Genomic DNA, 239327 nt, shown 5'->3' with positions numbered 1-239327 from the left:
AAGAGAGCATTTTAGATGCTGGGACACTTGTGACATGCCTGCCCAGGCTTTCTCCCGGGAGATTGGTATCTCTCATTCCTTCCGTTGTTCCTCCCTCTGCCCCAGTTTTGAGTTTGTTTTTCTTCTTGTGCACCTGGTAGGCGGACTGGTGACTCCTTCAGGGTATGTACCCAGGACTGAGCCAAATGTTTGTGAGACAGCAGAGTGAAGCGGGGCTCCAGCCTCCTCCCTGCATGCGGGACTCCATTTGGCGCCCACGCTATTGACTCACGTTGAGTAAAACCTCCGAGGCATTTCAACAAGCTGGGCTCAGGGATTTTCACCCTTGCTCATGTTTTTAAGCTGACTTCTGTTCAGCTCACCCAAGGAGAGAGCCCTGGGCCTCTCATCTACTAGATTTTCCAGGATGTGTAGAAAAACAAGATAAGTTAGAAGGTAGTTTAACTATCTCCACATATGGAAAAATACCAGGGCTTATCTCTAAAAAAAAAAATAGTTCTGGATAAAAAAAAAAAAACAAGTACACACACACACACATATGCACAATGATATTGCAACTGAGCAAAAAGAATGTATGGGGCCCAGTGCAATGGCTCAGTTGGCCAATCCTCCCCTTGCAAGTGACGGGATCCCATAGGGGCATTATATTCATATCCTGGCTGCTTCACTTCCCATCCAGCTCCTACTTGTGGCCTGGGAAAGCAGTGGGAGATGGCTCAAAGCCTTGGGACCCTACACCCACATGGGAGACCTGGAAGAAGCTCCTGGCTCCTGGCTTTGGATCAGCTCAGCTCTGGCCGTAGCAGCCATTTGGGGAGTAAACCAGCAGGTTGGAAGAACTTTGTCTCTCCTCTTCAAAAAAATAAACTAGGACCCAGCACGATGGCCTAGTGGCTAAAGTTCTCTCCTTGAATGTTCCGGGATCCTATACAGGCGCCAGTTCTAATCCTGGCAGCTCCACTTCCCATCCAGCTCCCTGCTTGTGGCTGGGAAAGCTGTCAAGGATGGCCCAAAGCCTTGGGACCCTGCACTCGCTTGGGAGACCTGGAGGAAGTTCCTGGCTCCTGGCTTTGGATTGGCACAGCACCGGCCGTTGCTCTCACTTGGGTAGTGAATCACTGGATGGAAGATCTTCCTCTCTGTGTATCTGACTTTCCAATAAAAATAAATAAATCTTTAGAAAATAAATAAACTAAATGTTTTGTCTAAGCTAAGCAACATAAATGATTAAGTTTTAAAAAACAAAAGAATGTGTGCACACACAAAAGACCAGAAGGAAATACCTAATTGAGAATATTAATAGTGATTTTTCTCTCCATCATAAGAATTGGAGTGGTTTCTTCTGTAGACATTACTTTTCACCTCTTACATTGTTTGTTTTATTATCGAGAGCTCTGAATAGCTACACCAGGAAAAACAATTTTGAAAATCAGAAGTGGAATAACTTGAAAAACTGGAAATAAAGTTAGAAGATTAACAGAGAAAATACCTACAATATCTAAGAAACAAAACATTTGGATCTGGAATTGTAAAGGACTTATAACAAATCAATTTTAAAAACTTATTTAATTGAGAGGTGGTGTTAGAGAGGGTCAAAGATAGAGACCTGCTGTCTGCTGGTTCACTCTCCAGCCTGAACCAGGGGCCAGAAATTTCATCGGAGTCTCCCACATGGTAAAAGAACCCAAGCACTTAGGTCATCTTATGCCATTTTCCCAGGCATGTGAGCAGGGAGCTGGATCAGAAGTGGAGCAGTTGGTGGGGGGGAGGGCAGGGGACTCCAATTGCCCCCCACCCCCACCAATTATTTTTAAGTATTTATTTTTTATTTTTGTTGGAAAGTCAGATATACAGAGAGGAAGATCTTCCATCCATTGATTCACTCCCAAAATGGCCTCAACAGCCAGAGCTTTGCCAATCTGAAGCCAGGATCCCAGAGTCTCTTCTGGGTCTCCCACACGGGTGCAGGGTCCCAAGGCTTTGAGCCGTCCTCAACTGTTTTCCCAGTACCAGGGAGTTGGATGAGAAGTGGGGCCGCCAGGATTAGAAGCAGGGAGTTGGATGAGAAGTGGGGCCACCAGGATTAGAAGCATGGCCACTGGGATTAGAACTGGCGTCCATATGGGATCCCCGTGTGTGCAAAGCGAGGACTTTAGCCACTAAACTACCACACTGCCCCCCTACCAATTTTTTAAGAGACAAATGATCCTCTAGAAAAAAGTAGCAAAGAATGTAAATAGGCAGTTCATAGAAAAATAAGTGCAAAACTACCAATAAACTCAAAGATGCCAGACCTCATATATAACCAAGAAATAGAAATTAAAACTGGGAATAATTCACAAGCTTCATAATAAGAAAGGATGCAACGTGGCCCAGCCACTTCACAGGGCAACTGGACAACATCTATTGTTTTGTTTTTTTTTTTTTAATTTGTTTTTTAAAGGCAGATTTACAGAGGGAAAGACACGAGATAGAGGAAGTCTTCCATCCACTGGTTCATTCCCTAAATGGCTGCAATGGCCAGGCTGAGGCTGGGAGCCCAGAGCTTCTTCCAGGTCTCCCACAGGGGTGCACGGATCCAAGCACGTGGGCCATGCTTCACTGCCTTCCCAGGCTATTGGCAAGGAGCAGGTTCAGAAGTAGAGCATCCAGGACTGCAATCGGTGCCCATGTGGGATGGTGCTATTGCAGGAGACAGCTGTACCTACTTGTGCCACTGTGCTGGCCCATTTATGTATGTTCTATCACAGTAAAAAATATACATTTTTTTCAGCAACATCAAACACACAAGCAGAACCATTTCCTGCATGTTCACCTGGCTCCTTCCAAACTGCCACCTCTCAGTTTCTAATAGGCCCCAGGCTTTGTCCCTGCAGATGCTGTTCCTCCTGTCTGAAAGCGCCCTTTTAACTAGTATTCAAACTTCATGCCTCAACTCAGATGTTGCTTAGAGGCCCACTCTACCTCAAGGAAACCACATTACAGCCATGTAAATGGTTTTCATGCTGAGTTCACTCCCCTGTCTACTTTATTTGCATGCTAAGTCAGACAGAGATCGCATCTGTGGATTTATTCCCCAGATGCCTGCACCAACAGAGCCAGCTCAGCACTGAAAGGAAGGGCCGGAAGCTGAGAATGCAGTCCAGGTGTGCCAGAACTCCGTGCATGTCTCCCATGTGCGTGACAGGGGTCCAAGGATCCAAGCATTGTCTGCGTCCTCCCAGAGTGCATTAATAGGGAGCTGCATAATAAATGGAGTAGCTGAGACTTGAACCACCTACTATACCTTAACAATGGCCCTTCATAATACGTTCTGGCCGTCTGCTTTCTAAAAGCTGTCTTCTCAACATGAGCTGTAAGCTCCAGACAGTCAGGGACAGTGTCTGTCTTATCCACTGGGAGGGATATAGTTTTTAATGCAGCAGGGAGTGGCACATTGGGGATTCCATATGCATTTTTAATAAGTTAGTAACTCTATGAATGTGGTGACATTGTGGAATAGATTTTATTTTAATTCATCTCACCATGTATATGTTTACTGATTTAACAATGAGAGGAGGCAATACCAGGAGGCTCATCCTTACATTCCTGTTTTTGACCCAGTGATGTCATCGGCTCTCTCTCCAAGTAGGAACTTGAGTGTGACACTAGTACAGTCTGTTTCCAGATGGATCAAATATCAGTAATCATTCCGGCCTTAGTCTGTAAGTATCCACTTAAATAAGTGATAAGTTGCTGGACTTCAAAATGGAACACCTCCTCTCTAGGCAACCACAATCAAGCAGCATGCCTTGAGCATCTCACAAGGTGGGGTGCAGCAGTAACCACGTTAGAGCTGAAGTCTTCAGCCTACTGGTGGCAGCAAGACAAGGAGTACGGCCGATCTGTCTGGAAAACCGACTCTCTGGGAAGTTCTCATGAGCTTACATGAAAGCATTTCCCAATTGTTTTAAGTTTCCCATCTTGGTATCCCACATCAACCTCAGTCCACACCTGTCTCTGCTAACAGGAAGCTAAACAAACAGATAAGGAAGTTTGTGATCAAAAATGGAAATAGAAGATGATTTGGTGCCTTTGGGTTCTGGATGTGGACACTTAGGGGAAGCAAAAGGCTTGGCGATGCAAAGGAAGACACAGCGTGCTCACGGCAGCTTCCATAAAAGCCAATTTTATCCCCTGGACCACTGATTCTCTTAGTTCACCAGCCAGAGTCTTTTCTCTGCTGTCCTCCTTTTTATACTTCCATATGAACTGCATTAGAAGAACAAAGTAGACACTGGAAAACTTGCGATCACAAGAAAGAGGAAGCTCAGCTAAAGGAAACATAAAAGGGAAGAGGGCCAGCGTTGAGGCAAGCCCTGGGGTGTGTGACGGTCATCAACAGTGCAGGACCAGGTTTTGTCTCTCTGCCCTGCAACTCCCAGGGTTTGTGTCCTCCTAAAACACATTCCCTTCTGCCTGTAAAGTGGCTTTTGGCTGCTCAGATGACCAAAAGGCAAGAGGAGACCCTTCTCCCTCTTCCCCCCTGGGTCTTTCCCTTTAACCTGAGAACAATCAGTACACACGGAGACCCCCTGGAATAAAAGTGATTGCAAGGAAGAGTCTTCCATGAATGAACTGATTATGTATTGCCTCTGGGATCGGGGATGGAGAGCATGCTTGAGATTTTAATAGAAGGGGGAGAGATGCATCTTGGGTGGGCAGTCAAGTGTTCACTCCCCCGGTAAGCTAGAGCCCGCTCAGGGCTGAGCTTCAAGCAGCTTTGGAGAAATACCATAGCAACACTGACTTCCATGCACCCACTAATACACTGCTTCTAAACTCAGATGAGGGATAAGAATACATTCACATTGGCAACTTTTGGCTCATGAAGTATCAGGACACCTATATTCCTAGCATTCATTATGCTCTGTAGACCAAAAAACATAATGGCATCTCTCTGTGGCATCAGCAAGTTAGTCTTGCATTTTTTTTAAAGATTTATTTATTTGAAAAGTAGAATTAGGGAAAGAAAGGGAAAGAGGCAAAGAGAAGCAGAGAGACCCATCCACAGGTTCAATCCCCAAATGGCCATACAACCAGATTTATGCCAAGTTGAAGCCAGGAAACAGGGGTTTTGTCCAGGTTTCCCATGTGGGTTTAGAGGCCCGAAGCACTGCTTTCCCAGGTGCATGAGCAGGGAGCTGGATTAAAAGTGGAGCAGCTAGGACACAAACCCATGCCGATGTAGCATGACATTGCAGGTGACAGCTTGACCTAGTATCGTGTTTGTTCAGTATCATGTTTGACATGGATCCCCAATGCGATCCTATTTTAGCCCTTCTCAGTGATCTTAAGCAGCACTTCCCAATTTGAGAATTCACTCTGGGAGTCCCAAAGTATATATTGCTATGACAGTTCTGTGGGATGTTAACAGATGCTCTGTGTGAAAAAAAAAAAAAAAGAGTGCCATACTTACAGAAATCTTGAACAGTTTATTTAAATGCTTAACACTTACAAAACTTGGGCAATTCGTCATTATAAATTCCTGGGACAACACATCGACTTTTGTCTTTTTAAGACTGGGTCTCTTGGGCATTGTGACACAACAGTGTAGTGAATTACAAACCTCTTGGGACACAGGGGCATCTCATCCTATACCGGAGTGCTGGTACAAGTCCCACTGATGTGCCTGGAAAGCAGCCAATGATGGCTTAAATACTTGAGTGTCTGCCACCCACATAAGAGACCCTGATGGAATTCCTGGCTTAGGCCTGACCCAGTCCCAACTGTTGGGACCCTTTTGGTAGTGAACCAGTAGATGGAAGACCTTCCTCTCTGTCATCCCACCTTTCAAATAAATAAACCTGGGGTGGGGTTAATAGGAAAGATTGAGTCTTTATAAACAAGAAAATGGCTCTGGTTCTCAAATCAAAGAGGGAGAGGGATTTATAGAGACAGTAAGAGATGTAACAGACACAATATTTTTTCTTTCTTTCCTTCTTTCCTCCTTTCTTTCTTTCTTTCTTTCTTTCTTTCTTTCTTTTCTTTCTTTCTTTCTTTCTTTCCTTTCTTTCTTTCTTTCTTTCTTTCTTTCTTTTTTTAAGATTTACTCATTTATCTGAAAGGGGAGAGGCAGATCTATATTCTGGTTCACACTCCAGATGGCCACAATGGCCAGGGTTGGGCCAGGCCAAAATCAGGAATCCAGAACTTCCTCCAGGTCTCCCACGTGGGTATAGGAGTCCAAGCATTTGGGCCATCCTACGCTGCTTTCCTGGGCCTTCAGCAGGGAGCTGCATCAGAAATGGAGCAGCCAGGACTCAAAGCGGCACCTGTATGAGAAGCTAATACCATAGGAGGCAGCTTAACCCACTGTGCCACAGTGCTAGCCCCAGGCACACCATTTCTTTCAATCAATAATTTTCAAACTTTACCAGACATAAAAGTTGCCTGAAGAGTTTTCCAAAAGGAGTCCAGGAGTCCAGGCCTTTGCCCAGTGCAACCCATGTTCTCTGGCCATGTGTTCTGGGAATTACAAGAGAAAAAAAAAAGTTTTTTAAAGATTTTCTAAAAAATTTTATTGGAAAGGCAGATACACAGAGGAGAGACAGAAAGATCTTCCACTCCCCAAGTGGCTGCAATGGCCAGAGCTGCGCCTATATGAAGCCAGGAGCAAGAAGCCTCTTCCAGGTCTCCCACGTGGATACAGGGTCCTGAGGTTTTGGGCATCCTCGACTGCTTTCCCAGGCCACAGGCAGGGAGCAGGATGGGAAGTGGGGCTGCTAGGATTAGAACTGGTGCCCATATGGGATCCTGGCGCATGCAAGGCGAGGACTTTAGACACTAGGCTACCACGCTAGGCTTAAGAATTCAAAATTTAAATCAACTCCCACCTAATTCTGATGCAGAGAACCCATGTGTTCCCTGGGCATTGTTTATCTACCTCAGCCTGCCTGTGACAGCGGTCAATGTTACCATGGCAACAGTCAGCCTGAGCCATCCCTGGTGACCTGCTACCCAGGCAGCAACTGATTGTGGCTTTCTTCCTGGCTTGCTAGCCCAAGGGGCCATTTTGATCCACCACCTTCTGAGTACTTCTGAAGTTGTACCGCCTACCTGAAGAAACCAGTTGCAGGATCAGAGACCACAGATCCCTAATCACTTCGCCCTGGGGGATGTCATCTCTTAATCCTCCATCTTCACCCAAGTTCAGAAGTCCTTCACGATGGTCTTGAATAATACACAATTCACAGACTCAGTTTCCCTTGCCACCACCACCAGCTGAGGTCCTCCCTCACCGCACACCTATGGCAGTCCTATTACAATAAAAACCTTCTTGGGTGAAAAGTAAACACCATCCCACAGTTCCTTGACAGCATGCACACAATAAACGAAACAGGACAAAAGTCCCTGGTAACAAATAATGGCCAATGGACAACAAGACTTAGGTTTTAGCAGAAACAAGTTAGAAAGCTCCATGAAGACTGCTCCCTAGGACCCAATGCAATGGCTCAATTAGCCAATCTTCCACCTTCAAATGCTGGCATCCCATATGGGTGCCAGTAGTGTTCTGGCTGCTTCTCTCTCCATCCAACTCCCTGCTTGTGGCCTGGAAAGCAGTAGAAGGATAGCCTAAAGCCCTGGAACTTTGCATCCACAAGGGAGACCTAAAAGAAGCTTCTGGCTCCTGGCTTCAGATCAGCTCAGCTGTGGCCATTGCTGCCATCTGGGAAGTGGACCAAAGACAGAAGATCTATCTCATCTATCTCTGTCTCTCCTTCTCTCTCTAAAATCTGCCTTTCCAATAAAAATAAATCTTTACAAAAACTGAGTGCTCGGGCCTGGTGCGATGGCGCAGTGGTTAAGGTCCTTGCCTTGCACGCCCGGGAGCCCATATGGGCGCCAGTTCTAATCCCGGCGGCCCCACTTCCCATCCAGCTCCCTGCTTGTGGCCTGGGAAAGCAGTTGAGGATGGCCCAAAGCCTTGGGACCCTGCACCCGTGTGGGATACCCAGAAGAAGTTCCTGGATCCTGGCTTCTGATTGGCATAGCATCAGCCGTTGCAGTCACTTGGGGAATGAATCATCGGATGGAAGATCTTCCTCTCTGTCTCTCCTCCTCTCTGTATATCTGACTTTCCAATAAAAATAAATAAATCTTTAAAAAAAAAAAACTGATTGCTCCCACCTTCGACAGCTGCTCCTTGGGGATGACGGGTTGAAGATACGTAAACACCCCAGACTACAAGACCTCAGGGGTTTTGGTTCTACCAGCCCCTCTGATGGGACTGTCACAGCTTCTCTTTTTGTTACTAGCATAAAACTTCTACTCTCACCATTGTGTCTGGTCTTATAATTTGTCACTGACACCAGACCGCAGACCTAGGCTCATCTTACCAGTTTTCCTGTAAACACTAGGATACAACATCTCTTCACCCTGTTCCAGGCAGGGGTTCCCCAAGCGATATGTGCATCTGCATGTGGATACAGGAACGTACAAGAGACCTGTGCACTGCTTCTATTTATGCATATCCAATGAACTGCCCCAAGTTCTGTATTACAAAAGAGGGTATGGTTGCTTAAAAAAAAAAATCTTCGCAAACTCCCAACCCAAGTGTCAGAGGCGTTCTCGGGTTCCAAGCTACAAGGGCTTGCTAACCTTCCCCGGAGTTCACTGCTTGGCTGCTGTTGTCTTTTGAGACTCTGTCAGAGGGCCATCCACCTGCTCTGATTTTCCCAGTTGTGCCATGGAAACGGCTCAAAGTGAGATCGCTGACAGTGGCTCAACGTGGATCAGGCAGCTTAGTCCACAGGCACTTTCTGTCTATGGAATCAGAGGCTGAAAACAGATCGTTAAATCTCACAAAAGGCTTAAATTGCTTTTAGCCAGGCAGTATGGTGTAGGGATTAGGAGCGTGGATTCCAGAGCCAGCCTCCCTGGCTTCTATCCTGGCTGGCTACTAACTAGATGTGACCTTGGGCGAGCTTCTTCATTCCCTCATGTCTTACTTAGTTGCCTCATCTTCGAAGCGGAGGTGAAGATAATGGCTGTGGAATATACCACAGTGATACTGGCTCCCTTCTTTCGATGTGAACTCCTGAGTACCTCAGGCATCCATTCGTTGTTTGAAGGTTTGTCAGTGCTCTCCGGGCCAAGGCCCCGCCCTGTGATCTCCTTGCAGCCTCAAGGAACCTGGAGTCACACTGCCTTATTGGGATCCTTGCAATGCTGAGTGGTCTCCAGACTTGAGACTGAGTGGTCTCCAAAGCCATTTCACTCAGCCACTCAAGACCTCAAAATCAACTGTTCATTTCATGGACAGCAACTTTAACATGGGAAGAGTAGAAAGCATGGAATCTCTAGAATATTAGACTGATCTTTAAATCAGCTCATGGTGCTTGGGACTTTTTTCCCCTCATTTCCCCTGCAGCCAGTGCCTAACCCCTATCTGTGACACACCACTTGGCCATCACCACTCCTTGGCAGGGTGCCTCTCAGTGCTCCTGACCACAGTGACTGGGCCTCTGTTGGGGTCCATGCAGTGGATGTGGGGGACACGAAGGTGTGAAGATTATTGTTCCATTGCAGGCAGGGCCATAAGGAACTTCCCGCTGTTTGGCAGCTACACCTTCTTTTGTATGGACACGGGACCACCCTGCGGAAGAATTCTAATCCATCCAGGCATTGTTTGCTACTGTGAGGCTGGCCTTTTACTCAACGTGAGCTTGGAGGTTAATGTCAATATCCTACTGTCTTGGCTGTCCCCAATTTAGGGTTTCATTCTTTCCTTGATCTTTAGGTTCTCCTTTTCTTTGTGATACAAGATTGAGTTGTAGGATGGGAATTGTAGCAGGAACTTCTATTGTTTTTAGGCGAAACAAATGGCAGAATTATCCTTGGAAACACCCACTTGACCATGATGTAAAGCCAGACTTTGACTGTTTCTGTATAAATAAAGCAGACAGCTTCCCCGCATTACCCATTATGATCATGAAATCCTAGTGATCCATCTTTCTTTCCTCTTTGCGCCTCATCCACGTACCGTTTGCAAGTTCCAAAGCCAGCTGGAGCTGGACTCCAGCAGGCCTCGTAACCAACCACCTTTCTGAAGGACCAGGCAACCTCAAATCTGGCACGAAGCTTGCCAAACTTGGCCAATGAGCCCTGAGTGTGCCCCTCAGTCCAAAGGGGAACAGACCATCGGGGTCTGGGATGACATGTTTTAGTTTAGTTCCCTGGAGCACTTGATGGATCCACTCAGAACCTCGCCAGCAAGTCTACAAAGGCCCCTTTGCTCCCTGGCTGCAGTCTCTCTCCCCAGGGCAGAAAGTCGGGCTACAGGGACACTTGACTGATAACCCACTGTAATTTTTAGTAATCTTTTTTAGTAAACCCACTGTAATCTTTAGCCACCTTGAAACAACCTTGCTTCTGTAAAATGGAGGCAGTAATGTCTGCTCTACATTTCTCAAGATTGCTTTGGGAATCAAGTAATAGCTGTGAATATCATTTTAAAAGCAATGAAAAAGTAGAATAGGTATGATATTTGTAACTCTCAGTTCCATCCCCTTCTTTTAAAAATATATTTATTTATAGTTTTAAAAAAAAAAACAGTTATAGAGAGAGGGACAGACAAAGAGTGGGTTCTTCCATCTGCTGGTTTGCTCCCCAAATGGCCACAGTGGCCAGGGTTGTGCCAGACTGAGGCCAGGAGCCTGGAACTCCGCCTAGGTGATAGCGGCCCAAGACATAGGCCACCTTCTGCTCCTTTCCCAGGCACACTAGCTGGGAGCTGGATAGGAAGTGAAGCAGCCTGGACTTGATGCCAGTATCACAGGTGGCAATTTTACCTGCTATGCCGCAACTCCAGGACCTCCCCATGCCAACCACCAGCTTCTGCTCAGGCCCTCAAGCATTCCAGCCTGCCTGGATCCCCACAATGCAAACTTGCAAAGCATCTCCATTCCCAAGCCTGCGAATGGAGCCCTGGCAGTAGGGAAGAGCCATCTTCTACTCAAAGCCCTGCTTTCCAGATCTCCCCTGGGAGCACGCTGTTGTGTTTAAAACACTCAGGAATCTGCACATACTCAGGGCCGTCCAGCCTCATGAGCTTCACAAGGTTTCCTGCCAGCCCAACACAGGATGATTGCAGAAGAATGCCTGTAGACATTCCTTTCCCCTGCTCCTGGAACACAGGGCAGCTCAGTGCTCCTGTGTGTTAGTCAGGAAGAAACTTTAGACCCTCGCAGTTCTGTTCTGGCTGAGCACTGGAATCAACAAGGAAGCATTTTAAAACACACTCAGAATCATGCTGCACCTCACACCCATTAAACTAGAGTCCTGAGGAGAGGGACCAAGATGTTAGTGCTTTTAAAACTCCCTGGTGTTTACAAAGTGCCAGCAGAGAGGTGGAAGTGGGGGGGCTGATAGCTCAACTGGCTAATCCTCCACCTTAAAGCACTGGTATCTTATATGGGTGTTGGTTCATGTCCTGGCTGCTCCACTTCCCATCCAGCTCCCTGCTTGTGGCCTGGGAAAGCAGTAGAGTATGGCCCAAAGCCTTGGGACTCTGTATCCACATGGGAGACCTGGAAGAAGCTCCTGGTTCCTGGCTTTGGATCAGCTCAATGCATAGCAGTTCATAGCAGCCATTTGGGGAGTGAACCAGCAGAGGGAGGACCTTTCTCTCTATTTCTCCTTCTCTCTATACATTTGTATTTTCAATAAAAATAAATAAATCTTTTTTAAAAAAAATCTTTAAAAAGAAGTGGAGCATCTCTCTGGCACTGGAACCAGCACTCCCAGAAGGGATGCTGATACTGCAAGCAGTGATTTACCCTGCTGCACCAAAATGCCAGTCCCAACAGCTTTTATTTTTTCCTCTTTAAAAAAATCCTCTGTTGGATTTGACAATAAGAGCTAATTTTTACTGAGCATTTATTCTCAGAGGAAGGCAGCACTAATCACTTTATGAACATAATCTCCATTAGTCATCATATTAATCCCATGAGAAAACAGAGGCAACAGGGTTTAATTTACCAAAGGTGAAAGCAAGGGAATGGTGGCACATCGCAGTTCAACTGTTGAACTCAGATGACAAGATGGGTCCCTGCCATTACGGAATGTGGTGTCTACTAGCAGGGTTAGGAAGCGGGTGAACCAACCTTTAAGATACAGCCTGGTAAAAGTTACAGGAGAATTCAACACAGGTTGCAATGAAAGCCCAAGGAAGGCACCTCACTCTGAGAAAAGTTAGAAAAGCCTGTTTAAGGCCCGGCACAGTGGCGCAATGGTTAAGGTCCTTGCCTTGCACGCCCGGGAGCCCATATGGGCGCCAATTCTAATCCTGACAGCCCCACTTCCCATCCAGCTCCCTGCCTGTGGCCCAGGAAAGCAGTCGAGTACGGCCTAAGGTTTGGGACTCTGCACCTGCGTGGGAGACCCGGAAGTGGCTCCTGGCTTCGGATTGGCATAGCATAGGCCGTTGCGCTCACTTGGGGAGTGAATCATCGGACGGAAGATCTTCCTCTCTGTCTCTCCTCTCTGTATATCCACCTTTCCAATTAAAAAAATAATAAAAATAAATCTTTAAAAAAAAAAAAAAAGAATCTCAAAAAAAAAAAAAAAAAAGAAAGAAAGAAAGAAACTTGACTGTGTTTATGGGTGGTAGGCAAAGAGCCAGACAGGATCATGACAATGAAGGGAGCAGGGTAGGGAAACGACATTGATGATGAATGGGCATAGCGCTCAGGGAATGGCCAAGGGTGGACTCCAGCACCCGTGGGGGGAGCTTGAGTCAGCCCAGAAGAAGCACTGCCTCCCTGTGTGCTGGGATTTAGAAAAAAAAATCCATGACAGGCATGATGTGTAAGCTAGGTGTGGGGGTGGCGAGCAAGCTGCGGCCCATGACGAGAGCACTGGCATTGTTAAGCCGGAGCAGGCTTGATGAGGCCCAGGGTGTGGCAGTCCCATTGCTAGAGTTTGAAGGTCAGGGATTCCAAAAGGATTGATCTTTATGAACAGGTCCCGGGGGCAAGGAATGTTGGGTCGCTTTAGTCCCCAGCCTCAAAGACATCGACAGGAAGCAGTTCCTTGAGCTTCCAAACAAAAACATGTTAAGCCTCTCCACATTATTGGCCTAATGGTGAAGACTACACACCCCACTGGAGATGCAAGTACTGTTTCCACTCAGTGTTCCAGCTTCTGGCTCATGGGCAGGAGGCTCATGTGCCTGTAGGAGGCAGCAGGTGATGATGCCTCAGCTAGCGGGGTCCCTGCCGCCCACCTGGGAGACTGAGCGCTCAGCTCAGTGTGAGCCTGGCCGTGCCCCAACAGTGGCAGACGTCCAGCGAGAACTAGGGGATGGGGGGGGGGGAGGCATTAACGCTCGCTCACTGGCTCGTGCTCTCAAATTTAAAAAGATTTTAATTATATAATAGGTATATCTAAGTCCTTACACACCAGATACCTCTGACCAAAAATGTTGATCCGTAGCTTCAAAACGGGAAAGATCAAGCATGTAGACCCAGTTACAAACCAAAACTGGGAAGCTGGCGCCTGTCCACTGAACACAACTCTGCCAGCCATGTGATAAATTTGATCTCTTTTTCTGATTTAGACTGGGACCTAATGTCCACTCATTTATTCATTCAACAAACAAATGCCTTCTTCTTCAAGGGAGTTGCTAGGCCCTGGGGTGGTAGTTGAAAAAACGAAAATACTTCTCCACCCTCTCTCCACACACTCATGAAAGAAAGAAAGAAAAACAGACAGACAGACTCACTGTGGAGCTCACAGCAAAGGAGAAAAGCAAATAAGCAAGTTAGGCCTGAGACAGGGGAGTGGGTGAGCGTGGGGAGGAAGCAGCACGGAGGGGCCGAGTTAACACACAGCCAAGGGCCGCCTGAGTCAAGGGAGCCACTGGGAGCGATCCCTGGACACTAAGGGGAAACTTCACACCGGGCCTCAGCAGAGCAGGCATCTGCGGGCTGCCCAAGAATCTGCCACGTCACCATCAAAACGCAGATTCCCAGACCTCACCAGGAAATGGTGGTCTGGAATCCAGAAGCTCCTGGGCCCTGCGCAAGCACAGAGAAGAGAGCCGAAGGCCTGGGAACAGGCAGGCTGTTTGTGCCACGGAAGAGCTTGACTTAGCAGTAAGCCCCTGTGGGGAGTGCCCGCAGGAAGTCTAGACTGAGACGGTATTGACAGGTGTCTGGGAAGGAAGAGGGTCTCCAGAGGTCTCCTCAAATGAAGTACATTATTCAAGAGAGGGAATCACAACAGGGACCCTGAAAGAGGTGCCCACTTGGGCTGGCATCATGGCTCAATTGGCTAATCCTCCTCATGCAAACACCAGGATCCCATATGGGCACTGGTTCATGCCCAGGCAGCTCCACTTCCCATCCAGCTCCCTGCCTGTGGCCTGGGAAAGCAGTAAAGGATGGCCCAAAGCCTCGAGACCCTACACCCATGTGGGAGACCTAGAAGAAGCTCCTGGCTTTTGCCTTTGGATCAGCTCAGCTTTGGCCATTATGGCCACTTGGAGAACGAACCAGCCAATGGAAGATCTTTTTGTGACTCTGCCTCTTTGTGAATCTGCCTTTCCAATAAAAATAAACCTTAAAAAAAAGAGAGAGAGATGCCTGCTCAAGATTGGGGGCTGCCAGGACACCCCCAGGCTCCCCTGAGTACACTGATGGTAGGGTCCTTATCACAGCCATGGAGGCCCCACCCCACACGCAAGGGCACCTCGCAGGGTGCAGGCTGGGGACACTGCTGAGTCATCATACAGGAACCAGCTTGTCACGGCCCCAGCCAGGACTCTTACACAAGCTGCTGCTGACTTTGGTTTCCGGGCCACAGAAGCAGAAAGGATAAATATTAATCAAAGACCCAGCGGTGGCCAGGTGCCTGGAACACCCCCACCCCACCTTGTCTCGGCTGCCCTCCCTTCAGCTCCGCCCTAAAGGCTGGAAGCCAGCACAAATCGCTGACCTCATCAGTTTCATAGTCCCCTCAGCCACTCCCGCTGAGCAAGGGCAGTGGTGAGAGGGGTGCCCAGGCCGCAGGGGCCAGGGGCCAGCCCAGCCTCCTCAGCTCACACCAGTGCTCCCATCTTTCAGGGTCACTTCCTGGTTGAATGACAGCCAGAGGTGAGCGTGCACAAATTACTCCCTTCCTCGGGCTTTCACTTCCTCCTCCGTAAGACGCTGGAGCTGCATTCAGAATGCCTCTAGTCCTCTCGTTCCCTGGGGTTAGGCTGACTGCGGCCGGGGGTGCTCCCCCACCCCCACACCTCTACCTCCGGAGCGCCAGGGGCTGCGTGAGGCGCTCCCTGCTGCGTGCAGGAAGAAGACAGCCACTGACTTGTCTTTTTCTCTCTTTTTTAGTGCTTTCTATGAGCCGAGCATGGGACTAAGCATCTTCCATTTATAATTATCTCATTTGCTCATCACGACATCTCCATGAAGTAAGAACTATTATTATCTTTGTTCCATAAATGAAAAAAAAAAAAAAAAGGGAGGCCAGGAGAGATTAAGTCATAAGCCCAAGAAAAGTTCAGCTGGTCAGGTTTCGAATCAGTCAACTCTAAAGTGGGTGGGCTTCCTGCCCTGTCACACTGCACATGTTGGCCAGCTGGGCACCAGCTGCCCAGGGGGGAGGGCGGAGGGAGGGATGAAATTGTCTGCCAAATGAAAATAATATGGCACCTACTTCAATCGACGGTTGTAAGAACCCAAGACACGATGGGTTTAAAAGCACTTAAAAAAAGGTCACCGCTAATGTAATTAATTGCTGTTAATATCACATAGCAGTTGCCATGTTTAAAAATTGTGGTGCCCCTGAGAAGGGCGTGTAGTACAGTGGTTAATGTGCCACTTGGGGTGCTGGCACCCCATATCAGCGTGCCTGGTTCTAGTCCCAGCTCTGTTTGAGACACGGCTTCCTGTTCGTGCACAGCAGGTGATGGCTAGAAGCACCAGGGTGCCTGCCAAGATGCATCCCTGGCTCCCTCTGCCTTCCAAGTAAAATACCTTCCTATAAAACATGTAAAATTGGGCCTGGCGCGATAGTGTAGTGGTTAAAGTCCTAGCCTTGTACGCGCTGGGAACCCATATGGGCGCTCCCTGCTTGTGGCCTGGGAAAGCTGTCAAGGAAGATCAGAAGAGGCTCCTAGCTTCAGACTGGCTCAGCCCTAGCCGTTGAGGTCACTTGGGGAATGAACCATCGGACAGAAGACCTTCCTCTCTGTCTCTTCTGGCACTGTGGCATAGAAAATTAAGACTCCGGGCCCAGCACGATAGTGTAGTGGTTAAAGTCCTCTCCTCGCACACTTGGGATCCCATATGGGCACCAGTTCATATCCCGGCAGCCCTGTTTCCCATCCAGCTCCCTGCTTTGTAGCCTGGGAAAGCAGTTGAGGACAGCCCAAAGATTTGGGATCCTGCACCTGCGTGGGAGACCTGGGGGAGGCTCCTGGCTCCTGGCTTCGGATTGACTCAGCTCTGGCTGTTGCGGCTGCTTGGGGAGTGAATCATCGGACTGAATCATCTGTCTCTCCTCCTCTCTGTATATCTGACTTTCCAATAAAAATAAATAAATCTTAAAAAAAAATTAAGACTCCACCTGCAACAACTCCATTACTATGAGTGGCAGTGCAAATCCTGGCCACTCCACTTCCCATCCAGCTCTCTACTAACGTCTACTAAGACAGTGGAGGGTGGTCCAAGTCTTTGGGCCCCTGCACCCACACAGGAGACCTGGAAGAATCTCCTGGCTCCTGGCTTTGAACCAGCCCACCTGTGACCACCACAATAATTTAGGGAGTGAACCAGCAGTTGGGAGGTCTCTCTTTCTAACTCTGCCTTACAAATAAATTAATTAATGTGTAAAAATCTATACTGGTTCTTTTAGGGGATGGCACTTATATATGCAGTGAAAATTAGATGAGATGATTGAGGGGAAATCATTTTTCAATCACCATACATAATGTCCCACAAATGTCTGAAGTTTGAGGTGTAGCTTTAAAAAATTTTAAAGTCCTATTCCAGCCCTTGGCACTAAGGAGGAACTGAAAAACTGCATTCTCAAAGAACTGCTTACATGTAGCAGAAGCTATTGGGCCATACTGCCCCCTGGTGGTAAGAGCGAGGCACGCAACACCTCTGGCTCTCCAGGAGCACCTCACTCAGGTTACCATCAACCTCCCCCTAGGACAGGACAAGTCCAAGTACCCCAAAGAGTGGGGGGGCCTTCCCTGCACCTGCAGACACCGCCCCCCAGACCCAACCCTGTGCTGCAGAGGAGCAGCTCTGCTCTCTAGGCTGTTTTCCTCTGGCTGCTTTTTTTTTTTTGTACGTTTTTTTCTTTTTTTTTTTTTTAAGAATTACTTGTTTTTATTGTAAAGTCAGATTACAGAGAAGAGGAGTGACAGAAAGGAAGATCTTCTGCCTAATGATTCACTCCCCAAGTATCCGCAATGGCCGGAGCTGAGCCAATTGGAAGCCGGGAACTTCCTTCAGGTCTCCCACGTGGGTGCAGGGTCCCAAGGCTTTAGGCCATCCTCGACTGCCTTCCCAGGCCACAAGCAGGGAGCTGGGAAGTGGGGCCGCTGGGATTAGAACCGATGCCCATATGGGATCCCGGGTATATACTAGGCGGGGGCTTTAGCTGCTAGGCCACTGTGCTGGGCCCCCTCTGGCTGCTTTATTCCATAGTCTCCATTCGAGTGAGTCCCCGTAGCACCCAGCCAGGATCTCCTCGCCTCTGTTCTTCACCCAGACAGAAAAGCACAGCTGACTACAAGCTGGTGTGTGGTTCTCTCCCAACTGTGGTTCTTCGATAGAGCTGCTTGGTTTTTCCCTATGTTTCCCGTGGTCTCCTGAGCTTGAACCTTTAGCGATAGACCAGGCCGTCTGAAGATCCCTCACGTGTGACAGCCCGATACATGTGCCGAGCACCAGCGCCGAGAATTTACACACACAGCCTCCATCCATCCTCATCACACTGCTGGCTGCAGGTTGGATGGTAGCTAACCAAGACTAAAACTCAGACAGGTTAAAGGGTAAATGGCCAGATGTGGGGGTGCCAGTAGGACCCCTGCATCCCATATTGGGTGCCTGGGTTTGAGTCCTGGCTCCCTTCTAATTCCAGCTTCCTTTCAATACACACCCTGTGAGGCTACGGGTGAGGGCTCAAGTGCTTGCGTCCCTGCCTGCTATGTGAGAGACCCAGACTGAGTTCTGGGCTCCTGGGTTCAGCCTGGCCCAAGCCTGGGCCTTTAGGGGGTGAACCCAAGATTGCTATCTCTGTGTATGTGTATTACTCTACTTTTCAAATAAATAAATAAAAATTAAATTGAAAAAAAAAAGCATATGTGTGAAAGACATCACAAAAAGAAATCTTTACCAAAAGGACATCATCTGACATCAAATGCTTTCGAATTTGACACACGGGGAAAGATACAATATTGTCTATGTAATATTCCTGCCCAGAGCACTTAACTTTACACACAAGGAAGGAGTCAAAAACTTAACAGCAATATAAAAAAAAATCCCCTAATGCTGGAGAGCTGCTCTGAAAAGCAGTGGGTGGGAAGGGGCACAGTCCGGTGGGGAGGGGTGCTGGGCACAGAGATGGCACATCAGGGCCCTACTACCCACATTTACTTCCTGGTGTCCATTCTGGTCTTGGCCTCCATGGAACATGGAAAAGAAGTCCAGGTTTCTTGTCACTTGCACTATTTGGAAGGATTTGAATCACAACTGGGGGCCCAATGACATCTCTCCACTTCTCAAAGCAGAGCCAGTGTGACCACTCATGAAGCCCAGTCGCCCTTTCATCTCCCCTGGAGCTGTCTGACACACCTGGTGGCTACTCAGTAAGTGCTTTGCATCCAAGTGCTTCAAGGGAAGACTCATTTTGCTGGTTAGAGGGGCTGCTGCAGGTTGGCTCAGCTCCAGCCATTGTATTCACTTTAGGAAGTAAACCAGCAGATGGAAGATCTTTCTCTCTGTCCTTCTCTCTGTATATCTGCCTTTCAAATAAAAATAAATCAATCTTTTTTTAAGAAAAATATTTACATAGTCCTTCAAGACACGGGCATTGTGACACAGCATACTAAGCAGCCCCTGGGGGCCCCCAAATCCCATATCAGAGGGTTGGCTTAAGTTCCATCTATCCTGCTTCTGATCCAGCTCCTTACTGATGCACTTGGAAAGCAGGTGCACCTGAGGCACCTAATTGAGCTGCTACCTCCAATACTGGAATCTGTATCAAGAATGCAAAAGTTTCTCCTCCCACCCCCGCCCCCTACTAGGTCACTGTCAATCTGCAGGTAGGAATTAAAACACCACAAAGGTTTCAATACTTACTGAGATTAATTATGTTTTCTTAAAAAACATCATTGGGGCTGGTATAATGGCATAGCGTGCTAATTCTCCACCCGTGGTGCCAGCAACCCATATGGGCATAGGTACATGTCCTGACTGTTCCACTTCTGATCCAGTTCCCTGCTTACGGCCTGGGAAAGTAGTGGAGGATGGTCCAATCCCTTGGGTCTCAGCAGAGACACGGGGGATCCGGAAGATGCTCCTGCCTCTCTGTTGCAGCCACAGAACTGTAATGAACTCGCTCCCACTATCCAGTCCTTTTTTCCTACAGCTTACTAGATGTGTGACTCGCCTCAAAAGTCTGCTAATGTTTCAGGGTGCCCTCTGTTCTGACTGTCTTCCTGCTACTGAGAACTTGACAGAGAAATAAAAAACAGATCTTTGGCAAGAGAGACAACTACATTTAGAAGCTGTGAGAAGGCAGCTTAAAGTAAGCTGGGAATACTGCAGGCACCTCCAAACTATATGTCACCATATGGCAGTCATTGGTTTAATCCAAAAATACATGCAGAAATACCTGCACAGCACACATCAACTCAGACTCTTGTACCTCTGCTTCATGATGCGTGCCGTCACAGACGGAGAACACACGGTGGAAGTGGAATACAGTCCAATGGCAGAGCACGGGAGAGCGACTGCAGAGGTCACTGACTCTGTCCCTGCCTGCCACGTGCCCGACCTCCGACTGAGAGAAGGAGGTCCTTACTGCTACCAGCCCTGTGCCAGTCAGCTTGTTGACACTCTGAAACAAAAAGCAAGGAAGTTTGCTTTGGCTCCTGAATGTGGAGATTCACAGTCCAAGATTGAGTGGGTCCCATTCAGTCAAGTAAGGCCAGGATGCCACAGGCAAAGCACAATGGAAGGACAGTAGAGTGAGCCAGGAGACAGAAAGACAGGGCACATGCTTGCCCGTGTCTATGCGGCCACAGGATGCGATCAGCGGCACCCCAGCCCTGCAGCTTAATCCCATCTCAGCGCTCTTCAAAAGCCCCACCTTCAAAAACCATAATCAGATTTCGTTAAGTAACTGCTCTGATCACTAACATTCATGTTAATACACTAACTGTTATTATTAGAGCTTGAGGATCAGCCTTGTGCTTGTGGCTCAGGAAAGCAGCACAGGACGGTCCAAAGTCTTGGGAGCATGCGTGCACGTGGAAGACCCAGAGGAGTCTCCTGGCTCTGGATTGGCTCAGCTCCGACTTTTGAGGCCTTTGGAGAGTAGGCCAGCAGATGGAGGATAGTTGTCTGTCTCTCCTTCTCTCTGTAGGTTTGCCTTTACAATAAAAATAAATACTTAAAATAAAAAGAGTTTAGGGCTCAAGCCTTTAAAACATGGATCTTAGGGAGGAATAGCCTAATATTCAAAATACAGTAAACCCTGTTCAATCACACAAGATTTATAACCCTGGACACCACTGGTCACAGCATAGATGTGTGAGTCAAGGCTACACACCTTCTAGGTAGGCACGATGTTTATATGACATGAAGTGGTCAGAGGTACATAAATAAAAAAATTTTTAAAAATCAGAAAATGGAATCAGAGGCATTTCTTAAAAGCACATTTTTACTTGAAAAGCAGACTTCACAGAGAAAGAAAGAGAAATAGAGAAAGCCTTCCATCTACCCAAATGGCCAAAATGGCCGTCTGACACAAAGCTGGCAGCCAGGAGCCTCTTCAGAGTCCCAAGGCTTTGGGCCATCCTCCACTGCTTTCCCAGGTCACAAGCAGTGAGCTGGATGGGAAACGGAGCAGCTGGGACATGAATCAGTGCCCATGTGGGATAGATAGAGCACCATCGGGAGGAGGATCAGCCTGTAGCAGCACTGCGCCAGCCCTGAGTCACAAGCACTTTGCACAGCAGTTAAGATGCCACTTGGGAGGCCAGCACACTAAATTGGAGTACTTGGGTTCAAGTGCAGGCTTCGTTTCTGATTCTAGTTTTCTACTAATGCGCACCCTGGGAGGCAGCAGTGACGGCTCAAGAACCTGAATTCCTGCCACCCATGTGAGAGACCTGGATTGAGTTCCGGACTTTGGTCTGGCCTAACTTTGGCCTGGCCCAGCCCAAACTGTTGCAAGGATTTGGGGAGCGAACCCCTGCATGGAATTTCTGTGTATATGTGCATCTGTCTGTCTGTCTCCATAGGTCTTTGCCTTTTGCATAGAAAATAAAAAAGAAAACAGAATCATCAGAGATTTGAACAAAGTTTGCCACTGGGCACCAGAAGCAGGAGATGAAGCGCATACAAGAAGAAAGGATGGCATATGACTGAAAGGGTGGGAATATGGAGGGAGCAAAGCCTGAGTGTGTTGTGCAGCACGTTAAATTGCCACTTGCAACACAAGCCTCCCAGATCAGAGCGTCAGATTGAGTTCCAGCTGCTGCATTTCCAATTCAGTGCCCTGCTAAGGTACGTGAGGAAAAACAGAGGCAGATGGCTCAAGTTCTTGGGCCTCTGTCAGCTCTGTGAGAGATGCAAAAGGAGTTCTAACCTTATGGATTCAGCTTGGCTCAGCTCCAACCACTGTCGTCATTTTTGGAAGTGAACCAACAGAGGAGACCTCTCTCTCTTTTTCTCTTTCCCTCCCACTGCAAGTCTATGTTTCAAATACATAAACATTTTTTCCAAATGGTCTGAGTGGTGCTTCTTAAGAGTATGAAGTGGTTGGTTGGGAATATCACTCTGCACTGGAGAGCAGCACTAAGTGGAATGTCACAACACCAATGTAATGGCCAAGTCTCAGGAAACAACTTCCTGCCACTAAGAGCACAATGAGATATTCTGGTCCCCAGAGCTGTATTAACCAGATTCCAAACTGCATTCAATTCCCAATACATCCAGCCATATGGCTGCTCCTGAACTTCCAGGCACGTGGTTGAGATTCCTGTCTTCCTTAATTATGTAAGGTTGTTTTAACAATAACTCCTCATTACTTTGGGTGGCCTGAGTGCATCTGTCCTTTGCAATCACAAGATCCTGTCATACTATAGAAATAAATGACATTCTAACACAAGCTGCAACACAGAGAAATCCTGAAGACATTAACGCAAATGAAATAAACCAGACTCAAATGGACATATCCTGTATTTTCCACTTAATGAGGAATTTAAAATAGTAATAGTCATATAGACAGGAAACAGAACAGAAGTTACAGAGGATTGGGGGATGCGGAGCTATTCACTGAATTTTTTAAAAAGATTTATTTATTTTTATTGGAAAGTCAGATATATAGAGAGGAGGAGAGATAGGAAATTCTTCCGTTCAATGATTCACTCCCCAAGTGGCTGCAACAGCTGGAGCTAAGCCGATCCAAAGCCAGGAGCCTGGAGCTTTTTCCAGGTCTCCCACATGGGTGCAAGGTCCCAAGATTTTTGGGCTGTCCTCAACTGCTTTCCTAGGCCACAAGTAGGGAGCTGGATGGGAAGCGGGGCTGCTAGGATTAGAACCAGTGTCCATATGGGATCCCAGATTGTGCAAGGCAAGGACTTTAGCCACAAGGTTACCATGCCGGGTCCTTCCCCCCGCAAAAAATAAAATTTTAAAATGACTGTATCTACAATTTTTGAGCTGTATCGCATTGCTGGGTAGGCTACCCAGCCTCTCAAGGTCACAATTCATTCATTTGGAAAGTGAAGACAATTAAATCCTTCTTACGTTTGGTGTGAAAAATAAAGAAGATATATTAGGCCAATGGACAAACTATATTTTGACAACAATTCTAGTGACCCATGATTGTCACCACAGAGGAGACACTGGGGAAGCTTCATACTCATTTAGGAAAAGTGTGGGGGCACACTGGCATGAATTGTGAGGCTCACCACATAGAAGACAATGGGAAAGCTCTGGGTACTTATTCAGGGGAAAGGTGGGAGCACACCTGTGTGAATTGTGTGGCTCATCACACCTGCTCCGCAGCTCCAGGCGCTCCAGACCTCCTTCTGAATGCCTCTTCTCCCCTCTCCACTCCATCAATCCCTTACCAGGCCCTTTGAGCCTCCAATGCTCAGGCGTTGTTTCTCCAATAGAAAATGCTCTTTGAGGGTTTATTTTTCTTTTCAAACTAGAATTTCTGGGGCTGTCACAGTGGCTCAATAGGCTAATCCTCTGCCTGCCAGCGCCAGCATCCTATATGAGAACTGGTTCTAGTCCTGGCTGCTCCATTTCAAACCTAGCTTACTGCTAATGGCACGGGAAAGCAGCAAAGGATGGCTCAAGTCCTTGGGACGCTGCACCTATGTTAGTGATCTAAAAGAAGCTTCTGGGACCAAGCGTGGTAGCCTAGTAGCTAAAGTCCTCGCCCTGCATGCACCTGGATCCCATATGGGTGCCAGTTCGTGTCCCAGCGGCCCCATTTCACATCCAGCTCCCTGCTTTTGGCCTGGGCAAGCAGTCGAGGATGGCCCAAAGCCTTAGAGCCCTGCACCCGCGTGGGAGACCCAGAAGAAGATCCTGGCTTCTGATCAGCTCAGCTCCAGCCACTGCGGCTGCTTGGGGAGTGAAGCATTGGACAGAACATCTTCCTCTCTGTCTCTCTTCCTCTCTGTATACCTGACTTTCCAAAAAAAAAAAAAAATCTTAAAAAATAAATAAATAAATAAAAAGAAGCAGCTTCTGGTTCTTGGCTTTGGTTTGGCTCAGCTCCAGCTGCTGCAGCCATTTGGGGAGTGAAGCAGTAGATGAATGATCTCTCTCTTTCTCTCTCTCTGTAACTATATCTTTCTAATAAATATCTTTTTCTAAAAAAGATAATTTTTGAAAAAAATGATATGGGATGAAACTCTAGGAAGACTGACGTATATGGGCAGAATGAGACATAAAAAGTCAAGAATAAGAAGTGGAGTGGGAGGGTTGGGGAAATGACAAGTTTACTCTTGGATATTCAGCACTGGAAAACCAATGAGCATTCATGAGGAGCAGTTAGACATGTGCATTTAAGGTTGCAAAGTGGAAACAGGAATTTGGGAATCATCAACACGGTCAGGCAGTTTGTAATACGCAGCACAGCAATTTGCACTCCCCTTCAGAGCATTTGTCACACATAATTAACTGTGTCGTCTGCCCTTCAATCTCTGGCTCTCCCGCTAACATGCTAGACCCTGGAGGCAAATTCCACATAGGCCTTGTTTCTGGCACCTACTCCTGATCCACACAGATAGTAAATACTCAGCAACTACTTGCCAGACTAATGAATTAAAGAAGTTGATACTTTTTTTAAAAAATGCATGTATTTAAAAGGCAAGATTACAGACAGAAAGAAAGAGGTCTTTTATCCACTGGTTCAGTTCCCAAATTGCTATAATATCTGGGGGTGGGCCAGTGCAAAGCCAGCAGCCAGGAGAGCCATTCAGATCTCCCAAGTAGGTGCAGGAGTTCAGGCAGTTGGGCCATTTTCTGCTGTTTTCCCAGGTGCATCAATAGGGAGCTTGATTGAAAGTGGAGCAGCCAGGATTAGAACTGGCACCCAAAGGATATGCTGGCACCACAGGTGGCAACTTCATCCATCAGGCCACAGTACTGGTCCTATGAAGTTGATATGTCCAATAAGCTCTGTTTATTGAATATCTAGAGAGCAAGCACTGTGACACCCCATTTTTCATACATAACCTCATTGAAACTTTATAGGTAGGGAAATGTTTTTTTCTGCCAAGAACCACTTAAATATTTATAGTACTATTCATAGGTCATACAAAATTATCAACTTAAAAATTAGCCTGCTACAGAGTTGGATCAAGATATGGAGGAATAAGGATGGAACAAATATTTCAATTTTTTTTCTCCTGTGTCCACAGGCAGGGAAGGAGAGGAGGCCACTCCTTGTTGTCAAACTATATCAGCACCTGGGGAAGGGGGACAGTCATTTGGTGATGACACAGAGAACCTGACATGAGAAAGAATGTTTCAAGTCATTTGAGTGCTTTTGATAGTTCTGAGAGTTTGTTGGCTTCATTGTTTCAGGGTGGAGAAAATCTTTCTAAGGTCTATTGGTTAACCAAGTCTACTATAGTGCATCCCGAGGCCCAGGAACATGTTGCAAAGCTTGGGCAGGAGCATGGTCCAACCTGTTTTGCTTTCCATCCTCTGATCAGAGACCCGACATCCTTTGCTGGCCTACATGAGCTCACTGTCATGCCCCCTGTGTGCGTGTGGGCATGTTGTACACTGCACAGGCACTGCACAGGAACTGAGGAGGCCCAGTCTCAATAGATGCACTCCAAGGTAGACCACATATATTGTGATTTTCCCTATGGTCAGGATATGAGCCCAGCAATCTAGCTGGGGAGTACCCAGAAAAAACCTTGCCTGAGATGACATCAGCATTAACTGTTGTGTGCAACTCGCAGTGCAGGGTCAGGTTTGCTCTGTCACTTGCAACATACACACCGGTGGATGCAGCTGCCTGGTTATTCTGCCCCTGGCCCCATCTCTCCTGTGCACTAATGGGTGTTGCAGCCTAGCCCAGCCCACCACAGGCCCATTTCTCACACATACCAGCAGGTGAAACAGCCTAGTTAGGGGAGCGACCCTCAATCACCCCACCAGGCCCACCCCTAGTTCCGGTTTTTGCATATGCTAGCATGTGCTGCAGGCTAGCCTGGTCCATGCTGCCCCCAAACCCCAGTTCTCATGTTCAACAGTGGGAGCTACAGCCTACAGGAGAGTTTCCCAAGTTCCCTTTCTAGTGCCACTCTCATTCCCAGATCTCACATGTGCTGGTAGATGCTGTGGCCTAGCCTGATTCACCTCGCCCCTTGTCTTGGCACTCACCAATGGATACTGCAGCCTAGCCTGACTGGCCTGCACCCATTCCAGCTCTTGCTGGTAGGTTGGTTCAGTTTAGCCTGGCTTGGCCCACTCCCAAACCTGGCTTTTATGTGAACTGGTGGGTACCACAGCCTAGCCCATGATATCTCACACCCATTCTGGCTCTCATGAGCACCAGCAGGTACCAGAACCTAGCCCATTCTGACACATCCCCAGTCTAGTTCACACACACGCTGGTGGATGCTGCAGCCTTGCCCAGTCCAATCTGTCCTTTCACTCACTAGTGTGAGCTATAGGCTAGCAGGGGAGTCCCCACCGTTCACCTACCTGGCCCAGTCCCAGTTCCAGATCTTGTATATGCTAGTGGGTACTTCAACCCAGTCTGCCATGGCCCACCCATAATCTCAGCTTTTGCTGGTGGGTGTTACAGCCTTGCCCAGCTGGGCATTGTCCACATTCTGTTCTGGTTCTCGTGCATGCCAGCGGTAGCTGAGGCCTGGCCCAACCCAGCATACCCCAGAACCTGGCCCCCACAAAAGCTGGCCCACAAAAGTGCTTGCCTGGTCTGGTCCTCCCCCCAGTCTAATCTACTGTGCTCTCCAGTGGGAGCTACGGCCTAGCAGGAGAGTTCCCCAAGTCCCCCTACCAGGCTTGCTCACGGGCCCAGATCTCACATGTGCTGGTGGGTATCATGGTCCTACTTGGTATAATGTGCTCTCAGTCTTGGCTTTTGCATGTGCTGGCGGGTGCTGCAGCCTGGTCCACTCAGCCCTCTCCTAGCCCCAGTTCCTGCAAGTGTCAGGTGAGTTCTGCAGTCCAGCCTGGCTCTCCACACCAACTGGTAAGTGCCGCAGTTTCACAGAGGCAAGCCCACAAGTCCCCTATAGAATCTGCCCCCAAATCTGGTTCTCTTGAGTTCTGGTGGGTGCTGCAGACCAGCCTGACATGGTCTACACCCTACTCCAACACTTGCTAGCAGGTATTGCAGCCTAGTACAGCTAGGCATGCCCCCCATTCCAACTCTTACATGTCCCAGTGAGCAACAGGTGATGCTGTTTAGGTCAGTTCAGGTCTCCCACGTGGGCAGGTGCCTTGGCTTGACCCAGAGAAACCCTCCTTTGGTTCCCCTCTCTAAACCACTCCATCTCAGCTCTTTTGTCTACCTGCCACTGCAGTGGCCTGGTCCGTGGAAACCCCCAGGAGTCATTCCTCCCCTATCAAACAAACCCTCAGCCACTCCCACTCCAATATATCCCCAGACCCCCTTCCCCAGGCAATCTGCAGCCCCTTGGCCTGGGTGCCAGGGTGGCATATCCTGCACATGTTGGGTTGAAGCCTCCCTGCTTCCCTACCTCTTTTTTCCTTGTTGTTTTCTTCCTTTCTTTTTAATCATTTGGAACGGCAGATCAGATTTACAGAGAGGAGGAGAGACAGAGAGAAAACAATCTTCCATCCACTGGTTTACTTCCCAAATGGCCACAACAGATGGAGCTAAGTCTATCTGAAGCCACCAGCTTTCTCTAGGTTTCCCATGCAGGTGCAGGGTCCCAAGGCTTTGTGCCATCCTTTACTGCTTTCCTAGACCACAAACGAAAAGTTAAATGGCAAGTGGAGCACCTAAGACATGAACTGGCATCCCTCTGGGATCCTGGCATTTGCTAGGAGGAGGATTAGCCAATTGAGCCATTCTTAAAAAAATAAATAAATAAAGTCCTGGGCCCAGCACAATAGCCTAGTGACTAAAGTCCTCATCTTGCATACATTGGGATCCCATATGGGTGCCAGTTTGTAACCTAGCTGCTCTACTTCCCATGCAGCTTCCTGTTTGGGGCCTGGGAAAGCAGTACAAGATGATCCAAAGTCTTGGGACCCTGCATCCATGTGGGAGTCCCGGAAGAAGCTCCTGGCTTTGGATCAGCTCAGTTTCAGCCTTTGTGGCCATTTGGGGAATGAATCAGGGGTTGGAAGATCTTTGTGTTTCTCCTTCTCTCTGTAATGCTGACTTTCCAATGAAAATAAATCAATATTAAAAAAAAAAAATAGGATCTCACGTAATGGTCCAGCGGCTAAATCCTCACCTTGCACACACGCTGGGATCCCATATGGGCTATGAGGATGACCAGTCCATGGCCACAGGTCTCAGTGCATCACGAGGAAGGAAGGAAGGTGGAAACAGTCCTGGCATGCGTGGAGCACTCCTTCAGGAAACCTGGCCAGCTGGAAGGAGTTGCAGTTTGAGGCTTAGCCAAGAACACTCTTTCGAAGGCCAACGTTGTGCTGAATGTATTAATTCCCAGCATGGGAACCAAGGCAGTGGGATGGCAAGAAAAGCGAGGGATAAGTTCTTTGGGGAATCTCAGCTTGGAACCCCTGTGGAGAAGGTGCCGGCACCCACTCTAAACTGTGCTAGGCCATCAACCCTTGTTAAGGTTATTGAGGCCCTTTCTTCTGTTCTATACATATTTTGCCTTTAGATCACTGCTTCTATTGGAGGAGAGAAAGAGGAATTCGAGTGGAACTGCAGCCAGCACATAATTAAAAACGAATTCATCCTCATCTGAAACACGAAAAGAGACAAACACAGAGACGCTCATTGCATCGACTCCCTCCTCAATGCCTGCGATAGCCAGGGCTGGGCCAGGATGTGGCCAGGAGCCCAGAACTCTAACCTGGTCTCCCACGTGAGCAGTAGAGACACAAGTATTTTAGTTAGCACCTGCTTCCCCTCTCCCCCGGGGTGAGCAGTAGCTGGAACTGGAGGCAGACATCTTCAGGTAAATCTGAACTGCTGTGCCAAATGCCTCCTCTGATGGTTTGTCATAATCCTCATTAACATGGGTGGAATTAAGACTGGAATGCTTGCCTAGAAATGAGTTGCTTCCAATTCCTCACACTCAACACGGGTCTCTGAAACACTTCATCATCTCCCATGACTTAAAGCACAAAGCAGGTATGTGCCCCCAAAACCATGGCAGCATCCCCTTTTCTCTTCCTTGGTGGCCCCTCCCACTAAAAATAGCTCCCTCCCCTATGAGTGAAATAAACGTATCCTAGACATACACCGCAGAGACTCCCTAGATCAAAAACAGCCTTCTGGAAAGCCTAGAAAACACCTCCAACACGTATTCCCTCTCCAAATCCAGCCCTGGATCCCGAGTGGCAGAAACCTCGAAACTGAGGGCACAGCAACGACTCCACACGGACCTTTCCAGACTGCATCCTCTGACTCTTCCCACATCATGGGACAGGGTGCCTGGTCAGTGGCCAGTGCTTTTCCCAGCTCCTGAAGATTCATTTACTCACAGCGACCTCTTAGGTGCAGAGAGCTCTCCAAAGCCACGTGAAGACCTGCCATGCAGTATTTATAATGACTGCAACCCCAATGGCCCAGTCATGAAAAGTAAATGATTTCAGAAGACAAGGGCACTTCATTGGTTAAAGCAGGGGACTGAGGGGAAGGGAAGGGCGCATTTCCTGAACAAATGCCACAGCTCATCTCCCCTGCATGTGGCCAGCCCAGTTCTTCCTATCTCAGAAGCAGCAAATCCAATTTTTCTGTAAGTGACAAATCCCAACTACTTCAAAGACTCATTTTGGAGGCAGGTTCCATGGCTAAGCTTCTCCTTGTAAGGCCAGCATCCCATATGGGCATCAGTTTGTATCTCAGCTATTCTGCTTCTGATCCAGCTCTCTGCCTAAGGCCTGGGAGAGCAACAGAGAACGGCTCAAGTCCTTGGGCTCCTGCACCTGCATGGCAGACTGGGAAGAAGCTTCTGACTCCAGACTTCAAATGAGCTCAGCTCTGGCTATTGTGGCCATTTTAGGGGAGTGAACCAATGGATGGAAAACCTTGCTCTCTGTCCATCCTTCTCCTTCTGTACAGATCAGCTTTTAAAATAAAAACAAAATAAACCTTTCAAAGAGGTTCATTTTGGCTCTTTTAATTGAGCCCAGCACAATGGCTAAGCCTCTATCTGCAGGTACCTACATCCCATATGGGCTCAGATTCATGCCTTGGTAGCCCCACTTCTCATTCAGCTCCCTGCTTGTGACCTGGAAAAGCAGCAGAGGATGGCCCAAAGCCTTGGGACCCTGCACCTGTGTGGGAGACCTGGAAGAAGCTCCTGGCTCTTGGCTTCAGATTGGCTCAGCTCCAGTCATTGTAGCCATTTGGGGAGTGAAACAGCAGATAGAGGATCTTTCTATCATTCTCTTCATAAATCTGTTCTACCTTCCCAATAATTTTTTATAAAGGCTTATTTCAAAATGTTTTAGAAGAAAGTGCAAAGGGTGTGGGGACAGGCATTGGGTGATCGGTACAGCACTCAAGCTGTCCCTTGGGGTGCAGTCCCTGTGGGAGTGCCAGCCTAGCCCCAGCTAGTCTGTCCTGCTAACACTCACCTGGGAGGCACAGCACGACCGCCCAAGTACTGGGACTCCTGCCACCCACGCGGGACACCCAGGCTTCTGCCTGCCTCAGTCCTGCGACACACAGCGTTTGGGGAGTGAACAAAACAATGGAAATCTATTTGCACTTAACGGTTTCTGTCTTGAGCTCTTGCTTTTCAAATTAAAACAAAACAAATATTTAAAATGATTTAAAATAAACTGCTGGAAAATCAAAAGTCCGCAGTTCCCTTCTCTGAGCCCCCTCTCCTCTCCACCGTGTCTTCTCTCACTCTCCCTGGCTCCGGCTCCAGCTCCCAACTCCTGGTCTTAGCCGATCTCCCCCATCTAACCGCGCCCAGAGCAGCGGAAGCTGCTCCCGGAGGACAGAACACTCCCCACCACCTCCTCCTGAGGACCGGGGATGAGGCCTGTCTGAGCCCCCAACTAACTAGGAAAGCAGGGCTTGCCCTGAGGAAGGAAGTGGTGAGGATGGCTGAAGGAGACAGCTGCCAGAAAACCCTGCCCTTTCAATGAGCCACAGAGGGAAAGGCTGGTGATAGGGGGCTTAGGGAAGAGAGAGAGACACAGGCTGGCCACACCGCAGAGATGCGTGTGGTCTCCGCTGCGGAACCCCCCGCATTCAAGTTTCTTTCAAAGCAGTTGATTTCTTCGGGGGAGAGGCGCTGCGGACGGACGCCGGACGCCGGACGCCGGACGCCGGTGGCCTCTACGCCCGAGGCCGGGTCCCTGTGCGGTAGGCAGGTAGCGCAGCTGCGGTAAGCACCGCGCTTCCCCGCCCCCCGCCCCGCGGGGAGCCCCCCCTTCCCACCGCCTGCCCCGCCGGCGCGGGAGCTCCGCCCCCCACGCACCCCGCGCTTTAAAAGCCGGTGCGCACCGCCCCGCCGCACCCGGCCTGCCCACCTCGCCTGTCCTCCGTCGCTTCGAGCGCAGCACGCCCGCCCGCCGCTGATCCCGGCAACATGAGCTTCGGCTCGGAGCACTACCTGTGCTCCGCCTCCTCCTACCGCAAGGTGTTTGGGGACGGCTCTCGCCTGTCGGCGCGCCTCTCCGGCAGCGGTGGCGCAGCAGGCAGTTTCCGCTCGCAGTCGCTGTCCCGCTGCAATGTGGCCTCCTCCTCGGGCGCCTGCTCCTCGGCCTCGTCGCTCGGCCTGGGCCTGGCCTACCGCCGGCTGCCACCGTCCGACGGCCTGGACCTGAGTCAGGCGGCGGCGCGAACCAACGAGTACAAGATCATCCGCACTAACGAGAAGGAGCAGCTGCAGGGCCTCAACGATCGCTTCGCGGTGTTCATCGAGAAGGTGCACCAGCTGGAGACGCAGAATCGTGCGCTCGAGGCCGAGCTGGCCGCGCTGCGGCAGCGCCACGCCGAGCCGTCGCGCGTCGGCGAGCTCTTCCAGCGCGAGCTGCGCGAACTGCGCGCGCAGCTGGAGGAGGCGAGCTCGGCGCGCGCGCAGGCCTTGCTGGAGCGCGACGGCCTGGCCGAGGAGGTGCAGCGGCTGCGGGCCCGCTGCGAGGAGGAGAGCCGCGGGCGCGAAGGCGCAGAGCGCGCCCTCAAGGCGCAGCAGCGCGACGTGGACGGCGCCACGCTGGCCCGCCTGGACCTGGAGAAGAAGGTGGAGTCGCTGCTGGACGAGCTGGCCTTCGTGCGTCAGGTGCACGACGAGGAGGTGGCCGAGCTCTTGGCCACGCTGCAGGCGTCGTCACAGGCAGCGGCCGAGGTGGACGTGGCCGTGGCTAAACCCGATCTGAGCTCGGCGCTGAGGGAGATCCGCGCCCAGTATGAGTCCCTGGCCGCTAAGAATCTGCAGTCAGCCGAGGAGTGGTACAAGTCCAAGTTCGCCAACCTGAACGAGCAGGCGGCGCGCAGCACCGAGGCCATCCGCGCCAGCCGCGAGGAGATCCATGAGTACCGGCGCCAGCTACAGGCACGCACCATCGAGATCGAGGGCCTGCGCGGGGCCAACGAGTCTTTGGAGAGGCAGATCCTAGAACTGGAGGAGCGGCACACAGCCGAGGTGGCCGGCTACCAGGTAAGGGCTGGGCCCTGCACGGGGAGGAGCGTTTAGTCCTCTCCTGCGCTCCCTGAGAACGAGCTTTGACGACCCAGAGGAGAATGAAGGAGAGAGGAGCCCAGATTGGAAGTGGCCTGGAAACCACCCCTTGTTTATGTCCCTGTCCGAATGCTTCTAACAAAGAAGCCTTTAAACTTTGAAGTTCCAGAGTCTGTGCTTCTTTGTTAGCAAGTGAGCGCGCGCGCGTGCGCGCGTCGGCGACCTGCAGGACAGTCCCCACCCGAAGGAGCCGGGGACAGCCTCTCCACGGCTCGTTTGCTTGACTTGCCCAGGAATTGATATTTTTGGGATGCGTTCTGCCTCAGGGTTGGTGAAAGGATGGACTGAAAAAGTCCTATCCCATTTTCTTGATTTATTTTTGCCCTCAAAGAAGTCTAGATTGGAAGCAGAGGAGCTGAGTAATAACAGCCATCCTGCTGGACCTATTGACGTTTAAAAAAAAAAAAAAAAAGGGGCAGCACTCAGGAAGCCAGAATAGCTGTCCGTGCTGTCCGTGGTGCTGATCTGTAGTTCTGTCTGGGAAAGGCTGTCTGGTCTCACGACCTAGTTAGAACTCTCCAGGCCAATCACTGTTTTGATCCTTTTATCTGCAATACCGATTCTTCAGTCTTGGCTACCTGCAATTAAAAGTCACCCTGTGGGCAGCATCAATTTTCACTTTCATGGATGGCTTAGCACCTAACAAAAACCACTTAATCTACTCAGCAGCTGTGAGGTCCTGCTTGAACATTCCCATTTCCTTAACATTTTTTTTTTCCATTCTAAATGCATGTGATAAATCACACAGATGATTTCTTTGTTACAGGCTACTTTTCTTCCATGTCCTTCTCTACCCCCTAGGCTTCCTACATTCTAAGGTATTGATTGGCTCTTTCCTTGCAGCAAAGGCCACCATCGCATCAGTTTTCCTGGATATTCTTAGTTTATAACCACAATGTGCAGGAGACAGGAGATAGGATAAATTAAGAGTGTAGAAAATAATCAAAATCATGTGGCTCGGTCTTGAGGTGCAATAAAAGGTTTTTTTTTTTAAATAGAATGCTAATAATTCAGAAACTTGAAATATTCCAGTTAGGATTGAAGTTCGCATCTCTTGAGGTTAATTAGGATAGGGAACGTTAACAACATAAAGATAAGAAAGGAGGGAAATCTCAAAAGTACTATTTTGTAAGGTGCTAAATAATTATTATCAACATCCAAATATTTGTTGCTTATAAATTATGTTTTTAATAAAGAAAGAGGACCTGCTTGGACTACTTGCTTTGGTTAGCTTGATATTACAGAAGTATTCAAATAAACATTCTTATTCTTCAACTTCTGTAACTTGAACTTCCCACTGTGTAGTCTCACCCATGGATGGCCTGAAATAACCACATTTGGTTGAGACTTCATGTTCTCTTCTAGAAACCTTAGAAGTTGAGCTAGGTGGCCTTCTGAAAAGCCAGCCCAATATTTCCACAAAAAGAATTTGCCCAAACTGCCAGCCGAATTGGACTTTGCCATGTCCTCTGTTGGCTGTCATAGTCTCTGCTTTGTAAGAGGGAGGGACAATGTTATCTTCCTTGTTTACTGGAAAAGGCTTTCAGGGTTATTCAATAGTGGGGTCCGCAGGAAACAAACAACACAACAGAAACTGCGGCAGCTACAGCTCTGCAGTGCTGCCCCCATCAGCTTGGGCCTCCAGAGCCCCAGTGGACCTGCTGATGGGCGTGGAAGAGAAGGCCAGACAAAGCTATTTCCTACCCTCCCATGGGACCAAAGCTGAGGTGGGGCTCCCAGCCCTGCTCATCTCATGAAGCCTCAGCCACATCCTCTGGCTTGTTCTAACAATCCCACACTGGCCTGAGGCTCGGCCATTGTTTTCCTGCCCTCTCCCTGCTCCCTCTGCCCCTCCCCCCTCACTGCAGTGTTGGCAGGCTATTCTTTTTTTGCCGCAGAGGTTAGGGTAGGGCCTGTCTTCCTGTGCAAGTGGCACCCTCTGAGAGACACTGGGAAAACCCACCCTATTAAAGCCACATTGTCCCTGCCTGCAGGGAACTGATGGCCTATTTGAGGGTAGAAAGCTGATGACACTTTTTGAAAGGGCAAAAAATGATTCAAGGTGACATGGCTAAGTACACGATAGTGTATGGCAGAGTCTGAAAAGGTTAGAAAGAGCTAGGGTAATTGTCTTCAAAAACCAAGTGCAGCTGCCTGCTGCTTCAAAAGCTGAAGGCTCCTCTACGTATGACACAGGGAGATTCTGGTCCCTGCATAGCTGCAGTGCACTCTTGGTGCTCCCTTTGTAAGCTGTCTCAGGACATTCCTGGAGGGTCCTCAGGGTCCCACGCCTGTACCCCAGTAGGTCTTGGAAAGCCTCAGCTTTCCATGAAAGACCTTGCTAAACAATCCCAAGATCACTGCTGCTTCATGCCCTCCAGGGAGCTGAGCCAAGTCTGCCCTCTCTCTAATTTGAGATTGGAGTACAGCCTAATTAAATAGCAGGCAGGCTCTGGCCCCTTGGAGACTGGAGGTGGCAGTGGCTGTGTATAGATCTATAACTTGATAGATCCATTTCTGAAATTAGAACCCAAGACAAAAGCTACAGTTAATCTTTAAAAGGCCAAAGCTGTTCCATGAGCTCTTTATTTCTCCTTGTCTATCTCACTGCATTATGGTCATCTGGGCTACCACCATAGCTCCTTTTCAGAATTAAATAGTGCTTCCTAAAACCAGTGATAAATGGGATTATAGTATTTTACTATAAGTAGCAGCAGCTTTATAGAGACACACATATATAAAATGCATGATTTGAGAATTTGGTGGAGGGAAAAATAAAAAAAAGGTGGAGAAAAGTGAAGAGAGCATACCCAGTGCTCTGCAGGCGGGCCACATATGAACCTCTCTCCCCACCAACTCTGGTTCTGAAGAACAGTAATTCTCTGGCCCCTTTCCTACCAGTCAGCTATTGCTTGCTGGACAGAGGGTCTCCCAACAGGCTTGAAGCCCATAGCTGTGGTTCTCCTTCTGCCCCGCAGATGCTAGTGTGGCTGAGTCTTTCCCATTCCTGGTCCACCTGCTTCATCCTCAAGCAAGCTGTGTAGCACTGTCTTAGCTGTTCCAGGAGAAACCCAATCTTAGAGCCAGGAGTTCCTTCAGGCGGTGCCGGCAGCAGCTGCGTGGTTGGGGGAGGGGACAGAATGCAGTGAGCTCAGCTTGTGAGCTGGAGGCCATCTTTGGCAGGGCTTTTGAAGGGCAATGCAAGGCAGAGCCTAGGGTGGGGAGGAGAGTGCAGACAAAGAGGTGGTCAGCAGTCAGCACAATCCCTTCCAGAGGCAACAACCTTGCACTTTTTGTGGATGCGGATCCATAAGGTAGACACATAAAATGTGTTACATGAAGTTCACGGCAATCTCATCCATCTAGAAAGCTTTTAGATAATACAGCAGTGAAACAAAAATATCTGTTTAGAACAGGACCTTGTTGAGCCTGGTGCAGTAGCCTAGTGGCTAAAATTCTTGCCTTGCATGCACCAGGATCCCATATGGGTGCCAGTTCTAATCCCAACAGCCCCGCTTCCCATCCAGCTCCCTGCTTGTGGCCTAGGAAAGCAGTCAAGGATGGCTCAAAGCCTTGGGAACCTACACCAGCATGGGAGACTCAGAAGAGGCTCCAGGTTCCTAGTTTCTGGTCAGCGCAGCTCTGGCCATTGTGGCCGCTTGGGGAGTGAATCAGTGGATGAAAGATCTTCCCCTCTGTCTCTCCTCCTCTCTGTATATCTGACATTCTAATAAAAAATAAAATAAATCTCAAAAAAAAAAAAAAGAAGAGGACCTCTGTCCATCTGCAGAGGAGACAAAACATCTAGATTAGGAAGATGGGCCCAGCCAAGTCATTCTTACTTGACCTTAATTTGAAGATCTTAGAACACCTAAGAAGAGAATAAACATGATTTTCCATATGCAGAAATGCAAAGGTTGAAAAAAGTAAATTGTAGAAAACTGATACAGTGGCTGTTGATAGCAGAGCAAAACCTGCAACCCCCAAGCCTTGAAGGTCTCTTCTTCCTAAAGCCTTTCTCCTGCTGCTTTGCATAGGATCACTTTTCCCCCTGCTCTCCCTTCCCCCCCTGCTCCTCCCAGAATCCTTTCCCCCTTACCAAAGTAAAATTCTCTTAATCAGAATGCATTCTTAGTATACTTGCTCCATAGTTTAACCTCAAATATCAGCCATCAAGTAAAATTTCTTGATAAAAGTTCTTTTAAGCCCCATTGACCTTTTAACACTTTGAAACAATTGCATTGCTGAAAGCTGGAGTTGTGGCATAGCAAGTAAAGACGCTGCCTGTGATGCTGGCAACCCGTATGGGCACCAATTCCTGCCCGCTGCTCTCCACTTCCAATCCAGCTCCCTGCTAATGGCCTTGGAAAATCAGCAGAAGATAGCCAAAGTGTTGGGCTCCCTGGCACCCACATGGGATATCTGAATGAAGCTCCTGGCTCCTGGCTTCTGGTTTCAGCATGGGCCTGCCTGACTGCTGAGTACATCTGGGGAGTGAACTAACACTTGGAAGCACTCTCTCTCTCACTCTCTCCAAGTCCTACTTTCAAATAAATATACTTTAAAAAAAATTGTACCATTTTCCACTGTGATATGTGGTTTTCCCACTGCGTCTCATTCTTTGCTCTGGATCCATCAGTCAACAGAAACTCTCCTTTGCAGTATTACTGTCCATATTTATAGAACAGGTAGGTGGCATGCATTTCAATTCTTCCTGTCAGTTCTCTAGGTTTAGAAGTTTGCACCCCAGAATGTTTCAACCCTGCCTTTTCCCATTGCCTCCTCATCCTCACCCATGGGGAACCACAGGGCCCAACAGCACTTACTTTCTTATTCTCATATGTTTATCTGCAGCACTTGCTTTTTATGTGTACAATGTTGCAATTCAATTATATGGGCTATTTACTCACAGATTTTCAGGTCTTAAATTTACATAGCATCATTCATTCAATCAATGATCATTCATCTTGAGTGACGAGGAGTCAGCTATATAAGACATAATAAGCAGCAGAAATAGCTGACTTAAAGAGCCAGGACAGCAATGATTTTGGCTGTTTTTTTGTTTGTTTTTCCCCCAAGGCATAAGAAAGGCTGCCAGGGTGGCTGAAACACATTGAACAAAGGAAGGGGATGCTAAAACAGAGCTGCTGCAGTTTTCAGCAGCTTAGTAACAGCATCTGCTTTTTTTTTTTTTAGAAGACCCTCCTGCCCAAAGATCATACATATTTTTCTTAATTTTTTTTAAAGATTTATTTATTTTATTTGAAAGGCAGACATACAGAGAGGAGGAGAGACAGAGAGGAAGATCTTCCGTTCAATGATTCACTTCCCAAGTGGATGCAACGGCTGGTGCTGCGCTGATCCGAAGCCGGGAACATGAGTGCAGGGCCCCAAGGCTTTGGGCCGTCCTTGACTGCTTTCCCAGGCCACAGGCAGGGAGCTGGATGGGAAGTGGAGCCACCGAGGCTAGAATTAGTGCCCATATGGGATCCCGGCACGTTCAGGGCGAGGACCTTAACCATTATGCTGTCACGCCAGGCCCAAGATCACACATTTTAAGTGTGTGCTCTCTCTTCCATGGTATGGTTTATACCCAAAAGCATCTGAAATGCAACTATTACACAAGCCTACTTTCCTTTTTTTTAGAAAAGGTTATTGTCTCAGGATGTCATTAGATTCTTCTGCCTCCTCCTGCCTTCCGGTTAATGACAGAGAAGCAGAGCTTTGGAAAGCCTCAACAGGGATGGCAGTGGAGCGGGCACGCGGCTTCTCTGAGCAGTCCACCATTTCGATTTGTATTTAAATTTTATTTTTATTTCATAGCCTTTATTATTATTATTATCATTTTATGATACAGTTCCATAGGGATTCCTACACCCCCTCCCCAATTTCCTCCCCCTCACTGAGTTCTCCTATATTATTACTATACTATAGTTCTTTATAAACAGTCATATGTCCATCATTGCGGGCATGGACAATGGCAGAGTCCAGCTTCCTATTGTCAAGTTTCACTGAGAGTCCATTTTTGGTCTGAAAGTAGAGATGAATACCGCATTGTATTCTCATATCTGGATATAACAATTTCCATTACACAGTTACTATACATCCCCTTAAATGAAAAATCACAATACAAAATCAGCAACAGGAAGAAAAATAGAAATTTACAATGCCATGAAGTTAGATAACATGCTACTAGATATGACAGTCTTCATTACAGTTACTATACATCCCCTTAAATGAAAAGCCACAAAAACAAAAACAGGAAGAAAAAAGAAATTAACAATGCCATGAAGTTAAATAACATGCTGCTGAATGACTAATGTGTCACTGAAGAAAATCAAGAACCTTTTGAAGAAAATGATGCTACTGTATGATCTATTTGAAGAGATTAAACTTAAAAAAACTCAAAATCCATGAGATATGGTTTCCGCTAATCATTGTTGGTGAGATATGCCTCCTGTAAGCAATGAATAGATGGGTTTTTTTTTTTTTTTTTAAATCTAGTTCACATTGTGGGTCGCTTCAACTAGGCTGCAGCTCCCACTGGTCCATGCAAGGGCCGAGTGCGCGCAGGGCAGAATCAGGCTAGACTGCAAAACCCATTGAGTGGAAGATGGGGCTGGAAACAGAGCCAACCCAGCAATTGCAAACACCAGCTGACCGGGGCAGTGGACTGTACTAGGCCCCGCACTTGCAAGGACACACAAGAACCTGGTCTGGGTTCACCTCAATTGAACTGCCGGACCCAGATCCCCAACCATGAAAAGACAGGACAAAACAAATCAACCAACCACCCCAGCCGTATGTTGGCAGCGAAAAGCACGGCAAATGGAGATCCAAGATGGACCGTGTCAACCAGTAGATTCTGCAGCAATTTCTTTGTGCTTGGAATGGTGAGGCTGGCAAAATTCACAACTGCTGAAGCATCAAAACCACCTCAGCAAGACCCTTGGCGCATGCCCTACACCGGGGACCCGGGATGGGTGGGAGACTGGGTGGGGCCTCCCCCTTTCCTCTTTACCCCACATATAGGAAAAAAATGTGGAAATGATAATCTTACCCACTTTCCTGTAGCCCCTGAACCCTTGTGCCCTAATTAACTGTGCAAAGATTATCAAAAACAAAATTTTAAAAATAGAAAAAATATCCAGTTCACTAATCTATGACATTTGATCGATGAGTTTAAGCCATTTACATTCAGTGTTAATATGAATGGGCAGTAATTTGTTCCTGTCATTTTAGCAATGGGTTGTTCATTGATTTAGTCTTCTGTTGTTATTTTACTGGGATGTTCTTCACATTTGCCTTTTCTCTGTGGAGAACATCTTGAAGTATCATTTGTAGGGCAGGTTTGAAAGAGGCATATTCTTTTAACTTTTCTTTACTGTGGAAGAATTTTTTTTTTTAATTTTCAAAGACAAAGGAAAGTTTTGCAGGATTCATTATCGTGGTCCAACAATTTTTTGCTTTTAGAATCTGGAATATGTCACTCCATTCTCTTCTGGCCTGTAGAGTTTCCTGTGAGAGATCTCCTGTGAGTTTAATTGGTAATCCTTTATATGTCAATTGATTTTTTTTTCCTGTGTACATTTAAGGATCTTTTCCTTATGTTCAATTGAAGAGAGCTTGATTATCATGTGTTGTGGTGAAGATCGCTTTCGGTCAAGACTGTTGGGAATTCTGTGCCCCTCCTGGATGTTATTTCCCAATTCTTTCTCTAGTTTAGGGAAATTTTTCCTTATTATTTCATTGAATACACCTTTAATCCCAGCTTCTCTTTCTGCACCTTCTGGGACTCCCATAACTCTTAAATTTGGCCTTTTAATAGTGTCTTTCAATTCTTGAATACTTTTTTTTGGCCTGATCCAGCTCTGCTTCCAGCTTTTTGTTTGTTTCCCCTTGGTAACAGGAAATATCGTCTAATTTTGAGATTCTTTCTTCTGCCTCCTCCATTCTATTTTTGAGACTTCCCATTTAAGTTTGTTCCTCTGTATTCTTCATTTCAGATATATCAGCTTTCATTTGCTTCACTGTTCTTATTTGCTGTGTAACATATTCCTTGAATTCCTTGAATGCCTGCTCCATGTGCTTCTCATTATTGATAAGAGGCTTTATAACAACCATTTTAAATTCTGTATCCCCCATTTTCTTGATATCTTCCTCAGTATACCCTGAGGTTGGCAAAGGGCTTTGCTGCTTTGCAGGGGAGTCTTCAGTAATATTCATTGTGCCACTGTCTCTTTTGCTCTTGGTCATTGTACTTCTGGTTATTAAATTCTTCTCCTTGGGGCAAGCTTCTAAGCTCTGTCACCCACAGATCTACAGTTCAATATTGCTTATTGCAGTTGGTGCCTGGTACTTTCTTTGCAGTCACTTGTGCCACTCCCTCCAGCGAGTTCCAGGTCTGGGTTCTTCTTATGTTAGACTCCCACCATAATCTCCGTAGCACCAACTCTTGACTCACCACTCTCCACCTCCTGTGATACCATGCTGAAACTGCACCGTTGTCTGTACAGCCTTTCTCCTACTTCCAGTTGGAGCAGGTCCCAGGATTAGGGAGACACCAGGTATCCTATACAATTAAGTTGTTGGTACTAATTTTGCCAGAACCTGTTGGCCGTTAGGTCTGAGGGCCACATGGATCTATTTTGACCTGTACAATGCCAAAGTCAGTATTATTTTCCTGTAGTACCACTGCAATGCACTGAGTTCAGCAAGTTTGCTCCCAGCTCAGCACATGTGTAGCTCACTGTTGTCCCTGCAGTCTTAAAGTTTTTCACACCGTACAAAATGGCACCTGATTCGGCTGTAGGGGGTGGACTGGTTTGTTAAGTTGACCCTGTTCTCCGCACTGCCTGTCTGGGACCTGCTGCTCTGTCTGCTCTTGGTCAAATCAAACAGACCAGCAGGACGGGCAGTACTTTGAGTTGAGCTATTGAGCTCCCGATAAACGTCCCTTCCCACCTTGCTACTGGTGGAGTTCCTGCTGCCGGTAAAGTTTAGAATGCTGTTGGGGTATCAGTCACTGCAACACCACATGGTGGCGTCTGCTGCTTTCCTGTGTCTATCAATGAATGTGTTCAAAGGTACAGGATCGTAAGGATGTGGTTATGGTCATCCTAGGATGCAGCTCAAAGTTAGCCAGGAGCTTTTGTGAGCTGAAAACACCAGATGCAACAAGGTATCTTAGGAGGTTTTTTTCCAACAGCGAAGGGAAGGAACGGGATGGAGGGGAACGGGATGGAGGTGGTAGGAGATCACCTGGAACAATGAAGTAGTGGGCAGGCCAGAAGGAGAGAGCACCATTTCGATTTTGAATGGAAGCTCCTGACCTGAGGTTTTAGGCTTCAGAAAGGACACCAACAGTAGTTCTTCAACATCAGTACAGCAAGGGATGGACAGTCAGCAAGCATAAGAAAATCCTCCTCCAGGGAGCAGGTGGGACCATGTGCCCCAGGATAGACACTCCCAGCCCTTGCGGTGTGCTGGAATTGCCTAGCATCCCTTATGGAAAACTGCAAGGCTGGAATCCCTGCCCTTTCTACCCCTCAAATGACTCAGAGCTGACCTAGTGGATAGGCCTGGACGTAAATATTGCCTTAGTTCCCAGGGCGGCTTTGATGTGTAGTCAGGGTTGAGAATCCCTGCCTTGTAGACATCTCAGTGAATCTCAGCTTATGTGATCTAAATGTTTCTGGTATGTCATTTTCTTTCAGGATAGCATTGGGCAGCTGGAGAATGATCTGAGGAACACCAAGAGTGAGATGGCACGTCACCTTCGGGAATACCAGGATTTGCTCAATGTCAAAATGGCACTTGACATTGAGATAGCAGCTTACAGGTATTTCAAAGGGCATAGTTTCCTAGGGGCATATTACCCAAATAAGTGGTTCTAGGCTTTTTTAAAATTTATTTTTATTATTATTATTTCATTTTATGACACAGTTGCATAGGCTCTGGGATTCCCCCAACCTTGGTTCTAGGCTTCTTGACTCTGACTAATGAGACAGGATGAGGAGAGAAATCATGGGCCCTTGCAGAGGAGCTGACCCCTCTACCTGTGCCACCGTACTCATCTTGGAATGGCCACATACCTCTGCCTGAGCTAAGCGGATAATGTGAACATATAGAGGTTGAAACCAATGCCCACTGAACTCTATAAATAATAGTGTTTACACAAATTAAGAAATTCTGCAAAAGGAGATTTTCCCCTAAATTCCTTTCATTTTTAAAAAGTAGTAACATTAGCTATTTTTGTTCTAAATGCCTGATATACTTTACTTTTGAAAATTTTTCTGAGTTCAGGTTAACTACCAACTGTGTGATTTGCTCAAAGGCACGATGTAAAGAGAGGCACTGTGATCAGTTGATTAAACTACTACTAAAGATGCTGGCATCCTCTGCTACAGTGCCTGGGATGGATCTGGCCTCTGTTTCCAAGCCAGGCTCCTGCTAGCGTACCTGGGAGGCAGCAGATGAGGGCTGTGGTTCGTGAATCTCTGCCACTCACATGGTAAACCCAAATGGAGTTATCAGCCTCAGCTGTTCTGGGCACTTGGGGAGTGAACCAGCAGATAATGATCTCTCCCTCTTCCCCGCCTCACCCATCTCTGCCACTCTTTCAAATAATTTTCTTAAAATGAGAACTTAAAAAGACATAGTGCTGATAAATAGCAGAGCTCAGAATGAAACCCAAACGTGTCTGTAGATGTTTTTCTTTACACTGCATGCTACTTCAGAACAAAGCTCCAGAGTACGTACTTTTCAAGTGAAGCCCCTTCTTCACGGTGTCCTTTAGGCCAGACTGGGAAGAGGCTGGACCTGAAGTAGTGTCATTCACTGGTGTTGCTTACTGCCAGGTCCCTTCCCTTTGTAGCCTTGTACATGAGAAAACTACAAAATCACAAGTTCAGGCCAAAGTAGGCAGTCACTCCTTTCTTTGTGGACTTCTCACCTCCTTCTCAGTGTTAAGGTGTTCTTGAGGAAAATGACATCTCCCAGAGCTTTGCAGGCTTTAGTAGCCAAAAACGGGTGTGGTATGACCAAGGGTGGCACACACACACACTCATCTACAACTCTTAAGCCTCGTAATTAAATATTTATTGTTCTGAATCTCATTAAGAATCTGCACTGCCCTTTGAAATCGACCTAAAATAAGTAACAACAAAAGTTTGTTTAAGTTGTATGTTGATTTCCTGAGAGTCTTTTCTGTGTTGGATTTACAGGAAACTGCTGGAAGGTGAAGAGACACGTTTTAGCACCAGTGGATTAAGCATTTCAGGGCTGAATCCACTTCCTAATCCAAGTTATCTGCTCCCGCCTAGAATCCTCAGTTCCACAACCTCCAAAGTCTCATCCTCTGGGCTGTCACTTAAAAAAGAGGAGGAGGAGGAGGAGGCGGCATCTAAGGCAGCCCCCAAGAAAACCTCCCAGATAGGAGAAAGTTTTGAAGAAATCCTGGAGGAGACCGTAATATCGACTAAGAAAACGGAGAAATCGAATATAGAAGAAAGCACCATTTCAAGCCAAAAAATATAATGCTGCTTAAAAAAAAATCATGCTTAAGAGGGAGTAATATACATTTGACTTGTTAAACAGCCTATTCCTGATCGTAACACCTGTCACCACTATAAAATGTCTTCAAGGCTTCAATCCCACACTTAGGACAGTATATTTCTCTAGTAAGAAAATCACCTGATAGGTTGGAGCAATCACAGGAATGTTATCTAAGAACACAGCTTTCTCACTTCAAGTTTAGGCTTCACAGCGATAGATGACTCAGGTGCACAGGAAGTACAAACTAAGGTGCTAAATCTGATCATCATCATTTGCTGTGAACTGCACTAAAGCCTACATTCACTAACTGTACCCAGCTGTTATCCCACTCTGTAATCTTATTCTAGGGACCTAAAACATAAGCTCACTGCCAAGGACAAGCCCATGGTCCACACCCAGTTCCACCAACAGAATTGAGTCACAATGATAGGTGTTTGTTTAATGGACATTTCTCATCCACCCCAGAATCTGCCCATCTGCTCTTCCGTCCACAAAAATTAACAGTCTCATGTACTATTCTTCCCTTTTAAACACATTTGAGAAGTTCTTCTCAAGAGAACTTAACCCCTTTAGCTCTCTTTGCTCATGGGTAAAATTAGACGCATGTTATGCTAGGCTTCATGTAATGATGTACCCCTGCCCATCTCATGTCCTTCCAATTGTGTAGGTTAAGAAAAATGGCAGTGATGAATTTTAAGGGTTCCCCCAACAAATAATGAAAAAGATCCCTAGATTTTAGTCTTTCACCTTAATCTAAAGCCATTAATCAGGGGGAAAAAATAAACACCTCACAAGGATGTAGTGTTTCACCTTGCCTTTAGAAGCAGCACCATAATTATCCCAAGCTGTGATTAAGCTGACCTTAGAGTTAGTAGTGTAAGCTAGAAGAGGTACGAGTGTTTCCGTGGACAGTAAAGGCCAGGGTTTCATCTGTGTCGGTTCCTTTGTGGTGATGTAGAATTAGCTTTTTCATGCCTTCACGGTTAGAACCTACGTTCCCTACCTCTCCACCTCCCCCTACTAGTCTAGGTCCTAAAGAAACCTAGATTTCCCTCTTCTATGCCTTTAAGAGTGCTCTGTGTAAGGTTATTTTATCACCAGGACACAATGCTACTGCCCAAGAGAAAAAGAACCCACTTCTGGTCAGTCAACACCACCAGCAAATATAAAAAAGAAATCTCTTTTCTGAAAGCATCTTCCCCCAACACTTCGCCATTGCTGCATGCTTGACAAGGTCGCCCCTAGCTGCTGGAGGCGAAAAAGCCTGCTCTGCCCCACCCAAAGAGGGGGACAGTGACAGCCTGCCATGGGCTCAGCTGTGTAGCCTCTGCCTTGCTCAGACTTCCATATGTGCCAACTGTGAAACAGGATTTGTTCCCTCTGTGCCACATCTCCACCAAGAGCTCTGTGGTAAGGACATGATGCTTTCAATGGCCTTTCTTCTCCCAGCACACGCTTCAATAGTTAAAGGAACTTGATATTCTTCTCCATTTCCTTTCCCTTAGCCCATCCCTTTTTCCCTCACTTACTGTTAAGACAATTAGTGAAATAAAAAATTAAATGCCACACAAATCGCACCAACATAGTTCATGTTTTGTGGTTTCTGTAGTGCTTTTTATGTTGTTGTTCCGAGAACGCACAAGGCTCTAATTTTTATTTCACAGGTATGAAGGAGCATCTCGCAGAGCTGATCAGTTAATGAACTCAGAACATTAAGCAATGTGAATAATCTCAATGCTAAGGCAGGGAAACAACTATGTAAGAGGGCAAGGCGAGGAGTCTGAGTATAGGAAGGCATACTGGTGATTTCCAAGAACACATTCACATTCGGTGAGATCTTGGGCATCCTGAGCTCCATCTGCTGAGAATAATGTGTTTCAGACACTATCACACAGTAAACAGATGTATCCCATGTAAACATCACAAATGCTGTTCTTCAGGAAGAATATTTACATTTGTACTTTACAAATGAAGAGCTAGAACCTTGAAGTCACATGGCTGAGACCTTTGTCTAAAGCACAGCAAGTAGCAGAGCTGGGACTGAGACGCTGGTCCTTCTGGCTGCATTGCTCGCTGCTGTCAGTGCTTTCTGGGTTGTCTGTCCATGAAAGTGTCCCCTCTAGGGAAAGAACATGTGATTTCTTAACCTCTTCCTCTTCAATTTTTTTCATAAGAAACCCTGGGAATTATCAGGCCCCAGAGGACAAAGGCCCCACGGGGAAACCTGCTCAGCCTGCCACCTTCCTGCCCTGCAATGTGTGGCTGCAGCTCAAACCTGGGTGATGACCCATCCAACACTGACTCCCCTCTGCTCCTGCTCAGGCAGGTTGGGTACTAGTTTCCTATTTCAGGTAGGGGGAAGATGGTCCTTATGAATTTACCAAGGAATTCTGTAGCTTCTCAACAAAAGCCTGGAAACAAAGAAGTATTACAAAAAGTAGAATTCTGCCAGCAGCAGTAAATCCAGGATACTCAGAATCCATCTTAATGGACTAACAATGGAAGCAAGATTAGATCAACTTAAGAGTCCAAACTTCAGCTCTGCTACTAAGTCATGGGGAAAACCTGGACCTTACTTATGAACCCAAGCAGAGGGCCCAGTACCACCACCTTTGGCTCTAAAGGCAAACATAGAACAGTTCTTAAAATGTATTTTCAATCCAACTGGAACACAAATCAGACTGGCAGTTGCTGGCACCTGCCATTGAGTGGCAACTCAATGGACTGAGGTCTTCTTTGCAGCTTTAGAAATAGAGGTAGAGACTTCACAACATTGTGGATGTATCAAATGCCAGTGAAGTGTTCATTTCAAAAGGAGTGATTGTTATGTTGTATAAACTTAACCTCAACATAGAAAATCCATTGATAGGGAATTTATGCAATTACCAAAAAAAGACAAACATAATCATGGACATGCATTACACCTTCTGCTCCAGCTGAGGCCACTAGGTAAGACTCCCTTGATCAATCCCAGCCAGGAACCTCATTAGGAGAACACAAGCCTAGCCATTAATGAGAGTTCACCAGACATCCCCTGTCAGTCAGAGAACACAACACAACAAAAACCATGCTGCTTACTTTTGAGCACCCACAAGCAAGCACTGATTTCTAGTAGCAACATTATTTTGATACTATCAAGAGTCCTAAGGTCCTAGAAAAAAAACCTACATTATAAAAGCATTTATATTGGAAATAACAGACAGGGAACTTCACACGCTTGTTTGACAGGGCTTATGTGTTACTTAATGGAACACACATAGTAGCTTTGCAGTCTTTTCCAAGGGATGTACAGATTAGACTGACGTCATCACAAATTTGATATTTTCAAGGGTCTCATATGGATATGCCATTTGCAGATGGACTGATTGTTCCTGAACCCAGCCAAACAAAGGACTGTTTTCATTACATTACCATGTCCCACTGCATCCCTTAAAGGATAAAATGATAACGATTGTTGTACAGATCAAAGGGCTTCCCTCCTCTATTGATCTCCTAGATGATTTGATTGTCCCCATGTTTAATGCTGATGGCTCTGAAGCTTACCAGGTGGCAGTGGGGACCAGCCAAAATCTATAAATCCTTTTTTCACAATCCCTTTCAAATACACCCACGTCTGCGTGTGCACTTCCAAGCACATACACAGCAGGATTATAATGAAACAGTGAGTCATACTGCAGATTCTTCAAGATTTATGGTTCTGCGGTGCCTCAGTAATTCTGAATGAAACAAAAATAGACTAAGCACAGGCTGCAAGGAAAAATGAAGATTGATCGAGCACAGATCTCCGGGCCCACTTCCTCCGCTGGCTAATCACCACGGCCCAGCAGATGGCTACTCTCCCCTGAGGCATCCAGTGGTTCCTGCTTTGTGTCTGAGCCATTCCATTCCAGCTGTATCACAGGTTCTTATGCATTACAAATGCTCAGCAGAGTGAATCAAAACCATTTGTGCACAGCCTGTAGTTTTCGAAGACAATTAGTAGTCCCAGGTTCCAGTCAACTGCTGATTACTGAGTAAGACAGAAGGGCAGCCCTTCATAGAAATGCTTGCTTATTAAAACAAATCTGTGCTGCCACAAGTATGAGTAGATGTGTGATGTCCCTCTCCCGTGACTGCCTGGCATCAGGACTCACACATGATAAGTACAATTTCCAATTACATTTAGTGATAAATGCTCCCTGCTTCTAAAACTTTAATTCAACAAAAAACGAACTCTGACAATTGGAACTGTTCATAGAATTCAGTCTGAAAGAGAAGCAGAGTAGTAAGAGAATTCTGGTTAAAGCAGAGGCCAGGGCCTGGCGGCGTGGCTTAGCGCTAAAGTCCTCGCCTTGAATTACCAGATGGAGGATATTCCTCTCTGTCTCTCCTCCTTTCTATATGTATCTGACTTTGCAATAAAAATAATAACATAAAATATATATTTTTAAAGATTTATTTATTTTTATTGGAAAGTCAGATATACAGAGAGAAAGAGAGGAGGATCTTCCGTCTGATGATTCCCCAAGTGAGCGCAACAACTGATGCTGTGTCCGAAGCCAGGATCCAAAAACAACTTCTGGGTATCCCACATGGGTGCAGGGTCCCAAAGCTCTTGGCCATCCTCAGGCCACAAGCAGGGAGTTGGGTGGGAAGTGGAGCTGCCGGGATTAGAACCGGCGCCCATATGGGATCCCTCCCGGCACGTTCAAGGCGAGGACTTTAGCCGCTAGGCCACGCCGCCGGGCCCTAACATAAAATCTTTTTAAAAAATAACAGAAGGGCCAAGATTGCCAGGTGGCACTCGGACATAAAAGGATTGTACATTTCCTTCTGGACTCTGAAAAGGAGCTTTCTCTGGTCCTTATCTGGTTCTAGCCTTGGCTCCCAGCCCTCTCTTACACCATCAGGGTTGCTTGTGAGCCTGAAAATTAGTTCAGATAGACAGTGACTAATAAAGGTCAGCTAGTTGATAATCACTCTGCTTGTACCTTACTGATCAGGCTTCCCATTATGCTTTTCAGATACACAGAGAGAGACACTGATATGTAAAGTCTGGAACAGCCAGGGAAAAGGCCAACTAGCTTATAATCACTCAACCTGTACTTACTGGTTAGGCTCCCTATTTGCTTCTCCTGGACTTTACTAGGTAGGATGTAGAGTTATATTATTCCTCACTCACTAGGTTGTTGGGGATTTCCTTGCTCACCTGCCTAAAACTTATCTATTCTTCAATTGTTAAAATGCAAAGTTCTGTAAAACCATGCTTAATCACTATATACTGCAAAGTTTAAATTGTGGCTTAAGATTCTCCCCCAAAACTTTATCAATTTATGACTGTTAATGCTAAACAACATGTAACTGCATAGAAACTTTGATGTTAAGTTTGTACTCAGCTGTTACATATGATGGATGTTAATGTTGATCCTTTCACTGTTCCTGTGCCACTCTGATTCAGGTTAAACTCAAAACATGTCAGCATGGGAGGAAAAAAACAAAAACGGTTTATAGCAGCTGGTTGTATATATACTAAAATTGAGATGTCAAGGAAGCAGTTACATGATGTGGTTAAGAACTTGCATTTTCTAACATATTGGTCACTCAGTGCCATATTAATTTACTTCAAACAAAAAATTTTAAAATAAATAAAAAAAAAAAAAAGACTGGGAAAGCAGGGGAGGATACCCTAAAACCTTGGGAGCCTGCACCCATGTAGGATGCCAGGAAGAAGCTCCTGGCTCCTGGCTTCTGATCAGCTCATCTCCAGCCATTGAGACCACCTGGGAGCGAGCCAGCAGATGCAAACTCTTCCTCTCTTGATCTCTCCGTCTCTCTGTAAATCTGCCTTCAAAAAAAAAAAAAAAAAAAAAAAGGTAGAAAATGAACAGAAATATAGAGCACCACCTGCTGGTTCATGCTTCAAGTACCTGCAATAGGCAAGCCTGGCTTAGCTTTAGAGCTGGCCACTAAATCTGCCTTTCAAAGAGAAGTGATGATTTGTACAGCTGCTATCCCATGGCAGTGCCTAGCACATTTTGTGAAGGCAAAGAAGTTGACTAAGTACCTACTTGGTGGCAGTTAAACTTTGATTTGGATACCTTGTCTCTTAAAGGGTTTTGGTTTTCTGCTAAAAATTCATGGTGAACATCAATATTTCAAAGTAGGTTAAAATACATTTTTATTAGATGTTAGAAGAGATTTATACACAATTCACAAATTCCTTATAAAATAACTGCCAACCCTTGTCCAATTTCATCGTACCTCCTGCAGAGTTTTGGAAATTTTTCTGTGAAACAGGGTCTATAAAATATTTCTTTTAGAAAGCCAGTTTTAGGCAACATGTATAAAACAGAAGTCTTGGCATGAAACTGAACTCTCATATATCCATGTTCTTTACCTCAGTGGCAAAAAGATGGCTAAATGAACATTAAATCGACTTACTGAAGAAATAAGTATTCTGTAATCTCAAATTCACCTAAAATACTGTTTTATATTCAGAGAGAGTGCCGTTATGAAGTGTCAACAAACTATAACTCAAAGAAAATGAATGTTCATCAAACTGACATTCCAGTTTTTCCACCTGATATCATAACAAATCATCCATTTGAGAACTGAGGAACATGTCTTTAGTAGTGTTCCTGGTATATATATGAAAAAGATACACATTCGAAACATAACAGCCACATTTAAAAACAGCCAAGTTTTAGTCTCTTATACCCTGTAGTTTAATAGCAACTCTTTGAATCTTCTGCCTGAAAACTCACTTCTTTTCCAAGAGGATGACTACCCAACTGGTGACCTACCAGTGAGCAGAGTCCCAACCATCAGCTTAAAAGCGAATGGGCTGAACGAAGAAGAGAACAGTAGTCAAAGACTTGAGATCAAAAGGAATCTGAAAATTCAATGTTTTGAAATTTTCCCCTGAGTTCTGGATGCTTCTTAGAAACAGGTACATTCCATCATCCCACCTGTGCTTACAAATGTCCTGACTGCGGGGGTCGAACAGCACACAGTGGTGGCAATTACATATTTCATGGAATCTTTGGTGAGATGCAGTCCTGTGGAACAATGTTAACTTTGTCTCTCTCTCTATAATGTCTAGAATCTTCAAGTTATTTTCAGAGGAGAAACCACAAGACCATAATGAAGGACAAGCAGACCATCCTGAAAAGGAAGGGGAGACAAAACAGGTTTTTGAAAATGTTATATACATGACCAAGTCAAAGTTAAATTACTTTTTATAATCAAATACTAACATGAATTTCCCTGACTTCAAGAAAAAAAAAATAAGATCCAAGATTAATATACCTGCTCACTGTGCCCCAACACAGACGACTGCTTGTCAATGCATGTTTTTGATTTTCACAGCCAATGCTGAAATTACCATGTGCCCACAGTTAACTGGGATTATTTATGACTGAGGAATTCTTCAAAAGCAACTAAACAAGATACTTCTCTCCTTCTCCACATTTCCCTTCAGGCTTTTTAAGCATTGGGCTCCTCTGAAACAAAGCATTTAAGGGCCAGCTTTGTGTAACAGAGGTAAGCAGGTGCTCATGACACTGGCATCCCACACCAGATTGTCGATTTCAGCCCTGGCAGCTCCACTTTGGATCCAGATTCCTTCTAATGCACCTGGCAAAAGGGCAGAAGATGGCACAAGAGCTTGGCAGCTTCTGTCACTCATGGGGGAACCCCAGATCAAGTTCCAAGTTCCAAGCACCAGCCAATGTGGCCATTTGGGGAGTGACCTGCTGACTAGAATATCTGTAGTCTCTCTTCTTCCTTTACAGCTTTGTCTTTCAAATAAAATAAATAAATAGGGCTCAGCATGGTAGCCTAGTGGCTAAAGTCCTCACCTTGCACGTGCCAGGATCCCATATGGGCACCAGTTCTAATCCTAGTAGCCCCACTTCCCATCCAGCTCCCTGCTTATGGCCTGGGAAGGCAGTCAAGGATGGCCCAAAGCTTTGGGACCCTTGGAACCTGTGTGGGAGACCCAGAGAAGGCTCTGGGCTCCTGGCTTGAGATTGTCTCGGCTCCGGCCATTATGGCCCCTTGGGGAATAAATCAACAGATGGAAGATCTTCCTCTCTGTCTCTCCTCCTTTCTGTATAACCAACGTTCCAATAGAAAATTTAAAAGTAAATCTTAAATAAATCAATATTTGAAGAAGAAATGGAATATTCATAAATAAATACAGCTTCTCATATTATTATAAATGACGTAACACTGAAGCTGTTACCATCTAATGAAAGCTTATAATATAAGACAGCTTCTTGGAAAAAGAGTATTATGAAAGAACTATGCCTGGATTTCAAAACTCTTTTGCAAAAAATAGGCTCAAATTTTCATAAACTTTCTGAAGTCCCCTCATATATTTTATGTCTTCCTTAAAGACTATCTGGGGACTTACTCAAGGTGCTGTGTTTCCAAGTCTTTTGATCTGCTTTTTGTGGGTTTCTGGCTCCTCAATTGATCTTAGGTTCTAGTTTTTGGGTTCTTGCCAAGACTTCCCTGAGGAGGCAGCATCTCTTCCTGTGGCCTGGAAGGCTACAGTAAAAGGACAACTGGATGGAGATGTGCCACGGACTGTGAACTACGCAGGGCAGTGCTCTCACGCCCTGGCTGCCAAGCCTGCCCTGCTATCACTGCCTGCTGTTTCTTCCCTGCTAAGCTCTTCCACTGCTCCACCTCCTCATTTCTCATTCACTACACCACTCACTGCAATCTGGTTTCTGTTCTTGGCAACCCCAGCTTAAAAAATACACTAGAATTCTAAAAAGAGTTGCAAAATTCAGTTGCCCACAAGACCCAGCAAAGCATCAAGAATGAAAGAGATTTATTCAACAGGAATTTTAAAGTTCAGAGGATAACCTAAAAGCAGACATCCATCTAAATGAATTTAAATTCTAAATCTGAATGCGTGTAAAATACCTAAAACCCCATATTACAGTCAGCCCATGTAAAATCAGATCTGCTCTAAATTAGCTTGATGAGAGCAAATGAATCCATATAACACAAATAAGGACCCCATTAACATTCTCACACTCCTTATAAATTACATTTTCATATTCTTTGCACATATTTAACATTTTGGAAATGAAAAGTATTTTTCAAAATAATATATTAATATGCAAAGATATAAAGTATAGCTTACAAGCTGTTTCAAAATCTCAAAATTATTTCACTGAATGTATAAATCATTTTATTTGGATGTCTACTTATACTTTATATGCCTAAAAATCTGTTATATATTTTAAACATACATGAATACATAATATATCAAACAGTTTATTGCCCTAAAGCTCACATGCTAGGGAGAACAATCTGGCACAGGAACTAAGACATCACTCGGGGACCAGCACAGCAGCTTTGCTGTGGTAACAGCATCCCATATGGGCTTATCTACCAGCTGCTCCACTTCTGGTCCAATTCCCTGCCTATGGCCTGGAAAAGCAGTGGAAGCTAGCTTGAGCCTTGGACCTGTGACATAGCTGGAAGAAGCTCATGGCCCAACTCCAGCCATTGCAATCATATGAAGAGTGAGCCCATGAATAAAGACCTCTCCCCATCTCTCTCTTCCTTTCTGTAAAAAAATTTCAAAGAAAACTTTCTCCTTTTCAGAAAGAAAGAAAAAGAGAGAGAGAGAGAAAGAAAGAGAGAGAGAAAGAAAGAAAGAAAGGAAGAAAAGAAGGAAAGAAAGAAAGAAAGAAAGAAAGAAAGAAAGAAAGAAAGAAAGAAAGGAAGAAAGAAAGAAAGGAAGGAAGGAAGGAAGGAAAGAAAGAAAGAAAGAAAGAAAGACAGGCAGACAGGCAGAAAGGCAGAAAGGCAGGCAGGCATCATTTGGGATGCCTACATCCTAAATCAGGGTATACGGGCATACCTCCCAGGTCTACTAACTCCAGCATCCTGAGAACACCCTGGAAAGTCTCTTGAATAACAGTCTCTGCTACCGAGTTCTGGGCTCCTAGTTTCTACCCATGGCTGTTAGGGGTATTTGTAGACTAGACCAGTAGATGGATGATTGTCCAGTCTATCTTTGTGCTTGTCTCTCTCCACCTTTCAAATACAGTTTAAAAATAAAGTTCATGTGAGCGTAGGTGCAGAGCATGGTGAGCCTCTGCCATATGGATACCAATCTGACTCCGGATGCTTTCATTTTTTATTTGCCTCCCTATTGGGAAGTGGGGAGCAGGGCCCAAGGCATGGGGACCCTACTGATATGAGGGAGAACCAGAAGACAATCCTGGGTCCCTACTTTGTATGTCTGTCTGAAACAATTTTCTACTGTACTGGCTCTGTATTCTTCAAACATCTACTGCAGTACTGGATGAAGGAAAAAGAACAAGGCCTCTGGAATCAAACTGCCTGCGGTGACTGATCTCTGGTCCCCCACTGATTCCATGTAAGAGATTTCATGTCCTGTCTGTATCTCTATCTGCTTATCTTTAAAAAGGAGGATGAAAGCCTGGAGTGATAGGCTAGTGGCTAAAGTCCTCGCCTTGTGTCCACCAGGATCCCATATGGGTACCAATTCATATTCTGGCTACTCCAGTTCCCATCCAGCTCCCTGCTTGTGGCCTGGGAAAGCAGTCAAGGACAGCCCAAGGTCTTGGGACCCTGCACACATTTAAGAGATTCAGAGGAAGCTCCTGGCTCCTGGTTCTAGATTGGCTCAACTCCAACCATTGTCACCACCTGAGGAGTAAACCAGCAGAGATCTTTCTGTATCTCCTTCCATCTGAATATGCTTTTCCAATAAAAGAATAAAAATAAAAAGGTTTAAAAAAAAAAAAAAAACGGAGGAAGAAGCAATACCTACCGAACAGAATACTTCTAAAACCAAATGAGCTAATCCAAACAAACCGTTAAGAACAATGCCCACACAGTAACACCAGCACAGTACACACCACCTATAATTACTAACTTACAGCATAGATATTTTCCAAAAACCTTGAAACATTTATGAAAAATTTTATGAAACTGTTTTTTTCACTGCGTGTTAGGTAAAACTATGATAAACTCTGGGGCTACCTGCATTGCTGCATCGCCTATTGCACGTCGGATTTCCCTTAGAGTCTGATACCGTTCCAATAGGTGGTCGCCACAAATGATATCTACCTGTAGGCAAATAAGAGGACATGACATGCCTGTTTCAAAATATCACCCGAAGAAATGAAGGGAAAAAAACAAAAACAACCGAATTATTCTGAACTGGATTTTGCTTTCACTTTAAGAATGGTTTTAGAAATTTATCATAGAAAAAAAAAAAAAGAAATTTATCATAGGAGAACAGGGCAAACAATATCACAATACAACTATATTCAAAATGATTTCCTTGAATTTCTGGGGGAAAAAAATCCGTAACAACAGACAGGTGTAGTGGCTCAACAGGTTAATCCTCTACTTTGTAGCACTAACATCCCAAATGGGCACTGGTTAGTGTACCAGCCATTCCACTTCCCATCCAGCTCCCTGCTTATGCACAAGGAAAGCTGTGGAGGATGGCTTTTCAGCTCTTGCATCTGCATGGGAGATATAGAAGATGCTCCTGGCTCCTGCCTTTGGATGGGCTCAGCTCTGGCCATGGTGGTCATTCAGGGAGTGAATCAATGGATGGAAGATCTTTATATGTTTCTCCTTCTCTCTGTATCTGCCTTTCAAATAAAAATAAATAAACCCAAAATAAAATGAATAAAAAGGCAATCTTGGGGTGGATGCTTGGTCTAGTGGATAAGATACTACCACTTAGGATACGCACATACTGTACTGGGCAGAAAGCCTTAATTTAAGTCTTGGCTCTGCTCCTGACTAGAGTGTCCTGCTCCTATATTCTGTGAGGGGACAAAGGTTCATTGCTGGGAGCTGGGCACTAAGTGCAGGTCAGCCATGGGAGTAGCAGGAATCCAATGCCATGAGCTTTCATCACTGGCTCCTGTTGTCTGCACTGGTGAAAGCTGGAGTCAGAAACTAGAACCTGGACCTGAACCCAGGCACTCCCACTGGAACACAGGAATTGTAAACAAAAAGCTAAATGCTTACTCCTTTACAAATAGTTTTTAAGAATCATAATTCAGGCCCGGCATGGTGGCCTAGCAGCTCAAGTCCTCACCTTGCATGTGCCGGGACCCATATGGGCACCAGTTCTAATCCCAGTTGCTCCACTTCCCATCCAGCTCACTGCTTGTGGCCTGGAAAAGCAGGAGAGGACAGCCGCAAAGCCTTGGGACCCTGCACCCGCGTGGGAGACCTGGAAAAAGTTCCTGGATCCTGTTTTCAGATTGGCTCAGCTCCGGCCGCTGTGGCTGCTTAGGGAGTGAATAATCAGACTGAAAATTTTCCTCTCTGTCTATCCTTCTCTCTGTTTTTCTGACTTTGCAGTAAAAGTAAATATATCTTTCAAAAAAAAAAAAAAATCCAGCTCGCTACTGCTGTGTCTGAGAAAACAGTGGAAGACCTCCGAAGTGCTTGGGCTCCTGCACTCACATGTCAGTCAAATGAATTAGTGGATGGAAGATCTCTCTGCCTCCTTCTAGCTCTGCCTTCAATAAATAACTAAAATCTTTAAAATATCTGACCATAATATTTGATAAACCATTGCATTCAAACAGAAAGCCTGTTCTTTGTTTTGCATGTCCTCAAGACAATCCATGTCAGGGATTCTGATAGGAGTCACAGAGCTCAGCATAACCCACATTTTTCCCCTTCCAATCCAGGAAGTGAAAACGCAGCCAGCACACACAGGGTTTCCGCTCAGGGAGCCTGTCGGAGGATCAGGCATTGGGGATCATTGAGGGTGAGCACTGGCATTCTCTGTCTAGCAACTTCAAAATGCCAGACACCAGAAGGACAGGAGGTATTCACAGACCCACCATCTGTACAGTCCAACTACAGTGAAACACATTTACCAATTAGCAAACTGCAAGTCAGCAGAGAAACTTACAGCAAGCCAAGTATGTTTACAGCCAAAAGCTAACCTTGTAAGCAAGATTCTTTAACAGCAGCAACCACAGGCCTGCTAGGTGTCTCTTCATAAGCCACACTGGCTTATTCCTTCTTCTTTTGTTGACATTTATTTGTTGCTGTTGTCTTCCATCTGATGAATCACTCCCCAAGTGATCGCAACAGCCAGTGCTGTGCCAATCCGAGACCAGGAGCCAGGAAGTTCTTCCAGGTCTCCCACACAGGGATCCTAAAGCTTCAGAAGTCAAATCTTCTGTATCCCTTGGCTATAGGGTGATCAGACTAGCCATTTCTAGTAACCAGCTCCCATGAGAAACAGCTAGGCTATGTACGGCTCAGTTTGTATCCATGGGTTTAATATATACTTGTGGTTTTTCTTTTTAAAGATTTATTTATTTTCATTGGGAAAGCAGATGTACAAAGAGAAGGAGATACAGAAACAGATTTTCCATCCACTGATTCAATCCCCAGGTAGTCCTAATGGTTGAAGCTGAACAAATCTGAAGCCAGCAGACAGGAGCTTCTTCCAGGTCTACCATGTGGGTGCAGGGTCCCAAGGCTTTGGCGCATCCTCTCCTGCTTTTCCAAGCCACAGGCAGAGAGCAAAACGGGAAGCAGGGCCGCCAGGATTAGAACCAATGCTTATATGGGATCCTGGCGCATGCAAGGTAAGGATTTAGCTACCAGGTCACAGTGCCAGGCCTTAATACATAGTTTTAATATCAGTAGAGCATGGTTATGAAAAAAAAATAGCAAAATTTAAGTCACTCTTTTTACATATCTACTAATTTAGTCAATAGCAAACAGACTATTTTAGATGTGACAGACAATAACAAAACCACCTAAATTTAATTAAAAACAAAGCTACAGAAATGTGCATAGTTGGGCCCAGTGTTGTGGCACACTAAGGAAGCTGTCACCTTTCATACCAGCATCCCATATGAGTATCAGTTGGAATCCCAGCTGCCTTACTTCCACTCCACCTCCCTGATAACAGTCTGGGAAAGCAGCAGAGGACGGCCCAAGTCTGTGTAACCTGGCACCTGGCATTCAATGTGGCAGACACAGAAGCTACTGGCTTCTGGCTTCAACCAGCTTGGCTCCAGTCACTATAACTATTTGGGGAGAGAACCAGCAGATTGGAAACCTCTCTCTAATCCTGCCAGCCAAATACATCAATAATTTTTTTTTTTAAGATTTATTTTAATTATTTTTTTATTGGAAAGGTGGATATACAGAGAGGAGAGACAGAGAGGAAGATCTTCCGTCCGATAATTCACTCCCCAAGTGAGCGCAACGGCCGATGCTATGCCGATCTGAAGCCAGGAGCCTCTTCCGGGTCTCCCACACGGGTGCAGGGTCCCAAAGCTTTGGGCAGTCCTCGACAGCTTTCCTGGGCCACAGGCAGGGAGCTGGAATGGAAGTGGGGCTGCCGGGGATAGAACCGGCGCCCATATGGGATCCCAGGGCGTGCAAGGGGAGGACCTTAACCCCTGCGCCATTGCGCCAGGCCCAATAATTTTTTTAAATGTGCAGTTTTATGGAACCCACATAACCAGAAAGTGTTAACAGCCCATACTTTAATGTTCAACAATACATGAAGTATGAGGTTTCCATCACACAAGGCAACATACAGCTAAAATAAGTTTTTTCCTCAATCCTTGAAACACTAATGGGTTTGTATTATTACACACAGTAATAGATCACTGGGCCTAGATAATTAGATATATCACTTGTTGGCATCTTCAGACTGACTACTGTATCTTAACAACTGACATATGCAAGGACAGCCACTGAAGATAAAGATGGTAAGATGGTAACAATAACAACAAAAAGAGACAATAAGTTGTCTTTTGTTTTACTACCTGAGACGCAAGAGCTGGAACTGAGGCTCTAGGAGCTCTTGAACTTTTCTCATATCCTCAGCTTTTAATCATGATCTAACACCATCATCAATAGCAGTAACAAATGGACAATAAATCAAATGTGATTAGAATTTGGGAGTGGAAGTCATCATATATCACTGTTCAATTAGTATTCACAACATTTATAAACATCACAAAACAAAAACTGGTGCCATGAAATTCTAGAGAATGTTGTTTCTTCAGTCACTTTATAGGAGTAAATCACAGCTTTGCCTTTTACACACATGTACTGTACCTGGCAAGCAGGATCAAGACCCATTTTTCTTCTGAGAAATTTTTCTACATGTCCTATAGTTGCTTCTCCAGAAACTCGCACAAACTTCTTTTCCAAAGGCTACAAAAACAAATAGACAAAACCATTTTCAGCCATAAAGTTAACTGAAAGAGTGATTCAGTGGACTCTGGAAAGAAAAATTATTGAAACATTTGAGTTAAATTACACATCAAAGAAGACAAGAATTATTCTTAGCTTTCTCTCTGAAAAATACGTGAACAACAGAAAGGTTTATCGATTGGTTTTTAGTATCTTATCAAAAATAAAATTCAGAGTAAAATTTATCCATTCATTTTAAAGATTTATTTTTATTATTTTTTTTATTGGAAAGGCGGATATACAGAGAGGAGAGACAGAGAGGAAGATCTTCCGTCCGATGATTCACTCCCCAAGTGAGCGCAACGGCCGATACTATGCCAATCCGAAGCCAGGAGCCTCTTCCGGGTCTCCCACGCGGGTGCAGGGCCCAACAGATGGAAGGCCTCCCACACTGCCCTACTGTTCCCAAAACACAAATAATCCTTTTTTTTTCCTTTTTAAGTTCAGACAGGGACCTGGCACAATATCCTAGTGGCCATGGTTCTCGCCTTGCACCTGCAGGGATCCCATATGGGCACTGATTCATGTCCCAGTTGCTCCATTTCCCATCCAGCTCCCTGCTTGTGGCCTGGGAAAGCAGCAAAGAACAATCCAAAGCCTTGGGAACTTGCACCCACTTGGAAGATGCAGAAGTTCCTGTCTCCTGGCTTTGGATCGGCTCAGCTCCAGCTGTTGTGGCCATTTGGGGAGTGAAACAGTGGATGCAAGATCCTTCTCTCTGTATACCTCCCTTACCAATTACACACATACGTATATACACACACACACACACACATATATAATAGAAATATCATATATTTAAATATAATAAAATTCATATACATTTAATATTTTATATTTATAAATTTTATAAACTTAAATAAATATATTTTTAAACTTAAATTATTATTTTAATATTTTTATTTTATATGAATTTATATATATATAAAAATCTTTTTAAAAGTTCAAATGTCCAAAATCTAGTTTCTTCAACAAAAACTCTACAAGAGAGGAAAATGATGCAGAAAAGTGAATTAAACTAAAAAACATGCAAAAGATGCAAAAGGTATTGGTACTGTAGCGTAACAGGTTAACCTGCTACTGCTTACAAGCTAACATTCCTTCTAAGCTGGTTCAAGTCCAGGTGACTCTGCTTCCAATCTAGCTCACTAGACTGGAGCTGCCTGGAAAAGCAGTACAAGACGGCCCAGGCATTTGTGTCCGTGGGACCCACATGGGAGACCCAGATGTGGAGTTCCTGGCTCGTGGCTACAGCCTGAGCAGCCCAAGCCACTGCAATCTTTGGAATGAACTAGTACATAAAGATTACCTCTTGCCCTCTCTTTCCCTACAGCCCTATCACTCTGCCTTTAAAACACACACACACATTTTCATAGGACAACCCAGAAAAATTAAATAGCACATGGATATTTTAATAAAGTCATTAATTTAAAAAGTCATATATTTACTGATAAATAATAAACTTGACCTGCTTCAAAACTATTTGAGAGAACACAAAGTGGAGAATATGAATGAGATCGGCCAGGATTTATGCATACACATACACACGCATACGTAAGTACAGTGATATACCCAGGGGAGCCCATGATACTGAGAAATAAAAGAGTAAACTTCTAGGAAACTTGAGAAATGTTCTAGCACTATCAAGCAGGTTACATACACACAGGTTATGCACTCAGCTTTCTTCCCTGTAGCTCGGTTAAATACTTCCTAAAACAAATGGCATCTATATTCATATTTCTTTGTTAACTCATTTTTTTTTTTTAAAGATTTATTTATTTATTGGAAAGTCAGATATACAGAGAGGAGGAGAGATAGAGAGGAAGATCTTCTGACCGATGATTCATTCCCCAAGTGAGCGCAACGGCTGATGCTATGCCAATCCGAAGCCAGGAGCCAGGAACTTCTTCCGGGTCTCCCACACGGGTGCAGGGTCCCAAAGCCTTGGGCTGTCTTTCACTACTTTCCCAGGCCACAAGCAGGGAGCTGGATGGGAAGTGGAGCTGCCGGGATTAGAACCAGCGCCCATATGGGATCCCGGTGCGTTCAAGGCAAGGACTTTTAGCCGCTAGGCCACACCACCAGGCCCAACTCATTTATTTTGAAGGATGAGTGACAGACAGACATAATGCATCTGCTGATTGACTCTCTAAATAGCCACAGAAGGCAGGAGCTTCATCCAGATCTCTTATGTAGACAGCAGGCAAGGGCTCAAGTATTTGGGCAATCTGCTGCTGCTTTTCCAAGAATACCAGTAGAAATCTGGATTAGAGGGCTATTCCCATTGACTAAATCCTCGCCTGCATACTCCTCCACCCAGTGTGTGTGTTAGTTTGTGTCCTGGCTGTTCCACTTCCCATCCAGCTCCCTGCTTGTGGCCTGGGAAAGCAGTCGAGGATGGCCCAAAGCCTTGGGACCCTGCACCCACGTGGGAGACCAGGAGGAGGTTCCTGGTTCCTGGCTTCAGATTGGCTCAGCTCCAGTCGTTGCGCTCACTTGGGGAGTGAACCATCAGACAGAAGATCTTCCTCTCTGTCTCTCCTCCTCTCTGTGTATCTGACTTTGTAATAAAAATAAATAAATCTTAAAAAAAGAAAGAGAGAGATATCAGTAACTTTGATTTCTATTTTTATTTTAATAAAAGAAACATGCTGTTAACTGCTAATCTGACTCAAACTATGTGCTAGAGTCCTCTTGTGAAAACAATGAAAAAAGAATACCTTAAAATGTCCCGTGCCTTCATTAGCACTGAAAAACGAAAACAAAATTAATCAGTACAATACTATAACTATGTTTGATCATTAAGCAATAAACATCAACATAACTATTTGAGAAACAGCCATTAATTTGTTTTAAAACTTTAATGAAATAAAAGCATGTGCTCAGAAAATAATTTCTGCTACCTAATGATATGGAAAACTGCTTTATTGACTATTTTACTTTCTGTGCTTAATTACAGATGCAGTCTTCCTTGTTTTGATAGAAAACATCAGAATTCATTTTACTCACCTTTTTTGAGTTGCAGTTGACAAAACTACATACTAATAGTGTGCCTGCTTTCATGTGCACACACAGACCAATGACTAGAGCAACTAACGGAATATTTGCTTTTTTTTTATGTGAGCAATTTTTTAAATATACATTACTACTAACTGAAGTCACTATCCTGTACAACCAGTTTTCAGGATAAAATACATTCTTAAAAATTTAGGTTTTCCTCACCCATTTGGCATTTAACTTCCCAAAGCTAAAGGTCTGGGAAAGCCTTGGGCACATGAGGGAGCTGGGAGAGGCTCCTGGAAGATAAAGCTCTCTTTTCCCTGTAATTCTGCCTTTCAAATAACAAGTAAATAAATAAATAAATAAAAGGGAGGGGCGTTTCAACAAAAAGCCAAAATCAGAATTGCACCATTTTAAGGATACTCTTCATAACAAAAAATATAATACCTAAATACAACATAATTTATACGGTAAATGCACACATGTAAATTATGTTATAAATAAATAACAGATTACATTAATATATGAAACATAAGTACACATATATAAACACAAATGATTATAGTATAGAATGCATTGGCATTTATCTTCTGCTTGAAAATTTTAGAATTCTTGGTTTTTGTTTATTTGTAACTACCTCAAAGACAGAATGACATAGAGTGGGCTGGAGAATCAACCTTCCATCTGCTGATTCTGCAACAGCTAGGACAGGGTCAAGTTGAACCCAGGTTCCATCTGCAACAGCCAGGACAGGGTCAGGTTGAACCCAGGTTCCATCTGCAACAGCCAGGACAGGGTCAGGTTGAATCCAGGAGCCAGGAACTCCATCTAGTTTCCCACATGGGTGACAAAGGCCCAAGTGCTTCAGGCATCATCTACTGCCTTTCATGAGACATTAGCAGAAAACTGGATCAGAAGTGGCAAGGACTCGAATCAACACTCTGACAGGAGTCATGGGCACTGATAACAATAGCTTAACCCACTGAATGCCGCACCCACCTGAGGGGTAACTGACAAGTCAGGCCACTATGTTTACAATCTCTTTTGCACCCAATCAACCATGTTCCTCCCTGTAACTTATACCAATGATTCTAGCTTGCCTCTTGGTACTTTTATGAGCTAGACCAATTTTCTTTTACATGAACTGTAAGATGAAAAACTGGCTCACTAAACTAAGACTAGGGAAAATGAATAAAGAGTAAAAAACTGGCATTGCCATTCTTTTAGCAATGGCTTATTTTTAAAGCCAGATAACAAGGATGCCAGCTTTTCACTCCTTATACATTTTCCCCAGTCTTGGTTTATTTTTTAAAGATTTACTTACTTTTATTGGGAAGGCAGATTTACAGAGCAGAGACACAGAGAGATCTTCCATCTGCTGGCTCACACCCCAAATGGACAAAACAGCTAGAGTTGGGCTAGTCTGAAGTCAGGAGCTTAATCCAGGTCTCCCACATGGGTACAGGGGCCCAAGCACGTGGCACTTTCTCCACTACTTTCTCAGACCCTCAGCAGGGAGTTAGATTGGAAGTGGACCATCTGGGACTCAACTGCCACCCATATGGGATTCCAGCACTGCAAGCAGATACTACCACACCATGATGCCAGTCCCAGATTGCTTTATAATTAATCTTAAGGGCTGTTGGGAAAATTGATTCACCTGCATTCAGGATGATTTTTAACTGCTAGGACCTAAGCAATTATTTAAGATAAATTTTTAGGATACTTACCCAATAAACTCCAATAATAAAGACGTATCAAGTTCAGGTGGAATACGAAACACAGATTCTAGGACTTTCTTAGATCTTCCTTTGCTTGAAGGCACTGACTGTGGAACAGCTATTTGAGAAATACAAAAAAAGGAAACTAATGTAGCACTAAAATTTCATAAATTGAGATATTTTAAAACAATTACACAGGTAGTCATCAGCTATGTGAAAGATCACAAAGCATTCAACCAACCTTCTTTTAGTAGCTCCAGCTTATCTATCAAAGCTAATGCAATCGGCGCCCAGCTTGGGGGTCACGCTGCAACAGGTTAGCCAGGGCCACAGAGAACTTGGCCGATTCCCAGATGACCCTTTACAAGCACGACCATGTGGTTCACACTTGGCACTTTACAAGCATCCACTCAGTTGATTTTTATTATAATCATATGTTATAGGGACTAGTGCTGCTCTTCTACCATCACCACCACCCCTCCCAAATAACAGACTTTGAAGTTGTGGCAGCTAAGCTATCACTTGGGACAGCCATAACCCTGAGAGGCAGCAAATGATGTTCCCACCAAATGGGAGACCTGGGTAGGTTTTTAGGCTCGTTGCTTTGGCCTGGCCCAGACTCAACTATTGCAGGCATTTGGGAAGTAAACTGGTGGATGTCCCTCTTTTATTTACTCAAGTTCTCCCTGCCTCAAACAGCAATCAGGCCTTATTACTGATTAGATTAAGGGACGTGGGACAGCCGAGGCCCTTATGAGTGCAGGGCTCACCCCTTGCCCAAGAGAGCACTGTTGGGGATGTATCGCATTTCTCAGCTAGCAGGGATGAGCTGCTTCTCAGCCACCAGGTTTTCAAATTCATTTGCACTGAACTTAGCAAAGGCCCATTTCTTTGAGATATGAATCTTGTGGCAACCAGGGAACTTGAACTTGGCCCTGCATAGGACCTCAACCATATTCTTTGTTCTGCAGCTTGATGCAGACAAACATACATGATTTGGCCTATGTGAACCCTGGCTACTAAGCCTTGGAGCTTTGCAAAAGCACCCTGCATTCCTGTCTGCAGCCTACATGAGGAACAGCACCAGATCAGAGGCAGGAATGGGCACTGTCAGGACTGTCTCCAAGGTCCCTTAGAACAACCCATACAAGCAACAGGTTGCATACACTACCAAGGAGTCTGCTGTCTGCAGACATTGCACACCAGGCACCCATGAAGCAAGAGAGCTGGTCGGCTTAATTAGCTGCAGATTTTTTTTTTTTTGGAAAAAAAAGTTTGTACTACAGAGAGAGACGGAAAGCTTTTTTATCTGCTGGTCCACTCGTTACAAGGACAGAACCACAAACACTCAGACAAGCTGAAGCCAGGAACCAAGATTTTCACCTGTCAGCCGTGTGGGTAGCAGAGGCTTCAGACATTAAGACCATCTTCTACTGCTTTTCCCAGTAACAGGGAGCTGGATCAGATCTGGCATACATATGGAATGCCAGCATCACAGGTAGCTGCTTTACCCACTATAACACTCTCCTGGCCCCATATCTCCATCATCCATCTTTCAAATGTAAAACAAACTGGGCATGGTGTGATGGCTCAATTAGCTAATACACCATCCTGCAAGCACCAGTTCATGTCCCAGCTGCTCCACTTTCAATCCAACTCCCAGCTTGTGCCCGCGAGAGCAGAGGAAGATGGCCCAAAGTTTTGGGACCCTGCACCCACATGAGAGACCCAAAAGAAACTCCTGGCTTCAGAGAAGCTCAGCTCTGGCTGTTGTGGCCCTTTGGAGGAGTGAAACAGGCAGACAGAAGATCTTTCTGTGTCTTCGCTTTATAAATCTGCCTCTCCAGATTTTTAATCTTTAATCTGCCTTTAAAAGAAAAAAAGGAAAAGAAACTAAAAGGGGCCAATATTGTGGCCTGCAACATCAGCATCCCATATCAAAGTGCTGGTTCGAGTCCTGGCTGCTCTGCTTTTGATTCAGTTCCCTACTGAAATGCCTAAGAAAATAACAAAGGATGGTCCAAGTACTACGGCCTCTGCCACCCAAGCGGGAGACCCAGGTGGAATCCCAGGGTCCTGGCTTAGGCATGGATTAGCCCCAGCCTCTGTAGCCATGTGTGGAGTGAACCAGTGAATGGAACATCTCTCAGTCACTCGGCCTTTTAAATAAACAAATAAATCTTAAAGGGAAAGAAAAGTAAACAGGTTTAGTGAAATCAAGCAATTTGCCTAGGGTAAACCAGGTAATATGTGTGGATGAACTAGGTTTAAACCCAACTCTGTCTGAGTATGAAACACTTATGCTGTGACACTACCAAGATCACAAAAACACTGATGTTGAGCAGTTACAAAGTGCCAGGCACGCATTGTTTTGAATGTTTGCGTCTTTCAATGCATGTTTTTTTTTTTTAATGAATTGCTAGTATTATCACCATTTTATAGATAAAACTGAAACACTAATGGAATTTAGTAAAGTCACACACCAGATGAAGTGGTGGAGCCAGGAACAAAAGTTAGAAAAGTTAGTTCCATAGACTAAATATTTTATGATTCCTATAAACAAAATGGATTACACCAAAACATTATCTTTAAAATCAAATTCTGGTCATTTAGTAACTAGTCATCCCCAAAGAATTTCAAAGAGCAGAGATTTTATTAATATTCTTTAAAAACATATCATAGTATATACCCAAACTTACCAGGTTTAGGTACTTCAAGACCTCTTTCTTTATAGAAATCATGCATTTGCTTTTTTTCTCCTAAAAAAATGATAAAACACAGACTACATTACACTTAAAATGTAACAAGCAGAGCCAGAGACTCTGGGATTCACAACTATGTAATAAAAGAAACTTACTTTCCTCTAGATTGATCACTAATTTGTATACTATGTCTTGTAACTGTCGGTCCAACCTAATAAAAGCAAAGGATGGAGAACACCTCAGAATTCAGCAAAACGCACTGCAGTACAGAGTTGACTGTGTTCCCACCTGCGATGAACACCTTCTTGCTGAGAAGCCAGCTGCTGGCCAACAGCACTCACAGCCCCTGAGACAGAACTGCTCTAGCAGAACCTCAAGTCATCACAAGCAATCAGATTCTTGAATTTGTCCCTGAATTATTCCTTCTGTACCAGCCCAACTCCCTCCACAGGGAATGTGAGCCTCAGGGCAGAGCCCTGATTTGTATCTTCCTTACCCTCTGTCAAACTCTCTCCTAGGAACATACTATAAACCCAATGGTGTTTCCTCAAGGACCCAAAGTCAACTACCTTTCGCATTCTCCTTGGAAGCTTAGCACAAACTGAAAAGCTGGTTAGTGGGCCACAGCCACCCAGGACAAGGAGATTTGCCTAGAGGATACCTCTATCCAGGTACTAACTCTAAAGAAAACAAACAAAAGGTTCTGAGACAGAGTTTCATTTGTTTTAATAAGGGTCTTTACTGAGCCCAGCAAGATAGTCTAGTGGCTGAAGTTCTCGCCTTGCATGCACCAGGATCCCATATGGGAGCTAATCCCAGCAGCCCTGCTTCCCATCCAGCTCCCTGCTTGTGGTTTGAGAAAGTAGTCAAGGACGGCCTAAAGCCACTGCGGCCACTTGGGGAGTGAATCAGTGGAAGGAAGATCTTCCTGTCTCTCGTCCTCTCTGTATATCTGACTTTCCAATAAGAATACATAAACCCTTAAAAAATAAAAATTAAAAGTAAATAAATTAATTAATTAATCAAAAGTCCCCAACAAGACCTAGTATGATGGCCCAATTGTCTAATCATTCACTTATAAGTACCAACATCATTCCATGTCTAGGCTGCTCCACTTTCCATCCAGCTCCTTGCCTGTGCCTGGAAAAGTAGCAGAGAATGATGGCACAAGGATGATGGAACCCTGCACCTGCATGGGAGACCCAAAGAAGCTCCTGGATCCTGGCTTTGGATTTGCTTAGTCCTGACCACTATGGCCTGTTAGGGGGCAAACCAGTGGATAAAGATCTTTCTCTCTGTAAAGCTGCCTTTCCAATTAAAACAATCATGGTCCTTCAGGTTGGAACCCTCTCTCTATCCACCCTTATACCCCCGCCAGAAAGAAAAAAAAAGTTCCCAGCAGACGTGGCTGGTGACATGACAAAGCAGATTAAGCTGGCGAAGCCATCATCCTGTATCAGAGTGTCAGCTGTCCCAGCTACTCTGCTTCCTACACAGCTTCCTGCTAATGAGCCTGGGAGCTCAGCAGAAGATGGCCCAAGTGCTTGGGAACTGCTACCCATGCTTACATTCCCCAGCAGAAAGCACAGTGCCCAGAACACATACGTGGTCTACACACATTTCCCAGAGGCATACGTAATTCCCAGTCTTTTAATTTCTAGAGCAATCAAGAATCAATTCCCATACAAATCAAGCTTTCCAGAAAGTATACTTAAAACCATGAGTACTTCATATATTCCTCTTACCTTATGTTATAAAGAGGTTGTGTTTGATGCACCACTATGTTGCATTTTGGACATCTATTGCTATAGTAAAAGTGTCTTACAATACAGCTTTTACAAACTGTTAGAAAAGGGGGAAAAATGTGAAATTAGGATATTTAAAAAACATTTCAAAAAATGAAACAATTATTCAGAAATGTGAACCGTATGCTTACAGGTATGAAGACACTCCGTAATGGTAGTTGCATCTATTAAGTAACCCTTGCAAATGGAACAGAGGATGTATGGGGTCAGCTCGGAGAGATTAATCAGGCGCTGCAAATACAATGAAAACGGGTTTCAAAGACAGATCTCCTTCTCAAAGTCTCAAAAATTCCTTATAAACAATGTATATAACTTAATGGCAACAATGAAATGTAACAACGCTGAAAGATATAACGCAACAGAAGCCAAATGTTTCTCTTTGGATATGCTGCACACTGCCAGTAAGGGGCAATCAACTTCACAAATGCAAATAGGCAAACTCTCCAGACCCTGGGGTCCAAGCAGAATTAAACTAACCCGGACTCACCAGGTATATTGGACAAGTTGATGGACAAGGCGTTAGCTACTAAGATGCAACAGATACGCACTTTTCCAAACAAACAGAATAGATGGTTAAGGGCTCATCATCCCTTTCATCCCCTTCTATCAACTGAGGCTGGCTCTGCCGCACACTCCCGGAGGGCAGGGCACGGTGCCCCCTGCCACCCCAGAGCCACTGGACTTGGCAGAAAGACTCGAGCACCCGGCATCCCAGGGACTCGCGGGGAGTCCAAGCGACCCTGCGGGGTGCGAAGTGCCGCGCCGGAGGCCGGAACCAAGCGCCCGAGCGGGAGGGCGAGGCTCTGAGAGCGAGCGCGCGGCGGCAGCGACCCGGAGACACCCGACCACCACCATCACCGACCTCCTCCTCGTCCTCCGAGTCCGCCCGGCCCCCCTCCAGCCTCAGCGAGAAGTGGCTCAACTCTTCTTCTTCCTCCTCCTCTTCGTCCTCCTCCAGCTCCTCGTCCTCCTCCAGCTCCTCGTCGTCGTCCTCGAAGCGGCCCGTCAGGCGACCCAGGCTGCGTTCCAGGTCTAGCGCGAGCGGCCGGGAGCCCGAGCAGCCGGGAGCCCCCGCCTCGGGCACCAGTGCCTGGCCCTCCTCCTCGGCTGGCGGCTCCGGGGTGAGGACGGGCGGGGAGCCGGGAGGCGGCGGCGGCGTGGCCGCGGCTCCCTCGGCCTCGGCAGCGCCCGCGGGGCCCGCGGCGGCTAACGCGACCTCCTCCATGGCCCCGGTGCAGACCTGGGTCAGGCGAGACCAGACGGCGGTAGAGCGCGGGAGCTCCACCGGCCTGCCTCCGCGGCCAGTGCGCAGGCGTGTGCGCCCAGAGGGGCTGCTGGGAAATGTGGTTCACCTAGGGCAGGTGCCTGGGCGGTACTTGACGACAGTCGCTTCCACGACTTTCACTCCGTTTTCCCTCTGAGAGGTTTGACAGGTTCATCACGCAGGGCGCAATAATTTCTTTTTTCCTTCTTTCCTTTCTCCCTCTCTTGCTTCCTTCCTTCTACAGGGAGGCAAACAGTGCCACATGCTGGTTCTCTTCCCCCACGCCCGCGAAAGCCCCAGCTGGTGCACATTAAAGCGGAAACTCAATCTGGGTCTCCCACTTGAATGGCAGGGACCCAACTGCTTGAGCTGGTCTCCCAGGCAGCTGGCATAGGAACCATGATTCCTATATAGGTACTCTGATGCAGGATGCTGGCTTCCCTGTCCCAAAGCTTATTTCTATTAGGAAGTATGAAGTTCTTGTTTGAAATAGGCAAATGTATTTCAAGGGATCAAACATTGTATTGCCATAGGATGGAAAGCTAATTGCTGTTCAAACACTACCGGTGACACGCCATCACTGAAAAGCGAATTACATTCAGCTCATTTATTTAAGGGAGCTTCATGGTATTGAAGCACATCCACACACATTCCACCATGTAATGTTATTAGGGGTAAGTCTGGACTTGGCTTATGTTATCCTCGGCAACTAATATGTTGCCAATTAATGTCATAATGTCAACAACCCAGGTTCAAAAGGCCAGAGCATCTTTTTTGGTATAGGTTTCTTTAGACGTACTTAAAGGTCAGAGAAAGAGAGAGGCGGGGCAAGGGGGGTTATCTTCCATCTCTTGGTTTACTCCCCTTATGGCCAAACCAGACCCAGGAATCAGGAGCTTCATCCAGGTCTTCCACACAGACAGCAGAGGCCCAAACAGTTGAACTGTCTTCCACTGCTTCTCCCAGGCCATCAGCAGGAAGCTGGGTCAGAAGTGGAATGGCTGGGCATGAACTGTCATACCGATATGCCACCACACCAGCCCCCAAAGGCTCCTTACCAGAAAAATGCCGGGGCCAAGTCACATGTGAGAGACCAATGTGTTCTTAGAGAGTTGAATTAAAGGTAACTAGGGAATGGTTCACTTACTTTCTAGGTGAGTCATCATGCTTGCTCCAAGAAAATCATACCAGATTGGGTGTACCCACTGCTCTTGGACCAGAGCTCAGCCCTCCCTCTGTGGTCCCATAGTCTGGTCCAGCATAGAGATACTGAAGTCTGCAAGACTCTAGAATGGGGAGAAAGAAGTAACATTCCTCTAGGCTGAGGGGTGTTAATCCTGGAAGGAATGAGGGTGAGAACTGGATGGTGGTATTGGCGGAATGTGGTTGGAAACAGATAGATAGGAAAAACTAGACCTAGACATAAAAAGTGAAGTAGGGAAGAGACTCATGCAGTCACTCAAGAGGAAATCCAATCTCTGAGCATCGTAAGGCCCCAACCCTGGCTGTCTGAGCCCTTGCCGAGGTGTTGCTGTTAAGGTATTTTGTAGATGATCAGTTAATTTTCAGCAAAGATCATCCTTGATAATCTCGGTGGACAGGCTCAGTTAGTTGAAAAGCAACGAAGATCTCTCTGAGGCAGAAGTCCTTCCCCTGTGGACCTGCAGCATCAGCACTGGTCCAGGGGCGTCCAGCCTGTAGGGCTGTCCGACAGGTTTCAAGCTTGCCAAGTCAGCTCCCACAGCCTAAAGTGGTGATGAATATAAATAGGAGACTGATATTAGAATGCAGTGTGTTAAGCTGACACCTGGCAACACATGCCTGCCCCTCAGAGCAGAGAGCCAGATCCAGTCTGAGCTGCTCCACTTCTGATCCATCTCCCTGGTAATGCACCTGGGAAAACAGCAGAAGATGGCCGAAGTCCTTGAGCTCAGCCACCAATGTGGGAAATCGGGTTGCACTTCCAGGCTCCTAGCTTCAGCCTGGCCCACCCTGGGGATGTTGTGGCCATTTGAAGAGTGAACCATTGGATGAAATATTTCTCTGTCTCTCCACCTTTCAGAAAAATAAGTAGTAAGACAAGTAAGTAAGAAGTAAGTCGTTATAAATATATAAATAAAATATAAAGTCCTTGCCATAAATTTCTTTCTTCTTAAAGATTTATTTATTTTTACTGCAAAGTCATATATACAGCGAGGAGAGATAAAGAGAAAGATCTGGGCCCGGTGGCGTGGCCTAGTGGCTAAAGTTCTCACCTTGATCGCCCCGGGATCCCATATTGGTGCTGGTTCTAATCCCGGCAGCTCCACTTCCCATCCAGCTCCCTGCTTGTGGCCTGGGAAAGCAGTCAAGGACAGCCCAATGCTTTGGGACCCTGCACCTGTGTGGGAGACCTGGAAAAGGTTCCTGGTTCCTGGCTTCGGATCGGCACAGAACCGGCCATTGCGCTCACTTGGGGAATGAATCATTGGATGGAAGATCTTCTCTGTCTCTCCTCCTCTCTGTATATCTGACTTTGTAATAAAAATGAATAAATCTTAAAAAAAAAAAAAGAGGAAGATCTTCTGTCCGATGATTCACTCCCCATGTGAATACAAAGGCTGGAGCTGAGACGATCTAAAGCCAGGAGCCAGGAACTTCCTCCAGGTCTCCCACGTGGGTGCAGGGTCCCAAGGCATTGGGCTATTAGCCACTAGGCCACCACTCAAGGCCCTTTGCCATAAATTTCTTTTCTTTTTAATCTATTTCCTTTTTATTGCAAAGTCTTTTTATGCTTGGAGATAGCAGGCAATGGCTCAAGCACTCGAGGCCCAGCCTTCTACACGGGAGACACAGATGGAATTCCAACTTACTGGGTTAGGCCTGGCCCAGCCCAGGCTACTGAGTGCAATAGCCAGTAAAGCAACAGATACCAAGATCTCTCTCTTTCTCCCTCTGCCTTTCCATCCATTGTTCTGCCATTCAAGCAGATGAAAACAGATGAATATAAATAAATAAATAGATAAATAAAAATGAGATGCCAGCTTCCCATATGGGAACCAGTTTGTTTCTTGGCTGATCTATATCGACCCAGCTCCCTAACAGCTGGGGAAAAGCAGTGGAGGATGGTCCAAGTGCTTGCACTGCTGCTATCCACATGTTAGACCCAGGTGGAGCTCCTGTCTCCTGGCTTTGGTCTGGCCAAGTTCCAGAAGTTACAACCATGCAGAGGATGAACCAGAGGATAAGAGCTCTCTCTTTCTCTCTCTCCCTCTCATTCTTTTTTTAAAAATTTTATATATTTTTATTGGAAAGGCAGATATACAGAGAGGAGGAGAGACAGAGAGGAAGATCTTCGGTCCAATGGGTCACTCCCCAAGCAGCCACAACAGCTGGAGCTGAGCCAATCCAAAGCCAGGAGTCAGGAGCATTTCTGGGTCTTTCACATGGGTGCAGGATCCTAAGGCTTTGGGCTGTCCTCGACTGCATTCCCAGGCTGTTGCGCCAGGCCCTCCCTCTCATTTTTTACAACTCTGATTTTTAAATAAATAATTCTTTAAGAAAATTATATTTTAGGTCCCAGCACGGTGACCTAGTGACTAAAGTACTTGCCTTGAACGTGCTGGGATCTCATATGGGCATCAGTTCTAATCCCGGCGGCCCTGCTTCCCATGCAGCTCCCTGCTTGTGGCCTGGGAAAGCAGTAGAGGACAGCCCAAAGCCTTGGGATCCAGAACCCACATGGGAGACTTGGAAGAAGCTCCTGGTTCCTGGTTTTGGATTGGCTCAGCTCCAGCCATTGCAGCTACTTGGGGAGTGAACCAGTGGATGAAGATATTTCTCTCTGTCTTTCCTTCTCTCTGTAAATCTGTCTTTCCAGGAAAAATAAATCTTTTAAGAAATGATGGTGGGCCTGGCATGGTAGTCTAGCAGCTAAAGTCTCGCACTGAACAGGCCAGAATCCCATATGAATGCTGATTCATATGGTGGCAGCCTCGCTTCGCACCTAGTTCTGGGCTTGGGCTCCTGGTTTCGGATTGGCTCAGATCTGGCCATTGTGGCACCTTCCTCTCTGTCTCTTCGCCTCTCTATATATCTTTCTAATAAAAATAAAATAAATCTTAAGGGCCAGCAGCGTGGCCTAGTGGCTAAAGTCCTTGCCTTGAACGCACTGGGATCCTACATGGGCGCTGGTTCTAATCCCACCAGCCTCACTTCCAATCCAGCACCCTGCTTGTGACCTGGGAAAGCAGTCGATCATGGCCCAATGCTTTGGGACCCTGCACCCGTGCGGGAGACCCGGAAAAGCTCCTGGATCCTGGCTTTGGATTGGCATAGCACCAGCCATTGCTCTCACTTGGGGAGTGAATCATTGGACGGAAAATCTTCCTCTCTGTCTCTCCTCCTCTGTGTATATCTGACTTTGCAATAAAAATAAAATTAACCTTAAAAAATTAAGAAAAAAATTTCAAAACCTAAAAATGATGGTTATAAAGACTGTATAACATAACAGAAATGCTTAGATAACCCCCACACACATATTGCATTGTTGCAATTGTATAAGAAGAAACTTGACAAAGTAGCAAAATGTTATTAACTGGTTAGAATGTTGCCGTTTTTAGTAGTAAGAACTATGTTTGAATACTGGAAAATAAATGTAAATTAATGAAGGAAAATAAAGCCTGAGAGAAACAAGTTTTTTTTTCAAGTTATACACATACAAATGGAAAAACAAATAATCAAGAATAGCTGGGAAACCATCACTAAGAAACAACCTCTACCCAGCATTAAACATACCATGCATGGCTCTCTAATGAAATCACTATGCAGGGTGTCTCTTCCTGTCTTGTCTCAGGAGGCAATCCATCATCTGGCTTTCCCCTGGAAGGAGCTCTCCTGCCCCTCTTCCTTCACATTCACATATACAATTCACAAATAGAATTTATCTGTCTACCAAAACAAAAAGAAAGAAAGAAAAAAAGAAAAAAAAACACCTCTGTACTACTACATGAACAAACATACAAGCCAGAAATATAATGGAAAATCCAGAAATATCCATGAGTAAATAGGAGTACATTTATGAGCATCCAGTATCTAAAGGGGATAGCACACATCACAGTGGCAAAGATGGACACTTTTATAAAGGTACTTAGGAAAACTGTTCAGTCATTTTGTGAGAAACAAGTTAAAATAGCAAGTTGGTTGGGTTTTTTTTTTTCCTATTTGCAAAGAATACTAAAATCATAACTGATCTGTAGCCAAACTCTGGGAATACGGCCCTTAAAATGTTCTTCCATGCTAGTGGTTGGTGGTTTGCTGCGTACACCTGGAGCAATGGACCATGATGTTCTAGCCCATCAGATGGCTTCGAACCAACATCAGGACTGACGATACGCATGCATTTAGTTGCACTTTTAAAAAAAAAAAAGTATTCATTTTCATTGGAAAGGCAGATTTGCCAAGAGAAGGATAGGCAGAGAAAAAGATCCTGCATGTGCTGGTTCACATCCCAGATGGCCATAACCGTTAGAGCTGAGCCAATCTGAAGCAGGCAAGCAGGAGTTTGTTCTAGGTGTCCCACACGGGTGCAGGTTACCAAGGTTTTGGGCCAATCCTTTCCTGCTTTACCAGCCCAAGCATGCAGCGGCAAGTGGAGCAGCCAGAACATGAACTGGTGTCCACAGGGGTTGTGAGGCTTGGAGGTGGAGCATTAGCCAATTGAGCCATTGCACCATTCCCTTTGTTTGTTTCTTTCTTTCTCTCTTTCCTTCTTTCTTTCTTTTAATATTGTTTCTTTTTCATTTATTTTGGTGGCTTTTTTTTTTTTTTGGCCCCTTGGTTTCACTGCTCTATTGGAGTAGCTTATGCTGCAGCAAATACGTCTGTCATGTGACTAATCCCATAAAAGTCTTAGACTTTAAAATCCAAACAAGATACCCCAGGAAGGGACATATTATTATCTCATTCATCCTAAAAATCACTCTATAATGTATTATCATTTTACAAACTGGATAACTTCTTGGGGGAACAGGCTAATCCTCTGCCTGCAGGTGCTGACATTCCGTATAGGAACCAGATTTTGCCCGGCTGCTCCACTTCTCATCCAGTGCCCTGCTTGTGGCTGGGAAAGCAGTCGAAGACAGCCCAAAACCTAGAGACCCTGCATCCATGTACGAAACCTGGAAGAAGTTCAGGGCTTCTAACTTCAGAATGGCAAACTCCAGCAGTTGCAGCAGCTTGGGGAGTGAGTCAATGGACAGATCTTCTTCTCCATCTTTCCTCTCTATATATCTGACTTTCCAATAAAAATAAGAAAACTAATCTTTAAAAAATGCCATGAAGTTAAATAACATGCTACTGAATGACTAATGTGTCACTGAAGAAATGAAAAAGGAAATCAAGAACTTTCTTGAAGAAAATGATGTTAACTAGGGCACAGCACTGTGGCCCAGCAGCTAAAGTCCTCACCTTGAACATGCCAGGATCACATATGGGCGCCAGTTCTAATCCTGGCAGCCCCACTTCCCATCCAGCTCCCTGCTTGTGGCCTGGGAAAGCAGTCTAGGACAGCTCAAAGTCTTGGGACCCTGCACTCACATGGGAGACCTGGAGGAGGTTACTGGTTCCTGCCCACGGATCAGCGCAGCACCAGCTGATGCAGTCACTTGGGGAATGAATCATCAGATGGAAGATCTTCTCTGTCTCTCCTCCTCTCCATATACCTGACTTTGCAAGAAACATAAAATATGTAACATAAATAAATAAATAAGAAAATGATGCTACTGTATGATCTATGAGTCAGTGAAGAATTTAACAAAAAAGTATTTTGAAGAGATGTAACTAAAAAAAAAAATCAAAATCCATGAGCTATAGTTTCCACTTATCTTTATTGGTGAGATATGTCTTCTGTAAGCAACAAATACATAGGTTTCGGTTTTTAGATCTAGTCTATTAATCTACTACATTTGATCAATGAAATTAAGCCATTTACATTCAGGGTTAATATGAAGTGTGGTAATTTGGTCCTGGCATTTTAGCAATGGGTTGTTCATTGAGTTAGTTGTCTGTTGTTATTTTACTGGGATGTTCTTCACATTTGACATTGGTTTTGTTGGATACTATTCTTCTATGTCAAGAGGATATTTTTAAGTATCATTCAAAGTGCACGTTTGGAAGAGGCAAATTCTTTTAACTTTTCTTTACTATGCAAGAATTTTATTTCATTTTCAAAGGCAAAGGAAAACTTTGCAGGGTACGTTATCTTGGGCTGACAATTTTTTACTTTTAGAATCTGGAATATGGCACTCTATTCTCTTCTGGGTTATAGAGTTTCCTGTGAGAAGTCTCCTGTGAATTTATTTGGCATTCCTTTACATATCAATTGATTTTATTCACGTGCACATTTAAAGGTCTTTTCCTTATGTTCGATTGAAAAGAGCTTGATTATTATGTGTAGTGGTAAAAATTGCTTTTGGTCAATCCTGTTGCATGTTCTGTGTTCTTCCTGGATGTTGTTTCCCAATTCTTTCTCTAGATTAGGGAAATGTTCCTGTATAAGCTCATTGAATACATTTTTAATCCCAGCTACTCTTTCTGCACCTTTTGGGACTAGCATAACTTTTATATTTGGCCTTTTATTAGTGTCTTTCAATTCTTGAATACTTCATTTTACCTTGACCCAGCTCTGCTTCCAGCTTTTTGTTTGTTTCTTCCTAGTGACAGGAAATATCTTCCAATTCTGAGATTCTTTCTTTTGCTTCATCCACTATATTTTGGAAACTCTCTACTGTACTTTTATTTTTTAAAAAAAATTTATTTATTTTTATTGGACAGTCAGATATATATAGAGAGAAGGACAGACAGAGAAGATCTTCTGTCCGATGATGATTTACTCCCCAAGTGACAGCTGGTACTGCACTGATCCGAAGCCAGGAGCTAGGAGCATCTTCCAGGTCTCCCAGGCAGGTGCAGGGTCCCAAAGCTTTGGGCCGTCCTCAGCTGCTTTCTCAGGCCACAAGCAGGGAGCTGGATGGGAAGTGGGGCTGATAGGATTATAATCAGCGCCCATATGTGATCCTGGCACATTCAAGGCAAGGACTTTAGCTACTAGCCTATGGTGCTGGGCCCTCCACTGTACTTTCAATTTTCTTCACGGTATCTTTTCTTTTTTTTTGAAAGGTGGATATACAAAGAGGAAGAGAGACAAACAGGAAGATCTTCTGTCCAATGGTTCACTCCCCAAGTGGCCACAACAGCCAGAGCTGAGCCAATCTGAAGCAGAGAGCCAGGAGCTCTTCCGGGTTTCCCATGTGGGTGCAGCATCCTAAGGCTTTGGGCCGTCCTCGACTGCTTTCCCAGGCCACAGGCAGGGAGCTGGATGGGAAGTGGGGCTGCCAGGATTAGAACTGGCACCCATATGTGATCCTGAAGCATGCAACGTAAGGACTTTAACCACTATGCTATCGCTGGGCCCAACTCCACTGTGTTCTTAATTTCTGATATGTCATCTTTCATTTCATTCATTTCCTGTATGACATGTCCCTTACATTTCTTGAACTCCTATATTGTGCTTTTCATTGTTGATAAGAAGCTTTATAACAAGTGTTTTTAATTCTGTATCATCCATTTTCTCGATGTATTTCTCAATTAACTCTGAGGTTGGCAAAGGCTTTTGCTCCTTTGAAGGGCAGTCTTCAGGAATATCATGTGCCGTTGTCTCCTCTTTTGCTCTTGGTCATTGTACTTCTGCTTAGCAGAGTCTTCTCTTTGGCGCAAGTTTCTAAGTTCTGTCATCCACTGGTCTACAGTTCGATTTTACTTATTGTGGCTGGTACATGGCTCTTGTGGTCACTTGTGTCACGTCCTCCACTGAGTTCCAAGTCTTGGTTCTTTTTTTTTTTTTAAGATTTATTTATTTTTATTGAAAAGGCCGATTTATAGAGAGGAGGAAACACAGAGAGGAAGATCTTCCATCCCATGGTTCACTCCCCAAGTGGCTGCAATGACTGGAGCTGAGCCAATCCAAAGCCAGGAGCCAAGAGCTTCTTCCAGGTCTCCCACATGGGTGCAGGGTCCCAAAGCATTGGGCCATCCTCGACTGCTTTCCCAGGCCACAAGCAGGGAGCTGGATGGGAGGCGGTGCAGCTGGGATTAGAACCGGCATCCATATGGGATCCCGGGCGTGCAAGGCGAGGACCTTTAACCACTTGCGCCACCGCGCCGGGCCCAAACTTCTATTGAGAGTTTTTAGGTGAAACAAATGGCAGAATTATTTTTGGATACATCCACTTGACCATGACGTGAAGTCATTGCCAGAGCTCATGAGGGGTTTTGTATAAAGGGGACAGCTTTCTTTCATTGTCCATTATGATCCCAAAATTGTAGTGGTCTGTTTCTTTCCTCTCTACTCCTATTCCATGCACCCTTCTTGATTTCTCAACTCGGCTGGAGCAGGACTCCAGCAGCCCAGGAGTTCTATATAGCTAGGTTGTTGGTGGTGCCGATCTTGCCGGAACCTGTTGGCGTTGGTCTGGGGACCATACAGACCTATTTTGACTAGTATGCTGCCAAAGTTGGTATTATTTTCCCTGGTTTTTTTTTTTTTTTTTTTACGATCTTTACATAGTTGATTAAGGTGCAAAGGATTAAGGGCTATAGGAAAGTGGGTAAGACCACTGTTTACTCATTCTCTTTTTTCCTCCTTGTATCTGGGGGAAGAGGGAGATGAAGGGGAGAAGCCCCACCCAGCCTTCCAACCATCCCAGGGTCCTGATGTGGGGCCTGCTCCAAGGACACTGCTCAAGTGGTTTTGATAGTTCTACTGTTCTGAATTGCTGCCAATCTTGCCATTCCAAGCATGATGAAATCTCTCCAGAATCCACTGGCTGACATAGTCCACCTCAGAGTCACTGTTAGCCCAGATTTTCACTGCCAACACTTGTCTGGGGTAGTTGATTGATTTGATCCTCTGTCCTCTGTTGTGGTACTGGGTATCCTCTATAGGCTCCAATGTACTGCCATATCCTCCATATGCACCTGGATATGCTGTTCACTGTTCCATCTAAGCCACTGAGGAGGCTCAGCTTTGACACATGCACTCCCCTGTCAGACCATGGAACCTGCACTTCTTTTCATGGTTGTGGTTCAGAGTCCAACAATTCAGCTGGGGGATCCCAAAAGAAACTTTGTCTAAGGTGATCCCAGAGCTGATTCCTGTGTGTCCATGCCAGCATAGGGTCCAGAACAGCCCATCACCCCAATCAGCTTACGCATATGTTGATGGTTGCAATTGCTGGGTCAGTTCTGTTTCCAGCCTTGTATTACACAAACCAATGGGTGTTGCAGCCCAGCCTGATCCTGTCCACCACACTGGGCCCTCATGCAAACCAGTGGGAGCTGCAGTCTAGTCGGAGCAACCTGCAATAACCCCCACCAGTTCCACCCCAAACCCTGGTTCCTGTGCCTGCCAGTATGTACGGCAGACTGGTTCAGTCTGTCCCACATCCCTTTCAGCTCTCCTACATGTCAATGGGTATTGAAGCCTAATTCAACCTAACTGCCCCCCTATCCAGCCTGCACATGTGCTGGTGAGTGCCACTCTGTCTAGCCATACCTGCCCCAGTCTTGGTTCTCATGCTCACCAGTGGGAGTGGCAACCCAAGAGGGAGGTGCCCTCTATTTCCCTACTGGGCCTATCCCCACTCCCACATCATGTACTCTCCAGGTGATTCTGCATTTTAACCTGACAGAATTTGCCCCCAGTGTCTGCATCTGCTAGCTGATGCTGTGGCAAAGCCAAACCAAACCACATCCACTCTGACTTAGGCTTTCACCAGTAGGAACAGTCAATACAGCCTGGCTTTTCCATGATCGAGCTCACATGAGGTCAACAGGTGTTGTAGCCCTGCCTGGTCTGGCCTGCCCCATTCCAACTCATGCTTTCCAGTGTGAGTGGTGGTCCAGCAGGGGAGTCCTATGCAGCCTCCCTACCCCAGCTTTGCCCCTTCCTTCCCTGGTTCTTACATATGCTGGTTGTGTGCTGCAGCCCAGTCTGGCATGACCTGTCTTACCTTGGCATTTGCGAGTGCGTGCTGTAGCCTGGCCCGTCTCAGCATACCCTCAATTTCAGTTCACACTGGTAGGGGTTACAGCCTAGCCCAGCTCAGTTGGCACCCAGTCCCAGCCTTAATGTGTACTGGCATGTGTTACAACTGAACCCGGCCCGACCCACAATCTATCCTGTGCTTGGATTCGCCATCAGGTGATGTGAACTGGCCCAGCTGTATCTGTCCCCAACCCGCACCAAAAGTATGCTGGTGGGTACCATTCCCTGGCCTGGTCTGGGCTGCTCCTTTTTGTGGTTCTTGCGCTCACCTGCAGGGACTGTGTCCTGACAGAGGAGTTTCGCAAGCTCCTCCATCAAAACCTCCCCCAACGCCAGATCTCATATCCACCGGAGGGTCTGTGGGCCAGTGCTGGAGTCCAGAGCTCGCGAAGGGTGTGTGGATGAGGAGTAAAGAGGAAAGAAATCGACCACTACGATTTCATAATCATAATGGGCAATGCGGGAAAGCTGTCCGCTTTATTTATACATAAACAGTCAAAGTCTGGCTCAGACTTTTTACGTCATAGTCAAGTGGGTGTTTCCAAGGATAATTCTGTGGTTTGTTTCACCTAAAAACTCTAGAAGTTCTGAATGGATTAGAATTCTTCTGCAGGGTGGTCTGGTGTCCACGCAAAGGGAAGTGGAGCTGCATTCAGGTGGTTGTAGAGACATCCTCCAGGCCTTGCCATGCAGTGGGAAATTCCTTTGCGGCCCTGCCTGCGATGGAACAACACTCTTTACACCTTCGTGTCCTCCACATCCACTGCACGGACCCCAGCAGGCCAGCCCTACTTAGTCCATTTCCTGTCCTAGCAGGAACATGGCCTTTCCTGACCAGACTTAAACCCATTCAGGTTTTTATTGTTGAGTGTTACAGCCCAGCCAAGCCTGGTCCACAAACAGACACAGCTCACATATGGCTCAGAAGAAGCATATACCTAACCAAGCCCGTCCCACACCTACCCTGTTCCTTACGAGCACCAGTCGGTGCTGGATCTAGCCCAGTCTGGCACACCCAGCCCCAGTCCACACTTGTGCCAAGGAACACCACAGCCATATCCAGACCAGAACACAGCTCCCACTCTGGTCCCACAACCCAGCCAGGGTGTCCCCTTAGCTCCCCAAAATAGGCCTGTTCCCAGCGATAGATTATGCATGTGCCAGTGATTGTTCAGACACAGGTTGGCATAGCCCCTCACCTGTCACAACCTTTGCATTTGGATACTTTAGCCTGGCCTGACACACCCTTGCCCCCTAATCCTGGCTTTCACTAGTTGGTGCTGGAACTTGGCCCTGCTCAGTCTGCTCCCATTCATGGCTCATGCAAACCAGTAAATATAACAGCCTAGCCTGGCATGACCTGTGGTCCAGCCTGGTTTCTGCTCTTGCAGGTGAGCGAAGGTTTGCTCAGCCCTGTCCAGTCCACACCCTTCCAAAGCCAATGCACACATTAGCCAATAATTGGAGCCACTTTGTCCCGTTTGCTCAACCCCCAGGCCTGGATCATGTGATCACCAGCGGGAGTTATGACCCACTATGGGAGTTTCCCACATTCTCCCACTTGACCTACACCTAGACCTAGATTTCATACATGCCAGTGGGTGTTATTCCCTTGTCCAGCATAGCCTGCCCTTCCATCTTGGCCTTGTATGAGCTGGTGAATGTTGCTGCCCTGACTGCTCCACACCCTATTTTAGGAAAAACACTTGGGAACTGTAGCCTGGATCTACCATCTTGTTCTCGGTCCCTGTACCCTGAGTGATGGCAGGTTCCATGGTCAAACCCAGCTTAGCCCATCCCCACCTCAACTCTTGAGCTAACCAGCTGGACTTGTATTGCCACAGGGTTGGCCCACACATCTCCTACAGATTCTACCCCTGGACCTGGTTCTCTCGCGTGCTGGTCAGTGTCATGGCCCTGCCTAATGTGACTCATCCACTATTCCAGTGGAATTTTGGCTGCTGGTGCAGTTCAGATCACTGCTGGCTGAATGCTGCTGGGGCACCTGTCACTGCAACATCACACCATTGTGTCCATTGCTTTCCTGTGCCTGTCAGCCTCCAGGTGCCCGTCTGCTGTCATTCTGTCCTCTCCTATTTCCTGGAATGTGCCCTCTCTGCTTCACACTGGCTAATGTCTCTTCATCTATTTAAATGTGTCCTTACCCTATTCCTCCATCTTGATTCACTTTTTAAAAGGTTTATTTATTTTTATTGAAAAGTAAAATTCACACAGAGAAGGAGAGACAGAATGAAAACTCTTCCATCTACTGCTTCACTTCCAAAGTGGCTGCAATGATCAGAGCTGAGGTGATCTGAAGCCAGGAACCAGGAGCTTCTTCCAGGTCTCTCATGTGGGTACAGGGTCCCAAGGTATTGGGCTGTCCTCTGCTCCTTTCCCAGGCCACAAACAGGGAGCTGGAAGGGAAGTGAGCAGCCCATATGGGATCCTGGTGCATGCAAGGCAAGGACTTTAGCCACTAGGCTATTGCACCAGGCCCTAGATCTGCCTTTCTAATAAAAATAAATAAATACATAAATCTTAACAACAACAACAAAAAAGAACCTGGACAACCTTGGGCAACTTCTATATGTTGAATTAAGTAACTTTCCCCAGGTCACTCAGTTCCTAAGCAGAATCAAAGGTGATTAAATCCTCAAAAGCAGAAAACCTGAACAATTTTGTCAGATTTACCCAATGTCCTCATCACATTTACCCTGCTTGTATATATCCACACAGTTACAAGGTTTGAATGCAAGAAAAGTAGCCCAGCTTCTTATGAAGTGTACTCCATAACAGTACATGATCTTAAGATATACAATTTACGGGCCCGGTGGCGTAGCCTAGCAGCTAAAGTCCTCGCCTTTAACGCACCCGGGATCCCATATGGGCACCAGTTCTAATCCTGGCAGCTCCACTTCCCATCCAGCTCCCTGCTTGTGGCCTGGGAAAGCAGTCGAGGATGGCCCAAAGCCTTGGGTCCCTGCACCTGTGTGGGAGACCTGGAAGAAGTTCCTGGCTCCTGGCTTCGGATCAGCATAGCATCGGCCGTTGCGCTCACTTGGGGAGTGAATCATCGGATGGAAGATCTTCCTTTCTGTCTCTCCTCTCTGTATATCTGACTTTCCAATAAATAAATAAATCTTTTTTAAAAAAAAAAAAGACAATTTAGATGGACAATAGCAGAAATAGGCAATGTAAAAATTTCACAAAGTTCTGGTATTTGAAAATGTTTACAGAATTTATTTAAGCCTGCAGCTATATTTTTACAAAACTACTGCAAAAAAAAAAAAAATCACCACTATCCAGTCAAACATTACTAGTATTTCGGAAGCCTCCTTCTGGCAAGTGACGCATATTCTGTGCCTAAGCACATGGCTTTGAATCGTGACTCTTAACACTGCGTGTGTGTGACTGGTCAAGTTATTCAGTAATTTCTTTGCGTTGAAGTCAAGCCACCTGTAAAGACTGTGGAATTAAAGGCGTTCGTCTAATAATGCAGAACGTCAATCACAAAGCCCGCACACAACTGGCCTACAATAAACAATAATTACTCTCAAGCAAAAGTAATAGGCGTCACCAACTACCACTTCCTGCCTTGCCGGCCCTCAGCTCCTTTTTGAAAGTTGCTCTCGCTCCCAGCCCTTTTCTCCTCCTTTCTCGCCCCGCCTACTGCCGTAAATAGCCCGCCAGAACTGTCGTGAAACGCCCCTCCCCGCCCTCCATGTGGCTAAAACGCAACCACGCTTGACGGCGCGAGGTGGCTCAGCCGCAAGATGGCGGCGCTGGCGGAGGAGCAGACGGAGGTGGCGGTCAAGCTAGAGGCTGAGGGACCGCCGACGCTACTACCTCCGCAGGCGGGCGATGGCACAAGCGAGGGCAGCGTCGGCCTTACCAACAACGGCCCCAATGGCGGTGGCGGGAACGTGGCGGCGGCGGCATCGTCGTCGGCCGGCGGGGATGGCGGGACCCCTAAGCCCGCGGTGGCTGTCTCCGCTGCTGCCCCGGCGGGGGCGGCCCCGGTTCCCGCCGCTGCCCCAGACGCCGGCGCTCCCCACGACCGACAGACTCTGTTGGCGGTGCTGCAGTTTCTACGGCAGAGCAACCTCCGCGAGGCGGAAGAGGCGCTGCGCCGCGAGGCCCGGCTGCTGGAGGAGGCAGGAGCGGGCTCCGGAGCCCCGGGAGAGGTGGATGGCGCGGGCGCCGAGGCGGCTAGCGCGCTTCTCAGCCGGGTCACCGCCTCGGCCCCCGGCCCCGCGGCCCCAGACCCTCCGGGCACCGGCGCTTCGGGGGCGACGGTTGTCTCGGGCTCAGCCTCAGGTCCTGCGGCTCCGGGGAAAGGTGAGCCGCGGGGTCCCGGCGCCGAGGGGAGCTCGCCGGGAAGGCAGGGGCTGGCAGGCCTGCACCTCTGCGGGCTTGTTTTGAATTTCCTGGACCCGCCTCTAGGGCCGCACGCCCGCCCCTTTCTCGAGTGCGCCGGCTGCGCAGTCAAGCCCTCCTCGGAGCTGTCAGTTGCAGTGAGAGGCTGAGCCGAGCGGTGGTGGAGCTGCTTGCGAAGGGTGGGCGCGGGAAGGCGGGGACCTTCGGGTTCCGGCAGCTTTAGAGCTTTAGTGTTGGTGGAATTCGGCGCATTCGCATGTGAACACTATGAACACTTTGTAATCTTAATTCTCACAGTTCCACTGAGGCAGCCATTACTTCTTGTGAGCTCCCAAGGGACTTAACCTTGGGCTCTGTAGCCAGGGCAAGTGACGGCATATGGTGCAGGCAGTATGTCTCAAAGCAAGGGCTGGGTACCAGCGTGCTGTGTGTCTTCTGGAGGCTGAGAATTCCTGGGCGTCATTTCAGACTGAATGAATCAGACATGCGTCTAAGAAGTGTGTGGCACAGTTTGAGACTCGGAAGTTTAGGAGCCATACGTTGGACAGGCCTTTTTTGTCTTTGCTTCTATTGCTTTTGTTATATTAACTCATTTGTCCTAAGGTTACTCTGTCTAGCCCTGACACCTGAAAACACCTCTGTTTGTCCCAGCAAATGTCCCAAGCCCCTACGGTAAAACTCATACTTGTCACGAGGGCTCGAAGGTGATCTGAAACAGCAGTAAATGTTGGTGAAAATGAAGTATCCATTGCACAGTCTCCAGCGAAATTAATGTGTATTTACGTGACCTAATCTTTGAGGCATTGCCGCAAGTGAAGTTTGAATACATGGTGTTGTATTCCAAAATGTGATTGAGAAATCTCTTCTAACTACTGAATTGTGTGCACAAAGTGTAAGATGAATTACACCGCTGGCTGTTTTGCAGCCATCCTGATCCTGAAACTTGTTCAATTTCTAGATCATGATTGAGCGACTAGTGAGGAGGAAGAGAGGTCATCGTAGTAACTCCCCACAATTACATTTACACAACAGAAAATATGACTTACGCAAATTTCTAACTTGCCTAAATTCATTAACTGACCAGTGTACTTTTGGTATTCGTGTATTAGAATTGAATACATCATATTCCTTGGATACAGTGGCTATGAAAATGGCTTTCAACAATTGAGTTGGTTACTTTTCCTAGGTAAAAATTAGCTATGGCTCTCTGGCCCTTCCGATGCCTGCATTTATAAGAGGTGGTAGATGCGTACAAGAGACACACAAGATAGGTTATGTTCAAGAAATGTCACAAAGCTCAGAGTGTGTGGCTGCTACTCTGGGGTGCGGGGTGGTGGGTGTTATTTTGCGTTGAACTTTGAGAGGATTGCTTTACGTATCTCTGTGTTTATGTAATTTGTGTCTAAAATGGATATCTCCAGGAAAAGAAATGTTAAGCCTTTTTGTTATTGGTATGATGTTTTATTTTTAAGGTATGGACATGTTGATGGGATTTTGGCCAGGGTATCAGACAAGCAGGGAATTTCATCAAAAGGATATGTGTTAAAGAGGGTGAGAGACAAGGGCAAACACCTGAATACAACTCACCTCTGGGTGTTAGTAAAACAGCCGTGGTCACACACATAGCAATTCATTTTCTTAAAGGTTGTCCTTTGTTTTTTGAACAGTTGGAATTGTAGCTGTGGAAGACCAGCCAGATGTCAGTGCTGTGTTATCAGCCTACAACCAACAAGGAGATCCCACAATGTATGAAGAGTACTATAGTGGACTCAAACACTTCATTGAATGTTCCCTGGACTGCCATCGGGCAGAATTATCCCAGCTCTTTTATCCCCTGTTTGTGCACATGTATTTGGAGCTAGTCTACAATCAACACGAGAATGAAGCCAAATCATTCTTTGAAAAGTATGTGGAGTTTCCCATATATTACACACACATCTGTAATTCTACAAATGTAAGATGATAAGTCAGAAAGTACTTTGTGAGGGAGAATAGTCTAAAGTGATGGGGGTTTGGCCTATTCGGAGAAGTATTGGAAGAGGGAGAGATGCTTGAGGTGAAAGCTGGTTTGGATAGGAATTTAACCAAATGAAGAGAAGTGAGAACAGCATGTATGAAAGCTCTGTCCCGGGAGGGATCATGGGAGCTGCAAAAATCGAAGGAAGGAGCAGACAGTGAGGTGGTCAGGTACATCATGGAGCTGAGGGCTTGGGTAAGGTCTGGAGTAGCATGCAGGTTCATAAGTTAAGTTGAGGGCCGTTGTCTTAGCAGCAGTAGGGAGCTTTCCTGGGGTAGGGGTAAATTTGAGTCAGTGAAAGCACAAGTTTTATTTTGAATTTATCTTAAGAGTTGTAGGAATCTATGTAAGTATAATCTAGTAGTTACGTAGACTGAGGTTAAGTGAAAACTTACACAGCAGAGGCTAGGTATAATAAAGGTTTATTTCCCTTTCTCATAAAGTTAGGAAGCTAAGGATTGATACAGTGGGTATTTAATCATCAGGGACACAAGCTCTCAGTCTTGTTGCCTTACCAACTGTGTCATGCACTTCCACCATCTGGCATAAGATGGCTCTCCTGCCCTAGCAGTTCTGGTTAGCAAGAGGCTAACTTCCATCCTTTCTGGAAGTTGTGCACACCTGTTTTTATAATCTTAAGAGTCAGTGCCCATCACTAGTTTAGGAGGAGGTAGGAAATATGGGCTTTATCTGAGCTCTACGTACCCAGCTAATACTCAGTTGTTCTGTTATGTGAAAGATAGAGCACAGGGATGCTGAAGCCAGTGAGGCATTCTGCTGTGGCAGTCCATGTCACTGCTAAATGTATGCATTTTGGAAGAACCTTTATGCAGCAAGAAAAATAGATGACGATGGGACAGAGTGACTCTCAGTTGATCAGTTTCAGAGATTATTGTCTGAAGGTGACAGCCCTTCTTCCTCTAGGCCATCTGAGAATGTATGCAAGTGTTTTTGGTTGTCATAAAGACAAGTAGGGAGAATCAGGAATATTAAATATTCTAGTGTGTGCAGATAGCCCCACTTAACTCAGTTGTGCTGTCTAAAATACCAGCAATAACCCTGTTGAGAAACATTGTGTTAGACTGTGGTGCTTAAAGTGAAGGAGACTTCACTTTAAGTGCGGGCCCAGTGCTGTAGCCTAGTGGCTAAAGTCCTTGCTTTGCATGCGCCAGAATCACATGAGTGCCGGTTCTTATTCGGGCTGCTCCACTTCCTTCCCAGCTTCCTGCTTGTGTTTTGGGAAAGCAGTGGAGAATGGCCCAAAGCCTTTCCCATGACTGAGAGTCTTAATGGGTTGGGTATGAATATGAGAGAGATGGACGTGTCACTGATAAGCCCAGGTCTCAGACCACTTGCTGGTTGGGCTGCCCCTCACTGAACATAGAAAAGCTGAGATGAGAATTTGGTTTGTCATGCTGTGCAGTGATTTTGAGTTTTGATTTGAATAGACCTTTGACCCATTTAAGAGATAGCAGGTTGATAGGGGGACAGTATCTTAGAGCTCAGAGTAGAAGTAGAAATAGGAGCAATAAATTGTGTGCAGTAACAGTGGATATGAATGAGATTGTCTCGAGGAGGTTAGGAAGTGAGTCAATGAGAAGACTAGGCCCAAGTCTGGAGGAGCTCCATGTAGTGGTCAAGTTGTAAGAATTATAAAAGGTCAAGTCAGAGAAGGAGGAAGGAAACTAGGAGAATACTGAATTACAGAAGTCAAGGGAAAAGAGAAAGAAGCAGCGCTCAACAGTTTGAATGAGAGCTGCTCATTTCAGGCTTGAGTGGAGCTGGAAGCCAGGCCTTGCCAGACAAATAGCAGTGACCGGGGAAGAGTGGAGCTCAGGCCATAGCGTTCCTCTGATAACACTGGGCCACCCAGTAGAGGGAATAGAAAACAAAGGTTTCTGGAGCTCAGTGTTTTTGGAAATAAAAACATCTAAGAAAGGCTGTTGATGGTAACTTTTACTCTAGAAGCTAATTGGCTCTTGTACTATTTTCAAAAGGCCTCCTGTTCTTTGTCTTGTGGTATAGCCTTGTCCCCACCTGAGTAATTGAGCACCAGAGAATTCTCTTAGTGTTGTGTGTAGTCTCAGCCCTTGTAAGGACCCTGTGCCCACTCCCTGTGACTCAGAAAACACCAAGAGGCTGAGATTTCTAATTTCGCTCGAATCTTGAAAAGAACCTAATTTAGTTCACATATTGATGAGTCATAATGGGTAATACAAGTAGAGTTTCCAAATATAATAGCTATGTATCAGAACAGAAACCTTAATATCTTATGTTTTGTCATTGTTTACTAAGCATTTTGTATTGGTTGCTGCTATTAGTACCAAATATGTATCTTTACTTTATTAGGAAATTAAAAATTTATAGAACCAAAGTGCATTTAAGTTTATCAGTTGTTACCAAGACTGAAGGCTTTATTGAATTACCTGTGCTAATAATGAGTAAATGAAAATGTTCATTGTTTTATGTCAAAATTGTTCTTGAGTCATAATATAAAAATATTGGTATTTAAATAAATGTCTATTAAATGCATAGGAAATTGTTGAAAGTACTGGGTTTATGAGAATGCCATATACTGATTATTGTTGAGGGGCTTTGATAGGTGTATTTAGTTTATCATACTGTTTTTATGTATGTTTGAAATTTTCCATAATAAAAAAAATTTTTAAGTGGGTTTTGATAAAACATAAAATTTAGTAAAATATGAATCCTGACATTTTCAAATGTCTACTAAAGATGGATTCAAAAGAAACTATCAATGGTAGGCATTTTTAACTCATTTATGGTATTTATTTAAACTCTTTTATCTTTGCTGATTTCATTAGATAATTGAATTGGTCATTTTTAAGATGAATTCAGAAACTGAATTATAACCATTTTGAAATTAGTTCCTTCTGATCGTATAGCTTTTTGGTTCAGGATGATTTAGACTACTACATTGAAAATATTCTGGGATGGTTTATAAATATTTGGGGGAGAGGCGGATCCCTTAACGATTACATTGAAAAATGACTTTTTAAAATCACTGAAACAGGTTCCATGGAGATCAGGAATGTTATTACCAGGATGACCTACGAGTATTATCTAGTCTTACCAAAAAGGAACACATGAAAGGGAATGAGACCATGTTGGATTTTCGAACAAGTAAATTTGTTCTGCGTATTTCCCGTGACTCGTACCAACTCTTGAAGAGGCATCTTCAGGAGAAACAGAACAATCAGATATGGAACATAGTTCAGGAGCACCTCTACATTGACATCTTTGATGGGATGCCGCGTAGTAAGCAGCAGATAGATGCGATGGTGGGAAGTTTGGCAGGAGAGGCTAAACGAGAGGCAAACAAATCAAAGGTATGGGATAAAACTAAGAACTATATAATGCAGATGATGAAAAATTGTAGCATTGACATCTAACTTAAACATTTTTGTTGTAGCTAGCTTGGGAATACTTTTACACTGTATGTAAAGTTTCATGTTTTAAGGACTGTGTATATGTGTGAGATTGGGGGAATGATTACATTTGAAAGAAACCTGACTACAATGTCTGAAACCCAAGAGGTTTTTCCTCAAGTAAGATGGTTCTAGAGGAAGGCCTTCCAGTGCTGCCACAGCAGCTCCATCATGCCATGGATGTCCCTGGCTCCTACTCACTTCTGGTCCACCATCTTTAGACTATGGCTTGCTTCTTTGTGCTCACCAGTGGCTGTTGTGGCTCCAGCGTTACAGCTGTGTTCTAAAAAGGAAGAGGGAGGACAAAAGGCAGATTCCTGCTGGGTTCCCTCCTTTTTTTTTTTTATCAGGAAAGTTACTTTTCCCCCTTAAAACCATACCCAGTATATTTCTGTGTACATCTGGTGGCCAGAATTATGTTGTATGGCCATTCCTAACTGCAAGGGAGCCTGGGAGCAGAAATTATTATTGAGCACTTGCTGCTCCAATAAAATCAGGGTTTTGTTTGTAACGGAAAAGGGGGAAATTGCTATTAGTTAAATAAGTACAGAGCCCTGCTGCAGGGTGTAAGTTACTGTTCTGTACTTTTTGATTCATCCTATCAATATGTGAAAGGGGTATATAGATAAACAAAAAGCTTTAAGTGTTGGTTCTCTTAACTTGTAGGTATTTTTTGGTTTATTAAAAGAACCAGAAATTGAGGTACCTTTGGATGATGAGGATGAAGAGGGAGAAAATGAAGAAGGAAAACCTAAAAAGAAAAAGCCTAGAAAAGATAGTATCGGATCCAAAAGTAAAAAGCAAGATCCCAACGCTCCACCTCAGAACAGGTGAGAAAAGAAGATTCCTGGAACGTGTGTGGAGGTGCAAGGTGGTCTGTCTCAAAGAGGTGGTCTGTAGCAAAGAAGCTTGCTAATGGCCATAGAGTGATTTCCAGTCTGTTTTTCTTTGACAGAATCCCTCTTCCTGAGTTGAAAGACTCAGATAAGTTGGATAAGATAATGAATATGAAAGAAACCACCAAACGAGTACGCCTTGGGCCAGACTGCTTACCCTCCATTTGTTTCTATACATTCCTCAATGCTTACCAGGTTAGTAAAACAGGGGGACTATTTCTGCTGTGGAGAGCCATTTAAAATTGTGATATCATCAAGATAAATGCGTTAAATGATACTTTATTTGAATGCTTGATATAATTCAGAATCACAGCAATAAGGAAAGGGGAATTGGATGCTGGCATAGATAGAGAGCACTGTCTAAAAGACCAGTAGAAACTTGGAAGTGCCAGAATCTTGCTTTCACTCAGCTCCCTTCACGGCTCCGAAATCCTGCCAGCCTTTGTGGAGGAAACTACAGCCCACATCTTCTGAACCTGGTCTAAGTACTTGTATACACTTACATGTCAAGAATTCTGTGTCCTCATAGACTCCTTGTAAGCTGTAATAAATGATAAATGTGATTAGCATCACTCCTTGCACGCTCCAAACATGGGAAGTGGAAAAGGGACTAGAGTAACATTCTCTCCAAGTACCTGCTGCTGTAGGAGAACTAAAGCTCAAATGAGAAAAATAGCCATCATTATGTGTTCTCTAAGTTGTGATTGCAGTTTTTCCTCAAAACAGTATTTTTTAAAAAGACACATTTATTTGGAAGGCAGAGTAACGGGAAGGGGTGGGAGAGAAAGAGACATAGTGAGATAGGTATTAGAGATACCGATGTGTTGGTTCACTTCCCCAAATGCTGGCAACAACCAGTGCTATGCCAGGCCAAGGCTGGAAGTCAGGAACTCTTGGGTCTTCCACGTGGGTGGCAGTAGCTCAAGTGCTTGGGCCATGGTTGCCTGCTTCTCAGCCACATGAGTAGGGAGCTGGATCAAAAGTACAGAGTAGCGGGGATATTATACAGGCTCCCAAATGTGGGATGTATGCATCCTAGATGCTTAATGTGGCTTAATGTGCTGTGCCACAGCACCCTTCCCCTGAAACAGTATTGTTTAATATGGAACTTTGTTTTTCTGAATGCAGGGCCTCACTGCAGTGGATGTCACTGATGATTCTAGTCTCATTGCTGGAGGTTTTGCAGATTCCACTGTCAGAGTATGGTCTGTGACACCCAAAAAGCTTCGCAGTGTCAAGCAAGCATCTGGTAAGATTAAGGATATAAACCTGCCATTAGCTCACATAAATATTCATTCTATGGAATATATACAAGAGATTGTGATCTTTGTAGCAATTCACTAATTTTACTTTAAATCAAGGTACTGACGTTCTCAACAATGAAAATAACAGTGGAGTGTCCATCAGGAGGTTGGATGCTAGACTTCATTTTCTGGGCCTCAGTGTTCTCATCTGTAGAATAAGGGGGTTAAGTTAGAAACTTCTTAAAGCCTGAAATTTTGTCATTGCTTGTTTTTAAGGAGTGAGAGAGTATATTCTGTTTGGTAATGTAAATTGTTAAAAAAAAAAAAAGAAGAATATTTATTATTTGAAATTCAGAATTACAGAGAGGAAGAGATGGGGACAAAAAGAGAAATGTATTCTTTTTCATTGGTTCATGGCCCCAATTGCCTACAACAGCCACGGCTGGATGAGGCTGAAACCAGAAGCACGGAACTCCAGCTGGGACTCTGGTGTGGGTGGTAGCGGCCTGAGTACTTGATTCACACCTCTTGCCTCCCTGGATGTGCGTTAGCATGAAGCTGGAGTTTGAGGCAGAGCTTGCACTGAGACCCAAGGACTCAGATTAAAGGATGGGGTGTTTCGGGCAGTGTCTTTTTTTTTTTTTTTTTAATGTTTATTTATTTATTGGAAAGTCAGATATACAGAGAGGAGGAGAGACAGAGAGGAAGATCTTTGGTCTGATGATTCACTCCCAAGTGGCCGCAATAGCCGGTGCTGTGCCGATCTGAAGCCAGGAGCCAGGAACATCCTCCAGGTCTCCCACACGGGTGCAGGATCTGTCCTCAACTGCTTTCCCAGGCCACAAGCAGGGAGCTGGATGGGAAGTGGAACTGCCGAGATTAGAACCTGCACCCATATGGGATCCCGGCGCGTTCAAGGTGAGGACTTTTAGCCGCTAGGCCAGGCCGCCGGGCCCTCAGGCAGTGTCTTAACCATTGTACCAAAGGTTAGCCCCTAGAGAAAGTTTTTGCTAATTATGTTACTGAAAAATATTTTAATATTTCTGGAGCTGGTGTTGTGGTGTAGTCAGTAAAGAAAGTGCTTGCAGTGCTGCATCCTATGTGGGCACCAGTTCAAAATCTGGCTGCTCCACTTCCAATCCAGCTCCATGCTTATGTGGCTGGAAAGGCAGCAGAATATGGCAAGAGTACTTGGGACAAGTGCTGTTTTTGTGAAACATTGTGTCATAATGCAGAAAACTGAGTTTCTGTCTTAGTTCCAAACCCAGGAGCTGTATGCACTCTAGGAGACCAGCAGCTGCTCTGCACCTTAGCTTCCTGTGCTGCACGCTGTGCAGTGAGGTCCCCTCTCAGCGGCCTCAGCACATTGGTGTTGTCTTAGGAAGAATTGTTCAAATGTTACATTCGCTTATTGACTGTTTTAGAATGTTTTAATGAATATGCTTTATTGTCAATGTTTCTGGAACATTTTAGATCTTAGCCTCATAGACAAAGAATCGGATGATGTCTTAGAAAGAATCATGGATGAGAAAACAGCAAGTGAGTTGAAGATTCTGTATGGTCACAGTGGGCCTGTCTATGGAGCCAGCTTCAGCCCAGATAGGTAAAATGCAAACAATAAAAATAATATACTGCCATATTACGTTGGTATTATGTAAAATTTAGCTACTGAAAACATGAAGATGCTAGGAAAATTCTGTTAGAAAAATTTCATGGTTGCCTATAATTTTTCTTAATCTTTGCATTTTGGAATTCATACAGGATGATGTATATCCAAAAAGAACCAAGGTACACAACTTCAGGATTTAGTAGTAGTAAAAATTTGTTTTGGTTTTGTGTAACTCTAATAAAGTTTGTGCATTGTGTCTCATGGTACATCATTAAATTTAAAACATATTCCTAATATTAGTGTCAGACAGCAATCAGTTGTTTTCCTAAGTAAAAGAACTGAGAGGATTTAGAAGAGAAAATGTGAAATTACTGTTTTAGATTTTAGAATAGGAATCCATAGTGTCACCTGTGTATTGTTTTTCATCATCATCTCTTTGTCTCTCTCTTTTAAATATTTATTTGAAAGGCACAGTTACAGAGAGAGACAGAGATCTCTAATTTGCTGCTTCAGTCCCCAAATGGCCACAGTGGCCAGGGCTGGGCTGAAGCCAGGAACTTCATTCTGGTCTCTAGCATGTGTGCAGGGGCCCGTAACAGGGAGCTGGATCTCAAGTGGAGAATCAGGGCTCGAATGGCACTTATATGGGATGCCCCTGCTGCAAGCAGCAGCTTTACTCGTTAGGCACAGCTCTGGCCCCCTCCTCATATGACATTCTACAGAAATAGGAGAAATAGAGCATTGTGCATTCATAAAACCTTTAGTATATTACTCAGACAGATAATAACTTTTAGTCCATTAAGGCTTTTGTTGCTTGATAATGTATAGCCAGATTGTACATTTTTACTTGAAGGAAACCTCTGATTTCAGTGAATACTATAATATTTACTGAGCATTCAGCTATGGCATTTATTCCTGTAAAGGAAGATCATTATTAGTTTATGAGATTTTTATTATTTCAAAAAGAGTACTTCCTTTTTAATTCTTTATAGTTAATACAAACTGAAAAATAGCATTAGTTTTAAGCCAAAATTTGCTTGAAGTTATATTTTCTAAATTTTCTCAGTTGACCTTTTTTGTTCATTATGTTTTGACTTTCCCTCAATAGATTCTAAGTTTTTAAAAGTAACTGAACCTCTCAGTGGTGTTCAGTATATGCAAAGTGTCAGAGCTAGCATTTAGGTAGTTATTGTTTATTTGTTGAGAACTTTCAGCTCATTCCACTGTGAATGCTGTTTGTGATTTAAAAGTAGGATGTTGGTGCTAGTTAGCTGTATATAGGATATTTTCCTATGGAGAAACTGGGCAAATGACCAAAGTAGTTTTGGGAATTAACTATGTCACCTTCTCTTTTCTCAGGAACTATCTGCTTTCTTCTTCAGAGGATGGAACTGTCAGATTGTGGAGCCTTCAAACATTTACTTGCTTAGTAGGATATAAAGGACACAACTACCCAGTATGGGACACACAGTTTTCTCCCTATGGATACTATTTTGTGTCAGGGGGCCACGACCGTGTAGCTCGGTAAGAACGCTATGATCTCAGGACTGGGTGTGTTCAAGCAACAGAATGGTTCTTGTTGGGAATTAAAAAAACCCCAGCCAAACTTTAACTATTCAGGGCCAACCATCAACATCTCTAACTCCATATTTGAAAAATGATTTTCAGTCAGAATTATTACTATGTCTATGATCCTGTCTACTTTGTTATAACCCTGGTTTTTGTAGTTAGGTTAACAAACTTCATCTCACCACCTGTTCAACCTTTTTGTCCATTACCATTGTCAGCACCTTGTTTCCAGCACCTCCTTAAAACTCAAGTATAAAATAGCTCAGGTTAGAAATGAATTATATGGTAGCCAAAACTCAGGAAAAGTACTTTTTTGAAGGTTAAGCCAAGAGAAGAGGGGAATGTATCTAAACAACTACAAAAGTTAAAATTTTTTTATTCCAGATGAACTTTTATCTTCGTAAGTGAGTTTCACTTTGTCTTCTTAATCATGTAATTTATTTGGAACCATTTCATCTAGATGTCTCTGTATTTATTCTGGAGAGGATTTTGGTATTCCATAACTTGCTAAGTATCTTTTGCTTTGAATGTTTTTAAAAAGGCTGTGGGCTACAGATCACTATCAACCTCTAAGGATATTTGCTGGCCATCTAGCCGATGTGAACTGCACCAGATTCCATCCAAATTCTAATTATGTTGCTACGGGCTCTGCAGACAGAACTGTACGGCTCTGGGACGTCTTAAATGGTAACTGTGTAAGAATCTTCACTGGACACAAGGTACTTCATATTAATTGCTCTAGCACACACTGATGTTTATTTTTCATCAGCTAAAGGCAGAGTGACTAGAGAAATAATCTCCTACAATATTTGCCTCCCAATTTTTTTTTAAAGAGTCATTTGTTTTGATTGGGAAGGAAGATTTACAGAGAGGAAGATTTTCTGTCTGCTGGTTCACTTCCCAAGTGGTTGCAACAGCCAGAGCTGAGCCAATTTGGAGCCAGGAGCTTCTTCTGGGTCTTACACAGGTGCAGGTTCCCAAGGCTTTGGACTGTCCCCTGTTGCTTTCCCAGACTACAGGCAGGGAGCTAGAAGGGAAGTGGAGCAGAGGGATTCAAACTGGTGCCCGTATGTGATCCTGGCGTGTGCAAGGTGAGGACTTTAGCCACTAGGTACTGCACTGGGCCTGATTTATTTTTTATTTATTTACTTTTTTAAGACTAATTTTTATTGCAAAGTCAGATATACAGAGAGGAGAGGCAGAGGAAGATCTTCTGTCTGTTGATTTACTCCCCAAGTGACTGCAATGGCTGTAGCTGTGCCAATTCAAAGCCAGAAGCCTGGATCTTCAGTGTGGGTCTCCCACACAGGTGCAGTGTCTCAGGGCTTTGGGCTGTCCTTGGCTGCTTTTCCAGGCTCAAGCATTGAACTGGTTAGGAAGGGGGGTCGCCAGGACACGAACTGGCACCCACATGGAATCCCAGTGCATGCGAGGCGGGGACTTTAGACACTAAGCTATCATGCCAGGCCTCAATTTATTTTGTTTCAAAGGCAGAGCTACAGAGAGAAAACAGAAAGAGATCTTCCATTCGCAGTTCATTCCCCGAAAGGCTGCAGCTGCACTAATTTGTAACTGGGAGCCAGGGACTTCTGGGGTCCCATATGAGTGCAGGATCTCAGAATTACATCTTTCTAATTCTGCTTTCCCAGGCACATTAGCACTGAACTGATTTTGAAGTGAAGGTGTTGGGTATTGAACCAGTGCCCATGTGGGATGCCAAGGCCCAGGCTTTACTTACAACTCCACGGCACTGGCCCCGTCTTCTTTCTTTTTGTAAAAGGTTTGAAAGGCAGAGTAGGGATGGAGACAAAGCTGGCTCCCATTTGCTGATTCACTTCCTAAATGACCACAGTATGCTGGACTAGGCCAGGCCAGAGCCAGGAACTTGACCTGGTTGCCTATGTGGGAGTCAGGAACTCAAGTACTTTGATCAGCAGCTGCTGCTTCCTAGGCCCATTAGCAGGTCGCTGCATTAGAAATATGGAGTATAGGACCTGGCATAATGGCTCAATGACTAAGTCCTCAACCTGCAAGCACTGGGATTCCAAATGGGCACCAGTTCACGTCCCAGCTGCTCCATTTCCCATTCTACTCCCTGCTTGTGGCCTGGGAAAGCAGTAGAGGGCAGCCCAAAGCCTTGGAACCCTGCACCTATGTGGGAGACCTAGAAGAAGTACCTGGCTCCTGACTTCAGCTCAGCTCTGCTCATTATGGCCATTTGGGGAGTGAACCACCAAATGGAAGATGTGTCTCCTTTTCTGTATAAATCTGATTTTGCAATAAAAATAAATCTTAAAGGGAGGGAAGAGACAGAGATCTGCTGGTTCACTGCCCAAATGACAATGGCTAGGAGTCAGGATCTTTATTTGGGTTATCCACGTGGGTGCAGGATCTAGGGATCCAAGTACTTAGTTGGGGCATCTGCTGCTGCTTTTCCAGGAGCATTACCTGATCTTAACTGGAGCAGCTGGGATTTGAACAAGTATCATATGGGATGCTGGCATCTTGGGCAGTGGTTTTATCAACGTCAACCCCTATGTGCACATTTTGAAAACCATACCAATAAATTGTAAAATTCTTTGTAAAAAGATATGCTTAACTCCACTTTGGTCCTTTCCATGGGCTTATTTTCTAGGGACCAATTCATTCCTTGACATTTTCTCCCAATGGGAGATTCCTGGCTACAGGAGCAACAGATGGCAGAGTACTCCTTTGGGATATTGGACATGGCTTGATGGTTGGAGAATTAAAAGGCCACACTGATACAGTCTGCTCACTTAGGTTCAGTAGAGATGGCGAAATTTTGGCATCAGGTAAATGTGATTGGTTTGGTGGTAAATACTTAACACAACAAATGCATAGATTATATTTGGCAAGATGTCATCTAAAATGTGGTGGATGCAACTAATGGTCTCCTTGGCTTTGCCTTAGGTTCAATGGACAATACAGTTCGGTTATGGGATGCTATCAAAGCATTTGAAGATTTAGAGACTGATGACTTTACTACAGCCACTGGGCATATAAACTTACCTGAGAATTCACAGGAGTTACTGCTAGGAACATATATGACCAAATCAACACCAGTTGTGCACCTCCATTTTACTAGAAGAAACCTGGTTCTAGCTGCAGGAGCTTACAGTCCATAATAAACCATCAATATTGAAGACCTTTGGGAAGCTACTGTTTGAAAAAGGGAGACTAAAAGCAAATACCTCAGTGAATATTTAAGCTACAAAGAATGTTTTTATCTATATGGATCTGGAAGTATGCTGCTTGGAAAATCTGAACAGGACGGTTCCACGTTTCTATAGCAACCACATTTAACTAATTTCCGTTAGTTGAATAGAGGTATTATGTTCGTGGAGGGGACATTTATGGTGCTTTGGATTGTGTGGAAACTATGCATTTTCTGTTCAAATGTTATTTTAATTTATTATGTTTAGAAAAAAAATTCAATAATACATCCTGCTTCAAGACTCAAATTAAGAAATGTAAAATTAATAACATCTTGAATTTTAGCTGAAGAACTCTAAGAGCATGTGTTTCTGCTGTAAAAACGTAGTTACTGTATGTCATCAAGCACTATGTTAAAAGACCCACTAACTTTTGTTCTTGACCCGTGATTAGTGGACTGTATGTAACTGGGTAGGGAAAAACTACAGTTCTCTAAGATCTAGGTGTAGTACAACCATGCACTGGCATCTAGATTTATGCCTATTGAGTTCTGAGTGTACTCAAGTACTTCTAAACCAGGTGAAGAAATTTAGCTTCCATGTTCTACTTCAGCTAAAACAGTTACATCCAACCTAGTACACTTGAAGCCAGACATTTCAGTTGCTTACCTCCAGTACTGAGCCTTGCATTGGAAAACTAAAAGATTTAGACCAAGTCACTGCCAGTTTTTGCCTTTGTTGCATTTTGTACAGTTTTTATATTTTTGATATCTTGTAAATAAAGACAACCAGCTTTTCCAGGTTCATAATTTATTGTACAAACTGAGTTACCACATGTTGAGTTGAATTAGCTTCTTCAGTCATTGGGGCGGATGGGGAAACAATTTGTAATCCTAGAAACAAACACAAACAGGTGAGACACAAATATGTTCAACTGTGCTTTTAAGACTTCAACAATGACCAGTATAAAGATTCTGCATCCCCAGAACTGATTCTCAAAAGTCAGCTGAACTTAAAAAAAAAGTCTCAGCTTAGTACACTAACCCACCTTTAACAAAGGAGCTTCCAATTATTCAATATGATCCTAAACACAAATTACTAGAAACCTCTAGTACTTAAAATAACACTAACCAGGCAAAGTACTGTCAGGAATAAGCCAGAGGCCATTACATTCTGGAGTAGGTAGTTACCTAAGATGAACAGTTTTCAGATTTGAGAAAAACTCTAGAAAAACATTTTGTCTGTGAGGTAGCACTAACTACTTTAAAGGAAGATTTGGATTTGGGGCTTTCCATGTAACCACCTGCCACTTCAACAGATTGTTTATGAATGTGTGTTGTTAACGACTATCAAACAGGATCATGGAGATTAAGAAAAAAAAAGACTATAAAGATTAGAAACCAGCAAACTTAAAAAACTTTGCTACTGTATTCAATTATTAAGATTATAGACACGGGCTGGTGCAATGATTCACCTAGCTAATCCTCAGCCCACAAGTCCCAGCATCCCATATGGGCACTGATTCGTGTCCCTGCTTATGGCCTGGGAAAGCAGCAGAGAATGATGCTGCACCCATGTGGGAGACCTGGAAGAGCAACTGGCTTCTGATTGGCTCAGCTCTGGACGCGGCCATCTGCAGTGAACCAGCAGATGAAAGGTTTTTCTCATGAAACTGTGTCATAAGATGATATTAAATAAATTAAAAATATATTTTTTTTAATTAGACACAATCAGTCAACAGAAATGAACTTCTTACCACTTATGTTGCTTTCACAGCTGGGGTTTTTTTAGACCTTAACTTGAAGTACATAACCAGCAAAGCAATGCCTCCATAGGTGGCAAGTACACACTGAAAGAAAAGTGAATGCCGAGAGTTGTTACAACTGTATTTATCTAAAATGTAACTGCTTAAAAGGGTGAATACTTACATTCATTCTGCCTGTGAGCGTGTAAGAATTGAAATACTTTTTAATTCCAGTGAACTGGAATTGGGCATCAGTTTCTGGACCTGCCATGATTTCAATCTTAAAAAAAAAAAAAAGAAAAAAAAAACTGGTTAGGGGGAACTTCTCAAATTTTAACAGCTTAGTCAGTGCAGTTAAATATTGTCAATTTTTATTTCTAGGTCACCTAACAAAACAGTAGCATAGATGGTGGGAAGGGCCCTGCTTATGACAGAAGCTTTCAAAAGTAAAACTTTCTCAGCTGCTATCTTTACCAACATTCCAGGATCAATATGTCAACTCATTTCAAGTAGGAGTACCATATAGTAAACACTAAGCTCACCTTCTTCTCTGCCATAACTAGGTAAACATTTTCATTCCTGGCGCTACCAAGATTAGTTGAAACCCAGAGGTTGGGGCTGCACTGTGGTCAGGCCTATACCTTTGGTCCCAACATCCTATAAGGCCATTGGTTTGGGTCCTGGATGCTCCACTTCTGATCCAGCTCCCTGCTAATGCGCCTGAGAAAGCAGCAGATGGCCCAGGTCCTTGGGACCTTGCAACCACGTAGGAGACCCCACGACTCCTGCTGACTGGCATAGCTCTAGCCATTATGGCCATATGGGAATGACCCAGCAAATAGAAGATCAAGTAAAAAAACAAATATTAAAATAAGTAAATGAAATTGAAAAAGATGTATCATTAACAGAAAATTGAAGCTTTTGAACTGGAGCCATGGCACTGTCTAGAGTGCCAACATCTTATACAGATGCCAGTTTGCACCCCAGCTGCTCCACTTCTGATCCAGCTTCCTGCTATTGGGCCTGGGGAAGCAGCTGGAAATGGCCCAAGTGTTTGGTCCCCTGCACCCATGTGGAAGACCTGAAAGAAGGTTCTGGCTTTACTGAAGTGGCTTTGGCTGTTGGGCAGTTTGGGGAATCAATCAGTGGATGGAAGACCTCTCTCAGTAAAATAATCTCCTAAGGGGGAAAAAAAAAACCCCAACCCACATAACTCCTACTATTGTACCTTTTCCACTTGACACACTGACACATAAGGCTTCCAGAGCAGAAGGTTTGATAAGGGATCATTTTGTAAATTGTGGTAAGGAAGATGAAATCCTTATCACACCAAAATAAAAGATCTAAAGGCAAATGGTGAAAGTAAAAGTCCCTGAAGAACATACTGGCAAATATTTTTAGCATCTGACAAAGAATTTGCCAAAAACAAACAAACAAACAAACAAAAAAACCCTAAAGGACAATTTCATAATAGGCAAAGAAATAGAAAAAACCAAACAAAACCTCCCCAACATTTAACCAACTGACAAAGATAAAATTATGACAATTAGTAGTATAATAAGAATGTGGGAAAATAAACATTTTCTCATATTTGGAACATAAATGGGCATAACCTCCCTAAAGTTAAACTTGGAGGAAATATCTACCTATAAAATGAGGATACCTTTCTCTCAAGGAATTAACCTTTATAAAAACATTACAAGGTGGAAACACATCATACTGCTCAAGGATGACCAATGAAATACTGTTATGAAAGCAAAAAAAAAAAAAAAAGAAAAACTATGGTACAAAATACAAAGTATATGCATGTTTGTGCACTGACACGGAAAGAGCCCCCCAAGCGATGTTAAATATGTAAGAATCCTATCTTTAGATATTATGGGATCTACCAATGGCTCAAAGTTGGGTCCTTTGACTAACGGCATCAGAATCACCAAAAACCAGGTGATGCAACATCTCAGGTGCTTCCCAAGCCTCCTGAACAAAAACCTCCAGGACCCAGCAATGTATTTTAATAAAATCTCTAAATGTTGATGCACATCAAATTTTGGGAAACAATTCAGTACTGGAAAGAAACAAGAGATTTAAAAATTATATAGGAAGAAAAAAGAAAAAACATACAGCAAATTTTCACAAAGGGTCCAATCCACAAGCACCTGTGAATCTTACAGTCTTCTAATAAGAAACGGTAAACACTGATTGAAAAGGCTACTAGAGCAACAGGTGAAACTTTGCATGATCCCCAATCTACCACAAAGGCCGCAACACTGAGTCCTCTGGCAACACAGACGGGCTGGCTGAGATTGGTGGGCAGTGGCAAGGACTCAGCTGGCTCTTGATGAAATGGAAGGCGAGTGAGCAGCGAGAGCTGTTGCTGTGGAAACCAGTGTTTCCCTTTTACCATTCAAGAGCCTTCAGAGGCATTCATGTGAAAAGAACTGGCAAGGAAAATTCAAGACAAGTGACCTTAATTTTGAACACCATTTCTTAGACCAACAAAGGAAATCCATCTTTCTCAGGCCTCTTCAGTAGCCTTGACGAGTCAAGCCCAAGTTATGAAAATTCCCATCAGGGTCTGGTGCGAAAGCTTAGTGGCTAAATCCTTGCCTTTCAAGCACCAGGATCCTATATAGGCGCCAATGCCTCTCCCTGCTGCTCCACTTTCCTTCCAGCTCCCTGCTTGTTTCCTGGGAAAGCAATCGAGAACAGCACAAAGCCTTGGAACCCTGCACCCACATGGGAGACCTGGGAGAAGCTCCAGGCTCCCTGGCTTCGGACTGGCTCAGCTCTGGCCTTGTGGCCCTTGGACAGATCTTCCTCTCTGTCTCTCTTCTCTGTATACCTTTTTTTTTTTAAGATTTATTTATTTTTATTACAAAGTCAGATATACAGAGAGGAGGAGCGATAGAGAGGAAGATCTTCCCTCCGATGATTCACTCCCCAAGGGAGCACAACAACCAGTGCTGTGCCAATCCAGAGCCAGGAACCAGGAACTTCCTCCAGGTCTCCCACACGGCTGCAGGGTCCCAAAGCTTTGGGCCATCCTCCCCTGCTTTCCCAGGCCACAAGCAGGGAGCTGGATGGGAAGTGGAGCTGCTGGGATTAGAACCGGCACCCATATGGGATCCCAGCGCATTCAAGGCGAGGACTTTAGCTGCTAGGCCACGCCGCTGGGCCCATCCCTCTTCTCTGTGCATCTGCCTTTCTAATAAAAATACATAAATCTTTTTTAAAACTCATTAAGTTAAACCTTTTTGTTGCGATTTTTACATAAATAGTTTCATTTTACTAAAACTAAAGGAATGCTCACTCCATTTCATGATTCATTTGCGGAATCTTAGGCTATGGAGTAGGCTTCTGCGAGAAAGTCTAGCAATACAGGGCTTCGCTTTGTCCAAATCATAAAATGCCAGTGTCCTGCACCTCGCCTACCTCTTTAAAAGATGCAGTGTCCAAGTCAAACTAACTCACTCTCTACATCCTTTTTTTCCATCCATACACATACCTTCTTTACAGAAAAAAGCAACAGAAAGCTTTGATCTGCTGATACACTCCCCAGATGGCTGCAATGGTCAAGGGGCTGGAAGCTGGAAGCCTAGAACTGGATCCAAGCCTCCCACCTGGGTGGTAAAGGCCCGAGCACTTAGGTTATCCCCCGCTGCTTTCCCAGGAGCATCAGGGAACAAGTGTGGAAGCAGAGCATCCAGGATGCTGGCTAGCTCTCCAATGTGGGACGAGGGAGTCACAAGCAGTGTCTTACCTGCCCCGATTCAACAATGGTCTCAAATAAAACAAAATGAATGTGCCTTGCCTTTCTAATGTACACAAAAAGACACAGGCTGATGCTGGAGACAGTCCCCGGCAGGCTAATTCTGACAGCACGAAAGGGTGTGTATAGGAACCCAGGCTGCGTCTAGGTGCTTGCGGCTGCGATGGCAGGCAGTGGGAACGGTGCCAGTAACAGAAAGAACAGCGTATAGTCTGAAATCCTGCGGGTCTGTAACCTTAGGCAAACTGCAGGCTACCTGACGGTAAAGATCAGAAATCCTCACGTGTGGAACAACTGACATCAACGAGTCACACAAAATTCAGAAATCCATACTCATGAAAGACAACAAGGCCCATCCCTGGGATTTAACGTTAAACGGCGAAGAGGGTCTTCACTTCAGTGTCTGACGACTCTGATAACCAGATGACATGCTCGTGTCCCCGCCATGCCCCTCTCCACTGTGCACCGGTTCCTTTCCTTGGAGGGCCACTGTGAATAGGCGCCCTTGCTACTCGCTCCCCGATGCTCCTCTTCTGTCCTGTCGGGTCACCCCCACCGGGCACGGGGAGCCGCCCCCCTCTAGCCACCTGCTAGGCAAGGATCCCTCTGCCTCCAACGGATGCTCGCCGCCCCTGGTCTGTCTCGCTCCGGCAGGGGATGCGACGCGGCCAAGGAGGCCCGGCTCCCTAAGCACTGCTCGATGAAAAAACGAAATTAACTTCGGGGCACACAGAGAGGAGGTTCTTGAGGCCACATTACGGGTCATAGTCCTAGGCCGGATGACCTTGGGGGACCTTTTCGCAGCTAGCCTCCTTCTCCGCTAGAAAGGGCAATCTAACGGTCTTTGGAAGCGGGGAGACCTTGAGGAGCGTCTGTCCTCTCGTCACTGTCCCCCTCGTCCCGAGATTTCCCTGATAACACTCCGAACCTCATCTTCCCCAGCCCCCTTCCATTTCCCCGCTCCCCCGCCCGTCATCGTCGCCATGCCCACTCCCAAGAAAAGACACTGGCAGGTTCCAGGCGAAGAGGAGGCGCAAGGTGCGACCCAGAAGATCCCTCTCACCCACCTTCTCGAAGCCGCCAAGCCCGAAGCCGACGTCCTTCAACGCGCACAGAGAGCGCCCTGGGCCCGGCCGGAAGGACCCTCCTCCTCCGCCTCAGAGATTGATTGGCAACGGCTTCAGGTCCCGCCCTTCCGCTTCCTGTCTGCGACTCGCCTGCTGGGCGCCGCTTGGTGACGGAAGCGGCGCGCGGAACCCGCCCATGCCTAGCAGTGGGTGAGTGTCCGGCTCCTCGTGGGTGATCAAGCCGCGCCGGTCGGAGCTGGAGGTGCTGTTGCCGGGCGGGTCAGGTGAATGAGGGCTGGGGGCTGGAGGGAAGGAAACCTCACTCCCAGCGCTGAGTGCCCCGCGTCTCCGTCTAGCACTGGCCATGTGGGATGGGTGATTGGGCTACTTGAGCCTCACGCCGAAGCTGTTTTCTGCTTAAGGCGCTCCTGAAAACCCCGGGCTCGATCCTCGGGAATTAACCCAAGTTCCTTCTCTCATTCTGCCTCACTGTTTGGGACCTCGGTTTCCTCTCTTGTGAAAGGAAGTTATGAGCCGAGTTCGCAGCGGGCTGGATCTCTTGCACAGGTTGTTTCTAGTTCCAAATCCTCTTACCTTCGCAGGCCCTTCTGCATTCTTACTGTCAGAACGAAACTTTCCCATGTGCTATTCCCTCGATATCCGTGCCTGGTTCTCAGGGTTTGTCTGCTGTGTTATATTGAACCCTTCTGCCCCCCCCTTTTTTTTCCCCCTTGGGGGTCTCTCTGTCTAGTTCAACCTGCAGTGAGCAAATACATACATATATTTGTTGTTAATATGTTAATATTACTATGTTGATACTTCCTCTGCCTACAGAACAAAGTAACTTTTTTGTATCTAATTCCAGATAATTTTTTTAAAAGCCTCCCTGATCATTCAGAGTTAGCCACAGTTGAACATTAATCAAAGAAAAGTAGCAGCGAGCTTTTGAGTGATTGCTTGTTACATGAACTGTGGGTGTTTATTGAAATAGTAGGCTTTCTCTGTTTCTGTGCCTTTGCTTGCGTTCCTTCTGACTTGTCCCTGATTCCACGGCGTTGCAGCATCCTGTACAGGTGTCAGTTCCTGTCCCAGCTGTTCCACTTTCAGTGCAGCTCCCAAATGGCTGGAGCCAGGAACAGGAGCTTCCTCCAGATCTCCCACTTAGGTGATAGGGGGCCATCTCTGCTGCCTTCCTGAGCATGTTCCCAGTGAGCTGGGTCAGAGGTGGAGCCGCCAGGTCTTGAACTGGTGCCTAGATGGGATGTCAGCATTGCATGAGGCAGCTCTGACAATGCTAATGCTTTATTGGAAGTTTATAACCCAATTATATTTAAAAGAATTGCTTTATTTATTTAAGAAAAAGGTCAGAGGGAGAGATCATCATCCTCTGGTTTACTTTGCAAATGCCTTCGGAAGTCATGGTTGGGCCAGACTGAGGGGAGGAACTAGGAATTTCATGCAGACTTTGTGTGTGGTTGACAGGGAAGCTGCCCTCATTATCAGGAAGCTGAACTGAAAGTGGAATAACTGGGACTTGAATTGGCACTCTTAATATGTTAATCCCAAGTGGTAGATTAATGTGCTGTACCACAACACTTGCTCCTCCAGTTGATATTTTATATTGCAAAAAAGTATGTGTGTTCTTTGAAGGTAGGAAGTTCTATATTGATTTGTGTGTCTGACTTCAAAGCTGTGCCGTGTGTATTTACAGCCTTAAATCTATAAGACAACTAACTGTTCTTGGCAGGTGGTATCTGGTTTTGAAGCACAGACTGTTAAAAAAATTAAGCATCCAGGGCCTGACATGCAGCTATCAAGGACATAGTCTTAAAAGCATTAATAAAATCTGCCACCAGGACTGTGACACACCACTGTTCTTTACATTGTTTTTAGGAGTTTTAAACATGGCAGCCCTGGAAGAAAGCTTCCCTCGAGGGGGTACAAGAAAGAAATCCGATCACAAGTCAGAGAAATCGTTCCAACAAGCCGCTGAACAAGACAATTTATTTGATGTAAGTGGAATGCTTATTTAGGGAAATTCATTGGAAACTTGCTGGAGTCGTTGTGAGGAGTGAGCCCTGTTTGGGAACATGCTTTCCAGATCTGTTTTTCTGTTCAGCTCTACTTCTGAGTATTGAACTTGTTAGGTTATATAACTAACAAGGCTGCTTTGGAAATGTGACATTTAGAATTTATGTTTGAAGTGCCACTTCGCTGTTGTACAGTCTCTGCCCAGCTATGCTGTGAGGCAGAGATTGAGGTTCCGTGCTGAGGAGCTGTGGCCCTGAGAGCTTCTGGAATTTAATGAAGTCGTGTGACTTGGTGAAGTGGACTAGGGGATTCAGTTTGGAGCTCTGTCACTCCAGCTCTTACTTCCATTTGCTGTTACACACTGCTTCTCAGCCTGGGAGCTCCATGTCTATCCCAGGTCGCAGGATAAAGAACACAGAAGAGACTGGGGAAGAGGAAGGTCGTTTCTGGGAACTGAGCCACAGGGAGCATCAGTGGCTGAATGGAAGCTTTGGGATTGCAGAAGGAACTGGTTGGTGGGAAGTGGGGTAGATGGGAAGTGGGGTAGAGCGCAGGGGTGACAAAGCCGGTTACAGATGTTTCAACATGGAAACATCAGGGTTTGCTACTTTTTATTGATGTCGGATCTTTGTTGATCTTTTTTTTTTTTTTTGCCCTTTAGGTTTCCAATGAAGAAAAATCCTCCAAAAGGAAGAAGATCCAGAAAGGGCCAGCAATAACAAAAAAGTTCAAAACTGAAGAGAGAGAAAAAAACAAGTCTGTAACAGAGAAGTTTGAAATCCTTAGTGTTGAGGTTTGTCAAAGTTTGGTTTTTCCTTCGAACAAACTATCTTGTTGTTTTTTTCCTTGTTTTTCTTCTTTAATATTTATTATTTTTATTGGAAAGTCAGATTTACAGAGTAAATGAGAGAAGGAGAGAAAGGTCTTCCATTCACTGGTTCACTTTCCAGGTGGCCACAACGGCCAGAGCTGAGCTGATCTGAAGCTAGGAGCCAGGAGCCTCTTCCAGGTCTCCCACACGGGTACAGGGTCCCAAGGCTTTGGGCCATCCTCGACTGCTTTCCCAGGCCCCAAGCAGGGAACTGGATGGGAAAGAGGGGCCGCCGGAATTAAAACCGACACCCATATGGGATCCTGGTGCGTTCAAGGTACAGACTTTAGCCGATAGGCTACCACGCTGGGCCCTGGAACTATTTCTTAAGATTTATTTATTTTTATTTTGAAAGAGAGAGAGAGAGATCAGTCTTCCATCCACCGATTCACCTCCTGGGTGGCTGCAGTGGCCAGCACTGGGCCAGGCTGAAACCAGGTGCTTCATCTCAGCCTCCCACTGAGTGGAAGAGACCTGAGCTCTTGGATAATCTTCTGCTGTTTTTTCAGACCATTAGCAGGGAGCTAGGTTGGAAGTAGAACAGCTGAGACTTTAGCTGGTGCCTTGTATGGGATGCTGACATCATAGGTGACAGTTTAACCCACTATGCTACAATGCTGGTCCCAAATTTTGAAAATGTATTTACTCTTTAAAGATTTATATATGTGAAATGCAGTGTTACACAGGGAGAGACATATTGTATAACTTATGGCTCACTCTGTAAATGCCTGCAATAGTTGAGATTGGGCTAGGTTGAACTCCTTTGGGTGGTAGGGAACCCAAGTACCTGAACCATCATCTGCCCTTTCCCTGGTGTGTTAGGACGAAACTGGATGAGAAGTAGACAGGACATGAACACAGGCGTACTTGTATAGAGCGTGGGCATCCCAAGCAGTGTGTTACCACTGTATCAAATCCCTGCCTAGTCCTACAGTGCTGTTGTTGTTGCTATTGATTTAACTTATTGGGGCTGGTACAATGGCTCAGCTGGCTAATCCTCTACCTTCAAGTGCTGAGATCCCATATGGGCACCAATTCATGTCCCAACTGCTCAACTTATCATCCAGCTCCCTGGCTGTGGCCTGGGAATGTGGTAGAAGAGGCCCCAATCTTGAAATCCTGCACTGGTGTGAGAGACCCAGAAGTTCCTGGCTCCTGGCTTTAGATCAGCTCAGCTCCAGCTGTTGCAGTCACTTGGGGAGTAAAGCAGCAAATGGAAGTCTCTTCTTTTGATATATCTGCCTTTCCAATTAAAGAAAAATAAATCTTGAAAAAAAAAAAGGTTTTATTTTTTTGAAAGGCAGAGTTACTGAGAGAGAAGGAGAAAGAGGGAGATCTCAGGCTGTTCCACCTACTGTTTTACTTCCTAAATGGATGGAAGCCAGGAGGAGCTTTCTGGGTTTCTCACCCGAGTGCAAGGAACCAAGGACTTGACCATCTGCTGCTTCCCCAGGCACATTTGCAAGAAGTGAGATTTGAAGCAGAACAGCCAGGACTGAAGCCAGTGTGCTATAGGCAATGGCTTAACCTGCTATGACACACACAGGCTCTAATCTGTGGCTTTTAAATGGTCAGAGTTGGAGATAGAAGTCAGACATATATCTCCCAGCCTCTCCTATCATTGTGTTTGTCCATATTGTAAACTTTTTTTTTTCTTCTTCTAGTCCTTATGTGAGGGAATGCGGATTTTGGGTTGTGTGAAAGAGGTGAATGAACTGGAACTGGTGATCAGTCTCCCCAATGGCCTCCAGGGATATGTGCAAGTGACTGAGATCTGTGATGCCTATACTGAGAAACTAACTGAACAGATGGCCCAGGAAGAACCTCTGAAGGTAAGGGAGGTCGGCATGAAGCCTGTTTGTAGGAATGAAAGGTACACACATGTGAAGTTACAGCTATGCTAGGAAACGTACAAAAGGAAGTTTATATAAGAGTAGAATTTTTTCTTTATTAACAAGTTTTTTTATTTTGTTTTGTTTTTATAAAAATACTGGTTGGAATCTGGAAGACTTTTCTAGAAAAGGAATGCTTGAGATATACAGAGAGGAGGAGAGACAGAAAGATCCTCCATCCGTTGATTTACTCCCCCAGTGGCTGCAGTGGCTGGAGCTGAGCCGATCCAAAGCCAGGAGCCAGGAGCTTCCTCCAGGTCTCTTACATGGGTGCAGGGCCGCAAGACTTTGGGCTGTCCTCGACTGTTGTTCCAGGCCACAGGCAGAGCTGGATGGAAAGAGGAGCTGCTACGGTTAGAACTAGCGCCCCTTTGGGATTCTAGCACATGCAAGGACTTTAGCCACTAGGCTACAACGCTGGGCCTGTTTGTAGTGCTCTTGTTTGTTTGTTTTAGTTTTGTAAGGCTTTTTATTATTATTTTGATAATCTTTACGTAGTTGATTAGGGCGCAAATGGTCAAGGGCTACAGGAAAGTGGGTAAGAGGATTGTTTCCATATTATTTTTTTTCTGTTTCTGGGATAAGGGGAAAGATAAAGGGAGAAGCCCCACCCAGCCTCCCACTCATCCCAGGATCCCCAACATGGGGCATGCTCTGAGGGCACTGCTCAAGTTGTTTTGATGGTTCAGTAATTCTGAATTGCTGCCAGTCTCACCATTTCAAACACGATGAAATCTCTCCAGAATCCACTGGCTGACATAGTCCAACTTAGAATCTGCATCTGCCCAGATTTTTACTGCCAACCTGTGGCTGGGGTAGTTGGTTGATTTGTTCTGTCCTCTGTCCTCAGTTGTGGTGCCAGGCGCTGGACCCATGTGGAGTGCTTCTTAAAGTCCATATTAGAGAAGAATCATTGGATTTATGGATGATGCACACAATAGGAAGGCTGAAGCCAAGAGCTTGAGACTCAGATGGGAGACCTCCCATCTGGGTGGAGGGTTACCTCTCAGGCTCTGTACCAGCTGGAAGTGGGAGTCAGGAGCAGAAGCCAGAAATTGAACCCCAGTGTAGGGTGCAGTCATGTTGCGTACTAGGCCAAATGCTACTTCCTGACAAGTCATTTTATGTCCACTTCTGCGTGTACAGATTTGGAGGCAGAAAACTGGTGTTTTAACTGCAGGTCCATCTTCCTTTGGAGTCCTCTTCATCTATGTTTTGGTTGCTTTGGGGCCTGAGGGTGAGAAGCCATTCAGCCAAGGTTGGGCTTGGCTTCCTGGTTTAAGGGAAGGGTAGGTGTCAGAGCTTTCTCTTTTGTGTGATGCAGGACCTACCCCGATTGCCTGAACTCTTCTCACCTGGAATGCTGGTGAGGTGTGTGGTGAGCAGCCTGGCTGTCACAGAGAAGGGCAAGAAGAGTGTCAAGCTGTCTCTGAACCCTAAAAATGTCAACAAAGTGCTAAGTGCAGAGGCCCTGAAGCCTGGCATGGTATGTATCTGGGTTAGGAAAGAGGAGTGGCAATAAGCCTTCTAGCACAAGCCCAGGGGAATGTGGTCAGGCAACCTTTTACTTTCAGCTTCACTCTTACACACAGCTATGGGTTCTTTCATGATGGGAAGGTCTCTTGGGTGCTTTTGCTGCTGACTGAGTGCTACAGACTTGAACCTAATCATTGCCAATGAGTGGAGAAAAAGGAAACTAATTATTTCCGATGGCAGAGAAAAATACTCTCAGAAAGCCTTGATGGAGGGCTTGCTGATGGTGAGAGGAGGGCGTTCCCTGCAGCACCTGACCTCCCCAGTTCCGTGTTCTCCGAACGAGTGCTTCTGGTCCGTTTGTGGAATGCTGAGGTCTGTTCTCTGAGAACAGGAGACAGGGTATATGGTGGCTGATGTGAATCATTTATGCTCTTAAGATTGTGCAGTGTTGTGGTTGGAGGCAGCCGAATTTGGGAAAGATGCCGAAAGTTTGATAGGTTTTAGTTGGGTAAAAAGGGAATAAGCCAGCTTACAGAAAATTGACAAGGGTCAAAAGACTGCTTTGTGACAGATGCTGTCTCAGGCACTTTGATAAAATTCTCCCAGCAGCCCTGTGAGGCAGGTAGATATTTTCCCCCTTGTAAATTTGAAGAAATGTTAAGACGCTTAACAAAGAAGGAATAGCTCTCCAGTGTCGGAACTTCTTATGGGATATGAAGAAAATAATAGCTGGAAGGGTAGTTCCAATTCCCAAGTCAGGTGTGGCTGCAGGACTGGCCTTCTGTATCCCTCTCTGCATAATACAGAAGTGTTTCCTATCTTACGAACAATCTCTAGATGAGACTCTTTTTCATGCTGTCATTATTCAGCTCTGGGTATCATTATGAATAATGTTCAGACTGAATTGAAAAGGAAGGATCCTTAAAGCGCTGGAAACATTAAATTTGCTATCTTCTACTTACTTATCTCCTAGTGGGATTGTGCTGGCAAGTTAAAAGTAGAGCAGGGATTATCAGAGAGTGTGTCAGGATTAACAGTGGGGACTGTGGTGTTTGGTAGTGGATGTTTGTTGTGTATTTCATTACCTTTGACTTCGAATTTTTGGAAATATTTTCTTCCCTCAGCTTCTCACAGGTACTGTGTCCAGCCTGGAAGACCATGGCTACCTCATGGACATTGGTGTCCGTGGGACCAGAGCTTTTCTGCCACTACAGAAAGCCCAGGAGTATGTCCGACAGAAAAACAAAGGTGAGGACAGAAAGAGAGGCCATTTCACAGTGATAAAATGCGGGTGGTGGTTATGTTTCAATAGGATGAAAGGTTGAACCTGAAGGCTTTTGGCCATGGCGACATCAGCAGTTAGTCTTGGCTGGTCAGAAAGGGAAGGTGTTTGAAGGGGCAGGGAGTGGCAAGGTTTTAATAACATCTGATGGATTCCGCTGAGATCTGGGTCCCCAGAACTTCCAAGCCAGCACTGTCTTGACTTGTTCAGACATTTAGGTTTTGTGGGGCAGTTGAACTTCGTGTTAATTAGGGAAATTTACACCCTTTTCATAGTTGACCCCTTAGAGATTGGGAACGTGGAGATAGTTAATGCCAGCAGGGCAGGTAGCCCATGGATATTTTCAGGGGTTGCACAGACCCCAGTTAGAGGTCCTTCTCATAGAAGTGTTTTTCCTTTTGGGGGCTGGGTCTGGGCCTACAGGTGCTAACCTGAAGGTGGGTCACTACCTGCACTGCGTCATTGAAGAGGTGAAGGGCGATGGTGGTGTTGTCAGTCTGTCTGTGGGCAACACTGAGGTTTCAACTGCCATTGCTTCTGAGGAGCAAAGCTGGACCCTCAATAACCTGTTACCGGGACTGGTGGTCAAAGCCCAGGTACAGAAGGTAGGTTGCCCGTCATTACTACTTTTTCTAAAACACAAATAGCTTTGATTGAAGCGTTACTCTCATGCCATCCATAGCTGTGCTATCCAGTAGGATGACATTAGTCAACATGTGACCATTGAGCATTTTGCAGTATGGCCACAGCTGAATGTGGAAATGAGAATATTTTGGATATATTGGGCTAGATAAAGTAGGGCAATTAATCCCACCTTTTTGTGGCTTTTTAAAAATGTGGCTGCTGGAAAATTTGACATGAGAATATGTGGCTTTGAATCATAGTTCTGGTTTGAAAGGTTAATTGGCAGGTCCGGCACATTAGCTTAGTAGCTTACGTCCTCTCCTTGCAAGCGCAGGATCCTGTATGAGCACCGGTTTGTATCCTGGCTGCTCTATTTCCCATTCAGCTCCCTGCTTGTGGCCTGGGAAAGCAGTTGAGAATGGCCTCATGTTCTGGTTCTCCAAATGACTGCAACAACCAGGGTTGGGGCAGCCAAAACCAGGAGTTTGTAACCCAATCTGGGTCTGCCACATGGATGGCAGTACCTAGCTATGCAAGTCGTCAAGTGCTAGCTCCCAGGGTATGCACTAGCAGGAAGCTGGATGGCAGTAAAGGTGAGACTGCACCCTGCCACTGTGACAGGGGCTGCCTGCATCCTAAGGAGTGTCTTCACTTCTATCTCTGCCAACCACCTATCCTGCTCTTCTTATTATAACCATTCTAGTGGGTATATATGATGTTGCATTGTGATTTGATTCTCATTTTTTTTCCACTAAGGATATTGAGCATCTGTTCATGTGCTTTTTGGCATGATGTATATCTTTGGAGAAATGTCTTAAGTTCTCTGCCTATACTCGACTATCGTTGCTGCCTCCAGTTGCATTAGCACGAAGCTGGAATCAGCTGGAGCTAGACATCAAGTCCGATATTCTAATGTAGTATATGCCAAATGTAGGTGCGGCATTTAGGATGGGCCACATGCCTGTCTGAGGACATTAAATCTTTCTCTTTTGGGTGGGGGGGACATTAAATCATGTAGGAAGAAAGGTATCTAAGGGTTCACTGTGGGAAGAAAGGCACATAGTTATCATGAGGCATTGAGTGCTTAATATAGACATTTTCTGTCATGTTCCTGGTTCCTTCAAAGAAGTGTTTTTCATTACCTGTGCTTTTTATTTTTAGGTGACTCGGTTTGGCCTAACGCTAAACTTTCTCACATTCTTCACGGGCACGGTTGACTTTATGCACCTGGATCCCAAGAAAGTTGGCACGTATTTCTCAAATCAAGCAGTAAGAAATTTTGCATCGAGATTTTGTCTTTTCTTTGATTCCAGTTGCATCCCCATCAAACTGTCTGGTATCACAGCTGCAGAACGAGTCCTCAGGACTGCAGGTGTCCAGTGCACCAGAGAGAGGAGGGGACTCGGAAGGAGCGTTGGGATGAAACAAAGGGAGCTGTCGTGGGACTTAGAGAAGGACAAGGAGATGTCTAGTGTTATAATTAGTATAGTTATTCAATTTTATAATTAAAGTGTCCTAGAATAATATTTAACCCAAGAGAATAAGATGTCTAAATAAACAAAAAGATTTTAAAAGTTTTCTGAGTCTTTTAAGAGATTTATATATTTGAAAGGCAGAGTTACAGAGATAGAGATTTTCCATCTGCTAGTTCACTTTCCAAAGGTCCACACCAGTCAGGGCCAGGCCAAGTGGAAGTCCGGAACCTGGAACTCTATCCATGCAAGTCCTCCACTTGGGTGGCAGAGGCACAAGTACTCGGGCCATCATCCACAGCTTTCTCTATTGCATTGGCAGGAATCAGGATTTGTTGCACCACAATACTGGCCCCAAGATTTTTTAAAGTAAAACTTGCTTTTTCTACCTCCTTGTGATCATACTGTCAACATTTTGTCAGACAGTTTTTACTAATTGTCTCCTCCCTGCTTGAGTTCGGAGTGGAAACACTGACTTGTTTTAGCCTGGTGTGTTTCAGTGGGCCTTCATGTCATGCACCACCACATATTTCTGTTTTACATGTATTTAGTGTGTTGAATGAGATGTTCTTGTCCTAGAGTAAGTGCTGATTTAGTCAGCCATGGTCCCTCAGGGACATTGTGTTTCATTTTTGTTTGACCAATTTTAGTACTTAAATGTTGAAGATTACAGTCTTCATACCTGGGTACTGGTGTGTGCATGCAGAGGCCTGGACCTCAGAAATTGCTCTGGACACTCTCTTTTTACCCTACTAATTCTGCCCTTGCTTTTGTCCAGGTCAGAGCCTGCATCCTCTGGGTCCATCCCCAGAGCAGAGTGGTACGCCTCAGCCTGCGCCCCATCTTCCTCCAACCTGGGCGGCCCCTCTCACGCCTCTCTTGGCAGCACCTGGGGGCCGTGCTGGATGACGTTCCTGTCCAGGGTTTTTTCATCAAGGCTGGAGCCACCTTCACCCTGAAGGATGGAGCTCTGGCCTTTGCCCGGGTAAGCATGTCTCTTTCCTTCTCAGGGAGCACATGGGTCTGTTTCTGCTTCCTGCCTTTCTTGGTTTTGGTTGTCCCTGAGTGTGCCACATTGTTCATAGCCGTGAGAATGATATTTGCCCTATTAGAATGCCTTAGAACTGACCTGCTCGTGGTAATGCCAGATTAACAGGCAATACAAACATGAGTTATTGTCTAGGCCAGCAATTTTTCTTGTAGGGCAGGGTAGTTTTTCTGTTTTGTTTTGCTTTTTGTTTTAACACTTTGGACCTTAAACAGCGATAGCCTGTAAATGAGCTGTTGTTTCTGTTTTACAACAAAATCCTTATTTATCAAAGCACAGATGTGCTTGGTAACATTAAGGGGAAAATGTGAAATTAAAAGATGAGATTATTTTGATGCAAAATTTTGAGATGTGTTCATTTAAGAGATCTTTGAAAAGTTTATGAAAACTGTGTATTATGAGAACCTGTTTTTTGAACTAAAATAAATTTCTTTTAATTCCATTTTCCATGCGTTTTTGTTTTGTTTTTTAGTTTATTTATTTACTTGAGATGCAGAGTTACAGAGAAAGAGAGGGAGAAAGGCAGAGAAGGATCTTCCATCCACTGATTGAATGCTAGGTAACAGTTGCACCTGTACCAGACCAAAGCCAGGAACCTGGAACTCCATCTGGGTCATTAGTGGTGCCTGGGGTCCAAATACTTGGGCCACCTTCTGGTATTTTCCCAAACACACTAGCAGGGATCTCGTTTGGAAGTGGAGCAACTGAGATGAAATCAAAACTTTGATACAAGATGCCAGGGTCACAGGTGGCAACTTAACCTCCTACACCACAGTGTCAGCCCCTACCCTCTTAGGCACACTACATGAGCCATAGTCAAAAGTCTTTTCTGACATTATGAGATTTTGTGATGATAAAGAATAATTTTTAGTGAGAGTTATTTTTAGAAGGCAAAGTTCTGTTTTTAAGTGGGTGCTAGCTGTGTTGAGTGTTTGTGATTTGCTATAAAGTCTCATCAGTGCAAATCCGTTGCCTCTGACTTGCCTTCAATCCCTTGGTCCTTTGCAGCTCAAACATCTCTCTGATTCCAAGAAAGTCTTCAGACCTGAGGCCTTCAAGCCAGGAAACACTCACAAGTGCAGAATCATCGACTTCAGCCCATTGGATGAGCTGGTCTTACTCTCTTTGCGAACGTGAGTCTGTTGTTAGCAGCACACACTGCGATGTAGAGGTGTGCGCCTGCCTGTTTGCACCTCCAGTTTCTCCTTGCCTTGCTGGGTGAAGTCTTGCTTTCTTTCTGGCATGATCATGTTGCCTAACTTATGTAATTGTGTGTTTTCAATTTATCCTAGCTCTGTTATTGAAGCTCAGTACCTTAGATATCATGACATCAAACCTGGGGCAGTGATAAAGGTAAGACTTCAAGCATGTAATTAAATCCACACGTCCAGACATTTTTAGTTTATGGGTTAACCGTCAGCTCATTAGTCCTCATGTTAACACAGGTAAAGTCATGTTCGCTCCCTGTGCTTCTTAACTGGAATTTCATTCTCATAGCATGATTAATTTCAAAGTAAGGTGTCACTGACACCATCCAACTACACAGAGGCATTGGGTTGTAAATCTGTGTATGTGAAATTTGATGGTAGTATCAGGCCACATCAAACAAAAGTTAATTCTGTGTGAAGTGAGATGCCTGAAATATCTGTGAGCAGTCAGTTCCAGCTGTTTAGCTCCAGTTGAGCAAACTCCCTTGATATGTAACAGACATAGTCCTCTCGTTTAGCGTGTGTGTTCATGAGACAGACAGAAAGCATACACAGAGAGAGAGAGATGCAAAAGCCCCTATAAACAAACCTAACTCAAATCCCCATCCATGTGGAGGGTGGGTTTCACCACTGACAAGTCTGGAATAATAGGCAGGAATGTGAGGTTTACCAGAGGTGTGACTTTCTGTGTTGTACTGAGTGGAGGAAAAGCTGTTCTTGAGGTATGATGATGGCATCTGTTTCTTGGACTCCCTAGGGCACAGTGCTGACCATAAAGCCCTATGGCATGTTACTGAAGGTGGGCGAGCAGATGCGGGGCCTGGTACCTGCCAATCACCTGGCTGATGTTTTCATGAAGAACCCAGAGAAGAAATACCACATTGGGGAGGAGCTCAAGTGTCGGGTGAGCCTCGGAGTTTAAGCTAAATGGCGAGGGAGCAGTTCTCAGCTGAAAGGTCTACCTTGTCCAACAAAACAAGCATGTGGTGTATGTGCAATGTGTCCATTGCTGTGCGTGGCACCTGTGGGAGAAGAGTCCTGAGGCTGGAGGATTGTGCTGTGAAAGGAGAGTAGGTTGGGGCAGCCAGCTGTTGGTATTCTCAGCAGGAGCTAGCAGGTGACACAAGCATGTGATCTGCTAGAAGAGATCCATGATATGTTCTATTCCTTTCAGGCCTTAAAAACCCTTACAAAGGGTCGTCTTCTTTGCAAATCGGGAAATTAAATCTCCGTGGAACGCGAAGTCTCTTTCCCAGAGACATAGCAGAAGCAATTTTTAAATTTAGCTCCATGTGAAATGATGCCATCTGCATTTCTGCTTGAGGTAGAACTTGAACTAGAAAAGATGAGGATAGATCTGGATTGTAAAGGAAGAGTAAGAGTTTAGAAGGCAAAGCTAGGTGCGGTAGCCTAGTGGTTGAAGTCATTGCCTTACACGTGCTGAGATCCCATATGGGTGCTGGTTCTAGTCCCAGCAGCCTCGCTTTCCAAAGTAAATCTTTAAGGAAAAAAAAAGTATAGGAGGCAGCAGGGATGGCTCAAGTTGTTGGTCCTTGATCCCTGCTATCCATAAGGATGATTTGGATTAAATTTCCTGACCCGGCCTGGAAGTACTGTGAAATAATGCATCTTTCTTTTTAAATGTTTATGTGTATATGTATGGTTTATTCTGCAAATAGTTTTGATGGCTGGGCCACTCTGACAGCCAGGAGTCAGGAGTTTCTTCCAGTTTGCCCTTGTGGGTGCAGAGACAGAAGTGGAGCAGCTAGGACTTGAACTGACATCCATATGGAATGCTGGCATCACAAATGGAGATTTAACCTGTTGCACCACAGTGCCAGCCATATTAATGAGTCTTGCAACATGGCTGGTAGGGAGTAGTTTGCATTCTTATAATAGAAACAGGTATGTTTGAAATGGAGATTAATGTACCATGGATTGTCATGCAGCAGGTAGCAGGGAGGATCTGCAGCTGAGATTACTAGAGGAAAAGAGAGAGCAGGTTCGTGGGGAATGACTCATGACTTCTGGGCTCAGGGGATATGGGGTCTAGTTCATACCTGCTAATGATAGGTAACTTGATGCCTGTCACTATCTTTCTTGTAGGTTTTACTTTGTGATCCTGAAGCCAAGAAGCTGATAATGACCCTCAAGAAAACCTTGGTTGAATCTAAGCTCCCTGCCATTACCTGCTATAACGATGCCAAGCCTGGCCTACAGACACACGGCGTCATCACCAGGGTCAAGGACTATGGCTGCCTTGTCAAGTTCTACAACGATGTGCAGGGATTGGTGCCCAAGCATGAGCTCAGTGCCGAGTATATCCCAGACCCAGAGAACATATTTTACAGCGGCCAGGTAGCATTCCCTGGCCAGGACAGGCCTGCCCACTATGGTGACCCCAGGAACATAGATTTGAAAGGGGAGCAGGAAGAGGGCTGCTTTTGAGAAACTGAGAAAGAGTGAAGTGGATCTGAGCACCCTAAAGGGATAGGGTGAGAATAGAACAGAACCCTCACAGGCTCGACAAAAGCCAGTGAATAGATTGCCCTGCAGCTCATAATCTGCAAGTAATCTTCATCCATAGTGAGTAGGGTCCCTCATGTCAGAAATGGTTCTGAGGCCACTGACACCCCAGGAACTTATGGGTCTGTCTAGGATAAGTGATGGTTTTAAAAATGTTGGGTTTCTACCAAAAATCTTGCTCATGTTTTCCTTATGCCCAGAAGACTGGCTGGCAGGGATTCTGTGTAGGTCTTGCTACATTCCTTCTTTCCACTGCCTTCTGCTCTGTCTTGGTGGCTCTCCCAAAGTCTCCATAGGGGTAGTAGATGGTACTATGTAGCAAGCTTACAAAGCCTGTTGGGAAGCCTAGCCAGACCTCTGGTTTCTCACCAGGTGGTGAAGGTGGTGGTGTTGAACTGTGAGCCATCCAAAGAGAGGATGCTTCTATCCTTCAAGCTGTTGAGCAACACAGAACAGAAGAAAGAACACATGAGACAGAAGAAAGGACAAAGCATCAACGTGGGGCAGGTACCTGGGACTTTTTCAGACAAGTTTTGTTTTTTAATGATTTTTTTTTAGTCTTTACTTTTATTGGAAAGGAAGATTTATGAAGAGAAAGATGTTTCATCTGCTGGTTCACTCCCCAGATGTCCACAATGGCTGGAGCTGAACCATTCCAAAGTCAGAAGCTTCTGGTCTCCCATGTGGGTGCAGGATCCCAAGGCTTTGGGCTGTCCTCTATTGCTTTACCAGGCCACAAGCAGGGAGCTGGATGGGAAGTGGGACAGATGGCGCATGAGCTGGCACCCATATGCGATCCCAGTGATTAGCTAATTGAGCCATCGAGCTGAGCCCAGGGACAAGTTATTTTTATCTGACAGTGGCAGAAAAGGTGTGTACCTTACACATGGGGTTCTGAGCCCATGGAAGAGAGCTTAGAAATCGCTGAGAATGACTCTCGAGTCCCAGGGGAGTTCAGAGGAAACTGGCCTTGAAAAGGGAGGTTGTGTGTGGTGTGGCTTTTCAGTGGACTACATCTTTCCTTTCTAGGCCCTAGGTCCCACCTTTTATTCTCTTTGCTGTGGAACTCGGTGGAATCTTCAGGGAGGAGTGGCAGGATTCCATAAATGAGTTCTGCTGTGTGTGTACAGCAGCACTTTCTAGGTTATCAAAGTGGGATGGGTTTGCAAGAAAGCTACTTTTTCATTCTCAGTAATCCTTGGTTCCAGAATTTGAAGCCTTAGTGTGCCGCTGCCTGTGCAGGCAGGCTGCTCTCTGCTCAGAATATGGGCTGTTTTCTCTTTCTCTTCCCTGGTAGTTGGTGGATGTGAAGGTTTTAGAGAAGACCAAAGATGGATTGGAGGTGGCTGTCCTGCCCCACAATATCCCTGCTTTTCTTCCAACGGCTCACCTGTCAGACCATGTCGCCAATGGCCCACTGCTGCATCACTGGCTCCAAGCAGGTGACATCCTCCATGGCGTCCTTTGTCTGAGTCAGAGCGAGAAGCACATTGTATCCTTGACTGGTATCAGTAGGTTGGGGGAGGAGGGAGAGCCATAAGCCCTTGGTGGAAGGAAGCCTGGAAAAAAATCAATGGTTTCACCCCAGAAATACCTGTGTAAGACTAAACCAGTGCCCAGGCCTACACTATGGAAAGGAAATGTCCAAACTGAAGTGCACCTAGCGGATGGCTGTGGATAGAGTGAAGTCAGAAAGCTCAGCCCAAGCAGGGCAGCTTGCCAGGCCCGGTGGGTAGTTCCAGTGGCATAGCTGCCCACTGGGGCATTTTGTACTTGCTCCTTGGGCTAGAACAATCGGTAAAGTATTGCTATGCTCCTTTCTGCTTTTTTTCCCCTTCCCTCTGCTTTGGGAACTGGAATTAAATATTCTCCTTGGTCTCTGGGTCTATTTTCTCATGGAAAGTAAAATACAAGTTTAGAGGGATAATGGGTAGAGGAGATAAAGCTGGATTCCTACGGGGCATAATGATGTGGGAACAGTGGCTTGTCTACCTGCCAGACCATAGAGTGGAGCCTTTTCCTTTACAATTCCTCCTCCAAGGTGTAAAAGTTTGCACCATAGTCCCCAGGCCTGCTGGAACAGGTGACAGAGTCATAGGCCTTGGTGTCAACTCCAGTGGATTGGGTAGTACTTAGGAACTTGAATGTCTCAAAGGCACCAGCTGGTGCTGGTGCTGATGTTACTGGTCTTTAAGAGCTTCACTCTCATAGCAGAAGATAGAGTAGAGAACATAGATGGGAGAAATAGCTGTTACATTTACGCTTTCAGATTATTCCTTGACAACGTGCCACTAGCTTCTTTGTAGGAAGCCAGCCTTAGTGTCCACAGTGGAAGGTGGTCAGGATCCCAAGAACTTCTCAGAAATCCATCCTGGAATGCTGCTCATTGGTTTTGTGAAGAGCATCAAGGACTATGGCGTATTCGTCCAGTTCCCCTCGGGTCTCAGTGGACTGGCCCCTAAAGCTGTAAGTTTTGCTCCATCCACAAGGATCTTCAAGGAGGTGCTGGGGGCCAGCTATGGAACCCGTGGGAAGGAGCAGGATATTTAAGTCCTTGAGCACTTTAGGGACACTACTTGAGGTTGTGGATACAGAGGCACTTGGCAGAGGGCCAGGTTTGTGGAGCTGAGACCCAGGCTGTACTGTGCTTACCCAGCTGTGCAGCCGACTGGAGAAAGGAGTACCTGTCCTATTTCATGCTGCAGCACTGGGGCAGGGAGTGGGGTGGAGGGCCGGGGGGAACACGCTTGGAGACTTTATAAGGATGACTGAATGTGAGTTTTCAAAACAGGAAGAAAGAAAAGGGCCTGGAGAAATGCCCACTAAGGGACAGAGGCTTGGGGTTGGGTGGTAGAGACAGGTTCAGCCTTGGTCCTTCTGGCTTGCCAGTAAGGCACCTTCTGTTGATGTTCTTTGGCCCTAGGATCCTGTTCTGTGTTTTTAAAGAGGGGACCAGGCTGTGCTCACAGAGGACGAGGGCTGCTTCTAGACTGTTTGTCCCACCTACACACCCCTTTCTGGGTGTCATCTTTAGATTGTCTTCATGAAGAATTATTTTCCTTTTTTCATGTGCTGCCCATTCTTCCTTTCAGATCATGAGTGACAAATTTGTGACTACCCCAAGTGACCACTTTGTGGAAGGGCAGACAGTTGTCGCCAAGGTGACCAATGTGGATGAGGAGAAGCAGCGGATGCTGCTGTCCCTGCGGCTGTCAGACTGCATGCTGGGTGACGTGGCCAGCACCAGCCTGCTGCTCCTGAGCCAGTGCCTGGAGGAGCTGCAGGGCGTCCGCAGCCTCATGAGCAACCAAGGTAGGCATCTCGGTGTCCACAGGAGAAAGCCAGGGTGAGGAGTATATTTTGTAAGTTATGTGTGTTACAATGACTTGATGGGCTTCCCAGGATTAAAAAATTGATACATTTTTTCTTTTAATAATTTATATACATATATATATCTCTGAAAGAGTTACACACAGAAAGAAAGAGATGAAGAGAGAGATCTATCCACTGGCTTACTGCCCTAATGGCCACAACAACTGGGCTAAACTAAGCCAAAGCCAGGAGCCTGGAGCTTCTTCCAGGTCTCCTGCCTGAGGGTACAAGCCCAAGCACTTGTGCCATCTTCCACAACTTGCTAGGCACATTAGCAGGGAGTTGGATAGGAAGTGGAGCAGCAGGGTCTTAAACTGATTTCCATATGGGATACCAGCACCATAGACGGCAACTTTATGTGCTGTGCCATAGCACTGACCTCAGTATGCTTTTTTTTTTTTTTTTTAATGGAAGTATGACCTATAGAAAGTGCATAAATCGGTCCCGGCTTGGTGGCGCAGTGGTTAAGGTCCTTGCCTTGCACGCCCAGGATCCCATATGGGCGCCGGTTCTAATCGCGGAGGCCCGCTTCCCATCCAGCTCCCTGCTTGTGGCCCAGGAAAGCAGTTGAGGACGGCCCAAAGCTTTGGGACCCTGTACCCGCGTGGGAGACCCGGAAGAGGCTCCTGGCTTCAGATCGGCATAGCATCGGCCATTGCACTCACTTGGGGAGTGAATCATTGGACAGAAGATCTTCCTCTCTGTCTCTCCTCTCTGTATATCTACCTTTCCAATAAAAATAAAATAAATCTTTTTTTTTTAAAAAAAAAAAAAGAAAGTGCTTAAATCATTAATTATTCAGCCCAGTAAGTGCTTACCAACTGAATACCTCTGTTTATCATCAAAGTTAGAATAAAGATCACTACAGACATCCCAGAATTCCCTCTTGTCCCCTGCCAGTCTAAAGAATTGCTGCTAGTACTGTGGTCTCGGGTTTGCTTTTGTAAAAATTGATTTCCTTCATTTTTCACTTCTGCATTCAGTATGTATGTATGATGAACTGGAGCACAGGTCCGTTAAGATTCACGAGAGACATTACTGTCCCCTCTTGGACTTTACATCATTGTGAAGACTGTTGAAGCTCTCATGGAATTTGAGAGCACAAGGGGCTTAAGAGGACAGAACAAAAATTCAGAAACTCAACGACAGCCAGTGTTCCTGGTATCTGTTGACTGTTTTCATGTACTGTGACCAGATAGGATTAGCAAGGACCATTGAAGGAATCTGCCTGTGATAAAGGTTTCCATGGAGATTTTAGTGAACAAGCTTACATTCTCGGTGGGTCTAGTGCTTCATGGCCTTCCATAGTGCTTAGGTCCACAGGGTACACATCCAGAGGGCAAAAGCAGTGAGAGTATGGTTTCATCCTCCCAACCCCACTTTCTTGGTTTCTGGCAGACTCTGTGTTGATCCAGACACTGGCCAAGATGACCCCAGGGATGATCCTTGACCTAGCAGTGCAGGAGGTGCTGGAAGATGGCTCTGTGCTGTTCAGTGAGGGCCCAGTGCCTGGCCTGGTCCTGAGAGCCAGCAAGTACCATCGAGCCGGTGAGTGCATCCCTCTTGTCCCTCTTGTGGTTAGTGGGAGAGACTCTTTGCCTGTTGCTTCCTCTCCTGGACACAGAATTCCCAAATTGTCATACACAGGCTAGATGAGTTGATTTCAGAAATTTTTGGTATGCCTAACTTGTGTGAATGTAATTCAAAACAATTGGCTGAGCACTAAAGAAAAGTTCTAGTGTGACTTCTTTAATTGTGATTATAGGTTAAGTCTAGATTTTGATGTATCTGGTTGCATAAGTTAAGATTCACCTAAACTTGAATGATGCTAGATGGCTCTTTGGTTCTCCTAGCTGTGCCCCGTGTGGACCCAGGGCCACATTCTCTTTTCTCTTTTTTGAGTCTTGGGGCACCAGAATGGTGCCGCCTTCTCAACGGCTTCCAGGAGGGTGATCATGCTGTTTGTGACTACAGGGCAGGAGGTGAAGTCTGGACAGAAAAAGAAGGTTGTTGTCTTAAATGTCGATATGTTAAAGCTGGAGGTGCATGTTTCCCTTTTCCAGAACTTGGTGGAGAGGAAAGCTAAAAAGGTGAGTGTGCCTTCTGTTCCTGTGGTTTCACAATCACACACGCTTCCAGCACCATCCTGTGTGCTCAGGGCTGCAGCTCAGTGTTCACAGGGAGGTGCCTGGATTTTCCCGACATCTCATGCTCGTGTGGTTAGCAATGCCAACTTTCACTCTGATTCAGGTGATAAGCTGTGTGGTCGTCCCACCTGGAGAACCCTAACTGGCAACATGAGTGAATGAAACAGTGTGTGAGGTTAAGGTATAGCAGGGACTAGACCCTGACAGCCTGGTCAAGAAACTAAAGCATCCGCTTTAGTCTACCTGAACTACCTGAAGCTAGCATTGTTATGGCTGTCATTCTTAGGAGTGGGCAGAGTTTGTTTAAAGTGTTGGAATCTATCTTGCTTTAAAAATATGAGCAAGCAAAGTATGTCTGGTTAGCTCTGATTCTAAGACAACACATCAGTCCACACCCTTTCCTGTCTTTCTTCCTGTATACTTCTGTGTGTAAAGTGTCTTCCTCTGGGTGGTGAATATACTCGACCATTGTCTAAGGTGCTTAGCACCTAGTAGCAGGGTCTAGTCCAGGAAATTTAAGTCATAGCCTGTAGTTGGGTAATGTCGGCCTCTCGGTTTTCCAGCAGGGCCATAAGCCATTTTGTGTCTAAGTGAAATGTAGATATCTAGGAGCATGAACGCCGTTTGGATATTAGGGAGATTAGGTCCAGTCTTGGTTGTGCATGTCTTTAATGAACAGTTGAAAGAGCAAGGTGGATGGAGCTACAGGACTCAGGATCAAGAGCCAAGGTGTCTTTACACTGGGTAGCCACTAGAGGTCGCCTGGTTGTGTGTCAGGATCACCCTGGGATAGAGCCTGGGACTCTGAATTCAAAACATAACCACAGCAGGGGATTCTGTGGAGGCACTGTGGGTTTAGCATTCGGAAGAAAGCTCAGCTTAGGGGGTGAAAACAGTTCTGTTACAGCTCACGCTAGCCTAGGGACTAGGCTTCTAAGCATTCCCTCAGCCCTGCCCAGCTGGGTGGGGCCAGTGCTTCAGGAACAAACCAGAGAGTTGGGTTTCTTTCTCTCTTGCAGCTGAAGAGAGGCAGCGAGCACCAGGCGATTGTGGAGCACCTGGAGGAGTCATTTGCCATAGCTTCCTTGGTAGGCACTGGCCACCTGGCTGCCTTCTCCCTGTCATCTCACCTCAATGACACTTTCCACTTCGATTCAGAGAAACTGCAGGTGGGGCAGGGTGTCTCATTAACACTCAAGACCACGGAGCCGGGAGTGACTGGCTTTCTTCTGGCTGTGGAGGGCCCAGCTGCTAAGCGGACCATGAGACAGAGCCGGAAGGACTCTGAGATGGTTGATGAGGATGAGGAAGTGGATCCAGCACTCACCGTGGGGTCTCTGAAAAAGCATACCCTGTCCATTGGGGACAAGGTCACCGGAACTGTCAAGGCTGTAAAGCCTACCCACGTGGTTGTGACTCTGGAGGATGGCATCATTGGCTGTATCCATGCTTCCCACATTCTGGATGATGTACCAGTGGGCACCTCTCCGACTACCACGCTGAAAGTTGGGAAGACAGTCACAGCTCGAGTGATTGGTGGGCGAGACGTGAAGACGTTCAAGTATGGAGGCTTTGGAGGGGTGGCCTGCCTTTGAGGGGTGATGGTTATAATTGTGGAAGAAGAAAAGGGTGTGTAGGCAGGTTCCAGAAAGTTGCATATAATAGAGATTCTCTGATTAGCAAAAGGCGCTTGCCAAAGAATTCTTTTTTATGGTTAAAAACGTGTGCACTTGTGTAAGATATATGAAATACAATGTAGTATTTCAGAGCATGAGTTTAGGGTCACACCTGGCTTAGAATTTCGTATTGAGTGTGACTGCCTAAAATTACATAACCCTGAACTTTATTCTCCTAATTTGTGAAGTGAGAGCACCAGCTACCTTGTAGGATCTTTGGGAAGACTGAAAGAACATTTAGTGGGTTTTTTTTGCCTGGCTAATAATGACTGCTCACAATACATCAGTTGTTATCATAATTCACCCTCTACTGTAGACCTTAATTATAATCATTCTGGGGGCGGACATTTAGCCTGGCAATTAAGATATCAGATTCCTGTGTTCCATATCTTGAGTGCTTAGTGTTTGAATTTGATTCTCAACTCTGGCTTCTTACTCCTCATTCCTGCTGATGTAGACCCCGGGAGGCAGCAGTGATGGCTCAAGTAGTTGGATCCCTGCCTCCCGCATGGGAGACCTGGACTGGATTTTTAGCTGCTGGCTTCCAACTTAGCTGAGAACCATTTGGAGGCATTTGGGACATGAACCAGTGTGTAAGAGCAGCTGGCTCTCATGTACTCTCGCTTTCACCCTTTCTCTCAGTGTCTTTTTTAAATTAAATTATAATCATCCAATTTAAATCTAGTTAACACCGTACACTGTTATAGCACAAGTTCTTACTAGAACAATAAAAACTTTCAAAGTCTAACCAGTAATTGCATATTAATAGCAGTAATAGTCACTTATCTCCTCAACCCTAGTCTTCTCATTTTTCTTTAAGGATGCATTTATTTACTTGGAAGGTACAGAGACAGACACCCAGAGAGATCTCCAATCTGTTGGTTTACTCCTCAGATGTCCACAACAGCCTGCCTGAGCCAGGTTGAAGCCAGGCACCAAGAGCTCCATTCATGTCTCTATGTGGCAGGGACTCAAGCACATGGGCTGTCTTCTGTTGCATTAGCAGGAAACTGGACTTAAAGTAGAAAAGCTGGGACGCAAACCAGTGCTTCAGTGTGTTATGTAGGAATTTTAAGAGATTAAGGAATAGCTTAATTTGCTGCACCACTTTGCTCCATTTTCCTCATTTATTGCAAAATGAAAGAGTTAGTATAAATAGTATATTAAAATATTTTTCAGAGTCTGGTATGACGATTCTGAAAGATTGGGGCAATGGGTGGGGGTAATTCTGTTATCACAGACAAGACACATTTTGCATCAATGATGATGTGATGGAGAAATGGGTGGCTTTATGACTGTGTTACTGAAGAAAGAAAAGTGACTTAACTTAACTTGTTTCTACAGGTTTCTCCCAATAAGTCATCCCAGGTTTATCCGAACAATCCCGGAATTGAGTGTTCGGCCAAGGTAAGTGGTATCTGGTAACATGGTCTTTTCTTAATATATAATTAAAATTTTATTTTATTTTAAAAGTAGTTTACATAGTTGAGAAGGATACACATCCATGTGGGTCCAAATCAGGGTGTGGAGGAAGTTGGGTAGGACAAATGCTTTTTTCTTTTTCTGGTAGCATGGTTTAATGGAGACAACACTGGGTATTGGTGTTGGGTACTGATTCTGCTAGATATTAGTATTTATTTCATCTCTTTCTGTTTGGATCACTTTAATTGTCAAGCATGGATATTTGACTGTCCTAGAGTTCATTGAAAGAGATTTATATGAGGTAAACTATGAACTGTGTCAAAGGTTGAAGAATCAGTTTTTTTTTTTTTTTAAGATTTATTTTTATTATTTTCTTATTGGAAAGGCGGATATACAGAGAGGAGAGACAGAGAGGAAGATCTTCCGTCCGATGATTCACTCCCCAAGTGAGCACAACGGCTGGTGCTATGCCGATCTGAAGCCAGGAGCCTCTTCCGGGTCTCCCACGCGGGTGCAGGTTCCCAAAGCTTTGGGCTGTCCTCAACTGCTTTCCCGGGCCACAGGCAGGGAGCTGGAAGGGAAGCGGGGCTGCCGGGATTAGAACCGGCGCCCATATGGGATCCCGGGCGTGCAAGGTGAGGACTTAACCACTTGCACCACCGCGCCGGGCCCGAAGAATCAGTTTTAAGACTGATTATAGTTCTCTTTGTCAACATCTAACCTTAAAAAAAAAAATCACTGCTCTCAAATGAGTTTTCTCTAACTCAGTATGGATAGGTAGCTGAGAATACGTGTTCCCTCAGTGTGACTACTGTCTGGTGACTGAGCTGAGCTGGATTTGGAGGCCATGCTGAGTGGACTCCCAGAACAGAGTGCTCCATGAAGTTCTGGGGGAGGAAAGCTAGTAAGTCACTCCACGCAGTAGGAGATCCGGTCTAGGCTTACTTTTGCAGAGCTTCCTAACCGTTTTGATTCATAGACCTGTCTGCTTCTGCTTCGTCCATGAAAGAACCCATCTCAGTTAGATCTGGCAGTGAGCAAAGCCGGATGAACATGACCATGAGAAAGGCTCTGGCAGGGTCATCCTTGGGATCCTTCTAGGTGGTAGGTCTTGCGGTGTGGGTGTGTTATGGAAGGATCGCCACAGGAATTTCCTGAGGGGAGGGCTTGTCAGCATCCTGAAAGCGTCAGGTGGCAGTCTGGCACTTCTGGAAAGGCTTGTGACTTTTAAAAAAAATATTCTTTAATTTTTTTTAATCATTATTTTCCATGATACAGACTGTTTCTCAAGATATGCTTTGTTTGAAAGGCAGAGTGCCAGAGAAAGGGGAGAAGCAGAGAAAGAAGGAGCTCTCCTATTCTGATTCACTCCCCAGATGGCCATGCAACCAGGGCTGGCCTCAGGCAAAAGCCAAGTCCTTTATACTGGTACCCCATGTGGATGGCCGGAGTCCAAGTTCTGGCACCGTCTTGCATTACTTTCCCAGTTGCATTGGTAGGACCTGGATTGGAAGTAGGACCTGGATTGGAAGCAGAGCAATTAGAACTCAAACTAGTATTCTCATATGGGATGATAGTGTTGGAAGCGGCAGCTTAACCAACTGCACTGCAACACCACCTCTGTTTTGTAGATTTTGAGTGTGTCCCTCTCCAGATTTTATTGTAAAAGTGGGCGGTATCATTTTAGTGGTTTTAGTCTATGGTATCTTTGAGATGTAATGTCTTGTTTTGGTTAAACTGTTAATGAAGTTCAAGGAAGAGTAGTTGGTTCAGATTGAGAGTAGATACCTTACCTGCATGAATGCTGCAAAGGAGGTTACTGTGGACTCTGTGAACAGACACATTTCGGTCCTAAAGCTTGACCTGGATTAACTGCTGTGGTTGGTCTACCCCTAACACTTGAAAGACTGTGGTAGGAGCTTGTGTGAATGCACCAAGCCAGGACAGGAGTGAATTTACTGAGGAGGTAGTTACCATGACAAACAGGTGGACAGATTCCATGACATCTTCTTTCTTATCCATGCACCTGTGTGGTAGTGTTACTTGTTTTAATTTCAATACCCTTAAGAAACATAGTATAGGGCCTGGTTCAGTAGCCTAATGGCTAAAGTCCTCACCTTGAACATGCCAGGATCCCATATGGGCGCCAGTTCTAATCCTGGCAGCCCTGCTTCCCATCCAGCTCCCTGCTTGTGGCCTGGGAAAGCAGTCGAGGATGGCCCAATGCCTTGGGATCCTGCACCCACGTGGAGACCCAGAAGAGCTCCTGGCTCCTGGTCTTGGCCAGCCACAAATGTAGCAGGCATTTGGGGATTGAGTCAGTAGATGAAGATATGCATCTATCCACCTCTCCTGACATTCAAATAAAATTAAATTTTTAGAAGAAATTGAAACAAAAGATTATTTTGACTGATGTATAGTTCTTTTTTTTCATAATCTGCATTTTCCGTGAAGTTTTGAAGATCCCTTTATACATATTCTAAAATATTTGGAGTTGTGTGAAACTTCCCTTTTATGAATTATATCACAGTCACCAGCTTTGAATGTTCCTTTGTGTACACGTGTGAGGATTTCTTAGATTTCTTGTGGGGTTACAGTCATGCTAGTGTAGGAAGGTTCCCATTTTCTACATTCATCAGCCCTTGCTATTGTATTTGCAGTTTTCCTAGAATTACTTATACCATTTTATTGATCTGTTTTAGGAATGAATTTGAATTCATAAATAAGAGTAATACCAGTTCTGTCATTTGCTTTGAAGTAATTATCATCTGAGAACTTTCACATTCATGTCCCTTGCTGTTTTTCTGAGAACATAAAGAGATTCAAGAAAATTGTGATGGCAGGATTAGCAGAGGGAACAGAGCCCTGGATTTTTCAGCCAGAAGTTCTGATCTCAACTTTTGGTTTAGAAGCATAAAATGGATTTACTAGTATCTTACCCTGCTTGTTTCATAGGAGGTTGTTGTCAGATTCAGTGAGTTTATTTGTGAAAGTAGTTCTGCAATAGTTAAAACTTGAAAAAGTAAGGGAATTTTGTTTATCAATATTGTTATATGCTGCCTACATCATTACATCTTGTTCATACCATGTGAGTTAAATGGAAAGAAGAGAGCCTTGTGGTCAGTACTGCGAACATCTCCTTAGAAGAGAAGCAGGACCGTGCAGTGGGGGATGGGAGGGAGAGTTTTCTACTGTCATGGCTTGGCCACCTGAGGGAGGCTGTTTCAAGCTTAGATGCCTTATCCAGAGATCCATTTACCTCTTCCTTGCTTTTCTGCCAACAGTGAGCTGGCAAAGGATGGCCACACTGCTCTTGACACTTACTCTGATAGTCCTGTGGAGAAAATCAAAGAGTACCAGGCTGGGCAAACTGTGACTTGCTTCTTAAAGAAGGTGAGTAGTTGCTGCCCTGCAAGGTAATGCCATCCTTCTTTCAGAAAAAAGGGGCTGAAACTGGAGGCAAAGGCCATTCGAGCCGTGTCTGTGCCTGTGCTGGACTTGTGAGTGACAGCTCATGACGTCAGCTTCTGGAGAACTTCTTAATCTGTTCGGGAAGCTAGGCCATGGCTTATGAACCGGTTAGCAGTAGCTCATCATTCTGCTTATTTAAAGGTCAGCTATAAGATGGAAAGAAAAATAGATCACAGGAAAAGATTTAAAATAAATGTTGTACTAGACTTTAAGGCTTCTTGCCTTCTGTGAAATTCAGCTGTAGTGCAAGGCCAATTGAAGTTGAGTATCGGCTGATGTGTCCCTAAGTAGAAGGTAGTTGTAAAGAAGAGATCAGTGTAACCTGTATCTCCTGGAAAATGTCAGAGAAGAGGCTGACTCTTCATTGTTGCCAGATGCCTCTTGCATATGCTTGCTCGTATTGGCTACCTGACATTCACAAACCCGCGATGCTAGGGGGATGGTGGATCAGGTACTTCCTGATCTGACTTCACATGTCTTGCACACTAGTCCCTCTGCGAACCTCACCTGTCCTTGCCCCTCCAGTCTTCGTTCATGCTGCTTTCTATTCCTGGCTTGGCCGCCCCCCTTGGAGGTTCAGATCACCCTTCCTGACTGCCCAGTCTCCTCTGTACTCAGCAGGGTATTGGCCGTTCTACTGTTGCCTGCTGCTCTGGTTATTTGCATACTATTTGCAAACTACTTGGCAGTTGTTGATCTTCTTGGCTTGACCTGGCTTTTATTTGTCCTTGTGTCTGGTGATTGCTTGATGACGGTTTTGTTGAATTGACTTGAAAATTGGGGTAAAATTGCAGTGTAGCAGGTTAAGCCACCACCTGTGGAACTGGGATCCCATGTGAACACCCCAATGTGAGTAGCTGCTTCAACTCCCCACTGCTTTGCCTGGGAAAACAACAGAATATGGCCCATGTGAGAGGCCTGGATAGTCTAGGCTTCTGTCTTCAGCCTGGCCCAGCCCTGGCCGTTGTGACTATTTGGGGGTGGCCTAGAAAATGAAAGATTAACACACTCTCTCTCCCTCTCCCTCTCTCTCTCTCTTTCTCTCTGAACTTTTCCCCTTCTCTCTACCTTCTGTTATTTTGCCTTTCAAATAAATTAACTTTTAAAAAAATGGGATGCGTTGTGAGGGCAGGACACTGTAAATAGTGATGAGTTGCAATCTAAACTGACTTACAGTTGGACCCTGAGGTGTTTAGTGATCTCTGGGCATGGCTGAGCTTGGAGTTGGGAAGAGAGGTCGGGGACTGGTCCCTGAGCTTGAGGACGTCTCACAGGTCTTCTCAGCCTCCTCCACAGCTGAGACGTGAGGAGGGATTGTGTTCTGCCTGGATGAGTGAGTGAGACCTGTGAGGAGTGAAGGTTGGGCAGCTGCAGTGGTGGGGGAGGGACACGGTTTTCCTGTCCCTTGGGAAAGCGATTTTAGGAGAGACTGTTTCAGTGGATGGAAAGAAGAGATACTTATATCTGCCCTATCCTATCTCCCCTGTTGCCCTGCACAGTACAACATGGTTAAGAAATGGCTTGAAGTGGAGATTGCACCAGACATCCGGGGAAGAATCCCCTTATTGCTCACCTCTCTCAGCTTCAAGGTCAGTGTGGTGCCCTGGACTCAGCTCCCTGTCTGCATGTATGTGCTCACAGTGGACACGGTGAACCCCAGACTTGCTAAAAGATGGGCTGTAGGAGATGTTTGTTTGTCTTTGACAAATGATGAACTTTCCTTCAAACATCATAGGATTATTTTTGTCCTTGCAGGTTCTGAAACGTCCAGACAAGAAGTTCCAGGTCGGCCAAGCCCTGAAGGCCACCGTAGTTGGTCCAGATTCCTCCAAGGCCTTCTTGTGCCTCTCACTCATAGGTATGGGGCTGAAACGTGCCTGGCCTGGGAAGGGATCTTGCAGTCTTGCCCCAGTGGAAGTATGCCTTCAGTAGGGGATCCTCAGCCCAGTGCTGCCTTCTAGAAAGTTTGCTTTCTGGCTGGTGGTATTCTGCAACTGTCCAGGTCTCTTATTTATACTTGGTTTTCTCAAATTCCTCAGAAAAGATTGTCACCACTTGGCCCTGTAATTCTTAACTACATGGTGTGGTGAGCTTGGTCTTTATGATTAGTCTAGCTTACTCAGTCTGGCCACCCCAAGACTGGGCAGCCTCCGCATTCCCCAGCACGTAGTGGATTTCAACTTCTTTGCTCATTTCTTTTTTCCTGAATCACATTCGTTCTCCCACCAGGTCCTCACAAGCTTGAGGAAGGAACAGTGGCCATGGGCCGAGTGGTGAAGGTGACTCCCAACAAGGGCCTGATTGTCTCCTTCCCCTTTGGGAAGAAGGGAAGAGTCAGTATATTTCATGTGAGTGACTCCTACTCTGAGACACCCCTACAGGACTTCACACCCCGCAAGGTGGTCAGGTGAGCTCTTCCTCTTGTTACCTGTTTATTCTTTAATGCGTGATTTTGTACCAGAAAAAAACAGGCATGGAAAGTGTAGGACAGGTGTTTGTCTTTTTTAATTGGTCTCTCATTTTCATTTTTATTTTTGAGAGGTAAAGAAATGGAGACATTACATGTCTATTGGTTCACTCCCCAAATTCCCTCAGTGGCCCCCAGGAGCTGGCAACTCAATCCACATCTCCCGTGTGGTTGGCAGAGATTGTTACTTGAGCCATTACCCTGTCACCCAGGGTTTGCATTAGCAGAAAGCAAGAGTGAAGAGCTAGAGCCAGGTATTAAACCTAGGATAGTCCAAAACCTTGGGATCCTGCACCTGCGTGGGGCGACCCCAGGGAAGCTCCAGATTGGCCCAGCTCTGGCCATCGCAGCCATAAATCTGCCTTTTCAATCGAAAATAAATAAATCCTTAAAAGTCTCTTCTACCTCTCAGGTTCTATACTTTCTAATGATGACTTTGGATTACTAATTGCCATCTTAGATTCAGTAAGTTTGAGGACCAAAGAGCAGCCCCCACTTCCCTTGCTTCCTCTGCTTGAAATTTGCTCTGCTCCAACCTCACTGGTCCTCCTCTGCTATGTTCATGGCCATACCTGCCTCATCGCATGGCCATGGACCTGAGAGCAGGCTCTGACAGGACTAAGCAGGGTCTGCTCTTGTTAGTTGATCACAGATGCTCCTTGACCTCCTCCTAATGAACTCATTTTAGTCGAGAATGCATTTAATCCATGCAGCTTTTACTGGACGTCGTAACTTAGCAACAGCATATTAGAAATTATTAGTTATTTGGCCTCATAACTATACTGCTGGCTAGGAGAAAGAGAATGCTATAGCACATGTCACTAGCCCAGACAAGTTTAAATTCAAAGCAAGGTTTCTACTGAATTTGTATGACTTTCACAACATTGTTAGTGAAACCATCATAAGCTGGGGACTGTGTGTTCACACCATATGACTATGAGCTTGCCAGGTAGGCTTGAAGATTCATTTCTATTTATTTGAAATGTGCAGTAAGAGAAAGACAGAGATCTTCCACCAGCTAATTCATTCAAAGGGCGTCAAGACCAAAGCTAGCAGCCAGGAATTCCATCCTGGTGTCTCATGAGGCTTACAGGGGTCCAAGCACTTAGGCTGTTCATTTGCTGCTTTCCCAGGTACATGAACAGGGAGCTGGATTGCAAACAGAGCATAATGCATCCCAGCACTCTAATATAGGAGTCTGATGTCACAGGTGGCCAGTTTAACCCACCGCCAGCCCCAGGGTAGCATTGCTGTTACCTGCCAGATGAGTTGAATGGGTGACAGTTGATCTGGAGTCCTTAGCAGGTTTCCACAGAATGAGGAACCAGTCAGGTGTCGGGTATCTTGGCTGTGCAGAGAGGGAGCTGGGCCCCTTGCAGTCCCCAGAGATGCTGACATTTGAGTCTTTCCTTCTCTTGCTGTCATTCTAGATGTTACATCCTGTCTGCTGAAAAGCCGGTACTGGCTTTATCACTGCGATTGTCCAGGTGGGTTTCTTTTGTTTTATTTTGTTTTTTCTTTATTGTCCAGGTGCGTTTCTGTGTCACTAGGACAAGATGATGGTGAGAGCTAAGGGAAGGTCATCTGTAGCCAACGCAGAATTTTGTCTTACTGTCTTTATATCACTTTATAATCTCAGCCACTTAAACCTTGAACCACTTTGGTCCAAAAATGTTGGGGACATTCAGATTGTTAAAACTCTGTGCTCAGTTCTTTTTTGGCCAGGAAAGGGTTAAGAAGTCTCAATTTGGGTGTCCTAAATTGCCAGGTGTAGGAGTATAATTTAGCCACAGGGCTGCATAGACGCAGGCAAGTCATGGAGATTGACGTGAGGTCAGCTTGCTCAGTGAGTAGACCTGGTGTTTTTAATTGAGAGTGTAGGTTTGACCTCCCTCTGAACTGGTCATTCACTCCCTGGTCTGCATAGCCAGTTCAAACACAGGAAGTCAGGAGACAGAAACGCTGGGCTCTGTGGTTTATGCCCTACTGATAGAGCAAGGGTTGTAGTCTTCCATGCAAAGTGTTATCATTGCAGGCATATCAGATGTGAGGGTGGGAAGGAAAAGAGGTTACAGCTGTATGTATGTGACCCCTTTATTCCTTTAGAACAAACCCAGAGACAAAAAGCAAAATAGAAGATCCAGAGATTGGCTCCATCCAGGACATTAAAGAAGGGCAGCTCCTGAGGGGCTACGTGAGGTCGGTCCAGCCCAGTGGCGTGTTCCTGGGGTGAGTGAAGCAGGCCTCTGAGCCTTTCTTTGTTCCTGCCTTGGGTCAGCTGCTATGACGACGGCATGAATGAAGGAGGAGTAAAGAGTCTCTGCAAGTTTTAAACATTTTTTCATACTTCAAGAGGCTTGCTTTCCTCCCTGCCCTCATCTTTCTCTTCTTCCTAGGCTTAGAGTTCACTCCAAGCCCCCAGCGTAGATGGATCAGTCACTCAGGCTGTCCTGTTCCCTCCCAGGGTCTATGTTCACAGGAAGCAGGAGCCCCATATCAAATTCAGGTGCTCTGATATGGGACTTGGGCTTCTGAATTGATGTTTTACTTACAAGGCCAAATGCCCACCCCTGAGTCGTTTCTTATTTGGTGTTTTGGCAATAAAGAATGTGGTATGCCCATTTCCATTCTGAATAAACTCAGCTTTTGTGATGTAGTGCCAGGTCACAATTTACAAAGCTTCTGTGACAATATCATGTTTGCAGTCACCAGATGTAATAGCCTTCTTTGCACCTGGGGTCTTGTTCTCTCCCTTCTAGCACTGGGTGAGTTCCATGCAGCGGTGCTGCCAGGCGGTGGGAACTGCCTCCCCAGTCCTGTCTGTCTTGGTGATGCTTCGCCATCATTTCTAGAAAGCAGAGCCTACTTTATCCTGCCAGGTGCCAGGACCGCTATCCATCATAGACGTGGTCACAGTCTGGATCCCCAGGCTGGGATTCTGCTGCTGACCACCCTGAGACTTCGTCTTTCTCCCTTCAGCCTGGGGCCCTCCGTTATGGGTTTTGCCGACTACCCTCATGTGTCCCAGTATGAACCATCTGAGAAAGACCTTTATGACAAATACCTCCCTGAAGGGAAGCTGCTCACTGCCAAGGTCCTGAGGTAGGTTCTCACTGCCCAACCCCAATTTGTGACACTGAGCAAACTCCATTCTCTGGGAACTCTTCAAGGAGATTTCAAGGTAGACTTTAAGCACATGACTTAGGTCATATTCAGGTGAGCAGGAGGCCTTGGAAGCCTTCCGCTTTGTCCCTGCCTACAGGCAGTGCTTGTCTCTGCATAGGGCAGTGCCACTGAAGATGGAGCAGTGGCCATTGCAGCTGCCCCTATGTTTCTCTGCCACACATGTCAAAAGGTACACACTGTTCCTAAGAGTGCTGGGGCGAGACGCTTATGAGATGGCTTCAATTGGCTAAATCCCCATCTTACAAGTGCCAGGATTCTAATATGGGTGCCAGTTCATGTCTTGGCTATACCGTTTCCCATTTAGCTCCCTGCTTATGGCCTGGGAAAACAGCAGAGAATGGCCCCAAGCCTTGGGACCCTGCTCCAACGTGGGAGACCCAGAAGAGGCTCCTGGTTCCTTGCTTCAGATTGGCTCAGTCCACTGTTGTAGCCACTTAGAGAATGAACCAGCAGTTGGAAGCTCTTTCTGTTTCACCTTCTCTCTGTAAAACTGATTTGCCTTTCCAATAAAGTGCTAAGTGGGGTTCCCAAGGCATGTTGGTGATAGGGTAAGGGGTTTGAAACCTTCTGGTGATTGCAGAGAAAAGACCTCACTGCTTATGGTGCCTTGGAATAAAGAACAACAGACAGAGGACAGGGCCAGACTAAAGCCAGGAGCCAGGAACTCCATCTTGGTCTCCCACATGGGTGGTGGGAACCCAAGGACTTGAGCCGTGTCCTGCCTTCCTAGGAACCTTATCAGCAGGTTGAATTGATAAGAGGAGCATCCAAGACTCAAACCAACACTCTGATGTTGAATGTCAGTGTTGCAAGCAGTTGCTCAGCCTCTGATGCACAGCACCAGCCCCCTCTGCGCCTTCGTGATGCCTTGGCTCTGCACCCTTTCCCTGCTCTAGGCTGAACTACCAGCAGGACCTGGTTGAGCTGTCGTTCCTCCCAGGAGACACGGGGAAACCCGACATTTTCCCTGCCTCCCTGGAGCTGCCGCTGCTGAAGCAAGGGAAGAGGAGAAAAGCCGAGGAAAAATGCCAGAAAAGAGAAGGGAAGGAGCAGAAGAATCAGAAAACGAAACAGAAGAATTTACAGGGGCAGCAGGAGGCACCGCTTCCCAGCAAGGAGCCGGGAGAGCTCCCGCAGCCTCCGAGGAAGGGGCAGGGCAAGCGGGAACGCCACGAGTCGGGCAGCGAGCAGGTGCGTGCCCCAGGAGTTCTGTGGTTCACCACCCTGAGAAGGGAGCATTTGAGAAGCCAGCCTGGTGACAGCCTAACGTGCTTGTGCAAGCTCAGGCCACCAGAATGTGCCTTTGCCCTCTGTCATCTCAGGAACGAGGCAGCAAGAAGCCTAAGAAGGCCGGCCCGTCAGAGGAGAGTGACAGTGGTGTGGAAGTGTATTACCGGGAAGGAGAGGAGGAGCTGGAGGAGGCGGACGTGCTGCCTAAGGTGAGCTCCAGTGCAAAGTGCTCTGGGTGAGGGTTGACGCTGAGAGCAAGGCCGTCATGGGGCCTGTCCCGGCTTATCTCACATCAGCTGTGGAAAGGGGGATGGGAGGAGTATTGTTAGTTTGCTCAGTTATTTGTCTGCTCCTTAGGCTCCAGGCTGGAGATAACCAGAGTATGAATTGCAGATTAAATACAACTGAATGAAATGGGCAAGGTGGGCAGAGGAAGAGAAGACCAAACCAATTTTTTTTTTGTCATTTATTTTTATTGAAAAGGCGGATTTTTTTTTAGAGGAAAGACAGACAGAAAGAACTTCCATTTACTGGTTCGCTCAAGTGGCCGCTATCGTGGGACCTGAGCTGATCCGAAGCCTGGAGCTTCTTCCAGGTCTCCCACGTTGGTGCAGGGTCCCAGACTTTGGGCAGTCCTCCACTATTCCCAGGCCACAACCAGGGAGCTTTATGGGAAGTGGAACAGCTGGGACACAACCAATGCTTATATGGGATCCCAGCACTTAAAGGTGGAGGATTAGCCAGTTGAGCCATTAGCACTGAACCCCCAAGCCAATCTTAGCCTTCCTTCTGCTCCTCCACCTGCTCCTTGAAACAAAAGTGATCCTGCTTGAGCTGAGTGGACTGGTGTGGGAGGCTTCAGCCCATGCAGCAAGCTGCTGGTGTCTTACATGGATGTGTACATAGCTGATCAGTGGCACTTGGGACACCCACATCCCTTATCCTAGTGCCTGGCTTTATGTCCCCATTCTACTTCCTGGTCTGGCTTCCTGCAAATAACACGCACCCTGGAAAGCAGCAGGCAGTGGCTTAAGCCGTGGGATCCCTGCCACTCATGTGGAAAATGAAGATAGAGTCCCTGTCGCCTGGCTCTGATCTGCCCAAGCCCTGGCTGTTGCAGGAGTTTGGAGAATGAGCCAGCAGACAGAATTCTGTCACTCTGTCTTTAACATAAAAGTAAATTTAATGTATTACCTAGATGAATTTATTGACCAAAAAAACTGCATGTTGTTCCTATGAACTGTCCCCCCGTGAGCTGGTCCTCGCCTGTCCTGGGAGGAGAAAGGGTCTCTTCAGGGTGGGCAGGGCTGAGGATCAGGGTGCTGCCTGGGCCAGGTGCACTCCTCCAACTTCTGTGATCCCCAGAAGCCGACCAGGCCTGCAGAAGCGCCCCGGCTACAGCTGTCGTCAGGCTTTGCGTGGAATGTGGGGCTCGACTCTCTGACCCCGGCCTTGCCCCCTCAAAGAGACAGTTCTGACAGCGAAGAAGACGAGAAGCCGCGCCCCGCAACGGTACTGTCTGGTCCAGGGCCTTGTGCTGCCCTTTCTGCAGGGATCCCTGTGGTACTGGTCTCTGGTGCTCAGTCCTTGCCTTGCTCTCTCCCTGGGGTTGGTTGGGAGTTGGGGCTATGACCAGGCCCAGGCCAAGGAGGATTTACAGAGACCTTGGGCTGCCCTGCACCAGGCTTTCACGGCAGGCCTCGCCTGGCATTTGAGAAGCAGATTACTCATGTATTTCTCCCTTCCCTGGCAGAAAAAGAGCAAGAAGGAGAGGGAACTGGAGAAACAGAAGGCTGAGAAGGAGCTGTCGCGGATTGAAGAGGCGCTGATGGATCCTGGGCGGCAGCCAGAGTCGGCAGATGAGTTTGACCGCCTCGTGCTGAGCTCCCCCAACAGCTCCATCCTGTGGCTGCAGTACATGGCTTTCCACCTGCAGGCCACAGAGATCGAGAAGGCCCGCGCCGTTGCAGAGAGGGCCCTCAAAACCATCTCCTTCAGGTCTGAACAGCACCTCCCCTGCCTCCAGGGAGGGCAGGGGCCTGCCTATGGGAAGCACTTGTCCCTCAAGTTCTGAGCTTGCCAGGTGTGCCACAATGTCACTTCTTCCTAGACAAGCCAGCAGCCATCAGGGCTGTCAACAGTGGTCTGATGGTTCACAGATGCCTCTCATGGGAGTGGCTGTGTGGGAAACAGATTGGCTCGATTCTATTCTAAGCCCCCATTCCCTGAAGTAGCTAAGCTTGAAAGCTAAATAAGTAGCTAAGCTAAATAAGGCGCCCGGTTTGGGGCAGAAGTAGAGTGGAACAGTCGGCCCTGCGCATACCTTGCTGGAGACGGAGGGCACCTACTTCCCAGGTGCAGCAGAGGCCGCTTGCAGGCCGGTGTCCTGCTCTCAAGACAGAGGGAGACTCGGACCTACGATTGTGCTCCTTCCTGCCCAGGAGTGGAGTCTGAAGCCAAGGGAGCTTCACTTGGACGGTGTGGGGCAAGGGCCCCTGATGCCTCCCTCATGTGCTGCAGTGGGAACATAAGCCAGGGTTCCTCGGGCTGAGGCTATGGAGCTCACATGATGCCCCCAACCCCTCCATCTGCAGGGAGGAACAAGAGAAGCTGAACGTGTGGGTGGCACTGCTGAACCTGGAGAACATGTATGGCTCCCAGGAGTCCCTGGACAAGGTCTTTGAGCGGGCGCTGCAGTACAACGAGCCGCTCAAGGTCTTCCTCCACCTGGCTGACATCTACACCAAGTCGGAGAAATTCCAGGTAGGAACCTTGACGTCATGGCTGGTTCAACTTCAAAGTGAGAAAGTCATCTCCCCACCTCCACTTAGGACTGGAGGGACACTGAGGAAATGAAAAGCCAGTGGGCCCTGGGGTAGGTGCCACAGGCTGGTGGGAAGGTGACTTCCCAGCCCAAGGCCCCATCTCTTCTGCTCCCTCTCTCCCTGCTGTGTAGTCCAGGTCCTGCTGGGCACACTGAATTCACTGCTGTCTCCAGAACTTACTGGATGGTGATCTGACATCAGTGAAGCCCAGGCTGGCTTCTCACACATGTGGCTACCTGTCTCATTGTCCCCTCTCAGTTCCCTCCTCTCCTCAGCCTATGCTGGTTTTTCCCACAGGAAGCTACTGAGCTATACAACCGCATGCTGAAGCGTTTCCGGCAGGAGAAGGCTGTCTGGATCAAGTATGGTGCCTTCCTCTTGCGGAGGAGCCAGGCTGGGGCAAGCCACCGCGCGCTGCAGCGGGCCCTCGAGTGCTTGCCTTCCAAGGAGCGTGAGTGTAAACACCAGGGCCGTGAGCATCGGGTCTGGGTTAGAGAAACCCGTGGAGGTCCCAGCTGTCTGTTGATGTGCCCATGGACGGGACAAAACGGGCTGCATTTCACATGCCAAATTCCAGGAGGTGCAAGAATAGTATGGAATTAGCACTGATCCCGTTGTCCCAGGACCCTTTCCTTCTCTGGGCCACAGGTCTCTGCATGCCCATCCATGTATTTGATCCTAAACCCACTCCGCTGGCCTTTGGGGGTTTTGTCCCACTTGTCATAACCTGGTCTGGGACCCAAGAGCAGGAGGTCAGTCTCACCATACCCCTGCAGCACTTCTGCCATGGCGAGGGGGCCTGTCTCCTCCTGTGTCTGAGCTGTCCTCTCTCCACAGATGTGGATGTGATTGTCAAGTTTGCCCAGCTGGAGTTCCAGCTGGGGGACGCAGAGCGGGCCAAAGCCATGTTTGAGAACACACTGAGCACCTACCCCAAGCGTACGGACGTCTGGTCGGTCTACATCGACATGACCATCAAGCACAGCAGCCAGAAGGAAGTCCGGTAAGAGGGGTGAACAGACCAAGGCTGAATTCCCAGGATGGGCTGGAGGTCTTGGCCATGTTCACGTGTTCCAGACTCAGTCCTCTTAACTCAGTGTAGCAGAACAGCTCTCACTTAATACTCAGGTCCAGTGGCATTCACATCTCCAGGAAGCCTCAGGTGTCTGTGGATCCATTGCAGTGGCGAACCCAGCCTGGGAGTCGGGAGGCAATGGCTTTCCCTCATAATGAACCTTGTGCCTGCCTCTCACTGTAGAAAGCTTATATGGCCATAGTTTCACTTTTGCTCCCAGAAGCCCCACGTAGCAGGGAGAGTTAAATCACCAAGCACTTCAGTGACTTTTTTTTTGGAAGGTAGAATAATAGGGAGACAGACAAAGAATCTTCTACCTTCTGGTTCACTCCTCAAATGCCCACATCAACCAGGGCTAGACCAGATTAAAGCCTGGAGTTTCAACTCCATCTAAGTCTCCCACATGAGTAGTGGGGACCCAAGTACTCAAGCCACTATCCGCCACCTCTCAGGCACAGGAGCAGGGAGCTGGATCATACTAACTAGCACTCCACTTTGGTTGCTGATATTCTAAACCCCTACCTCACCTGCTGTGTCCCAATGCTTATCCTGCCCCAGTGAGTTGTAAGCTGAGCTTTTCTCGCTGACCCATACCCCAGCAGCCTGATCCTGATTCCAAGTGTGACTTTGGGTAGATGAGGGTGGTGGTGTCTCCCATCCCCGACCCTGGGACATCCTAGGAGCTCACTCTAGTGATGAGCACACAGTGGGAGAGCTGGCTGGTGAGGGAGGTGCTCCTGAGGTGGAGGGAATGTGGGAGAGCTGGCTGGAGCCCTGCTGCTGGGCCCACAAGGCGGTCACTGCCCTGCTCCTTCCCACAGGGACATCTTCGAGCGTGTCATTCATCTGAGCCTGGCCCCCAAGAGGATGAAATTCTTCTTCAAGCGCTACCTGGACTATGAGAAGCAACACGGCACAGAGAAGGATGTTCAAGCAGTTAAGGCCAAGGCCCTGGAATATGTGGAGGCCAGGAGCTCGGTGCTGGAGGACTAGCAGCAGGTGGCTCCACTGGACACAGACATGGGCAGCGTTGGGCCTGCCCAACCTGCCTCAAATGCCATGTACCAGCAGAGCTCTGCAGCTTGAGGACCTGGATTAATCGCTGCTTTTTCTGCAGCACCCTTGGCATCATCCTGTCAGGATGGAAAAGATTTGAAGTTTTTTAATTCCTCGGTGCTTGTTTTCCTTTAAGTACCACAGTGTGTGTCACCTTTCTCCTGAGGCTGCTCTGTTGCCTCAGGCAGCAGGCCCTTGGGCTCCCAGCAAAGTCCCATGTCCCTCATTCAAGGACGTTTCCTGGGGAGATTAAGGGGGGGGACACGACCTTGTGGTTGGGATTCCACTGGTAGGGCCCAGGTAGGGCCCAGGGAGCGGCCTTCCCCTTAGTCTTGGTCCTGGGCATTGCTTTGCTCAGCCAGTACCTTCTGCCCTCATGAGGCTGAGCTGGGACAAGAGAACAAAGGCAGAATGTGGACGGGAAGACCAGGGAATGAGGGCTTCTGATGAAAGTCTCAGATACCAGGCACCTAATAGTGTTTCATCTGGGCCCTCCCCCATCCCTCTGGTCAGATGACCTAACCTTTCCAAATCTGGCATATTCCAGAACTCTTGGAAGTTTGCACAGGCCAGCTGGTTGTTGAAGCCATTTCTTTTTTTGGCAGTCTGAAGAGATTGAAGTTCTCTCTGTCACAGTCTTACAGGTCAGAGAAAGTGACTAAGTCATGCTAGGAGCAAGACAGGATGAGGAAGAGCACCTCTTAGAATTACAAGGGGCAGGGGGTTCGGCTGGGGTAGGAGAGAGGCGGGTCAGTCAGGCTCTTGGTCATGAGCACCTTCTGTCCTGTTAAGAGCAGCCCCTTAGGACTCAAAATTTCCAGCTGGGCTTCCCTCTAGAAAGGCCAGGCACCTTCTGTTCCTCAGATCACTGAGTCCAGCTGCCAAAAGGCTGCGTCGGCCCAGGGTCTCCCTGCATGGGGCACTTGTTCTCAGCACCACTGCCCCTCCTGTGGTCCACGGTGATCTAGTGTTCCTTCCTCCTACAGGACGTGGGTTTGGGGCCATCCCCTAACCAAAGTGACAGGACCCTTCAGTCATAGAGATACCAGATGAGCCCTTTATCATAAGAAAGGCTTTATCAAAAACTCAAAGATAAAAGTAAGACCAGAGGGTGCCCTGGAGGGCAGCTTCCCAGCATCCTCCCTCATGCAATAGGAAATTACCCTTGCAGCACTCTAAAGGGTCCCTGCAGGTGGCTCTATCTGTCCTGGGCTCTGCTGACTGAGGCCTCCCAGCTTGAAGTCAGCCAGTCAGAGCTTGTGCTTTATTTAGGAGCAGCTCCTGGAGTCAGCCATACCGCAAACCAGGCAGGATGGTGACAACAGAAGGGGTTTCCACGGGTCTCTGCTTCCCATCAGAGCTGATTCCATTGCCTGCTGGATGTCCCCACACCCCAGGGCACCTCGTAGCACTTGCCCCTGGCCTGCTTGCCTTTCTGATGCCAGTGGGAGCAGACAGTAGAGTTCTGTTTGGGCTAAGTAAGGGAGCAGGCCCTTAGGAGGCCAGCAGTGCCATCTCCACGTTGTCAGGGGCTGTGCCGTTGCCTGCCAGGCCCTGGGCCCACTTGTGCAGGCGGCTGTAGAGTGGGAGGCCTTGGTTCTCGCGGTACAGGTAGACGCCGGTGATGGCATTCCATTGTGGCCGTGGCTGGGTGCCTTGTACAGGGAACTTGGCGACCAGCTCCTCATCATCCTTGTTGAGCGCCACGAAGCCAAAGAAGCGGCGCACGTTGTTGGCGGCAAGCACCCGCGAGTGCACCTCGGCTGTGCGCTGGAAGAGCTGGTCCTCGTTGGAGCGGTACTGCGCCCAGTAGGCCTCCTGGCGGTAGCTGAGCGGTGAGCAGTAGTGCTTGAGGCACTTGGTCAGGAACACCAGGACAGCCACCACGCCAATGAGCAGCCACCCGAGGAGCTGGCAAGGAACAGGCAGTTTTAAGGATGGGCAAGCAGCTTCCACATCCACCTGTGAGGCAGCCCCTTTGGGCTTGGCTTCCCCCACACTCCCCTTACCCACTTTATGGTACTCCCCCTGCTCTGAGACTGTGCTCCCCCTGCAGTTTTGCTGCCACTCTTCTTCAATCCCAAAGATACCTCCTCTCCTGCCACCACCTCACCCCAACCACCAGGCTTGACTCGGATGCCACCTCCAGGAAGCCGTCCGAGACCCCTGCTTGGACTGCTCCTGGTCTGCTTCCTCCTACACTACTGCAGTTGGTTTCAGTGAGGTTGGTCAAGGTCAATTTGTGTTTTCTGCTTGCTCCCATCAGTGGCTTGTGGGTATTTAGTCATCAGTTTTTTTCTTTGCCCATCTGTGTCCTTTCTCACTGATTTTTGACCCATGTTCCTCTGCTTACTTAAAAAATATATATATTTATTTACAAAAAGAGGCCAAATTTCACATATATTGGCAATATAGACTTAGGAGCTTAATGATGCTTCTACCCTATCCTCCTGGCCCCATTTCCCTGTTTTTTAAGATTTATTTATTTTTTTATTGGAAAGTCAGATTTACAGAGAAAAGGAGAAAGATCTTCCATCTGCTGATTCACTCTCCAAGTAGCCACAATGGCCAGGGCTAAGCTGATCCAAAGCTAGAAGCTTCTTCCGGGTCTCCTGCATAGGTGCAGGGCCCCAAGGCTTTGGGCCATCCTCTACTGCTTCCCCAGACCAGAAGCAGGAAGCTGGAAGGGAAGTGGAACAGCCAGGATATCAACTAGCACCCATACACGATCCATGCAAGGCAAGGATTTAGCCACAAGGCTACCGCACCCATTTCCCTAATTTTTAAAGAAGATGTATTTATTGAAAGGCAGAACAACAACAGATATTCTGTCTACTGCTTCACTCCCCAAATGACCACCATAGCCAGAACTAGGCCCCTAAAACCAGGAGCCAAGCTCCGCATTCTGCTCTCCATGTGGATGGCAGAGGCCATAGTATTTCAGCCACCTGCTGCTGCCAGATGAGGAGCATTAGCAGGAATGCTGAATTGAAAGCAGAGCAATGGGGACTTGAGAATACTCCCATAGGGGGTTCTTTTTTCGGGGGGGCAATCAGCGTCTTACCCCACTGTGCCACAACACTGGCCATTACTTAGGTTTCATGAACATGCTTGGGAAACCTTTAAGAAATTCTTGGTCTCCTGGCTCCCTCTGCCACTGCTCCTCCAAGTTATCTGCTGTGCCCTGCTCCTTTCCCTTGCCGTCTCTCCTTGACCAGCCTCCACTGTTTGCGAATGCAGAAAAGGTCACTCCATATTAGGATTGGGACAGCAGCTGGCTCCGGAACCCAATGCCTTGCTCCCACTCCAGGGGCTCCCGTTAGGCAGGTTCAAACCTGGCCGGGAATGGGCTCGTCATCCACTGTCAGTACCCACCCCATAGTAGCCACTTCTGGTGGCTCAGGGAAGCTCTCTGGCTGGGGCAAGGGATGTATCTGTGGCTGCGTCAGGGTTGTCAGCCCCTGGGGTGCCCACATCCCATATCAGAGGAGCCTCCAACCAGCATGCGCCCTGGGACACAGCTCGTGATGGTTTGTGCACCTCAGTCCCTGCCACTCACACGGGAAACCCGAATTGAGTTGCTGACTCCTGGCTTGAGCCTGGCCCAGCCCTGGCTGTTGCAGCATATATAAAATAAGATATATGGAAACTCTCTTACTTGGGGGCCTCAGTTGCTCCTGGCCTTGCCGAGCGCTGCTCACAGGTTGACCAGCTCTGATCCCAAGGCTGACAGCCTAACGTTCCCCAGGGGAGATCTTGGGCTTCCGCTATGGCCCATCCCAGTGCCTCCCCATCCGCTTCCACCCAGGGAAGGACGAGGAGGGTCCCCTCCACACCTGCCCTTACCTGGGATTCATACTTGAGCCTGCGGCTCACCTCCTCCCGGAAGCCTGACAGGTTGGCAGGGCCCTCTCCGCAGGGGAACCTGGCCAGGATTTCAGTGGCATGGTCTGGTGGGAATCCGGCCTCCTCTGCTGTGAGTGAGGAGGGGTCCACAAATTCACTGAGAGCACAGACATAGGCCTCACCCCGCAGCAAGGAAATAACAGACCAGGTGACGGGGGCCACGGCTGCACGGCCCAGGATGGAGCTTAGCAGGAGGAAGTTGGGGGCAGCCGAGCAGTTCTTGGTCCTCCGGTACTGGCATTCCGCAACAAGGTTCCAGGTGTGATTGTTGAGGATGACTCCAATGAGGAAGAGCGCCAGTGCGGGCACACCAATGGCTGTCAGCCCATACAGGTAGTTGCGGGCTGGTGAGCAGGGGCAGTGGAAGGCAACCACAGAGAATAGCTCCTGGCTGCCCACTGTGCCCAGAGCCACCAGCCCATTGAAAATCATCACATCTTTGCTCTTGAAGAAGAGCGAGAGGAAGCGGAAGTTCTCTGCAACCAGCGCTGCCATGGTGATGGCTGGGGGTGAAGGAGGAGTGAGGGCCACAGAAGCAGCAGGAGGCCGGAGGCTGGGAGGGACTTAGAAGAGGCTGCAGGCAGTTGGTTGTGGGCATGCCATGTCACCTGTGAAGGCTGATCCGGTGCTTCCTGGGGAACAGCAAAGACCTGGTCAGTGTTCACTCCTGGAGCTGAGGAAGAAGCCTGTGCCAGGGGCAGGCTCCTGAAGGCCCCTCACTGCCCGTCCCCAAAGCCCTCTGCCGAGCGATCCTCACCCCATGGTGCACATGGCTGGCCAGCTGCTGACCAGGTCATATGTCAATGGCAGAACTTGGACTCAAGCTCCTGCCTGCACATCATTCTATTCGTGCCTGGGCAGGATGTTCGGCCACAGCCTCAGAACTGTGGGCAGTGGGGTCTGAGAATATCTCCATTCTGTCCACAACTGGCTTAGCCCTGTGTCCTTCCACAAGATCCCTGGCAAGCCTACTCTTCCTCAGCCAGTATCCCTCTTTCCTACCTAGCAGCCTTGCACCATAAAGCTCCATCTTGGGGTTGGGAGCAGGAAGCTAGGGGAAAGGAGGGGCCCAGTGGCACCCACCAGACACCCACCAGTCCAGCAGGAGCCTGTGTGGGCTGTAACAGCCTGGCAGCCTGCCTGCCAGCAGCCTGGACTTCGGGCTCCAGCAAACTTTACCACCAACTCCCTTCCCAGGCTCCACCCACACAAGCCCGCGAGCCAGGCCAGGGCGGGGCCCCTTGTCTTGCCCATCTCCAGGATGAAAAACAAAAATCCCTGGGCCAGAGGCTGCCAGGGACCGGAGGATGCGGTGAGACGCACACAAAGATACCCAATTCCTTCAGCACTTCCTCTCCCCAGTCCCTTCCCACGCTGCCAGATGGGCCCAGCACAGCAAGGCAGGATTGTGGGTGCCAAAAGGCGTAGAAATCGTGCTCTTTCACAGCCCACCTCCCAGAGAGCTTGGGAGGAATGAACCGACTAAAGCCAACTCCCCCTTCTGGCTCCAGGGCTCTTTCTGTGTTAGCCCCCTGTGGTGACCCAATGGGGAGGACCTGATGGTGGTGGGCGGAAGCAGGATCAGGCCACCTTCTAGGCGCCCCCGGGAGCAGGCGGGCTTCCTCCAACATCAGGCCCCACGGGAAGCTGGCGGCTAGGGCAGGGGGCATGATTGACCGGCCGGGAGTTGGGGGGCCTCAACCAGGAGCCACTTTTCCTTGGACAATCACCAGGACACCTGACATGCCCCTGCGGGCAGGCTTCCTTACCTGGGAGCAGCTGCAGGCACCCCAGCAGAAAGAACTCTCACTGCACGGGCGGGCGCGGGGACTGCAACTTCTCCGGGCGTGGCCTTCCGGACCAGCAGCGGGGGTGGGCGGGTGAAGCGCCCTCGGGGCCGGCTCTGTCCACTCGTGGCTTTTGCTTCCAGCAGGGCGCGAGGCTGATGGTGGCGTCTCAAACAAATTCCACTCCAGAGCAGAGGGGAGGAAACAGATGGAGCGTGCGCGCCGGCGAATGGAAAAACAGCGTTCGCAGGCCAGGCCTGCGAGGGCGGGCGGACAGGCAGGCAGCGAGGGCGGTGCGTGCCCAAAGGAAGTTGTGGCGGCTCCCGCGCCCCGGGTGCTCCTGGAGCTGGCCCCTTCTGCATTCAGAACTGTCGGACCTTACCGTCGCACTCCACACCGAGAGCGGGGATGGGGGGGTTGGAGGGGGACTACTCAGCAGAGGCCAGGCGGGGGTCCTCGCCTCCATCCCCGGGGAGATCTGACCTGGGCTTGCCCCACTGGATGCACCCCCATCAGGGAGCGGCTGCCACGGGGAGGGGGCCCGTCGGAACGAAGTAGACCCTTCACAGGGATCCCAGGACCGCAGCACACACACTCCCTTCACTTTCAGAGCTGGGCTGCCACCGGCGGCTGGACAAATCCCAGCAGCGCCAGTTCTTCCCTGCATGCCTGCGCTGGCTCCAGGATCCCGGGTCCTCTGAGGAAGGTGGACCAGCTCGGACTGGAGGCTGGGAAATTCCACGGGGGCGGGTTTCTGCAGGAAGCTGCCCAGACTGTGCCCAGCCAGGGACCTTGTGAGCCCAGGTGGGGCAGAAGTGCTGGGGATGGAGTGGTTAGTGCAGGCTAGACCCGCCCCCTGTCAGTCCCAGAAGGGGCTCCTCATGCTCTTCCTGTTGAGCGACCCCCTCCTGGCCCCCTGATCTGTGCTTATCCAAGGCAGGAGTAGGGGAACCTGACCTGCATGACTTTACCTGACTGCTTTGTTTGAGACCACCAGCAACAGATACAGCTTAAAAGTTGTGTGCTGGGGCCAGCTTTGTGGCCTTGTGGTAAAGCTGCAATCTGCAACAGGAGTTTCTGTCCCTTGCATCCTCATCCTAGCCCAGATTCAGAGATACAGGGCAGGGGGCTGCTGGATCTGCTGCTGTCTGAGTTAGGGCTGGTGAGTGGTAGCCATCTATCCCTGTACCCCCAAACCAGTTTGCAGCTTTCCAACTAACACTGCTCAGGGACCTGCTGTTCCAAGGCCACCAGCACCCTGGAGAAGTGGGGATAGGCTGCTAGCTCCAAACCTCCTGTTTTGGTGGGTGAGCACAGGTGGACCTGGGTTGGCTCTAGGGCTGCAGGCCCAGCATCAGGCCTGCTTTGGGGTCTGCAGGACTTTGCAACTCACACTTTGCTGAAGTAGGTGGCCACCTCCCTGCGTGGGGGCCTGGGCCTGTTCCCTGCCCAGCCATTGCCCACCAGCGGCTCCTCATGGTCCAGCCGCAGAGGTGGCTTGCATTTGTGCCAGCTAGCCAGCAACCTGTTCATGGTGCCCTGATCCGTGATACCTCGCAGCTTCTCCCTCTCCTCCTCAGAGCCATCAGGGTTTACAGGGGCTGCAGAGGCACCAGGGGCTGTGGCCAGCACCCCATGCGTATGACCCAGCTCCAGGTCGTGGTTCATGGCCTCGAAGAATTGCTGGATGCAGACCTTGGCAAAGGCCTTGGCATGCTCTGTGCACGTCTCGTCAAAGAGCTTGCGTTCAATGTCAATGTAGTGGGACCAGTACTTACTCTTGAGGAAGGCAGCTTGGGTGAAGCAAGGCCGCACAGAGCGTACCAGGAATGCCAGCAGTGTGGTCAGCAGCACAAAGGACCAGCCCAGGGCCTGCGGGGACAGGGAGTGACAGTATGGGGTACCAGGCTCCTGCTCCCCTTTCTAGGTGGTTCCCCCACAGCACTCACTATGCCAGGGGCCTTTAGACTAGAGAGCATGGACTGGACAAATGGCTTCATCATTTGACTACACTGGCTTATCTGTGAAATGGGCATAGATTGTACTCACCTTGTGGGGATGAGGCCACGTCGGCTGAGCACACTCAATGCACAGGAGTTAAACAGGTCAGACCCTAGAGTGAGGCTGCTTGGCTTTGCGTCCAAGTCTCACAGCGTTCCCTGGAGCAAAGCACCTGATAACTCTGTGCCTACATTCCCCCGCAGAGCTGCTGCTGCGCCCAGCCCCTCACAGAAACGGGTGCCTATCACCCTGAACGTGCCTGATCTCATCTGAAACGGGTGCTGTGACAACTACAAGAAATAATAAACTTAGGGCAGGTTTAATAATAAGTCACCCACTGAGTGATGGCTTAGTTGGCTAACCCTCTAAGTGCCAGGATCCCATATGGGTGCCAGTTCATGTCCCAGCAGCTCCACTTTCCATCCAGCTCCTTGGTGATAGCCTGGTGAAGGTAGTGGAGGATGGCCCAAAGCCTTGGGACCCTGCACCCATATGGGAGTCCCAGGGGAAGCTCCTGGCTTCTGGCTTCAGATCAAACCAGCTCAGCCCCATCCATTGGGGAATGAATCTGCAGATGGAAGATCTTTCTTTCTCGGTCTCTCCTTCTCCCTGTAAATCTGCCTTTCAAATAAAAATGATAAATAAATCCCTAAAAATAAAAAAGCTTTAGCACCATGCCTGATTCAAGCAGCTCAGTAACTGCTAGCTGTTAATATGCCCCCAGCAGGAGAACCTCACTGAGTGTACTACTTCCTCCAAGAAACCTTCCTTGACCTCTGCAGGCCAAAGCAAGCCTCTTCCTCGGAGCTTTGGTTCCTGGTATTGTCTGCCTCTCATAGCCAGATCCAAGCGAGCACCTCCCCTACATGGGCACTCAGCTAGCTGAACCTACACGGGCCCTAGGCAGCTCTGATGGGTCATGCAAGTGTCCGTGGAATGTCCTAGCCTGCTCTGGACATTGGGCAGGGTGCTCCTCTTTCCTGCATTCTAGGCCCCAGCCACACAGACAAGGAGGGAGAGACATATGCTTGGTGGTGGTAGAGGGTTGGTAAGGAGGTGGTCATTTGGTATGTACCCCCTCCCCAGCTGCTTGATGAGCAAACATAGGCCTTGTGGGACTGGGTCCTCTCATGCTTCAGGTGCATTGGGGAATGCAACTTTTGTATGAGAAATTCCGCTGGGTGGATAATGCTGGTGGATGCTACAGTTGAATCCCAAATTCAGCCTCTGCCAGGCAGCCTACAGCCTTAACAGACCTTAGCAACTTATGATGTGGTAGTCTCGGGGTTAGGGGAGGCCTGGGGGTGATAGGACAAGTGCCCAGAGGACAGCATGGAAGCAGGTCTGGGAGAGAAACAGTTAGGGTTGGGATCTCGGGGTAGGAGTATAACTGGAAGCAATTGGCAGGATGCAACAGAGGCATGGCAGGAGAGAAGGTCTGGCCCAGGAAGGGCTGTGTGGCCTGGGTGGGCTTCAAGTTGCATCAAGCAGTACTTGTTCCTCATCCACATACTCCCTTTAGCTCCCAGTCGACAAGTGCAGAGATGCCAGCTGGGGGCATTTGCCAGGAAAATGTAGCCAAATGACCTGGCCACTCACTAGCCTCCCCGCTTTAGTAGAGGAACCAAATGCAAATTCTCCCAGCCCCCAAGCTGGAGCTGAGAGTGGAGGAGATGAGTCAGCCCTGGGGACCCCAGGGCCTGCTCCAGGGAGCCCCCACCATTGTCTGTCCTTCCCTGCTCAGGGTGCCATCTAACAGGTGATGGGGAATGGGTCCCTCCCAGAAGGAGCCCGGCCTATGAGAGGACCCGGCTCACCTGGGAGATACAGCGCAGGTAACGCACGACCACCTCGCGGGCCAGCAGCCAGTCACCATCATAGATCTCAGGGCAGGGCACCCGGGCTAGCAGGCGGGCAAGCTCAGAGGCGGACAGGCTTGGAGCCATGCTGCTGCCATTGCCCAACACGGTCAAGGGCACAGCGGTGCAGAAGGCACAGAGGAAGCACTTGCCATCGAGCAGTGTGACGGCCACCCAGACCACAGGTGCAATGAGTGCCCGCTGTGCCATGGAGCAGAACATGTAGCGCAACACGGCAGGGTCCTTGGCGCGGCGGCCCAGCGGCCTCTTCCACTCCTCAGCCAGCATGGACACGTTGTTGTTCATGACCAAGCCCAGCAGGAAGAGCACAAGTGGGGGCGCCAGCAGGATGCCTGCACTGTAGGCCACATTGTAGCCAGGCAGGCAGGGGCAGTTGAAGTCAAAGGCTGAGTACATCTGGGCGCTGGCCAGGGCCATGATACCACAGATGCCGTTCATGAAGGATTCCTGGTTGGACTGCAGGAACTGAAAGATCATCCGGAACTTGTCCATTGTGGCCTGCACAGGGCTTGGCACTCACTGCCCTCCTCACTGCTGCTGTCCCAGAGATGGCTCCTGCCGCTGCCCACCCTGCCCATGGAGAGCCCACCTCATGACTCCAGGCTGAGACTGGCAGAGTTCAGGGCGGTGGCTGAGATCACTACTGCTTTGAGGGAACTTTGGGTCAGGTGCCAGCCAAGAGGGCATGGCTTGGCCAATCCTGTGGGTGCGGCCAGGCTCCTGCCCCACCTCTCCTACCCTCTCCCCTCTTTGCTTCCCTGCCTCCAGTTACCTCCATCCGGCACTTGGAGACCACAAAAACACCACACCCAATGGGGACCGGATCCAGGTGGGTGCAGAGTGGGGGAGGGGAAAGTAGAGGCCAGCCTCAGATGCAGGCTGGGAAAGTACTGACTCCAGCAGGGACCTGGGATCCAGGCCAGCCCAGGATGCTGCAGGGGCCCTGGGCAGTCTCCCTCCTTTACTCTTCCCACCAGTCCCCTCCTTCCTGCTATGCCAGGACCTTCTCCATCAGCTGAGACATATGGGTATAGTGATGGCATCGATGCGGTGGCTACAGAAGGCTGCCGCTGCTGCTGATAGCAGTGGGAAACTGTGCTCAAGCCAGCTTGGTAGCAAGTACACCTGGAGTGGGAGTGGAAAGATTCATATTTCCCAGGTTGCTGAGCAGGTGCCTTTGTGTTCAACCTGTCTGTGTATGTCTGTGTGTCATGGGCTGCGCAAGGCAAGCACTTTCCTGACTGGCCCCAAATGCCTCCATTTGTTCTTTTAGATGCAAAAGGCAAGGAGTAGGGCTTGACACCTGGTGCTGAGTTTGCTTAGTCTGTGGAAAGCAAAGCAGCCCCACTCCCGTCCTGCCATGCACTCATCAAATGGGAAAGGCTTCAAGGACTTGCTTTGATGCCCAGCTCTCCCACGAGGGGCAGGTCAGACCCAGCTCCAACTGGATGGCTCCTGTCTGTCACCAGAGGGTGGGTCTGAAGCTGAGGCTGTGTTCCCTGAAACAAGCCCGTGTGTGAGCTGGCTGTCACTGCGAGGGTCTGTGTGTGTGTGTTGTGTAACTGCACTCAAGTCTTGATGTGTCTCTAAGATTGACAGCCACTGCAGGATCCTGGGCTGCCCAGAGAAGAGCCATGCGCTGAGCACCTCACACGGAGTACCTCCTAGAAGCTTCAGACTATCTAATGGGATGCATATCACAGGCCCTATTTTATGGAACTGGGACTGAGGTTCAAAGAGCTTACTAACTGAAGACTACCTGGCTTACAGCTGGAGGCATGGCACCTGAACCCAGACCAGCCCTTTCAAGTGTGGGGAGAGGCGAAGAGATGGGGCAGTGGCTCCTGCTCCCCTCGCCGGGGTGGGGTGTCATGAGTAGGACACAACTAGAGAGCAGCTGTGAGCCAGGACCTGGGCCAGCCCCCAGGGGTAAACACAGGGCTGGCACTCCCAGGGAAACACACAGGGCAGGCACCCCCAGGGGAACACACAGGCTGAGGGAGATCTTGTCTACTGCACTGCCGGACATGTTTGCATGACAACAGCTTGGCACACAGCCTGGGGGCACTTCTATTTATGCAGGCGGACTTGACTGGATTCCTGTCCCAAGAGTCAGGTCCTGATCCTTTGCCTTTCCCCTCTTTTTGTACCCTAAACCAGCAGGGTCAGAGTTATAAGGGAGGCTCACAATGTATCTCAGGTAAGCAGATTTACAAGGCAATTTCAGGAGACACACAGCTTATAGCAGCCAATAAAACACCATCACAGACAGCTTATAGGAGCCCTCAACAATCCCTCAGCCTGGCAGCTGGCTCTTGGGTGTGAGAGCAAGTGGGACTCCTGGAGGTGGCGGGGAGCCAGCCACCTTAGAGAAGTGGCAAGTGTCAAAGTTTCAGGGTCTAACACAGGTGGGTCTGTAGCAACGACATTGGAGGGTTGGTCAATAGATCCTAGGGACATGGAGTGGGGCCTGAACTGGCTGTAGGAGCCTGCTCTGACCACACACGCGTGCTCCACTCCTCCTGCAGCAGCTTGACATAACACAATTTCGTTAGATTATAAATCCATCATTCTATAGTGCCAAGAGTTTTGTCTACAATCGTCACCAAAAGTATAGGGCAGCTGATGTCTGTGAGCACCATTGGAACTGTTGTAGGATGTTGGGTATTTGTGAAAACCCATTCTAAATTTACCACCTACTTGATTGACCTTTTAAATTATTATTATTTAAAGGCAACGAGAGACAGAGAGAGATGCTTCATGTTCATTGTCCAGCAGTGAGGGACTGGTGTCTGGAATTGAAAATCATATACATGGACTACTGACTGATGGTCAATAGCCAAAGTTTATTAACAGCAAAAAGACTTTTAAAGACTAAGGATTGGGGGCCTGGTGTGGTAGCCTAGTGGCTAAGGGACCCTGCACCTGAGTGGGAGACCTGGAGGAGGCTCCAGGCTGCTGGCTTCGAATCAGCTGAGCTCTGGCCGTTGTGGCCATTTGGGGAGTGAGTCATCAGACAGAATTTCTTCCTTTTGCTCCTCCTCTCTGTATTTCGGACTTTTCAATTATATATATATTTATACAGGTGATTATATATATATATATAATCTTGGGTCCCCACCACCTACAGATGATATCTACCAAACTCCATTGGTATCACCTGTAGGTGGTCGGGACCCAAGTACTTAAACCAATACAGCTATCTCCCACGGTGCACATTAGCAGGAAATTGGAATCAAAACTGGGGCTGGGACTTGAACCCAAGCCCTCTGATAGGGGATATGGGGGTCAGTAAACTTGGTTGGTTAACATATTCCACTTTCACCTTTTTAAAATGTTCAGTGGGAATTGCTCATAGTCGTTTGACGCCACGAAAAAGAACTAAAAGTTGTATTCACCAAAACAAGCTCAAATTTCTTATTTTAAGAGGCGAAACATTCATTGAATGTTTTCTAAAAATTCAGCAATGACTGCTCCCCTAACACTCTGTATTTCCTTTTCCTGGTCATCAGCACTCAAGACACAGAAAGTTTAGATGTTTCACTTCCTGTTTCTTCTCACAGGCTCTGTGATTGATGTGATCAATCAGCGTTGTCACTGCTCACATGCTGGGTGGTGGTGTGCTCACATGCTGGGTGGTGGTGTGTCCACCTGCTGGGTGCCTCTCAGGGGGGGGGGAGTCTGCCCACAGGAGCACCAGCTGAGGCCACATAGTCTTCCTCTCTGTGACACTTACGGGACACGGGGCTTACCGGAAACTGGGGACCGAACACTCGTGTCTTATTCTGGCTCCTGGTTGAAGTCCTAACCCCTAGAGTGATGGCCCTAGTAGGTGACCAGGTCATCAGACTTGGTGCCCTTATAAAAATGACTCCAGAAAACTCTCTGGTTCTTACTCTGTCGCTGAGGATGTAGCTAGAAGGTAGCCACCTATTGCCAGGAAGCAGGACCCAACAGAACCCAGCCCTGCTGGCACCCAGGTCCAGCAGTTACAGCCACAGAACTGTGAGCAGGCAGCTGCTGTGAAAGCAGCCCAGCCTATGGGATTTTGTTCTCAGCTTCTTGCATACCACCCCAACCTGCCCCGAGCTTTTCCTGTCCTGGAGTTCTGTTATCTCCTCCCTGTCCCCAAGTCCACTTTAGACCCTGCCCAAGCACCCAGGGAGTCTTCCACTGCACAGCCCAGTATCTTTCTTGTCAGAAACCATGTTTCCAAGTAGGTAAGAGAAGCCTGATGGGTTGGGCACTGCCTTAAGTCCTGGCTTACAACATGAGCATCCCGTTTTAGAATGTCTTTGCAGTCCTGGCTGCCCTGCTTCTGATCCAGCCTGCTGCTAATGTACCCAGGAAGCAGCTGGCTCAAGAACTTTAGTCCAGCTCCAAGTATTGCAGGCAATTTGGTGGGGCATTTAGCAATCTTGGATCTGGTTCTCTCTGCTCTGTAATTCCTAGGTCATGAGAAGGCATGGATGTAAAGGACTCAAAGCTCTGTTCATGTGGGGGAAGTCTCACCCCTAGTCACCCCCGTGCCACGTGCCCAACCTTGGCCTTCTAGTCTCATTGCATTGTCCTAGCAACCATCCCATGGCCAGGGATCACTGAAACATAAACTTGACTCTGCGCTCCCCTCCGGCTTTCAGGAGTTAGGAGTGGTATGAAAAACAGCATGCAAATGTCCTGCTCCCTCCCCCTTGCAGGTGCTGTGCCTTTAGGGAAATACCCAATTTGCCTAGGACAGTGTGTGTAGTGGTCTGGTGTTGGGGGTGAAGGGCAGGGAAGGTGGGGTGCTGCACCAACCAGCAGCTGCCAGAGCCTCCAGGGACCAGGGCAGTAGGCGAGACCAGAGCCCAGAGCGGGATGTAGCTGTCCAAGCAACCCAAATTGGCCAGGCCGGGTTAGCAGAGTTGTAAAAACACTCCCAGTGTGTCTTGGTCTGTTTTCTGTTGCTAAGAACACAATACCATGGAGAGTGTGAGTTGTGGAGAAAAAATGTTGGTATGTGCTCACGCTTCTGGTCCAGGGTCAAGGGCCCCCATCTGGCGCTGACCTTCCTGCTGGCAGAGTCTAGGAGCATCACAGGACATCACAGAAAGTGCTGGAGCCAAGGAGAGTGCAAGAGACCCAGCCAAGACAGCCCTTATGCAGACTCAAGATAACCCATTCACTGGTTCATCAGTGAATTGGCTGGCTGGCTGAATCCACTCCTGAAAGCATTGGCCTGGTCATCTCCCAGATTTTAATGTGAGCTTAGGAGGGAACAAGCCCCCTTCAAACCATAGCTTCCTGTTGCACCAGCCGAGCCATACTGGGAACAATATTTTGTGACAAAATTGCAGTGCTCACTCATAATGTAACCATATTTCTTACAAAGCTCAGCCTCCATTCCAGGGATTTGGGGCCATGGGACTACATTCTGGCACACAACTTTAACCCCACCCCTGTTCATTTTCCCTGCTTTTTTCTTCTCTGTGAAGCTGAGCCCAGAAGCATCACCCGTGCCTCTGTGCCCCACCCTTCCTCCTCGGCACTCCTGCCTCTCTCTGTCTCTCTCTTAAAGATTTATTTATCTGAAAAGCAGAGTGACAGAAAAAGATATCTTCCATATGCTGGTTCATTCCCCAAAAGACCAGAGAGGTTGGAGTTGATTCAAGCCAAAGTCAGGAGTCAGAAACACCACACCCAGGCCTCTCCCTTCTCCCTCTTCCCCCCAACCTATCTAACTGCAGGGCAAAGTCAGGGTCCTGAGTCAACCGCCCGAGGCTCCTGCAGACCTGGCAGAGATGGGACTGCAGCTGCCCAGGCTGCAGGCGGGGAACTTTGTGCAGCCAAAGCCCTTATTTTCAGCGCTTCCTGACCTCTCCAAGTTGCCTCTGTGTCTCCCAGAAGGGGCTTTGCCTACAGGATGGGATGGAGGCGGGGAGGCTGGAGCTGGCTGGCCCTCCAGCTGATTTTCCACTCCTGCCAGCTTGCATGGTGCACGCTGCCTTGGGCTGGCTGCTCCCTTGCCATCAGCCTATCTTCCCTTCCAGATTGGAAGCTCCATTAAGATAGGACAAGGTCTTGGGGCCAGTATGGTGGCATAACAAGCTAATCCTCTATCTGTGGTGCCCGTGGTTTGAGTTCTGGCTATTCTACTTCTGATCTAGCTTCCTGCATATGACTTGGGAAAGCAGCAACAGATGGCTCAGGTCCTTGAGCCTCTGCAACCATGGGGAGACCCAGAGGAAGCTCCTGGCTTTGGTTTTGGATTGGCTCAGGTCTGGCTGTTGTGGTCATTTGGGGAAGGAATCAGCAGATGGAGAAAGTCTCTGTCTTTCCTTTCTCTTTTAAAATCTGATTCACAAGTAAATATAAGAAAAAAAATGAGGTCTGTTTTGCTCTGGGCACTTGAGGCATTCAGAAAGTAACTGTTTCATGAGAAAACTTTTTCATGAGAGAAGTCTGCAGCGCCCCTGGCCCGAGGCTAGGCCTCTGTTCTCCCTTCCTTCCTTCCTTTAGATGCTCTGCATCCTCTTCACACTTCTCTTTCCACTTGTCGAAACCTTCCCCACCCTTCAAGACCCATTCTGGTGGCACTTCCACCCTGAAACCTCTGATCTTGCAACTTGGAGCTCTAATCTCTCTGCTCAACCCAAGGTATATGGCTTGCCCCTGGTATACAAAGATCATAATAAATTCTGTTCCCATCTCTGTCTCCTTAATAGACAGTCCTCCTGGGGGTCATGGGCAGGCCATCTGTGGATTTCCTCTATGCCTGGACTGCTAGCTTCCTAGGCAATGCTCAGTAGGAGACTTAAAAGGCAGGTGGTGGCTTTTTATAAGTGAGCTGTTTCCTTGGAGCTCACAGCACGGTTCAGGGGCCTCCTTTGCACATGCTGGGTGCTGGACCATCTCCAAAGTTTACCCTCTCCCTCTGCACCCAATCATTGCTAATCATTTGCCTAAATGGTGCCCTGCCTCAGACATTTGCATGGCCTGCCCACAATCCACCCTTGGGGCCAAGCCAGGATGCAGGGATTTTTCTGGTCTCAAAGGGTCCTTGAGAAGAACCCAGGAGAGCAAAGATGGCCTGACAGAGGTGGCTGGGCTGCCGGGGTCACCCAGGGGCCCCTGCACTGCCCACAAGGCTCTGAGGAAGTAGAAAAGCCAGAGTGAGCCCAGCACTGCCTGACTGTGACCACCATTCGTGCTGGATGGGCAAGGGAGAGCACGCCGGATGTGTGTGGCGGATGAGTCATCAGGGGAGGGCAGAGGCTAAATCTTCCCCAAACCCTTCCTGTGGAGGCAGCCGGAGACTGGTTGGCAAGTCCCCAGCGTTTTTGGGTTTTTTATTCTGCATCCATTCCTGGTTCTGGTGCTAGGCTCACCAGGTGCCATCAGAGGTGGCAGGCAGCAAATATCCCTGGGAACGCCTAAGCAAGGGACTGTATGAGGCTGTCAGGGCTGGGGATAGCAGGAGAGCAGACAGCTGATCTGAGAAACGAGGCTGGGCAAGGCTAGGTGTAGAAGGGGTGGACCTGGTTTAAGTGAGGGCCAAGTGTGTGCTGGGCAGAATCAGGCTGGACTGCAACACCCATTGGTTCCAGTGGAAGACAGGGCTGGAAACAGAACCGACCCAACAATTGCAACCACCAGCTGATTGGGTGATGGACTGTACCAGGCCCCGTACTTGCAAGGACACAAGAAACTGGTCTGGGTTCACCTCAGACAAAGTTTCTTTAGGGATCCACTCAATTGAACTGCCGGACTCAGATCCCTAACCAAGAAAATACAGAGGACAGAACAAATCAATCAAATGCCCTAGCCATATTTTGGCAGTGAAAAACAGAGCAAACGGAGACTCTAAGATGAACTATGCCAACCAGTGGATTCTGCAGCGATTTCTTTATGCTTGCAATGGCGAGATGGGCAGCAATTCATAACTGTTGAACTATCAAAACCACTTGAGCAAGATCCTCAGAGCATGCCCCACATCGGGGACCTGGGATGGGTGGGTGGGAGACTGGGTGGGGCTTCACTCTTTACCTCCCCTTTTGCCCCCGATATAGAAAAAATGTGGAAATCATAGTCTTACCCAGTTTCCTGCAGCCCTTGAACCCTGTGCCCTAATTAACTATGTAAAGATTGTCAAAAATAAAATTAAAAATAAAAATAAAAAAAAGAAGTGGTGGACTTGGGCAAGAAGCGGCTTGGAGGGATCAGCGCCCTTGACATTCAGACACAAAATCATTACCCCCTCCCCCCACAGGCTGGGGGTGGAGGTGGGAATCTACAAAGCTTTCTGCCTGTGGTGGCCCTCCAGAAGCATTAACTAATGTTTTTGAGAGGAACTTGTTGAACTTGCTAGAATTTATCAGAAAGGTCTTGGTGGAAGCTTCTGGACACCCAGTGAAGGCATTGACAACAAACAGAACTATCCAGAAGGCAGGTGCAAAAGCCAGGTCTAGAGTTTTCCATTCTAAAAACTTGGAGTAATAATCATACAGCCTGCACTAGATTATGAGAACTGATTTTAATCTATGGGGAGAAGCTGGAAGCTTCCACCTCATTTTCTTTTAAAGATTTACTTATTTTTATTACAAAATCAGATATACAGAGAGGAAAATCTTCACTCCCCAAAGGACCACAATGGCCGTTGGGCCCTCCTCAACTGCTTTCCCAGGCCACAAGCAGGGAACTAAATGGGAAGTGGGGTTGCTGGGACTAGAACCGGCGCTCATATGGGATCCTGGCGCGTTCAAGGAGAGGACTTTGGCCGGGCGCTAGGCCACCGCGCCGGGCCCCACCTCGTTATTACTTAGCATACTTAGCATTGACTGTGGTAGGTCCGTTTGGCTCCCTCACGGGAAGCATCTGTTTTACTTGGGAACTAGTTAGAGATGCAGACCCCGGGGCCCAGCGTGGGGGCGCTCTGACTTACAAACTGTATGCTGCGCTCAGGTGCAGCGCATCCATGTTAAGGTTTGCAAAAGGCAGACTAGGTCATCTGGGTAAAGTCCTAGGGGCTTCACGCGAATCGCGGCAGGCCTGGGCCAGGCACTACACATCCATGTTTGGAGAGGGCCTGGCGCTAGTGGCCCCAACTAGGGCACGGTGGTTGAGGCCAGCAGCCCACAGTCCCGGAGGCGCCGAGAGGTCGAGTGGTGGCTTGCTGGAGTACCACCTGCTTAGGAGTTGGTCCACCTGTTCCCGGCTGCACACGGCGCGCAGGTGGGCCTTCTCACTGCCACCGGCCAGGGCTTCCGGACCTTCTGGGCTTCCGGCGGTGGTGGCTGCTGCGGCTGCGACTGGGACCTGGCGCAGCCCGCGCGCTCGCAGCTCGCTCTGCATGCTGGCGAAGAAGTGCAGTACGCAACGGTGGGCGAAGTCCCGCGCGTGCTCACAGCACGTCTCATCGAAGAGCTTCTGCTCCAGGTCCACGTAGTTGCTCCAGTATCGGCGCTGCAGGAAGACTGTCTGGTCGAAGCAAGGCCTTAGGCAGCGGGCCAGGAAGGCTGAGAGGATCAGCAGCAGGGTGAGGCTCCAGCCGATGGCCTGTGGTGAGGGGAGGCACAGGTCCGCGGAGGGCGGGGCTCCAGGGGCAACTCCACCATGCTCCTGCTCCTTATCCTTTCCACCCACTTCCGATTCTCACCTGCCAACCATCCTCTTATCCATCCTTCCTCACATTCATTCTCACACCCTTGCCTCTGTTCATCTGTCCGTGCCGCTATCCATCCTCTCACAGGACACCTGATCATCATTTTCCCATCCAGCCATCCTCCCAACCCTCCTTTTGTCAATTATCCACCCCCTTAGCATCCATCTCCCTCCCTCCATTCCTGCTTCCATGCTCCCATCCTACCTTCTATTTATCTATCCCAGCAATCCATTCGCCCTTCCACCTACCCACTCTTTACGTCCCTTCCTCCCATCCACCTTCCTATCTAGGCAGGCATCCCTACTTCTTTTGGTGGTGGAAGCGAGTGAGGAATAGGAGGGGGAAATGCTGTTCCGGCCCAAGAAAAAGAAAAACTGGAAGCAGCTCTCAAAGGCCAGAGGCCACCCCTCTTGCTCTTTCTTTCTGCGCAAAGCTCCAAGCTCTTCAAAGGCCACTGCAAGACCTGGAGCAAGCATGTGGTGGTGGAGCAGAGGAGTTGGGTCAATAAGTGGTCATGGCTAACTCAGGTGGGAAGGATGAGTGTGTTTGGGAAGAGTATGTATGGGGTAAGGGCTGGGGCAGGGGTTGGGCTTACTGCCTCCTGAAAGAGGATGGGCATCTGTTCCGTGTCCTGCCATGAGTCAGTGTCAAGAACTGTGCTCCTCCAGCTCCCTCCAGCCATGGAGCCTTCTGTTCTTTGTGCATGCATGGGCTAATCCTTGATTCTTCCATGCCCCAGCCTATCTGGGAAAGTGTGTGGGCTGGGGAGGACCACCCGTACTTACCTGTGATAGGCACCGTAAGTAGCGAGCCACTGCCTTTCGGGCAGGGCTGTCCCTGACCAGCTCATCCTCCTTGCAGGGTATCTTGGCCAGGAAGAGCTGCACCTGGCTGGGGGTCATGTTGGCAAAGTCCAGAAACTTCTCGGGGTCCACAGAACTGCTGAAGGCACACACGAAGCATTTCCCATCCAGGAGGGCCAGCAGGATCCAGACGAGGGGGGCAGCCAGCGCCCTCTGTAGCACAGAGGAACACATGTACCTGACCGGGAGAGGAGAGAGAGGGCTCCTGAGGGCTGGGAATCAGCCTTGGCAGGAAGGACTGGGAGCGGCCAGCGTGGACTGTCCAGGAGGGCTGGGCAAAACTCTGGACGAAGTTGTGGCTAAGTAGGGACTGCAGCTCTCTATGGAGACCTCTGTACCCCAGTGAAGAGGGGGTCCCTAAGACTGCTGGCACCAGGATGCTGAGGAGATTCGTGCTCTGGGTCTGCAGTGGACCTGCCTAGGTCCAGAGCTAGGTGCTGCACTGATGGATTGTCCTGTTGGTGTGGACAGTCTGAGCATCCCAAGCTCCCAGAGGATTCCCTGCCAAGCTGGGGGAGGTGACCCAAACCAGCTTTCATCCCAAGACTAGTGGCTGGTGCACAAACACCCAGCACCCAGGGGGCCAACTCTAAGAGCTTCTCTGCACTCTTAGTCGTTCACTGTCACATCCTCTCTGAGCCTAAACCCAGAGCTCCAGCCAGTACCTCCTGCCGAGGCAGCAGCTCTACCCCCAGCCCTTCTGCCCACGTCCAGGTAGCCCACCCTGCCCTCTCACAGGCCTCGGGTACCTTACCTCACCAACTTGGAACAGGAGCTTAGCGGAGCCGTGCCTACATAATCTCAGTGCATGTGAGCACCCCATGGGGCTGTATCACAGACTGCATCAGTCCCTGAGATTGTGTGGCTGAGGTTGCGTCTACACGGGAGGCAGCTGCTGTTTGCAGCTGGCCGCATGCACATGCCCTGCTCAGGGGTGAGTGGTCAGTGGGTAGTGGTCGCTCCAGCATTTTCCATGGAGGACAATGTGGCTAGGAGGTGGAAGAGGAAACTCATCTTTCAGTCACATTAGGTTCACCAAGGCCTTTATTAGACTGTGACATGCTTGCCGTGGATGGCCGTTCACGCATGCATTACATCTTGACTCTCAGCAAAGACGTGGCCTGGGCAATTCCTATGCTCACAGCTCCAGCCATGAAAAGGTGGCAAGTGACAGGGACAGAAAGCCCTGGTCCAAGGGACACTGGCAAATTGGCCTCTGGGCTGATGATTGCCACGGGGGGGGGCAGGAAGGGCACACCTGGCAGTGCCTGTGGGATAGATGGGGTTGGGATGCCCCTGGCTGCATCCATGGGGTGGCGTGGGGCCAGAGCTAACCTGATGATGCCTGGGTCCTTCCTGCGGTGCCCAGTGGGCCGGAGCCATTCCTCCACCATCACCACGGACTGCCGGTTGGCCAGGAGGCCGCAGAGGAAGAGGGCCAGCGGGGGTGTGAGCAGCAGGCCCAGGCCATAGAGGGCATTGTAGCGTGCCAGGCAGGGGCAGTTGAAATCAAAGGAGGTGTATAGCTTGACCGTGATTGCAGCTAGCAGCAGACAGACGCCATTCATCACTGACTCTGAGCTGGACTGCAGGTGCTGGAAGAGCATGCGGAACTTATCCATGGCTCCGCTGAGCAGTCATCGGCCGGGTGGTGAGGCTGGGGCTGCTTTCCTGGCCAGGGACAGGCCACACCGGGTGGGGAGCCTGGGGTCTGCAGGAGGCACTCTCCTGATGGTCTTCCAAACCTGTCTCTGAGGCCAAGGGCTAAAAGCAGAGGCAGGCTCTCTCCAGAGAAGGTGTCCGTGCTCAGCCAATCGCCCAAAAGTGTCCCCACTGCTACTCTCCTCTGCCCCTGGTGGACACGTCACTGGCCTGTGACCGGCTGCCAGTCCAAGCATCCCTAGGCAAATGGGCCCCGCCCTCTCGCTCCACCTCTCCCCAGCCCAGCCTTCTCCTCTTTAGGGCCTACATTTATTCAGGCCAGATTGTCAGTGGGACTTCCTTGGAACAGGAAAATTCTGGGTGTGATCAACTCAGCACTGATGGGTGTTGATAAAAGCTGGGGGTTGTCTGCCCTTGATCAGAAACACACCTGACTCAGCTAAGCCCAGGAGTGTTGGCGGTGGGACCCGGTCTTGGACTCGGACACCTGCGACACCCCATATTAGCCACCCGATCCCTTGTGAGGGCGATTTCCCAGAGGGTCACGGCCGCTTGGGAGCCCTCTACTCCTGAGGGGGTGACCGGGCAAGCGGGGTACAAGGCTGAGAGACCTCAGGAGCCGCGGGGGGGTGGAGGGAGGGGAAAGGAACCGAATGACAAAGAAGTAAAACAAAAAAGCTTGAGCTGCAGCTGACAGAAATGGCCCACTGAGACTTGAACTTGGCTTGCCAGACTCAGAGTCCAAAGTGCTCAGCACGGAACCTGTGATGGAGCAACGTTCTACTCATTGCAGATGCACAAGCCCTTTCTTCACCTTCCTTGTCCACCCCCACCGACCCCACACCCGGGCTCCTTTGCCTAGGCGGTTCTCCCAGCCAGCCTGGTCCCCCGCTTGATTCACCTGAGGCAGAAGGAGGCGCTCCCAGCTGGAGTTCTCTCTGTGGTTCTCTGTAGGTGTTTGTCTCCCATCATGGGACTAAGTCCATTTGGAGACAGGGAACACTTTGGCAAGCCTTCCTCTCCATCCCTCCTCAAAGTCAAGAACCGCAGGTTCCCCCGGGCTCCCGGCTGACTGGGCATAGAGTTCACCACCTGGCACTGTCCTCCATCCAGACTGCCAGCGGTGGGGGTGGGGGGGTGGGAGGAAGCAGTGCACCTTCCCGGTACTGCCCCCTCGTGGCCGGGAGACCCTTCTCCCTCTTACGGAAGAGAGCGTGGCAATGAAATTGTTATGTCTCTGTGTATTCTTTCACATTATTTGTAATTTACAGAAAGGATATATCCTTGTGTTCCTCGTGTTGAAGAAGAAAGGAAGACTCCCAAAATGAAAGAAGAATGAATCAGTTGTTGAGAGGGGAAGGGAGCAAGAGGGAGGGCCTCTTTGGGTTGAGAACTCCGGGAAGGGAGCGCAGGTTGTTCTGAGGGGGTCTAAGGAGAGCCGCTCTTCCCCAGGCAACCAGCAGCAGGCCAGTGCGCTGAGCAGCTTCCTCCTGAAGGTGCCTTCCCTCAAAATCTGTCCCCTTCCTCTTCTGCTCTAAGTGGCTCTGAAAAGCATCTTCACCTCCCTGATGGTATTGTTTAGGCTGGCCTAAGGCTGCTCTGCACTTGTGAAATGAGGGTTTGGTCACTTGACAAGTTCAGCTGTACTTCCGATCCAACGCTACAGCGTTCCTCAACTTATTTCATGTCATATATTTGTTCTGACTACCAAATTCGGACCTTTTATTCCTTTTTTTAAAAGAAATGTTATTTTATTTTGATTGAAAGTCAGACACAGAAAAGAGGAGAAAAGTGAGAGGAAGATCTTCTGCCCAGTGATTCACTCCCCAAGTGGCTGCAAGGACCACCAGCACCAATCACGTGATCACCAGGCCCTGTCCACGTGATCAGCAGGCCCTGCAGCCCCAGCAGCTTTCCTGCCTGCTGACAAGGCTGTCTTAGGTTGCAGGACAAGTGTGTGGGCTCTGGTGCTGTGGACCCACCAGAGGAAGAGCAGGAAGCGGCGTGGATGTGATTTCTGTCAAGTCACACACAGCTCCAGCCGGAAGCCACTGCTCCCAGGTAGGACTAACCCCGAGGGTTCCTGTGACCCAAAGGTGTATGTATGGCGCCCCCTGCTGGAAGCATCTGCTCTGCCCTCTGTGAGTGTTGTATGTACCCATGCCAGCTTGTGCAACACATGCCTGAGTGCTTCAAAAAACTTGTGGCAAAACAGAAATAAAAGACTAGTTTGTTTTGGTGGGGAAAAAAGTTGAAAAAAAGGATGAGTGAAGATATTTTAATCCTTGAGTATGAAAACCTAGACCTGGAACAGTAGCCTAGTGGCTAAGTCCTTTGCCTTGCATGCACCAGGATCCTATATGGATGCTGGTTCATGTCCAAGATGCTCTACTTCCCAACTGCTCCCTGCTAATGGCCTGGGAAAGCAGTCGAGGAGAGCCCAAAGCCTTGGGTGGCTGAACCCACATGGGAGACCCAGAGGAAGTTCCTGGCTCCTGGCTTCCAATGGGCTCAGCTCTGGCCATTGCAGCTGCTTGGGTAGCAAAGCAGTGGATGAAAGATCTTTCTCTCTGCTTTTCCTTCTCTGCAAGTCTGATTTTTCAATAAAAATAAATAAATCTTTAAAAAAAATAAATCATGAAAGGAGGCAGTGCAGGCCCATATGATCCTGCCATCCCAGTGTGTCAGTATGGGCTGGGGCTCGCATTCCTGGAGCTCAGGGTCTGGACTTGCCTGGTGGGGGCTGGGAGCCTGCTGGTGCCACACATGAGGTCTGGTCTGCTGTGGGAGATCAGGGAAAGGTTCCATGATGAGAGGGTCTGGGAAAAATGTCACTAAACATCTTCCCCAGTGCCCCTTGAGTCTGTGGGTGGCAGAGATCCAAGTGCTTAAAAAAAAAAAGATATTTATTTGAAAGCCACAGTTGCAGAGACAGAGAAGGAGAGACAGAGAATGAAAAATCTACTATCTGCTGGGTCACTCCCCAAATGGCCCCAGTGGGTAGGGCTAGACCAAACCAAAGCCAGGAGCCAGGAGCTTCATTTGAGTCTCCCATGTGGTGCTGGGGCCCAAGCAATTGGGCTATCTTTTGCTGATTTCCCAGGTACATTAGCAGGGAGCTGGGTCAGAATTGGAGCAACTGGATCTCGAACCACGTAGAATGCCTGCATCACAGGCAGGGGCTTAACCTGCTACAATACAATGAACCCCTCGAGCTCAAGTACTTGAGCTGTCCCTTGCTGTCACCCAGGATGTGTATCAGCAGGAAACTGGATCAGAAGCAGAGCTGGATCAAACGCAGGCATTCCAATACGAGATATGGGCATCCTAAGAGGTTCTTTAAGCTGTTGACCTCCACTGGTAATCAGAAAAGAGCAACTAGGAATGTTTTTTAAAGATGTTGATGGGCTTGAGGTTCTCTGGACCCTTTCCCCCGGCCATAAAGGTGATTTTAATTAGGTTCTGCTGCCACCTAGTGGTGATCTGAGCACGTGAGAGGGATTGTGGAGGCTGTTGTGGGACTCCAGGGCTTCATAATGAGAGAAAGCTTTGTCAGCTTCATTGGGAAAACAGGATTCCCCAAGCTGCAGGCCTCTTTAGAAATACATTAAAAAACTTAAGAGCATTTATTGTTTTAAGAAAGGCAAATTTACAGAGAGAAGGGCAGAATAAAAGATCTTCCATCCTCTTGTTCACTCCTCGAATGGTCACAACAGCTGGAGCTGGGTCAATCGGAAGCCAGGAACTTCTTCCAGGTCTCCCACATGGGTGCAGGGTCCCAAGGCTTTCGGCCATCCTCGACTGCTTTCCCAGGCCACAAGCAGGGAGCTGGATGGGAAGTGGGACCACTGGGATTAGAACTGGCGCCTATGTGGGATCCTGGTGCGTGCAAGGTGAGGACTTTAGCTGCTAGGTTATCATGCCGGGCACCCACATTTTAATTTTCTAAACTTTAATTAATTTATTTAATTAAAAAAATTTGATTGAGAGTTATTTACTTGCAAGGCAAAGAGAAGGAGAGACACACGCATCCACACCCAATTATCTTCCCTTCATTGGTTCACTCCCCAAATTGCTACAAGCCATAACTGGGACAGTTCAAAGCCAGGAGTTTCCTCTCTTCCGCGTGGGTGCAGTGACCCAAATATTTGAGCAGTCCTGCTGTTTCCCCAGGTAGTCAGCAGGGAACTGGATTGGAAGTGGAGCAGCTGGGGCACAAGCTGGCACCCATATGGGATGCTGGTGCCACAGGGGGAGGATTAGCTTGCTTTAGCACTGTGCTGGCCCTGTAGTGTAGCTTCTTTTCTCTCTTTCCTCCTTTCTTTTTTTCAGATTTATTTTTAAAGATTTATTTATTTTTATTGAAAAGGAGGATATACAGAGAGGAGAGACAGAGAGGAAGATCTTCTGTCCAATGGTTCACTCCCCAAGTGAGTGCAATGGCTGGAGCTGAGCCAATCCAAAGCCAGGAGCCAGGAGCTCTTCTGGGTCTCCCACGTGGGTGCAGGGTCCCAAGGATTTGGGCTGTCCTCAACTGCTTTCCCAGGCCACAGTCAGGGAGCTGGATGGGAAGCCGGGCCACTGGGATTAGAACCGGCGCCCATATGGGATCCCGGGCATGCAAGGTGAGGACTTTAACCACTACACTATCGTGCCGGGCTCCAAACATCTTTGAAAAGAAAAAAGAATTTTTATGGAAAAATTGGAATGATAATTGAAATAATAGTAATGATAGTAGTAGTACCTACTTCATGAGGTTGCTTCCAGACTTGAGTGGACTGTTGCTAAGTCCTTCACCCAAGGCCTGGTACAGAGAGAATGCTGCATGAATGTCACCTGTCACTGTGACATGAACAAGTGGCCTTGGATGGGTTGTAGGCGCTGCCCTTGGAAGCATGGCAGACCCCCAAGCTGGCCGTCTCTTTTTGACACTGGCATTTTGCATTTTGCTTTTTGCTTTTTGCATGGCTCTCTGCACTATCCGAAGTCCCACTGGGAGTGCTCTCACACAGGCTGAGATTTTACCCAGGCCACTGCAGGCTTTGTAAGGACCTACATGAGACCGGGGCAAAAAAATAAACAAAAAAAATTCATGTCTGGCTCTTAGGGGAAATTTTGAAATTAACCAGTGTTTGCCTGGAGACCTAAACAGTGAATGATGTATCTACTGTCATCATTCTCTATGGTGCTTATAAAGATTTCATTATGTAGAAAATGGGTGCAGATTCTTATCATTTGGCAGGAAATCCAGTATGTGTGTGTGCTGAAATTAAGCCAGTGTAAATTCAGTGAGTTCCCAGCAGTCTCAGGACTCAAAATGCCAAGTTTGTAAAAACCCCTTTGAAATCTTAAAGACAAGAAAACTGTGCTTTGGGGTTGGAGCTTTGGCACATCAGGTTGAGCTGCTGCTGCCTGTTGCCTGCACCACTTTCTATCCAGCTCCCTGCTAATGCACATGGAGAAAAATGAGGAATATGATGTAGATGTTTGGGTTCCTGCACCTGTATGGGAGACCTGGAGGAAGCTCCTGACCTCTGGCTTTGCATTCGTTTGGGGAGCGGATGGAAGATCATTCTCTGTATGTATAATTCTGCCTCTTTTTATTGGAAAAGCAGATATACAGAGATGGAGGAGAGGCAGAGAGGAAGATCTTTTGTCCTATGGTTCACTCTCCAAGGAGCCGCAATGGCTGGAACTGAGCCAATCCAAAGCCAGGAGCCAGGAGCTTCTTCCAGGTCTCCCACACTGGTGCAGGGTCCCAAGGCTTTGGGCCATCCTCGACTTCTTTCCTAGGCCACAAGCAGGGAGCTGGATGGGAAGTGGGGCTGCCGGGATTAGAACTGGCATCCATATGGGATCCTGGCACATTCAAGGCAAGGACTTTAATTGCTATGCTATGGTGATGGGCCCAAATAAATAAATCTTAAAGGAAGAAATAAGGAAAATGACATCTAGTGTGGGGTGTGCTATATTGTAATGTATTTGTCCTAAGGGATTTGAGCCCTAAAGATAAGAAGGGTGCTATGAAAATCTTCCAGTTGGTCCTGGGTCCAGGGGTTACCTCCCAGAGGACAAATCTGTGGAACAGAGAAAAGGACTAGGGCCATATGCAGCCACCCCTGGCAGTCAGGCTTTGTTTAAACAGCTTCCTCTTTGCCAGAACATCTGACTGGAGCCCAGTTCGAAGTAGATCTATTTTTTTATAAGATTTATTTAGGGCCTAGTACGATGACTCAGCAGCTAAATCCTTGCTTTGCATGTGCGTGGATCCCCATATGGGAGACAGTTTGTGTCCTAGCTGCTCCACTTCCCATCCAACTCCCTGACTGTGGCCTGGGAAAGCAGTGGAGGACGGCCCAAAGCTTTGGGACTCTGCACCTACATGGGACACCTGGAAAAAGCTCCTGGCTCCTGGTTTCAGATTGGCTCAGCTCTGGCCATTGCCGCCACTTAGAGAGTGAACTAGCTGATTGAAGATCTTTCTCTCTGTATCTCCTTCTCTCTAAATCTGCCTTTCCAATTAAAACAAATGTTTTTAAAAAGTAAGATTATTTATTTTGAAAGTCAGAGAGACAGAGAAGGAAACATTTATCCATTGGTTTACTTTCTATATGGCCACAGGGTTAGGCCAGCGTTGAGCCAGACAAAGGCAGGAGCCAGCTTTTTCTGGGTCTTCCACGTGGGTGCAGGTGCTCAAACATTTGGGTCATCTTCTGTTGCTTTCCCAGGCACAGTAGTAGGATGCTGGATCAGAAGTGAAGCAGCTGGGACATGAATTGGCACCTATATGGGATACCATTGTGGCAGGTGGCAGATTTACTTGCTACAATACAATACCGGCCTCCATATTCATTCTTTGAAAAAATTTTTAAAAAATATTTGTTTATTTTTATTGAAAGACAGTTTTTCATAGATCTTTTATCTACTGATTCATTTCCCAAGTGGTCTCAATGGCTGGAGCTGTGCTCATCTGAAGCCAGGAGCCCGAAGCTGCTTCTGGGTCTCCTACATGGGGGGTGAGGTCTCAAAGGCTTTGGGCCACTCTAGACTGCTTTCCCAGGCCACAAGCAGGGAGATGGATGGAAAGTGGAGTAGCCAGGATACAAGCCAGCACCCATATGGGATCTTAGAATATGTGAGGTAAGGGTTTTAACTACTGAGCCATCACACTGGGCCCTAAAAATTTGTTTATTTTTCATCCCTTTGAAAGGCAGAGTGCAGGGACACACACACACACATACACACACTGCTTCCATCAGCTGGGTCACTCCCCCAAAGCCTGCAACAGTGAAGGCTGGGCCAGGCTGCAGCCAGGTGCCTGGAACTTCAACTGGGTGCCACATATGGGAGGAGGGGGCCATCACCACTGCCTCCTGAGAGGCATCAGCAGGAAGTTGGATAGGAAACGGAACTGGCAATCTACCCTGGAATGAGGGCATCCCCGGGTCGCTGTATCCTGCTGTGCTGCATCCCTGCTCCTCACATTACTCCAGTTTGTGAAAGGCAGGTCCATTCCCTCGATGTAAGGGCACATGTAAGTGTGTGTGCTTGCATTGAGGGGTGTGGGCGTGCAGATGGGCGGGGATGGTGTGGCCAGAGTCTGGGCATTTCTGCTGGAGAGTCACCCACTGAGAGTGTGTCTTGGGACAATCCTGACCATAAATCAGCCAGCCTTGCCAGATGTCTCCGGCTGGTTGCTTGTGACTCTGGGCAGCCAGAGGCTGCAGGCTTGGGGGCTCAGGGCTGTTTTCTGCCCAGACTCTAGAGGTGATTGTTACAGATATTTCTAGTTTGCCAGGTGGGTGTTTCTGACATTTAAGGGTATGGCACCAGGGACAGCACAGGGCTCGAGTGTACAGGATGACATCAAAGGGTGCAACCCAAGGGACTTCCCAGAGTTCTTTATGGGCAGGCCGGGGATCGTCTGTTTATCAGTGCCAGGGATTCCCCATGGTGAGTGGGAACCACCTGTGATATCCCCTCAGCACTTACGATCTGGAGCCGGGGAAGCACAGGACAGGAAGGGGGAGAGCTGCTTTTATATGAATTCCTAGGACATATGTACATGAGGAACATGAAGCAGGGGTGGACAGGGGTTGAGGGACTGACTGGACCCAAGAGTCAGGACACTGACTCTGCCTGATCAGGGAGAGAAACGTGGGGAAGAGAACCTGCAGCAGAGGATGCAGGAGATGCCAACTGCCCATCCGTGTCTTTGCTGGACTCTGGACTGGGATTGTCGAAGCCAGACCAGTGACCTGGAGGAGACATGACTGGGAGCAGGGACCTGGAGCACCACCTGCACTCCACAGGCAGAAACTGACAGTCCGGGGCAGGTAACTCCCTCTCCCTCCGAGAGCACCCCGTAGCCCAGCTGAGCCTCACTGATGGCGCAGTCATGTGAACAGGCTCTGGCCAAGGCTCCTTCCTCCAGGAATCCTTCTCTGAGCGCCGTGGGGTGTAGATCCCACCTGCCTGGGCAGAGCCACTGCTTTCAGAGTCAGTGTGGTTCTCACAAGCGCTGTCCCTCAGACTGTTCCCAGGTTTGATCCGGTCCTGGGGGCGGGCATCCCCTTCGGGCCTGACTGAGATGAGCAGGTGGAGAGCTGGGGTTTCTACTCGCAGCTCCTTTGTTCACTCACGCACTCCTGCATTAATTTATTTTCCTTGCGTTTGGTGCGCCGCTCCAGGCCCTATACCTGGTGCTGGGATACCATCGCAGGCGATGGGCGCTGCCCGGACCTGGTACCCAGGGCACTCGGCGCGGCTTCCAGGTGTCCTTCCTGTGGTCCAGAAGCAGTCCGCACGGTTCCTCGGGCCCAGCCCCGGAGCGGCGCCCCCCAGTGCGCCTCAGGCCCCGCCCACCCCGCGCCGCGCGTCCCCGACCCACATCTGGCAGAACGGGCGCGCGCATGTCACTAAGACGCTCATTCACCGGCGCAGCTGTCACCATAGCAACGGGAGCGCGGGCCTCCTGGAGACGGCGAGGGGGCCGGGGTCGCGGTCGCCGGAGGGGCCGGCAGGGGGCGGGTGCGCGAGCACGGCGGCGGCGGAGACACAACCACGGCGGGGGCGCCCAGCACAGCCCGCGCCCCTCGAAGCCCCCACAGCTCTCGGCCGGAGGGCGCCACGCACGTCGCAGCAGCCGCTGTCCCCGCGGGCGGGGACCGAGCCCCCCGGCCGAGCCGCCGAGTGCCCGCACCGTGAGCCCTGACTCTATGGCCCTGAGGGAGGGCGCCGAAGCCGCCGTGCCGCCCGCCACCTGCCGGAACCCGAGTGCCAGCCGCAGGGAGAGGGGAGCCCCGGGTGCCGCCGGTCCGGGCCCAGGGGCCCGTCCGCGGCCTCCGCCCCCAGCTCGGGGCATGGGAGGCAGGTAGCCGGAGAGCACCAGGCCAGCGGCGACGGGCAGGACTCGGCGACAGGGAGGGCGGAGAGGCGCGGCCCGCCCGCCCCCGGCCGCAGCCCCACCAGGGCCCTCCCCCGGCGGCGCGCACCGGCGCGCGCACTTGCACATAGCCCCTCGGCGGCTGCTCAGCTTCGCCTGCCGCTAGCCAGCGCCGGAGCCCCGGGGCCGGATGCCATGGGTAACAACCTCTCCAGTGGCCCCTCTCTGCCGCGGGGAAACCCGAGTCGAGCGCCGCGGGGCCATCCGCAGAACCTCAAAGGTAGGCTTTGCAGGGCGGGTCACCGGGCGAAGGACTGTAGGGGCGCAGGTGGAGGGGCAGGGCGGGGTGGAGACGTGTGTGTGGGGGCAGGACTGGCAGGTGCCACCTGTTGGGCGTATTTGGAGACCGGAGGTGCACGTGTGACCGTGGCCCGGACTAGGGCCGGGTGCTGCGGGAGGTGAAGGTGAAAGTCGAGGAGGACGGGCTGCGTTGCGTGTGGCGTGCGCAGCTCGTCCGGCCAGCGCGCGGGGCGCGTCAGTGGAGGTCCCCTCAGGCCATGACGCTAGGCGGTGGCGTGAAGAGGTGGTGGGGGAGGGCACCTGCCAGGCGGATGCAGGAGTGTGGAGGCAAGCGCAGGTGGTCCAGCGAGCTCGTCAGGAGGGGAGGCCTCGTGTGTGTGGATTGCGGAGGCGAGTCCGGACGCATTAGTTGACTCTGGAGTCCGAGAGTGTGAAAAATCCCAGCCTTGGTGGAGCAGGCAGAAAGGCGGGCAGGAGCTGGTGGCTCCTGGGACGCTCTGCAGCTATTGACTTTCTGTGTCCGCTGAGCTCTCTTGGTTTGCAATTCTCCCATTGACCTGATGCAGCCACAAGCCAGAGCCCCATAAAAAAGCAATTGCTAGCTTGGCAACTGGAGGACATTTACCGGGAAGGTTGTATGCTTTTCGATCCCACACTCAGTCTCCCCCAAGGACCCTCAGCAGAGCCGCAGACCCAGCACCTGACCTGGCAGCTTCTAGCACCTTTTCTGGCCTTTGGGTCACTGTTGGATCATCCCCTGGTCCTCCTGTTGTGCCCAGATTTTGAGATATCCAGAAATCACCAGGAATCTGAAGTCAATCCAAGTGCACAAAGATGGTTTAGTTAAGCTCAGCACATCTGAGCCTGGGTTCTTGGTTGAGAGCAGGCAGCTGACAGACTGACCGGCCAGTCGGCTGGCCGGGACCAACACCCCTTACCGCGAGTGTGGCCCCGAACAGCACATTCATAGGGTTTTTATAGGGGCAGTCCACAATAGCTTGAAAAGGGGAAATTCACAATAGTCTGCAAGGTGAGGGGAAATAGCACACATTCCCTACCTATCTCGGCTGGACAGCCCACGCCTCCAGCAACTAAGGTAAGATTTAGGTGGGACTTGATTCATAAGCATTGGGACCCATCAGTGCTAAAGGTCACATATGCCTTTAGCTTGGAAGCTTATACAGTTACATGGGTCTTTAGCTTGGAAGCTTGTACAGTTTCATAGTAGCAATGAGCAATGAACAAACAGTTGGGATTTTGAAACTGAGGTTCTTCACTTCTACTGTGACATTGACAATTCCCCTGGGGAAAGTTGCTTCTTGCCCCTCAGAGCCACAACCTTGGGCTGGGCGGGCTGATGAACCAAAAATCAGGCAGGAGAGCCCCTGGGGGTACCGAATGACAGCAGTGCCCTTAGGCTTCCAGCACTCAATCTCTACAAAGAATTCTTGCCTTTTGCTTTTAGTCAGCAGAGCTCATGGCAGGTGTTGGTGGAGGAGGACTCATTTCAGATGCCCCCAGCAAGGGGCGGAGCCGAGTCTTTTGGCTTGAAGCTCTTGCCCCTCTTTGGCGGACTGAGAGTACCTAGCTGGCTCAGCGCCCTTTGTCCAACTCCAGCTCTCAGCCCCTCAGCTCTGGCTGGGCCGGGGGAAAAGCAATGGGTTTCCTGTGCTGCTGCTTTACCTGCCACAACTCTATGAGAATGTCACTTGGGCGACCTGGCGCTTTTGCAAGAGGAATGTCCCATTAGGCTGGGACATTCGTGGCAGTTTGTCCTAGGCAGGCCATCCCAGTGCCCAGTAACTGGTAAATCCACTTGGTGAGGTACTATGCAACCATTAAAATTGTATTTTTGAAGAGTTCTTGGTAACTTTGGAAAACACTCACAGCTGCATGACAGGTTACAAAATTATGAAGACTATGTGGACCCAACTGGTTAAAAAGAAACCGTGTGAACGAAAACCCAAACCAAACCAGGGAGCAGCACCAACCAAAAACCTGGAAGGCAGGCTTCCCACGAGTTAGTAGTGGTCACCTCTGGCTGAGAGGTTTTTATTTTTCTTGTTTATATTATATTCTTTTCTAAGTGGTATACAATAGATGGGTGCTGTTTTGATAAGCAGAGAGGTGCTCTCACTGTTAGCCTGTCTAAAGGCTCTGTGAGCCCTGGCAGAGATCCGATGGATCCCGTGGATGGGAGAGCCTGTGGACATGGCTCAGCTCAGCTTCCTCCTTGCCAAGTGGGAAGAATGAGAGGAAAGGACAGTGATTGACCCCAAGTGTTTCCTGGGTTCGGTGACAGAACCAGGGGCTGCCCTTGGGCTGCCTGGGACCAGGACTTGGCTTGGTCCTTTGATGCTCAGAGGTCATTTGGTTAAAAGGCCCTGCTCCATCCTTGGAAGCCCAGAGGCACATCCAGCCATGGCATCTCCTTTTATCTGAAGTTAGGATTGTGGGGCTGGAAGGTCCCTGTGGTCGGGGGTCTTTGGTAGGAAGCAGGAAGGGAAGAAGAAGACTTTCCTCCTCCCTGTCTCCACTCACACTGTTCTGGAAGTGGCTGTGGGAATTTCGATTTTGTATCCTGAGGCTCCAGTGTGCCCTCGAAGGCCGTCTGCTGGTGTCCTCTGCTGTCTCCTGCCAGCCTGACTTCCGGGCACCTGTTCCTGTCTGCTCACCCACAGAGAGCCGCCGCCTTCATTCTGTACCTGGTGCCAGCTCCGAATCCCCTTCTTCCCGGACCAGTGTTGACCTGGGAGTGTTCCCGGCCTGCTCACAGCTCACCCAGGATTCCAGCCTGCTGTGGACTCCTGTGGGGCTCCTGTGGGGCAACTGCCCACCCTGAGTCCTGCTGAGTTGGCTTGGGGATTCACTTTGTTATCTGAATTAACTCTGTTATCTGTGCCCACCCAGAAACTTGATAGGGATGGGATAGAGTACCTGCCTCTCCTTCTGTAATGGTAATCTCATTGATTCCTGACTGTTTTAATTAATTCAGATGGTGGGAAGGCACCTGGTGTCCCAGGGCCCCTGGGGTTGGATTACTGATGGCAGGTTTGTCCCACTGTCTGTCTTGGCAGCAGACTTTAGTCTTTGCAGGCATACTGACCTCACTTGGCTGCTGGGGAGTCCCCAGAATCTGAATGTAACCATACAGGACAGAGGTCCCCCACGATATCGCTCTGGGCTTGGACCCCACAGGCCCGCTTCTTCTGGCCTCCACAGGCTCAGGATCTTCTTGGAAAGGCAAGGCAGAGGGAATCGACAGGTTCCAGCCCTCGGGAGGCCAGACTGATGGATTCCCAGTTGTGTGCGGGGGAGGTGGGCGGACAGGGCAGATGTGAGCTAGACATGTCAGGAACTCTGGGAATGGGCTGACAAACCATGCAGAGTCTGAGGATGTGGGAGCAGAGGGGTCGGGGACCAGTGGCTGAGCAGGCTCTGGCTGGAGCAGGGAGTCATCCTTACGTGGAGGAAAATCAGGAGAATACAGACCTCCTCTCCCACCACCTGCTGTGGCTTCTTTTGGGGAAGGCTTCGGGGGACTTACTCAGCCCCACGGTCCACCCCCTAAGTAAATTCGGCCGAGCATCCTCCAACTGGCCTTTGAAACATTGTGGGGTATCATTGACAACTTACCATTTTAAAATGTACAATTTAGACAGTCCATAAACTAGTACATTCTTTGTCTCTCTAGAAACTCTATGCCCAATGGGCAGTGCCTCCCCTTATCTTCTCTGCCAAGTTCTGGGCAATTGCTGGTCTACTTTCTGTTTCAGTGGGTTTGTTGGTTTGGGGCACTTCTGATCAATGGAACCACATTGTTATTTGTTCTCTTGGGCGTTGGCTTCTTTGATTGAGCATTATGTTTGCAAGGTCATCCAACATACTGGCATAGCACTTTTTTGCCTGGAGGTTTGTCTGCAGACCATGGACTCGCTCACTGCTCCCTGGGGAGGTGACGGTAGCAATGGCCATGAGTGGTGGCTATTTCCTGCGTGTGCATTCTCACTGCCAGGTCTCTGCTCTGAGTCTGTACCCCAGATATGACTACAGTGTCTGCCCTGGAGGCCCCCTCTGCCTCTGGGACTCCCCTCCATCCTGCCAGAATGATCCTGCTAATGTGTCATGTTCCCCATGATACTCCCTTTGCCAATGGCAGCTGCACCTGTCAGAATCCCGTATTCAATGCTTCTGTTCTTGGGCCAGGACATAGACATTTCCTTGACTCTTGCCTGGATGGCTTCCCTGGTTGTCATGGTGCCGGTAGAGTTGCAGAGTACACTCAGCTCTCTGGCCCAGTGATGCAGCAGGTAGACTTGGGGTGCTTGGTAGACTGCCTAGACTTCAGAGAGGCTGGGCTGAGTCAGCCCATATTGAACCTGAAGATCCCTCCTGCCTGCCTGGTCAGGTTTCCAGTCTGGCATTACCTTTGAATGCTGCTGTGTTTGTCATACAAGTAGTCTTAGTGGCTAGCTACCCTGTTGGACAGCTGGTCACGTACTTGGATGTGGCTCACTTTCTTGCATACCCTCTTGATTATGTACTGGTGGTGGGGAAGGCTCAAAGACGTAAAGTAATTTAGACTGAACCATTAGGAACGGTGGGAGTTGGCATTAAACCCAGAGCTCTCTGGATTTATTTGTATTTACTTTGTTTTTAAAGTTTTATTTGTTTACTTGAAAGGCAGAGTTTACAGAGAGCGGAGACAAGAGAGGCAGATTTCTCACCCTCTGCTTCACTTCCCAGATGGCCACAACAGCCAGGGCTAGGTTAGGCAGAAGCTGGGTCAGGAGTTTCATCTGGGTCTCCTATGTGGGTACAGGGGCTCAAACACTTGAGCCATCCTCTGCTGCTTTCCCAGGCCATTAGCAGAGAGCTGGATCGGAAATGAAGCATCCGGGACATGAACCAGCTCCCATAAAGGATGCTGGTGTTGTGGGCTGCACCTATTGGCTACACCACAATACTAGCCCTGCTCTCTAACTTTAGAATTCATTATTGGGACTACCGTATAGTCCTGCACACCCAATTTGGTGTTGCTGGCTTTGTATTCTTCTGTAGTGAAGAGCCTGCGGGGTGGGAGGACTTCTTGGAATCCAGACAAAACCGCTGGGGGGGGGGGAAAGGGGTTGTGATGATCTTGGGCTCCTCCGCCTCCCTTCCCTGCAAGTTTTTCAGCCCTGAACACCCATCAGCAGTTCGCCAGGTGCTTCCCATGGCCATGCTGCTGTGGACTGCAGTGGTATTGGCTAGCAGCCCAGCTATAGCACAGGTGCCTGACTCCTGCTCAGACCCACTATCTCAGAATGTTTCAGGGGTGGGGCCTCCAAGCCTGCAGGCCTCACACATGCTCCTGATATTTCTGCAGTACCTTCTGATGTGAGAGCTCTGGAGGCTATGGGGGCCCCAGACTCTCGGTGGGCTGACACCTCAGGGGCTGGGAGCCTGGAGACGGATGGAGAAGATCTGGAGTGGAGACAGAGGAGCATCCTGGAACAAGGGCACAGGGCAGGAAGTGCAAGTGTGCTGGGAGACTGGGGGATTTGGGCCCTTTTAGGGAGGGTCATTGGTTAGTCTTTGAGTAAGCTGGGCCCAGATCTTGGAGTTCCTTGTATGTCAGGAAGTTTCTTCTTCATTAATTTGAGGTAGCCAATTAAACATTATTATTATTTTTTTAAAGATTTATTTTATTTTTATTGGAAAGGCAGATATATATATAGAGAAGAGACAGAGAGGAAGATCTTCCATCCGATGATTCACTCCCTAAGTGAGCGCAACGGCCGGTGCTATGCCAGTCTGAAGCTGGGAACCAGGAAACTGTTCCAGGTCTCCCATGCGAGTGCAGGGTCCCAAAGCCTTGGGCTGTCCTCGACCGCTTTCCCGGGCCACAGGCAGGGAGCTGGATGGGAAGCGGGGCCGCCGGGATTAGAACCAGCGCCAATATGGGAACCCGGGCGTGCAAGACGAGGACCTTAACCACTGTGCCACCGCGCTGGGCCCAAACATTTATTATTTATTTTCACTTTATTTGAATGAAAGAGAGAGAAGTTCTTCATCCACTGCTTTACTCTGAATGCCTTCAGCAGCCAGAGCTGTCGGAGAAGACCCAGGAACTCTGTCTGGGTCTTCTGTATGGGTGGCAAGGACTCAAGCATTTGAGCCACTGGTGTGCGTCAGCAGAAAGCTGGATGGAAGTGGAGGAGCTGGGACCGAACCAGTCTGATATGAGATGCAGGTACCTTAAGCAACAACCTGATCATTATGCCAAATGCTCACGTGGAAGCTTGGGAATTTATCCTGTAGGCACTGGGTCATGGCTGGCTTTTGAGCCAGAGGGCATGGTGACTTTTTATTAAATTTGCAGCAGTGGGAGCAGGAGGGAGAATGGAGCCTCTTGAGCTGCTGGGAGACTCAGTTTCTGGCCAGGCTGAAAGGGCTGGTGACAACAGCCACACTGACTTCTCCGTCTAGGTGCCTGGGTGGCGGGGGCGGGGGGAATCTGGCAGCTGCCCTGACTGCAGCAATTGCCAACAGGACCCCTTGCTCATCAGAGAAGACATTGAAGGAACTGATCTCGATGGTTGGTGCACTCTGCCAGGCACATTTGTATCCTGGAATCCATTGGCTCCCCCAGTAAATGTGGGGGACTATTATTCCCACTTTAGAGATGACAAAATTGAGATCCTAGGATACTGTCTGAAAACCCTCCCTGAAGTAGGAGCTTCTTGAGCTGGAATTCTTGCCCGGACAGCAGAATTCGTGGCTGAGAAAAATAGTGGGGAGCTCCATGACAGGAAACTTTCCTCTGACCCTCTGGGACACTAACTGGGTCTACAGGCTGAGTGGCTTAAACAACAGAAATGTAGTTTCTGTAGTCTGGAGGCTGGAGGTCTTAGGTCAGGGTGTTGGTGGGGTCAGGCCCTGGTGAAGGCTCTGCCTGGTTTGCAGGTGGACTCTTCCTTGACTGTGTCTGCACATGACCTTTTGGTTATGTGTGTTTGTGGAGAGAGATGAGACCAGTCATCCTATTGTAAGCCAGTCTTAGGACCTCATTTTTAGTCTTAATTGCACCTTTGAAGCTCTGTCTCTGAATACAGCTACACTGGGGGTTAGAGCTTCCACATGGGAACTTTGGGAGAGTAAAATTCAGTGGATAGCAGGTGACATGTGCCCACTTGCCAGGTGTGCCCAAAGGGGCTCAGGCATTGGCTCCAAATCACAGGGTCTACAGTGGAAGCAGGGTGGGCAGAGGTAGTAATAACGAGATGAAGGGTGAGCAGAGGAAGGAGAGTGGGAGATGGGCACTGCTCAGGAGAAGCCACCCTGGACTGGGCCATTCGCCCCAGCCTATTTCTTGTTTATGTGACTGTTTCATTACTGGACCTGCACACCCAGAAGCTGGAGGCTGAGGGAGTGCTTCTCACCGAGCCGGTTGCTTTGGCAACCCTGGGCAGGATGCAATGGTCTCCTTGGTAACGCCTGGGAAACCTGCCTCAGGGATGGAGAGACATGAACTGGCCAGCGGTCAGGCTGGGGGGGGCACAGGCAGGCCATTGGGGGAGGGCTGCCCAGGCTGCCTGCTGCCATTTCCTAGCAGGCCAGAGTCCAGAGGTCCCCCAGGGCCCGAGTGTGTGCCTGGTCAGCCCAGGGTACTAATAGGCCAATCCAGGAAGTGGGAGGCAACAGGAATGGGGTGGACAAGGGGAGGAGGTAGTATCCGAGTGACAGATCCAGCGCCAGGTTTATTAAAAGATGCTTATCGGAGGTCATTGCCGGATCCTGCTGCTTCCAGCCGTGAGCAGGTGCTAATGCCTGTAGGAGTGGGTGTGGGGGCAGAGCAGAGAGAAAGGAAGACTGAGAGAGGAGGAGGAGTCACCAAGAGGCATTGGCAGTCCTTGGTGCGTTCTCTGCTCCAGCTGCAGTGTTGGGGGTGCTGTGGGACTTTGGTGATGCTGGACTTAGAAAAACAAGCTGCCCCCAGGGCCAGAGTTGGGATCTCTGGCTGCTGCCTGGGGGAGGGAAGAGCTGGAGGGCAGCGCTTTCCATTTAACAGGCAGGTGGCAAACGTATTAGTTACTACCATGTCAACTAATTCCATAACGTTATAAAATGTTACTGATGTAATGTCGGAGCTTTTAATTGATCGGGATGATACTCTGCCAGCTCTACCTTCAGACCAGAGATGGTCTCCCGAAGGAACCGATGAACTTATCTGGACAATAAGACGCTGGACTTTATACTTGGTAGATGCTTGCAATGAAAGAATCTCAACTGAATTTGAACTGTGGTAATGCAACAAGGCGGAGGAATCCACCATGGGGGGCGGTTTGGGGAGAGGGAGGGAATCCCAGTGCCTATAAAACTGTGTCACATAAGGCAATGTAATCAATAATAATAATAAAAAAAAAAACAGGTGGCAAGCACTGACAGTGACCCTGACACTCTGACATGAATGTCCAGTGGTCCCCTAGACAAAGTGAGGCTTGCTTATCACCTGGCACTAATCCTCCAGCCAGAGGACAGATGGCAGGGGACAAAAGTGAGCTGGACACGATTATCACTAACGTTGTGTGTTCAGGTTTATGGGATCCTCTTTCCACCTGTCACCTCTCTTAATCCGTACAACCGGCATTAGAAATAGGTAGGATTGTTAGCTAATTCTCAGCTGGCAGCACTGAGGCGGAGGCACGTTCTAGAACTTGTCTAAGGCCACCTGGGGACCTGAGCTGGAGCTGGGTGGGATTCTAACAAAGAGCTCTCTGATGTGGGAGCCACCACTCTGTTGGCTTAATTAGCTTTTGTATTTTAGAGTAGTTTCAAATTACAGAATTATTGCAAAAAAAAAAAAAAGTTAGGTTTCTATACCTACACACATTGTTCTCCTATTCTTAACATCCTACATTACTGTGGAACATTTGTGATCATTGTTAACATATTGCTATTAGTTAATGTCCCTAGTTATTCAGATTCCCTCAGTTTTTTCTCGTGTCCCTTCTTTTTTTTTTCAAAGATTTATTTATTTATTGGAAAGTCAGATATACAGATAGGAGGAGAGACAGAGAGGAAGATCTTCCGTCCGATGATTCACTCCCAAGCGGCCGCAATGGCTGGAGCTGAGCCAATCTGAAGCCAGGAGCCTCTTCTGGGCCTCCGAAGCGGGTGCAGGGTCCCAAAGCTTTGGGCCGTACTCGACTGCTTTCCTGGGCCACAAGCAGGGAGCTGGATGGGAAGTGGAGCTGCCGGGATTAGAACCGACGCTACATGGGATCCCGGGCGTTCAAGGCGAGGACTTAGCTGCTAGGCCATGCCGCTGGGCCCCCCATGTCCCTTCTTAATGCCAGTAGTCCCATTACATTTTAGAAATTTTTTTAAAAAAATCTATTATTTTTATTTATTTATTTATTTATTTATTTATTTATTTATTATTTTTATTTAATATTTATAGAGAAGAGAGAGAGAGAAAGATATTCCTTACACTGATACACTGCCCAAATGGCCACAGTGACCAGAGCTAAACTGAACCAATCTCAACCAGAAGCCAGGAGTTTCTTCCAAGTTCTCCTACACAGGTACAGAGTCTCAAGGACTTGGGGCACCTTCTACTGCTTTCCCAGGCCTTAAGCAGGGTGCTGGTTTGGAAGTAGACACAAACTGGTACCCATATGGGATGTCAGTGCTGAAGGCAGAAGCTTAGCCTCTTATGGCATGGTGCTGGCCTCCAAAAAGTTTTCATTTTATTTGAAAGTTGGAGCAAAGGACAGGGTTTCTTTGTCCTCTGGTTCACTCTCCAAATGCCTGCAATTTCCAGGCTGGACCAAGGCCAAGCCAGGAACCTGGAACTCCATCTGGGTCTTCATGTGGTGACAGGGACCCAAGTACTTGAGCTATTACCTGTTTGCCTCCCAGCATGCATGTCAGTAAGAAGCTGAATCAGTGGAGTAATGGGGACTCAATCCGGGCACTCCAGTGTAGGGGCAGAGGCTCCAGTGGCAGCTTAATCTTGGCACCAAACACCCTACCCATGCTATGTTTATAGTGACAACATTTTATGTCATTGTCATGTTTTCTTTGGGCCCTGTGGCGATTCCTCATGTTTTCCTTGTCTCTTAATGACCTTGATGGTCATGAGGATTACTGGCCAGGGTATTTGTAGTTGTGTGTCTACTGGGTTTTGTCTGAAGTTCCTTTTATGATCAAACTGTGGTGTGAGCCTTGGCACTGTCATAAGGGCTGAAGTGCCATTTTCATTCCAGCATATCCACCGCACCTGCTGTCAGTGTGACAGCATGGCCGATGTTGGCCTTGAGTGTCTGAATAAGGTTGCGTGTCAGGCTTCCTCCTGGTAGTGGGAAGACCATACTGTTCTCCTTTCCCTGCCATGCTCTTTGGAAAGAAGTGGGGGCTTTTGCTGTGTCTCTTTGACTCCTCTTTCCTTTATTTACTCAAGCAGTTACAATTGAAGAAAGGCTGCAAAGGATAAGACTGGGGAGCTTGGCCTGGTCTTGGGTTGGGCAGGTGGGAAAACGAGCAGGATTGACTTCTTGGTCTCTGGGGGTGGAGGTAGGGGCAGGGAAGTACTACTACCTGTCCAGTTTGGAATGGGTGGTCTCTTGTCATCCTTGGCCCCTGCCTGCTAAATGGCACTGATCACCCATATATTGTGTGATGGTGACATACAAGCCTCCACAGTTTTAAAAGCATGTAAAAAGGAAAGTCCTGGTGACAGGGACCCAAGTCCCATCAAACACCTGGGCTGGGTGTACTGGACCACACAGAGGGTGCTCCCGCAGACGGAGTGGCCAAACAGCTAGGGCTCAAGGATGGCTCTGAGTTGTTGTTGAGTCCAGAGGGGCCCAAATCTGGGGCACAGTCATCCTGGCCCTCGGGGCCAAAGAGTTTTCAGCAGAAAGTAATTTAGCAGTCGCCTCTGTGTCTCTGTCCAGCACCCTACCCAGTTGTTCTGGTCATGGCAGTGGCCCACTGGTCTGGTTGGAAAAGGCTGTCCACACAGGAGCTGTGGAGAGAGGCAAGGGGAATTGGATAAGTTCTGCAGGTTTGTCTGGGTGGTCTTCTTTGGCCCTTGTGCCCCAGACTGCTCATGGCTACTCTAGAGATTAGGGTGGGGACAGAAAAGGAGAGAACAGTGCTGGGGGTGAGTACTGTAATCAGGAGGGTGGTGGCACTTCCTTCTGGCACTGGCTTTCAGCTTCCTCAACAGGACCTGCCTGGCATCTGTTCAGAGGTTGGTGTTCCCAGGGCACAGACCTTTCAGATCACCTGCATATGTGGGGGTAGGAGTTGAGGCCAGGGAGCTGCCTGGGACAGTGGTCCACCAGGCATCCAAGGCTGTGGGGTTTTCTGTATGCGTGATTTAGAGATTTACTTTATTTAAAAGGATGAGAAACACAGAGAGAGATAGAGATATTGATGATTGATCTTCTGTCTTCTGGCTCACTTCCTAAGTGGCCAAAACAGCTAGGATTGTACCAGATCCAGGGACTCTGTCCTGGTCTCCCACATGGATGGCAGAGTCTAATTGGGCCACTTCCCTCTACTCTGGCAAGCAGAGAGGCTGGGACTTGAACCTGCTCCAGTATGGGATGCCAACCTCACAAGTGGTAGTTTGACTCACGGGGCCTTGGTGCTGGTCCTGGTGTGAGCTTTTCAAGCCAAGAGGAGAGACAGGTGAGCAGGGTGGAGCTGCTTCAGCACCATCAGTCAGGCATGTCCCCTCTGCCTGTCCCAGTGGCTCCCAGAGGTCAGAGGCACCTGTGATGTGATGTAAACTTGCTTCTGCTGACCCTCACACCCTCAGTCTTGACTTAGCCAGCCATCGTCAGGTAGCCCCCTCTGTTCCACTGATGCCAGTTCCCAGCCAGAAACACAACCCCCTCCCTCTCCTAGCCCCCTCTGTGCGTGTGTGTGTGTGTGTGTGTGTGTGTGTGTGTGTGTGTGTGTGTGTGTACAAGGTAGCCATAAGGCAGCCGGGACAAGCCAAGGCTGCTCTGGCCTTCCTAGCACGGAGGAGATCAAAGCCTGGTCCCCCCCAACCTGGGGCTAGGTACTTAATAAATTATTCATCTCTCAGGGAGGGAGATGTGGTGAGGATTGGCTGTCTAGCCTTGCTCTTATACTGTGGTTTATGTCTGCCCATGGCTGGGGGACTTTGAACAGGGCTGGGTCCCTTCCATGGGAGCAGTGGCTTGGCAGCCCCTGCCCACTCCTGCCTCCTGTGACCAGGGTTCCCAAGGTGCTGACTATCCTGGGAGTGTGAGATTTTGAACTGTCCAGGGCAGGTGCCTTTGGGGCCTCTGAGCTAGCATGAGACTCTCCTCCTGGGTCCCTACCCACAGGGTGTAGCCAGGCTGTCTTCCTCTCTTTGGGTACCCTGAAGTCTCCCATAGCTCCCGGGAGCCATCTCAGTCCTGGGGTCCCAAAGGGTGCCTCTCCCTGTTTGGGGTGGCAGACTGCACCCCCCCAACCTGAGTTCTATAAGGGGAATCCCCTCTTTTTAAGTACAGAAAAGGTTTTTTCTTCCTGCAGTTGTGGCTGGTCAATCTGTGGGTTGAGGAGACAGCCTGGAGCCAAGGGGACTTTGGAGAGGCTGTCAGCATCTGGGGTGCCACCCTCTGGATGTTTCTGCTCTGAAGGCTTTGCCTGTAGGAGGGAGTCCTGCTTCCTGCACTCAGAATTGGAAAGGAGGGACTGGTGTTGTGGTATATGAGGCTAAACCTCCGCCTATGGTACAGGCATCCCATGTGGGCACCAGTTCAAGTTCTGACTGCTCTACTTCCCATCCAGCTTCTTTTTAATGCTCCTGGGAAAGCAGTGGGACATGGCTCAAAGTTTGGGCAGCCTGCACCCATGTGGGAGACCCGGAAGAAGCTCCATACTCCTTCAGCCTGGCACAGCCCTGGCCGTTATGGCCGTTTGGAGAATGAACCAGTGGATAGAAGATTCTATTTATCTGTTTTTCTTCTCTGTAACTGCCTTTCAAAACAAATAAAATTAGAAAGAGAAAGAGAGAGAGAGAGAAGGAAGCTGGGCAACGTGGGGCTCTCATCCCCAGGAGATTGTGTTTAGGAAACAAAATGTAAGGAGAGGTTGCCGAGGAGAGAGCACCCCAAGATTCAGGACTATTGTGGAAGTGGCTGTTCCCTGTCAGCTGCTAGCTGCCAAGGCCTGGGCTCCTGCTTTGGGGTGAAGTCGCTGTGTCTGCAGGGACCAAGGTTCGTGCTGGTGGTGAGCTCCATTCCCAGAGAGTGGGTCCTTATTCTGAAGTGCAGGTGACCCAGAGACTGTTTTTGGGGCTCAGTGTTCTAGAGTTGGTTTGAGGTTCCCATCCTGGGCTTGGGACTAGATTCTGTGGGTGGAGGTCTTGTGTCCTGGGAGAAAGGGAAGAGCCAGAGCTACCCCTAGCCTGGTCTCCTGGAGGAGACTTTCTGGGGAGCTCTGCCGGGAAACTCGGGAGCTGAAGGCCAGGATGGGACTAGGGGGTTCCAGGACTTGCCCGACCAGAGTGTGTGTGGTGCCAACTCACAGAGCTCCAGCCACACTCAAACCTCCCCAAATGACACCGATGGTGGGGTCCAGCGGGCATTGTGAGTCTGTGAGTCAAATCCAGGACGACAGTGCCCTAGCTGCCCTGGGCACTGCCAGCTTGGTTCAATTAATGCTGACTGAATCCTAACCTGTGCTGAGTGGTCCCCAGGGGGAGAGAGCCCATAAGGGGGACACGGTCGGTCTGGGTTCCTGGAATTTGGCATGTGGTTCTGGCGGGTGGGAGCTGGGATGGGTTGGGTGAGTAGCTTCCTCCCTGGTGGGCATGGGGACGGGGAGACATGAACCCTACTGGGCTGGCACCCCAGGAGCAGATGGCTGTGTTGCTGTAGAGCTCCATCCCTCTCAACCCCACCACCATTCTACTCTCTCATTTGCCTCCAAGGGAAAAAAAAAGCCGTGTTAGTCCTCTCAGCTTGGTGACACTCTCTGGCCTCATCCCTTCTGGGGCTTGCTTGGGCAGGTGGCCTTGGCCTTATTTCCTAGATGACTCCTGGGCATTCTTCCTGCTCTCCATGCTCACTTGCCTGGTTGATGCCATCTGCTGTGGTCCCTGAATGGGGAACTCCTGGTCTCCATTCACCCTTGCTGCCCAGGGCACTTCCTGTATCCAAAGCAGAGGTATCCAAAGCAGAGGCAGGTGTGGGTAGGGGAGTCAGTTGGCATTTTGTCAGGTTCTAGAGGGACTTCTCCCTTGTTTTGGAGTCTTTTTTTTTTTTTTTAAGATTTATTTTATTTTATTTTTATTGGAAAGGTGGATATACAGAGAAGAGAGACAGAGAGGAAGATCTTCCGTCCGATGATTCACTCCCCAAGTGAGTGCAACGGCCGATGCTATGCCGGCCAAAGCCAGGAGCCTCTTCCGGGTCTCCCATGCAGGTGCAGGGTCCCAAAGCTTTGGGCGGTCCTCGACTGCTTTCCTGGGCCACAAGCAGGGAGCTGGACAGGAAGTGGAGCTGCCGGGATTAGAACTGGTGCCCATATGGGATCCCGGGTGTTCGAGGCGAGGACCTTTAACCACTGCGCCATCGCACCGGGCCCTGTTTGGAGTCTTTCCCTGTGGCCCAGAGGACTTGAGCTCTTGAGAAGAGGGGGCTTTTCCTTTCCAGCAAGTCTGTGTCTGCTGAGGCCCCCCCCGCAAGAAGCACTCCCTGGGCCTGGCCAAGGAGCCTGAGAGGCTAAGAGGCCTGGCTGTCCCCCTGGGCTGTGGAACCTAGCCCCAGATGTTGACTTCTGCCTGGCGATTGCCTGGAGCTCCCCAAGGTTGCCAAGAAGGGACCTGAACTCAGAGGATCAGACTGAGATAGAAGGAGGGAACAGGAAAGGTCCCTAGGGTGGTCCGTGCTATAGAGGAGGCCCAGGCTCTGGGCTTGGGCATGGTTGCCTGGGCCACCTTGAACAAGAGGTTTAACTTCTCCATGCCCTGATTTCTTCCTTGAGATCATGTTTCTTATTCCTATTACGAGCACAGGAAGCACCAGCTCTTGTTGTCATTTTATGTCACTTCTTCCAGGGAGCCCTCCCTGAGCATTGGGTTGGTCAGGTGGCCCTGCTGTCCTCTCCTTTTCCCCTACCACCCTGTATGTCCTTCATCATAGCGCTAGTTGTCAGGGCCTACCGATTGTCATTCATCACAACTTTCCCTCTTTCTCTGGCCTGAACACTGTGGCTACCACCAGTGCCTGGCATGTCCAGTAAAAACCTCACAAATGTTTTGAAGTAAGTGCAAGATTGGGCAAGGTTGGGTTGATCCTGGGGAATCCAAACTTCTCTTCCTGCTCTGGAGGAATGAGTCCTGAATCGCAAGCTCTGGAGCCCAGATGGGAGATGGGAGACCAAAATGCAGCTGTGGGTTCATTTTGTTCATTCATTTATTCTCATACAGAGGGCACAGGTGCTGGTTGAGAGTCTTCCATGTGTCATGCCTCAAGCCAGGCTCTGGGGGCAGACATGACTGTGCCTCATAGAGCTGTGATGCTGACTGCTTGTACAGAGGGAGGTCAGAGGTCAGAGTGAAGCTTGTGGACAGAGGCATTTGTTTGAAAGAAGGGTGGAGAAGTTGGGGGCAGACAGAGGGAAGATTTTTCCTGGTTGGAAAGCTGCGGGTACCAGAGGAGTAGGAGTTGCCTCTGTGTGGCCGGAAGGCCAGCCTGGCCGGGGACAGTGTGGCCCATGGGCATGGGGCTCATCACAAGTATTACTGGTCTTGGCGCCGCCATCCACAGTGGGTGACTTGGGCAAGTTGTATCACTCCCAAGTGTTAGCAAGATGGGGTGTGCGCCACCTGCCCTGCAGTGGTACAGTGCTTTGTGAAGGTGATGCCCAGGAGAGGGGGCATACAGAGAGGGCAGGTGTGTGCAGAGGGTGGGCCGGTCTCAGGCTTCTCTGTTTTGTAAATACTTGGCAGGTGGGACTGTGTTGTCCAGCAGGGGGCCAGCTGCTTCTCTCTCTCTCTCTGCTTGCCTTCCTGGTCTCCTGGGCTAGGCTGATGTGGGGTAGAAGTTGCTGCATTCTTCCTGCTGGCCTCTTGATCCTTCTCTCCCTGTACTTTCTTGCTGTCTGGTCCCCCCTCTAATTCCCACCCTTGCAGACACAGTCACCTGTCCCTCCCACCCCATGCCCCTAGCCCTGTGCCCACCCTGCTTAGAGGCCTCCAGATGAGTTCACTGACCTCCTGTGCCTGGGCTCTGGAGACGAAGGGCTCGGGTTCATTTCCAGGGCTGAGCAGCAGCCTGGGCAGGTCTGTTTAGTCTTGTCCAGCTAACGTAAACCAGCCAGAACCAGGCTGCAGCGGCCACTTTGCTGGAGGTTCCCTTATTTGGAATGAAATTCATTGTTTTCCACTGGGAGGCACTGGCGATTTTGGGGAGGCCGGGCTGGGCCCAACCCCAAGGTGTGGCCTGGGTGGGCCTTCTGACAGTTCTCAAGTTGTCCGTGCCGCAGAGGCTGGCTCCTGGGACACCCCTGTCACTTTGGAGCTCACAGACTGGGGATGAACCAGTCCAACTCCTCAAGAATAAGGGGTCGCTGGCGTAGTATTGTTCTCCCTGACTGTTGACAGAGGGAAGCAGGGACTGTCTAGACCTGCAGGGCAGGTGGAGGCAGGTCTGAGCAGGTGGAAGCCTGGAAGGCAAGCCCTGGTTCCCTGGTTCCGACTGTATGGCATGGGCTGGGGTACCTCAAGCCGAGGAGTTGGAGGAGGTGGGGGGTGGGAGGTACAACAGAACCCAGTCTGATGTGGCCTACAGCTGGGGACCATCTCGGGTTTCTGGGATGGCTAAGGAAGCCTGGGGCAGTGAGCCAGGAGAAAGGTCTTGGAACTGCCTGATGCTGCTGTATTTGTGTGACCTTGGCCTTGGTTTCCCCCACTTGTCCTGGAGGCCCAGCCTGTGTTGTGCAGCTCCCAGGATGTGGCATGGGCCTCCTGAGATGCAGCAGGTCTCTCCCCAGTGACAGGCCAGTGAACGAGCTCATGGAGGGGCCGCGGACCTTCTCCGTGCCTTGCCTGTTCTCTCCTTCTTGATGAAAGATCCTCTGCTTACCTGTGGCCAGTGTGCGCCTCTCTTGCCCTGGCCTGGGCCTTCTGCTCCCCCCCCCCCCACCGAAATCCCAAATCTGCAAAGTCCAGCCCTCTCAGTTTGTTCTGGGAACTGGTGGGGAGCGGGGGAACCTCCCAGGTGCTATGGCAGGAGGACGAGCCGTTTGAAACAGAACTTTTGCTCGGACTTAGCACCGATGCTTGTCAGTTGGACCACTAACTTGAGGCCGAGACTTCCAAAGCTGAGGCTGTTTCTGGCTGGCTTTGTGGAGGGAGCAGGGTGGCTCATGCCTGCAAAATGTCTGCCCACCGTCAAGTACCCCACACATGGAGGCAACAGGCCAGCTGTGACTGCTCAGCCCGGACCTGGGGTCTTCCTGATTGCGGTCAGCTTGGGGTACCCCTTCTCAGGGCCAGCCTGAACTCTAGCTCAGTCTCCTTCTTGAGAAACGGGGCCTGTGTGGGTCTTCTTTGTAGAAGAAGTTCCCCATTTCTTAAAATGAGCTGCTCATGGATTCCCTTCTATTCATGGTGAATGCACAGCTAGGTTGTGGGAAGCTGTGACTGGCCAGTGTCAGCTGCAAAAGGAATAGATGATATTAGAAAGAGCAGCCTGAGGCTGCCTCGGAGGCTCCTGGTGCTGGGGAAATGAGGGCAGGAGACATGGCATTGTTTACTATGAAAATTCCATTCAGCACACTCTCTCGGCAGCAACACTAGTACTATGATCCTGGCTGTTTATAAAGGTAGGGTAAACTTTCGCTGCTTCAGGGCCAGGGAGACACTCATTTACAAAGGATTGTCCGTTGCCAAGAGCAAACCACCACCGAGAGGAACAATGAATTCAGCAGTCAGAACGAAGGAGGATGATGCATAATCAGCGTCTGCACAGGCCCCAGGCAGGTGTGTCTGGGCAATGGGAGCCTAAAGGTTTAGATTTATTTCTGGAAGTCCCTCTCCAGCTGCTCCATGGAGGGTAGAGTGAAGAGGGACAAGATGGGGGACCAGGAGATACATGGGAGGATCATCATCTAGTGGGCAGGGTGCTGAGTCACATGGTTTTCTTTTTTTAAAAGATTTATTTATTTTTATTGGAAAGGCAGATGTACAGAGAGGAGGAGAGACAGAGAGGAAGATGTTCCATCTGATGATTCACTCCCCAAGTGGCTGCAATGGCTGGAGCTGAGCCAATCTGAAGCCAGGAGCCAGGAACTTCTTATGGGTCTCCCACGTGGATGCAGGGTCCCAAGGCTTTGAGCCGTCCTCGACTGCTTTCCCAGGCTACGAGCAGGGAGCTGGATGGGAAACGGGGGCTGCTGGGATTAGAACCGGCGCTCATCTGGGATCCCGGGTGTGCAAGGCAAAGACCTTAATCGCTATGCTATTGCACCGGACCCTGAGTCACATGACTTTTAAAAGACATTTATTGTGGGGCTGGTGTTGTGGTGCAGTAAGTTAAACCACCACATATGATACTGGCATCCCACGTGAGTACCAGTTCAAGTCTCAGTTGCTCCATTTCCAGTCCAACTCCTTGCTAATGCACCTAGGAAAGCAGTGGAGGAGGGGCCTCTGCCACCAACATAGCAAACAGAAATGAAGCTCTTGCTTTAGCCGGCCTAGCCTGGGCTATGGCTACCATTTAGGGAATGTAAGATTCTTCCCCACTGTAAACTCTGCCTTTCAAATAAATAAATACATATTTTAAAACAAGTACATATATTTAAATTTTTAAAGACTTGTTTATTTTTATTGCAAAGTCAGATAGATATATAATGAAACACAGAGGAAGATCTTCCATCCGTTGATTTACTCCCCAAATGACCACAATGGCCAGAGCTGAGCCAAGCCAAAGCCAGGAGCCACGAGCTCTTCTAGGTCTCCCACGCAGAATTGGTTTGGCTACTCCAAGTCCTCTGAGAAGGTGTTTGTCTTTTTACAAGCTCCCCGGGCCATCTGTAGGCCCATGAAAGTCTGTGAACCAGCACATTGGGCCGTGCCATACTGCCAACCTTCAGTCCTGGGCCCCCTCGATCTCTCTGGCTCCACTCTTCCTGGCTCTCCTAGTGACCCTGTGCCTTGAGTGTACCCATGGCTGGCAACACAATTCAGCTGCATTCTCTCCTGGACTGCAGGTTCACCCCGGGTGGTGCTGTGCAAGGCTGCATGATGCCCGTAGCAGAACCCCTGCCCTATAGTCAACCAGGCCCGGCCTTGAATCTTGACTCCTGGGGCTTGACCTGTGGATCCTTGTGTGGTTCCTTGGTTTCTTTGCATAGATCTGCTGGTTCTCACTCACGAGGCCATGGTGTGGATGCAATGAGATCATCAGTGTAGGTTACATGCCTCAAGCCCACGAGACAGCAAGACTCAGAGCAGTAAACAAGAAAGGCTTGTGGTTACTGACAGAAGTTTGCAGAAAGTGAACAGTGGCTTGGAGCTGGCTGCTGACCAGGTGGGCTGGTCTGCCCAAGCATGGTTCCCTCACCGAGTATTCCCTAGCCCACAGGCTGGCCCTTGGCTGGGCCACTTGTGAATTGCTGTCTGCTCCATCTCCTCTGAGTTGATAGGATGGGGGATGGGATGCTCCTGGCTCCCTGTATTCAAGTCTACTAAGACTCGTTGCCCAGATCAGAAGTCATTTGCTGATGAGGTGCCTACTGTGAGGTAGCCTGCTTGGCACCTGCTCTCCTGGAGTACTAGGTGAGCCTGCATCAGGCTGGGCCCTGGGGAATGCCCCTGTGGTGAATGCTCCTGACTCTTCGCCTTGTCCAGGCTGTTCACCTGCCAGGTGGAACTGACTCTTAGGCCAGGCCCCATCCTGGGCATCGTCTCCTGGGCCACCCCACGCTTGCCTCGGTGGCCTGCCAGTTTCCTGGGTGTGTTAGCAGCTCCAGACTGTTTCCTTTATTCCCCTGCTAGGCCTTGGGTCCGTTTCGTGTGCTGAAGGTAACTTGGTGTGTTCTGCTTCAGGGCTGGTTTGATTTCATTATCTGAAATACGAGAAAGCTAGAGACTTCACCCTACCTGCTGCTCACAGAGTTTGCAGAAGGAGGGAACGCCTCCACATATAGGAATGCTTTGTGGCTTTAGACATCAGTAAGGTGGCTGTGATAAGAACTGTAGCATATGAAGAGCAAATTGCATCGCGGTGTATATCGTGTGAGCCTGTGTAGTTAGAACCTGTGTGTTCCCTGTCTCCCTCCTCCTTACCCTTCCTCCTTGCCTTCTTCCTTTTCTTTCTCCTTCTCTGCCTTCATTCCTTTCTTCCCAGCAATATATATATGTATATTTTTCAACACCCCCTCCCTCTGTGTGCCAGGGACTGTTCTAGGGGCTTGGACTCAGCAGTGAATGTTTTCTGTCTCATGGAGTTAGCTTTCTTATGAGGGGAAACAGATTAAAAGCAAACAAGCTAGTTGCCATATGGGCTGTCAGATGGTCATGAGTGCTATGGAGAGAAAAAAATCCTGATGGACAGAGGGGGTGGGGGTATCATCTGGGGAGGTTTGTACCTTAAAATAGGTTGGCTGGGGAAGGCCGGACAGCACAAGGAACAGCCAAGGGAATGGACGATGCAGACAGCTGGGGAAACAGCCCTCTCCTCTGTGTTTCCTGCCGGTCTCTGCATCTCTGCACACCTATTTATCACCACCTGCAATCGTGACTATTTCTTTCTGAAAAATGCTTTATGTATTTGAAAGGCAGGGAGAGAGAGGGGGAGAGAGGGAGAGAGAGAGAAAGCTCCCACCTGCAGGTTTACTTCCTAAGTGGTCTTAACAGCAGGGGTTGGGCTGGGCTGGGGCTGAAATCAGTGGCCAGGAATGTGGTCCGGGTCTCCTGTGTGGATGGCAGGAACCCAGTAACTTGAGTCATCCCTCACTTTCTCCCAGAGTCTGTGTTAGCCAGAAACTAAGGGTCAGGAATGGAGTTGGGTGTTGAACTTACGCCCTGGGATTCAGGTGTGGTACTGTCAGTTGGTGTCCTAACTGCTAGGCCAAATGCATGTTTGCTTTGTTCAGGCAGAGAAAGGCTGAGTGGATGCCACCCAACTGTTACCGGGGACTGCTGCTGGAAGCTGGGAGGAAGGTGGATTGGTGTGGGGGAGGGGATGCTTTCATTTTTTATACCATGCAGATCAGTATTGTCTTATTGCTCTTATAAATTATATTAATATTACCAGTAAGTATTATTAGCACATATTGCTGTCAACCGTTTAAACACTAGAAACATGAACTTTCACAGCTCCGTCCTTTCCACAAGCAGGACTCAGGTCTGCAGAGTCCACCCGCCTTGACCAACTTTTGGAGGAGGAAATGCTTCAGGTGTAAACAGCAGTGCTCTAGTCTGCTTCCCCAGATGGAGCCCTGAGCAGGGCTGGGATCCATGGGCGCCCGATTGAACCCCAGATTTGTCCACTTGAGAGAGATCCCTGGGGATTGGGGTCCCGGCTCTACCTCTCGGACTTCTGTGGATGTCTGGGTCTAGTTCCTGTCTTGCAGCCTCATGGGATTGGGGGGCCCTGTCCTGCAGCCTCATGGGATTGGGGGACCCCATCCTGTCTATCACATTGCACCTCCCACCACATTTTGATCACCATTTAAGGCTCCTCTACCACCACCAGTGCTAATGGCTTTTAAAAACAAAACAAAATAAATAAACAAACAGATATTATTTGGGGCCTGTGCATTGCTGTAGCAGGCTAACCCTCTATCTGTGGCATTGGCACTCCTGTGGGTGCCAGTTTGTGTCCTGGCTGCTCCACTTATGATTCAGCTCCCTGCTAGTTGCCTGGGAGGGCACTGGAGTATGGCCTGATGCCTTGGACCCCTGCACCCACATAGAAGACCTGGAAGAGGGTCCTGTCTCCTGACTTTGGCCATCATAGCTGTTTTGAGGAATGAACTAACAGATCTCTTTGTCTCTCATCTCTCTGTAATTCTTTCAAGTAAAATAAATAATTTTTAAAAAGGCATTAATGATAGTAAGTTTTTTTTTCGGGGGGAGAACTATAAAGGAAAGAGAACTGCCTTTGAAATGTGTCAGGTCAACATTTTAGTGTATTTTCTGGTGCAATTGTCATGTTCTTATCAGTCATGCTTGTCCCATATGGTCAGGAGCCTCCTTGGTAGTGAGGTAAAAGGGCAAGGCGGGAGACTGTGAAGAAGTAGGCACAGCATTGCATGAAGGATCTCCCTGAAGCATGCATGTTCCGCTGTATCCACCTGTCTCCTGCTGCAGAGCCACGACCCGCAGGTTTGAATCTCTGAGCCTCTCTCGTAGATAGCCCCGAAACACACTCTCCTGTTGTCAATTTTGGCTTCTTCCAAGTGGAACATGAGCCCCAAGCTGCTTATGAATGAATTTGGGTGCAAAATCCTGGCTGTTGCTCCCAACTCTGTTCCAGTGGTTTTGCCTGTGACCAGGAATGGGAGGAAACTGACAGCTCTCTCGTGGGGACCAGCCTGTGGCAGATCTTATGCCTCAGCTGTTTCTCGGTGCGCAGAGCTGTGATTTGAGGTACAGGTGAGATTTTGCAGCCGTCTCCAGAAGGGTTTTCGCTTTGTCAAATGGAAGCTCTGTACCCAGGACACACAGTAGTTCGTTTCCTGCTACTTCCGAACCTGGCAGCACCAGATCTTCTGTCTGACTGCGGATAGCTGGTAAGGTACACGATGCGTCTTTTCGTGACTGGCTTATTTCACCCAGCACAGTCTCTTAGGCTCATCTGTGTTACAACATGTGAGAGACAGACATACACACCCAGAGAGAGGCAGGAGAATGAGCAAGCGTGTTCTATCCACTGCTCACTCCTCAAGTGCCTGAAATGCCTCAGGCTAGGCTGGGCTGAAACTGGGAGGTCGGAGCGCCGTCTGGGCCTCCCGCTTCCATGACAGGGACCCAGCAACTTGGAATTGGGAGCTGTGGGCAGAAATTGAATCTAGGCCTGATGATATGGGATGCAGGCATCTTGACTGGGGTCTTAACCACCAGGTCAAAACCCACCTTGCCTTGTTCTTTTTGCGGGGCTGAGTAATATCCCCTTGTGTCTGTATACCCCAAGTTTTGTTTATCTAATGCTTTGCTAATGGGCATTTGGACTGCTTCTACATCTTGGCTGTGGTTCATAATGTTGTTATGAACTTGAACATTCAGATACTGACCTGAGTGCATGCTCTCAGTTCTTTCTGCTACACATCGGAAGTGGGAAGGCTGAATCAGACAACAGTACTATTTTTAATTTTTTGAGGAAGTGATTCAAACTAAGTTTTATAGAATCAACAGTTTCTTTCTACCCTTCTCTTCCATGGTACTCACATGTGTTTTGCTAGTTTTTTTTTTTTTTTTTAAGATTATTTATTTGAGAGTCAGATGTAGAGGGGGAGGGAAACAGAGTGAGCTGACGATGGGAGCTGGGAATTCAGTCAAAGTCCCAGTGAGTGCTAGAAACCCAGTTACTGGAACCATCACAACTGCCTCCCAGGGCTCACTAGCAAGAAGCTGGAGTCAGGGCTGCAGCTGGGCATTGAGCTCAGGTACTCTGAGGTGGATGTCTTAGCTCATAAAGGAAAATACAGAGATACAGAGAGAATATCTTCCTTCTGCTGGTTTACTCCCCAAGTGGCCACAATGGCCAAAGTTGAGTTGATCCAAAGCCAGGAGCTTCATCCAGGTCTGTTTCCCATGGGTCCCAATGCTTTGGGCCATTCTCTACTGCTTTCCCAGGCTGTAAGTAGGGAGCTGGATGAGAAGTAGAGCAGTTGGAACAGGACCAGCATCCATATGGATGCTAGCACTTAGAGGATTAACCAATTGGGCCATTGTGCTGGCCCCTAACAGAATTTTTTTTAAAACCATTTTTGTTATGTTATTAAAGTCTAGCATATAACATAGTACATGCATGTAAGATGCATATACAGTATATTTAGACACATATAAACCTGTGAAACCTTCTACATCATCAGGGTAGTAGACATCTCTCTCACCTACAGCAGTTTCCTGGTGCCTGGAGAAATCCCTCTCCCCATCCCTCCCTGTATTCTCCCACCCCATCCTTGCATGTTCACCCATCTGCTTTCTGTCACTGTAGCTTCGTTTGCATGCTTTGGAGTTCTATATAAACAGAATCATATGGCAGGCACATGCTCACTCTCAGCTGCTCCCACTCCGTGTGACGGGTCTGTGAGTTTTCGGGGAGCGTATCAACAGCCCACTTTCTCATTGTCTGGTATCTCCATGAATGTCCCTTGCTTTATTTGTGTATTCACCTGTTGTATTGTCTTCAGTTTGGGAGTGTAAGTACTTAGCTTGTTAAAAGAACATGGATGTTGGGATTGATGCGATGGCTTAATTAGTTGATCCTCAGCCTGCAAGCTCAATATCCCATATGGACACTGGTTCATATCCCAGCTGCTCTACTTCCCATCCAGCTATCTGCTTGTGGCCTGGGGAAGCAGTGAAAAATGGCTCAAAGCCTTGGGACTCTGCACCTACATGGGAGACATGGAAGAGACTCCTGGCTCCTGGCTTTGGATCGGCTCAGCTCCAGCCTTACTGATTATTTGGGTAGTGAAGCAGCGGATGGAAAAATCTTTCTATCTGTCTTTCCTTTTCTCCATAAATCTGCCTTTACAATAATAATAAATCTTAAAAAGAATACGAATGTAGCCTGCATCTGGACATTTTTCCTTAAAAAGAAAAACCCAGTTAATGGTGGAGATTTTTAAAAAAGATTTATTTATTTTTTATTGGAAAGGCAGATATACAGAGAGGAGAAGAGACAGAGAGTAAAATCTTCCATATGATGGTTCACTCTCCAAGCAGCCGCTACGGTTAGAACTGAGCCAATCTGAAGCCAGGAGCCAGGAGCTTCTTTTGGGTCTCCCCTGTGGGTGCAGGGAGTTTTGGGTCGTCCTTGACTGCTTTGGCAAGCCCAGTACACATTTGGTGACAGTGTTTTGTAGCCTTGAAGACCTGGGTCATTCTTAGAGGCCATGTGGCAGACATCTGGGGAGTGTGAGCCCAAATCCCAGATTAGTCGAGTATTAGCCAGGTGGCCTGGCCCAAATCTTCTGTGTTCTTATGTTAGGTGTGGAGTTCCTGGGGATACCTTCCCCTTCTGGGGATCCAGAGTGGCTGGGACCATCTGAAGCTAGGAGCTTCCTCTGAATCTCCTATGTGGATGCAGGGGCCATCCTCTGCTGCTTTCCCATGTGCATTAGCAGGGAGCTGGATTGGAAGTGGAGAAGTAAGGGCTCAAACTGGCACCCATATCAGATGCTGGTGCCACAGGCAGAAGCTTGATTTGCTATACCATAGTGCCAGACCTCCCCTCCCCCAACCCTGCTCTGGCTTTCACAGTAGAAAGAGGTGCTGCAGTCCCCAGTGATGAGGTATAAATCTGTTTGGGTGCCAAGTCAGAGACCACTGTGGAGTGGGGAGTCAGTGAGACCTAGGGTGGGTGAGGATGGCTCAAAAGCCCTGTAGGAGGCAGAAGACCAGGCTACCCATACAGCCACGTGGGGCAGACTGACTCAGGCTCAATCCCAGCATGGCCATCTCCCTGCTTGCTCCTGGGTCAGGTGGGGAAACAGACATCTAGTTGGTATTTGAGCTGATTTAAACCCATGCATAGTCTGCTGCTGGCCACCCCAGGGCTGTGAAGGTCCCAGTGTAGATGACATTGTGCGAGGCGTAGAGAGGAGTGTCTGGTGTTGTCAGACCAATGGGATCTACCTGCCAGTGGCCCTCCTGAGAGTGCTGCGCTCAGGGCCTGAGTCCTGGTGTTGGGGGATCTCGCAGTGTCACTCAGCCCTACCTGCTGATGCTCAGTTTCTGAGCCCAAAGGTTGGAGTGAGAGGTGCCACAGTGGGCAGAAGATGACCAGGGCCAGGGCCCAGGAATAAGCCTGGGATGCTGGAATGGCTTGTCCTGTGCTTTGCTTTCCCCTGAGAGCCAGATTGGCTGAGGCAGGCGGGAGGCTGATTCCTCTGGGAGAGCAGGGTGGGCTACATTAGGCCTTGGGGAAAGGGCTGCCTCCCAGCCTTGGGGTGTGGCTTCAGCTGGCTGGGGCCCTGGTAATGCAGGGATGGGCGCTGGGGCTGGGAGCGCTGGCTGAGCCACGGGGCCTGAAGGTGTGAGTGGGCATGCGTGTGTGCGCCCGTGTGTTCCTGTGGCAGGGGTGGAGGGCAGGCTGGCTAGAGGCGGATTTAACCTCCAGCTGCTGGCTTTTCTTTTGATCCAGGCAGGCCTAGCTGCTATCAGGGGAGTATGTTTCCACAGCTCTGACCGATGAGGCTCACATCTTGTTCCAGCAACGTGTCCCACCACCTGGGTTTCCCCAGCTCTCCACCTCTTTCTCTTCCAGTGTCTTGGTGTTGGCCCTTCTTCCCCTTCCCTGGCCAGGTTGTACTGAAGGAACAACTCTTAGGGAAGCAGACCTTAGTGGCTTGTCACCAGGGCTCATGTCAAGTTTACAATTACAAACGCAGATGCTAGCCAGGTGACCAGGGGCCAGGTTTAATCTCCTGCCTTAAGAGCACTGTAATGGTGTTTGTATATACAACACACATGCAACAATAAATGGACCGTTTAGACTGTGCCCAGCTCCTCCCTTTGTCCTCCTCAGAGTAACTTAAATTCTCAGGGCTGTGCTCACTTCCTGCAGTCTTTTTTTTCGGCTCTCCAGCTTCTACCTGGGTTCCCAAGTGCTCCTGATGTGGTCAATCCTCCCACATGCCTGTGTTGGTACTGTTACCACCACGTTACTGCAGAGGCTCATGGAGCTGAGCCGACTGCCTGGTCACATCGCCATAGCGCTGACCTGTCTGACCTCCAAACCAGAACTCCCAACCTCCACCAGGGTGGCAGTGGTCGGGGGAGGGGCGTGGGAGGCAGATCCTTCTATCCTTCCCTGCAGGTGATAGTGATCTTATCAGAGGCAAATGTTTGCTTTGCAGCTGGGGGCTCTGTGGGTGTGGGCTGGCACACTCTGTTCTATATTCTTCCTTGTGCTGGTCTGTCGATCTGGTGACCTGGCATGGATAGCGACACCTCTGTCTAGCCCAGGCTGGCCCTGAGGCCCAGAACTGGGGAGCAGGAGCAGGTGTGTGTATGTCTAGAGGGTCTGAGAGAAACAAGGTTGCCTGGCTGTGGGCCAGTGGTGGGAGGGACGCCCAACTTGAGCCTGTTTTCTCAGATTCCCTTTCCGTCTCCACCCCCGCCTCTGCACCTGTTGCGTTCCCGTCATCCTGGGCGGCTGGCATCTGTCAGTGCTGGGGCACCTGTCCCAGCCTCATAAGACGCCCTCTGGGCTGCCCAGCTCAGGTTTCTCTGCAGCACACGGCTCTGTTTCCCTAGCTGTCCCCGTGGCTCTCCATCATCTCCATCTCCATCCACAGGATCTGGGCAACAGTGACATTCCTGTCCCGCCCCTCCCCTCTGAGGTCCCATTTACTGTGGTAGGACAATAGCCTGGCAGGTCGACCTTAAACCCCAAATGCCAGGTGACTCACCAGCTATCTCTTGTATCAAACTGTCTCTTGTTCTTTATGGAAAATAACCCCTGTAGCAATCAGTAGCTGCCTCCCAGCTCCTCCCACCAGGGCCACCCCTCCTCCCTCCCTGACCTCTCAGGGCTCCATTCACTTCCGCCACCTCAATCCCTTGTACAGTTTTCACTTCTCCCCCTGCTGATACCCTAAGCATGACACTGGTAGACATACACCCTGAGTTCCAGTCCTCCATGTCCTCTACCCACTAAGGAGTCTCAGATGTGCTCAGTCTTGATGGCCACATCTGTAAAAATGGGCGCAGGGCTTGCTTGTCTGATGGCAGGGGCCGGAGCCAGCGCTCTTTCAGTTCAGGGATCCCCAGATTCCCCATGTTCAGGGAGTTTGTTCTGTGCTCAACCCAGCTGTTGCTAGAAGGCAGGTTTAGCCTAAGCCTAGGAGGATGTGGATGAGAAATGATGCAGTGAGGGAAGAACCAGGTTAGGGAGCCCACTGCGAAAGCCAGATGGCACCCTGGAGGGAAGAGGAGCTGGCAGGAAGGAGTCTGGAGACAGGGATGGCAGGAGGGGCGAGCACAGCTCTGGTGGTATGGAGGGTCTCGGGAGAGTCAAGGGGCTGGGCTTCCTGGGATGGGATCAGGGTCTGCCACAGCAGCGAAGTGAAGGAGCTTGATTGCTGACCCGCTGGGAATTCTGCCAGAGTTGGGGTCCCCAGACCTCTTGTTTTCTTGCTGTGGCACCTCAGGTCCCAAGTCTCCACTTGGACAGAGGAAGGGTTTACCTTCTCCAAGATTTCTTTTTTGTTTGTTTGTTTAAAAGATTTATTTATTTTTATTGCAAAGTCAGATATACAGAGACGAGGAGAGACAGAGAGGAGGATCCTCTATCCGATGATTAATTTCCCAAGCAGCCGCAATGGCTGGAGCTGATCCAGTCCGAAGCCAGGAGCCTCTTCTGGGTCTCCTACATGGGTGCAGGGTCCCAAGGCTTTGGGCTGTCCTCTACTGCTTTCCCAGGCCACAAACAAGGAGCTGGGCAGGAAGCTGGGCTACTGGCATTAGAACCGGCACTTATATGAGATCCTGGCATGTTCAAGGTGAGGACTTTAGCCACTAGACTACTGTGCTGGGTCCCCCTTCTCCAAGATTTCTCCACGACTCTGCCAGTGTCTGTCTGGGCCACTTGCTAGCAAACAGGAGGTCAGCCTCATTGTCTGTCCAGTTACCTTGGTCCTTACTTAGAGTTCTGTCCTGGGATGTCACCGTCTGTGTACTGGAGAGCTCCTAGCCTCTGCAGCCACAAGACCTCTCAGATACGTTAAGCAAAGGCCTGGCATCCCCTGCAACCAACTCCCTAGTCTTTCCTTTGCGAAGCAAGAGGAGCCTCCTCCCTTTGAAGTTGTATAGACAGAGCCTGTGCTTTGTTGTCCGGAAGGTCTGAGTGTGATGTCTGTCTAGCTCTTTTTTCCTTCCCTATCACCTTACTGAGCCTCAGTTTTCCAGTCTGCAACATGGGTTGGATTCCAACTCTTGAAGGGATGTTGTGGGGTTAGCTAAAAATGATACATGGGAAACATTTAACGTGGTGCCTGGTGTGCAGCAAGATGGTGCCTGTAGCCTCTGCACTCCCCTTTTACAGTTCTTCCAAAGCTGGGCACATGGACACCACTTAACCAGACCATTCCTGGGGTCCCTGGCAGAGGCTTCTACAGGGCGGACATTGAGTCTTGCTCATCATTTGGCCAGTGAAGGCTTGATGGAAGAAACAGTAAAGAAAGGGGTAAGCGATTGTCTTGGCACCCCAGTGCATCATTGATCTTCTGCTCCCTGCGTTTTGCTTTTTTTTTTTTTTTTGAGGTCCTAATGAAGATCACAGAGGAGCAGAGTAGCTTGGGCTCCCCCCTGAAAGAGGGGTGTGGCCTCTCCCTGCAGGGGTCCTGGATATTGCCCTGGGGAAGTAGAGGGAGAGGAAGCCTTAGACACAGGCCACCACAACTTCCTGTTGAAAATGGAGAAGTGGAGTGTGTGAAACAGGACCCTGGGTGGTGAGCTGGAATCCCCCGTCAGCAGTGGGGCTGGGAAGGGCCTGGCGGGCCACCCCGGCCACTCCCAGTTCTTCATTCTGTTCTTGCCCAGGTGGCTGGCATGAGGGCTGCCGCCTACCCTGCCAGAAGGACTCCTGGCTCAGCAGCTTCCCATGCCCCGCCTCAATCCACCTGCTCCATCCCTGTGGGTCCCTTTTCCCCGAGAATGATAAGTGCTCCCTTCCCATGTAAGCTGTGTTCTGAACATCTGGTGTAGGTCATGATACCAGGCTCTTGGGAATGAGGGCATCAGGAGCAGGCCCAATACTGACAGAGCCACTTCTGTCCCATACCTGCTCATACCATGTGGGGAAAGGGACTTTTCCGAGAGGCAGGGCAGGCAGTGGCTCCCGGTGGAAGCCTGTCTGGGGTTCCCCATTGCCCTTGGGGAATAGTCGGGTGCTTCCCTACTATCCTTGAGGCCCTCCTTGGCTGCTTATGGAATATCCCCTAGGCTGCCCCTTAAGTCCTGTCAAAGCCACACCCCCCTTGTCTCTCAAGAATCCTGGGCTCGCTCTGGCCACTTTGCCCAGCTCCGCAGCACATGTGCTTTCATGTCGTGTTTTCGCACTGCTTTTCAGGAGAGCCTGTCCCAAGTCCTCTGGATTCCTGTTTCTGTCTTAACAGAAGACTTTTCCGGGCTGAGGTTGTGTGACCTTAGTGATGCCACTTGAGAGATATCTTTTCCATTGAGCCCGCCAAGAGCCATGACCTGTCTGTTGCAGGTCAGCATCGCGTGCCCAGTGCCTCGCTTAGCATGGGATGTGTAGTCAGTACTTAGGAAGTGTGGATTGAGTTTAAATAGCTGACATGTACCCCGGAGATGCTGGCTAAGCAGATGAGGGATGGGAGAGGCAGGGCTTGGGGACTCCGAGGCAGGGATAGCTCTGGGCACAGGACTTTTGCTCTTTGCCTAGGGCTCTAGGGAGACTTTGGAAAAGGAGTTTCCAGTGTTGGGTGGGTTGCAGAAAAGGCAGCAGTCATGGTGAGAGGAGGAGGCTGGGATGTGGGAAGGCCAGGCTGGCCATGTGCCAGGGCTCAGCCAGGTTTGTTAAAGGCGAGCTGGACAAGGGAGTCACGTGCTGCTGCAGGAGCAGTCTCCAGTGTAGTTCCTTTTAGTTTCCTTATCTTTCAGACCCATCGAGGGTCTGGTGCTGCGGCACAGTGAGTAAAAGCCCTGTCTGCAAATGCCCACATCCTATATGGCCACCAGTGTGAGTCCCAGCTGCTTGGCTCCAGATCCAGCTTCTTCCTTATGTGCCTGGCAAAGCAGCAGAAGGAGGCCCTAGTGCTGGAGACCCAGGTGAAACTCCTGGTTCCTGGTTGGCCTGGCTCAGTCCTAGTCTTTGTGGCCACTTAGGGAGTGAATCAGTGGGTAGAAGATCTCTGTTTCTCTCTCTCTCACTCTTGCTCTGTCTTTCCAATAAATAGATAAATTTTTAAAAAAAAAAACACTAAAAAGAAGAAAAGAAAAGATACAAACCTATCTTTTGGGGTTGTTGTGAAGCTTGAAAATGAATCCACTTATTGGACTTCGGATGGTGCTAAGCATACAGTAAGTCTCTTAAGGCTGGCTACTATTAGGATCATGGAGGAGTTTGGCTGACTTCCTCCCCATCAGCCTGATTCAGCCTTCTTCCCCAGCAGCAGCTTGGCACCTGTACCAGGGAGTGTGTGTGAATGTGGTGGATGTGTGATTGTGCAGCCGCGAGCATGTCTGTGCCCGTGGCATCAAGCGTGGCAGCTCATTCAGCAAGCTGTCTCCTGGGTGCCTGTGGCTTGGGCTGATGACTGCAGGTCAGGTCCTGGTGTCCACCCTGCTCACAGAATATCCCGGGCTGACAGCTGAGGACCTGGCGTGGGCCTCTGAGATCTGTCTGCTGTGGGCCAGCCCCTATCCTGGACGCCTGCTCTGGTTCCAAGCCTTCTGTTCTTTCTCCCACATGCAGACCCTCAGAGCAGGTGCTGGCGGGGGCAGGGAGAAGCTGTCCTGCTCTGCTGCGCTGGCTGGTGAAGGGGGTCTCACACTCCTGGACTGGAGTCCTGGCTCTGCCCCTGACCTGCTGGGACACCTCATGCAGGTGCTGCAACCTCTCAGCTCTACTTTGCTTCCTGTAAAGCAGGTTCAGTGGTGTCTCCTGCCATCCAGAATGTGGATTGATGGTGCACACGGGGCCTGGTGCACATGGTGCACTCAGTGCCCAAGGCTGCCGTCTGGGTGATCGCTAGGTGTGTACCACCGTTCTGTCCGTGAGTGTTGGGGAGCCTGGGTACGGCTGTGCCCGTGTGACACAGATAAGTCACTTGTGTGCATGTGTGTGCTAGTGGGATGGTTTGGAGTGGGATGGTTTGGACTTGGAGGCTCCAAGTCTGGAATCTCTGCTGTCCTGCCTGGGTTTGCATCCTTGCCACCTTCCAGGTGGGTGATCAGGCTTTGCCTTGGCTCCTTCTTGGTAATGATAAAGGTACCCTTAGGGCAGGGATGCCAGCCTCTCGCTCAGCCTACGGGGCCCCAGCAGGGAATTTGTGTAAACCGCTTGGAATCCAGCTTGAGAAAGGCAGACATGGTATTAGCCCTTGTTAATGGACTGCACTAGCTTAAGTGTGAACCCCTCGAGGACAGAGACCTGGTCCCTGTATGTAGCAGGAACGTGCTGCGGTTCCAGAGGGCGTGGCGGAGAGCCTGGGTGGGCAGGGTGTTTTGGTGTCACCACGCGCACCTGGCCCGAGCTTGCGTGTGATGTGAGCGTGCACGCAGGGCTGGGGCATCTCCAGGGTTGCTCCGAGCTGGGCTATTTCAGGAAGCCTCCAGTCTCCTCCTCCTTATGTAAATAAACATGACAGATCCTCGCCTGGACCGCGCCGGGGGCGGGGGCGGCCGGGAGGAGCTGCGCGGGCGGGCGCGGCGGCGACGGCGGCCAGTAGGGCTGAGGGCTGTGCTGGCTGTGTGGCCGCCCGCGGGCGGGGAGGGAGCGCGTGGGCCCTGCCATGCCGGCTGGCTGCGGGGGCGGAGAGGGCGGAGGAGGAGGGGAGCTGGCGGCCCGCGAGGCTCGGTGACGAGGCGGCCGGCCCGAGCGAGGTGGCCCTGCTGCCGCGTCCCGCGATGGGGGGACAGATCACCCGGAGCACCCTTCACGGTAAGGCCCCGGAGGCCGACCAAGGGGGCCGCTCACCCCCTCAGCCTGGGAGCCACCTGGGGAGGCCGGGGTGGACTGGAGCTTGTGCGGAGTGCTTAGCCACTCTTCTTTCTCTCCTTAGGGGGCTGAGGGTTGGGTGAGGAACACATTTGGGTGGTGGGTACCCGGGTAAGGAAGCGAAGGGTGTTGGGAGTGGAGAGACGGAGACAGTTGTGGCAGGTCAGGCAGCTGTCTCCCAAAGCCCCTTCACGCAGTGGGCAGGCTGTGCACTAGCCCAGGAGGGTATGAGGTGGTGGGGTACCCCTACCCACTTCTCCCCGGCACGGAGGCAAATGGGGTTAGCAACGAGCCGGGTGTGGGCTCTTCTGTGATGGAGCAGTGGGCTGCTTGTGGGCACACAAGTGTGCACTGGCATTCACGGGTGTGTACTTGTGCCTGTTCATGCCTGAGTACACCCATGCTCAAATGACAACCCCACAGCACCCACACACGGCTCTTCTCAAAAGCTTGGGCTCCTGTGGGAGACCGTACACTTCTTGGAGTTCATGTCCACGGTCGGACACTCCAACAGGGAAGGGAGAAGGCTTGCTGGCCTCTCCTCTGCAGGGCTCCGGCTTGTGCCCAAGGGCTGTAGTCTTGGAGCTGCAAGGCCAATGTGGCATCAGACCCAGCCAGGGCTGGTCTCTGCAGATTTGTCTAGTCTGGGACCTGGGGCTTCCCTACGGATGGACACAGTCATCCTGCGCTATGTCCTCCTGGGACATCCCTGCCCTGCTCCTCTCAGTCAGGGCCTTGGGACATGTGGTAGCCGTGCCTGCTGGGTTCCCTGGGGGGAGAGGCCCAGGTAGGGCAGAGGATGCTGGCAGGAGCAAGCGGCTAGCCCTGGCTGGCTCTGGCCTTCATGTGCCTTCTGTCTTCCAGCTCAGTATCCTGGGAACGTGATCTCTAATTTAAAAAAAGAAGAAGAAGAAGAAGAAAAAGTCAGGGAAAAACATGGGAAACGCAAACCATTGGCTCTCTTAAAAGGAAATGAATTTTGTCTTAGGCCTAGAGGGCCAAGTGACAGATGGAAGGTCCTGGAAGACACATAATCCGGAGCCAGCCACAGGGCAGTGCCAATGGCCTGGGCTTGGTCCGAGGCTGGGTGTGGCTGACCTGAGCCTGGCCCTATGCATCTCTTGGGCCATGGCACAGGGCCTGGAGTGACTGGAGTCTTGGTGAGCCCAGAGATTGGGAAGGATGGAGAGGTCCTCAAAGTAATCCAGGACACAGCATGCTGCCTCTGGCTCCCGTGGAATGTGAAGACCCTGAGGCCACCTGCCTCATCACAAGGGTCTTAAGGAGCTTCAGTTTTCTTCTCTGTCATTGATCTAATTCTGGGGCCATGTCAGTTGAGAGCTTAAAGTGGGGGCTTTAAAATCCAAATGAGCGGCAGTCATCCTTTCCTCCTCCTGTGTATGTCCCCATGTCTCCGTGGCAGGGATGTAGCACAGCTGTAAGTGCTAATCCAACCCATCTCCCTGGATGGTGCTGTCTCTAAAGCCGGCCCTAGCTGCTGTCTCAGCCAGCTGCCTGCAGAAGCTAGACATGCAGAGGGTTGGTGCTGTGCTGGTACCCGCACAGCCCCTGGCCAGAACCTCCTACATGCTCTTCTTCATGTGGAGTGCCCCACATGCCCACACTTGTCCATGTGTGCTGGCTGGCCCCCTGGTCTGGTGTCACCGTCTTCTGGCAGGTAATCCAGGACCAGTGGGAGCCACAGGGAGCTTGGCTCCTGCCTAGGGTGCTATCAGCCCTCCAGGACTCCTGGGCCTCCTCAGCTGCATTTCCATGGTGGCCTTGGGCTTTGCATTTATTTCAGGTTGAAGAGTTTGAATTGCTGGCTCACAGCAAGGATGGGAGGTGACAATGATAGGCAGGGATGCTGTTGGGGGTGGAGACTCAGCCCGGGCTGTGTTGGCGAACATGACTTGACCATCTGTGTTTCTGGTATATACACGTGTGTAGGTTGTGTGCACCTGTATGAGGGACCTTCCTCTGTGTACTGCAGAGCTGTGTGCTGCCATGCCTACTTTTCATAAGGGATGCTCCATGCCTGTGGTGCCCATGTGTACGACTGTGTGCTGTGTGTGATGTGGTGTGTATCTCTGTGTGTAGTGTATGTGTATGTATATATGGCATGCATTGGTGTGCATCTGTGTATGATGTGTACAATATGTGTGTATCTGATCTGTGTGGAATATGGGTATCTATGTGTCTGTACGGTGTATGTGTGGAATGTGTGGCAGGTGTGTGTGTGTACACTGTGTGGTGTACACATATTCATAGTATGTTTGACATGTGTTGTTTGTATCTCTGTGTGGTCTTGTAGTGTAGTATGTGTGTTTATGTGATGTATCTATGTGCATGGAGATGGTCGCACATGTTGTAAGTAGAATTTGTATCGATTATATGTGCATCTCTGCATATGGTACATGTGTTTGTTATCTATGTGTATAGCATGTGTTGTGTGTGCATGGGGAGTATGAGGAGTGTGTGCCATGAGTTGTGTGGTGTCTGTGTCTTTGTGTGTCTACATCTGTGTGTGTAGCGTTGTGTGGAGTGTGTGTCATCTGTATATCTCTGTATGCACTGTGAGTAATGTGTGTGCCTTGTGATGTGTGTATTTATATGTGTTGTGCATGTTGTATGTGTTTCATGTGTGGAGTGTAGGATGCTGTATGCATTATGTATATGTACTATGTGTGATATGTAGTATGTACTATGTGTTGTATAATGCACAGTGTGTATGTTGTATGCATATAGTGTTTGTGTTGTGTATATGTAACACACTAGCATGTATGTAATATACAGCAATGTATAGTCGTGTAATATGGTGTATATGTAATATGTGTGGTGTTGTATGTTGCATGTGTGTGGTATTTGTGGGTAGTGTGTGTTGTGTGTACTGTGTTGTATGTGGTGTATATAGTGTGGTGTATGTGTAGTGCATAATGTGTATGTAGTATTGTGAGGTGTTTTGTGTAGTATGTGGTGTGTATGTAGCGTGTTGTATGTGGTGTGCATGTAACATGTAATGTATGTGGTGTGTATGTGGTGCATGTGTAGTATGTGGTATGCATGTAGCATTGTATATGTAGTGTGTTGTATGTGATGTGTATATGTGTGGTGCATGTGTTTTGTGTGATGTACATGTAATATGCATGTGATGTTTGGGTAGTGTGTGTGGTTTTTATGTAGTGTGTATAGTCCATTGCATGTGACATATATATTTGCGGTGCATTGTTATATGTGACATACATGTAACTTGAGTTGCACATGTAGTATGATGTGTTACATGTATGTATGTTGTGCATAGCGTGTGATGTGTGTAACATGTGTGGTATTTACATAGTATGGTGTGTGTAGTATGTTATGTGTAATGTATGCTTTATGTGGTGCTCATATATGTGGTAAATGTTGGTGTATGCGTTGTGTGTATGTGGTGCATGTGGTTGTGGTGAGGGGCAGATGGCAAGGACCTTGGCTCACCATGGGGAGATAGTTCCCTTCTGGAAAATGACTTAGCAGTTCCAGCTTTGGTTCTCTCTGGGCTGCAGCCTCTGGATCAGGGTGTGGGCCACTTGGCAGCAGCAGCCACCCTGGGGGACGCCCTCATTCCCTCCCTCATCCTCAGTCCTTGCTTCTGCCTTGTCCTCGTCCCTCCCTTCTTCCTGGTCCTTCTTTAGGAGAGGTGGACCGTGCCTGACCTGGGTCTCAGTATACTGGGCCAGGCTTACTGGTGCAGGGGCCACTGCCCTGGTCAGAAAGGGGCTGGTAGGCTGTGGCCCTGAGAGAAAGAAGTAACTGCCTAACGTCACCTGACTAGTACCCCTGCAGCTGTATCCCGTTTCTGCTGAGGCTCCTGAATGCCCCAGCAGGTGGCAGGGAGGAGGCTACCTATATGCCCTGGTGAGAGCCAAGATTAGCACAGAGGGAGCCCTGGGGGCTGAGGCCAAGGTGAGTCCCCCCAGCAGCTGCAGGTGTGTGGGTGACCTATGCGTGCATGAGTACCCATCCCACCTGGGCCATGAGCTCTGGGAGAGTGGATGTGGGCTGCGGGTACACCACAGGTGCTTTGTTGGTAAGGACTAGGGTTAGGCCCTGTTTGCTGCTCTGTGGGTGGCTGGAACACCAGAAAGGGCCTTCAGGGGGCAGTGATAAAAGAGACTTCAACAAGGTGAGACCCCTGTTGGGTGACAAGGTTGGTCAATGTGTAGGGAGAAAGGGAAGGAATTGAGGAATTGTGGGGTGACAGCAGAGTGGGGGAGGAGGATGCTGGGTGTCACAGCTGTGAGCACATCTGGCTGCTGAATGTGGCAAGAATTGAGATGTCGCAGGGTAAGTGACAGCAAGGGGCTTAGCGTGGAGATTAACATGGCTGTGAAGGGGCCAGTCCCGCCCAGTCCCTGCTCTTCTTTCACCTGTGTGGTTATCATGGATTTGCGGCAGGACTTGCTGTGAGCATAGCTGCCCCCATGACTTGCACCTGGGGCATCAGTGTTACACAGAGGCGTATAGATCGGGGCAGCAGGGGATCCTGTGGGGGCTGGCCTGGGAGGAGAGTTCATGTAGAGGAGAGAGGACCATAGAGGAATCTGCATGGCATAATGCCACAGATCTGGATATAGAGCCCACTGCCACTGCTACCAGTCATGTGATCCTTGTGGAGTCAGTAGCTCTCAGAGCCTCTGCTTCTTTAACTATGAATTGGGACTATGGATCTTGCATTCATTATCCACTCATGCATAGCAAATTGCCCCAAAGCTTAACAGCTTATAACAACAGCACTGAATTTTCTCCCAGTTTCTGTGGGTCAAGAAGCTTGGCCTCCTTTCTCCAGCTGTCTCTGGCCGAAGTCTCTCAGGATGGTGCAGCAGGGCCTCTGGCCGGAGCTGCGGTGTTGCATGAAGCTGGCCTGCAGGGAGCCATCTGCAAGCTTCCTCAGAGCCTTGTCAACTGTCCCTGGTCCTTTGCTGCTTGCATTTTTCCCCTCTGGATATGGCAGCTGGCCTCTCCCAGAGAAATCAGTTCATGAGAAGCAAGAGAGAGTGTCATCCAGACAGAAGCCAGAGCCTTTTTTTTTTTAAAGATTATTTATTTTTTTATTTAATGGAAATGTAGAGAACTCTTTCATCCTTTGGTTTATTCTCCAAGTGGCTGCAGTGGCTGGGGTTGGGCAAATCTAAAGCTGGGAACCAGAAGCTTCTTCTGGGTCGCTTACACGGAGCTGTCATCTGCTACTTTTCCAGGTCATAAGCAGGTGGAGGCTTAGCTTGATATACCATGGCGCTGGCCCCAACCACAGTCGTTTTATAAGCTGGTCTTGGGAACAGCACCCCACAACTGTGGTGCATTCTACTCACTAGAGGCTAACGGTTGGGTCCAACCCATACTCAAGGGGAAGGGTGTGAATGCCAGGAGCTGCATGTGGAGATCACTGGGGCTGCTTCCTGCAGAAGGCTGCCTCTCAGGGACTGGGAAAGTGAGGCCAGGGCGTAAGGTACAGTGGCTGAAAGCCAGAGTAAGCCCTCTTGGTCTTGTCTGCCTTTTTTTCTCCTATATCAGGTGGGGGGCTATCCCTAACAGGGCTGTGGTGGAATCTGGTGTGTGGGACCTGTTTACTGGCCAGGGAAGGGCAAGGCTCCGTTTGGTCTCTTCTTTGTTTTATTTCTCCCCTGGACGCACCAGGAAGGGCAGTGCATGAGGGAGAGCCCTCTGAATACATGCTCACAGCTAGGGCTTTGGTGGGCGACTCAGACACTGGCAAGTCCTTCAGCAGCTTTTCTGGAGCCCCTGCCATGTGCGCTGAGCATGTGAGAAAGGCAGTGGGCACTGGCCCCAGGAAGCTGCTGGTCTGTTCTGGACTTGGAAAGACACAGAGAACCCTGCAGCCTTTCCTAGACAGAAAACTGCCTCTGCAGAGCACAGAAACTACCCCGAAAGACTCCTCCTCTTTGATGAGGCTGGCATGTGACCACAGCCAGTCTGGATGTGTGGCACAGTGCATCCCTTGGGGCCCTGAAACAGCCGGGGTTGAAAAGGCTGCTTTGTGGTGGGTGCTGTGTTATGGGGAGAAGATAGGGAACCCGAGGCTCATGGTGGGTCCTTAGTCCAGGCTGAGGGTTAGAAGGACATGTGGGAGATACCAGGTTCTGCAGAGCGAGCAGGAGAAAGGCAGGTACCCAGGTGGGAAGAGAAAGAAAAGGATTCCACAAGGGAAATGAGACTATGCCAAGCCTAGAGCAAGAGTCATGTAAGGGAGATTGGCCTCTTGGAGAAACCAGAGAAATTAACCATCTGCCCTGTTTTATAGACAAGTCTATCACCCAAGCCATCTCCTCATTGTCCTTCCTAGGGTCAGGAATCCCCACCCTTTGAAGCAGTCCTCCAAAACCGTCCCCCCCCCCCTTAAAGATTTATTTATTTGAAAGGTGCGGAGAGAGAGATCTTCCATCTGTTGGTTCACTCAGGTGGCTGCAGCAGCCTGGGCTGGGGCAGGCTAAAGCCAGGAGCCAGGAAGCAGGTGTCCCACATGAGGGGCAGGGAGCAAGCACTTGGGCCATCTTCCTGCTTTTTCAGGTGCAGGGAGCTGGATGGGAAGCAGAATGGCCAGGACTTGAACCAATGCTCTGATTTAGGGTAGCTAACTGGCAGTTTAACATGCTGTGCCATAGTGCTGGCTCCCAGCCCCCACTAGATTCTCTCAGAAGGAACCCTGTTCAATTAATACGTGCAAACTAGACCATGCCAGAGTCCTCAGAGCAGTCTAAGAAGAGGGAGGTGTTTTGAGGTCAAAGAAGACTGGCTGTGTCTGGCCTTCTACTGGGCTGGTGTAAGCTAGCCATTTCCTGTGCTAGTGCTTGTGGCTTTTACAAAGGAGGGAAAAAGCCCTTCTGTTGGGGTCATGTGTGTATGTTTACGAAAACTCTTTCACGTCTATGAAGTCCCAGTAACTTGGGGTGGTAGTCAGGGTGACGATGAAGGGCCTGGCGTTACAGAGAACAAAATCAAAGTGCAGAGAGGCATAGCAGCTGCCCAGAAGCCTCCAGCGGTCCTGTGACCTGACTGGGGTTCGCCCAGTGCCTCCTGCCTCTGGGGCCTACGCTTTCTTTGTGCTCACTGCTCAGAGCTGACCCAAGCCTCCCTCTCAGGAGGTGAGAACTGTGCCACCAGTGCTGATGGCTCAGCTGGGCCTCAGCAAGGTGGATGAGACGTGGAGAGATGTGTGCAGGGCCAGGCGAGAAAGCTCAGGGGACAGGGCAACGGCTCAAGCACAGGTGGAGTGATGTAAATAGTGGCAAGCATCCCAGCCACAGCCCCTGCTGAGATGACACACGGCATCTCCTTCCGTCCTGGCAAGAACCTGAGACAGCCGGCAGTGAGGCTCCTGGCGGCCTCGGGGTTAGCAGCAGAGCTGCTGGGCTTGGAGGCAGACATGCCTGACATCCTCCTTGGTCTGGGTGACCTGGGAGTGTCAGAGTGGCCATCCAGACCCTGGGGGTGGGGGACCATGAGGACACTGCCCATCAGCCTCAGAAAGGTTGGCCTTGGTCACCGGTGTCAGCGCCACGGCTCTCGTCCTGGGGGTGTGCTCTCCCCCTTGCTGTCTTCCATCCCAGATTCTTGGGTGAAGCTGGTGGGGGTGTGGTGGGGGGAAAGGTCATGCCCACAGGCGCTGTGTGTCCAGACACCTCCTCTGGGATCCCGCTGAGAGGCAGGAATGTGAACTGGAGCTGGCTGAGGGTCACCCAGAGGGCTGGCCAGGCCTGTGTCTGGCAGCTCATATATGCCCAGGAGGAGTGGGGTTCTGGTGGTGGTGGTGTGTGTAGGGGGCAGTTTCCATTGTGTCAGCAGCAGCCTCTCTGGGGGCGGGGGGACACCCCCATTGAGGCTCCCCAGGAGCTTGTAAGCCAGTCAGCAAGGGGTATGGTTAGGTTTTCTCCCTGGGCCTACTGCCTCTCCAAGCCACCATCCTTTTCCTCCAGGCTGAGCTGCCAGACACCACCTATCTTCACCCTGGGCCCACCATGCCTGCCATCCTGAGTTCATGGGGGAAAATGTGTTGCAGTCCTGGTGCTGAATGGAGGAAAGGATCCTGTGTGTGGTAGACCAGGGTTCTAGTCTCAGTTTCGCCACATGATTTGCTGTGTGACCTCCGGCAGCCTGAAGTACAGCTCACCCGTCCATTGGATGTGGGGACATAATATATCTGACAGTGCTGGCAGGGAGCCTCATTGGGCAGTGTTGGGAAGATGCCTGGCCTGGTGCCCTCTCTGTTATGCCCTTGGTAATATAGAAAATTTGTTCTCATTTGCTTTGGAGCATCCTTTGCAGGTTAAACTGCCCATTAAGCTGGAGGAGGAAGACATCAGAAGCAGAGCGCCTAGGGTGGAGGAGGTGGTTTGGCCACCTCTGAGAGCATCATTTGCATTATAGTTGTAAGGACAGCACCCCCTGGAGGTGTGCAGGCCATAGAACATGTGGTTATCAGTGATGGCCCAGGCCCTGGTTCAGAAGAGAACTAATAGGACCTGAGTTAGGGTCTTGGCTGCAGGGTACATAGGAGGAGCAGAACTGGGCTGGGGGAGGGGTTTTATTTCCCAGAATTGGCAGATTAAGTGTAGGGTGCTCAGGTACTCCCAGGAGCCCAGGAAGGGAAGAATTGGAGACTGCCAAGGAAGGGGGAAGCCATGGGCAGGACATGTTCAGCAGACCAGTGAGGTGGCCCTGAGAGCACTGACCACACAACAAGCTTTAGCCCAGAGAGAAGGGGCTGCAGATGGGCCTCTGAGCCTCTGGGGTTGTCCCCCACAACCTTGAGGACAACCCACAGGCAGAAGACAGGCACAGGATTTGGCAGGCCCCTGCCATCAGGAAGCAAAAGCCTTGCAGCTCCCAGCCTGCTGCCACTCCAGAAGAGAGCACCCCATTTGGTGTCACAGATGTGGGAGGGATTGAAGTTTGGGGTGACAGGCTCTTCCTGCAGGCTTCGGGGACTCCTGAGAGAAGATTCTAGTTGGGGCACTGCCTAGGGCCTGGTGACAGGGCAGCTGTGGTGGGCACAGAGCCCAGCTTGTCTTCCCTCTATCCATAAAGGCCTGGCTTGAGAGTTGTCGCCTGGGAGGTTGGGGAGATACACAGTACAATGCTCCCTTTTGCCCTGTGTGGTTGGGTGTGTTTTGACCAGTGTGTGATGGGATCACCTCCTCCATCTGGAAAGAACCTTCCCTCCACTTCCAAAACCCCTTTTACAGTCCCCACTCTGCTTCTCCCTTGATACCTGTGAGAGCACTCTGGACCCCTGCCTCTCGCAGGATGTCCTCCCTCATGGGAGCACATGGCATGTGGCCTCTGGCGTCTGGTTTTTTTCATGCAGCCTGCTTTTGAGGTTCATCTCTGCCATGTGATCAGTACATTTTTTCCCCGCTGAGTAGTAGTAGTAGCTGTTCTGCATTTTATGTGTCCATTCACCAGCTGAAGGACGTCTGAGCAGTTTCCAGGTTTTCAGTTGTGAATAAAACTGCTATACATTGTGTTCAGGTCATCTGTGGACATGGTTCATTGTTTTTGGGGGCATGCCCAGAAGTGCATGTGCTGGGTGGGGTGGTAGGTGTTGGGCTTTGTGAGAAACTGCCAAACTCCGATCCATGGTGGCTGCCCGGTCTGTCTCTTCCAGTGACATAAGGGCTGAGGACAGGGTTGCCGTTCTGTGTATTGGTGGCATCATGAGAGATGTCGTGTTTCCCCAGAGTGCCCCACAAGATGTTAGGTGGTAACTGGATAAACTTGTCTCAGTTATATTTTATAAGTGATGACTATTTTTAAAAAGGAAGATGTAGTTTTGTTTTTTTTTTTTTAATTTGAAAGGCAGAGTTACACACAGAGAGGAGGAGATACACACAGAGAGATCTGCCATCTGCTGATTCAATCCCCATATGGCTATAGTGGCCAGAGCCGAGTCAGTTCAATGCTAGGAGCCAGGAGCTTCTCCCAGGTCTTGCACATAGGTACAGGGGCCAAAGGATTTGAGCCATCTCTGCTACTTTCCCAGGATCTGCACCCTGGGGTGTTTCCTGTGGGAGGAAGGCCCTGAGGCATGTCCTTCCAGGGTTTGGATCTCTGGCCCAAGGGAGTCTCCACCATATCTGCCCAGAGCCACAGTTTATCTGGACCTTTCTCAGAATCCAAGATCTTCATAGGTCAGAGTGGGAATGAGAGGAAGTTGAAGGGAACTGCAGCCCTGCAGGTGGCCCATGGGCTCTGGGATGGGGACCCTCCAGGAAGGGTCCTTGGCAGCAGCTGGGCCCAGTGGGGCTTAAGAACTGCTTTACTGGGCCTGGCACGGTGGCGCAGTGGTTAAGGTCCTCGCCTTGCACGCCCGGGATCCCATATGGGCGCCAGTTCTAATCCCGGTGGCTCCTCTTCCCATCCAGCTCCCTGCCTGTGGCCTGGGAAAGCAGTCGAGGACGGCCCAAAGCTTTGGGACCCTGCACCCGCGTAGGAGACCCGGAAGAGGCTCCTGGCTTCGGACCGGCATAGTATCGGCCGTTGCGGTCACTTGGGGAGTGAATCATCAGACGGAAGATCTTCCTCTCTGTCTCTCCTCCTCTCTGTATGTCTGACTTTCCAATAAAAATAAAAAATAAATCTTAAAAAAAAAAAAAGAACTGCTTTACTGCCGTGTCCTGAACCCCACCTGCTTAAGGCTTATGATTGGATGTGTTTAACATCTACGTGACCACATCCAAGGTAGTGGATGTGGTTACCCCAAATGTGGTCTTGGCTCCTTGCTAGTCCCCCTATGTCTCCCCACCCCTGTGCAAACCACTGACGTGCTTGTGAGCACCAAAAACAGGACAGGGTGGAAGGAGACAGAGAGTTTGAAGAGCTGTGGATGGAGTACTCTGCTCTCTTACCTGGGTTTAACTCACTGCTGTCTGCTGCACAGAGCTTGTTCTTTAACTTTTCATCTCTGTATATGGCTGTATGCCTCAACCATGTAGATTATATTACCCTCATCAGTGGGTCTTTTTGTCGTTTTTCTTGGAGTGAGTGTTGTGGCACAGCAGCCAATTAAGTTGCTACTTAGGACTCCCGCTTCCCATTTCGGAGTGCCAGTTCAAGTCCTGGTTGCTCTCCTTCGATTCAGCATCCTTCAACGCAGCAGGTGCTTGGGCCTCTGCTACCCATGTGTGAAACCTGGCTGGAGTTCTGGGCTCCTGGCTTCCACCTGGCCAAGCCTTTTTTGTTTTTTGAAAGGCAGATTTACGAAGAGGAGAGACAAGAAATATCTTCCATCTGCTGGTCACTCCCCAAATGGCTGCAATGGCCAGAGCTGAGCTGATCTGAAGCCAGGAACCAGGAGCTTCTTATGGGTCTCCCACATGGGTGCAGGGGCCCAAGGCTTTGGGCTGTCCTCGACTACTTTCCCAGGCCACAAACAGGGAGCTGGGTGGGAAGTGGAGCCTCTGGGACACAAATCAGTTACCCATATGGGATATTGGCACTTAAAAGTGGAGGATTAGCCAGTGGAGCCATGGTGCTGACTCCTGTGGCTCAGCCTGGCTATTGGGGTTATTGGGAAGTGAACCAGTAGGTAGAAGATCTTTCTCATGTGTTTGCTCCTGTCATCCTACCTTTCATTTAGTTACCCAAAAAAAAAATGTAATTTTATTTCCTTATTTTATTTGAGAGGAGAGAGAGAAAGAAAGATGAATAGGCTCCTTCTCATGCCACTTCTGCACCTGGGGTGTAGGCAGCTACCCTAGAGAGCCCCTAAGTCGGTGGGCAGAGGCGGCTGGTACCTGGGGGTCGCTGAGGAAGCAAGGGCAGCAATGTTGTCCCCAAGCAGGTGGCAGTTTCCTGGCTTTTCTCAATCCTCTCGTTCCCCACTCCCTTCTGCCTGGAAACCCCTCCTCCATTCTAGGGAGTGGGAGGCCCTGGGCAGGCCGGATGCTGGCCAAGCCAGCTCTCTGCATTCTTAAATTCCTGTCTGGAAGAACTACAATGTGAAGCATCCCAGAAGGCCTCTTGTCACATTTTGTAGCTGTCTCCTCCACCTCCTTTTGATTCTCCATGGCTCTCTTTCCTTAGGAAGACAGGAGGGGGTGGGTGGGTGTATGGCCTAGTGGGTTAACAGCAAAGGAAATGCCTGTGTGTTATACCTGAGTGCCGGGAATTCATAGCCACCTCCAGCTCCGGCCAAGCCAGACCCTTGAAGGCACTGATGATGGCTCAAACACTGGGTTCCTACCTGCTACATGAAAGACCTGACTTGAGTCTCTAGCACCTGATTTTGGCCTCTACTCCTGGCTTTGGCCCAGGCCTAGGCCTGAGCCCTGTGGTCACTGGAGAGTGAACCCCTGCATGAAAATACTTGCTCTCTCTATCCTTTTATGTTTCAAGGAAAAAGAGAATGTAAGACAGGACAGGGCTAAGGGGGGAGAAGCAAGTGAATATTGATGGGCCTGAGCTCCCAGACCCATGGTGGGGCTGTGTATCTGTGCTTCCGGGGAGAGGTCTGAGAAGGGAAGTGATTATCTTGGGATTGTACACTCAGTTAGTGACAACCCACCGAGCACCCAGTCCTGTGCTCCCCGCCTTCTGCCACCTCCACCCCACCATTACATGGCTAGTTTGTAGAGCATTTACAAATGTGTTCCCAGGTGTGTCCCAGCTGGGTTATTGGAGGAAGTGCTGGGTGCTCCATGGTGGGTCCTGGATGGCATGGAGCTCCCATCCCACGTCCAAGACACTGCAGGCACAGGTGGCTGATGCACAGCAGTGGGCCTGGGTGGCAGGCTGTGGGCAGGTGGCCAGAGGAACACTGCCCCCCTGCCATCCCTCCTGGCTCCCAGTAACAGCCCCACGGTCTACTGCAGCCTGGCCTTGCCAACCCAGTGCCAGAGCTGCTGTGTTTTCTCCAGGAGGCCTTCCAGTTTGTCTGGATGGGGCCATGCTCCCACAGGGCAGGCTCCATAAGTGCTTCCTGTCTGCAGCTGTGGCATTTAGGAAGGAGCTGGGTGCCCAGCAGAGGGGGACTGCATGCTCACGGAAGAAATAATGGGAAAAGTGAGGTGCCAGGGTGCCAGTGGAGATGGTGCTGTGAAATGGCCATATATGGATGGGGTAAAGGGAACCTAAGTGGGAAGTGGTGGGTGAAGGACCAGGCCAGACTAGGGCGTAGTAGCAGGAGAGGATGGCAGAATGTGGCCACGAGTGTGGAAGTAATGGGCAGTAGAGCCATGTCTATTTATGCCCAGGCCCTGCCCTTAGGGGACCCTGCCCTAGGGGAAACGGGTTGGGCTATTGGTCTCATCAGGTCTGACTCTGGCTTGGGTTTTTTTTTTCCTTCCAGACTCCATTGGGGGTCCCTTCCCGGTCCCCTCTCACAGATGCCACCACAAACAGAAGCACTGTCCGCCAGCGCTGCCTGGTGGGGGGCTCCCAGCCACGCCGCTGCTCTTCCACCCGCACACCAAGGGCTCCCAGATCCTCATGGACCTCAGCCACAAGGCCGTCAAGAGGCAGGCCAGCTTCTGCAATGCCATCACTTTCAGCAACCGGCCTGTCCTCATCTATGAGCAAGTCAGGCTGAAGGTGGGCCTCCCACTCCTGCTGTCCCCACCTTTCCCACCCCACCTCTACCTTCTCTGCGTGACTTGAAAGGGGCATGGCCACTTCCACTGGTGCTTCTCCCACCCTGAGCAGATGGGGAAGGGAAAGGCTGGTGGTAGTGGGACCCTTGGGAGTGTGCCAAAGGTGGTCAGTAGAGAAGGGCTTCCCTGCCCCTCATCTTCCCCGTCTAACTAGCAGGGGAGGGGGTCACTGGGTTGAGCCCCTCCTCGCCCACTGCCCCATCCTGTGCCACCAGATCACAAGGAAGCAGTGCTGCTGGAGCGGTGCCCTGCGTCTGGGCTTCACCAGCAAGGACCCTTCGCGCATCCACCCTGACTCGTTGCCTAAGTATGCCTGCCCCGACCTCGTGTCCCAGAGTGGTTTCTGGGCCAAGGCACTGCCCGAGGAGTTTGCCAACGAGGGCAACATCATCGCCTTCTGGGTGGACAAGAAGGGCCACGTCTTCTACCGCATCAATGATTCCGCTGCCATGCTCTTCTTCAACGGAGTCCGCACGGCCGATCCACTCTGGGCCCTGGTGGACGTGTACGGTCTCACGCGGGGTGTCCAGCTGCTGGGTGAGTGCCCCTCCCCTCTTCTCTCCCCTTTCCCTCCCTGTCATGGGTGCTGGGTGCAGCCCTGGGCCTCTGGCTGCTGAGCCTGATGCTGCCCCATCCCACTGGGCGTGGGGACCTGGGTGGAGTGTGGCTAACTCTCCATACCAGTCCATCCCTTCCAGCCTGCACCTCTGGCAGGTGGATGACATTCCTGAACCCCTGCAGCCCCTCTGAGTAGAGTGCAACCTTCTCTGTCAAGACCCCCATCCCAGAAGGAATTCAAGCTGATCCATGCTTGCTCCATGCCAGATCCTGCTCTACTGTCTGCTGCCTCAGCATTCCTGGGAGACAGGTTACACTGTTGGACTCCCAGAGGTGGAGGCTCCAGTTTAGGAATTGTGGCTGGAGGCAGGAGAACCGGCACCCAGCCCTGAGTCTTGCCCCTCTGAAGCAGGAGCTCTGTCCTGGGGCACTGGTGTTGGAGGAGGCTGTGTTCCAGCAATACTCCAAGGCTTTCTGGGAGGACAGATGGAGAGCAGAGGGTGCTGGGGGGCTAGGACTCTTCCTGTGGCTCCCAAGACGCCACTGGGGCTGGCCAGGTCAGCTCTGGCAGGAGAGTGAGAGACAAACATAGAAGAAGCGGGTGTAGCTGGGAGTGTCACAGGTGCCCTGCAGTGTGAAGGTGATGCTTGCCAGCCGCAGTACTGGGGCTGTGCTGAGCTGCGGGGAGACTCATCCCAGGCTCCCATGGGGCTGGGGCAGCAGAGGAGGACAGGCACCCAGGCCACCCGAGCCCAGTCCAGCAGCCTTCTGCCTTGCACCCAAATGTGTGTGCACATTCGTGGACTTGGGGTGTAAGGCAGCCAGTCAGCCACCAACCTGCTTAAGCCCTAGCTTCCTCATCTGTAGACTGGGTCAACAGGAAGAGTAAACTAGCAGGTTTGTGAATAAACTGTCCAGCACAGTCCTGGGTGGGCTCAGCCACTGCTGACCTGTTCCTGCCCTCCTATCCCTATCCCTTGTCCCTGCAGAGAAAAATGCCACAAAGGCAGCTGGGAAACTGTTTTCCCTCTTCTCTTACTTCAGCGTCTAGAAACACTTCTCTTGAGAACACTTTGATTTGAGGAAGAAGACAGTGAGAGTACAAAGGAATGGATAATTACCAGAAGCCTTTCCAAACATCAGGAGGCTGTTTTTATTAACGAATAGTTTAGGAACTTTCTGTTTTTTTAAGTCAATAAAAGTGCTTCTGCAGTCGCAGTGATGTGTTAGGAGCCCGAGACAGGCTGTTCCAGGTGTCAGCAGCTGAACGGGGGCGCCCAGGCCGCTGGCTGATGGCCCTGTAGGCAGGGCCATGCACTTGCAGGCCACTCCGTGCCAGAGGTGGGCAGGGCAGTGCTGAGGTGGACGCACGCCGGAGCCGGCCTGACCTGCTGCAGGATGTGAGATCTCCGTTTGCCACTCTGGAAGATGTGGGGGTCGTCATTAACTGTTGCCAGGGTTCTTGTGCATGCTCAAGGTGCTACTTCAGCAGGTGCCCAGTAGGTAAACCCTGACAGGCAGCTTCCCGGTGCCCAGCCCAGGTCTGAGTCAGCACCTTCCTGGTGTCCTGGTGCCGCCGCCACACCAGGCCTCATGCTTCAAGGGGTCCTAACGCCTTGAGTCTGAACTTGAGTCTGCCTGCTTCTGTCTCATCTTCAGTCTTCCCATCTGTAAGCTGCTGTGAGTCTATTGGCTTATCCTGAGGCTCAGCCATGTGGTGAAGGATGGAAAATGTCTGTGTCCTTGAGAAAGGCACAGGCTTGGTGCTGGGTGGGTGGGTGGGACAGGTGGAGAGAGTGTACTTGCTCTTCTCCTTGCCATTCCCATTCTAGCTTCAAGGCCCAGCGCAAAAGCCACCTCCTGCCTGGGGCCCTCCCAGGGAGGGATTCTCTTGTCCACCTTTGCATCCCCTGCTGCGGGGCCCACACTTCTCATTGGCCGGGCACTGACGAGTCTTGGGGCCTCCTCTTGCACTCTGCTGAGACTGGAGGCCTGCAAGGAGGAGGTGTGCTTTTTTACCCAGGCAGGCCCCTTGCCAGAGTGGGCTCTTGCGCCTGGCTGTGGGGATGCTGAGCGCTGTTTGCAGGGTGGGTTGGGGGAGTATAAGCGTGTGGGAGGAGATGGGGTGAGGGGTTCCCCAGCCCTGCTCGCACACACAGCTGGGGTTCATGGGGATGAACTTGAACTGGCATGCTGGGCAAACTTGGCCCACTGTGCTGCCAGGCGCTCTCCCAGCTACCAAGGGTTTCCACTCAGTTCCTTGGGCTCCTCGGCGGCAGGCCAGGAAGAAAGTGTGTTTGATTCCCTTTCAGCAGGGAGAAAACTGAGAGCAGTGTGAAGACCTAGTTTACCCAAGTAGGGATGTGGCCAGGCGGGAACTCCGTAGTGCTGAAAGCAGTGCCTTGCAGCAAGATCACAGGCAGGAAATCTCAGAGGAGGTGGAGGTCTGTGAGGCAGGCTGGTGTCCACGAGGGCTTCTTGGAAGAGAAAACCTGGGGTGTGCTTGCAAGTTCCAGGAGGGTCAGGACAGGTGGGAATGGGGGGAGTGGGGAAGAAGTGGGATAGCCTGCAGGACCACCCCCAAGAGCCTGGCTTAGCCTAGGGCCCCTCTCTGACTATAAATGGGTGTGCACGGCCCTGGCCTGCCCCTCTCTGTACACCCACTGTGGCTGAGGCCTGGAGGATCCCCACCTCAGGTGTAGATCACCATAACCCTGGGCATTTGCAGACACTGTGAATGGGCCCTAAATTGAATTAGCAGATCAAATATCTCTTCCTTTTGCCCGTCCTACATGGGTTATTTATTTATTTTGGGCAAAGACCAGCCCATCCAGGAATGGTGTGAACTGGGTGTGCTGCTCTGCTCCTTCCTCTGTGCCCCTGAACAGTCTTGGGGTCTCTTGCCTTTTCTTACCTCCCCCACACCCCTGTTCCTGCCCCGCCACCTCCCAGTGTTTGTATTTTTGGGGGCTTGACTCAATCTCTTTTCCCTTCTCTATCCTCTCTCCTCCTCTGCTCCTCTGTCCCCACTGCTCCCTCCAGCTCCTGCTTCTCTTCGCCTCCCTCCCCTCCTCTGAACAGAGTTCCTGTCTGTCAAGGCTGTGCTGTCTTTCCTGGGGTGCTTGTCCCAGGCCAGTGTCTGTAGGGCTCTCAACCAGGCCTACTTGTGGGCCTCCACGCCTCACTCTGGCCTGCACCTGCTGCTTGGACCAGAGGCATCCTGGCTGCCTCACTGTGCACAGGGCAGGTAGGCACATTAGACCATGGACAGATGGGAGGGAACATGGCCAGGGCCAGAGTCTCCCCTCCTCTAGACACTGACCAGTCTGCCCTGCCCATACTGGTGCCAGCTGTGGTCTGGCAGGCCTGCTGTAGGTCTTGTGGGTGACCTGGGCACCAAGTTGCAGTTCAGCAGGCCTCCCTCTTCTGCTGCTTCCAACTACCCTGGCCCAAGCCTGGCCTGATGTCTCTAAGAATAACAGCTTCGAACCTCCAGGAAGAAGGGCCCTCCAGCAACCAAGTAAACACAGGTTTTATGGGGTGATTAATACTGGGAGAGATAAGCTCCTACCCAGGGTTCAAGGTCTCCTTGCTGCACTCAGAAACATGAACACCAGTGGCTCCTGGCAGAAAGCTGGTCAGCCAGGATGCCAAGTCTAAGGGATTGTTGGCCTTTCCTCTGGGCCCCCAACAACTCAGGTATCATTCACCGTGCTCTAAAAGTCCCAGGAGGGTACAGTCCTCACCCTCAGGCAAGGAAGGGCAGACCCAACCATTCTCCTTGAAGAGGAGAACTCAGTAACTGATGTGAGGTGGCCTGCATCCAATTCTGCAGTTAAATATGATCTAAAGAGTAAGACTAACTGTGTGTGTGAAACAATCCAGGAGGGCTTCACAGGTGAGTCTCAAAATCAGGAAGCAAGGAATGCAAAAAAGAAAGATGACCTGCCCAGGGCCAAGGGAGCCCTGCTGGCAGAGTAAAAGAATCACGGCTAAGCCTGGCAGAGCACCAGGAGGGCAATAGGTGGGAGCTCAGACTTTTAAAAATAAGTTTGTTTTATTTATTGCAAATGCAGAATAATAGAGAGAGGAAGAGACAGAGAGATCTTCCATTGGTTGGTACACTCCCCAAGTGAATATAAAGGCCAGACTGAAACCAGAAGCCAGGAACTCTGAGTCCTGCTCATGGGTGCAGGGTCCTGAGCACTTGTGTTATTTCCCAGGTGCATTAGCAGGAAGTTGGATGGGAAGTGGAGCCACTGTGACTTGGATTGGGACTTGAACTAGTGCCCGGATATGTAGGTCACAGGGGCTCCTGGCTGTCTGCTTCATCCCTCCCCATGCATGTTTCTCAGGGCTTGGTACGAGACTCCCACCTACCCACAGAGGACAGTGATGGATGAGACCTAGCAGTGGGTGGGGGAGGCCTGGCTCCAGCCTCCCATCCAAGGTGTGCCTTCGCCTGGCAGCACCAGTGGCACACGTGAGCCCCCATCCGAGGACCACACTACCATCTGGATTTGTGTTTCCTGGGCTAAACCAATATTTATTGGTGTGGTTTATTGCTAGGGGCCAGAAGGCAAATATTAGCTAAAGGAGCATGGGCCGGCTTGAGGGATGAGGGAAACAGTTGGTGCTGCCCATCCCTTTCTTCCCCTGTGACAATCTTCCTTTCTTTTTGATGAAAACATCTCGTTTTTGGGGCTTCCGAGTCTAAGCACTTCTTTTCTGCTTACTCCAGGGTCTGCCAGTTGCTTCAGCATCATGCACCAAACCCTCCCTGACCAAGAAGCCTTCCTTGACTGTCCCTGCCCTTTCTCCTGACTGCCTGATATCCACTGTAGTCTAAGAATTAGCAGGGGCTGTCGTACCATGTACTGTTCCACTCAGAGGAGAGCAGGTGCTTGTACCCCCATTTTACAGGCAAGGAATGAGTGGTTCCAGGAGGCCCTGTGACTTGCCCAGGTCACACAGCTGCTTGAGGAGCTGTGATCTGAACACAGGAGCCAGGGCTGCACTTGGCCTCTAGCGTCCTTAGATGCGCATTTGCCTTGTCTCCCAGTTAACATCTGATTACCGCTCAAGAGTGAGGACCCCGTCCTTCTGGGACTTTTAGAGCAGTGAATGAGAGCTTGGGGTACCAAGGACCAGAGGGTGCCAGGGGGTCCCAGCAAGCGCCCAAGCCAGGCCCTGGGATGCAGGTGGGTCTGCCTGACCTTAATTCCCCATCCTTTGTGGTAACACTCTGCTTTCCTACCAGCGTGAATATGCATGTTCTGGAGCCACGTGTAACTCCCATTAAGCGACCATGCGTTAGGAACCATCTGGTCCTAAACCAGCTCTGCAGCTGAAAGGGGCGGGCAGGGCTGTGTCCAGATAGGATAGTCACACAAGCTCTGTGCTTCTATGGCCAGGGCTCCCTGAAACACAGGGGACTGACAGAGGCCAGCTCCTCATTTGGATAAGAGGCATCTACTGCTAAAGAAGACAAGGTTGAGAACTGCTAAGCCTGATGACCCCGTCTCTAAGTGTGCGTGGCTGGAAGATCTCGGTGATTCGGAGACAGTCTGCCCTTCCCTCTGAGAGCCTCAAACAGCGTGTTTGTCTTTCCCAGCTTCCCCATGGACGGGTTTAGAGGGAGCTGGGCGGAGGTGGTGTGGGTTTCAGGGTGCTGCCCCGAGCGGTAGAGAACCCCTCACCCTCCCTGCTGCCTACCCCATGCCAGCTGCACACCAGCAGGAATATGTTTATGGAGACAATAAATGGGCTGGCAGCGCCTTCCAAACAGGCGCCAGCAAATAGCCGACAGCCCACCCGGCACTGCAGATTGACCCGTGGTTAAAGATTACCCAGGGCTCCAGCTGTGAGAATCTAAACAAAGACTGTTCCCACCCAGTGGTGGCCCCGCTTCAAAGGAGGCTCCTGTGCCAGGGCCCAGGCCTTGCCTTGGTGACCTGGCATTGCAGGCAGCAGCTGGCCCCATGCAGCCGCTGTCCAGGTGCTTGCTAAGGGTTTGCAATCCCAGCTCTCCTGTCTCTTCTAGGACACAAAACTCAGGGACTCAGCCCGATTGGAGATCTTTCTCTTAAAGGCACATTTGTGCTATGCAAGCGAAGATCCAGAGTGGATCTTGGATGCAGAGAGATGGAGTTACACAGAGCACAGCCTTCTAGTAGTCAAAGATATGGGCTGGGCAGCCTGGGAGGTAGTGAGCTTGTTGTCCCCAGGGGCATGCTAGCCAAGGTTGAGTGGGTACTGGGCAGGATAAACGTGTTTTCTTGGTGCCCCATTCAGTCTACGTACTAACATGCTTGCAGCTAAGGTGTGTTTCTTGCTCTGAAGCCTCAACCATTCTGCTGACTTCTGGCTTCCCTGGTCCCTGCTCAGAGCAAGCAGTGGGCCAGGGAGTATGGGGAGGAGGGCTGGTTACTGTAGCTCTGGCCAGGGATTGTTGCAGAGCTACCAAAATAGGCAGGAGCAGAAGATTAACACATTGCTCCCTGAAAGAGGGCCACGGCAGGGAGCCAGCTCAGCCTGGAGGCCTTAGGGTCCCCTCTCACCATCATAAGTACCTTCAAAGTGGGCAACCACAGGTCCTCATCACCCTCACGTCACTCATTCCTACTACATGTGGGGCCACCCCACTGTTTGGGACTCAAGGGCAAAGTCCCCGAGCTGAGATTGGTCCCCCAGCTTGTGCCACATGGCCTGGGCATCTGGACCCTGCCCTTCCCTGTGCCTTGGTGCTGCTTCCCTCGCCCGGGAACTTGCTGATCCCGTTGGCACAGTGTTCTCCGACCAGGTCCTCCAGCTCAAGTTTCCGCCTCTATTTCAGGGCCTCAGCACAGCTGGGCCCACTGAGGGGTGGTTATTTTGGAGCCTGTTGGCTGCCTGCAGCTGCTCCTGACCCCAAGGGGTGGAGGGGAAGTTGGGGGAAGACAACCTTGGGCTGTGCATTGACCTTCACAATTCAGTCAGTGCCTAGCTGAGCCCTAGCAGCTCCCAGCCCTGCCCCCACCACCTACCATGTTTCAATTCCAGACCAAAGGTGTTTTGTTTTGTTTTGTTTTTCCCTGTACCCCTTCTCCATCATCCTCTGTCTTTCCTCCCTCCTCCTCTATGCTTGATTTTTAAGGGATTTTTCTTTTGGTCTTAGAGATTTCCTTGCATGAGCATTTCTTGGGTGCCTATTGTGACTGATGAGAAGTCTAACAGACTCAATTAAGTAAATATTAATCTCTGAGGGTGCCAGGGGCCTTGTAGGTGCCTGGGACTTCCCATGTCACTCCAAGCACAGCAACAGCATTTCAAGGCATCCTAGGGTTCTCGAGGTGAGACAGGGAGGAAAGCTTAGCCAAGGTCAGCAGCAAGGGCTGGATTGGACACTTAAGCCCAGGCTGGGATCACCACCGGGGCACTGAACCTTGTGGTGTGTAAGTGATACCTATGGCGTCCTACAGTAACCCAAGGGCTCTTGTGTGCCAGGTACTCTACAGTGTGCCCCTATTCTTAATCTTCACAGCTGCCCTTCTAAGCAGAGGGATAGAATAGAGATTTGATGTCACTCAAATGCTTTTTTCACTGCTTGAAGAAGAGGGAACTCAGCAGGTGGAGCTACTGCTTGTCCAAGGCTTTGCAATACAGGAAATGGAAGGATTAGGATTTGAATCTAGGCTAATGCTTACAAGTGTATGCATTTGGATTACCCAAGAACCCTAAAGGTGGTTCTTGAGAAGTACAGTGTGCATATCAAGGGAGATGATGAGCTGCTCGGGGCACATCTGGGCTCCCACGTCTGCCTCTGTGCATTGTCTAAGAGGGAAGGTGTGTGGGGAGGTTTTTTGTTCAACCTGGGGTGCAGAGGCAGCACAGGAGATGGTGGTGTAAACACAGGGGGCTGATGTCTGGGGTAAGAGAAGGAAATGCTTGAAGGCAGATGAGTGTGACCTTGGGGTGGGTGAGCTTATGAGAGTGGGCATGTCCTAGTGGAAGGGGCAGAGTGACCAAGGTAGCTTACCCAGCCCTCTTCAGAGCTCTGCCTGACAGTGTGCCCAGCTCTGCATTGCCTGAACTGAGCGTGGCGGGGGGAAGAGAGTAGGGATCCACATGGTTCCTGGAGGCTGTTGTGCTTGATTCCTTTTTTCCCTGCTGTTCACATCACTTACCTTCTCTGTCGCCAGCATCTGAGTTCCAAGGGCCAAAGCCTGGAGTCCCTGAGGGTGGGAGAGCAGTGGCTGCTCCCCGGGGTCCAGGTGGGCGGCTGTTATTCCCTCCCTTGCCCCTTGTGCCAGGCAGCTCCTCCCTGCCTCCGCCTGTCTGCAGGTCCCTCAGCATCTCTGCACTGTTGCTGTCACAGAATCAATTCCCTGGAATAATCGTATTTTCTGGTTGGCTCCCTCCTCCTTGCCAACACCATGCTAGGAAATTTCAACCAGCCAGGCCCCACGAGGCTTCTCTGGAGGGGAAGATGGGTGTGCATGTGTCGGGAGGGTGCAGGGGGCAGACCCCATCACTCCTGAGAGGCACAGAGAAGCAGCGGATGGGGAGAACAGAAGTGGAGGATTTAGAGACTGTCCCTCCCAGTGTTTCTCTAGTTGCCCACCCCACTTCCCCCGACTACCATAGGGGTTCCATAACCCAGGACAGCCTTGGAGTGCAGGTTGTGGTCCAGGGAACTGGGCAGGGCTGACTTCCATCCTGAGTCTGCCTGTGGCGGCTGCCTATGACATGGGCCTACCTCCAGGGAGGACTCCCGGCAGGCGGCACTTAGTTCATTCTGAGTTAGCAGCCTCCAGAGGGCAGGCCATGAACAGAATGTGGTTGTAGACACAGTTATGGACATGGGAGGTGTTTGGGATACGGGAAAGGTGAGTTTGTGAAAAAGGAAAGCTGTGTGGTAAGGTCCTGAGTCAGGAGTCCTTGCTGGTGGCTGGTGCAGTCACCCATTCCCTGAAATGCACAGAACTGACTGAGAAGGTATTTCCCTCCCCTGCCCCTGCGGTGAGACAGGTCAAAGCTATCACCGTCTTTATGGGTAATACATCAAGGTGATTTATTATCTGTAAAAGGCTGGAAACCACTGGTGTTTATATAGCATGACTCAATCTTAGTATTAAAAAAAGGGAACCAAAATTGCGTGTAAAAAGGTTGGCAGGTCATCTATCCAATAGAAATGCAGCCATGGCAGGGAGGGTGGGGGACCAGGCTGTCCGGCCGTCAGTAGTTCTGTCGAACTTTCTACAAGGCACGAGTTGTATTACTTGCATGGAATAAAAGAGTCTCTCGGATAAAGTTCCCTCAGTCATACTGTCCTTAAGTGGCCAGGGTAACCTCCTCCAAAGGGAACCGTCAGGATTGGGGGGCAATCGATGCCAAGGGGGGCCTGTGTGGGGCTCCCTCTGCGCGTCCACAGGATGTGGTCGCCCACAGGATGTGCCTTTTGCGATGCCAGGTGCTAGGGATAAAAGATCCAGGGTTAAAAAAAAAACAACTTGAGATACATACCAGCAAAGCATGCGTTTAGCTCCCTAGCACTTGGAAGTAATCATATAATTGAACTTTTTGGTCTCTGTGCTTCCAGTCTTACTGTTTTGCTAAACAGCTTGGGATGGGGGTCCCTGTCCAGCCTCATTTCTTGCCTTCTCCCACTAACTCCCACCCTGGACGTTGTCTGTGCCATCTGGCGGCCGGGATGGGAGGGGGCAGCGCACTCTGAGGGCGCTCGGGTGACGGCGCCCCACTCCCACTCTCCCCACCGCAGACAGTGAGCTGGTGCTGCCCGACTGCCTGAGGCCGCGCTCCTTCACCGCCCTGCGGCGGCCGTCGCTGCGGCGCGAGGCCGACGAGGCGCGCCTCTCCGTGAGCCTGTGCGACCTCAACCTGCCGGGCGCCGACGGGGATGAGGGCGCGCCGGCCGCCGGAGGCCCGATCCCGCAGAACTCGCTCAACTCCCAGCACAGCCGCGCGCTGCCGGCGCAACTCGACGGCGACCTGCGTTTCCACGCGCTGCGCGCCGGCGCGCACGTCCGCATCCTGGACGAGCAGACGGTGGCGCGCCTGGAGCACGGGCGCGACGAGCGTGCGCTCGTCTTTACCAGCCGGCCCGTGCGCGTGGCCGAGACCATCTTCGTCAAGGTCACGCGCTCCGGCGGTGCGCGGCCCGGTGCGCTCTCCTTCGGTGTCACCACATGCGACCCGGGCACGTTGCGGCCAGCCGACTTGCCCTTCAGCCCCGAGGCCCTGGTGGACCGCAAGGAGTTCTGGGCCGTGTGCCGCGTGCCCGGGCCTCTGCACAGCGGCGACATCCTAGGTCTGGTGGTCAACGCCGACGGCGAGCTGCACCTCAGTCACAACGGCGTGGCCGCCGGCATGCAGCTGTGCGTGGACGCCTCGCAACCACTCTGGATGCTGTTTGGCCTGCACGGCGCCATCACGCAGGTCCGCATCCTCGGTGAGTGCCTGCTGCCGCCTCGACGTGCCGGGCGCCCTGGAGCTTGGGTTTGGGGGTGACCCGGGTAGGGACTGAGGGCAGCCTTCCCTGCTCCCCTCTTACCCCCTCCCGACCCGGTGCTTAGGGCCCTGCTGGGGAGTCAGGCCAGGTGCGTTCTTTGGGGCCCTTAGGAATGAGCAGATTCACCTGGGCAGGGGGAAGGAGGCGGAGGTGGTTTAGTTTGAAAGCCAGAGTCGGCCCCTTCCGGCCCCTTCCGGCCTCTTCCGGCCTCGAGCCAGCCTAGTGCACGCCCGAGGGGCTGCTTAAAAAACGGAGTGGCTGGTTGAGGTTCGGCTAAAGTTTGTGTAAGATGAGACCAGAAGTTCCTGCGCCTACGGGTGGCTTTGAGTGAGTGAGAAAAAGGGGTTGGGGTATCCCTAAGGTTTGTGTGGGTGGGGGGAACCAGGAGGAGTCTCCTTGGAGTTCTGGGTCACAGGGTTAGAAAGGCCGGGCGTGGGTGTGTTGTGTGTGTGTATACATGTGTGTACACATACTTACACGTACTTGCCTGCCTGGCTTTGTGGGATGTTCTGTTAATAGGTGCCCTGCTTGTGATAGTTTGGGAACTGTGGGGTTCAAAATAGGGGAAAGGATTGTTACAGGGCTTTTTGGAACCTTAAATCAGCGGTGTGGGTTGGTTAAGGTAATTATGGTGCACGGCTTTTCCAAACGCATTGACCAGAGATCTTGTTTTCTGAGAGCTTTATTACTGCTGTCTCCCCCCCCGCCCCGTCCCCTAGCAGGTGTCTGTGGTCTGCTAACCATTCTGGTTTCATCAGACTCAGCTGGAGACCCTGTCAGCAGAGATCCCAGTTCTGCCCGGAGGTCTTGGCTGGATTCTTGACATTCCCCCCCCCCGCCCCATTTATTTGAAATTTAGAGAAAGAGCGATCTTCTGTCCGTTCACATCCCACATAGCTACAAGAACCAGATCTGGGCTAAGTTGGAGCCAGGAAGCCAGGAACTCCATTTGTTCTCCCACATGGGTGTGAGGGACCCAGTACCTGAGCCAGCTTCCTCTGCCTTCTGGGGTGCATTTGCTGAAAGCAGATTGGAAGTGCAGTAGCTGGGACTCAGACCGGCACGTCCGTATGGGATGCAGGTGTGCTGAGCAGCTGCTTAACCTGCCGTAGCACAAGAGCAATTCCCTATTTTTTTTAAGCTAATTTTTTAAGCTAAGTTTGGAAACCCTTGGACCTCACAGCCCCTAGCCCAGACACCAGCCCAGGAGACCCGTTCAGTGCCGTGTGTGTTAGAACGACCCTCTCTCAGATGGGCCTGCTGTGAGCAGGCATGAGTGTGTGTAGAGATTGGGAATGTGAGCGTGTGTGGAATCCCAGTCACATCTATTGGATATCCTCGCTGTTGAACGATACTGAGTGAAGATAGAGGGAAAGACATGAAACTGTGTGCTAAGAAGTTGAGATTGAAGGAAGAGAAATCGGGAAAGAATGAGAAGGTGTCAGAAGAAGAACAACCCAGATAAAAGGATCGTGAATCAGGCTGACTGACAATTCAGGGTGGAATACAAAGCAAGGAGAAGCAGGCTGGGGTGAAAGGGTCTTGGGCCCACCAGGAGACACTGCCCCTCAGAGAAAGGAAATGACATAGGACAAGGTCCTGTTTTGCCTCAGACCATCTAATACCAGACGAGCAGCTTCCCAGTTAATGTTTTCTAAAGGGGGTTGTCAGGCTGGACCAAAGGAAGCTTAAATAAATATGAGGATTTGAACGTCCTTAAGACAGCAGTGGGATCAGGAGCAGCCTCCTGGAGCATTCTGCTCAACCGTTGGACTGGTGATGGATGGATGGGGGTCCTGAGTGACCCCCGGGCAGCCTGCAGCCAGTGGGATGTGCACAGTGGGGAAGAAGGGTGGGGGTCTCACCAGTGCTGGTGCAGAGGTGGGTGGCATCTGGAGATCGCAGCAGAGAGGGCAGGGCTCTGAAGAGGACAGCGAGAGGGTGGTGGGGCCTTATTCTCTGTCCTGGAGCCATCTGCAAGGAGGATGCTGCAAGCTGGGTGGCAGTGGGGTTCAGGCAGGGGCTGGTTGAGGCTGCTGATGCAGTGAGGTGCGAGCATGGTGGGCCCCCTGTTTGTGAGAGTGCTGTGTAGGCAGACAGGGGTTGCCTGTCTGATGTGGCCTTTGGGTGGCTGTATCATGCCTCTTCACAAACTCCTCTCCCTCTCCTTACAGGTTCTACCATCCTGGCAGAGCGGGTCATCCCGTCACTTCCCTGCTCTCCAGCCTCCACACCCACCTCACCCATTGCCCTGGGCAGCCGCCTCTCCGACCCCTTGCTCAGCACATGCAGCTCTGGCCCTCTGGGAAGCTCTGCGGGGGGTAAGTACGCCACCCTGTGGGCACCATAGGGATTGCACCACAGCTGCCCCTGAGCCACTGGCCTCTGCAGCCTGGGGTGCAGCCTGGGGCACAGCTGGCGCAGAGCAGAGCAGAGCTGGGCTGGGGTCCAGTGAACCCCTGTTAGGATGCTTCTGGGGCATATATGCCTGTGCCCTGGCTGGGCAGCTTCTGCCAAGGGCTTTATCCCTTTTCTTTCTGCACAAAGGAAATGTTAGTGGGTAGCCCACTAATTTAGGGTCCAGCCTTAAACACTGCAATTCTTTCCCCTCTCTCCTCCTTGCCGGTTTTGTTGCTATTCATGGCCATCCTGGCCCCTGGACAGGGTGGAATGTCCCGGAAATGGTGCCACTGAGCGCTCAGCCTTTGCCCAAGTAGCAGGAAGTCAGGTTTTGGGGGTCAGTAGGCAGATCTGCAAAGACAGAGGGGACATAAGAGGCCAGGGGCTGGCTGCCGTTCCCACGAACCTGGAGCCCGGCAGATCCATGCCCCCTTTTCCTGACTGCTGCCCCCTCACCTCCAGGGACAGCTCCCAACTCTCCAGTGAGCCTGCCCGAGTCACCAGTGACCCCAGGTCTGGGCCAGTGGAGTGATGAGTGCACCATTTGCTATGAACACGCTGTGGACACGGTTATCTACACATGCGGCCACATGTGCCTCTGCTATGCCTGCGGCTTGCGGCTGAAGAAGGCCCTGCACGCCTGCTGCCCCATCTGCCGCCGCCCCATCAAGGACATCATCAAGACCTACCGCAGCTCCTAGCACACCCTGCTGGCTGTGGGGTGAGCCAACAGGGCCCTTCTCTTGCTCACTTTGGAAGCTTGTTCCTTCTCCATTAAACAAGGGAAACTAAGGCCCCTGGAGGTTTGGGGGAAGAGAGAAGTGGTTTAGGCAGGGAGGTGGGTGGCAGAAGCCAATGGCCAGGCAGAGGGCAGGGGAGGAGGTGCTGCCCAGCTCTGCCGTCTCTGTGTCTCTGTGCCCAGCTCCCTCTCTGTGCTGAGGGACAAGGCTGAGCACTGTCGCTGTCCCTGGCACAGTCCTTCCCCACCTGGGGTAGGTTTTTAAGAGGTGCCTGTGGCACCATGATGAGAGTTGAATAACATGTTCCTTCTTGGCACAGGCGACCCCGAGTCAGGGCCTGTGGCCTGGCTAGTGGGCTGTGGCCTGGATCTGAACCTGCACTGAGCATCTCAGCCAGCCACCCTTGAGCAGGCTCCTGAAAAACAGCCCCAAGCACAGCTCCTGAGCTGCTATCTCCTTCCTCTGTTTGGTCCAGCAGCTGGGGGCAAGAAGGCTGGGGACGCCTCTGCACCAGGCAGGCTGCACTCCCCAGGCCAGCCTCCCATCACCTGGGATGGAAGAGTGGGTGGATTGCTGGCCAGGGCTCCAGGTCCCAGGGTGTAGCTCTTGCCCCAGTCATCTTGTGAGCTGCTGTGGCTCTGGGGTGACCCTTTGGGGTAGCCTGGGCTGGGGGAGCAGGTCTGCCTGCATCAGGATCTTTGAGAACAGGTTTGTAGTTTCTCTCCATACCCCGCTGCCTCCCACAGCTTGGGCTGGCCTGGGCCACTTCTCAGAGGCTGTCTCCAGCCATGTCCTCCATCACCACTCCTGGGTGGAAGTGGCTGCAGGGGCTGCCCTGGTCTAAGTCCAGCCCTTTTCCTTGTTTTTATTTATTTATTTATTGAGTTTGTGGCTTTTTTTTTTTCCTTGTGTCTTTGTGGGCCCCAGAAACACCACCCTGGTGTGTGGGCCACCTAGTGATGGGGGAGCAGAGACCATCCTTCACCCTGTCCAGGCCCCAGCTGCAAAGCTCACGGCCAGCATTGCCAACTGAGAACTGGGAAAAGGGGGCATGTCGGGAGGCCTCCTGGCAAGGTCCATCTGACAGACTGGCTATGTGGCGCCAACCCCCCACCAAACCTCAGCTCCCTCTTCTGTGAAATGGTTGTGTGTGTGTGTTTGGGGGGAGGGGGTACTTTCTCTTTGGCTTCTGGAGGAGTTTGGTGAGGCTGCCAGGGGGGTGTGTGATGGGGGCACCGCTTGGCCGTTGGGGCCCAGGCTCGGCCACGTTTCTTACCAGCCTTGCAGGGGCTCTCGGTGAAGTGCGTCGTATGCTGGGTCTCTCCTCCCCTGTCATCCCAGAGGCCTTAAATGTTGGGGCTGTGTGGCCCGAGGTCCTGGGAGAGGAAGCCATCATCTGTTGTCTGTTAGTGCTGGGGTAGCTGCTGCCTTTGTGATCTGGGTCGCTGTGATTGTGAATAAAGGTGATTTCGTACCAGCCTCAGGGCTGTGGTGTGCCATGTAGAAGGTGGGGAGGGCGGGCCAGGGGATGTGTTTGTGTGCCCTGTAGGTGGAGAGGCATCCTCCGGTGGTGGACAAGAGCAGGCGCTGGCATGTCAGGTGAGTCTCAATCTTGTGGGGTTGTGAAGAGCAGTGCCCTCACCATGACTGAGGCCTTGTGGGATGGGCAATGCATTCAAGGGGCTGATCAGGGGACAGACCAGTCCCCGCTGCTCTGGTCAGGAGAGGCTGTGCTGAGCTCCCCCAGCGACAAGGCTACCTCCAGCCGTGCCCTCAGCTCAGGCCCCCACCTCTGGCTAGGTTCAGCTGTGTTCCCACAGTGCAGTGTGGAGGCCACTGGACAAGGCCTTGGTGGGGGAACCCTGTGTATGTGCTGGCTGGAGTTGGAGAGTAGCTGGAAACAGCCCCAAGACTTTGGCTTGCTGTTGGAACCATGCTACTCTGGCAGTGCCCGCTCAGAGGCCGTGGGTACTTTCCCCTCGTAACTGCCATCTGGGAGTCTGCGCTTGGCCTTGAATAGCCGTGGCTTCCCCCCCAATGCTCGGACCACCCTGCCTTGCTGAGTCTGGTACAGGGGTCCTTGGCTCTCTCCAGGACTTGGCCACTGCCCAGAACAGCTTTTGGTGGTGGAGGAAGAGCAAGGAGAGTTCAGGTACAATTTTCACCAAGAGTGGGAACTGGGCAATCTCCTGATCCTCCACTGGTTGCTGCATTGGGGATGAGGGGATGTTTGCTGTCTGGGAGGGGTTGCTGGTGATAGGGAGAAGGAAGAGGCAATTCTGTTCAGTTAAAAAGGCCAGAAACTTTATTTAGTTTTCAGGGAAATACAAGATGCATGTAAACATAAAAAAAAGGAAAAAAACCCCAAATCTTACAGTCTAGAAGCATGCCAAGATACAGCATTTTCTGCAGGCCAAGGAGCCCCATCCAAGGGAGGATAGGCCCCTGGACTGCGGCAGACCCCAGGGCAGCGCCCCCTTCCCCAAGGACGCTGCATTTTTATGGTGAGGAAAAAAACATTAAAAACCATTAGAAACATGGAGATAGTTTAGCACCACCATTGGATCTCGGAACCATCTTAGCACTGAGGGGATTGCACTGCAGCTAATGTCCTTGGCTCCTGTTTTTCTCCTGGGGATGAGAAAGGGAAAGCCCCTCCTGCTCCCAGGGTCCCACTAAGACCAGGGCTGAGCAGACAGCAGTTCTCCAAAGTTCTGGAGCCCCAGAGACCTCTACTGCTCCACTTCCACCCATGCAGACCATACCCCAATGCTCCAGGCATCTGCTACTCCCGTTTGCCATCCTGCTGGCCTTAGCACCTGCCAGGGAATGCTCTTCCAGCTGTCCCTGGGTT

At 49.1% G+C, this 239327-nt stretch overlaps 9 protein-coding genes and 1 non-coding gene across 13 annotated transcripts; 4 read left to right on the top strand and 6 right to left on the bottom strand.

Moving 5' to 3' along the window:
* Positions 1–31459: 31459 nt before the first annotated feature.
* Positions 31460–45796, top strand: INA (internexin neuronal intermediate filament protein alpha). Its single transcript, XM_040991792.1, has 3 exons — positions 31460–32584; positions 42382–42506; positions 43891–45796. Exons 1-3 carry the CDS (start codon positions 31514–31516, stop codon positions 44201–44203), a joined length of 1509 nt encoding a protein of 502 aa, XP_040847726.1. The 5' UTR covers positions 31460–31513; the 3' UTR covers positions 44204–45796.
* Positions 45797–50901: 5105 nt separating this feature from the next.
* Positions 50902–69989, bottom strand: PCGF6 (polycomb group ring finger 6). 2 transcript variants are annotated; one of them, XM_040992177.1, is made up of 10 exons: positions 69555–69989; positions 68824–68923; positions 68633–68729; positions 67043–67098; positions 66885–66944; positions 64195–64303; positions 62185–62212; positions 59327–59425; positions 55238–55324; positions 50902–51364 (listed from the first exon to the last, which is right to left on the bottom strand). In XM_040992177.1, exons 1-10 carry the CDS (start codon positions 69915–69917, stop codon positions 51308–51310), a joined length of 1056 nt encoding a protein of 351 aa, XP_040848111.1. In that variant the 5' UTR covers positions 69918–69989; the 3' UTR covers positions 50902–51307. The 2 variants fall into 2 exon arrangements, with proteins under 2 accessions (XP_040848111.1, XP_040848112.1); XM_040992178.1 differs by lacking the exons at positions 64195–64303; positions 66885–66944; positions 67043–67098 and having other exon boundaries at positions 69555–69921.
* On the bottom strand, positions 65300–65434 carry LOC121164419. Its single transcript, XR_005885088.1, has one exon. It is a non-coding gene; the product is annotated as a small nucleolar RNA SNORA70 (small nucleolar RNA).
* A 14817-nt stretch (positions 69990–84806) lies between the features above and the next one.
* Positions 84807–99806, top strand: TAF5 (TATA-box binding protein associated factor 5). 2 transcript variants are annotated; one of them, XM_040992174.1, is made up of 11 exons: positions 84807–85380; positions 87087–87324; positions 90471–90786; positions 91552–91715; positions 91841–91976; positions 92910–93030; positions 94499–94628; positions 95994–96158; positions 96745–96922; positions 98839–99016; positions 99135–99806. In XM_040992174.1, exons 1-11 carry the CDS (start codon positions 84816–84818, stop codon positions 99347–99349), a joined length of 2406 nt encoding a protein of 801 aa, XP_040848108.1. In that variant the 5' UTR covers positions 84807–84815; the 3' UTR covers positions 99350–99806. The 2 variants fall into 2 exon arrangements, with proteins under 2 accessions (XP_040848108.1, XP_040848109.1); XM_040992175.1 differs by lacking the exon at positions 95994–96158.
* Positions 99807–100169: 363 nt separating this feature from the next.
* ATP5MK (ATP synthase membrane subunit k) lies at positions 100170–106067 on the bottom strand. The gene is made up of 4 exons (XM_040992176.1): positions 105957–106067; positions 101305–101400; positions 101133–101225; positions 100170–100269 (listed from the first exon to the last, which is right to left on the bottom strand). Exons 2-3 carry the CDS (start codon positions 101389–101391, stop codon positions 101136–101138), a joined length of 177 nt encoding a protein of 58 aa, XP_040848110.1. The 5' UTR covers positions 101392–101400; positions 105957–106067; the 3' UTR covers positions 100170–100269; positions 101133–101135.
* Positions 106068–106173: 106 nt separating this feature from the next.
* On the top strand, positions 106174–144423 carry PDCD11 (programmed cell death 11). The gene is made up of 36 exons (XM_040992172.1): positions 106174–106240; positions 107850–107968; positions 108649–108780; positions 110610–110690; positions 112075–112236; positions 113351–113474; positions 113932–114113; positions 115294–115401; positions 116383–116589; positions 117661–117785; positions 117945–118005; positions 118618–118764; positions 119967–120218; positions 120759–120893; positions 121684–121878; positions 122682–122852; positions 123479–123698; positions 125157–125306; positions 125733–125848; positions 126925–127466; positions 128926–128988; positions 132288–132396; positions 133974–134063; positions 134230–134332; positions 134704–134881; positions 136372–136428; positions 137048–137170; positions 137921–138043; positions 139024–139318; positions 139450–139566; positions 140723–140869; positions 141111–141355; positions 141952–142120; positions 142480–142633; positions 143020–143185; positions 144079–144423. The coding sequence occupies exons 2-36, from the start codon at positions 107861–107863 to the stop codon at positions 144248–144250; spliced, it is 5529 nt and encodes a 1842-aa protein (XP_040848106.1). The 5' UTR covers positions 106174–106240; positions 107850–107860; the 3' UTR covers positions 144251–144423.
* A 947-nt stretch (positions 144424–145370) lies between these two features.
* On the bottom strand, positions 145371–150046 carry CALHM2 (calcium homeostasis modulator family member 2). Its single transcript, XM_040992173.1, has 3 exons — positions 149989–150046; positions 148160–148851; positions 145371–146224 (listed from the first exon to the last, which is right to left on the bottom strand). The coding sequence occupies exons 2-3, from the start codon at positions 148712–148714 to the stop codon at positions 145808–145810; spliced, it is 972 nt and encodes a 323-aa protein (XP_040848107.1). The 5' UTR covers positions 148715–148851; positions 149989–150046; the 3' UTR covers positions 145371–145807.
* A 960-nt stretch (positions 150047–151006) lies between these two features.
* CALHM1 (calcium homeostasis modulator 1) lies at positions 151007–154379 on the bottom strand. Its single transcript, XM_040991791.1, has 2 exons — positions 153825–154379; positions 151007–151878 (listed from the first exon to the last, which is right to left on the bottom strand). Exons 1-2 carry the CDS (start codon positions 154377–154379, stop codon positions 151396–151398), a joined length of 1038 nt encoding a protein of 345 aa, XP_040847725.1. The 3' UTR covers positions 151007–151395.
* An 8547-nt stretch (positions 154380–162926) lies between these two features.
* Positions 162927–166012, bottom strand: CALHM3 (calcium homeostasis modulator 3). Its single transcript, XM_040992503.1, has 3 exons — positions 165726–166012; positions 164313–164568; positions 162927–163421 (listed from the first exon to the last, which is right to left on the bottom strand). Exons 1-3 carry the CDS (start codon positions 166010–166012, stop codon positions 162927–162929), a joined length of 1038 nt encoding a protein of 345 aa, XP_040848437.1.
* A 9228-nt stretch (positions 166013–175240) lies between these two features.
* On the top strand, positions 175241–237952 carry NEURL1 (neuralized E3 ubiquitin protein ligase 1). Of its 2 annotated transcripts, none has more exons than XM_040992170.1 (6): positions 175241–175717; positions 221965–222206; positions 222481–222802; positions 232584–233273; positions 235508–235654; positions 236196–237952. In XM_040992170.1, the coding sequence occupies exons 1-6, from the start codon at positions 175633–175635 to the stop codon at positions 236432–236434; spliced, it is 1725 nt and encodes a 574-aa protein (XP_040848104.1). In that variant the 5' UTR covers positions 175241–175632; the 3' UTR covers positions 236435–237952. The 2 variants fall into 2 exon arrangements, with proteins under 2 accessions (XP_040848104.1, XP_040848105.1); XM_040992171.1 differs by lacking the exon at positions 175241–175717 and adding an exon at positions 208446–208565.
* The last annotated feature ends 1375 nt before the right edge of the window (positions 237953–239327 follow it).

The sequence above is a fragment of the Ochotona curzoniae genome, unplaced genomic scaffold (assembly GCF_017591425.1).
Source record: "Ochotona curzoniae isolate NIBS_2020 unplaced genomic scaffold, NIBS_Ocur_1.0 contig_66, whole genome shotgun sequence".
Classification (NCBI taxonomy): domain Eukaryota; kingdom Metazoa; phylum Chordata; class Mammalia; order Lagomorpha; family Ochotonidae; genus Ochotona; species Ochotona curzoniae.
The sequence above is the reverse complement of the archived record's forward strand: the minus strand, read 5'-3'. Positions and strand labels throughout refer to the sequence as shown.

Excerpts from the sequence above, each read along its gene's own strand:
- INA (XM_040991792.1), top strand. The coding sequence starts at position 31,514 with ATGAGCTTCGGCTCGGAGCACTACCTGTGCTCCGCCTCCTCCTACCGC. Across the intron at positions 32,585-42,381 it reads CCGAGGTGGCCGGCTACCAG|GATAGCATTGGGCAGCTGGA; the intron begins GTAAGGGCTGGG and ends ATTTTCTTTCAG. Across the intron at positions 42,507-43,890 it reads ATTGAGATAGCAGCTTACAG|GAAACTGCTGGAAGGTGAAG; the intron begins GTATTTCAAAGG and ends TTGGATTTACAG.
- PCGF6 (XM_040992177.1), bottom strand. The coding sequence starts at position 69,917 with ATGGAGGAGGTCGCGTTAGCCGCCGCGGGCCCCGCGGGCGCTGCCGAG. Across the intron at positions 64,304-66,884 it reads TCTTGAAGTACCTAAACCTG|CTGTTCCACAGTCAGTGCCT; the intron begins GTAAGTTTGGGT and ends TTTCTCAAATAG. Across the intron at positions 51,365-55,237 it reads TAGGCGATGCAGCAATGCAG|GATGGTCTGCTTGTCCTTCA; the intron begins GTAGCCCCAGAG and ends CTTCCTTTTCAG.
- TAF5 (XM_040992174.1), top strand. The coding sequence starts at position 84,816 with ATGGCGGCGCTGGCGGAGGAGCAGACGGAGGTGGCGGTCAAGCTAGAG. Across the intron at positions 85,381-87,086 it reads TCCTGCGGCTCCGGGGAAAG|TTGGAATTGTAGCTGTGGAA; the intron begins GTGAGCCGCGGG and ends TTTTTTGAACAG. Across the intron at positions 96,159-96,744 it reads GGCCACGACCGTGTAGCTCG|GCTGTGGGCTACAGATCACT; the intron begins GTAAGAACGCTA and ends GTTTTTAAAAAG.
- ATP5MK (XM_040992176.1), bottom strand. The coding sequence starts at position 101,391 with ATGGCAGGTCCAGAAACTGATGCCCAATTCCAGTTCACTGGAATTAAA. Across the intron at positions 101,226-101,304 it reads CGCTCACAGGCAGAATGAAT|TGTGTACTTGCCACCTATGG; the intron begins GTAAGTATTCAC and ends CTTTTCTTTCAG.
- PDCD11 (XM_040992172.1), top strand. The coding sequence starts at position 107,861 with ATGGCAGCCCTGGAAGAAAGCTTCCCTCGAGGGGGTACAAGAAAGAAA. Across the intron at positions 132,397-133,973 it reads TGACTTGCTTCTTAAAGAAG|TACAACATGGTTAAGAAATG; the intron begins GTGAGTAGTTGC and ends TGCCCTGCACAG. Across the intron at positions 138,044-139,023 it reads CTCACTGCCAAGGTCCTGAG|GCTGAACTACCAGCAGGACC; the intron begins GTAGGTTCTCAC and ends TCCCTGCTCTAG.
- CALHM2 (XM_040992173.1), bottom strand. The coding sequence starts at position 148,714 with ATGGCAGCGCTGGTTGCAGAGAACTTCCGCTTCCTCTCGCTCTTCTTC. Across the intron at positions 146,225-148,159 it reads GGCTCAAGTATGAATCCCAG|CTCCTCGGGTGGCTGCTCAT; the intron begins GTAAGGGCAGGT and ends GTTCCTTGCCAG.
- CALHM1 (XM_040991791.1), bottom strand. The coding sequence starts at position 154,379 with ATGGACAAGTTCCGGATGATCTTTCAGTTCCTGCAGTCCAACCAGGAA. Across the intron at positions 151,879-153,824 it reads ACCTGCGCTGTATCTCCCAG|GCCCTGGGCTGGTCCTTTGT; the intron begins GTGAGCCGGGTC and ends CTGTCCCCGCAG.
- CALHM3 (XM_040992503.1), bottom strand. The coding sequence starts at position 166,012 with ATGGATAAGTTCCGCATGCTCTTCCAGCACCTGCAGTCCAGCTCAGAG. Across the intron at positions 164,569-165,725 it reads AAGGACCCAGGCATCATCAG|GTACATGTGTTCCTCTGTGC; the intron begins GTTAGCTCTGGC and ends TCTCCCGGTCAG. Across the intron at positions 163,422-164,312 it reads ACTTACGGTGCCTATCACAG|GCCATCGGCTGGAGCCTCAC; the intron begins GTAAGTACGGGT and ends CCCTCACCACAG.
- NEURL1 (XM_040992170.1), top strand. The coding sequence starts at position 175,633 with ATGGGTAACAACCTCTCCAGTGGCCCCTCTCTGCCGCGGGGAAACCCG. Across the intron at positions 222,207-222,480 it reads ATGAGCAAGTCAGGCTGAAG|ATCACAAGGAAGCAGTGCTG; the intron begins GTGGGCCTCCCA and ends CTGTGCCACCAG. Across the intron at positions 233,274-235,507 it reads CACGCAGGTCCGCATCCTCG|GTTCTACCATCCTGGCAGAG; the intron begins GTGAGTGCCTGC and ends CTCTCCTTACAG.